General features: G+C 37.1%; 5 protein-coding genes and 1 long non-coding RNA gene across 16 annotated transcripts in view; 4 read left to right on the forward strand and 2 right to left on the reverse strand.

The window, feature by feature from the left end:
* Window positions 1–396: 396 nt before the first annotated feature.
* LRPPRC (leucine rich pentatricopeptide repeat containing) lies at window positions 397–88,624 on the reverse strand. The gene is made up of 38 exons (XM_085219350.1): window positions 88,464–88,624; window positions 78,694–78,890; window positions 75,258–75,380; window positions 74,501–74,622; window positions 74,350–74,408; window positions 73,556–73,642; window positions 72,966–73,092; window positions 71,864–72,008; window positions 70,941–71,083; window positions 70,563–70,668; window positions 70,355–70,462; window positions 64,352–64,470; window positions 63,646–63,739; window positions 60,500–60,569; window positions 57,549–57,576; window positions 55,266–55,323; window positions 54,060–54,166; window positions 53,770–53,847; window positions 53,357–53,410; window positions 52,514–52,627; window positions 51,199–51,329; window positions 49,711–49,796; window positions 47,882–48,086; window positions 40,418–40,542; window positions 39,475–39,581; window positions 27,925–27,993; window positions 27,578–27,668; window positions 25,267–25,409; window positions 25,067–25,154; window positions 20,065–20,188; window positions 16,229–16,317; window positions 12,213–12,417; window positions 9,984–10,123; window positions 9,685–9,800; window positions 6,976–7,050; window positions 5,499–5,583; window positions 2,193–2,335; window positions 397–904 (listed from the first exon to the last, which is right to left on the reverse strand). Exons 1-38 carry the CDS (start codon window positions 88,553–88,555, stop codon window positions 848–850), a joined length of 4,110 nt encoding a protein of 1,369 aa, XP_085075476.1. The 5' UTR covers window positions 88,556–88,624; the 3' UTR covers window positions 397–847.
* A 146-nt stretch (window positions 88,625–88,770) lies between these two features.
* On the forward strand, window positions 88,771–154,613 carry LOC104909592 (uncharacterized). The gene is made up of 4 exons (XR_014881998.1): window positions 88,771–90,045; window positions 117,313–117,437; window positions 122,930–123,019; window positions 154,324–154,613. It is a non-coding gene; the product is annotated as an uncharacterized LOC104909592 (long non-coding RNA).
* A 2,943-nt stretch (window positions 154,614–157,556) lies between these two features.
* On the forward strand, window positions 157,557–214,367 carry PPM1B (protein phosphatase, Mg2+/Mn2+ dependent 1B). Of its 5 annotated transcripts, XM_085219358.1 has the most exons (9): window positions 157,557–157,809; window positions 172,076–172,192; window positions 174,418–174,515; window positions 181,466–181,608; window positions 190,147–191,010; window positions 193,076–193,193; window positions 202,023–202,134; window positions 205,204–205,261; window positions 210,678–211,720. In XM_085219358.1, the coding sequence occupies exons 5-9, from the start codon at window positions 190,165–190,167 to the stop codon at window positions 210,981–210,983; spliced, it is 1,440 nt and encodes a 479-aa protein (XP_085075484.1). In that variant the 5' UTR covers window positions 157,557–157,809; window positions 172,076–172,192; window positions 174,418–174,515; window positions 181,466–181,608; window positions 190,147–190,164; the 3' UTR covers window positions 210,984–211,720. The 5 variants fall into 5 exon arrangements, with proteins under 5 accessions (XP_085075484.1, XP_085075485.1, XP_085075483.1 ...); XM_085219359.1 differs by lacking the exon at window positions 174,418–174,515; XM_085219357.1 differs by lacking the exons at window positions 172,076–172,192; window positions 174,418–174,515.
* A 3,355-nt stretch (window positions 214,368–217,722) lies between these two features.
* PREPL (prolyl endopeptidase like) lies at window positions 217,723–251,592 on the reverse strand. 6 transcript variants are annotated; one of them, XM_085219355.1, is made up of 15 exons: window positions 251,456–251,592; window positions 250,315–250,544; window positions 249,312–249,509; window positions 248,735–248,801; window positions 247,982–248,185; window positions 246,712–246,835; window positions 244,328–244,544; window positions 243,177–243,362; window positions 241,519–241,722; window positions 240,613–240,788; window positions 239,038–239,254; window positions 238,758–238,907; window positions 237,851–237,977; window positions 237,387–237,469; window positions 217,723–218,927 (listed from the first exon to the last, which is right to left on the reverse strand). In XM_085219355.1, exons 2-15 carry the CDS (start codon window positions 250,513–250,515, stop codon window positions 218,844–218,846), a joined length of 2,238 nt encoding a protein of 745 aa, XP_085075481.1. In that variant the 5' UTR covers window positions 250,516–250,544; window positions 251,456–251,592; the 3' UTR covers window positions 217,723–218,843. The 6 variants fall into 6 exon arrangements, 5 of the variants coding, with proteins under 5 accessions (XP_085075481.1, XP_085075480.1, XP_085075477.1 ...); XM_085219354.1 differs by having other exon boundaries at window positions 217,723–223,486; XM_085219351.1 differs by having other exon boundaries at window positions 217,723–223,486; window positions 237,387–237,493.
* SLC3A1 (solute carrier family 3 member 1) lies at window positions 221,804–235,894 on the forward strand. Its single transcript, XM_085219356.1, has 10 exons — window positions 221,804–222,230; window positions 223,236–223,415; window positions 223,738–223,892; window positions 224,552–224,677; window positions 226,860–226,979; window positions 227,684–227,808; window positions 228,566–228,764; window positions 229,843–229,989; window positions 234,387–234,503; window positions 235,319–235,894. The coding sequence occupies exons 1-10, from the start codon at window positions 221,804–221,806 to the stop codon at window positions 235,757–235,759; spliced, it is 2,037 nt and encodes a 678-aa protein (XP_085075482.1). The 3' UTR covers window positions 235,760–235,894.
* A 257-nt stretch (window positions 251,593–251,849) lies between the features above and the next one.
* Window positions 251,850–288,358, forward strand: part of CAMKMT (calmodulin-lysine N-methyltransferase) — a 194,692-nt gene continuing 158,183 nt past the window's right edge. For both annotated transcript variants that reach the window (XM_010706776.4, XM_031552384.2), the window contains exons 1-3: window positions 251,850–251,978; window positions 255,942–256,108; window positions 264,655–264,719. In XM_010706776.4, the coding sequence (XP_010705078.2) occupies window positions 251,880–251,978; window positions 255,942–256,108; window positions 264,655–264,719 (331 nt within the window). In that variant the 5' untranslated portion in view covers window positions 251,850–251,879. The remainder of the gene's footprint in view (window positions 251,979–255,941; window positions 256,109–264,654; window positions 264,720–288,358) is intronic.

Consider the following 288,358-nt stretch of genomic DNA (forward strand, 5'->3'; position numbering starts at 1 on the left):
GGCTTTTCATAATTATTCACAGAGATACAGCATGTATTTTCTATGCACCTTTTATCTTTGTGATTTGTAACAGTGTCATCACTTCACACATTGCCACAACTCTGGACTGTAAAAGTTTTCATAGGTCAGGTTTACTCCCACATTTACACAAATAAACTGTGCCTATCAGTCTCCCAGCAAGAAACCGCATACCCAACAAATAATGGACACTCCTTTGTCTAAAATATATGTTTTCATACACATGCAGACCATATATCCTTAAAATTAACCTAGCACTTATGAGAATGAATTAAAGATGACATAAAGCTTTGACACACAAGCTAGCACAGAACGTGAAAGTATTTTGTCTTTGTGATATCAAACCCTACAAGATAATAACAGGAGGTACATTGAGGAGAAATCTAAAAAAAAAGTGTTTATTCTCTGTACAGATACAGATGAATCCAGATGATGACATTATTTACCCTCCCACTTTCACTCCCTACTACATTGACCAGGCAAACAACAACATAGGATAACACAGTTCACTGACGTTACAGTTGCACACCCCTGTGGCAACTTTCTTGATATACATATATTTGGTGAGTCAACAGTAGTCAAAATACAGTTCAAGTTATAGTAGGTCACACATCAAATTAGAAGTAGCCCAGAAAGCAGCATAATGATATTTCATTACAACTTTAACATGAAAAAGCAACTATTAACGACTTTCCATTGGTTACAGCTATAGAAAGTGCTGTTTTAACACAGTATTTATATTAAAAATTACACAGAACAGCATGCTTTTTTTTTCTTGAGTTTTTATTGAATACTTAATTTCATAAACAACTAAAGCATAAAAGACCGTTTATGATGCTTCCAATCTTCTTTTCCTCCATTCTTCCACATAGAATTTGAATGACTCCTATAAATAGAGTGGAATAAACAAGTTCAACGTTATTTCAACTGAAAAGTTACTAATTCCGAACAAAGTCATGTATCTTGACAAAAGCAAAATCCATTACTCTCTGTCACGAAAAACTAGATCTGTATTGAAGTCTGTATAATTAAGAGAAATATCAGGGAGAGAGAATAAAAGGAAAAGGAAAACCTTGCCAAAAATGCACAATGAAGCTTCTATTACAAAATGCAATAATATAATCAATTTCATTTAAAAAATGAAAATACTTTTTAACTGCAATCTGCAGTTGTGCCAAAAAAAAATTCCAAGCTGCTTTTAAGCATAAAGTTGTATTTGAGAAAAAAATGCACGGGGAAATCAGAAGATGAATCATTGCAGTGACTTTGAAAAATGTTATTTTCATTAACTACATGTAAGAAATAGAGACTCTAGCTTTTAAATAAAAATTCATATTTCAAATTATGTCAAAGCTGCTGAAAAAAGGCAGCTGTTAACAGGCTAAAACATTTCGAGTCAATTTCCTGATTCTTTGTAAAAAAGAAAAAAAAATCACATTTCTCATGAAGCAGTATGGACAAACTAGATATAATCAGTTCTTCAGAGAACTACACAAAACCACTAATCTTAAAGTATAAAAATCAGCTAGCAGATGGCAATAAGAAGTTTGAAAAGAGAGAGAAAATAAAATAAGTCATTATTTAAGACTTTCCTTGAGATGATACTAGCAGACTACTAGTGAAAGGAATGATGTGAGAAGTATTTGCAGTCTTGACAGATTTAGTGTCATGCCATTTGTCACCCTCAAACAAGACGTATTTGCACAGTTGCATGCATCTTGGCAAGGCAACCAGAAGTAAAGCTGCCATACAAAAATAATTCTTCCAGTTCTAAAATCCCATCATACCAAGACAGCAACTTGTATTAGATATAAAGCTAGCAATTAATGAAAACTAAAACCCATTAATTGTTTATGAAATACACATTCTGTAAGCCTTTAAAGTTCACGCACTTAAATGCCCAAGGGACATTTGATAAACATACACCTGTAGATGAATGCCTGATAAGGATCAGGCAGTTTAAACATAATAAGCCCCAAGAGTTTTATTTCCCCAAGTCAAATCCAACTCAAGATTACTACAACTCCTACAGCACTCAGTACTTCATACATTATTACCTCCTTTGAGGAATCTCTGCAGAGATTTAATCCCTATGTAATTATTCATGCAATTTGCTTTATTGACATTGAAATACACAGTTCTGTAGATCTATTTCTTAATTAGGAAATACTCACAGGGGGCTCAGTGAAAGGGACAGGCTCTCCTGCTTTCTTCAGAAAAGCTGCTAGAGATTTCAGAGATAGCTCAGGCAGCTGTATATTCTTTTCTTTCGTTTTCTCATACACAGCCTTCACAGAAGCAACGTCTCCATCTAATTCTGAAGGGAAAAAGAAATAAATCAAAACCAACCTTCCCCAATGGTGAAAAGCTCCTCTTTTCACTTCTTTCCATGAAGTCACTCATTCCTATTACTTCCCAAGACATATTCTAAGTATTTTAATATACAATATTATTAACATTCTGTTTTTTTCATATTTCACTGCAGTTCTCATATGAAGAGAATACAACAGAAGGCCGTTCCTGCCTTCCCTTTTATCTGAGGCTGGATGAGCTTCAAATTCCTTCAAGAATATGCTGAAACCACGGGGGATAGGAGCTGCCTGCAGTGACACCACTCTAAGACGTGAGACACAAAGTCATATGCCTCTTTTGGAGGCAAATGACACAAAATAAAACAAGAGCTAAAATAAAAACCACTAATGTTCAGCTTCTAAGAACTCTAAAACATAACTGTTCTCTTAAGTACAGGCAGAATATTGTTACAGCTACACGCACTGGCTATGTAAAAACTGTAACCAGAAGGAACAAATAGAAGGGCAAGCATTCATTCTACAAAAAAAAAAAAAAAAAAAAAAAAATCCATTTCATAAGCGGAAGAAAATTTTTGCTGATCTACTAACATTATTATAAATGTTAAGTGCTTAGATAACCAGTAAGATTTTTCTGCATATGACATAAATGGCATCAACTGCAACAGGCACTAATTAATCCATTCTTGATTTATCTAAAGTTCTTACTGCTAGCAGCTGTAGAACAGTGAAGTGTATTTTCCTTATTCTGGAGTGAGAGAAGGGAGAAACATGGCAGTCCATTTCCATTGACACACACTTTAATGTAGACTTTCCTGTTGCTCAAATCTTTGCTTAAGCAGCATAAGGATAAAATTAAAGAAATTAAAGCAGTCCCCAAGAGTTTAATTGTTCTCTGCAGTGTCCTAGTAGCCATACAACAACTCCTAGCAACTTGTGAAGAAGAAAACCACTGCATCCAATAATATATTTTTTTTTCTGCTTAGAAAACTCAAGTATCTGCAGTATTGGATGCTGCCTCAGCTCTTGTTAACATTTGGAGTGACATCCTCACAAACATAAGGGCTACAACAGTAGTTCTTAGAGCTTCAAATATAAGGTTAAAACTATGCAGAAATTGACAGCCTGAGTCTCTTTCTTATGAGAAAAGCTTCCCACGGGCCAATGGCTGATCTATTTTTTTAACGTGGGAGGCTAGTGCAGAAACTGCAAGAAGCAGTGCTTTAATAAAAGTCTAACAGAAATTGTTAACTTCCTATCTCCTGAAAATAGAAATATTTATTGTACGGGAAACAAAAAAGATAATACTTACACTGTGTTTAATGGACCACTCAAATTAGAATGGAATTTTGAATATTTCCTTATTCTAGAAAGAATCTAGTGGTTGATCACATTTCAAGGCAACGAAATGCCTCTTTATTTGTTTGATGGTAGATCTGTGCTACATAACCAATCTTCTCTCAGCTGTTCTATCATATCTTTGATAAACTCACAAATATTTCATTTGTCCACTTATTTTCATTCTTTTCTTTCCAATTAATTTGAAATAACAAGGATATGGCTAGAGAATTATCTGTTTTCTAGAAAAAAGGTGGTACTGCACAGCTAGACTCAGTCCCAAATGAGGAATAATGTTTTGAATCTCAGTAACCGTTATTTAAATAAAGATGATTTTTTTTAAAGATATTATTTCTAGCCTTCTGGGCTAGAATACAAGTTAAGTGCAGCCTTCTAAATTTTTGTGCTAAAGGTTTCACTGCTGATCATTTAAACTGACAAATGAAACTAACATAACCCACCACTGTAGAAAATATCAAAGACAAAAGAGAAAGAGTTAAGGGTAAGAGATAGCTAATTAATGTGAAACATGTACAAGTCTTTACATACGTGGTGGGGAAAGAATACAGTAAATACTTCACTCTCTATTTCTTTCCCAAGTATCCAAAGATAACACCTTCCGTAGTTAAACAGAAAAATGGAATAGATAATGGAATAGTATCCTAAAATGACTCATCCAGCCCAGCAGTGCAACAGTAACTGATGTGCATGGTTTCAAATGATATGAGACTGGAATCAGTGTCTTATACAAATGAGACAACTGTATAGAATAATCTGGGAACAGCTTTTAATTGTGCAGGAATCGAATGCCTCCTCTACAACTGGTTATGAATCAGCTATGTCTCACCTAAAGAAATGACAGCAACCATCTTTTCATTTACGTGTAGCTTTGCATGTTAGATACACCCTAACCACTGTTTTAGGTGTTTAGAGCAAGTCTTAGCTCAATTGCTTTACAAAATGAGAACTCCACAAAGTGATTAAAATACAGTGAATCTTGTATGCCTTTAACACTATACTTTGGATTTGTTTTTGAAGTGTTTTGCTTAAATATTGCTATTTAATTCCTGTGTGATAGACTGGAATGAGAGGGCTTCTGTCATTATACCATCTTGCTTGCAACACAAGTGAAGTGTTTCCGCCTTGTAATAAAACTGGAGGACCATACTGGAGTCCACAAAGCAAAGAACATGCAAGCAAGCTTCCAACTGAGTTTTGCCAGAGAGGCGATCTGTGCTGATTTCTCACGAGCATTGCAAAAAACTGTATTTAAGCAACTTGATTCTTAAGGCTGTTTCCCTCTGATTTCAACAATAAAGAGATTAGCATTTGAAATCAACTATTTACCTAAATCCAAATGAATTCATCTACAATATTAATTTTGGCTAAATTAAAGCACTAGCATCAGCAAAGTCATGGCATTGCACACTACTGATAGATCTAATCACTTACGATTTTGAAACATACATAAAAGGAATGAAGAGATATGTTTCATGAAAAAAATTGGATTCGTTTTAAGAATCATTCATTTTTTACAGCATTTCTCTTATTCATTCAACAAAGCCCTTACGTAGCCTCTTTTTAACAGTTTCCTTTAACCAGTTCCCCATGTAAAGGAGCCAAGGCTTCGGTCTGCTAGCTGTTTTCCCAGTCTAATAGCTAGGTCCATACCATAGACACAACAAACTTACAGTCCCCCTTCCTCCACCCTCAGAACCAAATAAATGTTACAACTTGAACAATGCAGATCCCATTCCTCTTCTGAACATTTCCAAGATATTTCTGAATACCTCGTGATTTGTTTTTCACTATAAACCAACTCCATTAAATTACCGTAACATCTTAAGAGGTGACGGTATGCAGTTTCCAAATCTACGTTGTCAGGAATCAGTTCTAGAAGCGTCTCGATCTTCCTTGCCTATGAGATTTGAAGCACAGACAAAAGTAGCATTAAATGCAAATAAAATTGCCAAAACTAAAATAATTATTTGAGAACTTTTCAGTGAAAAATAACTATAATGATTACAAAGAATTGATTGCTCAATTGAATGTAGACATAATATTTATTTTGCAAATTTCTGCATATGGTTATGAAATGGATAAGGAAATCTGGTAAGCAAAATGATCAAACTATGGGATCAAAACTCAGATTTTCAAGACGACTTGTTTTTGTTTTTATTTTTTATTTTTTGAAGGAAGCAATTCATGTACTAATGAGAATATGTCAGGATTTCAACCAAACTAAAAAAAGAATTCAAACCACTCAGCAGCCTTCACTGACCTACAGGTCAATGGTAGCTATGATCAGTGCTTAAAAGTACTCAGATCGCTGACTAATGTGCTTAAAATTGGAGCCTCCCTCCCTCAACCTCTGACTCCAATTTCAAACACTCAGATCTTTAAAAAAAAAAAAGTATACAGAAGAGACCTCTTTATCACATAACTTCTCTTTGTTATACAAATTGCAGGCCAAAAGTTAGAAAATTTCAAAACTTCTGATTTCTTTCATGGACACCAAAAGATTGTATTAACTGCCATCATTTTTACAATAGAATTTTTAATCTGTAACTGAATCTTTAATAGCAACTTCCACAAAATAGAAATACGCATTTTCCCTTGCCTGAGAATTATTCTTGTTTTTGTACTGTTAACTGTTTCCTGATACTACTCTCCTATGGAAGAAATTAAGGTGTGGCTGGTCTATTGTTTTCTGGTTTCCTTTTTTCATATTACTTGGAAGGAGAACATACATGGAGAGGAGGGACAGAAGTAGGGAAGGCACATAGCATATGTGAAATTACAAGGAATGAGCACAAAGCCAGGAATCCAAACAGATGCTCAGACTAGATACATGTACAAACCACTAAAACAAGTAATGTGAAATGAGTCTTTTAGTGCAAATACAGAAGCATTTAATCATTAGAGAGGGGCTGAGCCTAACTTGCATTTGTATTCTATAACGCAGTCAACAAAATAAGTACGTTCAGGTTGCAATACAGAACTGAGTAGCACAATAAGAAAAGCATGAAATTCGTAGTATATAAAGTACGACATCAAAAACGCACAAAATTTCTGAAACAACAGAAAAATATTAATTATATTCTCCTTTTCATTATGCTTCATAAAATAAACCATTCTTTCAAATGTGCCTGGCTCTGCAAATTAACATTTTTTCCCCAATCTTGAGAAACCTCATAAAGCAGTTAATTCTGAAGTTCAAGATCCAAAATATTTCCACAAAAGTTGATTAAGAAGTATGTACTACATATGTGTACACTACCTATACAATGATAAACATGAAAAAATATACCTGTCCAGGCTTAGTTGCTGATTTAATCATATAATTCACAAAAGTTCTCTTCTCCTCAACTAATCCACCACACCTCTAAAAAAAAAAAAAAGAAAGAAATAGTTAATGTAGCTGCCATGAGTAGGTTAGCGATTAAAATAAATGACAAAACTTGAGCATTTCCAAATGCAAATGTTTAAAATTATATTTTAATACATATTACCTACTTACAAAGTAAATAAATGACAAATAAAGAAAAACCACTGCATAGAGGAAACAAGTTCATTTCATCCACAGTTTTGGTAAACATTTCTTTTAAAATCGTAGGTATAAAGTTTGTTTAAAACAAAAGGGGAAAGAATTAAACTAATACTTCAACGTACCACAAAAACGAGGTTTAGGACTGCAAAAGAATGAAAAAGAGAAACACTATTCCTCTCCAATTATACTGCCAAGCATTCACAAGTGAGCTAGGGATCATAAGGTTAATTATACATTTAATAAGGTGTCAGGGAGATAACTGCTCGTTTCTTTATAAAAATTAAAATGTACAAAGCAAGTTCTCTTTAAAGTATAATTACCTACACTTAAGCATACAAAGGACTGATTTCAATCTCTCTATTTTATAAAAGGCTTTCACTGCAATAGACAGTGTTTGAGGGAGAGAGAGAGAAGCTGAACTTAAAAAAAAGTTGAGACAAAAAATCAAAAATCTATTTTACTTGAGAAAGGAGGGCAAAACAACGTATACAAGACAATACTTTAGCTTATGCTCCTCAGAGGTGCCAGTCTTAAAATTCCTACAGTGCACAGCACTACTTATAGTAGTATAGCTGTAAGGTATAAGTATTCAAATGCCCAGGAAGAGAGGTATTGTGCATGTGAAAATACACGTTAAAAGAATTTCTACACTCAGTAGGTTAGACATCTTCAAACGAGAAATTTTGCTTTATTCCATAATGAATGTACTACATATGCAGTGCTGTTTAACAAGCTATTTAAAGTGCAGGTGAAAAGTTGAAGCTTTATTCCATCAGAGAATCTAAAACAAAAACGTTGGCATCCATGTACTGCTCTGACAAAAATTTGCTTCGTAGTCATAAGGAGGCAAAGCATTTATGGAAAAGCTTGCAACACTCTACTGAATAAGAGCTCTGACAGGAAAGAAACAGTCTACTCCCAGAAAGGTGTGGGTTTTTGTGTTTTTTGTGTTTTTTTTTTTTTTGTTTTTGTTGTTTTTTTTTTTTTAAGATTGTGGTCTACTTTCCATTTTCCAAAAGGACAGCAAACAGTGGTCAGTGATTATTACTATCTTCTGGTTTCCTATTAGTCAGCACTTGATCCAGAATAACAGTCAAGGATTTTTAACACAACTTGAGTTATCTCCATAGCATATGTAAAATTACGTCATACATGAAGTTTTCAAAACAAAATTATCCATGAACGCTCGTGTAATATGAAGAATTTCTAAAACTCTTGTCTGAGATATGGCAAACAGAATGTTATTTTCTAGCACATTGCAGGGCTCTGAACCTAATTCCAACAGTTGGATACTGCTGTACTAAAAACTTTTAGGAAACTTAAAGAAATCATTAAAAATAATTGTTTGCCTTTATTTTTGAAGATGAGTAGCTTTTACTTAAAAACGCGAAAACCTATCTTCAGAAATGCAGGAATAAATTTTCTCCTTTTAAATTACTACTCAGACAGCCAATTGGGCAAAACAATAACAATAATGAAATACTAATATTCCAGACAGGACAATTTTCAAATAATACATCTCATTCTGTAGCAGAAATCACACTGAACACACTTGTCAGCATGTTCTTCCTCTGAAAAAAAAAAAAAAAAAGTCCTGGAAAATCATAAAGCATTCGCTGCAAGAAGCAAAACAGAAACACAGCTTAAAACACTCCTCAGTTGGTGAGCAAATAGTATTCACCACCAAGAGCTGGTAGCAGGCCCCCATTTGAGGTACCCCAAGTAGACAACAGCACCATGTGGCTGTTGGACTGCTGGGAAGAAGCTGGCTGACTGAAGTCACCGTTCAGTCAGCGCTCAGCAACTAATGCTCATTTTGCCTCCATCTTGGCTCTGTCCAGCTCTGCCAAAACAACATGAACACTGTTGTCGCTCCCTGACAGCTACTAACCGGAGCTGAGATTGTCTCCCAGAAATAAGCATTTTTTTTTCAGTGCATGTGCGACACTCAAGTGAACAGAAAGTCATTGAGCTCTTAATAAATCTTGAATACAGCCTGTATATAAATGTTATGAAAACAAAATTATCAAGGTGACAAAAAGCAAACACTGCCCACTTCTACTTTGTGAACTGTATAGCTACAAGAGATGTATCGGGTTTACAGTACTTAAGAAATTATGTGATGAATAGTAAGGAAACGGTTAGCAAGAAGCAGCGCTATTTAACAAAAAACTTAAGAAAAAAATATTTGTTTTGGGTGGAATTTCATGCAATATACCCGCCTTCATTTCCTTCAAGTTGTTAGAAGACAAAAAGCTTTCTGACTTTCAGCACCTCCTGCTTCTACTAGTACTAGACTGTCTCACGGTTCAGAATCATTTAACTGTGTTATTCATGCTGTAATTCAAAAGCATACTATACATATACTGTACACATAGTATTTGCCTATGCTACACATCTCTTTTTCCTAATTCTTCTGTTTATCCTTGAAGAGCGCTATGCATTCTGTACCTCTTGTTATGTCATTACCTGTAGTAGAGATCTGGCATCATCCACTCTGTCTGCACTGACATATTGAAGGAAAAGATCTGTGACAGGTCTGTAAATTCCAAACTGATTGGCTAGTCGTTCTGCCATCACGCCAACTACAAAATGATAGAAAATATGCGGAAAACAGAAAGGAAATAAGGAAATTCTTTGATTGAAAAGACACTTTTGTAAACTTTAGTGGCGTGATTTATGCTGACGGAGCAGATTTTACATGTAATAGCTCTTCTGTAGCATCTCTGGCTAGTCAGAATATTTAAATACAACTGCAATTAACTTACATTTTTCCAAAGCTGGCTCTAATCCTTTCTCAGACACCTTTCGTAACAAAAAGGAAATATTTTTGACAGGTTGATCAGGATCCTGTGCACCAGAGATAAGCAGAGGCTCAAGGTATTCCACTGCAGCATCAAGGTCATTGCTAGGAAAAAAAATATTAAACTGGCTTGATTTCGGAAATCAAGATTTCTAAACCTACAGAAGCAATTATATTTAATTTTTTTTATTTTTTCCATTAATGCTATACTTCCCAGGAATGGCTGATTACCTACAACTTCATTCAGATATTGTGAAAGTGAAGCCATTTATGACTGAATAGATAAATTATCCTGTAAGTCAAATTTTTGAATTACCTTTGACCTTTAAGAACACCTAAGTAATTTTCTTCCCTAACTTAACAAAGAAGAGTTCTAGTTAGCTGCTTTATGGAAGTGTTCCGTAAAACCAGAAGATAAAAATCGAAACATTAACAGCATCTGAATAATTAATAAAGACAACGTACGTATTTCTTTATGCTATTCAATTAATTATTTAGGCAACTCTTCCCATTTATGCTTTTTTGGATGCAAAAACTGATACTAAATGCCATCTGGCCATTACCTTTGCCTAAACGCTTTCATCTTTAAGCACAGTATAGAGAATGCTAATTAAATAATGTAGGAAGTATTCATTTAAGTGAAAGCTGTACTTCTAGCATTTTTAGAAGTTCATATGACATTTCTATCAGTCCACTCTAAAAACAAATTTATTTTAGAAAAGAAATCAGAGCACGATAAATGCTTTTAGATGAAATAGAAATGTACCACATTTGAAATCTATGAAAAATGCTTTGAAAATGACATCAGATATAATAAAAGTACTTGTAAGAACTTTGCAGTTTTTCATAGTTCGCAAGGTGCAGCTGGCAAGATACATAACAATATATAAGGCACTTGTTATTTATGCCTCTGCTAAATGTTTTCATTCAGCTAAGCTAGATTTGGTATGGGAGAAGAAAAGTTGATGCTGCTTAAACTGTATCTGCATATAGTGATTTACTTACTGCTTCTGTAGCCAATCTGATGGAGTTTATGAACAAGTAATGACTTTGCAAACCTTAAAAAAAAACACACAGCTTTGGAGACCAGTCCTGAACTACCTCTCCTCTCTGGATTGTTTTAATTTTGGAAAAAAAACAGTTCACTCCTATTGTGTGCTAATGACCACTTGGATCTAAGTATTTACAGAATTCAAGTTCCTTATGATTTTTCAGTGGCTGAAAACAGTGAGCTTACTACTGGAACCAGCTTGCAGAGTTCTCCTTCAATTTAAATCATCTTGCTTTTCCAGACACTACAGTAAATATACTGTCTAGTCTGGCATGCCCAAGGCAATGAGGTATCTCTTACACACTACACAGTTATTTAGCTATTAGTCAGAGGAGCTTTATCCAATGAAAGCGGTTTGAAATAAAAACAGAGGATACGTAGGCTTTCTTATCTGAAAGTTCATAGTACTCACTTCCCATAAAAGTGCTTCTCTCATACTGTTTTAGGAGAAGGATAAATTCAGTAGAGTATCATTGTATCCACTAAAATAAAAATGCTACACAGAATAATACTGAATTAAACATTTAAATGAAAGAATAATCCAAGTCTGGGGATAATTGACTTAATGGAAAGTAGAGCCTAGAATAGCATAAGAGATAATTTTTCCTCAATTTTTCAATATTGAAAAAAGTGTAGAACTACCCCACAGAAACAGAACTGGGCTTTATGAACCCATTTTAAGGGCCAAATTTCCCATTTTAAGGGCCAACACAATCATATTTTATAATTTCAATTACTGGAACAGGTTACAGTTTTTGTTTCTGGTCTGATATAATGTGCATAATCTGCATATGCAAAGTTCCAGTGTTTTTGTACATACTGATGAAGTAACTCTATTTGACATGCAGATTTTATAGAGATCGTGAGCAAACACCAAGTAGAACACCTCGTGTGAAGTGCTAAGTATCAAAGCTAATTACACCGAAGACGACCTTATGATTTCCCAAACATCTCACAGCCATCCCTGTACTACATTAAATGATTTCCAAATCCCAAACGTATCTGTAAAATAAGATCAGAACAAAACTGAACAAACACAGTACTCAGCCTGGGTTTTTAACATCTAGGATAGTAAGAATGGAGAAAAAAAATGAAATTGAATATAAGTGATTTTTTTCCAGGGGAAGTCCTAGAAACACTTACTTCTGTGTGTGAGCCAGTGCAATAGCATTAGAAATTAGGGAGGAAGATAAACCAATCGATTTTGTGATGCTTTCCACCATGTTTTCAAGTGCTTTTAAGTTCCTCAGATCTCCTTTCATTGCTAAAGCCTGAGTAAGTGCAATAACTGCTGGTCTAGAAGGCAACAAGCCACTGTCAAGCATTCCTTGGAAAGCAGCAACGGCATCTAATGAATGTGAAGACATATGAGAGATTAAATTCAGATCCTAGTTCAGAAGATAATTATGCTACTGGTATCATTAATCTTACCTTTTTAGAAACTTGTACAGGAAACAATTCTTGTGCTGATGCAATGCCCCCAAAACTATGATATAAAATTATAACATCTACACAAAAAACTTTCAACAGCACTGTAAGATACAATACTTAAATATTTGCTCAATAAAAAAAAAACATTAAAGTAAGATTGACATTTAATTATTTTATTTTACTGCAGTGATGTCACGCATCTTCTCTTATGACCCTGAAGTCAGAATGTTTGTGGTTTGCTTTTCTCCAAACAAGCTATAATGAATTTTCTTTAATGGAAATAAAAAATATTGCATACTTAAGAACTAAAATTTTATTTGAAAAATTACTTCACTATTGAAATGGCTTACATCTAGTATTTTAAATGTACACCAAAACTTTAAGTGTTTATCAGCAATTGTAAATAAAAGCATGTGATATGCTTCCATACAAGAACAAAAAACAAACTAAAAACTGGACTGTTACCTCAAGAATTGATAAAATGATAGCAATCACCTATGTTAAAAACACCCCCAAATCAGACTTCTGTGTGTCTGTCACAAATTCCCACAGCCCAACACAGATGCAGTCACCCTCATTTGTTCAACAAAAATTCACGTCAATTTACATTATAGATGAGCAAAGACACAGAATGACATGCCCCTCTGGTAAAAATCTCTTACTCCTTACCAGCAGAGGCAGGATTAATCACAGATAATAATTATCATACCAAGGGATAACACTTCTAACATAACATACACCCACTTGAACTTCACAGCATTAACATTCCAATTCAATATGCAGGTACTGCAGAAACCAAATATTACCTTTTACAAGAGAGGAAGAAAAAACATCCTGTATGCCTAACCTTCCCTCCCATCACATTTCCCTTCTGACCCTTTTTTTTTTCCCCCCCCCCTTTCTCTTTCTCTTGTATGGGGAAAATCAGAGGCAAGACTACCGAAATCTAAAAGCAAACAACACACCACACATGTAAAGTTCATGTTGTCTTCTGCCTCTAAGCGTGGACCTCCCTTAAGCTTGTAGCATGATCAGCCTTCTTGGTAACAAGGACAGAGAAAGACTTGGAAGGTGCATGTATGCAACACTACTTTTCCTCCTTAAGCAAAAGCACTCACTACTAATCTGAATTCATAATGTAATCCCTTTACTTTTCAGTACTTAAAAGCAGCTAACCCTGCTTCTGAAAGTCTACCATTTACCTTTTAAAAACCTTTCCTCTATGTTCCACAAATTCCATACCACATTACTTAAATTTTGACTCTTAAAATAACCTGAGTTCTTGCTGGAAGATATTAAAGCTATTTTGAGGATACTCAGGGAGCTATGTAATTTATGTAATTTATATTATTATTAAACTGTACCACATTATATAGTAAAGAAAGATGGTGAACTCTCTGAGGAAGTGATAAAGCATGCAAGTTTCACAGAAGTGAAAGCTCAAGAGGTATGTCTGCCATCACAAGATACAGGTTAAATTGAACTCGCTATATTAGATTTCAAAAAGACTTTGCTCTGAAATTGTTGAGCCTTAGAAAGTGATCAACATGGTCCAAACATTTAGTAGCTTGCATATTCAAGGTTTCACTTAAAGAGAAGTAATTATCTTTAAAATAGAAACAAAGATAAATTCTAAACATTCTAATACACTACAAAAAAAAAAAAAAGCTCATTCAGTGCACAAAGGAAAGGAAGATAAAATAGTGCATGCTCATGCAATTCAAGAGACTTCTTGAAAAACTTTCTATTGTGTAAAGGGTAACACTTCCGGAGTATAAGTAGTGAGAGGTTTGAGGTGGAAAAAATCTAGGATTCTAGCTGAAAAGAAAGGAAGATGACCTCAAAACAGACATATCAGTGATATCTGAAGAAGAGTAGATTTGGAGGTGTAGTATTTAGGATTTGGGCTGGCAAAACTTAGCGTTATACCAGAGAGAGACAAAAGATGAGAAGTATAAAAGGACTGCTTCTAAAGTAATGCCTCACATCTTATTACATTGGCCCTAAAACTCAGAGTCAGATGTTGGTGTTACATTAGAGGTAGAACCTTCCCACCAATATTCCACTACATTTTGTTGCCACGCTACAAATGGCAGCAGAGAGACAGTATGACAAAATGATATCTGCAATACAAATGCACATGAAAAAAGCACGTGTCATTGAAAGCAGCACTCACTGACATTCTTCAACACTTGCTGAAAATTTATGGAGACCAAACAGTGGATGTGAACACAGAGGGGCAGTGGCTGGTATGTTTCACAAGTGGCAACAGTGACAGTGAGTCACCTCCACTGGTGGAGGGTTTTTTTTTTTTTTTTTTTTTTTTTTTTTTTTTTTACAAGTATGGCATGCAGGCTCTTGTTCATCATTGGTAGTCACCTCCATGAGAAGTGCTTTTTCAAACAGAGAGCTCTGTAGCTGAGAATTTGCTTCATCAAATAGTGTTATTGTGCCCTTTGTATCTGTTTGTTGGTTCTATGGAAATAAATAGGAGACACTACTTTCAGATGACCGACGTAACAAAATCAGGCATAGGATTTAGGTGAAGGATTTGAACGCTGCAAAAATAAGACTTGCCAACGCAGCAAGTAAGCAATAGTGTTCGCCATATATACTTCAGTTGATGACACCAGGCAGTGACATCAGACTGAAACAGGAAAGAATCTGAAATAAGAGAAGTTAATCAGCTGCAGGAAAGAGTGAAAAAAGTATCTAAATGCTTATCCTGAAGTATTTTAATATGTCCAACATTACATGTATATGGACTACATAGGCATGCAAAGAAAATAAAATTTACTGATGGCACAATCAAAAACGCACCTTCTGTTATGCCTTGTGGTATGAAAAACATCAGTGTAGTATAAATTTTTGTACGTAACTGCCCTAATGCTTCAAGAAATTGTTGAAAACATGCATTTTACTTGCAAAGGTGTAAAAAAACAGCACACTAAAACTGCACAGTTGCACAGTTCTCTCTCACAAGAGTCCTGCTAAACAACTGAGCATGTGAAATATATTGCTGCAGAGCGGAACACTCTAGGCTGCAAAACTACCAATGCTGAGAAGTAAAATAACACAACTTTGAACTTGACCCACCATCTTGCTGTATACCCTCACACGCTCTTCAGCCACCATTTCCTTTTCTATCACAATTGTTACTTTCTTTTTAAAGTCAGCCTTAATATTTGTTACTGTTGGTACTGAGAACTATTAAAAAGTATTTGATTAAGTTTTTAAATCAATATTATAATCATTTAGTGCACAATCATGCACATTTAACAGTCAATTTAACTCATCCGGTATCTCACACAAGCACCACAATATGCAAGAAACAACTGCTGGGAATTGTTTCAGATGCTCTAAAGTATGTTAATTTCCAAAGCAAAATGACTTGTGCTGTGAATTTTAACGCACTTGAAAGCCTGTACTTTCTCTCGTTCTGGAGCACAAATTTTGCATGTCTGAAGAGCTGTGATTCATCTTAAGAAAACCCATCTTGTGTTAAATGGAATGGAAACTGGACTAAGTGGTCAAATGACAAGTACATTCATATTCAAGCTGTATTATAAATGCATGTACAGTAATTTACGTCTCTCAGCTACCACAAAAGGCTCTTGATAAGCAGGTAATTTGCTAAATGGACTCCTTTATCCAAGTATTCGAAGGGCGTTACAAGAAAAATCTGCAGAGGCATTAATGTGACGTAAAGGTCAAGCATTGTGACATACCTTTCAAATAATCCCGCCTAACTTGCGATATGATGAGGAGGCTGCTGGCAGCACTGTTCAGTGTGAAGCCCTTGATGTGGGTCTCAGCACTAAAAGAAGCAGACATTTAGAAAGGAATTACTGACATGCTTCTGATACGATAATAAATGGTTGAGCACCAAGGTGAAATTATAAAAACTACTGTTCGTATGTTAAAAATATTGCTGCAAAATATCGACCTGGAGACAGCTTTTGTGTTATCCTGTCAATGGTTATAGAAGGATAATTTTTTTTTGCATTCTGACAGATGACAAAGTTGGAAGTGAGCAACAAAAGAAACAAAGTACAAGATTTTTTTTAAACAATCGGTTCAGATTCTTGAATGCTGACATATTAGATGACTAAAATAACTGCATGCCCTGCATTGTTCTGTTGTATCCTAAGCTGGATACTTTTTCTTCTTTTTTCAATAGTCACCATAATTATAAAATGTAAAACTATTCTTTCAGCAATAAAAATGAAACATTTATTTTCAGCACTGTATATTTTAAACATAAACTAAAGCATATTATGAACTAACACCATATCATTTGGTTGATTAATTTTCAAATTTCTGTCATCTAGATGTATACGGTTTTTTAAAGTGAACATACTACATTGCTACCTTAGCTGTGTTAAAATTGCATTTGGCTTATCAATTCTTTATCTCTGATAATACTGCAGTTCATATACCTGCAGTAAAGAGAATCTTTAATAATAATGCTAAAGCTTTTCTATCACTCTGGAAATTAGTCAAGAGAGGCTAACCAGTCTTCACATTCATCTTACATTATAAAATTCCCTCCCTGTTCCTCAGTGACGTATAGCCACATTTTTAATCTATGAGGATAACTTTACAAATGTTCATTTCTAGATTACAAAATCTCTACACAGAAAAGGGGGGCATTGCCATTTACCATATCAGCAATCAAGATAAACCTCACTGATCATCTTGTGGCAAACAACTGAGCAGCCTACCTACTTGAACTTATAGGCTGAGCGGATTCGGAGGTAAGCAGGGTCATTGCTAAATTATTCTCCTCAATCCCAAGAAAATCCTTCGCATAGTACACAATATGACTATCCTCTCAGTCACTTTCAGCCTCCCAGGCTCACAAATGCAGTCACTGGACTCAGGATTTTCTTACTCTCCCAACCAATCCTCTTAATCCCTGCCTAAGCACCCACAGCTCAGTTCCGCCTTTTTTTTTTTCTGCCTTTGTCCCATCTGTCAAAGCCCTTAAGTCAACAATTCATGCATGAGACTGTAAATTACACATAACAAAGGATTTACTTTCTCCAATCTTCCAATCTTTAGTGTGATTAAATAGATGTTAGCTACTATTACAGAAGTAATCCATCATTCCCATACTCCTAAATTTCTATTTAAAACTTTAAATAAATGCAGTAAATATTCCTGAAAACTGCCAGATTGGCAAAGCAACCAGGCTTGGACTGACCAACAGATCAGTAACCTCCTGGGTTGATTTCTGTGTACAAGCGTGCGTTTTATTTATTTCCAAACGCAGAGCAAGAGTGCAATTTCCTTCTACCACATCACCACCATCTCATTAAAGTTTCTCAGCGCTGTTAACAGCAAGGAAGTTTTAAAATAATCTAACCTTTTAAAATGCATGAATTACTTATTTTGTTGTCTATGCTAATACTCATTTAAACTTCTCTACACATTATTTAAATTTAAAGTTTGGCTACGAGCAGAGTAAAAAGAAAAATACGTTCGCTTATACAAATGATGATGGCTTTTGTGTATCTTATGAAAATATTGGGAGTTGCACAAGTTTCAGGCCACTGCACACGTTTAGGCTTTGTTGGAATAATCTCTTTGTAATATAAGGTTGGTAAAATTGCCAAGCATGCAGAAATGTGTGCGAAACATACACATCTGCTATTTCAAGCCATGTGCACACAAAATCACTTCCTCTATTTCAGTGAATAATTTAAAAACCAACAGACATTTCAAAATGCTTGATAAAAGCATGACTTAATTATTACAAAAAGAGATACACAAATAAACACTGTAAACACTGCTAATAGTAAGCATTTTCTGTCTTGATGTAACAGTGAGCTGTTACAGGCTTTTTAGAATGTCATTATTTGGCATTTCTATGCTACGAGATTGAAAATGAGAGCTCTGAAAAGCACAGTGATTATTACTGTGGTTGGCTTTGACCAACATCTCTTAGTAAATCACGTTTTCCTTTTTCCTAGGCATCTTGAGATTCAGAAGCTTCATTCCTAAAAACACACTTCAAACTTCTTCAGTCTTTAACATTTTTATTTTCTGCATTTTGCATCCTTTTAAGGATTACCTAAATATCTTATTATCTGAAGCAAGAACTCAGAATCGTCAATATCAGGAACAAAACACTACATCCTCTCTGCTCCTCCAATCTTCAAATTAATGCTTACAATACACAGTATTTTGTGCATCATCCTTACAAACACGTTTGAGCCATGGAGCAGAGAAGCAGTGCATGCACACATCTTCAATAAAAAGTTCAAACTTCTTTCCTGAAGAGTCATTCACGGTATCTTTTAAAAGTTTTTCAAAATGTTTAACAGACTACCCCAACTTTTTCAACATTCTTTGTACTTCCAAACATGTCCTTTTCTATCTTCTTTTTTTTTTTTTTTTCTTTTTTTAAACAACTTACCAGTTATTCTCCTAATAGGGAACACTACTTAATAAACAGCTTGAGTTCTTCCTTTATATAAGCCATATATTCAAAAAGCACAAACATTCCTTAATATAAAGCTCTGTTACAAATACTGAGTTGGGGAATTGTTGCTTGTGCTTCTGAATGCATTATTTTCAATGATAATTCATTGGTCTAGACAATTTTAAAGAAAACATGAAAATAATGAACAGCTTTTTACACTATATTGTTCCTGGAAATCATAAACTAAGTTGACTCTAGAAACTGTTAAGATTTTTATAGCGTCCCATGCATCATGTAAATTATTCCTACAGGCACATCCTAATTCACTGTATTCAGTCAGAGAAAATGCTAGATGAGAAACACTGTTCTTGTTTTAGCTGAAGAAACCAAAAGGAACTTAAATTGCTATATTTTTATTCTTCTTAAATACACTATAATGACGATTAGTACTTATTTTGAATTCTATAATCTGAACTGAAGACACATTACAAGCTACAATGAAAGCAAGTGGTGTGCCTTGCAACTCACTAAAGGTTAATTTGATTCTGATGAATCTAATAATGCATGACAGCAGGTTGGATTTATTTCAGAAGTGTAAGAGTTGGATCTAAGGTTTATGGTCATCTCCTAGCCACTGGCAAAACAGTCAAATGTACCACTTTGCATTTGGCAGGCAGCCAGCTGCCACAGAGTTTGGATAGGGAAGGGCACCAGCAGGGATGGGGATTGAGGAGAAGGCTCAGGGGCAGTTCAGTGAAGGAATCTTGTCTGTCTGAATCTTGCTATAAAGGGGAAAAGGCAGACTGCCAGAAGGGGAGACTTTCACTTCTGATGCCAAGTGCATTTGTTGATACTGTTAGCTAAAACGTGTTATCAGCAAAACATGCTGTCTCTCTAGTATGTTTAATACATAGCACCCTAGTGCCTCATAAGGTAACGTATTTCATAACATAACTCCTAGCTATCAGTCACGACCTGTTTTCCCACTGAAAAATACAGACTTTGCTGAAAACAATCCAGAAATGATTTAAAGACTAAAGAAAAAAAAATAATAATAAAAAAATCAAACAAAACCTCCAGAAACCCAAATCAGCAAAAACTAACAAATTAAATCCCCTAAACATAGAAGTGTCTTACATGTGCTTCACTCTCTTGGCTTCTTCAATACAATCCAGAGATAACAATGCTTTTATGAGGATGTCATAAGTACGATACTGATAGTCGCTCTTCCCTTGGCTTTTCAGAAAAACATTGTAGGCCTCTAAAAAAGAAAAAAAGCCCAAATGAAGTATCATATTACTGTGATACTGCTCGTAGGAAAAAAAAAAAAAAAAGAAATCACTGAAAAAGTCCCTCAGAAATCCATTCCTCTTACATCTTTGAAAGCAAAGCTGCTGGTAACAGTTTGTTCAAAAGTGCTTGAGTATATCAATCAACTAACACAACTCCACTAAGCAGAAAGTTTGCTACTGCTCGTTTATTATATATGACTGTCGCTTATATACCAACACAGTCAGCTAGAAGGGGGAAACTCAGGATTTTTAAAGCAACACCTAATTCTGGGGTATACAGTTACAGTATCTGGTGCATGATCACAACAGCATTTAACAAATAATATAGGAGGTGATTCCAATATGGGGAGATCAAATTATTTGGCTACGACAAGATTTATACAAAACATACAATTTACAAATATACAGATGTTTAACAAGTAAACTACGCTGCGTTTGTTTGACTGATTAACAGTTTTATTTCATGCATTCACAATAACTGTCAGTGTATGAAAAGATGTTACCAAAAAGGGGGAAAAAAATGATAAGCACATTTTCAGTCATTTATTTTTCTGAAACAAGATTATGCAGCTATAAACATGCAGCTAAGACTGCTATCTAGGCTATAACATACACTAGAAAGCAGCGCAAGGAATAAGTGAGCTTTTACATCTAAAACCGACTGCATTTTTCCTACAGTAAAACTTAAAAATATAAATCTCTTTGCTAATTCAAATCTAATCCACAATTACCTTTAAGCAACTTTGTAGAAACACTTAGACTATCACTACGAATTTCACAGCTATGTAGTAAATTATATTTTTTTAAACTTTGAAAGGAAAAATTGCTCATTTGAGTCTTATCGTCACAAGAAACATCACACTAATGGCACTTAGTACATTGTGCTGTGGAATTTTAAACCGACATTCCCAAAGCCTAAGTGCTTGATGCTAAACTGTTCTACTCAAACTTTTTCAACCAATAAGCATACATAAAAACTTCCTGAAATGCAGGCACAGAAGAAACCATGTATAAAATTAATTATTAATAACAACACACAATCTCTTACAGAGTTTTATAATAGAGCTAATATTGTCATCCCAAATCTACTTTGGACACTTTAAGCTATATTAAATATAGATGAGCAGATAATGGATAAGAACGACACAGTAAAAATTAAGTCCACTTCCAGGTACGTGAGTCCCATGTATATGAAAGATATGGAGAGAGACACAAGAGAGATGGAGAGATAATATGATTGATGTCTGACATTACAAAAGCGACTGCATTGTCAACCAAAAGACCAATAAAACAACAACAAGATGACATAGAAAAGGCCTGGGAATCCGCCCCCATGCTCACTTATCAGTCTGAGGTTAATGCTTAGCCTATTGCAACATGCTGAAGTCTCTTGCCTGCTCAGATGCTCAATATCAGCATTTGTAAAGGAGTGTTCATACCGAAATCCGGTGGTTTTCTGTTATTTGAGATAACTGCAGACTAGCTGCTTTTGTTAAGAAAAAATGTAGGTGAATGGTAATGTTTCTTCTTTCCACTTGTAAAAGTCTACTTAAATTTTTTTTTATTATAAAAAAAACCTCTTTATGCTTGGAGACTCCTAATGCCTTTAAACAGAACAAGGATTTCATTCCATGTTTGAATATTCTTTTCTACTATTTAGATGGAGTTCATCAACCACCAGTGGACATGATATCAAACATATCAATGACCACAGTCTACAAAGTATAATATCTGTTTCATGAAAATATCTGTAAATATTTTTCTAATTATTAGTTTAATGAAGAACTGAGGAAACCTTGGTATCGAGGAAATCTTGGTATCAGTTCTGTTTTCCTTTTTCCAGTATGTTTTGTTTTATATGTAAATTCCAACCTATTCATATTAGATTTTCTCAACTCTATATTGCAACCTTGCAAGTAGCATGATTCAACTACACCTCGGTGTACTGAGACTTATGTCCAATCACATATTATGAGCTTATTACTTTTTCAGGTGTCATCTAAAATTACTGAAGTATATTAGCAATCAAGACAAAAATTTATTGGTTTCAGAGCCATATTATGTTATACTACCTATTTTAAGTAAAAAAGTTTGTCTAAAAAGTGACAAATTTTGAAGAAAATTTCTGCTTTCAAGACAAGCAAATTTGTTTCAGCAGCTGTAACTGTCTGGGATATTACAGAGTAATGCGATTCCCTAGACTCAAGTTCTCATACTGCAGAAACAGGATAAGAACAAAATCTGATTTTGAAAAAATAAAGTGTTTCAGAGAACAGACTTTCAAAACACCCTATGACAGAGCTGTTAAGTTTGTTAATTATATAACTAGATAGAAGTTAAATATTTTTCCTATTCAAAAGGTTCTAATAAAAATTATATTCTGTCCTATTACGTTCATATCAGAACTGTATCATACTAATATATAGTAGTGACAATTTAGTTTAAGACACAAAGAATACTTTTTCTCTGAATTATCTGCTTCCCCTGTTTTCAATACTCCATACCAGCTCCTCCCTAGCTCTGCTGTTTCGAGCAAAAGAACAAGCAGAAGTAATTTATTGGTAGATTCTGCATCAAATGTCATCAACAACAATTAGCAGTTACAGTTTATATTTTTGTTTCTAACTGGTTTCCCTTCCTCCCAAGTCAAAGCTATATTATCTTTGCTTCTGTTCTCCACTTGGTTATTTCTGGTATTCCCCACATACAGAATACGCAGAATCCACACTTCTAATCAGCATGCCTGGGATTCAATATAGGAGGATCACTTTACTGACAATTGAAGGTAGCTGCATGAATGATTGATAAATTCTTCTTTAAAACTCACAGCTTAAAAATCAGTGGGTCCAACTTGTAAAATACACTGATAACACCCAGAGAAGAAGAAAACTAGACATCCTGTATTTATAAGTATTTATAATTAAGCAAAATAAATTATTTTAGCCTATTTCATTCTATTCCCTGATCTCTTTTCAAGACGAAGTTTTTTATCATAGTATGCAAAGAAAATAAAGACTTCAAGAATATTAAGATGCAGAGCATCTTGGCAATGGTAGAAATGGATTCCCCCTTCAAAGGCCCAGTTATGCTAATTCTCACTCTGTGACAGGGTTTTTGAGATGAGATAAAAACACACTTCCCATTACTTCAGTAAGCACAGACTGATCTGGAGGAACTTAAGTAGACTCTTCCTTTTCTATATACAAAGGCAAACAAATAAATACCTGAGCATGTTAAATCTGCTTTATCAAGCCAGGGAAGTTTCTGTAGAAAAGCTATTTTTTTCTTGTAGTAAAAGATCTGAAACAATCTCTTAATAAGGCCGTTTTATTTGTTGAATGGCACCCAGATGCCCAGAGGTTTGGGAACAGTAAGCTGCGGGGGTGCCGATTCTGATCTTTTCTTTATAGTTTTTGTATTACAGATCAAAAGAACACAAACTTTTCGGCACTCCCTTTCTTTGTAGGAGGAAAAGTTTCCCAATTCTACGGAAGAATGTGGACAAGTAATTGTAAAAAAGCTAAAGATGCCAAGTGGCGTATTAAATTGCTCCTTCAAACAAAAATAGTTATGCAACATCAACAGAAATAAAATAGACTAACACATAAAAGGCCCAGAGGAAGACAGCTATAGAATAGTTCAGTTGGAAGGAACTTACAAAGATCACCAAGTCCTACTGTCTGACTAAATCAGGACTAACCTGAAGTTAAAGTATATTCCCAAGGGCATTATCCAAATGCCTCTTGAATACTGATAGACAGCCCTATGCCTGTTCCAGAGTATCATCGTGCCCACAAAAAAGAGATTGTCACTCACGTCCAGCCTGAACATTCCCTAGTGAAGCTTGGTGTCACTCCCTCACATCCTGCCATTGGTTCTCAGGAGCAGAGCCCAGAACCTCCCCCTGGCCTCCCCTCCTCAGGGAGCTGCAGGGAGCAGTGAAGCCAACTTTTAGCTTCCTTTCCTCCGTCTAGAAAACCCAAGCGTTGTCCTCTCCTCAGAGGACATGCTTTCCAGCCCTTCTTCCAGCTTTGTTGCCCTCTGGATGCTTTCAAGGGCCTTAACATCTTTTGCATATTGTAGATCTTTGAACAGCATGCAGTATTCAGAGTGAGGCTGCACAAATGCTCAATACAGTGGGAGAATCACCTCTTTGGAGCAATGATAATCCCCATAGCGTAGATGAGATTAAATTAGATGAAACTAATTCTTTTCATTATCAAATCTATGTCTTAAATGATTGGGTATGGTTCCAAAATCTATTTTAGATATCTGGTCTTCTTTCAAGACTTCAGCAGCAGCAACAAATCCAAAATCTTTGAACAACTTCTTCTATTGGTTAATTGCCTTCACATGAACTATAACCCTGCTATTTTACTACAGATCTGTAGAGAGAATTACTATCATGTCTCACAACATAAAACTTGCATCCAAGCAGTAGACCACAGAAACACCTAAAATAGCAAAACAGTATTTATCATTGACCCTATGTATAAATTTAGTTTCCTATGTTTAACAGCTACAATCAGAAGTCTAGAAAATGTGTTTAGCCAAATATTACAAATGACAGGCTAGCAATACTTAAATGCTTTTGAAATTCAAAACTTCAGCATGGACTGACTTTCAAGCATGCATATAGAGTCAATAATTCAAACGACACTTTAAATATTTTTGCATATGCTTCTCCTTTCAACTTTTGAAGCAGAACATTACCAAATAACACTGTTAGGTAACTTTTCTAACATATTAGCAAAAGTAAGCAAACATTTATTGCTCAATATTTAATCAAAGTCTAAATCTTAGAGCTAAGAAACAGTGATTAGGCAGAAACAGTGGATTCATCTTACCTCTTGCATTATTTTTCTTGCAAAGCATCCTTATCTTTCTTTCTTCAAAATTAGAAGATCCTAGACTTCTTGTTTCTTCTTGTGTAGTCTTTAAAACAAAAAACTTACTTAAATTACTGTAATCCTATTTGTTAACATTTATCAACTGAAAGATATATATTTAGCAGTATTGTGAGCTAGCAAAGTTACACTCAGATTACCTTAGGTACCTCAAATGGGACAACTTGACCATTTTTCTCTAATATATCAGCCAGTAATCTCAGTGTTTTCTCACGAGGAACAACATTTTCCTCTTGAATTTTAGTCCAAACAGCTTCAGCTCTTCTCCAGTCAGAGTTGTTATCTGAAACAAGATTCAGGTTTTCAGATAAAAGCAAATTTAAAGTATACATACATATCTGAAGTCGCATTTATGGAAAATACTTCATTGTTTACATATGTCTGCTTCATATAACCAACCTGAAAAATTCCAAACTACTATTATTCCACAGGAAACACTAGACGATGGAAACAAACAAAAAATCATAAATAAACCAAAAGACTGACTTTAAGAACTAAATTATTTCAATAATATTTTTAAGTTCAGGGTATTATGGCAGTAAACAGAGGAGAATGAAGAATCTTTGACACCTTTACATGTGTTTGCTTTGGACTTCACAACTATAAAATAGATGCTGCCAACTGCAGCAAATTCAGCCATCGATAGATAGACATGTTGCTTGAGGACATTAAGTAAAATAGGTAGTTGAAAAAGGTGGGTTTAGTATTTATCTGGAGAATAGTATGCTAATGGCATGGTGAGTCTAATTGCTACCTTCAGCTACCTAACTGACAGGCCTCAGAAGTGCTCAACATTGTATGAAAGGTGACCGTTAAAAGTTGCAGAACATCAAACCTTGGAACAGGTTATTCTTAAATTTCCAACTCTGGAGGAACAAAATACTTTACTTGACAAGGTTGTGATCTGATTTTAATTCAAACTTGTCCTAACTTTGGGAAAGGATGAGATCCAAACCTCTTTTTTACTCTTATTCTACAAGCTTGAACTAGATAGTAGGTGCAACTGACTTGTAGATCTTAAATGGTGGCTAAGGTGCACAGTGACAACTCTCTACTGTACTTGTGCGTAGGGCAGCTTTGATAAATAGTTTAAAATGGCTGAAAGCAGGAATGTGCATGGTTTTTGTCTTCCATGGTGACAGAAACCCACAAATGTTTTCCACTTCTTTGAGTAGATGGAATTGGTTTTGTCTTTTCAAAGAGGAGTGAAGATTTTGTGTGACAGACTTGGATAAATTCTATCTTCTTAGATTCTCTTCCTAGCAGGCACACTGTCACACTTAGTCACTGCCAGGGGTGAACAGGATGATGGTGGAGAAATAAGAAGACTCCCTCCTGTTGAGAATATATTGCTTTTCAGGCCAACTCGATTTTCAAGGGTGAACCAGTATGTGCAAAGCCAGAACTAGATAATGCTACAGTTTGGTTTTGAAGCTGAGGCTGTTGAGGAAACAAAAAGAAACAAAAATGACAAAAATTCTCTGGCCATTTTTGTGGGGAAATACTCATCTCCTCTGTGGTTAAACAAAATGAGGAAGCAGCTTCTCTTCTTGCTTTATGAAAATGGAGGTCTAATAGTGTTTTATTTAGCATGATAACATTGCTAGTTCTAGTCATCCAAAAAAATACGTGAAGAGCAGTCAAAAATTACATCAAGCTCAAATTCAAGTTTTCCCACTGCCCAAGATATCAAGTTGCTCAATATAAATACAAAATATAAGGTTAATTTTTCTGAGACACATAGAAATCCCTGTAATGCTATTTTAAAATGACCCAGCGATTTTGTGTTCAACATCCAATTGTAAGAACACAGAATGTTTTATCAGACTTAAACAGCTAGATATATAATTTCCAACATTTTTACTATGTATTATACAATATGATACACTGAGTAAGAAAACCAAAGCAAACAAATATAGAAAAGAAATGAAAAATCACTACAGATACATTCTATACCAAGTCTGTAGCATACAAACAAACTTCCAGTTAAAAAGAGTTTGGTACCCATAAGAATGCCCGAGTTTGGCTGTAGTTGGAGGAACTAGGAATTGTAGTTGGGAACAACCTACCAATTCTTCACACCTTTACTAAAGGCATCAGCAGCTTCAACTACAGTAGACTCCAGAACTTTAATGGTTATAAAGATACAGAAAATGAGCAATTTTTCTTCTAACAAGTATTTCATAAAGCAAAATGGAGAAGACTTTCAAATTAGGAAAGTAACAAAAAGTATACATCTTTCATTCTTTAAGTTCTAGAATACTGCTGTGCTGAGCTGTGCAGGTTAGAAAAAACAACCCTGATCTCTCCTCCTCAGCAAGATGCCTCCATAATTGTTTGCAAGCTACTTACTTATGAGGACAGATCACCTCTCCAATTCAAGGCTATCTCCCATCTCCAAACACAAAAGCAAACATACTGGAACATGAAAAAGGTTACATGATAACTTACCACAAAGCTGAAGCAGGTAGTAGTACATCTCATCTCTATCACATTCAAATACATTCTGAGTTAATTCTACCAAGTGCTCCAAAGTCTCCATCTTTAAAAAGAAAGGAGAACATCATTACACCTTAGCCAAACGTTTATTTTTCTGTGTATCTGTACTTACATGCTGTGTGCATTCATCTAAGATATTTCTGTGTAAGAACACAAAAGTGTTTACACAGAGCATTAAGTTCATCTCTTCAGCCTGTCATAAGTCCTTCCACCCCCCAAAAATCTAACAAAATACTTCAAAACAATTACTCATGAAATACAATGACAGTTCTAAAGACGACAAGAAACAAGCCACATACCTGATTACCTGTTATACACCTTTTTGCAAACCACTGCAATCTTCCAGAGTGGGCTCTCAAGCCAGGAGTCTGCAAAATCGTATTTCCACAAGAAAAAAAATGTTACTTCACACAGAACACTCTAAGCTAAAGAAACCATAATACATGCACTGATAATAAATAAATTTATATGTTTATATATATATATATTTTAAATCTGCAAGAGACAGGTTTAAGCTCACAAATAATCAAGTTAAGCTGTATTTATGACAGGTTTAAAAATTGTAGTCATTTTATTCAAGACATTTTTCCTTTTGGCTGAACAGTGCTGTGTCTGCACTAACAAAAAGAACTGCTCCTGAACATACTTCAGAAGAACTGAAGTATTAAGTAAACTATCACCACAGTAAGAGTATTATTGCTATTACCCATCATAATAATTTTCACTACTTATGGTAAAGAATAGCACCAAATGTTTCCAAACTGTCTTCACAATGAGAAGGTCATATACCAGATCATGGCAACATCAACATTTAGTGTCCTTTACTGGCTCACATTAGTTGCCTTCATGCAGATATTAACATCTAACATATAAACCAAGAGTGTTTTAGGCTGTGACTTCTTTTTCTATGCTCAGTAAGAAAAACATGAGGGTAAAGGGAACTAACCATGCAAAAGAAGACTGTAGGTAAACTAACTGTAACTGCTGCCCCAGAACTTTCATTATAGCCTCTTGTTTCAGCACAAGGATTGTTTACAGCAAGAGATGACTGCTCTCATTTCAGGTGTCCAGATTTGAATGAACACAACCCAAAGTAACTTCAGGGACATGTCTTTTCTATCTAGAAACATGTGTTTTGACTCTCAAAGGGTTATAACTGCTAATGTTATAAGAAGCCTCAGCTGCTGAAATGTGAAGCGCACTTTCCAAAATTCAAATGCAATTTTGCATAAAAAGAGGCAGCTTGAACAAAGAGCTGTGACAAATAGAGTCTTGGTTCCAAAACAGTGGAAACAATTACCTTTGAAGAAGTCAATTAACCTTCCTTCTTTTTTAACACAGACAAATAACTTCCTTTCCCTTGTCTTCTCCAACAGCACGATTATTACCACTACAACTTCCTGAAATAACTCAGCACCCACTGAAGAAGCAGCATATTGAACTTCACTTAAAGACCTTAAAATTTGCTGAAGAAATACGAAACAGAGTGCTCTGCAGAATATATGCTAGGGCATATAAATCTGACAACTATCCAAACCAGTTTATGCAATCATTTTAAGCACTGGGTTTTTTGTTTTTTTCTTGTGATTTAAAATAAGAAGCTAACTCCTAGCCCAGCTCCTCAAAACGGACTATCTTGTTTATGTATTTAACAGTGTTTGACCCAACAGGTTATAGAAAAACAATGGCTAATCAGATACTCAAAAGTGGTATAAGGTAAACTTTGTTTTATTTCTAAGTACTTGCTGATTTTTCAAATTAGATCTTACCACAGATATTTATGTTTACAGATCCCTAGTCATCAGTGACTTGTTTTTGTTGTTGTTTTTTAAAGATCCAGCAAGCAGTTTCACAAAAAAATATGCTGAAAATTAAGTCAAGAATTAACATCTTACACAACAGGCTCTTGAAAATGAACAAAAAGTATGTTGCTTGCATTTGTAGCTAATCCTCTTTAGAACATGGTAAAATTCAAATACTGAATTCACTTACAACTTTCAATATCATTGCTGATCTGAATGCCAATGAACTCAACAGCTCCAAAGCCACAAACTTTTTATAGTAAATCCTTTCCTGTTCAGAAATGATTGATGTGTCTGTCACTACAAGGACAGCTGAGTTATACAACAGATATCCTCGTTTTTCATTTTGAAATTGAGAAGTGTTTTCACATACTGCAGGTCTCAATCATCAAAAGAACATCTAGGTCAGATTAACTAAATCTCCAGGGCTTGCCTGATAGTCCATATTTGTAGCTTATCCCTTACCATCTTAGGGAATTTTAAGCGTTGCATTTAGCATGAAGCAGACTTTCTACAGTAGAGCAGACTAAGATGCAGAATAAAAATAAAGCAGGGAATAATAATTAAAAAAAAAAAAACAACAGTAAAAAAACAACATGGTACTTTAATTACTTCTTCTAGTTCCCCTTTAAAATTCTGATCTTGACTCTTTGGACAAAAAATATATTTCTGAATATTCGTTTTCTGATTATCTTTTGTCTTTTTATGGAAAAAAAAAAAAAAAAACCCGAAACAACTATTGAGGGTCTGAAGAAATTCATCCAGCATAAAAGCCAAAAAATCTCCAAATCTGCTTTATAAACTCTTGGAATATGAAACAGCAGTATTGCACCAGATAAAACGATCATCATGCTTTTCATCCTCTCTCAGTACATCTGGAAGACTATAAGGTAACAGAAAAACTAGCAATATTTTTGCCTCAGCATTCCTCCATTCTCCAGCTAATTCAAGCTGTTTACTACTTTCTAGTAAATGATCTCTCTTCCACAAACTTTTCTGTATGCCTCTAAAATATAAGATGAATCACTCATAAGATCTTTTGGCAAAGGACTGCTGGAACTTCTGTCTATAGAAAACGCACAAAATACTACTTACCTGTTTTCAGTTTAGATTCTATGAGCTTCATTTGAAACCCCTCATATTTTGTATTGTAAGACAATGTACAGTGGGATTATCCTTTATACTCTTTCATTTCACATATGATTGAGTGATATTTGTAATAATCCTCCGTTCTGCTGCTTCTTTTCCAGTTTAAGAATGTCATAGTCACATCTCCTATGGAAACCTTTCCGTATTTTTGATGACCTGTTTCTATCTTTTTAATACTCTACATACAATCCTACACTAATTTATTCACTGATTCTATGCCTTCACACACAGAAAGGCAAACTAACCAGAAGGATTAAAAAAAAAATAAAAATGTAGCATCTTCAGAACACTTGCCAAGAAGCATTCAAAAATCATGCAAATGCAATAATCCTAACCTGAGTTCTTCTCTAGAAGCAGTCACTTCAGACAGGGGCTTGAAGGGCTCCAATTATCAGAAATTATTTTGTGTTATCATTTTTATTTGATCTACCTTCTAGTTATTACAGCTGAAAGAAAACAGCTTCTCTGGAGAAATACTGACCCGCTAGCGAGGAATCTATTTAATGTTTATCTGGAATTTTAGATGATGACAGAATTCAAGGAATGTTTACATTGGCATTCTGTATTTATTACAGATAATAGTACAATATTGTTAACATTATTTTTTTAACCTTAAGAAAAAAAGAGCCAAGCAATCTGCAGTTGTAGGGAACATATTTGTTCCCTTTTCTTCACTTGCCCAAAACAACCTTTTTCTCTTTAATCATAAAACTTACGTAAGGAAAAAAAAGCAACAGAAAAATGCAAAGAAACTCTGTGGTGTTCTTCAGAAAAGGTAGTGTTGAGAGTGTCCCAGAATAGTACCACAGTTGTTACATTTGGCTTAGGATGCATAACTATTCGAAAGCCAAAAATAATATTTGGCATACATTTGACACTGAAGAGATAGATCTTTCACTTATTTTTAACCTTTCAATACTTCCCTTCCACAGACTACTACTGCGTGCTGATCAGCAAAATAAGCATCACATATCCTATAAATTCCCAGTAAACTTCATCTCACCTCCTTCAACTAGCCTTGTGCAATATAACTTCACTGTGAATTACTCTAATTTTAAAGATACGAGGTTCTCTCTTTTTCAGTGTTTTAGACTTTATTCTAAAATGCCTGAATTTTCTTCCTAAAGTTCAGCCTTTTCTTAGAGAAACAGTTCTACAGCAATCCCAATCTAACCCAACTATTGCCTTCTTGTATAAGCCCTATCTGTGCTGCACTCTTTGATGGTATTTTTTAGACAAGTAGATCTATACACCCTTCTCTTTACAGCTGAAAAAGCCAATAATATTAAGAGACAGCTAATGCTGCTAAGGAAGAAGAATATTTCATGGTGAGTTACATCAACAGCCCTAACAGACTTATGTTACCAGTACCAGAACCAGTTACTGAGATTTAGATGCCAAAGCAATGTCTCACACGAAAGCGTGTTACTTCTTTGAAAAGACAGCCTTGAACAGACAGCTATGAGAACTGATGTGTGTCACTTTTAACAGCCCTCTCCAATAAAAGCATTGGTGAAAACAGAACAGTTGATGAGAAATTCTTAATTTACGGCTAGATTTTTTCCCCAATTCCACAAAAATGTCTGCGAAACCTCACAAATGCCATGCAGCTTCAATGTAAACTAGGATATATAGCAGGGTACTTGAAGTTTTTTATACTGTAAACTGTAATTTCTCTCAGAATATAGTGTTTATAGTATAAAACGTAGTAAAATACTATTATAAAAATTCTTCAGATATTAAGACCTTCACATCAATAATCATGCTGAAAGACAAGATAACAATATGCAAAATCTATGCTAAAAAAAAAAAAACAAACACAAACAAACAACATCCTCTAGGCTGTTCTCCAAATAAAACAACAAAAATTTGCTTTCTTTGCACCACGATGTGGCTTTATGCTGTCCGATGAACCTGAAAAGCATTACAGACTCAGTAGTATTTTCTCTCTAACACAAAGTCCCTAAAGCTAAGAAAGGATTCACAGCTCTTGTCATGATCCTGCATTCTAAACACATTACCTTCTCCTTTTCTGGAAGGAATTAATTCATTAGGCATCTCCTTTGTTTTTCCACTGGGAGCAGTGAATTAAATTTACTTATTCAAAAAACATTCATTTACTTTCTTCAAAAAACAAACAGTATTTAAAGATCTTTTGAGTAACAGGCACTGAATTAGGAAGAACTTTTTATTTCATACACACATTCATGGGCACAAACAAAATCCAGCTTCAATAATAGCTGTATCAGAGTCCAGTTTCATAAGGAGAAGTAATGCATTTATTAAACTAATAAGACTCAATAATAAGAAAAAAATAATCTTTTCTTCTAATTATAGGGCTTGCATGCCTAAAAGCTCTTCATCCTTTCCCTTCCCTCCCAGCTGTATACAGTTACTCTAATAAAAGCTATTAGACCCCCTACAAACTACCTCAGACCACTGTATCTCTAACTACCATTCTAATACAATTTGCATTACACTTTCAGAAACGTTTAAATTTTGTTCTAACTACCTCTATTCTTTTCTGAAGCAGACCAAAAATATGTGTTTATGGGTAATTTCCGACACTGGATGTAACTGTCACTAAACTGCATATTAAAAAACCTAAATCCTGCTGTCACAAATGAAGGAAGCATCTTCTCCCAATAGTCTATTTCCAGAATAAAAATCAGCAAGGCTCCATTTTATGATGTAGATTCTTATTAAAAGCAATCTGGACGAAAGAAGGTTGTAATCTCTCAATATCAAGTAGAAATATTATCATTGTTTTTATGGTAGATTAAATCCAATGGCAACTGGTATCTCGAGGTCTGCTGACAGTGGATGTCACAATTCTTTACTTAAATCTATTTACTTCATGAATTAACTTGACATCTGTTGATAGATACATTCCTGTACGCTAAACTCACCTGAAATAGTTCTTTTGTCAGGTCTTGAATTCCAGCAACAAATGCTTTTTCTTGCATTTATTGACACTAGAAACACATTTCATTAAAAATATTTCACAGCTAGTTTGTCCTTCAGTTCTCCACAAAAACATCCTGAGATATTAGAGATGGTGTAACATGCCTATTAAATATGTGTGATACTTTTAATATAAGGGCAGAAAGTAAGGGAAAACTTTACACAAAATTTAATAAGAATTCTGAAGCCATGCATCATGCATTAACATTTTCAAAGGAGGTTCCTCTTGTGCTAGTGAACTGGTATAGGTTGGGTTTGTATTAAAAACTCTGCCATACGGTTCTGTGATTTTTCCCAATCCTAAATACAGTAATCCTCTCTTAGCTTTCATTTGCAGTAAAACTACAAACGGAGCAGAAACAAGAGCTTTTACTGTTTTATTAAAGGAACAACTTTAATTTACTAGCTCATGTGATTTAATCCAGGAAGACTTCAAATATCTGTCAGGAAAAAAGTCTCTATCAACTCCTAGTTCTTATGAGAAGAGTCCATAAGCACCTAGCTAAAAAACAGTAGTGATCCGACATCCTTTTTAAAATGCTTTTCTTTAAATACCACTACACTGCTGCCCGAAGATGTAATGACTATATCAGTACAGTGCAGTGGTAGTAGGAAACTACTATTAAGCAAAAGCTAACACACACATTCCCAGAAAAATCTAGAAAAGGAGAAATCAGGTTTACAGTTTCTTCCTCTCATGAAAACAGAATTTCTTAAGTATACTGCTAAAGTAGGACCCACCTGAAAAACAGCAGCCTTCTCAACAAACTTTTCCCATGGACTTGTATAAGCCCAAAAGAAAGAAAAGAAAAGATTTAAGATAGTCTAATTTTTTTCATTTCCTTTTTTTTTTTTAAAAATAGAAATATAGAAAATAGAATCAGACACAAGGGAAGAGAATTTCTGTAAAGAATACTGCCTGTCATGATAGCCTGAAGCTTCGAGTGCATTCTTTTACAATATTTTAGAATATTAACATACTTTACATAGACACTTAGCAATGCTGCATGTATCATTCTCAAGTAAAAGCTTACAGATGGTTCAGTTTATGTTTGCAACATACTGCCATTCAGAATCCTTTCTATTTATGGTTTTCTGAAGTGTGCAAGATCAGAGGAAACTGCTTTAAACGTTTCAATCATCACGACAGATTAAAAATTACTTGTAGACTAAGTAGGGATTGATCAACTTTTCCATTTCAAGCAATGCAAAGTCATTAACAACATATGATCAATACTCATTATATTTTCCATTTGCTTAATTATTTTGAGTTCCTACTCTGGGGTTCTGATAATAATTTGTGTTTGGTTGTTGCTGGTTTTTATTATTTCTGATTTTGTGTTTGTTTGCTTTAAATACAGACATGGTATATAAATCCATGAAGTTATTTCATTTTGTTTTGTTGCTTAACAGTTACAAAGTTAGCCTCAGTCAAAACTACAAGTTATCTAATTTCAACAATAAATGGTTCCATTACTTGTTTAAAGCCTTCCATGCTTCAGCAGTAAGCGTGAAGTGTTTGTTTTTACCTCATGAAAACATAGTTGAGACTTTCGCTAAGCAGATTAAAGAATCGCATCTTCGAAGTTCTGTGGCAGGGTTGAAATCTTGCAACTCTACCACAGAGTAAAGCATGTAGACCACCACGTGACTTAACCAGATTAAAAGAAAATTTTGATAATAGCATCCAGTGTGAATAATAAATGAAGGAAAAAGTACAAGTCTAGTAATATTCAACTGTCACACAGGTGAACACCTACAAATAGGGCAACTCCATGCAAACTTCCCAGATAACTGAACAATTAAAATTGAATCAAAGTGACACAAAACAGCTATATTGTAACTGTGAAGGTAATTAAATCTTAAAATCTCCATGTAGTATTCAAGGAAAGTTGCAGAACCAATAAAGAGGGGAAGGAAACAGATTCCTCAAAGGAGTTATAACACTCGTTTTCTCATTCTGTCCCTCTCCAAGATGACCTTCAGATCAGTCTAACCCTCAGTCACTGCCTAGATCAATTAAATAAAGCAGCAAGACTGACAGTTGACAACAAAGTACATGCAATGGAATTCAGAGTTTCCAGTTTTAGCAACAGGTAAGCAGATATGGACTGGTTCTGGTAACTGGAGGAGTCTCTGAAAAGAATACTAGGTCAAGTAATTCATCTAGACTCTTGGTTCTAGTACTTGAAGCGATGAAGGAACATACATAAAGAACTACACATAAACACTCTTCATGAAAAAATTTGATTAGATATTAGCAAAATAAGGCAACATTTTAGAAGACAGGCCTGAATCTCATTAAATGGGATTCCACTGTTTCTTTTAGCCTTCAATTTTAATGCATTTAGAGTAAAAAAAAAAAAAGTTAACAATTCTCTTGTTTTTAAATGTAATTGAGGGCAAAAAGGCAATTAAATTGCCTTTAGAAGCAAGGGAAAAAAGTTATGCATAACTAGACCTATCGCTGTTGACATAAAAGCCATATTATGCACTCCAAGTGAACGCAAGGTAGTAAGTGACTTCATGTCAAGGGGTGAAAAGAGAGGGGTACCTATGGCTGCTGTGGAATGATTACCTTTGAAGGACTCATAACAAAATCTGACTTATTAGAGATACAATTAAGAACTGAAGACTAAGTCATGTTTTGATGTACTTCAGCGCGCAATTGTAGAACTTATTCTTCTGCCTTAGACTCAGAACATCTACCAACACATACACCTACCAACACAGCTTCAAGGCCAATGGCATTCTGGGGTGCATTAAAAAGAGCGTGTCCAGCAGGTCGAGGGAGGTGATCCTCCCCCTCTACTCTGCCCTGCTAAGGCCTCATCTGGAGTACTGTGTCCAGTTCTGGGCTCCCCAGTACAAAAAAGATAGAGATCTCTTGGAAAGAGTCCAGCGGAGGGCCACAAAGATGGTGAAGGGCCTGGAGCATCTCCCCTGTGAAGAAAGGCTGAGTGAACTGGGTCTGTTTAGCCTTGAGAAAAGACGACTGAGAGGGGACCTGATCCAGGTTTATAAATATCTGAGGTGTGGCGGCCATAGCGGTGAGGCCAGTCTCTTTTCAGTGGTACGTGGAGACAGGACAAGGGGGAACGGACATAAGCTGCAGTATAGGAAGTTTCGCACAAATGTGCGTAAGAACTTCTTCACGGTGAGGGTGACGGAGCACTGGAACAGGCTGCCCAGGGAGGTTGTGGAGTCTCCTTCTCTGGAGATATTCAAGTCTCGCCTGGACGCCTACCTGTGCGACCTGGTGTAGGGAACCTGCTTTGGCAGGGGGGTTGGTCTCGATCTCTAGAGATCCCTTCCAACCCCTACAATTCTGTAATTCTGTGATTCAGTAATTGCCAGGCATAGCTAGAAAAGAAAAAAAAAAGTAGACCTTCCCCTTACAGAGAAGCTAACAGTACCTCATTTGGAGGTCCTGTCTGAGTCTTTCTAGTTACATGCCACAAAACATATGAGAACAGACTTCAAGATCTTAACAAGACAGCCTGGCAACATTTCAAACTGTTGGCTTATCAAACTATGAAGTCTTAGAAACTAGCTGTATCTCCCCCACAAGCCTTCTTTCACAGTTTCTCTTCTGCCTTGCATTGCTTCAAGAGAGACTTGCAAAATCAAGATGCCATGTATTTCAATTTACTTGTTCTAGTATTAGGCACATTTTTTTGCCTCATCTCTTTTCTATTAATCTATCACACTCTGCTTAAAGCAGTCTTCCAGCCCTTCCAACAAGCAGATGTACCCCCAGAGCTTTCTGGTTATGACAACATCTCACAATATGAGCTTATACATATGCACACACAACACATTCACCATGAGAGATTAAGTACATACACAACTTCATGACCCATTTATTTTATAATCTCACTCAAATCTTCTCTTTCCTTTCCCACTACTGTCATTCAGTTCTATTTTAATCAAAGATTTAGATTTAAGAGTTATTTTCTTATCCTGGGGGTTTGAGTTGCAAATTTTTCAAAGCAACAGGTGTCACTTTCACATGAGCATCCAGTAGACTTCTGATTTTTAGAAGAAGCAAAAGCAAGCAGGAGATACAACTTAAATGTGATCACCGATGAGTAAACACATCACTCAAAAGACCACATCCTCTCTGGTCTTTAATTCCTTAGCTCCCACTTTTTTTTTTTTCCTAGTTTCATTCCTATGCTCTTTTAGATACCCTCTAGATTAACTCTTCAGATACTTCTCTTAGAAACGTTACTACTAAAACTAACTGATCACCACAACAGTACATGATAGAAGTACTTCCTGACAGACAACCCATGTCCATTATACAACAAATTCTAAAAAGCAAAGTGGCCCCAAATTTGATCATCTTTACTGAATGTTGTGTGGCAACTAAATGGAACGGGATAGTGATGGGAAAGTTCGACCTCTACTGCCATCCCACCAACATCTCCCTCTGACATTACTGGCCAATATAATAAAATATAAGGCATTACTTTTGGAGCAGCCCTCATATGTGCATGCTATTCTTAGCTGAAGTTCTGTATTATAAAGATTCAGAAAACTAAAAAACAATTTTCCAATAGCATATACAAAGCTCAAATAAGAACAAAAAATCCTACTCTAACGAGGATAGAAAGACACGATAAATTTTATTTTCTCTCCAGATATCAGGTGTTGAAATGAATGTTCATGTCTGTCTGTGGTTACTAATACCAAACACCAAATACTAAATACTTCCAAAGATAAACTGACACAAATAGCAAAAAATTTTAATGTATAAACAATTTGATAATTTGCTTACTCTCCTATTCATTACATGCTCAATTGTAGCCACTAATAGAAGGTGTTAACAAATTAAATGCCAGGATCTAAGAAATTCTTACTTCCAGTTCTGAGATCACAAATTTGTACCTCCTTGTGTTTTAATCATTATCATAACAGCTGAACCGCTCAGTGTCACCTTCTGTTTGATACCTCTGTTCTTCTGTACTAACAGAATGAGCTCTAACAAACCATCTCTGAGCAGAAATACTCATGTTTCAACATTGTGCTCAGCACTACCACAGACAAGCACACAGATTTTGTAAATGCAAGATTTCTAACGGAAAATAATTCAAGTGGTATCTCAAATATTTTAAAAATTATTAAAAAAGCATACTGTGACTTAGGAAGAAAAAACTGAGGTTACAGAGTTTGCAACAAAAATGATAAGGACTAAAGTATATATTTTTTTTTCTCTAAGATCCCTTCTCTCACAAATTAACTTTAAAACTTATGCAGCATTTTAAAAACATATGACTGTTAGGAAGAAAAATAATCACAATCTGGGCAGATTCTGCAGCTGCCCCTTTGACTTATCAATTTCAGTAAGCACAATTTCAATCAAGTCTAGATAAAATATACTAATCCTAAATAGACCAAGTTTGTCACCTACCACTTCCTATAAGCTGCTTACTATCCTGAAAAAGAGAGAGAACGAGAAAGAAGAAATGCTAAATTAAATGCCAAACAGTAGCAGACAGCACTTGTTTGGCTGATTAACTTGTAGACAAGCATTACAAATAAATCTGAGCATGGTCTGCAGCAAATTAAATTCCAGTGCTTTTAAGAACAAAGAATTCCTTCGAAAAGAGGATTAGCAACTTTACACCCAGGAATGCCTGTTTAATTTAATTGTTTCGCAATCCGATATTTAATATGCAAATATCATTTTGATATATAGCAGCAAATTTGAAAAAGTGAGGAAACAATTTCGATATATAACAAGACTTTCTCTTCTGAACTGTAATTATACAAAATAAAGCTGGTCGAGGCTTTTTTTTTTTTCATTATTGGGATTGAATTCTATTAACATGAATCAGAACAAGTCTAATTAAAGGTTAAAAACTTTAAATGTTTCTAATTAAGAGTCTGGATGGCTGCACAAATAGAGTAACAGAGTTAAAATGCTACCTCAATAACCTTCCTGGCCTCTTTGTATTTTCCTGTTTGCAAGAAGGCAAAGAAGAGATCATAAAGAGCCATCATGTCACCATATTCGCTGCTTATAAAATCTGAAACTGAATGAAAAAAGATTAATTTAATTAAAAAATTGCAACTTTTTATATGCATGTCAAATATTCTTAAAACTAACATTTTCTAAGCACTACAAAACTCTATACATATATACACACACACACAAACAAAAATACATTTTGAAACATACGGAATGATCACAGCATACTACACAATTTGTTGCAGTTTTATGGTTGAGCATGGTTATACTGTTTTTCTGTTTATACTGTTTTTCTGTTTAGCCGTGTTACATTTCCAATTATACACAACAAAAAAGGCAGACACGATGTCTGCATCCTGCAAACTGACTATGAATTTGAGATTTTTCTAATACACAACTGTTTGAGAAACAAACATGGAAAAGTGTTTTATATACATTCATTTTTTTATATTAAAAAAAATCTGTTATACATAAATATGTATATTAACATGTGTAGCTGGAACAAGCATTAGCACTGATCTTTAAGAACTTGCTGCCACATTACCCAGACATTAGGTTTCTTCTGCACTTAAAATTAACAACAGTTTTTCAATCTGAATAATGTAGACATTATTTAAGTGCTTTAAAGTAACATAAGCACACATTATTTTGGTCTTTCTGTCTAAAGAAATGATATACAGATCATGGAAAAAAACATTCCAGAAAACTCCATATAACCAGATCACACAGCTGTAGCTGAAAGGGATCTCCAGGGAGCATTGAGACCAGCCTCCCTGCAAAGCAGGCCCCCTACAGCAGGCTGCACAGGTAGGCATCCAGGAGAATCCAGAACCTCCCTTGGCAGCCTGTTCCAGTGTTCTGCCACTCATACTAGATCATACTAGACAACATGCAACCAACCTTTTTGCAGGAGTTCAGTATCTCCTTTTTCTATCAGTCTACAGTAGATGTTATGAAGCTGAAGAATTTTACCATGCTTCTTATAACAGTCCATTAAAGCTTCCAGAGCAGCTGGCATGTCATCTCTTGTAAAAAGAAACAAAACAGGAATAAACAACTAGACATTTCAATAGCAAAACTTAGCAGTGCAGGCACTTCAGTCCTGGAAAATTTGAAGGAGAAATCACATGCAAGCTATAGTTATTTTAACGCCATAGTTATTAAGTAACTGGCAAAGTTTTACTACAAGCAAGTATAACATACACATGATAGCCAAATAAATGAGAACAGACTTACAGTTTTATATTCAAACCTCACAGCTATATAATTTTTGAATGCGTGATCACTGTTCATGATAAATTAACCAAAGGTTAATCTGCATCATTACTTGCATTTAGTTTTTGAAATACAATTCTCAAGTTCTGACACGTACTATTGTGACAAAATACCAATTCCACAGAAATTTCAGTTTCCACGAGGTCTGTTTTTCTTGTTAGCACGTAACATTGTGCATATCACATTACCTCCAAATGTCTTTGCTCAGACATGTTCAGATAATTTAGACTCCTTAAAATTTTTCCACAGAATTTTTATTTCAGTATAAAACTTTAGAGTCAGCCAATTTGAAAAAACTGCTTAGATTGCTTTACACTTGTTTTACACTTTTACAAACTAGTTATTAGTCACCAGACTGATTCCCATTCGTATTCTTTCAATACCATTTTTCCATTCCATGTAAAAGTCACAATCTAATGCATATTTTCTGTGATGAAAGTGTATTCTTCTTTTTGCACTGAATTTAACCATAAATTAACATATCAAAATGTATTTTATGCTGACCTATCCATAACAGACAAAGTCATGGTACTAGTAAATTAGTGCATAAGATACTGACTTCCTTAAATGCAGACTCATTCACAAGTCTTCATATTGTAAATACTCATAACAGGTACAGTATTTCCATTTTTGATACCTTAGTCCACAGTCATATTTTTCCCATTACAGAATTAAATACACATACAGTATTAAAGCCCTCATAATGTAAAACTGAAAAGCCATAAAACCAATCGGATCTGGAATTGAAGAATAACCAGCAAATGTGGCTTTTAACATGGTGCATTTAAACGAATGAAATCACTTTCTGCAGATCACTTTTGAAAAGGATTACAAACCAATCAAAGAAGAGGACAACCACTGAAAGAGTGACAAAACAATGTGTAGTTACTCTTTGAAACAAGAAGTTTAAACTGAAACAAATGAAATGAAGAAAACACACACAAAACATAGTAAGTAGACAAACAGTCAATAAAACTGAATTTTAGATTTCAAAAGGACTATCAAATTCAGGATGATTGACAGTAGGTGAGCTTAGAAAAAAATCACTCAATAGTAGCAGTCGAAGGCTATAAAAGTGATTTGAGATCAAGATTTTGAAGCAGCTTTATTATCAATTAATTCAACCTTAACAAATTAAGATATTCTTTAAAAAAAAAAAAGAAATTCAGATGTCTCCTAGTGCATTTCTTGTGTAGCACACATTTTGCTTTTTCAAAGAATGAACTTTCTAGACTACTACATGCTATTATCTTTGTCGAAGCTAGTATTTTAATATTTTCTTAAAGAGTAAAATACAGAAGAATTCATTTTGCTCAGCAATACTGGTGTTCTGAAAATGAACTCAAGATGACAGATTTCTACCTTATCCCCCTTACTGAGCCCTGTTTACAGTGCATCTTCTGGCACCCCATGAAGTCATTTGAATTTTTGTCATTTGGGGTGAAGACTAAATTACAGGTTAATTTCAAAACTGCAAGTAGCTGTTGCAGGCTAGATTACTGTCATAAAAGAGAAATACTATGGTAGTTACCACAGAGAGATATAAAGCTTTATATAATCAGTATTTTTCTCCTACTTTAGATGCAAGTTCAGTTAACATCTTAAAAAAAAAAAAAAAACACCAGTCTTGCAGAAAACCGCTCACTTTGTGAGGAGGCACAACAACATTCATACATTCAAATGAAAGTTTCCAGTGATAAATCTAGCTTTTCAGATTGATGCTCAAGCAGCCATACTATTGCCTCGGCTGCATTCCTAAAGGATTAAAGTGACTGTTTTTAGGTCAAAGCTATCAATAAATGAACAAATAATTGGAATGTCATTCAAACGGGAGCATTAAGAGTTTTCTAGTCTTTAAGTGTGTATTTCTGGAAGCATTAATACTGTATACGCAGAGAAAAAATGTCAGTAAAGAACTAAGATTACAAAAATGGAAATACTGTACTTGTTACTGGTACTTACTGCAAACAGGTTCTAGAATAAGTCCACACTAAAGGAGGTCAATATTTTATATACTCATATACTAGGCATTTGGTTCCAATCTATAAAAATCTGACATTTGTTCCATTGCATTCCAGCAGCAAATAAATAAAACAAATGAACAACAGAACAAGTATTAAACAAACGCACAAAAGTTCAGCCTCTAAAAAGAAATTATTAGTACTATTACTGCAAGGACAAAAAATGCCCATCATATGCTTGTACTTGAATTAATGTGATTTACTTAACAACCTGCAGTATCTCACAACTGTCACAAACTGCAATTAATCCTGAGTACATCCTAGCAATAACTTTTGTAAGACAGTCCTGTTAGAAAAACACAATGAAAATTAGGAACCTACTAGAGGTTTCAAATTTCAAGTGTAGGTAAGATTTTAGCATGTTTCTTGATATGAGTCACTAACTTAAAAAGAAAAAAAAAAGCTGCACAAAGAGAAGAATGTCTGCATTTCAAGAAAATGATGTTTAGGCATAAGCATTTAAAGGCAACAAATAGCTGTGCATTTGAAAATACTTGGCAGTCGTTTTGTAGAAACTTATACGTGCCAAAAATCCTTTTATCTTGCCAGAGACCTACTTACTACACAACTAAAATAAAAGCCCAGTCCAAAATTACGGTTTAATTTTTGTGGATCAAGTCACAGAAGAAATAATGCCTATGTACTCACTGCCACATTGAAAAATCTGACTTTCAGTGGCAGTCTGCACAAAACTATTGTTTAAAACATGAACACATAATCCATGCCTCATTTTCAGGTGGCCAAATTCTACAGGTTTTTTTCAGTTAATTACAAGTAGTGTTCTATTAAAGGCTAATATGTATTACACATCAGATTTTGTGTATTTTTCCCCCTCAACGAAGCACATTTAAAAACTGATCTATACTATTATTTCCAAGTGACAGGAGGAGCCACACTCATGATTGTACTATGCTTGCCTCTTCTATAACCCAGTTAAAGTTCCAATTTGGAATTATTTTTCAACTAAATAGGAGCTAGAGTTAGGATTACCCGAGTTTTTGGATTCATCTGTTTTCTGTTTAAAATGCATATCAAGTCCAAGGCAACATGAGCACAAACCTCCAAAATATCTGCATGGGCAGTTTTACTCACACGAACCTATCTAAGGAGACCAAGTGACTCAGATGTCTCCGCGTTTTCAGAACACATGCTAAAGCAAGACTGGCTGTAACATCACAAATGGATATAACAACCCCCTTCAATTTCAACACGCCACTCCCCTCCTGCTTCAAGAACGTAGCATTGAAGCTAACCCTTTTACTTGCAATAAACAACTTTCCCAACCAGAGAGTCTGCCTGATAAAAATAAGACTCCAAATATTGATTTTAATTGGAATGAAGTGCTGCAACATTATGCATAAAGCTTTAGTGAAGTGGCAATTTACCTAAGGGGTTTACTGATTGAAAAGCTCTCAAACCTGAAACCGCTAGAGAGGTAGAAAGAAAAAAGGGACTCTCTGGGGTGGGGGTGGAGGGTAGACTGGTAAAACAAATCCCTCTCTGCAAATCTGAAGCAGATGTTAGTGTAGAGAGAAGTCAATTCAGCAAGGTACAATCAGCTTTACAAAAATTATTCCGTTAAAAGAGAACGGGCTCTTGAAAGAGCTAAATGTTTTTCTGTTCATTTGCTATACTAAGGAATCTTCAAGGAGACTGGTGTTGCAATTACAACTAATCCTCCCCAAAAAATTAACTGTGTTGAAGGCTTTGTAATTTCCCTAGGTACAATTTAGCTGTCACTTACTTTAAAATTTACTCAAACATGCGTTCCGAACAGCACTAACTTCACATGTCAAGTGCTTTCCAGCCAATTGAGTCTAAACTGGAAGTCGGTGTTAAACAACTGAATGATTAGACAAGATAGCTCATTTCCCTGCTCTTTTGTTCAGAATAAAATGCCACATTTACATTATCAGACTCAACAGGATTTTCTGACAGAGGGAGAAAAAACCCTAGTGAACACTGTCCGCACCAAGCACATGAAGCCTGTCATTTACCAATCATCCTTCAAAAAGCAATAGCCATGAATGTAACTTAATTACGACCCAACGATCCTTGACGAAAAATCATCTTATCACTGCCCTGTCCCCATAGGGCAAATGAGACACTTTTGTCCTTTGGCACTGATGATGCTAAATTCCTAATTGCAATAATGGAGTAAGAGAGCCAAACATCCTTAATTTCATTGCAAGACATAAAGAGTTTTAATGCAAATATTTGAAATAAAGCTGCTGCAAATTAGAGAAACTGTCCCTACCAGAGATGGCTTTTCTCTAAAAATACCTCCTAATGCCTATTTTAAAAGTAAATCAACTTGTGTGCTACAGAATTTTCTCAAACTGAATCACAGGTGAATTTAACTCTGTGAAAACAAAAGAAAAATTGTTAAGGCACAGTATTCACACTAACTGCTACATAAGAAACCAAGTAATATGGCTTTATGTGAAACTAATCACAAACCAGCACATGATGCTTTAACGGATGGACAGTGCTGTATTACAAAACGTTGATCATAAAAATACAGCTATTAACCCACTTGTGTTCAGTGACTTAAAATCACAGAATATTCTGTTGGTCCAATCTAGAATATGCATAAATTTAATAGCTCAAGATGTTCTGCTTTGATTCTTTCCCCAGAGGTAATATTTTTACAAAAGGGAGCGCTAATAAAATTATGTTAAAATGGGAACCATATCAAGTTTCTCATGAGGTTAAATACTCCTATTTTTGGTAGCGTCAAGTTGGCTTGCACATCTTTCTTGGAAGAAAAAAATTACCAGTAATTACTGCATCTGTTTATTTCTTCTGTGGAAAATAGGTAGTAGCAAAGTACTGTACAGCACAGAAGCAGACAATAATCAGCAGTGATTGTTTTTTCCTTTTCCATGCTCGGCTGTAAATTCTCATTTTCAACATGCACTGCAATTTAACAAGAATTTTAGAAAAATTATGGCTATGTACAGAGAAGAGGGGCACATGTAAATATTTAATCCTACAATTGTCAAAATCTTCAAAAGGAAATCAGAGATTCCCTTACAAGCAATTAAAAAGTTTGAATTAAATTAAGAACACAAAACACCAGTGCAACCAATACTGTGCAACATGAAAAAACGCTCCACAGCTAATTTCAGAGGTATGCTGACAACCTGCAGCTAAATGACAACATTTCAGTATGATACTTGAGCTGTAGGATGGCAAATAGTAAGCACTACTGCTGAAAGAAATGACTAACGCTTACTTCAGTCAATCAGAACTTTGAAAAACTCTTCACACTTCCAACACAAAAATCAGTAAAATGCAATTATTCTTCCAAAGGTAAGTGTGTAGAGAAAAACTTTGCTGTTTTGTCTCTCTACTTCTAAGAAGGCAAAAAGAAAATGAGCTTTCTTTGTATATATCTGTATATCTCTGTGTATATATATATATGACATATATTAAGAGTTATACAGGTAAGTACCAATGACTCTGTAGTCCTACAGTTCTACAGTATGGAATTATTTTCTTCTTGAAAAGTCTAGTCTCAAAAATCTCTTCATTAAAAATAATAAAACAAAATACAAAAAAATCTTTTTTTTTTTTTTTTAGTTTTGCAAATAATTTATAATCCAAAAGAATGAGGAAGCAAGCTAAAACAACATTTTCACTGTCTCATCTACACACGATCACATCACATAACCATCCATACACTATCTCAAGTGAAGAGAACCCAGTACTACCATGTACAACTCTACACGTCAATGTACATAAAGCAATTATGTAAAAGCAACCACACTTACTGTGCACTATAAAGCATATCAGATATTTTTCCAACACATTAGTTACATATGACTGCAGTTAAATTACTTTCACAAACATCTGCCTCATCTTGTGATATAATCAAGGCAGTGTTGCTGACTGCACCCTGCATAATTCTGTTGACCAATCCACTAAAATGCTGTTTTCAGAAAAAAATATGTATGTACCAACGGGAATTACACCTTTTTGATGAGAATTTTGAATGCAGAAGATACATTTTTCCATGCCCAGAATATTTACAAGGTCTAAAACTATCTGCATATTAACGTTTCGTTAATATGCATCTTTGAGGCTGACATACATGCACAATACTATGAAATATTCACTTATTTCATAGGTATGTTATTATATTTAATATTAAATCAGTAACACTTGATATACATGAAACACACTGTAAGAAGCTTATCAGTCGCTGTTGTTGGAAGACATTAAAATTGCATGACAACATAAATGACATACTAAGGAAAAAAAGGATTGTGCATACAGTAGGGAAAGCTAAAAGTAATTCTTAGCTCAATTTCAATAAGCACTTGCTATATACTTCTTATATACGATAATTCAGATATCCTGCATCTCAGTGAAAAAGTTAAGCATAGGAACATGACATGAAATAACAGGTACTTCCTGCCAGAATGAGTGCATGAACCTCCACTTCCTACCAGAACAATTGCAGGAGCTTTCTTCGCTATATTAAATGGTATTAAAAGCATACAGAGAAAAAAAATCACAGGAGACAAACTAGACACTGATTTTCTTCAATTTTAAATTCATCACCCTACAGGCAACAAAGTAAAATTATCTGATATCCACAAAATTTAATTTAAAATATTTCCATGTCCAAAAAGTGCTCTTCAATTCAGCTGAGATCTACTGTATACTGCTGTAAAATAATGGCTTTGATGGGAAAATGCATACTACTTAACCTCAAGAGCTATGTATATCCATCATACTCTGTATAGCTATTTTGTCAAACAGACTTTAAAACCAACTTATTTGCAAGCGTATTTCAATAAGCAGCCATTTCATTTTTGATGTCCATAAAACAGCCGTTGTTCCCATATCAATATCACGTAATGTACAACTGGTGAAAACCAACTTACCTAACTTAGGAAACCATTCATTACTACTCTAAGATAACTTAAAGCATTATATGCATGTGAATGTTTGCAGACATCAGCACTTTCCAACATGAATGCTACTATTCATAGCGTACAAAGGTCACTTTAACCGAAGTATCATTACTTAATTCATCTACAGCCCAAACATAGCTTACTTTTCAAGGTGAACTGTAATCAGAGGGGAATAAAGGGCAGCAGTTTCTGCCAACCCGAGGTTCACAATGGTCTCATGCAACCGATTCACTGTTTCAACTTCACCTCGGATGGCAGCGGCATTAAGAAGGCGGAAAAAAGATGCAACCGCTCTATCCGAGATCGGAACGTCCTTCTCTTTCATCTCTGTTAGAATGCTAATAGCATCTACAATGAAACAACACAAAAGACCCTTAGGTAATTTCATGTAGGGAAAACAAACTGCTATTAAAACAGCATTTCAAACCCAGCAGGAATGTAAATTCTGGTGTATAATGCCGATTTCAAGTTAATTACTACTTGCATTTCTAAACGAGACTACAATTATAAATCCACAATAGCATGGTTTTATCATTTTCCTGCAACTTTGACTACAAATTATAGATAGGAACTGTGTGCCCACTCTGCACCACATAACCCTGTATAGTCTGCCCTATAGCTGCAAGATTCTACTAAATGGATGCTTTTATCGTTCAATGCTAACATCTGCTAAATCACTCCATTGTTTCTTCAGCAGATGGCTTGTCACGAGGCCAGATAATAAAGATATGTTTACACTGTATATACAGCCAGACTAATGGTCTGATACCGATAGGGCCTGTTTGCTGTGTCGATACTAATTAGCCAAGGAGAGCCAATGAAAGCTTTCTAACAGACTGCATGTTAAAACATTAGGTTCATTAAGCTTCATTAGTAAGGCAGAAACAAACATTTTGGTATATGGAATAAGTGCATTTTTATAATGTTCTTAATTATTGCATAGAGAGAATGTTTTGACCACTTTACATTTGGCTACATTTATGAATTGCTTTATTTTCTGAGGGACACTTATGCTCTTAAAAGCAAGCTAATCTTTTCAAGCTGCTTTAACGTAGAGGTAGCCATGATCTGATTCGTTATTATAGGGAAAACATCAGCTTTGTTTATTATTTTTCTAACATCAAGTTTAAGACAAATTTCAGAGAAGAATCTTACAAGAAAAAGCATTACATTAGATTTTTAATATTGTTGCATAGCATTTTGGATTCAAAATGTTATGGTTTTGTAAGTTTGAATTGTACTTTTGTTGTGCCAGGTCTTCTACAAAATCTCAGAACTCAATGTACAGAATCGCACTTTAAAGTTGATGATATTCTAGGGTTCTTTTAAAGATCAACCAAACCATGTAAATTGTAGAATGATATTAGACTAAATTACTGAAATTAAAGAGCTAACAGCTTAATGCAAACAACTACAAATCCAGAATTAGGCAGCTGGCAGAACACTCATTAAAAGCCAAAATTTCCAGGCCGTTTGACAGATTGACTCTAAAAAGTAATAACAAACACACATAAGAATAGTAACAGGAAAAAAATATATACTTTATAAAAATTTAAATGATTTTTTTTGCAGTACTTGGCTCTTATGAGAAGGTTATGTTTATAGGTTTTATGTTCAGCCTTCAGACCTTCTTAAGCAAAAACAAAGCCATTAGTCTAGGCACATACGCAATTTGTGCCATAAGTCATGATCTTCAAACTCAATCCAAACAGCAATGCTAATAAAAACTAGCTGCAGAAATGCAAAAAGCACTGAGCTGTGCAAATGTAAATGACAAGCTTGCCAATCCATTAAAACTAATGGCCTGCACTGTCCAAGCATCTCTGGTTGAATTCACATGCAAATTTGTATGCAAAATGTTCAAGCACTTTTCAGGACATGATATACCATTAATATCAACTCAGTTTTTATTCCTGAAGCAAGATACCTTTATTATATAGCAGAAATACAGAATAAAAGCAAAAAGGATTACCTTCTAGTCTACCATGCTTTGCTAAGACTTCTACCAGAGCTATGTATTTTCCAGAGTCAAGAGCAACAGGTGAGCTCTTAGGGAAGCTAGAAATTAAAATATTAAGAACTGTATCAGTAGAAGTTTAGATCTTACAAATAAAGCTTTAAGATTTATTTTTAAAAACTATGCAGTAAAAGAAAAGCACCGAGAGCTAAAAGTTTTAAGTGTTAAAGGAAAAATCTGATGTACCTCAAAAGATGAAAAAATATTTTCTACAGCTTTCCACCAACAAACCCCCCAGTTTTAAAGAAATTTAAAGAAATGTTTTAAAGAGACAAATGGTTTTATTATGTGATAGTTTTTGCAGAAAATAACAGTTTCCCAGAAGTCTGAAAAGAAAAATACAGTCCTCATATATTCTTTCCAATAAGGAAAAGAATACGAAGCTATTCAACCTTTGATCAACACATGAAAATCGACTACTTTTACGTTACTGCCATGTATTTATTTTCTCTTTCCTGGAACTTATTAAATGAATTCCTCTTCTGCTGCTTCTTTTCGTACCAATTCAAAAAGTTGCCCCTCAGCAGTTTTATGTGGCACTCAGGGCAGATGAGTAAAAACGTGCTACTGCACTGAAGCTTTAGTAGAAGAGTTGATTTTACTTCATACAAGATCACCATGGGAATTGTGTGCAAGTGCTAGTATGCCTGAAATCAATACAATAGCGTATGCTGAGTACTGAATTCCTTGATATTCACAGCTCCATTATTTCACATAGTTTCAAACCTAAGCAAGGTGTGTTGAGCACCTGCCTCTTAAAATACTGTAAAACAAAAACAAATACTTTGAGTATATATCAAAACATGAAAGTAACACAACTTGTTTTGCTCCCCAGCATCAGACTGAAGGGAAGCTTTGAAGGGCAAAAGGGAAAGGAGGCAAGTAAAAGGACTATCTGTTAGGCTCCTAGTTAAGTCAGTCACAGCATGTTTTAGCCAGGAACTAATTTTCATCAGAAATACATAAAGATGTGAAAGTAAAAATTAAACAGAATGTTTATTGTCAATCTTAAAACACAACACCACTCGGTAGCACTACTGTTCTAAAGATAATATGAGTACAGCATATTCTAAGAATGCATTCTAGATTCTATTCTAATACACAATACAGGTACTTCTTTTCTTCCTTCTTAATTTAAGCCAAACTTCAATTTAGATACTAGGTGTGTTTAAAATGAAAATAAAACAGATCCTATACAGCAATTTGCTTTTTTTGTTTTCATTAAAAAAATTATTGTCCATACAAAGTAGCTGTTTCTGATGTTCAATTACAGAAAACATTTTTTTTGTTAAAAAATCCACAGCCCTGTTTTAAATGTACATACATTCATGGGGAAAACTAATTAAAAATGGATGAGGGGGTTAATATTCAACCTACTTAATTCAACAAGGTCTGTGTATCAGCATAAATCTCTGTGACATGTTTCAGTGCCGGTGTACTTACACTTTTTCTTTCAGGTTCATTGCCTCTTCTAAATTATCATGTCGACAGCACAAATTTATTAAGGCTGCATAGCCACCGACAACCATGTCCGGTTCGTATTTGGCTTTCACTTCAAGGGCTTTTTGCATATTCTAAAAAAGGAACAAAGCAAAGATGTGAACTAGAGGAAAAGTCAATATGACATTATGAATCTTATATGTTCAGTGTGCAGTTATGCGACTGCTCCAGTACTTTTAATAGTAGAAGATCCACATTTTAAAGCACAGAACTGAAATGGTTTAGAAAATCTTAAAAGACAATTTCGCAGAAGTCGGCATCTACGACACCCTATAGGTTAACTTCAGAGGATATTTCAAATTAACTTTCTAGCTTCAAATTTATTTTTTCTTCAGACTTTTTTTTTTTTTTTTTACTCCATACAGACACTGTATATGTACCTAAGTTCTGAAACAGTTCTCATTTGGAATTCATAACAGATTTTCACCTGGTGTTCTGCCAAAATAAAATAAAGCCATTTCCTAAAGGATAAGATTCTACTTAACGATGTCATAGAATACCTTTTTCTATATACATTTCTATTCGTACGTTTGACCATTTTGAACTTACAATGGTATTTGCTTCTACTCTTATTTCATATGCAAAATTGTAGAGACAGACAACTGAGAATCATTCCTTCTGAACTACATTCTTAGAAGTGAATATTGTGTTATCATCTGCACAACTGTTACTGTTCCTACTTATACAGCCTTATAGGCAGGATCATACAGAACAAGAAACTAAATAAAAGTGTGGTGATACCTCACAAATTACAGACACACGCTAAATGAATGTAAACTACAGCTGGACGCCTGCCGAATGAAGGCAAGAGACCCTTTATCTCAGAAGAGCTTTCCTCCTGCAGGAAAATGGAATTTCAATCCCTGCATTAACAACCTAGTAGTATTTGAATTGCAAATGACTAGTGCATGTATCAGTTGCTTGACAATCTAGATATAAGAGACCGGAGCCATGGCTTGAAAGGACATTTGGCATGTATGATAAACCTATCACAGCTGTTACTATCATTCACTTTGCAGATTATTGTAAACAAACTTCAGCAACCCCAAAACATGCCATTCAAGGTGTTGCTGAAATTAGTTAACCTTTTGATTTAATTGCTTTTTACACTTATGTTTGATTTATAAGCATCAAACCATGAAACCTCAAGTACCGCACTTGTCTTTGCTTAACCACTGTCTTTCCATAATAGAGTCATTTATGTCCCTTTAAAAATATAGCTATGCGTTTCCAATTATCTCTGCATTGCTTAAGATACCTCTTCTTCACAAAGAGCATATATGAGTTGTTTCAAGACATCTGTAATAGGCTGGTTTTCAGCTTTTCGCTTTTCTAGTTTCTTCTCCAAAGCAGACACGTCAGATTTAGCACTCTAAATGAAGGTAACAGAAAAAAATGTCAATTTCAAAAACACCCTTCCCTGAACAACTTGTCGGATCACTTTAATGAAAGACAGACTAAATAATCCTCTTCTTCTATAGTATGTGAAAATTTCTAATCATTTAAGATGCTTTTATCTGTTTAAAGAGTACATACTAATTAAACATTTGAGTCAGAATATATTTCTTTTTTTAAAAGAACAGTAAGTAGCATATCTACAAAGGTCAACGCTACTACTTCTTTCATACTCTTATTTGTGCTCAGGGAAGTAGGGAACATAAGCCTGTTTCTTTTCCCATCTCTATTCTGTTCAGATCAGAGATGTAAAACTTGACATTGCACCATTACATGCAGTATGGATTTACATGGTTCCTGCCACTCAAGTGGATCACTGTAATTTACAAGCATGAATTAAGCTTCACAACATCTCTGTTAACTAACTAGAAATTCAAAAAAAAAAGAAAAAGTAATTAGTAGACAGGGAAACTGAGGCATGAAACTTCAGCCAACTCCAAGGTCAAGCACCAGGTCTACTTGAAAAATCTGGACAGCCTTTATTCCTACTCTGTAAAGTAACCTCTGAACTTCAAGTGGTATATTTCAGTAACATTATATACTTCCATGACCTGATAGCTAGCGATTACAGTTCATCCAAAACCCATATCAAAACATTATTACTATTCTTGTAAGAACAAACATAACCACTGATGAATTTACTTACGTCTGTAATGTCTTCTGAAGACATGGATTTTTTAGGAGATAGTAATCTCACATCCTAAAAAGTAGTAAGACAGTAAATAGATCGTTAATTCAGAACAAGAAGTTCTGAATTATTACAGTATTTATCACACTAAAAATGCTGTAGTTACATAATTACAAATTAAATCTGCATTATGCAGAATTATTACACTGACAAGAAAAACACTCAAATGTATCCCCCTAACATTTCATACATAAGAATGACAATAATTTAAACAGTTACTGAAAAATCATGGCAAGGCAAAAAGGCTTAAATATAAATCATTGCATAAGCACATTTATTTTGCAAAGGAAAATACATATGCACAGAGTACACATTTTTTATTTTTATTTTTATTTTTTTAGTTTTAAAGGGATTGCCACAGAAGCACAGACCTTAATTAATTCAGGAACTTGAGAGGAGTCCAGCAGTCTGCAAATGCCGCTGCAGTAAGTTGCAGGGATAACTATATTCTGTACCAAGAGGTGGAGAAAAAATTATATGAGTTTTGAAACACAACCAAAATGAAATTTGTCTAACAGAAATTATCTAAGACGTAATTCAAGTCTCCAGCTCTCACATGTCATTGAGAAGTGGTCTGGTTGTACTTAAAAGCAGCAATTTCAAATCTAATAGATACATGTCAGGCAGGACAGGCATTATGTAGCAAAAAATGAAATGGTACCATCTTCTTCAGCTGATGGAAGTATTGTCTCAAACGCTCCTCCTTGGCCTGTACCTCTGAGTCACTCATGCTGTCAATCAAGTGATAAAGAAAATAGCCAACAGCTTCTGTGGAAAAAAACAAGAGAAAGCATTCCACTAAAATTACCGAGACTGTCATGTTATCAAGATTAATTTATAAGAAATCATTTTGGTGTGAGATGTCACCCTGATGAGAGGCTCTGAAATGGCAACAATGATCACTGAGGCATAGAGATTATGTGGTTTGGGAGCACATATCTAACTGGTGAGTGAAAGGAATATTAATTATTTTCAGACCCAGTGACAGCTTTTCAGTACAGAATCTTACTTCAATCTATTTTTTCCACTACTGTGTGACAGAAGTGGTGCTGCCCAAGGCCTTCCCCCCCTTTCCTGCCCACTACCCCAAATAGTTGCCACAAATATTTTGTCACTGCTCAAAAGAAAAAACTGATTTCTACCACTTTGCATATTTAGTATGTACATTTTACCCATTATATTCTATTACCAAGCTACATTAAGTATTGTAATACTGATATGAAGGCATACGAGATATTTTAACCATTACATATCTAATATTGAAAGGGATGTCTATTAACCAATGAAAATTAAAAGTACTGCTGCTGATATTCTTATCTATACAAGTGAAAAATATACTGGGTCCTGTACTTGAGAATCAGAACAGTATTACTACTGTCTTCTCAAGAGGTCAGCTTTCGCTCCCTGTAAACCTCCCCTAACAGGAGAATTTTTGGTTTTTAAATTCAGATTATATGGAAAAAATACATATTTACTCCAAAGTATAAGACTTGGGATATTAAGTACCATTGTGCTTCATAAATTTGTAAAAGCCACTACAGGTAGAACTAGATGGAAAAACTGCTTGTACTGTCTTTTAAAGTATTTAAGCATTGCTACTGTGCTCATTCTGAATCTGTATTTTGGTAAAAATTTAGAAAAATAAAATAGTTATCGGCAAGTTTGTTCATAATTCTAAAAAGAAAAAGATTTAATGGATTTCAAAAACATGCTCTGATTATGAGAATCGGGATTTTACCCAACATGTTTTCAAATTTCACTTTCAAAAAGAAGCAATCAGTGTTTACTGTTGTAATCCCTCAAACCCATCATTACACAGAAGAACGGATTTGTGGATAAGTTACAATCATAGAAATTGAAACTCTACCAGTTGGTCCTGGAGGCGTCAGGCAATATCGTTCATCCTTGTACAACAGTTCTGTTATCTAGTAAGACAGAATAATCGTACATTGCAGCCAAAAGAAGCAAGCAAGGACAAATAGTACCTAAAATTCAATTCTCAAAATAATAAAACATCTCTCTGTTAAGTATTACTCTTTACCACATCACAGTAATTCTGTAAAAAAAAAAAAAAAATATATATGTATATACAAGGGATTTTTTTGTTTGTTTTGTGTTTAGTTTTTTTTTTTTTGAAATAGTAGGTTTTTCTTAAAAATATATACTGCAGAGTGAAACACGTTTGAAATGCAGCAGAAAGACAGATACTGTAGTATGCTTATGTATCATTCTACAGAAAGTTAACTATTACAAGACATGACTTAAAGCAAGTATTAACTGATGTCACTCAGGGAGACGTGAACAGTTATGCTCCAATTTACCGAAAGGCTGAAAGTGATCCATAAAGTTTTATTATTATTGTTATTTTAAAATCCTGAAAGAAGAAAATACAGGAACATGATTTAGCATGCTCTCTTAGATTTAAGATAACTAGTATAGTTATCCTGAATAAATGCAGTTTTGAATAACAAAACACGCATCCATAAAAATTAATTGCATTCTTTATACTTTGTCTAAATTTAGCACATGTTCCATTAGTCTTGTACAAATTGAAGAGATATGTAGATTTTACTTCAGAGGAAAAGAAGCACTTACTCTACACTCCCCTCACATCCTACTCATAAATGCTTTACTTCAACCTAAACATCTTTTTTTAAAAACCATTTGACTGTTCTTAAGTAAATTATATCAACTTTACTTAAAAATCCAAGTTTTTAACTACTTCCAAGAATTTAACTATATCTGTCACAACTGTAGGATGAAATGTGAAAGAATTAGGAGAGGGATGCATTCTCAGTGTCAGAGACCTGTGTTTAGACAATGACAAAACAAAAGGAACCTTCACTTTTAATTGTTAATGAAAATGAATAAAGTCAGAAAACACCAAGTGTAATGTATTCTATCACTTGTCATTCTTTCAACTACACAGATGGTTAAACTACCAAGTTCTTTTGCCCTTTTCCCTTTAAGGAACAGAACAACCTCCAAATATAATAAAAACTATGAAAGTCATAACACATTTCTCATCCTGAATCAAATTCCATATAATATAGAAAGGAACGGACTGCAGAGAAAAAACAAATGCATGGTATTATTTTTCATGCCAAGTAACTAATAATTCCCCAAGTTAGCATTTTTTATTTTAGAAAGATGGCAAAAATATACCTTTCCTCCATTGTGGAGAATGGCGTAACTAACAGTAGCCATGACAATGTGCAGACCTCCAACTGCACTCCAAGTTTAATTCTGTTACAGGAGCATTAAAACAGATCCCCTTTTTCCTCCCCCCACCTTCCATCTCCGCACACAAGAAGGAAGAATAAACAGACAAAAACGTTCTCTGGCCAGCCTCTGACAGAAAATGATAGGAAAATTAAAAATTCTGCACCTCACAGCTATAGCTGATTTATATAAATCTTTAAATAGCAACTTCCCAAATTTCTATTTCCATTTTATTGCATGACTTTTTCACAAAATCTGAAATACACTGCAAGCGAAGTACTGACTTATATTAGTCAGCAGGTACAGTAATAAGAAAAACACAGGAAGCAGTGCTTCTCCTCCTAAATTTGGTAATCATAAACTAGTTAGTATCTGCCAATACTTCCTTTCTTTTAAGTCCCAGCAAAACTTATTAACCAAATTATACTGATGAGCATCTTTCTAACATAGCCCATGCTAGGGAGGGCACGATCAGTCCATTTTCATTTGACTTTGAATGATGTCCTTTACCTCTGCTTGCTTTCAATACTTCAAGTAAAATGACAAAAACCATCAGAATTCTAATAATACCTTATTGTTTTATTAGCATTGGTGTGGGGAAGAAAGCAGAAGAAGGCAGAAAAAGGATTTTTTTTAAAATGTCAGATTAGTCAATGATGGCCAGTTTTTTTTCAGAAGCTATAACTATAAATGATCTTTAGTTGTAATAAAATCCATCTACAAATCAGAGTAAAGCTACAGATCTGATATTCCACAACTGCTCTTGGCACATATTGGAATCTCTATTTCATACAGCCGCACAATCTGCCACTGACAAGTGTCTTGCTCGCAATTGCCAATTACCAGGCTCAGAATTCAAATTTAAATTAGTTCATCATAGACGTGCGTAGAACTTGATTTTATTTACAACACTACCATCTCCACTTACCTTACTCCAAAGCTGTACATCATTTGAGCTGAAGAGGGCAGCAAAGGATAACAAATTAAAACCAACAAAATCATTTTATTCTTGTATCTTTTTTCTTAAATCTACAATCTGAATTAACACTAAGGATCTTAATTAAAGCAAAGTATAAAAATTATTGTCACATATTGTTTTAGTTTTGTACAGAAGGATTGTATTGTTTTTTACTGTACTGCAACTGAACTTGTCTTCTACTAAACAACACAAAATAATGCAGCAGTTCCAATAACTAAATGTATTCCAGTTTCATTTTCAATTAATCTTTTAACATGTGCTAACTGCACTTTTTAGTTTGTACTTTATTCTGTTTACATTTCAAGAAAACAAGCTTCAAGCACAAAAGCTTCACATAGCAAACATCCAGTATGTGGAATCTGCCAGAAGTCTGGAACTCCTGTGCTTAAAACTGGATTTTTATAAACACACATATGTTTAATGTATTAAATATATAAGCACAGGCATCTATAAATTCATTTGTAACATGCAAATAACAAAGTAATCAAATCTTGCACTTAAGCTACAACATTTGCTATAGCAGGATGAAATAGACAATAAACCCAAAACCAAAGATTTCTTATTTCTCCCTTTAAAGAACAGATAAGAACTCAGTGAAGAGCAGTCCTGGGCACATCATTAGTTCACAACCCAAGACCAAACGTTATCTGCTTCAGTGAAGAATAAAAAGCCCAACACATTCTGATTCTCTACAAATAATAGGAATTCTATCTAAATACTGTAACTTTTCAACAACTATAAAACAGCAGCATTAATCTAGACAAGGCTAAGAACAAAAATCAAAAGCTTAAGACCTTAATTTATTTTCCAATAAATCTCATAAGAGGAAAATGAGATGTCATTCATAACAGCTGCAAAAAACCTCAAGGCATTCATAGAAATTTACAATCTTATTTTATGTTAAGAAGTTCAAGTGTACAAATCATTTTTTTTTTACGTTACTGCTACTTGTAGTTGAAAGTGAGAAAAATGCAGGTCCACATATAGGAAAAAAAAAAATAGAAGCTATTTGTGAGGTTAGTTAAGCTTTCTTGGGTGAACTCATTCCACCACTGACAGCATGACAATGAACGGCAGATATCAAATGCATCAATTTCCCAAAGTACTTGACTCTGAAATAGTAATGGTACATCAGGTAGGTAGAATGGGAATACTTTGAAGCAATAACTAGAAAAGAGCAGCTTCAACAGAAATCCATGAACTAGTCTGCTACTAACAGTGTTCATGTATCCCTTATGTGTCTGTGTACTGGACTTTTGTACATCAGTTCGAAACTCTGCTCATTTCTACATTTTAGACCAGCATCTAGGCATGACATTTTGCTGTGTTCAGGTTTCTAAAAAAAGATATTGTGACAACCAATATTCTCTTCTTTTATCCTATCACACGCTCAAGCTTCATTTTTAGGCTGTTGAAGCCATTACGTTTAAAATGGAAAAGGAAAAATGAATCGGCATGCTTTCAGAAATATAAAGGTAAAATTCAGGCACAGCCAACCTCATAATACAGCTCTTGAAGACAGGTAACAATAAAAGTGAACAAGAGAAAAATATTACAGAAATGAAAACACTTAGGCCATACTTAAAAGTGGCAAGAAAGGACAACTGTCAGCTGAAGGAAGCAAAAATAACAAATTGGGCATCTGGGCTCACAACAGGACTGTTTTACCGCCTGGGAAAGCAACTATTTTGCTTAAGGGGGGGTATGATTCTTCAAAAGATTATTTTCCCAATATGTGCTGATATTGCTTTGAATTTGCTTTAAATCACATTCTGATTAGCTGCACAATTCTCCTGGAGTAGGGGAATTTCATGTTAGCATGGGTGAAGCACAACAAACACAATCTTCCTATTTAGGACAAATCCTACTTTAATTGATTATTTATCTGTAGTTGCATACAGAAAATATGTATTAATTAAAATAAGAATTTAGCCATCTGAAATGTATTATTCTGAGGCTGACAACTACAAAGAACAAGAAGTTCCCCAACTAGATCTAAAGCACTATTGTACTTATCTTTTTAAAGTCAAGATCATAAGTTATATTCAATTTTAACGATTTGTTTTTTTTCTTTTTCCCTTGGTAGAACATGGTCAGCTAGACAGACCTTGCTATTTAGTAGATAATTATTTTGGCCATATTCATCTACCATGCTTTGCTAATATACAACCTAAATACAGTCACATTTCATAGCCATTAAAAAAAAGTTCAGGAAATTTCTTATTCATTAAAACTAGCCTCCAGACACTTGCTGTAAGTTATATTAAAGTGATTTCTATGGTGTGGAACTGAAAAAAAAAAAATCCACCCTTATTTACGGTCTTTAATGTTTGACTGGAGCAAAAAGAATGACAGAAGTGCATGTTAGGTTTATGGAAGAAAGTATAAATTAAGAGAACCCTGCAAGTAGTATGAAATCTCCGTTGCAAACTGAGGCTAAATAGCTCTGAATACAAAATCATATCAATGTGGCTCAATAAAGCTATCAGATGTATATCTGGCTTCTATCAGTATTCAGTTCCCATTAAGCAGCTATTTAAGGGTTCATAGTGATAATCTTTAGGGGAGGCATGTGAGCACATCAATTTATCAACATAAAATTCACAAAGATAAAATCTCGAGCATTCATTACCTTTATAAGTTTGCATACTGTCAAATATTATAAAATAAGCAGGAGGATTGGTATGCTCAGGTATAGCAAAGGCAAGGAAGCCAGGAAGTGTAGAAAGAAAGAGAAATACTAAATAATAGATCTGCTACAGCTGAAATCCTACCTAAAAATTCTCAAATATGGAGCTGGAGGAAGGAAGGGGGCAAATACTGCACAGACTTATGTTCAACAAGACAAAAGAGAGGACACTTAGGTAGAGAGTATAAAAGGGGTATTCGTACAAGCTTACCTTCTAAATCCCAAAATAAGGCTGTTTCTAAACTGACGAAAATCAATAGAAGGTGTGCTTGCTGAAGACACTGTAAATGAAAGCAGTATTTCTGAATAGACATTCTGAAAAAGCCCTAAACTCCAACCTATCAGTTGGTCATGTAAATGACAGGTTAAAACCATTTTGTTAATTTAGTAAATGCTAGCAAATAAAATCAAAATTTCAAATGCTATGGTACTGGAAAAAGGTCCTGGCTTTTATCAGCTCTCAATCTGCTTCCTTTCTAAAGGGTTTAAATATTCCAAGAGAGAGAATTTTCGGCTCTTAATTGCCTTTCGTGTCAGTAGTTAACATACAAGTTTTTCATGCAAATTAGTAAGAGGAAAAAGCATTTTCACAGCAAAAAAGTAACAAGACAAATTAAAATCCCCTGTTCCAAAAAGCAAAATAAAAACCATATAACTCTAACCAGGAAAACTGGAGAAATTAGCACTGAAAAAAAAAAAAAAAAGATACACCACACGCAAATGGTTTACTGAGTTGTTTTAGACTGAATACCTGACTTAAAATAGGCTTTACAATTTTTTTTTTTTTAAAACCACAATACTTAATGTGTTTATGCCAGTGTAAATTGCTTGACAAAAAGAAAAAGTAGTTTTATCAATCTAGTGCATTATCCACTGAATTAAGTTAAACATAAGGGGACAAAAAAGAGGAAGAAACACCTTTGAATAACCCTGAGCTATTAATATTAACATTCAGAATTGTTACAGTATTGGATGTACACAAGGAAAACTGTAATTATTTTAAGAATAAATGACTTCTCAGGGTCTTTTAAGTCTATATCCTCAACTTCACACCTTTCCTTCCCTAGATATTCCAAATCATTCTATGTTCTTCTTCTACAAATGCTGTCTCTCATTCCAGCATTACAGTACAGAAGAGAAAAACAACAGCAGTATGCAGGCACTGTAAAAAGCCACCTTCACTTGCTTTCACTGCTATATCATCATTAAACCTTCTGAAAACCTAAACACACTGGGCCCCTTCTGCAAGGGCTGCAATAAAAAGACCAGGTCTTTGAGAACCTGAGAAATAAAATGCAGGAACAACATACAAAAATACTCCTTAGCTTAAGAGAGGGCATTCAGAAAATTACATTTTAAATGCTTAACTGTTTTAATTTTAAATTCTCAAGTGAAGTTGCTTTCAAGCAACCCTCCATACAAACCCTCATCTAGCGAAACTTTTTGCTCATAATAAGAGGAGCAGAAAAAGCATCTTGGTAAGCTCAGCTGCTGCTGACAATCGGCAACCTGGTTTCCTTAGCAACAAACAAGTCTGAGAAAATCAAGGGGCTGACAATGAAGTGGAATGGAACGGCATGATAGAGGGGAAAAGCAGCTCTCATGTACGCTGCCTTATGCACCCAGATTCTTCAGCTAATGCTTCATAGTTTTCATCTTGTCAGTAGGAGAAATCTATACATTATAAGGTAGAAGAAGCTGAATCAATACACCTAGATAGCAACCAGCACTGGTACACAGCCTCTGCCTCCCCTGACTACACTGATCAGACAATCTTCAACTATTTTCCATACTGCATCTATTTTTTCCCTCTTCCTAATACTGCAAAAGAAGCCAATTCAAAAAAATGTCAGTTGTTTATTAACTTTGCCTTATCGTTTTATAGGTGCTAATTAGTTTACTAGCATCATTTCAACTTGGTAAACTAATATAAGAGTACCTTCCTTTAAAGCTCAAGTTCAGAAGAAATTTTGCACAAGATTAACAGTAGTCTTTATAAAAAGAAATACTACTACAAAATTTAAATTCAACATCCAGACAACAGCTAAACAATACACTATGTGAGAGTAATGTCATGACAATAAAACAAAATGCAGCCCACTACGTATGTACCTGGATCATATACAGTATTATTATATGATCCTAATAAATAGCTACCTTTAAATAACTTAAATAAAATTCAAAGCTATTTCAATAACTACACTTTTCATAGTTAACATTTTTGTTGTACTAGTAACCAAAAAAAAGTAATAGCAAAATGTAAGGTGAACCTTAAAAGATTCACTAATTGATAATGTTCATTACAAGAACAAATCACTGACTCACAGCTACTTTTTTTTTTTTTCATTTTTACTCATTTAGATACTGACAAAAGAACTCATTTGAGTTTTCACATGGACACTCTTTTGAAGTTTTAATATTAAATTCAGCTTCTTACTGTGATTTTTTTCATCTTTAAATGAACACAGGACTACTCTGTTTTACTACAGGTTTATGGTTAATGCTATTTTTCAAGCCTCAACACAGCATACAGTTCTTTATTAAGACTAAAGGGAAAGTCTTGAACAAAAATATCCGTTGTTTGAGGGATTTTTTTCCATCAGATTTAGTCCAAGATGAGAAGTTTTATTATGAACTCCGTATAACAGGCAAATAAAAAATGTATATGTTTTTAATTCTGAAGAGAAACATACATTACTATTTAACCAAGCATATCATCCCATTGCATACTTTTAATCAATGAAATATATTAACCTTTGCAACCAGTGACAGTCAGAACAGTCTTTGGAGAGAACTCTTAAGTGATTAAGTCATGCTGTTACAACTCCATGACCTAATTACCCTGTCAAATTCATACACAACTTCCACTGGCAAACAAACCAGCAGAGCACCCTCAGGTTAACATCAATGCCATTCAGCTCTTTAAAGCTGGTTTGTTCATAAATTATTCTGCAGTACTTCAAACATGGTTAGACTACCATCCCATAGTAATTTTTGCCACAAACAGGAAACAAGACCAATTCCTGTGCCAAGACTTAAGCAGTTTTTGTGTAAGGCAAATTGCTTTCTTAAGTGCTCTGTATCCTATCACAATCACAGCTTTGCTAAATATGATATATTTATATTAATAATAATTATATGTAATGTTATGGCCAATATTAAAAGACAATTTAATCATCGTACACTGTCCAGAATTAGAAGTTCCAAGTTTGACATCTTGTCACAGAGAACCTCATGTAATGAAAGCTTTGCTCAGACATCCCTCATATTTTTATATCCATTAATCTCTTAGCCTACACACAATCTATCAGCACTACCATTGAGTATGTAGTAACATGTGACATGAAATATACTTACATAGAGAAACAACATTTTTCAGTCTTCCATGTCCCGCTTCGTGTCTAATTTTTGCTACAAGGAATCCAACAGTTTCGAAGAGGCAGTTATTTTCCTGGAGGAAAAAAAAAAAAACAAAACCAGCACTAAGTATATACAGAGAAGACTTTCTGATACTCCGTATTTTTAAATGCTTCCTTCCCAAAAAATTCTGGCATTCTACATAATATAGTGGTATCTGTTGATAACCTACTAGGTGCCCTACAGATGTCTACATGGCTAGCTAGACAAGTTGCTACTCAGAATTTACAGTTTTTATATCAAAATCGATTGCAAAAGAGAGTCAGCAACTGCAAAAAGAGTGGGAGAAGAATTCTTACATCCATAATTTGAATCAAATAAGAAAAACTTGCATCAGAAATAATTATCACTGACATAATCATAGTTCTAATCCCCAGAAGAAAAGTAATTCATATATTTAGTCTCTGACTTCTAGAAACAGAAAGCTACCAAAACCCAAGGATGATATTTAGGTTAGCTCTTAAAGAAGAAAAAAAAGCAGGGCAAACAGACCAATGACCACTTCAAAAGTAAACTCAATACACCAAACAGGCTTGATCACACAAGTTCACATTTAGAGCAGTACAGGTACCTAAACCTTTCACAGAAGACAAAGAGAAACACATCATGCAATAATCATCTTTATGTATTCCAAATGCAAACTCACCTTCATCTGGGCACAGGCAGTTTCGATATCAGCAAAATTTTTAAAAACATAGTCTGTGTATGTTTCTGCATTGAGTTCCACCCCCAACTCATGCATCACTTTGAGGACCTCAAAGACACCTATCGAAACAGAATGGGTAAAGCTAAACACTGCAGAAAAATGAGTACCTGGAGAAACATTTAAAAATAAATGTTGCGTTTCAAAAACCAGACTTGTCTCCTCAATTTCTCTTCTTGAAACTGTCAGGGAAAATACTGCATTTTTATTTGAAGCGTTAATGAAGTTCCTAATTGTGAAACTTGAAATAAATTTTACTAGACTTCCTGTTGCATGCTGCACAATCAAAACCAAGAAACTCTTTGGTAGCTACCACACTGCTAGTATAGGAAGTTATTTTCTAACATAGCCAAAATGACTATCATTTATATTGCAAAACAGCTTTTAAAGATATATGTGCCTATATTATTAGGCATAAAAACCAATCTGAAATTCAGTGCAAAGAATCAAATGAATTTCAAGAGAGAAGTACATTTATCAGCATGTAATACATTCTTAGCTTTGTTCCCAGAACCCAATCCCACTTAGTAAGGGATTTTTGTTTAAAGCTTTTTAAGTTCTGTTTAACACAAGCAGCATTTTCATCAGCAAATGGGTTAACTACTGCCTGTATCAATGCATCAGCTTCAAACTGTAAATTCAGAAAAAGACTGAAGTCTACAAAGCCCCAGTGAAGCTATGTTACAACTTCTACATGATTCAGATCAATTCACACATTACTAATGTAGATGTGCTTTTGAAGACTGTGGAAACCAAACCTTAATAGAGCTTAACAATTAGAGCACAGAGTTTTAGAGTATATTTCATGCTTTTTAATTGTTCACACTCTTCTGATGTGCAGAAACTTCTTGCAGTAACCCTAGCAAGCAAACTCCAAACCTCTGTCAAAACCAATACAGGTATTATCATTTTTGCTGGTCTAAAAATGATTTGTCAGTTGCTGCAGGACACCAGTTCCAAACAGCATATGTTTTTTTCAACTTGCATTTCATACTTATTACTTTAAAAATGTAAAGTTTCCCAAAGTCCCTGTCTTTGCCCTGGAGTGCCACCTATGGAAAAGTGACACTTCCATGAATATTTTATGCAGTGCACTATGGTGCAAATAATCAAATGTGAATTCCCTTTGAGCACTTGCAAATACATGCAGGCAAGTCACACTAGATTAAAGTCGCATCATCTGTTCGAGTTTGCCTTAAACAAAACTCTGATTTTGGCCCAGAATATGTGAAAATATGAATAAAGAATTAATTACAGCAAGTCTTTCCTGATACCTTTCAAATCTTGACAGCTACTTTCTACTTAATGTTTTCACCTTCTCAGCAAACGTATTAAACCCTCTTCTGTTGAAACCATTTCAAAAAATAATTGAGTTCCAATATGTATCATTAAGGCACTACTTGAAGTGTGAGAAGTAGCTACCACAGTGAATAAAGTATGGCAAAATTCAGGAGATTCAAGTTCAAATTTTGTACCTTGATCAAAGTACTAAATAAAGGGACTCGTTAAGCATAATCATACCTGAGTAGCCATTTCTCACAAAAACATTGCATGACCTGGCACAACTCCTGAGCAGGTAACAGCACACACAAAGATAAGGACATGAGCAGAAGACTGGGATGAAAATTAAGGAGGTACATCAGCAAAAATATTGAAGTATTGCACATAGCCAAGTTAAGGCCAAACTTCAAAAAAAAGACAGGAGTGCTGCCACTCACTTCCTCATTCCTACAATGCCTGATGTGGAGTGTTTTTGGAATAGAAAGTTAACAAAAATAAAGATCCTGCATTTTCATGTTTATGTTACCATCATACGGCAACAGAAAGCAATGAAACATTCCCACTTTTATCAAAATAGTGCATGAATACACTTGATTTTTTAGAAATTGCTTATACATCATCGCAGTATTAGAAAGCACACTTAGGACTTCTTTTTCCTCAGGTAGCAAAGAAGAGACTAAAATAAAGAATGAAATGCAATTACATGCACTTAGAACACCAGTCTCTGATTTGAGAACGAAGCCCCAGAGTAGTTGTTTGTTTAGTTAGGAATTACATACATGTATGACTATGTCAATGTATTCTGTACATTACAGAACATACAAAAAAAATGAAATACTATTATTTTTTTTTCCCCCCAATCAATGGTGCCCCCACACCGTAACAGACACCAGAGTCCTTTTTTCCTAGATGCACAACAGTTCCTTGGACCAGTAAGACCTCTCAGTAAAATTTCTCCAGCCACTACCCTGCTTGATCAAGAAGAGGTTTTTGAGACATCATACTGCAAAAGCTGAACACCAAAAAGTCAAATACCTAAGTTGTAAGAGGCAGGGAATGAAACTTCTGTTCTCCTTTTTATCAATACTGGAAGTGGCACTGGAACACCCCAGTAGAGGTAAGAAAGCATCTTTCCAGGTTCAAATAACTATATTCAAACACAAACAAATGCAATCATGAGATGGCCATAATATCTCTGTGATAGAGCACAGCAACTTGCTGCTTCTCAAAGACTGAAATGTGAGCCCCTCACTTTTCTGTTCATCTTTCATTTCTCAAGTTTAGGATGAGAAGTGTTCCCCCTTCCTAACATGGTTCCAGCAGAACAGGGGAATTTGTAAGGGACATAAGTACAGTTCCACATGGGAAAAGGCAGCAAAATTGGGCTTACAGTAATTCTCCAAACAAATAAACTTGAAGAGTGAAGAGTTCAGGAAAAAGTCATAAAATTCAGCATACTTCTGCCACACTATTAATCTGAGATGCAGCCAGAATTTTGAGGCTGTCTACAAAACACTGCCTCAAGAATTACTTGGGGAAACCACTACCCATTCCTCTGTGTGGACTCACACTTATTCACCTTTTCATCAACTTTTTATCCTAGAGGTAGAGTATAAATTGAATTATCATTCACAAGCCATGCTTCGTGTATAACCAGAACAGTTTAATAGAAAACTAATGTTTTTTTTCTTTTAAATCAGTTACTATCTTTAAAAATAACTAATGTGATTCCATAAAAATGAAGGAGTGAAATAACATGTTCAATTATTAGCCAAGACAAACATTTCTGCTTGACTTAAATAAGCTTTTCTGCTTATATACAAGATGAATCTCAACACCAATAACCTTTTCGATCTACTGACATAGCTCTTTTAAACCCTTTCAAATACTTTCATTCCTAAGCCTAACAGTATTTATTTAGATAAACACTACAGAAGTTAGCAATTATCCACTTACATAAAAGATGCACCTTAAAGCAAGCATATCCCATCTGAAACTACCGCCTGTGTAAAATGACTCAAAAGTGCTGGCTGCTAGTTCAGACTGGCTAAGTTCTCTAAGGTACATTTAAACAATTGCCCTATTTAGCTTTATCCCTCTTAGCCACCATTTCACTCTCATTTCTTTCAGCTTCAATTCCGTAACACAGAAGTTAGGGAATCTTCTTTGATATCCCATGTCAGTTTTTGTTATAATAAACATTAGATAAATGTGCAGTTAAATGTTGCTACTAGTTATATAATTGGTCACACTACATATACAGATTCAGGCATTTGTACCCTGAAGTTCTAGACAAGTTGTTGCTTACATTGTGTGTTCTTTAAAGATTTAGTCCACTGTCTGCTTCCTATCAGATTTCTAGGAGGTTTTTTCCTCTAGAAGTCATTTTCCATTTTCCAAAACTTACCCACACTGTAATGCAAAATTATACACATTAGGCCAGGCGTTACTACTTTGTAGAATTATTAGTTCCTTTTTAGTATGAGATGTGATGAGATGTGTAGAATTATTAGTTCCTTTTTAGTATGAGATGTGATGAGATGTGTAGAATTATTAGTTCCTTTTTAGTATGAGATGTGATACTATGTCTATATCTTTGTTTGGACTGTCCTGTTTTTGTTCGCTTTTTTTTGTTTTGGTTTGGTTTGGTTTTTTTGCTTCTACTGCTCATTTGTCTTTTGTCACCTTCAGGTTTCACTGAAGCATTACTGTTTTCTCTGTTATTTCTATGAAAATTTCTGGCTGTTCCCAACCTCCCCTCCCGTTCCCTTCTCCTTATTTACTTTCCCTTAACTGTACCAATTATATTTTGAGATACAGGTTCTCAAATATTCTTTTTTCTTTTTAATTACTATTAAAATTCAAAAATCAATGTGAGCTTGCACACAGGAAGACAAATTATTTCACTGTAGCAAGTACAATTCCACTTATTCTTCACTGCAGAAAAAAATGCTTAGATACCTTCTCACATATTTTAAGAACTGCCACATCACTATAGGTATGCATGCACATGTAGTAACTTTCATGCCTGACAATTCAAGCTCAGATGCTAAGTATGAGTTTGCAAAAACATGTCTGCACATCCATGATATGATTATGAAGTCACACAGAAATATATACATCCAAATTCTTTGCAGATAGAAAAAGAATGGCATTCTAGAATATGTTAAAGAAAGTGACAGTTAGGGTATAGTATCTGTTCTCCAACCATTCTCTTCTTAATTTGCTTACGTGACTACCAGTAGGAACTCCTAGCCAAAGCACAATTGACTTCTACAGTAGCAGTCAAAAATAAAGGAAATCTCTGAACTTGCAGAAACCAAAAGCAATCTGAAACTGGAGCTCCTCTGAACACACTGGTACAGCTTGCCAGTTTCGGGAGCCATGTCTGAATCTAGCACTTCCAGCACCTCTTGTATCTTCCTAAGCGAAGTGAAATCTTTTTTGTACTAACAGCCAGCCTTCTACATTCAGGCATCACCTATATATACAGAACTATGACACAATTTCATCTTACTTATCTTTGGCAACTCTGTACTCCCAATTATCACAAAGGACCAAACTAAGCCACTGACAGACATAAAATGTTATTGAACTTCCAAGCACTTGAAACCAGGAATAAGCTAAACTTGGGAAGTTGTCTAGCACACCAGAACCCAAAGAGTTAATAAAAACCTGAATATTGTTTTCACAAAGGCTTTTTGAAAGAGACTTGAGACATTTTTATAGCCAGAAACAATTAGGGAATACTTGTTTCAGCATTTCTTCCAAACTGGAATGTGACTGTATATTTAAGATAAAATTGCGATATGAAGAGTCTGCTAAAAGCACTTTTTTTTTGTTTGTGCATTTTGTTTGTCACCCAGTGTCACACTAACAACTCTGCATCTCATTCTAAAGCACATTATACTGTGAGATAAGATGAAAAAGACAGTTTTTTGTTTCCCCTTGGGGGAAGTACTTCTGTTAAAAGCATCTTTTTACAATACCATTCTTTCTGAATTACCAATAACGCAAACCAAAGAATTAGATACTGTACTCTAAAATTTAATATTTGTTCAATTCTTATTCATATCCTGTAGACATCCCCATGTGTAACAGGGGAAAGTATGCTAAATGCTTAAATCTACTTAAGAATCCTGAAGATTGAGCATTTCTGTCCTTCAATCAGCATGCTGTCAGGTCAGGCTCACACATTCAGCGATATAAGTTCTCCTGCAGTTTTCATTATTATAACTAAACTCACATGTGGCTTATCAAGTAGATAATAAGTCATTTTTAAAAAAAAAAATTGGATTTGAAGTCCAAGCGAGCTATTATAACTTAACCTTACTTGTAAATGCTCTCTCAGATTTCAGTTTCACCAAGAGTAATGAGGAGCAAGAAGAATCGCTGGAAGGTAGAAAGAATGTAAAGAGTTAAAAAGAAACTCTTCCACACATCTTCCTGTGTAAAGCAAAGGTAAGCTACACAAATTTGTAGTTATATATGATTAACAAAGAAAGGTGAGTTTTAAAAAGCCTTTCCGAAGGAAAAACATTTGCCACAAACTAAGAGATGCAGCAAGATCTTCACTCACTTTTGAAACCTGGTAAAACTTCAGGTGGTGCTTTAGCAAAGATTTGTGCCCTAGGTATACAATAAAGTAAGAGCACAGATACAAACCTTTAAGATTCTTCTCTTTCTGGAACCCAACTAGCAGTGGCCAGCAATAATGAGGTCTGATTGGCAAGCCTTCTTCCTTCATGGCCTTCATCACATCAATAGCCAGGTCTAAAAATATTAACAGGATAATTAAGCAGTGACAAAGTACTTTAAAAAAAAAAAAAAATCACATGCACACACACACACACAAAATAAATAAGGAGAATACCTGACTTGTTGGTCTCCAAAGCACAACGCAAAATAAATATCAGTGGTGACGAGTGCATTTTTGCTTCTTTTAACTCATAACAAAACTGCTTCAGCTTGCTTATAGGCTGTAAAGAATTTCAAGAATATATTTTTCAATGTTTCTAAATTTTTAAGAACATCAAAGTCTTCTAATGTTAAGGCAGTAGATATTACACGTGCCAAGCATGCTCCTTTTGTGAATTTCAACTTCCAGTTTAAATGGGCACAATGCACTACAACCTGTCATTCTTTAAGAACGTAAAAAAAATCTACTCTTTTCCATCTCTACAGTTACATTAAGCTAAATAAATATGCTGTTTTAAGTGCACTATGAAAAAAGTATTATTATTCTGCATACCATATTTCTATTTACACAATGCTGCAAGAAGAAGCTACCCTGGTCCACATTTTCACGTGATAAATGATTGTAAGACTTCAAAATATGGAAACTTATGTCTTCGAAGCCATGAGTTATCAGAGTCAAACACAGGTTCATCATATCTAGCAATTGAAAAAGAGAAAACAATAAAAAATTAAAATAATGAATGCACTTATTTTCTCACTAAAAATACTGAAAGTAGTGAAAACTAGGGAAGAAAACATCTTGCATGTATTATTGCCATACTTTTTAATATGATTAACCAAATTACTCATTACAGAATTAATAAAGACTACTCTTTACAGAAATATTTGTACAATCATGAAATTCACTTTTCCCTCTAAACAGATCATACCAAAAATTAGCAAAGCATTACCACTGTAGCACAATAGGATACTAGCTACAACTACAATTCTAAACTTGTCAAAAATAAAATTAAAAGTGTATTATGAAGTGTAATTAAGAGTTATCAGTCAGATTACACAGACTGGGATCCCAAACGATTTCAACTGTAGATAAACAAAACTGAAGTCAGTTCCTTTTTAAGATATTCACAAAGAGCTGCCACAACATGAGTTACAGTAGTATTGTTTGCAAAAAGGGCTCCACCACTTACTGCTTTCCTACAAAGTCTTAATGAATTTTACAAGTTAAAAAGGAAATATATTTTTGTATGTGAAACACTAAAATTGGTTTACATTACATGCTCAAAAAAAATGTAACTAAAAGTAGCATAATGAATCCACAAACTAATGGCAAGTACCCTATTTTCTGTATATGTTCAGAACCACAAAAAAAAAACTATTTTTCATGATACTACTACATCATTGCTGCAAAAAAATAAAAATGCTTTCTTTCTCCATCCTCAGTAGCTAAATACCATGGAGTAACTAAGGACATACCTGGAATTAACTCCTTTTCAAACCTTATGCGTTCTTTAATGTCTTCTATGTACTGAGGATATCCAGCTTTGGCAAGGCTAAAAATCACCTGCATCAAAACTCTATCCATAAGGTACCCTCCAGTTTTCTCAACCTCTTCTAGAGTCTGGAAAAAAGAAAAAAATTAACAGCGTCCACACTGAATTAAAAAAAGAATATATTAAAAGATCAATATTTACAAGAATCTGTTGGTGTTTTTTTTTTTTAATTTATTTTGTTTGTTTTTAAATAAACAGGTATTTTAAATACACAAAAGACAGAAAATACTGAAGTTCTCAAAAGTCAAATACATTTAGAAAGTAGAAAAGGACAGGTAAAAGGGATATAACATTTTTTCTCCAGTATCTAATAAAACATTAAAATACCAGATGTATTCCCACCATGAGATGGCTTTCTAAAGCAATCACTATGAAAAGGAGAGAATAATTAATCAAAGTTTTGTTACTGTGTGGCTGATTAATATTTGTTTAAGTTGGAAGCAACGTTTCCTATTTCTCCCCTGATTTGGTCCTTTCCTTCCAGTACTAATTATTAAAATTAAATCAATTTTCTTGTCTCCTACCTTTCCAAACATTTCCTTGACTTGAAAATTAAAAAAAGTGAGAGAATACTTCAAACAATCAACTACACAAAGAGCTGCCAAAAATATTATCTTAATCAGACTTCACAAATGCTTAAGATACAGATATGAACTCTTCTAAAAAAGAAAACTAGTTTTACTGGAAGGATTCTATGCCTTGAATGGGAACAGGATCATTAAGGTTTACTTTTACATATATCACATTCAAGAGACACATTTTTATTAAATCACTCACTGGCAAGCATTATTCATCACATCTTCTCACAGTGTGAAAAGCAACTATCAATAAACAAATATTTTTCATGAAGTAGGAAACTGCTTTCAGTGAACCAGCTATTCAGATGCAAAAAAAAAAAATCATTTCTGCTGTGAGGAAATTAGTTATAAAATTCAGTATTATTCCTCCTGTATAGATAGAAAGCATTGCAAAGTTACATAGAACAAAAGATCAAACAAATTTCTTTAAATTCAAACTTGCAATACCTTCTTGATGCTATCAGCATCACCCTTTTCAGCATACACATTCAGTAGTGATAAATAGGTGTCTGGACCTGGCTCAACACCGGCCACCCTCATCACGGAAAGGATATTTTCTGCACTCTTGATATCTCTAGAAGAATTGAAAAGAAAGATCCTCAATGGCTTTAATCATGATGCTACTTACTGTCACTTCCCCATTCCCTCTTTAGATTATTAATTATTGGAAACAAAGGCTGCAACAAGCACAAAGAAACCTGTTTTAACTAACACTCTAAAAGGTCCAACTGCAAATCTTTTTATTTTTGTATTACTTCAAATTTTTTTTTTTAAACTTGAACAATTAAGAGTTCAAAAGTTTAAATGCAATCAATTTTCAAACAGTACACAAGAACAGTAACTTGTTTAAAAATGCAACATTTTCAGACAAGAAAGATTGCTACCTTGCAAAATAAGCCCTGTTTGCTTCAAAAATGCATCATAAGATATTTTACATTATGCAAAATCATTATGCTATGCTGTAGCATGTATGTTTTCTGAGCTATGTCGCTTTATGTAAAAGCAAAAAATAAGGAGTATTAACATATTAACATTACCCTGATCTCGCATGACCTTTCACAAGACTACTGAACACCGCTTCAGTGATTGGCAGATCTTTGCTCTTCATAAATCCAAGAATCTTACTGCAAAAGACAAGACAGCAAATAGTTGGCTTTTTTTTTTTTTCTTTGAAAAGAAGCTACTGAGCTATTATTGTGCTGCTGGATAAGCACTGTATCATCAGAAAAGAACAAATATGGAGCAATTATATCTTAGCTTGCTACATAATATGAACGTAATTTAGTTATTTTCCTTTTTTCACATGAAACGTACTTGCCACTTTGAAACATGCATAGGCAAAAAGGTGGGGCTGGGTTTGTTACTATCTTCCTTTTTCTTTTGCATGCCTAGCAATCATACTGCTGCAACTTAAAAATTAATGCAAAAAGAGTTAGACAGACATGAAGTAAGCCCTGTGTAACAAAAGAAGAATTACTATTATTCCCTACTTTTCCCATTTCGTTCTCAAATGCAGCTATTTTTTCTTACACAGGCAGTAAGCATTCATGCCTCATACTTTTTCATACCTGCTATAGAAACGACAAAACAAGTTATTTTGTGAACAACGTAAATAGAATTTGATTCGAACACAGGTGTATCACACATTTATTTTGTTTGTGTAGGCTCCAGCTGTCTCTAAAAAATTGCTTTTCAGTGCCTGAATAAATTATGCTTAATACTTTTTGCTTTGCTCAATTTATAAGAATTACACTGAAATGAGTTTTAACGGTAGAAAATACGATAAACAGATTTCTTAGAAACTCTTTTCAACATAAATGCTAAAGAATACCTCGCTCCTTCAATGTCACCCTCATTGCAATAAGCAGCAATCAACCTTTGGTATGTGACCTACAAAAAACAAGAAGGGGAAGTTAACAATTTCTATCCAACAGATGAATACCATTATTGAGGGAAAAAAAATACTATAGGAGAATACCTACTCGATTGGGCTGCACATTAGCTTCCTCCATTCTGGCTAAGAACTCAGTTGGAGAAAATTTATGCTCATTTTGAAGGTAGACTTTAAGTAAAGCATTATAGTGGCTCGTGTCATAGACAGCACCTAAGGAAATATTTCAACCACAGTGTTAATGTACGCTCCCTAAATGTCAATGTGATTTTACAGTTTTCTTGGGTAATTTCTCCTCGACTTTATTCTGTATAAACTTTATAATCAGACTACTTCCCATTATCCACCTTTGCAGTAACACGTATTTAACAGCATATATTTGTTTAGAAAAACCCAAAATGTAACAACAGCACAAGTACGTTGCTGCTAATGTGCAAGCTATTCCACAGCCAGTCGATCTATGCAATGTACAGAGATAAATGTATAACTTTAAAAATTATCTCATAAAGTAGCTGGCAGCACTAGGAATACTTACTCCAGCAGATAATTCATGGTAATATCTAAAAGAGAATACAATACATTCTTACAATAATAAAAAAAAATCAGGTTTAAACACCAGAAAAAGAAATCTTAGATACTTTTAACACCCCTAGATGTCACTATAACTCCCAGAATAGAGAATAAGACTCTCACCTGAATACTAAAACCTACTGCTTATTTGCTAATGAATTTTAGCCATTATAACCTAACATTTAAACACTATTAAAAAGCAACCACTTTTTTATTACAGAAAAAGCAACAGAAGTGTACAGCTATTCCAGAAGGAGGGTTTAACAAAATCTACCTACCCAGTTCTTTCATCTTGTCCCATATCATATGAACTAGCTCTGTTCTTTCAGATGACAACACTTCTGGTAACAGAGCACCACAGCTTCGCAACAAAAGCAAGGTCTGGTTACTCCCTGGACAGCCTACAAAAAAAAAAACAACAACAACCATTAGTAAGTCTAATTCAAGTAAACCAGAAACAGTCAGTCAAATAACACAGAAGCAGTCATGCTACAACTCAGTCAGATGTAAAAGCTGCTGGGAATTATAACTTTTGTTATAATTGAGTATTTTTCACTGGTGTCAATGTAGACCCGTAAATAAACTTTCATCTCACTCAAAAAAACAAAGCAACAAACCTATAATTCAACATAGCTTGCCTTCTCTTTTATTCAAACTCTTCTTTTGTTGCTATGCTGTTGCTGAAACTACTCTTAACCCTCCAGATTTTATTGTGACTGCGATGACTGAAGTTTAAAGCCAAAAGGAGAAGTTTTTGGCAAGCAGCAACAGCTGTATACTGCAATGCTTTTTTCAGCACTAATATTAGACCATCATTAGGAATGCCAGTGGAAAATGGAGACGGAAAAAAAATCTTTGTGTTTAAGTGGTACACAGCCACATATTCTGTCATAAATAATTTAAAAAAAAAAAAAACCTTATTTAAAAGAAGATATTGATCCACTGAAATATTAAAGCATTTTCTATATAATAAAATAAAATACAACTGAATCTTCAAAATGTAACGCTTACTGACCAGGGTACCAAAATGATTAAGAATGACACTATTATGCACTGGAGAAGATTAATGACAAAACATGCCACTTTTTACAGTGAGGAGATCTAACAAACAGAAAATAAAAAAAAAAAAGAGCTCAGCACAAAATACTAAACTCAAGTGGTATAATACTTCACTCTCCAAGATCCATGGATTATTTGATCCTAATGAGGACATAACTTCCTGGCAAATGTCTAAAATAGCAAAATAGTTCATAATAATTCCTTACTATTTTAAAACTGGTATTCAGAAGCAAAAATCTAATTTTCAATTTCCATTAGCATCTATTTTCACTTCTGTCCATGCTCAACAAATGTGATCACTTACATCTGCACAACAATGAAGGAAAGCATGAAAATGCTCACATGCTCCAACTTCTGCATTCAACCCCACAGATGCCAAAAATCTAACCATAAATACAGCTATTTCTAGGACTCTACTTCTACTCCTGAGGTAAAGAACGATCCTTTGCAGGTTATCCAGTAAACTGCAGATAAATTCTTTTATGAATCCAGCAAGTTCTAATAAAAATGAGAGTTCTTTTATAAGGCAGCATATTGTAAAAGTAAACAAATAAAATTTAACAAAAATCAGAGCAAAAAAAAAAAAAAGTTATTCAACCCTTCCCAACCACAAAGAAAGGTGAGATGTGCTTTATCAGGGGTATTTCCATCTAACAAGGAAACTGTTCACATAGGTGTATATTTGCAAAAAAAAAAACAACAACAACAAACTTACTATTAATTTAAAACATAAAATATATTTAAATAACTGAAACACTGTGAACAATTGATCTCTCTGCTAACATGTCTTCCTAAGAACTCTAAGTTTAAAAAAAAGTTCATTGAAATTTTCTATCCCAATCAGAAACAAACTTCAGTGGTGTTAACTTCCAAAATGACTTAAGATGTTTCATTCCATACTGCTTCGTTAAAGATTTCCATATCTTCATGCCAAAACTCCCAACTTGTGTACAGGCCAGTAAAAAGGCAGGAATGCTGCCAGTATTTCCAACTGCTGCTTATCACTGTAAGTGCAGTTTTCAGTGGTACAGAACTACTATAGCTTCTCTGTTTCTACAGAGTAGACACAGCTTAGAGCTACAAAACAATGGTAAAAAAAAAACCCTCAAGAGCAGAAAGCTACAGGCAGTCTAGAATTATATCTTCTGATATAGAAAACAACTGTAGTGCCACATCACTAGTGTAAACTAGGTTTCAAGAGAGCAATCTAGAACAAAAACATTATACAGAGTAAGCTTACTCTGTATAATGTTTTTGTTCTCTGGGAAGAAACACAGAAGTGATGGGAAAAAAAATGTCACAAGAAAAAAAAAATACTGAGAGAGGAGTAAATGGCAAATAGGGATTTGAACTTTTGGAGATATCACCAATTCATGAGAAATAAATTATACTTGATTAACTTTTATATCAGTGCCTAACAATCTGTTAGTGCAATTAAAATGTCAAGGTGGTCCTTTTCCATGATCCTGGTGTTTTATATATACACCTTACGCTAGTGACTAAGTACTTGAAAATCAAAAGAAACAGGAAAAAAATCAGCACTGTGAGTGCAGAAAGATGAAGAACAAGATACCCACATCAAACAACTTGCCTGGATATTTTTTTTTACATTGTAATATTCTTCCTTTCCTAATTACAAACAACTCCCTTCGAGAAATAAAAAGAAATTTTTCTATTTGCTACACTTGTTTTCAATGTTGTTCTTTAAAAAAAACTGACTAAATTTTTCAAAAAGACATTCATTATTTCTTTTAGCAACAACCTAATTCAACCTTCATAAATTTTTTTTTAAGCCTGTTGTTTTTCTGATTCCCAAAACTCACCATTAATTTAAAATATATTTAAATAACTGAAACACTGCGAGCAATTGATCTCTTTGCTAACATGACTCCCTAAAAACAATCTAAACATTCAATGACCATTAAGAATTGTGATCCACATACAAGGTGAGAGGCATAAAACCCTTTTCAACCCACAGAGATTTATATTAAAAAAAAAAAAAAAAGCAGTCAGCATCAGAAAGGGTATCAAAAGCAGAAAGACAAAACTGACAAAGTTCAACAGAAAGAGGGAATGAGTTGAAGACTCAGCATTTGAACAGCAAGCCACAAAACTTTTGAGATCACCATCCAAGATACATGAGCCAGTAACTGTTCAGCAAAGTTTAAAATGAGACCAAGACAATGCATGTTGTCTCCACATCTTCCTGTACCACTCCATTTTAAAATAAAAGACCTCTCAAGGATAGCATAGTTTATTGTAGATGTTTTAAAAATACACTGTATATAAAACACAGATATGATCTCTATTCCTATCTCTGTGTTCCCAAGATAGTTACATTAGTAAAATGTAACATCACCAGATAAAAATTTGTAACAAGGAGAGTAATATGTTAACATTGCTTAGAAGTACAATGAAATTTTATAAGTAGTATAAATTGCCAAAGACAGAAAACACTTGAAAAGTTGATGTGTGATTTCAAAGCAGGGTAACACCTGTAAAACATTCCAAGTCCATTCATCAACACATGCAGTAGGTTAAACGGTATTCAGAAGAAAAAACATAAATCAGAACTCTTCAAGTAATTTCCTTGGTTTGATGAATTATTATGTTGCAGCATTAGCTTTAGTTTTGTTTTAATGGGAAGCAGCTTACCCTCTCTGCATGTTTCCTGGAAGACTTTTAGGAGAAGGGTTTTAGGGATACGGCCAGTTTTTCTGACAGAGTTATCCAGTTTATTTAATGCCCAGTCAAACGCCCGTCTGCTTTGGATTTCTGAGACTGCTTCTTCTTTAAAACTTCCTTCATGTTGAGGTACAACTGTAAGGAACCTTGCTTGGTGAAAGACACTTCTGCTTAAATAAAGGGGAATAAAAAGAAAACAGAAATTACACTTCTGAGAGTGAATTTGCAAATGCAGTAGTTACTGAATGTCAAGAAGATAACACTCTTCTTGCTGATGAACTGTTTCTCAAAAACATTCCATATTAAGGTAAACAAAAAATGCAGGTGACTGACTTCAATACATACTGTAAGCCTTTCTACTTAAAACAATACAGAGACGTGTATTTCCTTAAGGTGTCAATTATAAATCTGAGATCTTCAGCTGGATCCAACTCGTGTTAAGTGGTTCAAGTACTATTTCTATACAAAAACAAAATTTTTAAAATCTCTTAAGTGCTACAAAAATCTCCTGTCCCATTACGGGATCTCCCCAATGCTTTCACATGCTTTTGAAAAACTACTTCAGGAACAGCCACAAGCACCTCTCCCAAAACAGAGCAAATCAAGGTAACAAATCATGTATTTCTTTTCAAATAAAATACAAGAGAACTAATGCAGACACCAATGTTTTAGACAACAGTAAACCAAACAATAGCATAATTCCCCATCCTTCAGAACTCGCAGTAACAAACGTGAAGCAGTCATCCTGGAACACAAACCAAACAAATACTGGATTTGTTTCACCACCTGTTTTCTCAAAATGAAGTATGACAACTGTAAGAAATATAACCAAGAAGCACTTCTAGCAAAACAATAACAGCTCACCATTTATTTATTTTTTTAGAAGAACAAGTTCATGTACATGATAACAAGAAAATGGCATCTGTGTTGTGCTAGAACTATGACTAGCCTATAGAGGGCAAACTGTTGTTACACCTGAGTACTTTTGGAAATTTTCTATAAACCTATCTTTCTCCAGAATCAATGCAAAGCAAGTGACGCTTTCTGGATGTCAAAAAGAAGATTCATCAGCTTCTGAAATTGTCCTCCTTCATCTGTGTCTCTTGAGCTCAGAACTCTTCACTACATTTCTGTAAGTGTTCTTCTAGACTACTTTGTTTTTGTTTGTTTAATCAAAGAAATAGAAAGAAAGAAAGAAAAAAAGAAAGAAAGAAAATAGAGCCAAATTGCAAACTGCTAAATGGAAGGAAAAAAAAAAACCATTAATGGGGGCAAGCTGGAAAACATGTCTGGTGTGTTGTCAACTGCTCAGACCTGGTAAGCAGCCCACCACTCATCCTTTCCCTGGCCGTGTGAAACACTGACATTAACTGAGCAGGGCCTAAGTTCAGGAAGTATAATCTTTTAAATTAAACCAGCTCATAATGAAGATCATCACTGCTCTTCAGATTTATCTTTTTCAAGCAGGCAAATTTTACATGGCCAAACTTGTGACCTTCCTCCTGAAAAATCCCAGAGGTCAGCAAATTATATGGGAAAGATCAAGCAAGAAAGAAGTGGAGAAGAAAAACAAGTCTGCCAAAAAGAAGAACCCTCCTTCACTGTGAATTCTACCTCCCCTGGGTGCAAATCCACACTACTTCCCTGTGAGCCAATTGGGCTCACTAAGCTGGCACAACGCACCATCAAATTGTGGAAACTGCTCATGATGTCCAAAACCTACCAGAAAGAAGAAAAAAAAAATAAAAAAAAAAATGGATTAGGAGTATGTGGCTAAAATCAGAGCAATTTTGAAGAAGAAGGAAGCGAAACACGATTTGTGGTAAGTGATCATCTCATTTAAAGAAAAAATTAAAAAAAAAAATCAGGATTTCCCAGGGCATAATTTTCTATTTTCTTCCTCTTTTTTGACTGTATCACATATCCACAGTGTACTTGCCCTTAACGAGAAATAATCAACTAATTAGCTTGAAATTCAGTAATACAAGGTAAGAATAACAGAAAGACAAAATCTTCAGTCCTTTCAGGTGTAATAACCAAATGAGATGGTTCTAACACATACTCTTTAATAACAAAAATAACAACACAGAATTACAAGCTATCCACTTGATAAGAATGAAACTAATGATTGAAAGTTCTTGATCTATTTTTTCATAAGATAAATATTACATTCCACCATCACATACCTACTAAAAGACCAACCTGAAAACTTTTCAGAATACTTTCAATTCAGGTTAGAAAAAATTATTTGGAAGCAACACGGGGCTCAGCTTAACACAGACATTTGCACTTTGATTTCCATTTGCAATTGAAGCACAACCAGCAAAACCCCTATTTTATCCACTTAAAACTGAAGTGTCTTTTTCTATAAAAATCTACTTCGTATATCATTATATGCTACACTAAATTGTCAAATGAAATATTTTGCCACATAGAACACTTGTAACCATAACCTGATGTCTACATCTCTGAGTTTCTGCCTATACACTGTATTTTGAAATGGGCATTTTATTTAGCTCTGCCCCACTCATTGCTTTTGAATTTGGGTCTTTCCAATACAAACTGCTTACGAACAGAAAACTTAGGAGAAAATTACAAAAACTAAAATGCCAAGAGTTCCCTATTCTAAAGATGAAGGATTGAAAGAAGCAGAAAAGGCACCTTCCAAAAATGTAAAAACTTCAGAAAACTTTGGGAACCAATTTTGGTCAGGTTTGATTTGAGGTAATTAAGTGAATACAATATAGGAAAATTGAGACTAATGGCACAAAGTACAATAAAGCACTTATCGACATATCAAGAATATTTAACAACCTTGTGCTATTATTCTTTTAACATATATGGTTGAGAAGGAAAAAAAAAAAACACATATACCAAAAAAGCAAGGATAAAAATAATAAAAAGGTCAGGTTAAACGTTTTGAGTTACAGAGTCACACAATAATGCAGGAATTTAGCTTTCAAAATATGTTAAATATGATCATACAATGTCAGTTTTAACTATCTTACCACGACTAAGGAAGCAAATTTTAATAAGACAAGCAAGGAGCGCAGGAAGAATTGTCCAAGCAGTTATAGAAGCTTTAACTATAGTGAAGATATTTTAATGGTCCTTACTGAGCATCTCCCCAGTCCTTCAGAATTACCTTTAAGAATTCACAGAAGAGGAGGTATGACAAAAAGCAAAGCACAACTGATAACTATGAAAGAAACTGACATACAGGCTTCTGATACCAAGTCACTCGACTTTCACATAACCAAAATAAGGAGATATCATGTAGTTTTCATCAGAAAAAATAAGGGTGCCGTTGCTGTTTCTAAATTGCGTTGACATCTTTTTTAACGTAGTGATCAAAGTTTGTTGCAATATTGAGAATATATTTTATGAATTCTAAAATACAGTATACTCTTAACCCACCTGGAAATGGACTACTACAACCCACGTCCATTAAAAAGTTTCATTAACAATCTGAATGACAGAAGAGAGCAAACATATTAAACTTGTAGATGACAGCACACCAATAATGGTGCCCAATGCTTACAAGAGAACAGCAGACTTCTAAGTCATCTTGATTACTTGATTAAATGGTCTTAAATCAGGGGAAAAAAAAAAAAAGAAAAAAAAAAAGAGTAGACCAAAGAAAGTTTGTTTCTACATTTCAGAATTCCAGGGGAAAATAAAGGCACAGAACTGGCCAAAAAATAGCCAACGGAACTAAAAAATATACATGCACAGAAAAAAAGGTCTAATTCTTCAGCTCCTAAAAGAAGCAACACAGGTAAGATAGAGAATTGTTCTGCTTGTCATGGTATGTTTACTCACACAGAAAGATTTGGACCAGTGTTTTAAAGTAGTTGAAGCTAAACTGGTAAATAGCTTGCACAGTGATGAAATGGGAAATTCATATTAAACTAACTAGTAATTTTTCCTATGTTCGCTAGGGTTTAGTGAGAATTACAGTACTGTCCTGATGTATGGACCTGTTTTTCACATTTCTTGAGCAGACCTGAGGCAGTGTACTTGATTTTCTAAAAATCAGACATCTTAGTCACCAAACTGAATAAAGAGGCAGATTCAATGATCCACCTGGCAGCAGCAGAAAGATTACTTTCTGTAGAACTTGACAAAGTCCAAAAATTCAATAAAACATAAATTTGTCTCCCTTTATTAGAGCCACAACAGAGTAGTTGCTATAGTTTTTCCATGCCACATAAAAGTATTGGATATTTTTATAGTATATTATTTTTTCTAAATTAAACAGGCTAAAAGTGGAGGAAACAGTTTTCAAAATACAAGCCATACTCAAAGTAAAATACTGGTAAACTGAGAAGGTTAATATTCTTCACTACCTAAAAACATTACAGATGTTAGTTAAAATGTAATAAATACAAGACAAATGTAACAATTGAGACACTAGTATGATTCCTCCAGTGCTGATCAGTACTTCCCTGACTTAGCTGTGGTCGCACACAGCACCAGAGCACCCTTGTTTCAATGCCATACAGTAGGCATTCCTTCCTGCGGGAAGAAAGAACATTCTGTTTTTTCCATTGTAGATGCAGAAGTTACAGATTCCTTGGAAGAACACCTAAAAGTTCCACATAATTCATAACAAGCAAAGCAGAAAAGTCTTGCTTTGTGCTATTTCTTAGGAAAAAAAGTCTCAGAACTTTGTTACCTCAACAAGTAACATGCACAGAACTGCAGTGAGAGTGCAGCTTGTGAAACTTTACTATGGCAGTGCATTGCCTAAGCATTAGCAAAGCAGGTTCTACTGAACACTTCCTCTACATTTATCTGTTAGTTCTATTGTTCTACCAAGGAAATCGGGCACTGAATTCTAGATTTTTGTCTGCCACTGACAGAGTGTTTTAAGTGACTCATCAGTGTTTCTAGCTAATTTAAAAACATTTGTAGCATGTAATAAACCGCAAATCATTTGGTTTTTCAACCTGTGGCTTAACCAAGGTCCCCTGGATCTAAACTAGAATTCTTTAAAAAGGTGTTTGCTCTCCCATCTCACCTACATGATCCAATCCTATACAAACTCACTACAGCACATCAACTCAGCAACCCTTGTTGTATAGTATGTATAGTATTCTTATTAACTCCTCTGAATTGGACAAAAAGGGAGAACAGAGATCTTGCAAAAAGCACAGAGATTTTCACTACATAACAGTTAGCTTTTTAGGGAGATTAGCAAACAGTTAACTCTGTTCTCCACAGTCATGAAAACTGACATCTAGCCTCACAGATTAGAATCCTAAACTGAAGTGACATCAAGGCCAAAGATCCTTTGAGACACTTGCACATAAAGATTTTGTTCTACTATGCTATGATCCTAATTGTTTTCATTTTCTTTGTGGAGAAATAGGGCATCCACTTCAGGACAAATACTCTAGAGCTTTACATCTCAAAATGCAGTTCAGAAAGACAGCTGCACTGACCCAACATCATATAGTCACCATCAACAGCAGTAGTTCCCTCTTTTCCTTTGCCCACGTTACCATTCTTTCTCAGTTCTTCAGATCCTTAACTGATCCAATTAAGCCTGTTAATATGCCAGAAAACTCTTTTCCTTGCAGTCTAGCAAATGAAATCAGCCCGGCAACAGAACTAAGGAGCACTCACACTCAGAATGGTACAAGCCACCCAGGAGTGGGAAAGCCAAATTCCCCCGATACTAACCTTGCAGCTGCAAGCTGTAACATCTAGTCTTACCATCTCATAGAGAATATGTAGAATAAAGTCCCCCAGAAGATATTTTTAACTCAAAACCCATTCTGAACAGGTTTTTTTTTAAGAGCATTCTCTACTGCCAGCTCTGCTTTTAATATCTCTTCCCTTAGCAGAACCTCTATGAACTAAGTTCTAGAAACTAATTTTACAGGAAATAACTTGAGTAAAAGTTAAGAACGCAGACCTGAAGTACGCTGTACTGGTTTGTCACTGCTCATTTATCTTGCTATAATCAAGTGGCATGAGAGTGATGTCACATAGCTCAGTAAATCTTGTGTTTAATATTAGAGCGAGACACTAAGTTTGTCTCAGATTTGATCTGCAGCTTTTGCTAGGAAAAGCTCTTCAACCACTCAATGCAACTGGATATCTACCTATTGTCAGAACTTCATGTTAAATCAACATGAAGTTAAAGAGGCAGCAGTCCTGGAATCTATTCCATGGATTCAGCCATGGTGTGGCAGTATGCAGCTGAGCAACAGGAGCCCTCAGTCACTGCATGAAGACTACCTGACAGTAGTACACCATTCTGTCCAAATGTGTGATCTGTCTGCTTCAGCAGAGAAGCAAAATGAACAAATGACCAACAATTGCAGGAAAAAAACACATTTAGGGAAGGCATTTAGTACCGCATCCTCTGCACATCCAGTATCACTTGCATCCCCATAACCTGTCCCTTAATTCAAATTCTCATTCAGAAGACCAAAGTGCAATCTTATAGTCTGGGTGTTTCATCTACGGATTTTCACAGCCAATATAAAACAGTACAGAAAGGGTGACAGATGGATACAGCCAGATATATACTGGACCTTAAGCAGAGAATAAGAATTGAACTTTCAGCAGAAAGTCAACTGCTAACAACTCCATTATCAACACCAGCAATCTGACCACAGGCTATGAAGTTTCACTAGCACACATAAACACAGCAGAAGGTATCTTTGCAATGCTTTTATGAAATTTCAATTGATGATCACTCTTGTTAGGCCTGTGTTCCTGGTTAACAGACTCAAATATATATATTTTTCTCACTTGAGCTATACAGCGCAGTGTACCTACTGCTTATCCAGCAAACAGGACAAAAGTTATTTTGCAATTATGGAGTGTCTAAGCAATTTGACATTATGGAAGGATTAGCTGACAGCATTTCATTTTATAGAGTATGATACAGATGAGAATCTGTCTGCCTCTCTGCTACGACTCAGATCTCACAACAGGCATTTCAGTGAGATCTGCATGGATACAATCTTGCATGCTAACTAGCAAGCAAGGGTAAGGTCTGTACTTCTGCTACCCTGTACATAATTTTCTTTGTCACTAAAGGCTGCAGAGCAGCAGTCGAGTTTGTTCTCTGGCTACCATATTCTCAGGACAATATGTTTAGGGCATTCCCAATGGTCACAGAATGTCATACTTCAGTTTACTTTCACTATTCCCAGAACAGAAGGTATCTGAAAAGAATCTAAAATCTTAAGACTATCTTCTGCACCCTCCTATAGATGAAGATGCACTTTTAAGTACTGACACAGAATCTGAAGCCTTATTTGCATTACCAGTATCACTGTGCCACTATCTAGCTCATCTTGTACTGATTCTAAGCAGGTAAATAATAACACAGCCTAGAAGTCTTAAAGAAGTACAAGGGCATAGCAAGTAGTCCAACCACTACTTGCATACTGTACACTGGAGATGGTAGTTAGCACATCCTGGAAAATTCAGAGTAGAATGATTAAAAACTGCTGGAATGTGACTAGCTACTGTTTCAGTTTGCTAAAGAAACAAACAGATCTGCAACTCTCCTATAGTCATTACTGCAATAGGAGCCTCAAACCTGCATCTGAACTAACTTAAAATTATGTTCAGTGATAAAGCAAACATAGTTTGCCATTTACTCAGTTCCCTTGGTAAATACTGGATTACTCCTTGCTATTTATTCACTCTTATAACAGTTATCCTATGCCTCAAAACCAGAGTTTCATCAGTACTTCATGAAATTTACTGTAGAGGGCTGCATTTCACTTCTAAGGTAACATCCTGAGACCTAAACAACAAGTAGAGAAGTCTAAATGATGTCCATGTATCCAAATCATTCTAGTTCTTCAAAGGAAGTCAATTTCCAGATGTTAGGGCTTAGATAGAAAAAAAAAACAACGAGGAGTTACTTGAGGAATAAACATAGTAAGATTATACACTTGTTCATGCAATCTCAGCTAGTAAATGCTACTTCTACTTTAAAATTTGGTCCTAGAGCAACACTTGTGCACTAGAATGCCTAAATCCATACATTAAAGTGATAGCAAGACAAAGAATATATGTGAAGGATCACCTGAGGAAAGGATTTACTGGACAAAAAGAATGCAAAAAATTTACACATACTTCTCAGTTTTGCTACAATATAAGTCACAGGTTAGACTGAAACCTTAGAAGGAGGAAATAAACACTGTTGCTGCTTTCCCTGAATTTGTTATTGCCCAAGCACGTTTCTCACATTATTTAATAATCCAGCATGAAAACTAAAGCGTTTTCAACAATTTCACCAAACCATCCTGCAAGTGACTCCATACATTACTGAAGGTATACAGGAGTATAACTTGTGAAAAAGTAGTACCTGAACATCCATGAACATTACTTCTTGCAACAAGTTATCTAGGAAATTAGCTCCCAGATGAGAAAAACAAATTGAGCTAAATCAGCACAAGTAGAGACTGGAAAAGTTTATGTATGATTTGCCACTCAGTAACTCAGGGTACTGCTGCCAGTCTCAGCATATGCCTGCCCTGTTCCCTAGCACTTCCTCTACATCTCTATTCCCTTCTTCACAGCTGTGAAGCTTACCAGTCCTATGCTGAACGTTATCCATTCTAGAGCAGTAAAAATTTCCAGCTGGTACTAAGTAGAATCCACTAAGAGGGATCAGCAGAGCAGTAGGAAGACACTAACAAGGCAGGAAGACCTCCTTGTACAGTCGCTATGTCTACTCAAAAAACTCACTGTGCACATTTGTTTGAAGCCTTTCCACTCTCAGACTTTATGCCAAAACAATTTGTCTGCTGCATGGTTTGCACATTTAGTGAAAAGCTAGTACTGAGCTCAGTCACTAACTAGATCTACACGCTGATGTTTTTTTTAAAACACTAATGCTACACTCTCATTCACATTTCTACTGCACAGTGAGCTGCTGAAGACATCTCCAGTGACAACAAGCAAATCTCACTGTTCCAAGCTGCCTGCACCTCTTCACTCCACAAGTCACATGGACACTAACTGACCTCTGAATGGTCTGCAAAACGGATGACTCTGGATCTGCTCTGGATCTTTACCAGCTTTTCTAAGCACCAGGAGAAATACGGGAAGCATTCACATCCACAGAGAAGATTAGTTTAAACTTCTAATTCATTACAAATTTACTTTTAAAAATGACTTATGATAGGTACAGTTATAACGAGTCATTGGGCATCTCCAACCACTCCCTGCTATTTTACAGACTGGAACCCAAGAATACAACCCCACAGAGCTCAGAGCCACAAACAGAGCTCACTCTCACTGACACACTCTGAGAACCAACCTACTGACATTGAAATAACCTCTAACTTGAGAAAAGCCTGCAGATGTACTCACAGTAACAGTACACTTGTGCTGTGAAGTATGAAAAACAACGCTAAGCCTGTGAATCTGAAAGCTGCAGAAAGTGCTTCCTTCTGATCCTAAGCAGTTAAGGATGGTTACAACAGCCACTACTGTGCCCAAAAACCACAACGCCAAACGCTCTTCTCGTCAACATCACGGAACCACCTAACGGTTTAGGTTAGAAGGGACCTAGAGGCGCATCCAGTCCCGTTCCGCAGTCAGGGCACCGAAGAGCAGAAAAGAACCGCAATGCCGTACCCCTCCCGCTCCCTCTCCCCCAAGCCGCAGGCCCGCACCACAGCATCTCCGCACGCCCTTTGCCCCCAGCCTGCCGCCCAGCAGGCCTCAGCGTGCGCAGCGTCGGGGCGGGCGCTCACCTAGCAGCGGCGGGTGCGGGCGGGCGCAGCAGGGGACGGAGACGCACGCAAAGGGCCCGCAGGCGCCCAGCAGAACTCAGCAGGGCCGCCATCCCCACAGCGCGCGCCGCTAGCAAAGGAGCACGTGAGGCGTGCGCCACCGCGCATGCGCAACGAGGGCGAACAGAATCCGGCGCTCCGCTACCGACGGGAAGCGGAAGAAACCATTTCTCACGGGGAGGGGAGAGTCGGCCCCGCTCTTGGAATGGGCCCGCTGAGGCATGAGCGGGCTTTCCGCTTTACCCCCCCTCTCAGTTTGTCACGGATGGAACATTCCTCCGACCCTGCACTGGGTTGGGCCGAGCGGCAGCGAACCCGAAGTCGCTTTTGCCGCAGATAGTTGGAGGGAGAAAAAGAGCCGCCTCGGGGACGACACCTCGTTACGTTTCGGGATACGGGGGAGGTGCAAAAGGGAGAACGGGCTCCTGCTGGCCATGCGTGCAACTCCGCCACAGGCAACAGTCGGTCCTCAGAGGGCCCGGCTGTGGGGAGAGCACCCGCCCCCTCCGGCTGGAGGAAGTCACATGGGCAGAGTGGTGGAGGCGGTGCGAGTAGCCATGTTCCCTGCAGGGGTCACCCCTGTGGCGGCACCTGGGAGTCGGCGGTGGGGGGGCTGTCAATGTGCGCATGCGTCCGGGGCGGCCCTGCTGCTGTGGGGCGGGGCTCGGCAGCATTCACCTGCTGGGGCTCAGGTGTGGCGCAGCGGGGGAGTGCAAAAAAGATCCCTCAGCCTCAGCGCTTGTTGATCGTAAGCTTCCTTTAAATCCTGCTACCGTGAGAGGCAGGCGTAGTCTGTGTTTTAACCAAAAAGCAAAATAAAAGCCTTTGAGATGTTGTCTCCCTTCTTTTCTCCATTTGGGAAAAATAGAAAGAAGTAGGCACGAGGGGCAGAGAGGGCACAAAATTCCCTGCCTGAGCTTGTTTGCACTGCTAAGGTGTCGTCAGCATCGATGCCTCTTAACACACATTACAGCTACTTTGTGAAAGTTAATTATAAAACACTGAATTGGAGGAGTTCTTAGAAGTGTTTGCTTTCACGCAAAAAAAAAGAAAAAGAAAAAAGAAAACAAAGTGTGCAATTATTTTTGCTATGGATTGCAAATAGTTACTCCAGGCAGCAGATTATTCATCGAAACAGATTGATTTTATCAAGTCAATTACAATCAGCTGTTTTCTACCAGGCTTTGCATGGTAGGACTTGCCTCCTCACCCAGGTGCAGAGGGGCTGGTTTCACTGCGTTGTAAAAGCACATTGTGCTGTTTGTAGGAAGGTCCTGGATGCTCAGTGTTTCTCACAGTTATCTTTGAGGTACAAATTGTGTATGGGAACTGCTGAATCACGGCCTGAACCTCTGATTGATCACCTGAAGCGAGCAGTGAGTCAGCCATGGGAGCACAGATGAAGGCAATTCACCTGTGCTGCAGGAAAGGGGTGGAGCCTGGCTGCACCTCTGCTAGGCCCATTTAAGAGCTGACTGCCAGTGGGGAAGGGCCTCTTCTGGAAATTCCTTCTGTGGAGTTTTGCAGTGAGCCCAGGACATGGGTAAGCATTCTGTCTTTTCTCTTTTTGTTATTATGATCTGCTTTGCTGAACTCTCTGGTTTATTTCATAACTATAATATCTTTATATGCATTGGTTATACAGATTGGAACTGGTAAGGCAGTGTTTGTAATGTTGGTAATTACAATAGACTTTGCTTTAATGCAATATTAATTATATTTTGTAGAATGTAGTTAAGCTTACTAATGCTTACTTACTTACTGGCATTCTGGGGTGCGTTAAGAAGAGCGTGTCCAGCAGGTCGAGGGAGGTGATCCTCCCCCTCTACTCTGCCCTGCTAAGGCCTCATCTGGAGTACTGTGTCCAGTTCTGGGCTCCCCAGTACAAAAAAGATAGGGATCTCTTGGAAAGAGTCCAGCGGAGGGCCACAAAGATGGTGAAGGGCCTGGAGCATCTGCCCTATGAAGAAAGGCTGAGTGAACTGGGTCTGTTTAGCCTTGAGAAAAGATGACTGAGAGGGGACCTGATCCAGGTTTATAAATACTTGAGGTGTGGTGGCCATAGCGGTGAGGCCAGTCTCTTTTCAGTGGTACGTGGAGACAGGATGAGGGGAAACAGACATAAGCTGCAGCATAGGAAGTTTCAAGTCTCGCCTGAACGCCTGCCTACCTGTGCAACCTGGTGTAGGGAACCTGCTTTGGCAGAAGGATTGGTCTCGATGATCTCTAGAGGTCCCTTCCAACCCCTACAGTTCTGTAATTCTGTGGTTACTAACAGACTGAGAGATGAATTTTTGAATCAAAACTCAAACCTAGCATACTGTCTCTTAGTTTGACTTAGGGGCCTGCTCACGAGGTTTGATTAGAGCCCCAAATCTTTGGAATCTTTTTCTAGAGGCAGTACAGTGATGTCTATAATACTTACAGTAAGAGCTGGAAGAGATGAAACAACTAAATAGCAGAGAAAGAGAAATACTGAGTGGATGCTGGTGTATTAATAATTGGTAAGTTGTTGCAGAGACTTCTCTGCTACTGAATCGGTAAAGAACAGTGTTAAGTTGTGTTTTGAAAGAGAATATCCAGGCAGATTCTGACTAGGAATTTCTCCAAGGACAAAATGCAAAAGCGACTATTGGAGAATCTAGGAAGTGCACAACAGCGTCTGCAATGGCAGGCTGCTTAGACTAGAGTTGGCTTGCCTCTAATGAGTGATATTCTGCTGCAGGTGGGAAGAATACCTAGATGTGAAAAGGACAGAAGGTCCCAAGGAATTGATTTTAAAACATGGAGTATCAGACTTAAGAGTTCATATTAGCTGAAGTTCACTTACTGGGTGTGAGGGTCTGCATCGCATCAATGGAGATTTGAAAAAGTAAAAGTAAATCCAATCATAACTTTTAGAGCATGGGTGAGTCCTTTACTGCTGTCCTTCCCCCTCAACAGCTAACACCTTCCCAGGCTTTTGTCCTGGTTCATTCTTCCCAGGGAATTTATTCTCATTACTGATAATGCAAGAATGTTCTCCCCAGGAATAGTAATCAAGCATGCCAGAGTACATTCAAGGACTTTGGAGCTATATATGCTATTGAATTCCTGTATCTAACAAAGTTTCAGGAGATGGCCACACTGAGCTGAGAGAGTAGGAGGATTTTTGGGGTTTTGGCCAAGCCCTACCAAAGGCTGTAAAATGGTTACTATTGCTGAAAATAGTGGATGAAAATAGCGTGCTTGCAGGAGATGGTGAGAAGGCTTCTCCTCGTTCCTTAGGTGGTTTAATCATAAAGGCTTATTTGAAGCACATTGTGGAATTTCCAAAGCAAGAGTTACAGTATCATGCAGTAATTAGAGCTCCTCTCACTCACTCTTCCTTCTTTCAAATAGAAGACCATATTTAAAAAGTAGTTTTTAAAAAGAAAGCTTATTCCACAGGTGACTTTTCAATATCTAAAAGGAGAAATGTGCACTATAAATGCATCTCCAGAACCTGACCTCTAAAGCTGTTTGGAGTGAATGAATTCAAGTTCTGTCAAATGACTTTGAGATGTCAGAAGAAACATAAAAGGACACGCAGCAGCTCTAATGCGTTGTTTGTATAACTGCAATGTGAAGTGAGGAGAAGCAATGCTGGTCTAGGACTGTTGCCTTTAGGCAGTTTGGATGAGGCTACTGTATGTCAGAGGGTAAAAAGATAACAAGGATCACAGCTGATTGCCTTTATCATTTTGAGAGAATTTTATCATATTAAAAGAAGCTAACCTCTGGGGGGAAAAAAAAAGGACCAATCTCTGCGGGCTTTGCTATAGGGCTGTTCCTATGTTTCCCTCGAGAGTCTCAGAGGTGCCCTCTCCTGGTCTAAGCTGTCTCACGGAGCAGATAAATCTGCCATGATGGTGATGGTAGATGTGAGGCTCCTGCTGCTAGCCTTCTGATGCTTTTATCTGTCCAGTTACATCCTAGATTAACATGACCTGCATTGAAGTCAGCTCTGCTCACCCAAAACCAGTGTGATAGGACCTGCTAAGGTCATAATTCAATGTGGCCTGTTTTGCTCAACGGAGAGAGGCCACGTGATTTCCAATGTTTGTGTGATGGTTGCATGTGTTTTGGGAGATAGGCCATCAGTACGGTTTGCCATACTGATAATAATTTGGAAGATTTGTTGGAAAGGTAGGCCACTGAACTGAATAGATGGTGAGTCATATATCTGCGCTGCTGATATCAATATTAGGAATATCTAAGTCTAAATTCATGATTGGTGTTTTGCACACTTTCAATGCCTCATTTCAGCTTCAGTCTAAGAAGAGAAATTGAGATCAGCTCACTTGTGAGATGAAGTTTTATTGCTGGAATGCTGTTGCTGTTGGTCTCTCAAGTGTTAACTGTTTCCTCTCTCTTCCTCAACAAAAAAGCTTACTTCATCCATGCTGTACATTTTCTTACATTTAAGCCAGTTTCATGATTTATGGAAGCCTGAATGCATAATACTGACAATACAGCAATATGGCATGATGTTCTGCTTTGTTCTGAGTCTGGTGTAATGATGAAATCAAGATGAGGTATTCAAACTAGGTAGTAAGGAAAAAATCAAAGAGCCAAGTGTTGGGGAATGTAGGCTAATGTCTTAGTTTCCTGTTAAAATGACAAATAAGAAGACAAACCCATGATATGGAGAAGAATGCTATGTAAACTAATTCCATTTCAGAGGCCTATGGTGACTTAATCTCTAACAAAGAAGCAAAACTCACTGCTTATTCAAGGTACTTGTTAAAATGTTTCTGCAGGCAAAAATGGTTTGTTTTGATTTCTTTTTCCGTTTTGCTTTTATTTGATCACACCCAATGTCTCCAATGATGTTCTCAGGACTGCTGGAGTTGTACTGTGCTGTAAAATAATTATTTCCTCTGAAGATGCAAAAGAATTTAGCTCACTCATCTTCTCAGCTGTGTTAGTTTTGCAAGGTTAGTAGAAAATTTAATAAGTAGTAGAGCCTTTATCTTTGTAACCAAGTCAGCAGATCTTATTCTAGCTATCTACAGGGAGTAGATCTGATGAGTAAGAGGGTACTTTTTTTTTATATACAGTTTTCAAGGATCACAACTTGAAAACGGTTGTGACATAACTGGGTCACATCTGAAATTTTTCTATAAGCTGCATAAAAAGAGAAGTTGAGGTAGCTGGTTTTGTCAGAAGGTATATTTAGAGCTGTAGTGAATCATAGCTGAGGGATTTGCATATTGTAATATTACTGAAAAATGCAATTAGTCATATTTTTAATTATAGTCCTTCAGCATTTATCTTTTGCTTTTAAATAAGAAAACAAAGTGAGAATTAACATGATGCAAGTGTATCTGTATCTTATGTTTCTTCTATTGTTGCCTTTGTTTTGCGTGTTGAACTGTGGGCATGGCATACTGCAGTGAATATCACGTCCCAGAATTTGGCTATTTTGGGTGATCAAGCGGTAAGTGGTAAGATGTTTTAGAAATGGTACAACTATTTCAGCTGCTTTTGAATCAGTAAAGGATAAATCACCTTCAGATTTTAATGCATGCTTTATGTTTTGGTTAGAAACAGGTATGGAGTGATTGAGAGATCATGTAGATTGCTAGCTGAACTAGGAAATATAATAAAATATGATTCATACGCTAAGAGCGCTTGCTTTAGGTAAGAATCTTGATGTGTTTGAATATCAGTGGGCATGCTGGCAGATACTTTCTGCCAAATGTCCTCCTGTCTCAAACAATGAAAAAAAGTTAGGATTCTGGATGTAACACTGATTTAGTGCAAGCATCTGAAGTCTAGGTTCCTGCTTTGATTTGAAATATTTGAGGTTTTCTTACAGATGTTTGGATTTGTCTTTAATGGCAACTCAGTTATTGTATTTTAGAAGTTGGACAATTAGTCATATATCACCTAAAAAGGCCACTTATAGCCTGAAAAACCTAATCCACAAATATTCAAAAATGAGTGCTAAATCCCTTGGCATAAGCATACTGTACATGTTTGTGCACTGCTGTACTTATACTTCTCATTTGTCTTAAAAAAGGTCTTTTTTTTCCTTCACATCGTTCTAGTGTTACATGGGCAACTAAAATAGCAGCTGCAATGTTACCTTTATGAGTAATAACCAAAGTAGCTTCCATTGTGTTAAAAGCTTCCATCTTTTGGTTTGTTTCTCTTCTCTCAGACTAAGGCCACAAAATCAAGTTGTTGAGAAGACAGAATTATTGTGAGAGATGTAAACAAGCATTTGGAAAGGTAGAGCACTTAAGAATCTCTTAAAACAGATCAGCCACTAATGGAAAAAATTCTTAATTCTCTTGGCAGTTGATATGCTTTGAGATAATTTTATTTCCTTGCTAATTTTTCCGTCATCCCCACTGAACATCTCTGCCCCAATGGTGAACTCAAATGACAAATCATGTGTTGATACTGCTGTGCTCTAGCTGAAGGATTGTTTCCAATTTTGAAGGCAGAGTAGAAGCTATCTTTTTTTAAATAAAAAAAAAACAACACTTTTTAAAGTATAAGTAGTGGTTGTGCTACAAAACAAAATTTAGAACTCAAGTGCCAGTTATGCAGAAAAATTTTACATGTTGGACAACTTGCTCTCTTAAAAGAGGAGGATTTTTTGGTAGACTATATTAGTGGATTTTTTTCTTCTTCTGACTTTGTTTTCAAAACTTTTTCTCCTGAAGTACTCAGCAGCTGAGTTAAAAAAAAAAAAAAAAAAAAAAAAAAAAAAAGCAGGTGCCTTTACCTCAAGAGTAAGTGGCCTTTTCCATGTTTGTTGCTTAATGTTGCAGGATGTATCAAACAGATTTTTTTCTTTTCTTTTTTTTTTTTTTTTAAAGCTTCCATTAGTTTGACTGGAGTGGGTATCATTTAACTGGGGAAAATAACCTGTTTCAGCAACAGAAGTTGTTGCTGATATCTTCCCATTGCCGAAATATGTGAAGGCTGGACAAGTATTTCCCATGGGGTAGATATGTCTGGATAAATCAAGATAAAATATCATTCAAATATACTGGGGCATCTGATGTGCATCACAAATGATCCCTGCAAAGAAAAAAAGGAATGCAAAAAAAAATCCCTGTTTTCTGTATTTTGTCTAATAAATCATTTCTTGCATTGTGAAAGTATTTCTGGATTTCTTTAAACTTCTGCGGCTAACCAAAAACATGCAAAAAGAGGTGGTATTTTTAGCTGTGTGGAAATAATTACTAGAAATATGTTCATTTAGCAAAATCCTCTGCTTACTGTTGGCAAATATATGTTCCATTGAAGACATGAAAACTCCTTGATTATTTTATTATATCAATGACAAGAATTTTATGCTTCACTGAATCTAATTTTAAATAAAATTGAGAGAAGAACTTTTTTCTAATCTGTTTTGTTTCTTGATTGTTGCTCTACTTCAGAATACTGATAGAAGTTGCTTATGTTCAGAGGGAAGAGCACACTGTATCTTTTGCAGTATGAATTTCTTCCCACATATTTATAATATTTGAACTAAATAAATGTTAGCAAGGAGAAAAAAAAAAAAAAAAAAAAACAACCAGTTCTTAAATGGTTCCAGGTCTCTGGAAAATTTCTCTTCAATCCAGGAGACCAGATGTATCTCTGGATATCCAGTGGGCTAGGTTTGTGGCTTTGGAAAAAAAAATATAAATATGTTGCCTTGAGTCCTGTGTGAGGGTTAGGCACTGTATAATCTTCAGTTGTTTGGGGCTTCCTAGTAGTCAATGCCTGATGCTGTGCCTTACTCTTAAGCAGGTACTCTGTAGTCACCATTTGCAAAAGAAACAAACAATCAAAAAAAAAACACCTTAAATCCACACCCAAGACAAGTGTATTCACTACTGCTTTTTTAGCAACATTACTCTTAGATTTAAATGCAGATTTAAAAAAGTATTTAACTGTACATCAGAATAAAGGCACTTCTTGCTTTCCATCCAAAATGCTTTCAGGTTGTTTCTACAACCTAATGGCTGTGCTGCTTACTTAATTAGCCTTCAGTTTTACTGTGTAGTCTCAGTAAATAATAGAGGAAAGCCAAAGGCAGTGCTTCAGCCAGAGTAGTATGTGAAAGGTTAGAAGAATTTTGATAAATAAGCTTAGCATGATCTTTGTACAGTGAAAAGTTGCTGATCTATTTAGGATGAGGGGCTCTGTAGCAAATTGTGAGGCTACTGTGTGAACTTCCTGAAGTAATAAGAAGGATGTATTGAAAATATTTTCCTCTACCTGCATGTTGCCTCTGAGCCCTCATTCATGCCATCCTTTTGTGCTAGCATGCATGTTTACATAGTTGCTTAGGGAACCAGATGGGTTATCAATTTGCATTAGTTTTGAGCCAGCTCATCCCTCAGTCGTGTACACTGCACAGCTACGCGTGTGTTTGTGCCAGCACAAGGTGATGAAAGGGAGTGAGCCTATGCAGAAATGAGAAACTAAGAGACTAATGATGGCTAATACCTTGTTTTAGCAATGATGCTATTTTGTCCCATGTAAAGTGCTCGTGATACTACAGTTATGTATAAAAATCAGTATTTAAAATGTGATCTAGTGAGATATTAGTCCTTATTTAAGAGTGAATTCTAGTAGAACAGCACTAAAATTATTGCTAATCCTGCTGATAGGTTCCACTGGTTTATGGTTCTCTAACCAAAGTCAGGCCAAGTAGAACTTTCTCCCATCTCTTAGCAGGGGAGCAGGAAGCAAAGTGGGAAGGAAAAGTTGACTGTTGGCCAGTAGTGCCCTGGTTGTCTGTAATATCACAATAAGAATTTCTCTAAATGTACTTAGCTTAAACTGAGAGCAAAAACATACTTCCTATGAGGTAGAACTTCACATATATTTAGTCTGTCATACGTATGGTGCTTCTGTTTCACACTCTGTTCTGAAGACATGTTAAACCCGCAAACAAATCCACACAGTTGTTGGCCAGAGTTGTTTCTGTTCATTGTAGAACTTCATCAGTACCATTTCAAGGTGTACAAAGACTATATGAGTCAGCCCAGTACGATTCGTATTTGCTTGTATTGCATATCTTGGTCCCATTCAGTACTATTGTAAATTTTTCTGCCAGGTTGTGTTTGAGACTTGAATAACTTTTTTCACCCCTACTTTAATACCAACTGGAATTACAGCCATATTAAGAGTGAGTGCTTTCATTCAGATTCACTGAAAGGCAGCACTCATTTGATTAAGACTATCCATCTTCTCAGTTGGTTTGGTTTTTTTTGTTTGCTTTTTTTTTTTTACTGAAGAGATCTATGTGTGACAAAACTCAAGCTCAAGTATATAGAAAATAATTTTGAAGGAACAAAGGGTATGTCGATTCTTTACTTAGAAGATAATTTCCAACTCTTTCAAATCTGAATTTAGAATATACACAGAATTATTTTGAATGCATTAGAGCTTCAATAGGAAATTCTTACCCCTATTGCAAGACAGGTCAAAAAAACAAAAATGCAGGTTGCCTCCTGTGTCAAGGATCTTGCAAGTCAGTCTGTTACTTTTTCCACCCCAGTATTAGTCATCAGAATTATTTCCTTTTGTCTGTTTCCAATCTTGTGCATCTATTACTTTTTTTTATTCCTGAAATGCACTCAATATTCTCACTTTGTTGGAAGTTATTTTTTTGCTGCTGTTTTAACTTCTGCTTAGAAACTTCAAAATTTCATTTTTTTCTTTCATCTTCAGTTGACAGGTCCAGCCACAAGTTTAACTGTGCGTAAGGCTTACTTTTACTGAGATGTAAGTGAGGAGAGAGACGTGTTTGTGAGGCGCACACCCAACAGTTTATTGAGTCGTTTTCGCTCAGACATTTTACAGATGTTATGAATGTTTGAGTAAGGGAAAACTATATGAAATTTTTCTTTTTCTTTTTTTTTGCCTCTCCTATAGAACACCCTTATTTGATTTTGTCAATGCTTTCTTTTTTTCAAATTCACTCTTTTATGAGAATTATTACTTTACATGTAATTTAGAGCTTAAAAGCCTTTTTATATCTTAGTCTTTTTGTTTTATCATAAAATTTATAGATGGTATTGTTTAATATTTTGAGGTGGGATTAGGTCCCTAAGAAAACTCTTAAAACATGAGTTAGCGTAAGACTAAAATGTATTTTCAGTTAGGCAAGGTATAAATTACTTTCTCAGTTACTCAGGTTTAATGCAATCCATATAGCACACAAATCTTGCTCTGCCAGTTGTTTAGCCATCCATGGAATCTATGAAGATAAGTACACATGGCTTGCATTTTTAATGAAAACAAAATGTAGAACTTTTTTCTTTTGCATATTAAAAAGAGTCAAAAAAAGAAGGAAATACAGGTTTTGCCCAGTTCTCTTGAAGTTTCATGGACTTGATTTGTCATTTGATTTACACTGAGGGTTAATTTTCCCTCTGTATTTTTTCTATTCTGCACTTTTTTCCACTAGAACTTTATATATACTTTATATATGTAAGTTCCAGTGATATGCTAGATATATATATCATCTATATACACCAAATATTTTCTTTCAAGTCTTTTCCTAGCCTTTTTCATCCTCAGCATCTATTTTTCTTCTTTCCTGTTACCTTTCTTCTTCTTTCAAGAGAGCTCTTTAAACATTTACAGTTTCAGAAAGTTTCCAATCTGCCCTTTCTGCTAAGCTCTTAAAAGAATTTACCATCTGGAAATGTCTGTGTAGGACACTGTTACTTCATCAAAATATTAAAATATTTTTCTAATTACGTGTCAATTTAAATTGTAAAGTTCTTGCAGAAATCCTTTTGTTCAGTGGTTTTCTTCCTCAAATACATTTCAATGAGAAAGACAAGGATTGTGAGCGTCAGTAAGATATGCCTTCAAACTGTTTAGGTTTGATTGCATTGCATTATAGAATGCTTCATTACTGGTTTAACCTCTCAAAGGCTTTCAGCTGCTGTTTTATTTAGCTATACCGACTACACTGCCTACAGCAACTCCAGGCAATGATTCCCCCAGTGGCATGCATGAGCTGCCCTGCTCTACTGCAAAAATACATTATGGCTGAATTTGCCCTCAGAGTTTGGAAAGATCTAAAGTCTTTGGAGACTAAAAATGTGTTTTTTCTTTGTTTTAGCTGGCAGTATGAGCCTCTGGCATTTTAAAGTGCAAGTCATTAGCGTTCACAAGGGTGATGTTAATATGTCTGTGTTTCAATCTCAGGACATTTTCCAGTTGCTTCTGCCACAACAATCTCTGCCAACTCAGTGCTTCTTAAGCCCCTTGTGAATTAAAGTAAGCTTCTCGGTGCCAGTAAGAATGTAGACTTTGGCTGAAACCAGTTGCTACCTGACTTATTCTTCTTGTGATATTTGGTGTCAAGGTCGAAAGTCATTTGGAGCAATTGGGTAGGGGTGAAAATTGGGAAGAGTGTGATATAATGTAGATATGTTAAATGTGATCAAAAGTAAAGCTGGAGGATTTTGGATGGTTTCATTTTGTTAAAACTGTCTAGTTCTTTGTATTTATTTTCTTGAAATGAGGTGCTATGACTTAAATTTATAGAAAGACTCAATTACATGTACAAAAAGCCTGGCCACAGTGATAATGTGGCATTCAGAAATAAAAATAAAACAAAGACTTGATTGAAGTAGTCCAGAGAGTAGCCTGAGGGATGAGATGACTGTCCTAGCTGATGTGAATGATGGAATCTGTCAACAAAGTTAATGCATGTGGGAAATGCAGAAAGGCAGCACAGAGAGATCAAGGGCCAACCCTTTCACCCAGTGTGTTATAGCTGACTGTAGATGTACAGCATGTTTTGTCAATTGCCACTTGCTTTCACTGGTGGAAATGTCATAAATACTCCCCATCCCCTTTCAGAGTTCTCTGCTGTATTCTCTCCAGCTCCTACAACAAGGAGGAAAGTTATCTAGTCATAGGAAGAGGAAGAAAAGAGAGACAAATGTTAAGATGGCTGAGCAAAGCTAAAAACACAAATGTTCCGGCAAGTGTTGCTATTTTTAAGCCTGTCATTCAGTCTTAGAGAAAACTAAGCAATAGGGTGCCAAGTCAATAGCACCTGAGGTTAGTTCATAAGGTTTCACAAATGTCAATGCCTGTCTGCACTGAAAAAATATGTAGGACTAGGGAATAAGAAATCTGTTATTTCTTCTTAGTTTTCTTCTGATTCCCTATCGGTTTCTCCTTCTCAAATAAGATAAGTGCAGAAGATTGCTTTCCAGGTCCAAGTAGAGCTGGCTACTTTTCCTGCCAGTGTCAGAAACCAGTCTTCAGGAAAGAAGGGGCTGTACATGTATTTACATGGTCTTTTTTGTTATTGTTTTTGTTAAATGTAAGTGTGCAGGGGCTCAGAACTGTGACCAGAATGTAGAATTGACTTTAGGTAGATACTCATTACTACTGGACTTGCTTTGGGTAACTTCACAGCATCAACACAGAGAGTAAGATGTCATCAACTTTCTTTGTGGAAGACTATTGTCGTTTCTGAATTAAAAATAGTTGTTGACCAGCACAAGGAGTATGGCCTCCTGGCAAGGGAAAGTAGCGGCAGGAAGAGTTCAGTGTGGGCTTAGGAGTAAGGACTTTGCCTTGGGACAGCTGGCTCTGCTGCTGTGCCTGGAGGAGTCTACAAATGATGGGTAGTAGATGGCTAGTGCAAGTGCTCGTAAAAAGCAGAACCTAGGTGCCAATTAACAATACTTTAAATGTCAAAATCTGAAGAAAGAGGTTGAATGCAAACAAACATTTTGAGAGTATTTGGCGGATAGGAAGAGGCAATGATAACAGTGGGCCTGTGCTTGTGTTATAGGTGCATGATGTACAGTGCATGTACATCATAACAGAGACTGAATGTATCTGATACATTCTCAACTTAGTATTATTTGGAAGAAAAGAGAAACCTGAGGACATGATATAAATTTAATAACAAATAGTCAAAGCATTTCCATATTTGATTTTTTTTTAATTTATTTTATGTATAGTCAACATAACTATTCTTAAAAAACTTATCTTAGAAAAATCAGTATTCTTAAATAAATTAAACAAAAATTGCCCAAGAAAAATAGCTACAAGATGTTCAATTTTTTTGCGTATCTATCATTTGTTTGGTTGAATGCTCTAAAAGCATTTACAAAGAGTAATAAATCTAGCTTATAACAGCTGGCTGGTGTGAATATTATCAACATTTTTAAAAATAGGAAGGCTGAGATGTAGAGTTATTAAATCAAAATGCTTCAAGGATAGCTGCTGGCACTGATTTGGGATGCTTCTTTTTTCTCATGGTGTTCAGCTACTCTATGCTATCACATTGATGGAAGTGTGAGGAAGAAGCTTTATGATACTGTTGTCACTTTCCTACTCAGTTCTACCCTGGAAGGTGAGTGACAATATCTACAAGTATGTTTAGGATATCAAGCAAAATCACTTCAGGTTGGCTGGGAAGGGCTGCTGTGGACAATATCAGAATTTGTGTATAATGTTTGCACATATTAATTAATCATTGTGACACTTAGAGTTTGCAGTGATGTGCAATCATATGTGAACATAACTTTAGGATGACTTTCTGAAGCAACTGATGACATCTCATGGTTCAATGACATGTTCAATCCAAGTTTTCCAGATATGATTTTAGAAAATCCTTTCTCTTAACTGAAATGGACAAAAAAAACTTAAGGATGAAAACGACACACTATCTTTGTTAATAAAAGCACTGTGCTGCAACTTACCATTGATGACCATCAGTCCTATAGGTACTCTGAGTTAGATCTTTAATAATTAGACTCAGCTAATAGATCATCCTTCCCTCACTCTCACCTTCTCTCAGTGTATCTGTATTCACATGAAATACGGTAATATGTTCTGTAAATAGAAAGGCTGGGTTTAGTGTAGATCTGTCCTGTTTATAACAGGTTGTATGGTTTCCTGACTTCTCCAGGATGGTGAAAAGCAAACACTTTTGCACAGTAAAAATTTGTAATTCCAGGAATTAAAACATGAGGATGCGTTTGCTATGAAACTTCTTAGTGTCACCTGTAATGGAAGTGCTTGCATCTTTACTCCACCTGCACTGCATAAGGTGGCTGAGGATCCCTCTTTGAAACTACTTATTTAATGCCATTGATATCACTGATTGTGAAGTTCTACTGATGCTGAATGCCTTGGAAATTTTGCCCAGTGGTTCCTGAATACCAGATCACTAATACATTTACATGCATATTACCAGTACTTTGGGTTGAGGGCACTTTGTGTAAATTTGTGTAAATTTACCTCAGAGCATACTAATCATAAAAGTAGTATTGTGAAGTTTATATTGCTTTGTAGGAGAAGTAAAATTAATCTCATTAATAGTATTTCCATTTCTGAAGCAATCATATTTTGCCCTGATATGATACTTTTCTCAATGCTATTTATGACACCAGTCCAGTTAAAGGAAAACACATTTTAAAAGACTGATCCTGTAGTATTTTTTGAACTCCTTCAATGGAAAGTATCACTTTTAATTCCCAGTGACACCTATAAGCAGTTGATAACTTTGCAAAACAGGCATGAAAAGCTGTTTTTTAATTAGATGTAGCTAAAAATATTAGAATGGGGAGTTTGGAATATGAGACTGAATCTCATGTAAGGTCTCACAAGCTGCATTGAGCAATCATATCAAAAACTCTTTGATAGAAAAACCTCATTTGATATCAACTTGGTAACATTTGCCTCTCTCCTGCTGGCATCAGATTGACATTGCCACTTCTCCCTCTGTTCATCTATTATACCAGAATTTTACTCTTTACCCATTTGATGAATTTCTACCTTGAAACTTGTTAGTTCCTATACACGTAATCTTGCGTTTGGAGTTCTAGACAATTTCTTCCCAATTTATTCCAGTCATCATGTCTTTCTCCAAGATGCACTGATTCTTTCTCTATTGCTATATTTTTCATCTGAGCATTATCTACCATTGTTACCAGCACAATGACCCCTCTCTGTTGAAGTCACATAACTTTTTCAAAGTTTGCCTGGAAGAAACCCGCTTGTAAACTCCCTGCAACTAGAAATGCTGATTTTCAACATGGCTTGCTATTATATCTTCTTTCATCTTTTCTTATCAAACATGCTTTTCTTTACTGATTTCATCTTCAATTTTCTCAGATAGCAATTTGCCAAATTTTCACTGGAAGTCAGGCAGATATTTTTCTCCATTTTGGAGAATCAGAAACAAATTATTTGCCTGAAGAAAAACAGAAGGTCAGACAAGCATGATTGACCAGTGATAAATCTGTTTTCTCTCTTTTCATTCTATTTATTCAGGTATTTCTATTATTTTCCAGTCTCTTTTTTTTTTTTTTTTTTTTTTTGTAGTTTTGTTGAAAGTTAGCTCATGCCCGATTCTCTGCCTGTATGATTTTCTTCCTAGCTTTAAAGAATTTTATTCTTCAGTCCTCATTTAGACAAGATGGTCAAAGACTTCAGCTGTCTACTGGAATATTCATAGTTCAGGAAAAGCAAAAGTCTAAGTCACTGATAGCAACTAATAAAAATGTTGTGTTTATTACATTTCTCTATTTTTATGCCTTTTACAAGAGTTCTAATAAAGGATTAAAGGAAACCCAACAGACAGTCACTTCCCTATACATTTTATCACATATCCCAATAGAGTGACATTTTTAGCATGCTTTTCCAAGTTGTTACATTAACAAATTTGCACTGATTTCTTTATCCTGTCATCTAAAGACCACCTTGTAGTAAGACAGTGAACTTTTACAGCATTCCATAGTTGATGCACTGTCTAATGTCACAAATGTCTGCTCAAATTACTTCACTGAGACTTGAGAAGAGTCTACATTGTGCCTTCCATTTGAGCTTGATTTGACAGAATCAGTCCCTGCGCTAGCTCATGGCACTTATCAGTTAGTCAGCCTTCCTCAGGGAAGAGAATTTAGAGTGCACCATATTCAGTTTTCAAATCAAGCCCTGTCCCCTTAGGAAGCGATGTACTGCATTATTAAACAAGGTGCCATCAGCCGTAGCACCATGCTTAAACATTCAGTCAAATAAAGGACGACATCATTATGTTAACTCTTTTTTCACCAGGTTCATTTATCTTTTAACATGAAATAAGATGTGAAGACAGAAAATTTTGCTATACCCGCCTTTTAATTTCGCTTGAAAATAGATGAAAAAGGGGAGAAAAAATTGTTTGAGATTATAGCCATTAAACTTAATGCTATGTGAGGATGTAGGGTTTTTTTCTGAAGTAGAAATTCTGAAGTGGAAACTGTTGTTTTGTTTATTTTGTTGGTTTATTTGTAGTTCTTATGTAGACTACCCGTTTCGTATGTTTTGATTTAACTGTCACAGCTTAACACAACAAAGTTCTACTGATTGCTTTAACTTCAGATGTATCAAAGACAGAAGAGTTAGTTCTAACAGGTCTAAATGAGAGTGGAAATCTGTCAAACGTTTAAGTTCCTTACAAAATCTATTCACCTGTTATGATATACCAATACTGCACTTTGCAATTAAAGTATATTGTGAACAAATTGCATGAGCAGAATCAAAAATTGTGGATCCTTTGAAGTATTTTGTATCACTTCAATCAAACTGAAGTGAATGGATTCAAGATACATACCTCAAGGTTTGTATTTTAAATCTCCGTGGGTCTTCTTATATTCAAAGTGAGTTTTTTACATCTTTATGTATCTTGTCAGACCAGAAATTGTCAGGATTCTCAGAGAAAAGGAAAGATATCCTTTTTAAAGCTTCATGTTGATATAAATATGAAAATGGATTAAACTCTGCTTCCAATTTTCAAACATATGTACTTCAATGAATATTAAATGGTAGACCCATATCATCATCATGACTTATTTACTTTGTAGAGTTTTTATCAAAAAAGGACTGGAGTTTGCTGTGGAGCGTGAAACTCCACTGTAATTGAGTTTAGAGTGGTAAAACCACTAAAGAGGCCATGGCCCCAGAGAGTTCCCTGAAACCCACCTGTCAGCTGCTGTTACATCAGCAGTCCAACAAGCCATGCCTTCCTTTTCCCGCTAAAGACTTCTGTGGCAAAAAAATAAGATGGAAAAAAAAATCTCTGCAACAGCTGCACGGTGTCAGCAGAAATAATGATCTGAAACTCAGCCTCCGAGGGATGCTAGTCTGGGTCCTAATTCTGTAAGGTGTCATTTCTTTCATCGCGATGCCATTAAGCATGAAAGTAATGGAGAGGACATGAAGTATTTTATCATTGAAGTATAATGAGGGAGATGTAGGGTGCTTCAGGATGTTGGTGGGGAGAGGTGTCCTGTGTTTCTATAAGGATAGTCTTAAAAGATGCCTGAAGAAATATGGCAATTCAATTCTCAATATATTACAATCAAAATGACACATTTTAACATTTAGATTTTGAACGTGTATTTTAAAATGAAGATTGAAATGTTAAGTGAGTTCTCTAAGTCTCTTCAGGGTAAGAGCATTTTTTTTTTCAGGTGGATTGAATGTCTCAGCAGGCTGATCTGGACTACTCCAGAATCATCGATTAAATCAGTCCTCAGATCAAATGTTCTGCTTGCAGAACTCCATTTATTTCAATAGAGCTACACCTGAGCAGGATCTGGTTATAAGTTGGTAGTGACTGTTAGTATTTAGAGAACTGTTCTCTAGTCTCTTTTCTGTCCAACAGACACCATAACGAATGTCCTCTGATATAATTTAAGCACATGTACTAGCCCTTTTAGTGGAGGTGAAGAGCCAAATTGCATGGGAAGTAGCATCATTATAAAACCCAAGATGATTCCTGCAACAGAACATTAAGGCAAGAAGGCAGAGTAGTTAAAAAAAAAAAAAAAGTTCATTTGTTCTATTTTTTACTTGAAAGCAGGCTTATAGTCTTCAGACTGTCAAGTAAGTTCTTTGACAAAAGCTAACATCTATCTTCAAAAGCAGTTAAATGCCTTACTCTTATTTAAGAACTTACCTCCACTGAAATCACTACCATTGTGATGTTGGATCAAAGTCTATAAAAACATGAGTCCAAATGTTTTCTTCTGAAAAGAGATTGCTAATTGAGCCCCTTTTTGCAAGAAAGGGGAAGAAGCTGCTCACTTAGGCCTGGATTTGTTTCAAAGATTTTTGCTGGCAGATGCATTGTTTTGTAAACTACTCCAACCGATTTTTAGCTATTACACCTGTATTAGTATTCAGAGCAAATAAGTTCTCAATATGATCTTAGAGTTATGACTGTGATCATTGGTGATGGACTTGAGTAAGGATATAATATTCCTCCTATACCTTTACCAAACATCAGAGTCTGAAATAGTGCTTCCTACGGAGATGAGCTGCTCTCAGAGCTGTCCTGCTGTAACAAGCTTCAGAAGTATTTGCTGTGAGGAACACTGCAAATTGTTGTGCCTTGCCTACTTGTCCTTGGCATCCAAGCTTACTGAAAGTGGTAACTTTGAACTACATCACTGCTGTGGAAAGGGCACACAGAAACATCCAGCCAAACTGGGGACTGATTTTGGCCCTCTGCCTTCTCCTGAAGGATGGCTGGGCTGAGTATTGCTATTACTGTGCGTGCTCTTTTAGCTGCAAAGAGGTGTCTCTTCTTGAAATCCAGAGAAGTTCACTGCAAATTCAGTGTCTCTTAATGTTTCCAATTGCTTTCAGATTCAGAGATTTCTATGGTTAATGCTGACCTGAAGACAACAGAACTGACTTTCTTCAGTGAAGAAATGAGGCTATTTATCATCTTAATATTCTGTGTCAGGTATATCTAGCCCATAGGCCTCGTGTGGCCTGGGCCAGTTTGTAATGCCTGCTGCTGCCTTGCTATCGTGGTGGTGGCTCTTCTCCACCAAGTGGCCTGGCCCAACCTTGGGCATGCACCCATTACTCAGCAACAACCAAAACCTCTGTGTGCTATTAACACTGTCTCAGCTAAAACTAGGGCATGTGAAGGGCACAGTGCAATGCTAATTCCACCTCTCATGCCTGCCACACACACACAGTTGAAGTGAAACCTGTGTATATTACATGCTCTGTGCACTTCTGCTGTTTGGTGAGAAAAACAGTGTTTGCCAGTACTAATATTTCAATCCACCTATTGTCATCTCAAGAAAACAGAACATGAAAAAGGAGAAATTGTGGATGAAGGAAGAATGTTGAACAAAAGATAGATGAATATTTTTTTGTTAGGACAAATAATATAGCGTTATGCTTTAATTTGTAAGGAAATTGTGTTAGTTTTCAAAGATTGCAGCTTGAAAAGTCATTATACACAAAAACATTCTGCCAAACTCAATACATATCAAGAAATGCTTTGTAAGGACAACATAGTATAACTGGAAAAAAGGTCTGTCATCTCAACCAATTTTTTTTTTTTTTAAAGTTACCACTCAGACTATTATAAAACCTAGTTGTGTGGTAGCACATCTGTTTGCAGAAAAATCAAAAGCATTTTCCAATTGTGAGATTATTAATCCATGTATGGAAAGCATGGCAAGTATAATTTGTCCTGATTTTAAAAAACAGTGGATTTTTCTAAAATTAGTTAGTCTCACCAGACTATCACCAGATGATTTGAAGATGTGGGAAAATCTGTCAAAAGAAATTTAGAGAGTAAAGATGCTAACTTCACATTTTATGTTTTGGCAATATATGAAAATAGTTATGCTACAGATAAGGCTCGACTTGCCATTTTTGTTAAAGGTTTTGATAACTAATACAGTGTCACTGAAGAAATTGCTTCTTTGGTGCTGTTAAAAGAAGCAACTAAATCTCTTAATTTTCTTTGAAGCAGTAGAAATTACGTTAAAGTTTTTTTTTTTTTTTTTTAATTGTTGTCAACTTATGCAGTATAGCTACCTATGGCTCCCTGGTAATGGTTGGTAAAAAAAAAAAAAAAGGAACTGATAAGATTAACTGAAAATGATGCAATTGCTGCCAGCAATTCATGTTTGATTAAGCATCGCTGTGTTGTACAGCAGAAAATGTATGCACGAAAGCTTTATAAATGGATCATGTCATGCAAATCATTATCGGTGCTGTGAATTTCATAAAGTCCAAGGGACTGAATTATCACCAATTCCAGGAATTCCTTAGAAGCATGGATGCTGATTATGAGGATGCCATACACTTTTCTGAAGTAAGATGGCTTAATTGGAGAAAAATGCTAAATGATTTTATGTTTTGCAAAATGAAATCAAGTCATTTACAGAATCAAAAGGAAAATTTGTACCAAAACATGAAGATTAAAAATGTCTTGTAGGAATTTGTGGATCTGACCACTCATTTAAATGAGTTAAATATGGATCTTCAATGTGAAAATCAACCTACCTGTGCTGTTTCAATCCATAAAATCATCAAAGTGAAACTTAAATTATAGCAAGATCAAGTTGTGGTAAATAGTTTTATGCATTTTTATACACTGGCTAAACACAGTCCCGTGAACACTGAGAAATATGCAGCCATGCTTTCTATTCTATTGAAGGAATTTGAGAATAAGTTTCAAGATTGCAAAAAGAAATCAATTTTAAAGGATGAAGTACAAAAATCTCTGATGAGCACCAGGAGAACTCACTAAGATTTGCTAACCCTTCCATTGAACCAAACATTAGCTTCACAGAACCAAGGTCAAATATCCTACTAGTTTTATGCTTGTATTGCCCTTTTTTAATGTTTTAATAAGAAAATCTAAAACATTTTTCTTACTTTTATACATTAACAGCGTTATATATTTTATATGTGGCCCAGGACAATTCCTCTTCACTTAGCGTGGCCCAGACAAGCTGAAAGGTTGCACAGCCATGTTCAGTGCATTTTTAGGGCCGAGAAATACTTAATTGAAAAAAATCTATTGAGAAGAAATACATTTTATCTTTTAATTTGATATTTGTGTGTCAAAATTAGATTTGACTCCTTTTCTCACATGAATTCTGCATCTTGAAGAGAAGTCTCTCACACCAATTTGTGAATACTTTGTTCTGTAATACTACGTTCTTCAGTGCGGTTTTGTTTTTACATCAGTTGAACTGTGGGCTGCTGCTAAAAGGTGTGATTTTCCTTGGATTGTGTGCTGCTCTTCCTGCCCCAGCCTCTGAGACAGTGATACAGCAGGGCTGCAGGGTGTCCTTTTTGGTGGCAATCTTGATAGGAACTTTTTTTTTTTCCCCAGTTAGTTTTCAATTGGATCAACTCACTGACCCGGCAACATCTGATGCTGTGGGATCACTAGGTCTGACATGAGGAAAGTGGTGGGTATACAGCACCACAGGATAGCAATCTAAACGACATCTTTGGGCAGAAGTCCGTTACAGAGGATAATGTAACATGAAATCACTTTGAAGTTAATAGCAGGGTTGTTTTTTTTTTTTTTTTTTTACTACACTAAACAAATGTCTGAATTACCTTCTTTTTTCTCTCCATACTCTGCTTTCCAGTATGCGGCCTGCATACACATCAGCCTTCATTTTAATAACATCTTGAGAAGATGAAAGATGATTTCCTAAAATAAGGGATCAAAGTCCACAGTATATTCAAGTTCCTGTAATGCCAAATTGGGTAACTGTATTGATTGAAATACAGTTCAGTATTAAAAATTTACTATGAAGTCTCATTATTCCTTGTGTGTGCATCTTACTGGATGTTGATTAGCAGCTTCCATACACAAATTGTTCACAAGCTGTTCACACATACTGCCTAAACACGATGGAGGTGTAAAATTATTACCAGTGGTTATCCTTGCATTTAATATATGTGTGGGATCGCTATGTGATGAAGGGTATATTATGAATATTATAAACGTTGTTGAGATTTAATTAATCCATCCCTTTTGACAAAAAAATGTCCAACACTAGATGGCATACTTAGCCTCAGGATCACAGCCAGTTCTTCACGACTGGGTTGCATAAGCGCCTGCAGGTTTTGATCTTTTTTTCCTTCTGTTTTAAAATAAGAAAGGAGGTGATATTACAGACTACAGCCAGGCCGAGCTAGCAGAGTAATTTTGTAAGTTTTACCCTATGATCCTTCCAAAGCCTGCTGCTTTCTACAGAACTTGAAAATTTTCCAAAAATTCCTTCAGCATAGAAAGAAAATATCACTGAAATAATAGTATAATTAGGGCAGAGATAGAATTGAAAATAGAGTATTAAGAAGAGTAACATTTGGAGTAAATTGGTGTAAATTCATCGATAAAAGGAGACAGAGGATACAGAACTCTTTTCAGCATACATTTTTGTTCTCTATTCCATCTCTATAATCTATTATTTTCATAGTGGGTGATTAAGTCATTTCATGTCATTTTGATTAAAACAAGAATTTTACTTATAGGCATTTCTTGATTTGACGACTGAATGAAAAATCTGTAATTTTAGTACCCCCAAGGCAAAGTGGAACACTTAGCTTGTGTGCATGTCAGGATCTAGCTTGGCACATTACTGAGTTTAAAGGCCACAATGAATTGAGCTAAGGATGCAATGCCCACATGAGATGAGTTTCAGGCAGGTTACTTCAACTAGCTCTAACTTGGTCCCAAAGGCTGAATGTCCATTTACGAGGTGAGGTCTTGGAGCTCAGGCTCTGGTCTCTTTATATGGCCATTGATGATTTCTTGCAATACATTCTGTGTAATGGTATTATGAAATCTTATTCAAAATCTGGTTTGTTTATGCCTGAAAAACACATAGCATCTTTTGTAGGTATAGTCCTTCGATGTTCTTGGAAATGTTGTATTTGATACCATCAACACAGTGCACAAATAGCTGGCTTTCTCTGTACTTCACTTTGTCACTCAGCTGAAAAATGCATCTTACTTAGCTACTGGGAATAGAAGTTTTCATGGAATACTTGTCTCACCAAGGTATTTTTAACTGTTCTTTGCCTCACTTTTATGCGAAAATACGGGTGTCTCTGTGGTATTAGTGCTTTACCCATTTCTATGCAGTACTCATGCTGCATCGTTGCTGTCTGAGTCCTGGCCTCTTCTCTGCTTTCATAAGCCTTCTCAACTCAGCTGAGGTTATCAGGATATGAGTTCCTGAGTGTGAGAGTATTGGCTTGGGTATCCCTTCTTTAGTAGAATCAGGATATAGAGCACAGCTTTTTGTACAAGGCTGAGATTCCAGTGCTGACAAATGCAGGCTTTGAAAAGAGAGCAAAGCTATTTTTTGTACTCTAGTAGGGCTCAATGCCAATGCTCACTCTAATATTTTAAAGTAATTAGTCATCAGTTCTTTCTAAATTTCTATCTTTCTGTCACTGGAATAGAAATAATTTTAGTGGCAATATTGATGATTTATGTCAACCAGAGTGAAAACGAAATCAAATCAGTCAAATCTTAGGAAGTGAAAAAGAACTTTGTTGTAGCATCCATGTTAATAACAAATCTATTGATTGTAGTAGTTCAGTGTTCTAATTTTTAAAAGCACTGAAATGTTTCCGATGGTTAGAAACTCGGGATTGGTAGCCTGGTGCAGCTGACACAAAGTCAGAAACCTACTAAACGGAATGCAGCATTGGAAAGTACAAAAGTCAACATGTCAACTTAAATCAGCTTTGTCAGAATGAAACAGATGAGTCCATTTGTTGGTAGATCAGACTAACATAAGTCAAGGCAGTATAGAGATTACACATTATAGGAATTTGTGACTGGTAAAATTCCATAGTGTGATCAGAGATAGTAATCATCTGGCCGTGGGAATAAAAAGTCAAAGTGAAGCTTAAATGCTGAATTCAAAAATCAGTCCTGTTAATGTCTAACACACTGGGGTCAAAAATTTGTAAGAGTCCAGCTGTGAAAATAAGATGGGAGCTGTATTAGTTTTCTCCATTCTGTTTCTCACATTTAAGTGTTGTCAGTTGATGAGAGTTTGTCCCTTGAGAATTGTCACGGGGCAGTTTAGTCCATGTAAAGTGAAAATTTTGCATCACGTAGAGGATCTTGTGAAATCCTGTAAGGCAGGAGGACTACATGCTGGGATTCATAATGGCAAGGAAGGAACAGTAGAAACAGTAATCTGCCACATGCCCTTATCTAAAAGTGCTTCTTGAAAAAAGAAGGCAGCGTGTTTGCACTGTGGAAGCTATCAGAATCTGTCACATATTTTAACAGTGTTTAGCAACGGATAAAAACTGGTAACTTTAGACTAATGTTGAATGAACATAAATCCCAATGGGCCAATTTTTTTCTTGCGTTTCACTTCTATTTCTGTTTCTAGTATTGTATAAAGTTCCATTCTTGGGTCAAAAGCATTGTGAACAGGCAATAAACTCCCTAGCAGAATTTATGTACTGAGAAATATTGAATTAAGAAAACGTATCACATGCAATTTCTTTAAGACATTTGCTGCATAATGTCTATGCAAACTTTTTACAAGGCTTTTTGTAATCTGTCAGTTATTTGCCCTTTGTTTGCAAATTATAGACTCACATTCATAACTCCAAAGAATTCTAAATTAATGTCAGTTTTTAGTAGTTAGTTTTTACTGTAAACACAAGATAAAGAATCTAAGTTAAGCAAAGAGCAAACTTTTAAAGAAATCAATGCACTTCTGCTTCTTTTTAATGATTATTTACAGTCCTTGGCAAATCTTTTAGCTTCTGTTATCCAAATTCAGACCAATCTAAAAAGATGTTTACTCTGTTTTACCTCCACTCTCCCAGCTTTCTAAAGAGTAGGATGCTAATGAATCAACCACATCTGTCTATAAGGGATCTATTATGCTCTCGCAGACTACATTACACAAAATTATTGATTTAAATTATACAAAGGATGTATTTGATAGGTACGATTAGCCTCATCTCATAGTTTGGGTACAGAGTGATGTAAAAAGTGAGGGCAAATGATGGCACCCTTTTGTTGCGATGTCCTAAATGTAATCAAATGAAGTTATGAGAATGTTGCCTCAGGCTGTTGTGCCTAAGAGCATAACCTATAACCTACGAGCCCACTTGTTTCCACAGCTCTGTGACTAGCAACTTGTGAGTAAGCAAAGCTAAGGAAGTTGGATGTCACGATCTGAAACAGTAATTTGTTCAAGATAACAATGAAAGCTGAAGCAAAGTCAATATAAAAATATTCGGGTATTCCAATTCTCAGTTTCCAGCGCTGGTTAGAAGATCACGTTGTCTGCTGCCTAATAATTGTAATCAAAACAACATTTCAGCAACAAAAATAAAGTTCTAATATCTATTCATCCTTTGAAAATATATAATGAGAGTCGTATTTATTACTAGCATCAGGTCACGGCATCAGAAACACAGGTTCTATTATTCTTATTTTGTTAGGTGTATTTTACTGAATACTCCTGTTACTCCTGTGTAGAAAACAGTACTAGACCACGTGCATAAAGGTGGTATATGCTTTCTGAATTGTTGACAGCGGTTTTAACTTTTAAATAAATGACTAGTGGGCCAACTGACTTATCTACTATATTAATGGAAGCAGTGAGCTGCGCAGGTTTCCTCAGCAAGATATGAGGTGCTTGACTTACAGTACCTACTTGAAAAAAAAAAAAAAAATCTTGCATGACAGTGAGTAAAGCATTAGTGTTGATGAAGGGGAGAAGTCACAGCCGAGATCAGGGAAAGTAGAACTTAATATTCAGGATGGCATTAAAGAGAATGAGTAGCATAGAAACTGAGGGCACATTATGCCACTCATTCCTTAATTTCTTCTCTTGTGATGGTTTTACTGACTATGCATTGTCATGGGATAGTGCCGTAACCTAATAAAACGTGCAGCTGATTAAAAAGCTGCTAATAATAAAAAGATCTACAATTAAACTAATAACTAAAGTAATTTACTTCCACTAAGAAGAGTCTCGATGTAGTTTAAAAATCAGTTCTGTGGAAATTTTTTTTGTGTGTGAAATAAATTTAGCCCACTCAGAAATGGAACAGAAAGCTTTTAGTAATTCAGAGTAACAGAATGCCAGTTAATGACATAAAATGAAAACCAAACTATACTACTGCAATAAGAGAATGTGCAGTAAATGCAATGGAATACCAGTGTCTTAAGATGCAGGCATTCATTGCTAGGGAAACTGGAAGATGAATCTGAAGAGTGTGTGGCATTAAAATATACAGAGGATCTAGAACAGAAGGAGGGGTGGTACTGGGTCACAGCCAGGAGCTCTCGGTGAGAATTATCAATGTATCTGCAGGAAGATCTGTGAAGAAGTAATGAAAGCAATCACAGAATTGAAGGGTCATTAAAAAATGAAACAGTAATAGTTGCTGTTTTAGACTGAGTGTACTCAAGCCAGATACCGCACAAGAAGTCTACCAACTCTGAAATTATCTTGAAACTTTTTATTGTAACTTGCTAACTTCAGCTACTGATTAAGTCCTGCTGGATACTAATGAAACTGAAAAATATGGCATGGGGAGAAAAGTACTCTTTCTTTCCTGCAATCATCTGAGTTTTCTTGGAAATTTCCCAAGTAAAAACTGACCTGATCTGACCCTATTCAGTTTGTGAGATCTGATGAGATCACAGCCTGAGGTTGTGGCACTGAACTAAGAAAAGTGATAACAAAACAAGAATGGCATGATTGACAGGGTAGTAGGCTGAATACAATAAACCTATGGAGAACTGTGTGTCTGTATTCCACTCCTTAATATCCTCTTCGTAGATAAGAAAAATAAGCCTTACCTTGGAGCTAAAATAGTAATGGGATGAGGGCTGCCTGCATTGCTTGATGACCATAAACAATACAAATATACAAAGATGGATTACTGGAATGGAAAGTGGGTACTCATGAGAGGTTACCTTGAGGCAGGACTGCAGCAAGAGCCATCCTGTGCCCTTGTGCTGTCTCCAGTTATCTCTTTTTGGTGGCCCTGTGTTTCTCAGTAAGCTGCAATATGACCCTGTGTAGTCTGGCTTTAGTGCTTTTCACTATTGGGTTCACTGGGGCTATATAAGATTATTTTGTTTTCAGAAAAACTAAAAAGATATGTGAACAAGTCACTGAAAGCCTTTACAGATAAAAGAAGTAGTCTGCAGAAAGCTGTCTAAAGAGGTTTCTTTTGTAGAGAACCAAAAGCAAGCAGCTAGATATGATAATAGAAAAAATGGCAATACAAGACTTATGTAAGGAAGCTTAGTTTTCTTTTTTGTCCATGTTTTTCACTAATCTTGACAGTTACTGAGACACATTCCATTAAGGTTGTGATGTAATTATATGGAACTCATTTGAGAGAGCTGTAATTACAGATTTTTCTCTTTGCATTGAGTTCAGTAAAATTTGAAAGTAACTTCAGAAATTAGGCATAGTTTTGATATTATTTTGTAGTGTGATGAATAGGGAGAAATTCCATTAATGTTAATGGAACTGCTCTAAATTGTTAGCAAATACTTGTAAGTTTCCAGTGCTAAGAGCCTCTATAAGTTAGCTCTTTGGAAAACTAGCTATTTTGTAAACAACTCTCACTTCTATAGGTTATTTTATAAGTTATATAAGTTTCTCTGAAAGTAATGTCTCCTATTTATTTCCATGGAAACTGCAACAGATACAAAGAACACTATAACACTATTTGATAGAGCAAATTCCCAGTAACTAAACTGTATTTCTCAACACACTCACCACTGTTAGCGATGCATTTTCACAAGGGATGAACGAGAGCCCGCATTACATGCTTGTAAAAAGTACCCAGTTGTTTTTGTAACCACTGCTGAAACACATCACTCACTGCCTCACTGCACTCACATCCACTTTTTGGTCTCCTTAAGTGTTCTGCATGCATCAGTGATGTCAGTGGGTGCCATTTTTTTCCACCTAGAGGAATTCAGTGATGCACCTTTGCTCCATGCACACTTCCATATCAGACACCATTGTGTCATGCTGCCCTTCTGCTGGAATCTGTCACAGGGCAACAATATGGAATGGGATGTTGGTGGGAAGGTTCAACCTCTACTGTACCACCAACATCCACCTCTGACCTCAGACGTCTGGCGAAATACTTTTAGATGGTGTTACTTTCAGAGCAGCCCATGTATATGAAAGTTGAAGATCCATATAGGTGACATCCTTGCTTGGAACAAGTTTGTAGCAGAGCTGGGACAGATCAGAAGCCTCTGAAGATTTTTTTCTCCTGTACTTCAGTTGAAGATGGGAATTCAAATACACTTCCTAAGAATTTACATTAGAATCTTCCTATTTTAGAGAGTTAGAGCAGTTTTTGATTTTTGGATGTGAAGTCCATTCTCTGTTGAAACAGAAAAGGGTATTTCTGAGGGAGCACAAAGTTCCATACAGGGGAGAATAATTGTAATAAAATTTTAAATTAAATGAAGTTGCTGATTAAATAGGTTTTAGACTAGTTCTAGTGAGGATATCCCTGTTATTCTGTCTCCACTAAATTTGATATAAAGGCCACAAATGTTTGGTTTATTATTTTTGGTGCAACCCTGAATAAGGGGTTTTTCTTTCTTATTAAAAATATGAAATGATTGTCTTCTGTGCTTTCAGAGAACATGAATTAATTTGGAAAGCAAAAGACCGGTTTTCTGGTGACTCCAAATTAGTTTTATTTTCTTGTGAGGAGTACTGTGAATGTTAGGTGATACATTCTACATGAAACTGAGATGGAATAAGACTAAAATTATTTTAGTACAGTTACCTCAATTGTTGCAAAATACTATCTGCAGTCAAATTTGTAGGCATAGTTTTGCAAGTACTGAGAAGTCACTTGCTCCCTGGGAATAAAATCACTACTGCAGGGACATCTAAAATCTGGAATACAAATCATTTTATAAAGGGAAAGTGGTCCAATCTCAAGTCTTTGTTACTAAATTCATGACTACACTTTTCAGGCATCTGATGCTACTTCTTGGGAAAGATGATATTGGACAAATCCATGATTAGAGCCTTTGTAATGTAAACCATCCCTACTGCGTTGGAATTGATTACACACATTTGGTGAAAGATGATTTGAATGGTAAGTCACTTAGTCATATTCTCGTTTTCACACATCATTCAGCTTCCTACTGGCCTTCTGCTCATTCTTTTCTCTGTTTTCGCAGCAGTATGCACAGCATGTTCCCACCATTGTTCAGCATATAGTTTAAGATGATATTAAGATAGAAAGATCAGTGTAAATGTGCAGAAAATGTTCCCACTGAAATGTCTAGGCTTCTCAAACGCACAAATGGCTAAAACAGCATTTAAACAACCCCAAGGAAAACAGGGAAATCTACAGAATTTAATGGAGAGATGAACTAATTGCTGCAAATAATTATGAAATCCAGTCCTACAAGTCACTGGGCGTGCTTAGTTTGCCAGAGTAGTTTGAGGGAACTGAGAATACTCAGCAGCTGCATCTCTTGTATTTAACCATATGGACAAATAAACTCTGCTTTCTACTACGTAAATGCCTGAAGCTGAAAATAAGAGTATTGAGCCAAAATTGAGCCTGGGCCTCAATTCTAAATCTGTGTCAAATTTATCTTTTTATAATCACCAGTCTAAGTTTCCTCATATGAACATGGTGAACTATGAGATTCTAAATTCCTCAGATTCTAAAATTTTTTGATTGTCCTTCTGCAAAGAGCAGTATTGTAGGAAGACTCAAATCCAGTTATTACAAGCTCCACAGTTTTCTTTTTCTTTCTAAACTCTTGCATAGAATTACAACCAGCCTCTCATCCTGACATTTAAGTCACTTAGACGTCAAAAATTAAGATTGCTTGTTTTCATCAAAATAATATTGACTGAGCTGCATGACAATATTTCCTTACCCTATAGTTACCCAGAGACATGATTTTAGCAGCACTGAGGCTTTTTCGTTACAACAGGCCTGTGTGCTGACAGCTGAGAAAAACGTCTCTAACTACATCAAAATCTTGATTAGAAATATTTATCCAGAGGCTGAAAGTGCAGAGTGGTGCTCCAGAAGCCTTCTCAGCTGTTCCTCAATACATATGAGTTATATCAGCATAGCATGATGCAGTTCTGAGTCAAGAAATGTGGGCTGCTGAAATGACTGAAGAACTGGCAGTACAGCTACACTAGCATTGTGCTCTTCTCAGACTTATAAAGCCTTTGGTTCTTGTAGAATACGTTTGGCCAGTTGAGCTCCCTGTCCAAGCTTAAAATGCGGGTACAAAATTACAAGGTGGGAGGATGCAGCAAGACAGCGTGGAAGGTACACAGAAGTACTGTCTGAGAACACACTGGGATAATTGATATGAAACTATACTCTCAGCCTGTTCCTTGTAGCTGAAAACCTCCTTTCCAAAAACTTTATATAGAGCTGACAGGCCCTTACTTCTATTCATGCTCTCACTGCATCTCTGCTTAGATTTCTGTTGAATTAAGAGTATGAGTAGTACGGCCCCAACAGGTGGGAGCATTGCAAGAATCTCCAAAACTTGTCAGAGAAGTGGTATCTTTAGAAACCTGGACAGTTGGACTGGAAGATCTTAGAGGTCTTTGCCAACCCGATTCTATGATTCTATGAAATTGTATTTCAGTAGGAGCAAAAAGTGCTAAGGTCTCCCAGGCTGGGTATCAGAGCTCTGTGGACCTAAGTAAGAGAGATATCTGGTTTCTCTTCTCTTACAACACAGGGCAGAATCTATCCAGTTATCCCAATTTTGTTCTGTATATCAAGTGATAATCACATAAGAGGAGAGGGAGAATTGTAAATGCTGTGCTTTGTATGTGATGCCCATCAAAGCCGTGATATTCACAGTAAGTGGGGCTCTATAGTTACTGTCTCTCATGGGCATATTAAAAAAGATCTGAACAATCACTCTGCATCCAGTGAAGCCACCTTTTAGTAATGTATTCCAGTCTTGGAAAGATTTAATGCGCTTGCTGTGTGGACTGGAGGGGGCACAACAGAATTTCTTCCCTGCCTCTGCTTCAGGCAGTGTTCCCTAGCATTCCTTCTTTCTGGTAAATAAATCTATGCATAAATAAGACACTAAAAATCTTCACTTTTTGATAAATTTTTTAGTGAATATTCCTGTTTGTGCAGGGCTCTCTTTGGTTTCCCTGAAGCCAGATCTGGCCCATATACAGTGAAAATGAGGCAGTCTGCTCAACATGCAAGACTCTTTATGTTCTAGCAGTAAGAATCAAGCAAAAAGAAAAGGACTTTTTCTTCCTTTGTCTTCTAGCAATGTTAGCTTAGACAGCCACCAGCACATGAACATTTACATAAGGAGGGAACTGCAAAGCTGCTGCCAACTGCCCATAGTGCCTGCCAAAAACAGATGTTAGATGTTACTGCTAGAGTAATGTCTTCTTCAGCCTGACATGTGAATGCTGCAATTTTTATTTGAAAGGAAGAAGAAAAATATGGCTGAATTAATGAAATGAAGCACACAACATATGGTCTGAAAAAATTAGAATGAAAGGGAAAGTGCTGGTTGTCCAATTGCCTAAGACTGCTAAAACTTAGCTGGGTGAATTTCTAGCAGAGAGCAGCCCTGGACTGTTGAGTAGCTGAATCTCATCACTTAGTAGGTCTGCTTAACTTTTACAATTTTGCTCCCATACCTTCAAAGTAATTTTTAAATAGTTTCCTAAAGGCAATGATTAAAACTGCAAAACTCTGTATTGGCCAAGAGGATGATAAAACCAGCATTCTCTGTTAGCAAAAATCTACACGTGCTAAGCACCAGACAATATTATCACAAGAACTGTGAATTGTGCTTGGATTTTTCTGTCATTTTGGATGAATTCTACAGAGTATAGAAACACAACTGAGGTAAATCTTTTGTGTTTTATTCATCAAGCATTTCATTCATATATTTTATGGAAAAAGAAGGAACATATCTGCAAAGGTGAACTATAGTACAACTTCTTACTTTGTTTACCTGTCTTTCTTTGAGCAGAAAACAGCCTCTATAGAACTCAAAGACTGACTTACATTGAAGTCAGCATTTTATAGTCAGCCAATATGAAATTGTGTATGGATATTTGTTCTGTGGGGTCAGCAGAAACAATGAATCTTCCTTTCTTGCATTTGTGTTTTGAGGCTGAGCATTTACAGGGACTCAGTGATACCTAGAAATAGCTAGTTCATTCTTCAGCTCTTTTGATTACACTGTTTTGCTTGCTAGCCATGAGTTTCTTGAGTTTAACATTTCCGAATCCTCTCTTCCTTGCCTAAATGCTGTCAGAAGTATTTAAAAATACAAGGGGAAATACAGATAACCATACAGGCACAAATACTTCATAATTGCATCAGCATTGTTTCTTCACAAATCGTGGCTAAAGTGGGGTCAAATCCTCAGCTTTCATAAGCTGTGATTTCATCGCAGGCTCTGCAGTGAAAGCAATTTGCACCTACTAGGTATCCATCCCAGATGACTACAATACCAGGCAGAGCCTATCCCTCTCCCACTGCAGGAGCAGCTTACACAAACCACCTTGCAGTTTTTAGAATTTTGACTTGAAGCTGTTGTGGGAAAAAGGCAGCTGCGTAATTGCACAGCTGCCTGCCTTGCATGGGCTCATGAACAAAGTGTCACCTTCTGCTTTTGAAGATGAGATGGGACAAGAAAGTGAGTGCCTTGTATCCTTTCTACCCTCTTTTCTTCTCCTTGGCTAGGAAAGAGGGTTGTCAGGCTCTTCCCAGGCAGATTTGAATAAGATAGTTTCTGCAGACAGGTCACTGCTGACAGGAGGAGAAGCCCTAGTCCCTTTCTTATCACATCTACTATGCCTGTGGCAAGGTCTGGTGCTCCTTTGCTCCTATAGGGAACTAATTTACTTGATTGACATGGCATTCATGTATGTGCATTGTTACTTTCTGTGAATTTGATGAACTAATTCAGCCTAGAGGGGAGTCAACACATAGCAGGACTTCCTTCAGAGAAGAGGAAGAGGGGATAGGCTCATACAAATGCTGGTGTATTGGGTTGGCTTAGCCACCTTACTTAAATATACTAGTTGTAGGGGAATTATTAGGGGTCTGAACTGGTGATTGAGCTCCTGGTGAAGGGGGTGGCTTGCCCAGGGAGCACAGGTGCAAGCAATTCACCTGTGCTTCCCATGTGACCAGAAGTTACAGGGACTACCCCTCCCTGGGCTCATTTAAGGGCTAGCTTCCAAAGGGAGATTGTTTCCTGGTTGATGACTGTTTTTTGACAAGGAGTGATCTAGAGCCATGGGCTTTCTTAGTCAGAAAGGTAAGATAAATTTTTCCTATGTCTATGATTGTTTTTTTTTCTAATGATGCTTTGCTTGGTATTGCGTAGAACTTATCAGAAGCAGTTTTTTTCTGTTTCCAAGGATGAATGCTAACAGATTGTGTTGAGATGTTATCACTGCAGGAGAGTGGCACAGTAGCTGCACTTTGCAATATGCTTTCAAGAACTCTTCAATAATCTTGGCTTTTGCTCATCCTGATTCTTTAAGGATTTTTCATCTCTTCCTTCTTTCAAGCTACTATCACTTTCTCCTATGACTTGCAGCGGACCTGGAGAAAGAAACAAGAAGTAAATGTATACTAATGTAATTATAGAAGTTCAGCAGCAACAGAGCAGTGATGCAGAACTTTTGTTTTGTTTAAACATAGTGTGTTTAGCTGTTAGTCTTTTTCCTCTGCATCTTCCTATTTAAAGAAGTAATTACTGTTGAATTATATGAGAATTAAATATCTGTAGAGAATGACTTGGCCTCATTAATTATGGGTCTCACATAAGAAAAAGAATAGGCCTAATGCGTCGTCAGACCATTTTAGCTAGTAAATCTGGGACTCATTGGTATCAAATATCAATAATAGCTTTTGTTAAATTCAGATTGGTGATCTCTGACCAGCAAAATTATAGGAGAAATTTGTGTCTATGTCATATATATATATATATATATATTAAAAAAATATTTCTATAGACTACTAAGATGTTAGGCAAGGTCAGCCTTATTTTCTTAGGCTGTCATGCAAAGGGTTAAAGCTGATACTTATTGAATTATTGTTTGCAACCAGTCAAGAATGAGTAAGGCTTTAATATATGTGGAGTCAGAAATAGCCAATGTTAAAAAGCAATCACTAAACAAATACAATATTTCAAGGAGACAGTTACAACATCATATCTAATTAAGTCTTCACTTAAATGTATGTAATTTTGTTGTTCAGGTTCATGTATTGCCTTGTAAAACCTTTCTTGCAGTGGATTATGGTACACAGCTTTATGTTGCCATTTGGTAAAGTATGTTGTGGAACTTTTGTGGATTAAGTCAGATGTAAATGAAGTCCTAAGAAGTTTTCTGGGTTATTCAAGAGCCATGTACAGCACTGAGAAAAATTAGGTACTTATCACATTGGACAGATATTTGAAGTACAAAGTATTTTCTCATTACTGTGCTTTCTCTCTTTATTGTTGCACTATTCAGCACCTTCCCTGAATGACTGCAAAATAGATTGATGTAGTGAGTTTGCTGGAAGTTTTCTAAGGGAAGTTTTCTTCTTGGCTGCAGGGGGACTTTATCCTGATATACTAACAAAATACAGAAAACCACCACATATGGATTTCCTGGACACTAGACAGGAATGACTGACTGTAGCATGTGAGTACAATGAATGGACAACCTGAATTTTGTTTATTTCTGTGAGGAAGTACATCCTAGGAGTTAAAGTAGAAGCTGAAGAAAGACTTTTTTTTTTAAGTTTAAAAATTATGAATTATTAATTAGCATTTAGCCATTACGTTTCTTTGTTATCAAAAGACTTTAGAGTTAGTAAAAGAAAACATGAAGATACCTCATGGTACCTAACTATAGTAACTAACCATGCATGCGCTGAATGTATAATGCAAGAACATCATGTCAACAATATGAAAAAGCAGTATGTACATACTACCAAGTTCAACAGATGTTGGTAATACATTGGCATATTCATCCAGTTAAAATCAAAAACAAATAGCAAGAGAAGCAAAAAAAAAGAGAGCTCCTTATAACCAGGAAGGCTTTGTGTTTTATGATTTAAAAAAAAAAAAATGATTTCACTTACTAACTTGGCTGGAGATGTTAAGAGCTGAAGTTAAATTAAACTACCAAATCACAAACCAGTGATCTGGAAACAGAATAGAAAGGAAATTAAGACCAAAGAAGTAGTTCTTCATTATCAACTTATTATGGGTCTCATGGGATAACATAATGGGAAAAGCTGTGAAGGATATAAGTGAAGACTCTTCTTCACATATATTTCCTCCTTTCACATTTCATAGCAGGATGAACTAGAGTTTTTCTTTACAGGAAGGCCCATATGAAAGAGCAATGCTACACTCTAATGTTAATTGTTTGTCTGCATGCTGCGTTGATGGTGAAATAAATGAAGGTATATGATGAAAATAATTTTAGTTCTGTAGAAGAACAAGTATAATTTCATTTCCAGTGAGAACTTTATTACCTCTGTAGTTCATAATAATTTAAAACATATGTACCAAACATCACATCCTTAAGGAGTTATTAATATATAATGAATATTTTTCACTGAAGCAGTCCCTTCATCTTTCCCACCAGTTTCCTAGAGAAGAAATTCTTAAGAGAGTAAGATTTATTAGTATACTCAGAAAAATGGGGAAAATGTCTGTCAATGGAAAAAGTATGCTTTTCTAATAAGCAGTATCACATCTATTTATTTCACTTAAGTTTCAGTTTCACCCTGTTACCGTATTATCAATTTGAAAATTTAATTTCAAATACTGGAATGATTAACAATAAGACATGAAAGACTGATGACAGAGGGCAGGCCTTCACCTTCATTAGTGGCTACCAGTGATGTTTTATTTCCAAGAATCCAGCTCAGGGTGAAGAGTAGAAAGGATGTAAGACAGGAAAAGTTTTCCAAATAAAGGAAGGTACATAGTAATCCCTGGGTATAGTTAGTATACAATTTCAATTTAGTCAAAAACATTTTATACATATCCATCAAACAAATTATATTTCAGATGGATATATGCAGAAGTACTCTTCAGAACCTATTCAGGGATTGATTCAAGAAAGTTTGTAAATCACTGCTTTCTATTTTTTTTTCATAAATATTCATCATTAATATCAGACTGGATAGAACATAACTGTCATATTTGGACCGACATCTCTGTAAACTATGAGAAATGTCATAGTAAAAGCAAGACTGAGCAAAGTATCTTACTACTACAGTAAGATGCTATTTACCTTATTCAGTGACCCATTTTTTGTGAAATAACTATCACACTAGTGTATCAGGATCTCAGTCTGCAATTGCTCTAAGGCTATCTGCAATTAAATCCAAGATAATGTTTCTTCCCTTCTCTTTATTTCTTCCTTGAAAGGGAAGATGTCTTCCTTAAATTTCTGTTTCTCCTTGCTTCCGAAGACAGTTGCATGGCTTGATGGAGCTTCCTATAAAAGCAAAATGCACTTGATCCTATTAAATTCAGCAAGGAATGGCTGTGTTTGGATCCTGTAAATAGGTGACATGAGTTCATATGTTTAGTTGCAGCTACAGGGCCCAGAGGAATTGTACATGACTGTAGGATCACACAATGTGTGCATTTTCACTACTGTGACGTTGATATTTACAGAAGCATTGAAGTTCACAGCTCTCTATCCTTTCATAGATAATCAATACATCATGCATCAGCACTGGTGGTTATGCATGTCAAGCAACCAGTCATCAACATCCAAGCTATTAAAGATTGTGGGTTTTTGTTTTTGTTTTTTTTTTTTTGTTGTTGGTTGAAGAACTGTAAATCTATTCTCTCTAAAAAAAGAAAACAGTAGAAACCAAGAAACTCAATGTAGAAACCATCACTTGTTGTCATTTCTGCCTCTGGTCTGGAAATTTTTATGGAGCAAAGAGAGAGCCTTCCCCAGTATGAAAGTGAAAATAAAAAAGAAATCTGCATGGTCTCTAAACCACCCAAGCTGTCACCAGCCAACAGATCTGAAATATGAAAACCAATTTTGACTTATACTGATCGTAGTCTACCAGATGGGGCTTGACACTTCCAGACCAAGTGATAGGGAAGATAGAAATGGATAGAAAGCATAGCAGAACGGAACTGTAAGCATCCTTTTATGTGATTCTGACCATTTGCCACTTCATAAATTAATCAATCTGATTTCTGATGTGTGGTTACTATTCTGCTGGAAATTGAACTAGCACAAATGGGTCCCATTCTGCATCCCAGATGAAGATAAAGATTACAGGAGATAAACAGAATTAGGTGAGACTCTGGAATCATCTCTTTATCTTTGCTGGTTCCCTTGTGACACAGATATTTATGGTCTAAATTAGTGTTAATGTTTTGCAAGGCTTAATCCATACTGCTAAATGATTTTGTAATAAACAGCCATAAGTGCAAAATATTACAATTCTATTTCCCAGACTGTAATTTTCTGTAGCAGTAGAAAGGCATTAGAGCTTTCTTTGACTTCTGTTTTGCTAAATAAGGGCATGTTTTAATGTGTTTCTGAATCTACCGAACTGTTCTTCTGGGGTGGTTCACTGACTTATTTCCAGCTAACAAAGCATGGGTGAAAGCTCATGATCTGAAATCTGGAATTGAATGTAATGTACAGGAGCTTCCCTCAAGATGGCACTACTGAACTGCTTCACATACTTCTGAACCCTTATGTAATCTTGTTTATACAGCATCAGGGTCATTTTAAAGCTAAGATCACACGATGCAAATTTGACCAATGATTTTCACTTTCATTTTGGCAAAATGCCTTCTTTATGTCTAGGCACAGACATTTAAAGGCAATATTTTTTGTGCGGGCTCTGCCAATAGAGTCTTGTAGTCAAAGAATACTTGTTAAAAAAATAGCCAGGATTATACCTTGCAGTTTGTCTTAGTAACTATGAATCCCTCTAAAATCTGCTATGCAGATTTATGGGTGTCTGATTTACAGGCCTCTTTTCACGTTGCCTGAAACTCCAGATCTGTGCTGAATTGAACGTGCAACATATGAATTTGAAAGGATTATACAAATCACGGTCAGAACTGACAGAATTTTCCAATATCTGTGGATAGAGGGAGAGCCCCTGAATGCAGCAAGAGGCTGCAGTAGGAGGCTCTTGCTTTTGCACCATCCTACTAAAGCTACGTGAAACACTGAGTAGAAATCAGGGGTCATGTGGTATCTAGAGGTGAAAGTTTGGGAGCAATGTTCATTGTATCTCCTCTCATTTCAAGCTTTGCAAGAAATGCACCCTGAACTTCTCACGTGCTTTCTTGACCTTTGTACAAACATGCAGCTTTCTATACTGTGAGTTATTCACGAAGAAAATCTGAACTGTGATCAGTAGAGGCAGTCCTTGGAAAGCAAATGCCTTTTTCATTTTTCTTTTTATCATTTTCTGCAGTTGTCCTCCAAATAGTGCTCTCTGAGAGTGCTTGAATAATGCTGTTAAAAAAAAAATCCATTTTTTTCTATAGGTAATTCCATGTTGAATTTCTACATAATTTGGGATAATGCACTGAGGAAAACAGAAGAAACTGAGATAATCTCTTGTAATAGCAATCACCTTGTAGTCACAGAATTGTAAGAATTGCTGGAAATAATCTGGCTATTCTTTGACTGTTTTGAGAGATGTAATAAGTTATCCTCATTACAAGACTAAAGAACCTTGCTATGCAAGACTATACTACGCCTTGAGTAAGTGATTAATCATAGCAAAACCTCATCTGTGTACCCACGAAATGACTTGAACAGCATGCAGCTGTTTATCACTGTGAAAGATGGGTAGCGTTATAAAAACAGCTTCCACTTGAAATGCATTTCATAACTTTTAAGTATTTCCTCAGTGATTTAAGGGTTGTTGGATTCTACACCTATGTGTTTTTAAAGGTGATTAGGCTTTTTTCTCAAGCTGCAGCAATCTCAAGAAACGAATAGACTTGAGTGAAGCCTTCCTGCTATGTGACAACAATGCAGCTCAGTCAATGCTTAGAACAAAATATTTTCAGGCCATGTTGGACCAAAAAGTACTCCACATTTTTCTTTCATGTTTGTCAGCTGTTTTGACAAGATGTATCACCTCTCCCACAAAGCTGTTGCTTTCCTACAGCAGTGCTGCCTTTCCATGGGTCCTGAATTACTGTGAAAGGAGCTTTGTGACCATGCATGATGTTATAGCAAAAAGTAACTATGACTGTTTACTGCAGATAAAGAAGGGCTAGTTTGCCTAAGCATACTCTGAGATGAAATGGCTGAATTTAGTAAAGATCCATTGGACAATCCTGGATAAATTTTCAAATGGCATCATGTTGAAAAAAGATTATTTAGCAAAAACTCCAAAATAACAGTTGAAGGAGGTAATATGAAGAAGGCATGTGCAACTAGTACTAGATCTGGAAGTTGGTGGCCCTGCATGTGGCAGGGCAGTTGGAGCTTGATGATCCTTGCGCTCCCTTCCAACCCAAAACATTCTATGATTTTTAGGACCTCTGCCTTTAACAGTAATACCTGAGGGAATCCATGGCAAAGGAATGCCATGCAGGGTGCTGGTCATTTAGCTTCTGTAGCCACAGAGAATGTCTATTACTTAAGTTTTTTAACTTGATATTTTTTCTTCCTCCATGTAATACAAAGTTGTGTTTTCAGAATCCAAATATAGGTGAAGATGTGGACGTTGTCCACTATATGTTCAGCAGAAAGATTTGTTAATTTAACTAGCTTTTGTAGGACCAGGAAAGAAGTGCAAATCAGGCTGTATTTGTTTTATAACAAAACCCCAAACCTCAATTACTATGTTGAAAATACACATTCTAATTCCTGTGGGTTTTTTTTTTTCAGTAGAGAAAGTTACCTGAAGAAACCCTTTGTCGTCTTCCTTGTATGGAAAGATTCAATATTTCTGTGTGATAGTGGTAAGAATCACTGTGATTAAAAGGTCTAGCTGAAGTCAGTATCAGCTTGCAGTTTATTCAACAGAGCCAGTGGTTGAATCCTGAACTCTCGAAAGCTTCTGGGATGACAAGAACAAAGCAAAGAAAAACTCTACAGTCGTGCTGTTCTGTGAATGTAATGAGCAGAACTAAAATAAACAGTACCCTACTGCTTACTGGATCTCAATCCTGAAAGCACATATGCATACACTGAGATTCACAATCATGACTTTCTGACTAATGTGTGCAACACAACTTTGTGGGAGTGTTTTTCAGATTGAGATCCTAAGCTGACTATTGCAAGAAGGGTAGATGCCTGCCTTAAAAGGCACTAGCCCTCCTGCAATGTCTAATGACCTGAAAAGGTACGAAACAAGCTATAGATGGTAAGGGAGTGAGTTTGATGAAATGTGAAAAGAAAGTTAGATCTGTTTCCAGTCTTAAAATGCGTGCGTTTTGCTCTGGCAGGCGAGGGGAATTATTACAGAATGTTTCTGACTCTGTGAATGAGTAGTAATTTCATGGGATGCAAAAAGAGACTCAACCTCAGCTAAAAAAAAAATGACTTTTTGAGGGTATTAGTATCTAAAATGAATAACAAGTTTCACTCCTGCTGATCTCTTTTATCCCTGCCTACTTTTCATAAGTCTTCTACCTTCCCATTCCTTAACATTCATAGCGTAGTTATGATTTAATAGCTTAGTGAATGGTTCCTCAAAATTGTATCTGTGCTTTTAGAAATATTATGAAAAATTATTCCCAGATTTAATGAGAACATGAAGCAGCCAGGCAGAGAAAATAATGGTCTAATTAAATCTTTATCTCAGTCAACTTTAGTTTTGTCCACTGGTATAACTTATAAAAATGACCTGCTTTTAATATATTGAACAGTTTCTTTTGCTTAGAGTATATTAGATGCCAGTGAAAGATGTAAGAAAGTGAAATTCTGATTGCAAGTCTGTCATATCTATACGTGCATGAAGTAATACGGTGAGAACTTCCAGTGAGTAAGTGGAGATGGAAGAATTGATATGGACAACTATTAAATGAATGATATGACACTTTGATTGCAATAAGAAAGCAATATTCATATGTACAAGCAGAGGGAAGAGAAGGACTGCTAAGCTAGGCTTTCGTAGAGAAGCAGCTATGCTGCTAGATGGAATCTAATCAATGCAAGCCTGCTTACAGGAAGGTTGGCATCAAAACACAACAGCTGAAGTGTAGCAGATGGCTAGATCTGAAGGAGATGTAAACAGAGGCCGAATAACTAAGCATTACATTCTGCAGATGTCAAAGTTTCCAGGCTGTAAAAAGTTTAGTCTAAGCGCTCTCCTGAAAGCTCTTCTTGTTTTTTGGTTACTCAAGCCCTTAGCTCTACCCCTATTCTTTGAGTTATTGTGTGATATCTTAAAGGCATCTGAGTTGTCTGTTTTCCCAGACTGTGGTGACCACTGAACGGCCATAAAATGCAATTATCATTTTCCTGCTTCTTGGATCCTGCCAGTACTGTGTCCTTTCAGAATGTCTTACTCAGTAGCAACAAGATATTGCAAAAGCAAGAACATTGGCATCAATATAGTTGGAGGACAAAGGAGCACAAGGACATTGTGGTTAATCCATCAGATCAGGAAACTAACAAAAATTTTAATTCTGTTCTTTTCTCTCTTTCTTGCATATTCCCAGCTAGCTCATTGTGCCTGTGTATAAAGAAGGAATTCTATACCTTAGAGAATGGCAGAAAATCAGCATGGCTACATGAAAGAGTCTATTGTCCACAGAGCAAAGAGATTTTGCTGTAGCCCTATAGAGAAATAAGCAGACTGAAAAGTCATATGAGTTGACCATGATTTGTTCCATGCATTTTGTGCTGCCTACCTCTTTTGTCACCTTCTCCCACTTGTGACTTGAACTTCTTTTCATATCACACCTCTACTTAGAACAGGCCATTACTTTGCAGATCATAAGTATCATTCATCCTCTTCAATCTTCCCTTAAAACACTCTGCCATTCAAAAGAAAAATTGTGAGATCTCTCACCAACAATAACTGGCCTGTGCAACACATTTTTTGCAAGAGAGATAGTTGTTTATTCTCAGTGTGCTCTGTAAAGGGTATGCATGTACTTGATGCTGTAAACACAGCAATATCTTCCAAAGTTGGGTAATTCAGACTCATAGGGCAGATGTAGCTAGTTTTCAAAGAAAGGACAGCAAATGGCAGTGTAGAGGGGAATAATAGCCACTACCTGGAAACTGATATTGAGAAAATCGTACAGGGAATATGTTACTTTCCAGCTTAAGAGTAATGAAGAATGAAGTTCAGTGGAAAAATATTTTTTAAGACTTTATTCATATTTAAATTACTGTTTTTAATCTCTTGCTCTTATCTATAGTGATTGTAACTGTTTTTGATGGGTTGAAGTATTATAGAGGATTTTTTTTTTTTGCCTGATTTCCACCTTACTGCAGGAATTCCAGCTTTATGCCCTCACAAGATTGGGCTTCCACCAGCAATGCAATTTAGTTAGTCCAACAGGCCTGTGTCCAATCACATCAATACTATGTTATGACTTCTACTGTTCATGTGGTTAAAGGTCATCAAACAACATTTCCAGTTTATACTCAACAGGAATCTTTCCCAAATCTGGAAGAAAGACTTCAAGGTCTTCATTTGGACTCTTTTATCCCTTTCCACGTCATAAAGATGAAGTTATTGCCCAATATTTTGTAGTATGTTGGAATTACAATTAGGATACCTCCCTAAACTGATTAAATAAAGGATATTTCAATAGGGATTTCTGCTGGTGCAGATGATTTCAAACTCTGCTATAAGGATATTTATGGTAGTGAGACAGGCCTTAGAGAAAGGAAAAAATAAAAACCGTGCTTCAGCTAGCATTCAGCTTGCAGTATTAATTAGAGTGATTTGTTTTATTTTGGCAATACATTTTATCTAATCTAGTTCAATCAGAGTCCAAATGTCATGGTGGAATATAACCATTTGTGACATTGGCCAGTTCAATGACTTGGCTGGTGAAGGCTGACAATTCAGTTCCGGCATGTGGAAAACTCTATGTTGCAGTCAGGGCCGCACGTAACACAATGATTTGAAAGACTTCATTTTTGAAAGTGTAATAGTGTGATAAAACTGTGCTAGAGTATGTGAAGACTATAGCTATGGCTTTAAGTTCAGATCCACATGTAGACACTCTAAGAATTAAAAGTCTTCCTTCCAAATATCTGAGGATATTTAAATGCTGAAGGAGATGAGAAGTAAAAATTCAGATCCAAATTCAAATAGTTCCTTTTAGTGAAGTATGAATGTTCAAGTTGAAGTTGAGATTCATATTCAACTTTAGCTGAGCATGCCATCTTCTCTCCTTGAAAGGAAGAAGACTTATGAATCATATAGTTAAAGAATTAATTAAAGAGTTAAACAGAGCAAGCCAATGACTGTGATTGTTTTAGAAGTGTAGGTTATTTTCAGGCAAAATGCTTGAAGCTTCTGGTTGCTGGTAAATTCAGTGCTTCATCCTGAGTAATCCATTTCATATCTCTTTCCACAAATGTAAAACTTCCCGAGACTTTCTTATTAGCCAAAAAGCTCAGATGCTACACCAATGGACATGAATTTGAGCTTCTCAGACATCTCTATAGCCCTCATTTAGGAGTTCTGCTCTATGGAGTGCCTCATGCTCTCAGCTCAGGCATGAAGCATGGGAACTGCTGTTCACAAGCACTGAAAATCTTAACTTGGTTTTTGCAAGATTTTTGGGATCTGACCCAATGGCCAATATCAGATGCTTCACAGAAAAATTTAAAGAATGCCTCAGTATGTATTTCTGGAATAAACTGTGCTATTATGTAGAACAAAGCAAATGTAGCTGACGTAGTTACTGAGTGAATATTAACCATGTGTTGTAAGAACAAAAACACCTGAATTGAACCAGCTATTAGCATCCTAAGAGATGTATGGAGGTTTAGGAATTAACCGTAGATCATTCCAAACTTTTTGCTCATCCTACAGAACTATTGTTTGCTTCAGTACAGAAGGAGGAACTTCACATACCTGCCTCTAAGAGAACTGCAGGGTTGTTTGTTTCTATGTGCAGCTGTTTACAACTGAAGCTTTCATATATATTCTCATAAATCTTGTTCAGTTATTCATTTATCCAATTCTGCATGGTGTTTTTCTTTTCAACTCCTGGAAATCTATAGCAGAGAAGTTTCTATAAACGAGCAATCAGATACCTGTATGTGTAATGTATAATGAACAAAAGGCATGAACTTATCCTCTGCTAAGCGTCTTCATTTTAGTACCCCTCCAAGGAAAAGTGATGGCAGGTGGCTTAGCTCAGAAAATGGGGACTTCTGTGAGAAATGTCCTAAAATTATGTACTTTTCTTAGTGCTTGTGTGACTTTCTGTGAGCTTAAGTTTTCTTATCAGAAAGTATGTAATGCCTTCTGAGCTTCTAGCTCTCCTACTGCTGGTTAGACACTGTGCCATCCTCAGTCAGACACTGGTTTATTCTCACCCCCAAATGAATCGGTGTGTAATTGCCAGATATTAGCTCACAATGACTAGCTTGATAGATTTCACACTGCCCACAGAGTTCATCATAAAACAATCATAGCACCAACTAGTCAGAAAGTCAGTTCAAAGGCAAAGTGTGAAATCAGCCAAAGAGGACCATGAGAATCTGCCCTTGGTGAAGCTGTGCTGTCTCACATTGCCTCCTCATCTTGAATGTGCCTTAATGCCTATTCCAGAAGGATCTGCTCCATGTTCTTCCCAGGCACAGATGTGAGGCTCACTGGCCTGTAGGTCTTCCTTTCTCCTTTTCTTGAAAATGGAAGTGGTGTTTCCCTTTTTCCAGTCACCAGAGACTTTGCCTAACAGCTGCACATTTTCAAACGTGACGAAAAGTGGCTCAGTAACACATCAGCCAGTTTCTCCAGGACCACGGGATGTGTGTCATCCAGCCCCATCAACTTGTACACATTCAGCCTCGTGTCGTGGAGTGAGACTTGCTCAGCTCTTACTGCGGGTGGAATTTTGCTCTCCCAAACTCCACCTCATGGTTCAGGGATAGGAGAGACACAAGAAGCCGACCAGTGAAAACAGGCAAAGGACTCGCTGAGTACCTCAGCTTTCTCCATCTCTGTTGAAGCCAGTTCTCCCTTCTCATTTAACAGAGAGAGGACATTCTGGCCTGTCTCTTCTGATCAGAGTACCTATAGAACCCCTTCTTGTTTTTAACATCCCTTGCCGCTTTTAGTTCTGCACCTTGTCTTTCCTGATCTCATCTCTGCGTGTCTGGACGGCATTCCTGTATTTTTTTCAGGCTTCCCATCTGCCTGTATTTTCCTTCTTTCCCCCATTTTGACCAGCAGGTCTTTGTTCAGCCATGCTGGTTTCCTGCATCCTCTTCACAACAAGGCAAGACACTAAAGCTGGTTTGCTGGACTCTTCCACTCTCCCAAATCTTCAGCACTTCTAGTGAGAGAAGAACAACTCAGAGAAATAAGCCAAACAGGTCTTTGATATCTGTTAGGTCTAATGTCATTCTGCTAAATGAGCATATCAGCCTTCTCCATGAAAAAGCAATACTGCCACAACTATTGTGTTTTGGGTTTTACAATGCTGAGCTGCACAGTCATGGAGCGCATTTCTCTTTTTTGCTAGCAAAGGAGTTAAAACAAATATTCTGCAAGCTTCTCTTGTACCCAGGCCCTCAGACATCCTGTTGAACGTACATAACATTTGAAAGCTCCTCATAACTAGGTAGAATTAATGTTGTTGAGTGAGTGACTGTGAATTATAACTCCTTTTTACTGAAGAAAGAAGAAAAACAAATTAAAAACTTGAATCTGTTTTTAAGAAGAAAACAACAGCAAACCCAAAGTCATCTTTGTATTTTCCATTTAAATGTTCGGAGGCAATTCGCAGTCGAGGATCTAAATTTAGTGAAATGATTCAAGAGATACAGTAGCCTACACGATAGCAGTACGAACTTGCTTGGCAGACAGCCAAAGTCACAGGGCCAGACTGAGAGGTGCAAGAAAGAAGACTCGTTTGTCTTAAGGGAAGTAATGCTAGCTACTTTTGCTCTTCTACGGGAGCATTACTTGGCTAAAATATGTGGGGAAAGAACATAGCAAAAAACTAATAGCAAACACTATCTGTTTCTCACTCAGTGACATTCAAGTATTTTAAATACTTTACAAACACCAGTTTGTAGTTGCAAACGTCGTGTAAGATAGGACAGATTTTTGTATAAATAAGTAACCTGTAGTACAGTAAAGTTAGAAGATTTGTCCAATATTTCTATGTAAGAAAATAGGTTCTTTGAAAGAATGAAAGGTTACGGCAAGAAATTAAGTTTATTAGAAGTTAAAGATAACTCGAAATCTGTAGTCATAGCAGAAATTTCCTATGTGACAATTCATTTATTTCTTCCTCTTATCTATTCTTTTTTCTTTATAAATTGTGGCCTTCTGCACATCTTTTTGATCAACAGAGTATTCCTGAAATTTGCAAGGCTTTTTGAAATCTTCTCTGTTTCACCACAGCTATAATCAAAATGTTCAGATTTTTTGAGACACTGAGAGTCTCAGTTCAAATGCTCATCCTGAGTCAATGAACTCTTTCAAAAGCAGGAATAAGAGATTTCCATCATCATAACCATAACATCATAGTACTTTTTGGCGAGATATCAGTACTGTTAAATGACTGCAGCAGTCCTACTTCCCACATTTAGTAAAAAGGTGCGTGGTGCTGGGAAGACCTGGACATGCAGCAGGGCTGGCTTTTTGGTTCAATATCTTTATTGATTCAATATCTTCATTGATGACTTGGATGAGGACACTGAGTGCACCCTCAGTAAGTTTGCAGATGACACCCAGTTGGCTGGAAGGGTTCGAGGAATGTTTAGATGTTGTGTTAAGGGACATGGTTTAGTAAGAACTATTGGTGATAGATGGATGGTTGGATTGGATGATCTTGTAGGTCTTTTCCAACCTTGGTGTTTCTATGTTTCTGTGATTCCATGATTCTGGTTCTGGAGGGACTTTAACTGTTGTATGGGCTTTGTGGCACACAACTGTGCCCATGGTTGTACCAGTCCAGTAATCAGCAAAACAAGCTATTAGCATTTCTAATTCCAAGGCACTTTATCTGGACCCTAGGTACCTCACTCTATTACATTATTAATTTCAGTCCCAGCTTTGGACACTGTCACCTATTGGAGACTACGTGATTTTATAATTGCTTTGTTAAAAGTGCAGATGAAAATCAGTTAGAACTGTACTACTGGCTGCAAATGATTTTCACTTAGAAGCTATTACAGCTGCCAATCCCAAATTATCCTCATCCCAGCTGGAGTGGTGCCTCAATCAGCAATTCACCTTTTAAAATGTTCATTGTGTGAATAAATCAGAGGAATAATAACCTAATTGGCCTTTGTTGTAATTTTTATTGGTGTATTTCCAGTGGATCTTTGTGCTTAACATTATGACAGAGTAAATCAGAAGTTCTGTGTAATTCCAAGTAACCACTTGGATTAACTTTACTGCTATAGAAAATCAAGATAAACCCTTGAGGTGTATATTCAGCCCTTGGTTCTTGCAGAACCAAGCATGTAGTTCTACATGGCTCTGGCAAGAGATGGTGTCTTTCCTAAATTTCTGACACAGCTTTTTTCACATCTCTGGTCTGGGATTCTGGATGCCTCAATCCAGATGTACTGCTGTGAAGTAGCCTAAGTGTGCCAACAGCTGTCCAAAAATACCTCGTTCTGATTCTGCCAGCATGTTATCCCCATTTCTCCAGGGCTACCTCTTCTTGCTGTTTTTTGCATGCAAGTAACTTTTCTCAGGCCACAAAAGCCCTAATAGAGACTAATCCTGGAGGTCCTTTGCCTGTGATAGGCCATTCAAATCTGAGTGAGCTAAGGAATGCTGTCCTGAGTCATCACAATGCAGAAAGCAGTTCCATTCCTCACTGTTCTGTATATGTACCTGAGGTGCAGATATCAGTTACCTGTGATTCCTGTGATTCTCACTAGTGTTAGCTGCAGTAGATGCAGAGGAGCTTAAATTTCCAGTTGTCTAGTGAGTGCTCAAGATACTCAACACTTAAGGAGTGGTTAAAAACTAGAAAGTCCTATTGCTGCTATCAGACTTCCAGGCATGTGCTCTATATTGCTTACAGAGTTGAGAATAACTTGAAGAGCAAGAAGTGCAAAGAGAGAAGGTTGAGATTTAGAGACATTTTATACCACAGCCTGTTGGAAGCCATTCTCTATCAACATCAGTCTGAAGGGTTTCAGAGGGGATTGGAGTTTGCAGTGTCTCTGTCACCTCAAAATAGGGAATAAGTGTGGGAAACAGTACAGCACTCTTAGAACCACACAATAGCAGAATATCCCAAGCTGGAAGGCATACAGAAGGATCATCGTGTCCAACCCCTGGCTCCACACAGAACTGCCCAAAATTCAAAGCCTGTGTCTGAGAGTGTTGTCCATAGGCTCCCTGAACTCTGGCAGCTGTGTCCACTGCCCTGGTGCAGCTCACTGCCTTCTGGTGCAGAACCTTTCCCCAGCCCCCACCTGACCCTCCCCTGACACAGCTCCATTCCCTTCATTCAGGTTCTGTCGCTGTCACCAGAGAGTGGAGCTCAGCTCTGCTCTTCCACTCCCTGCGAGGAGCTCCAGGATGCCATGAAGCCTCTCCTTATTTTATCTATATGAAATATATGTATATCCTTTTATACTGAGGTGTCCAAACCTGCACACAGTGCTCGACATGAGACCGTGGTGACACAGAGCAGGACCCTTTTTATTATTAGCATGTCTTTAGTAGCAAAACATCTAATTCACAAAATAGGACAGTTGTAGGAAAAAGAAAGGGGCAAAAAGGTCTGTTAGCTTGCATTTAACTAAACCGCTGACTAATAAGTTTGATGCCTTTTGAAGGAATCATATATTCCTGACAAGTTTGTCCATACTTTGAGTGAAGCAGACCATCAGCAGTTCTCTTCTACACAACAGTGGAAGGAAAGTGGGAAAATGGCTTGCTACATGGAATTGGATCTGAGCTGTCCAGGAAAAATCACTCTTTTTGGAGACTTAACATATCAGAGTGTGCATAAATACGTAGTTAGTGTGTGGGAGCAGATTATCATTTCACTGTAATTCAGTCATTTCAGTATCATTTTACTGCTTTGTTAAATCTTCACTTGTTCCTTGATTTTTGTCTGTTTAGATCAGCTCTTACTATAAGGTTATTCTCAAAATGATAGCTTTATGTGACACATGACTACTAATATCCATATCTAATTATTCAGTTTACAACTAAATAAATGGACTTTTTGTGTAATCTTGTCATGTAAATTTCATACTAATCATCAATAGTGGCCTTCATGGTCTTCAGAGCCCTCTGAGCTAAGACAGTTAAGATACACTCGCTTCTGGCACACCCAGAGAGCAGTGTCACTAAAATCTATTTGTCTATTTTTTACTCCTCAGCCCAACTGTGTGTTTACAGTTTTGAGAGGAGACATTCTTTGGAACAATCTCAAATTCATCCTCGTAACACCCTGGCAACCCACTTTAACCACTCTTCCACTGTCCTTCCATGTTTTCCGGTTACTACTTTGTTTAAAGTGAGGCATTTTACAATCATATGCTTATACATTAAGACATTTTTCTGAAATACTGTTTGGCAAAAGGCCAAGACCACGTGGCTAACAAGAACCTGAAACGGGGATGCTCACAGAGCTGCTTGGCTTTAGGTATTGGCATTTGTCTGAACGTATAAAGCTTCTCTGAATATTTTGATGCCTTGACAGAAGCTCTTCTCTTCGTACAACGAAGCCCAGCAGAGAGGGCAGCTCCTTACCTTACTGTTATTAAAGCCTTGTTTTAAAGGCACAAGCTGAATCTTTATGTCACCTGTGATATAATTGCACAGTGTCATGTCTAAATACAGTTATCAAGAAGGCAGAGCAGGAGATGCTGGGTACTGTCAGTTCATCTTTCATCTTTTTACCTGTCCCCAAACAACTCTGACTTCGAGGAAGGAGTAGCAAATGTCTGTCTTCTGTAGCACTTTTGGATGGCTGCTTTACTTCAAGCTGCAGAACAGCAGGTCAGGTAGACAACATAAGGAGGTTTTGCTTTGCGGGGTATCAATTGCAAGTGCTGAAATTACTCCCTTTAGGAGTTCCTTCAGGCGGGAACCAAAATCCTGAAAGCAACGTGGGTTTCACCCCAGTTTCATTAACATGTACTACTTCTGGCTCTGCAAGATTCCATTCCCCAGAACAGTGCTTACTATCATTAGAAAGCTGGTTCCAGCGGTAAACACTTTCTCCGTTGGAAAACGCACACGTTTCAAGCGCAATAGTTTGTATTTCAGAAGTGCTGGGGAAGTTATCAGTGGCATAAGTTTAGAGGGAATTTCTCTTTTTTTTTTTTTTTCCAACAGACTGAGAGTCTATCATTCTTCTCTCTATCTCTGTGTCAGGACCACTCCTTGACTGCCTGAAAGCTTTGGCAGAAAAGAGCTAATGCTAAGGCTTCCAGAGGTGTCTGTTTAGGAACAGGGTCTCACTAGGCTTCCTGTGTTGACTCAAGGAGAAAGATAGACACCTTTAGAAAATGCATTAGATCTGAGGTGAACGGACTCAGTCTGCCACTCACAATAGACTCTATGCAGACATGAAGGTAACTGCTTACTCTTCTGACCCAGTCAAATATTTGCCTACAGCTCCATGAGACAAGCCCGTACTGAAGACATCACTCAGTTAACAACTGTCTAAACTCAGCCTGGATTTCAAAGTCAAACTGCAATCTTTCCAACTCTTGTGCCATTAGTGACAACAGAAGTTCTGTTGAATTAATCTTCTGCTACACCTGTGCATGGATAGTTTCTGTTTCTGATTAGGCTAATATGAAGCCACTGAAGCTACTGGCTAAATGAAGTTACAAAAGCATAATTGTGTGTATACATATATATATATATATATATGTGTGTGTGTTATGTGTAGCGCAAATAATAAAAACAGTAGTAATTCTCTTAGTGATGCATGAAACAGAGGAGAATCCAATTCATTTTTCTTTTCATTGCAGTTTTGCAGAGCTGTGTAGAAGTAATAAATGATTAATTTTGTAATGAACCAAAGTGTTGATGATGCATCGTACTTGAAGGAACAGGCCTGCTAAAAAATGGTAGCAGTCCTATTAAGTTATTTTCATAGCAGAGTTATGTGAGTCTGTTAGTCCAGAAGAGAGTGTTTTTCAGGACACTTCCATTTAACTTCTTAAGACTGACTGAGTTGTACCATACTTGCAATTATACCCAAGAAGATGCATAAAATTAATTGAAGGTGAATAAAAGTTTCCTTTTTTTTCCAGCAACGGACTAATGTTTATATGAACAGCTCAATACTCAGTATATTTCCACCATCTGTGCGTGTGTATTTGAAGAAGTAACTGGAATTATGACATCCTATTGTACCTAAAATAGACTGAACTACCAAGGGAAGGTGTCATGAAATAATATTTAGTAAAAACTGTTCTCTGTTCCACAGCACTGTTCCCTGCAGTGTCCTTCATGCCAGTTATTGATTGGATCTTCACTCAATGCAGAAAGCCTCTCCGTGAGCCCATGCTTTAAATGTAATAATAAAGTAGGTCATTGATTAACTGGAAGTATGACAGACAACTCCTCCGGTCAGGTCCTGATGTACTGTAAATCTTGGGGGAGGAGAGCAAGCTATGAATCAGTGATGTGAGAAATAAAGCTCACAGGTTTTAGTCTTTTGGGAGGACTTCTTTCAGCAAAATAGACTCAGCAAATCAACAGCTATGTGAATTTGCAAAAAAATCATTTCGGATTTCCAAAAAAAGGAAGACAAAAAACAAATGTACAAGATAAAATTTACTTACCAAGGAATTTTTTTTTAGTTTGCAGACAACTTATACAGGCTACTCCTACTCATTGCTCTGTACATTAAGATGTAAAGTATATAATTAAGCACTGTATATAATTAAGCATTTTTACATGCATCAGTTTCCACTGCACTGTCTTCTGGCTAAGCGTCCCTGTCCCCAGGTCCTTTCAATGGCTGCCCACTCTCTCCTGGCCTCAAAGCAAAGCAGCTATCAGCAGGAAAGCATGTGCATCAGCATACCTCAAGGAAGCCTGCCAGTTGCTCAGTTCCCACAGTGCTGTACAGGGCAGTCCCACAGACAGTTCTACCATCCCATTGTCTCAGCCTGCAAGCAGCATAGACCTCCTCTTATCCAGGAGGAGGATAAGTGTATATTCCAGTGCCCTCGCACTTTCTGTACAAAAATTGCTGCACAAACAAGTCTTTCATTAAATGGGTTTGAACCATCAGTAACATCTAGGGAAGAATGGTGCTTATACCACAGAGCAATTCTGTGCCAGACTGACTGGGAAAAGACTTGAGATGTGGCTTTGAGCCACAGCTAGCCTTACCCTAACCATACTGAGTACCCAGTATCTCTTCCCCAATGTATTTTTTTCCCTCCATAATTGTCCACTGCTGTGGCTGGAGTTGCTGGGTGTCAAGTCTGCTCATCAATCAGATCAGAGAACAGAACAATGTTGGCTCAGCACAATGCACTGGGACACCCAGTAACTCTTACGTGCTCATGTTTGATGCAGATTTTTTCCCTTGGCATATACAATCTGCAAATTCTACTGCTACCTCCTCATTGCCTCCTACTTTCCCACTCAGCTGCCTACGTCCTTTTTTTTTTTCAAGACAATAAACTGCCCACAGTCAGTCTATGTGAACATATTGGTGTGAAAAAAGAAAACAAAGCAACTGGTGTGTATTTAATGTCTTTCAGATACACCTGTGCTCTAGGGACTTCATCATCACCCCTGCACCTCTTGGCTTTCACTCTCATGTCCATGCCTCCAGTGACTGGCCCGCTCTGCCCCCACTGCACACTCTCTGACTGTAGCTGCAGCAGCCTGAGCTAAGACATGGCTAATGTCACAGGTGGAAATCATCCGTGTGAACTAACTCAGATAGCATCAGGTATTTTCTGTCAAACCTATGTTTATTTTTTACATCGGAATTACACACATACATATATGCATACAATCAAATAAGTTACATATGCATATAGACCTGTGAAATAGCCAGATCTGCCCTACGTTTGTATTTGTACAGTCATTGTATTTGTGCAAGAATGCTCAAATAATATTAAATATTGTCAAAGTAAAGGGTCTCTGTCAGTGAACAAAGTTAGTTTGATTCTGTCATTGCTCATTTTTGCTTTTATATTTTTTTTAAACAAAATAAATTAAAAAAATGAAGGGATGTTAAAAGATAATTTAACACTGTATGCTAAAACAGATGGTTTGCATAGCTTTAATTAATGAAAAACTTTAGTCCAATCTCTTGCTTTGGGGCTTGCTTCCATCCTTCCTTTCATTCTCTTTCTTTTTTTTTTTTTTTTTATTAGAAACAAACGCTTGTATCTGATTTTGACATATAATTTATCAAAGCTAAAAAATGCAGCAGTAGGTCTGTATGGCAGAGCCAAATGTTTGATACAATCAGCAACTCTTAGACAGTGATTACCTAACTGCTGCAGGCATGAAAATGATGCTCTAAATTACATTAAATGAAGCAACATACTGAAAAATGACCAAGATTACTCAGCATTTTCATCTTAGGAAATCCTCCTGGTGCCAGAATAGGAAAAGCCTTTACTAGTCCCTTTCTAACAGTGACACAGAATACAAAAATACAAGCTAAATTCATCCACAGTTATTTAGACAGAATGACAAGTAATCATTCTGAACAAGCAAATTAAGGAATGACTTCAACGAGAAAAATCAGTGCTACGTGCTGTAGTGCAGGGACTACACGCAGTTTTAAGATTAATGCCCTAAGTCCTTGGAGTAAGCCTTCCTGAAATCTTGTAATGCCATCCTATCACCCAGTCACAAAAACTAGAGTTGCCTCACTCCGAGTCAAGCCAGAATTCTCATGAGACTGACAGACTTAAATGTTTTTCTGGACACACATTCAATATCTATGTAGCTCTACCTAGTTGCAAGTTCAGGAGATCCCAAAAACCTGGAAACAATTCTATCTCATCCATTCAGACAGCTTGAATGAGAGTGAGTGGAGGCCTGGCTGCAGCTCTTGTTCATGACACCACCAGAGCACATAGGGAAATTAGAACTTTCATTTCCAGAGCAAATGAGATAATGAGCAAGAACTATGCCTCTTTCATGTGGAGAGAAATTCACTCTTAAGTGCACCTGAAAGCATTTAAGTGAGAGAAGGAAAACATCTGTGTTTTTTCCATTCGTAAACTCACTCGCTGAATTATTCAGATTGTCTCCAGCTCCACAGGTCTGACTTGAAGTTTTCAGGAGTGAGTCTGTGCACATCAATTTTGAGGTTTCTTCTGGGATAATTTGTGGTGAAAGAAAAGCAACAAAAGGAAATTCCATGTTCCTCCTTCAGGCTCTGATGGAAGAGGAATCCTCCCGCAAAGGTATCTCGAGAATTAGTGTTTATTTTGTCATCTACTTCAGCCAGATATTACATCATCTTTGTCAAATTCTCTGTTCTGTGTCTGTTGTCAGAGTGAATTTCCCCTACTTTTAGCAAATTTGGACATAAAATCCTCAAAAATCACGTAAATGTGAGATTCAGTAGCTGATAGAAAGTATAAGGAGATCAGGATTTTGCCTCAGTTTTTATAGCTTAAATTATTGCTCATCCACCCAGCTTAGTTGTGGGGAATGCTGAAGAAAGAATAATGCTGAGAATTGCTTCCAGTAACATTTGAAAATGACTTTACAAAAATAGGCACTGCTTTACATTTTTGTTGAAAGTATTTAAATAGGAAAAATACATTGAATATTGACCTACCGTGAAAAGACTATCTACTGAGAATATGTTCTAAAGAGGTACTTATGTGTATGTAAGTGTATACTCTGTACGAACATATCTACAATAATCAGTTTGTCTACAGAAAACATTTTCTGGTCTCCGCTGTTTATAGCAGCAAATGTCCAAAACACAGCAATGTCCTACAAGAGCAACAGTTGGAGTAAAAAAATAATTTGACAACAACTTGGGTTAAATGCTGACATATTTAGTCTGTACGTGCAAAATTGGTACTTCTGATTGCCCAGTGAATAAACAGTGTAGATAACTAGCTAAATGCATCTTTGACTTTGTCTTTGTGGTCACACTTAGAGACAGGAAGCTCAAACCCAACACAAAAGTACCTCTGACACAAATTCCTTTGCCTCAGAGCTTCTTGCAAAGTCCAGAGATCCTCTGCCCTTTTTCAACGTGTGCTTACAGCTGCTTCTCCTATGGACAATAATTCACTCATGAATTCAAACGGATTCACGAAATTGGCATTCCTTCATCTTGCATCTGAAAGGCCATGATTTGGTAGACAAGTTCCAAATACAATGAATGCTTTAAAAAAAAAAAAACAAGCAGTGGCAGCAGCACGAGCAATAGTACCCTCTTTTAGTTAGTGTGTGAGTTAACATAATATGTAATTCAAGAATAATAAACCCACAAGATTTTGCTAAGACTACTACACAAAGCAACAATGAATGAATCACAATATTAGTTGCCTGCAATGTTAAGTAGATGATGCACAGACAACTTAGCTAGGAAAAGAATTGATTAGTGAACCAAAATACAATGGTTAGGAGTAAATCCAGGAAACATCCTCCCTTTGAGATAATGAGAGGACAGATTCAGAATGCATTTGCTAAGCTATTGGAAGAGCAGCAAAAAAAGTTTGCAGTTTAAAATAAGAGGTTAAGCCATTTCTGTTTACATGGATTTTAATATATCTGATAGGACCAGGGCCTCCGTTTTGTAACTAGATTAGCTGATGTGAATCTGGCTGCATCTGTGTGGCATCACTGGGATGAGTGGGATCCAGAGGGATGACTAACTGCAGCAGTGGATTTTATTTCCAGACTGGAGTGCGAGTTGTCCAGCTGGCCAAATAGCTCTCTGTGTGAATGCCCTGCTATTCTGTACACTAGACTTCTAGTACAGCCATATTACGTGCAAAATTTTCTTCATCTTGAGCAGAGCTAGAGAAAATATTAGAGCTCCTACTGTTAGTACAAGAAGTAGTGAAAAAACATGTTTCTTATGTAGCTGTACACATGTTGGGAAATTATATACAGAAAGACACGCTGGAACAGAATAAAATTTGTTTTGGATGAAAATGAAATATAAAGTGTAGAAAAACAAACCTTTTCCACGGAAATTAAGAAGAGTGGAAGAGGAGAAAACAGGAATAGTTTCAACCTTACAAATGTTCACCTGCACTGCATGCAGAAGTCTTTCAACAGGATGCCACAATTTAAAAAAGAAAAATTTTTCAAGAACAAAATAGGAACTGTTTTGCTTATTACACAGTTGGTGATGCTAGCTAACTACCTTTATTTGTCATAGTGTCTTATTACCTGCTTGAAATTTTGAGTGATGGAAACAATTAAAATTGGAATGGAGAAAAATAAACTCTGCATGTTTCAGTCAAGCAATCAGAAATCCACCTGAAAAGCAAGTGTTGCTCAGCTGTCAGTCAGTGTAACTATGTAAATGACTTTATTTGCAACCTGAGGCTTTCCCAAAGGCTTTTCGTATATGTGTTGGCTTTGCTTAATAAAAACAAAAATAAAGAGGGATTTTTATTTTTTTTTTTTTTAACCTCACATGTTGAGGTAAGGATGCTTACAGTATTTTAGGAAAGTTGGGACTGTCATTAATGTCATCTAGACAAAAAGCAGGAGGACAGCTTTATTTTGTTACTGTGAAACGTTTCTAAATGTACCTTGCAGCTCCGTATAACGTAGGATGGTATTTCTGTTGATGACTCATGCTGACTCACCCACCAAACCAGAATTTACTGAGCTTTCTTCTGTGACCACACACAGTGATATGATTTCCAGTCTGAGAGAAATTTTTCACATTTAATTTAGTAGGCTTTAACTACAGAGACAGATATACTTCTTCAATGGTTGCCTTAATCTGTATTTATGTCTTTTTAAATATGTGCTCAGATTATGTTTTGCAGAATCCTTTGAAATCAATTTTAAAATAATGTGGGTAAGTGCAACTGTACTTTCCAAACACAGAGGTCTGTTTTATGGTGCTGCAGGTATATAGAAATAGTGATGATTGGCTGATGCTATGGACCTGATGACTTACATACTTAACCACTGCCTTTTTGCTATGGCGTTAGCAGCAGTGCATGTTGGCCTCAACTGTGACAAGCCTCTAGGCCTTTGGGCAATTAATAATTAATAAGAAGATACTGACCTGATTGCTTAAATCCTTAAGACTGAGAAATCACATGACCCTACCAAAGTCAACATAATTAAATGGTATTAAAACTAGACAGAAAAGCAATTCTTTAAATGCTGCTACAAATATCTTCAGACTGAATATGCTTTTTCTGAAATAAATAGAAATAATCTGGCAGACTTTATTGGAAACATGATAGGTCCAATTGTTTGTCTCGCTCTGGTTAAAATCTGATGGCATGTGGCAGCCTGAAAAATAATTATTGTTGTTACAGTACGAGCTGCAAGGACTGCAAAGACAAATGCCAGTGGGATTCTCTCTTGTAGCCACATAAACACATCTCTACTTTCTTGAACTTTTTCATACAGGCTCACATACTTGTTAAACCAGGATTTATGATAGTCTCATCCTCACCCTGGGATTCTTTCCTCTCCACCCAAAGACTAAAAAAATATATATATATTTTACTTGGACTACTGTTTGCATTGCTTTTTAAACTCTTTTGGCAAATGACTAATGAATATTTGAGCAACAGAAAATGAGATGAGTGAATCTTCCTCTAAAAGAAAAACAGTCAGATGCTTCAGGTAAACTGATCAAGGTCTCTGGACTTCACTCCACCTTTGCAATGTTCTGAAAGAACAGTTCATACTCCCAAGTCTCGTGTCCTTCCCCCTTTCTCTGGGAATTTGTCACTTCTCAAAATCTAGCTTTGACAGTGTTTCAGGGCTGTGTGTTTTGTTTTTCTTGCTCCTGCAGTCACTCAGGCGTGATTCTTAATCTGCATGAGTCTGTCTATGATTCTGTCTTCTGATCTCTGGGATTTGCTAAATTGCTCTGTCCTCTGAATCTGAGAGTGCTGGATGAGTGGACACTTTGTCCCTCGTGGTTTCTGCTCCACTGACTTTCTTCTGCTTTGGGTATAGAGTCCTTTGTTTTTCTTTTGGAAAACAAAAATCCCAGACTTTATGTATTTAGTCACACCTTCCTGCCTCCATCACTTTTCACACGGGACTTTCTTGTAATTGTCGCTAGAATTCAGATGTTAGTTTTGTGATTTGAGTTAAATGTGCTTGAAAATGGGTGTAACCTTTTCTTTTCATTACTTCAACCCCAAGCAGCCACTAAGACTGTACAGTAGGGCACGATACAAGAACTACACAATCGTATGACAAGGTCTGAATAGAAATTGCAATAAGTGGCTCCTCATCAATTCCAAATGTACTGCCTCTTAATGTTCCTTCTCTTGCTATTGCACTGCCAGTCACAGCCTATGCTTTATCTGAGACCATGATTTCTATCAGATAGGCAGTCACACAGGCCTCCACCCTGCTGAACTTCTGTCAGAAACTCTGTAGTAGGCATGCCGACTTCTGAAACTACACACCTATCTTAGGGGCAGGAACCTCTGCATATGATGTAGTCCATCCTTTGCTGCAGGACACAACAACTTTCTAAAAGTGTCACAATTACTGACTAATCACAAGCTTTCGCTGGCAGAAGAGGTGAGTGCTGTTGAAATGTAGGAACTGAGAATGGGTTACTATTGCCACTTAGTTCAAACGCTATTCATCTCCTTTTTGTCCAAGTGTTGAGAAGAGAGTGATTACTGGATTAATTGTTGTGACAGTAGCTCATTTCTAAAAGCCCTCCTTCTCCAGGGGCCCTCGTCTTCCCCTTGTTACGTTTCTGGATTGGGAAGGGCCTCTGGAACAAACAGTGGTAAGAACTAGGACACCGCCACTACCAAAGTCAGCTGTTTTGACTAAAGCCTATTCTAGTGTACCACAGAGAGCGTAAATGAACCTGGAAGTCATAGCTGATGCAGACTGAATATCCCTACTCTTCTTGATGTCACTGAAAATACCCTTTCTTTCTTTCACTTGTGATTTGCAAAAAACATTGATAGTACAATAGTGATGTGGTAATAATTGGAAAAAAAGTGTGTTTTTTCAAGGAAAGAAAATTCCCAAGCCCCTCCTAACACTGCAATTAAGTGGTTTACAGTGTTTCAGACAACATCAGCCTATCTTAGATAAACATATACCACTGCAAAGCCTGTATCCAAAGGTCCCTCTCTATCTGAATATACTGACATTGAGTTTTTCTGTATCTATAGCAGGCATCCTACTAGTATCCAATTTTAAGAATCCTATTGTGATATGATGGTGCCAGCAGTGTGTTTGGAAGTGTTTGCTGAGTACTCACCTTTGCATTTGCCAGACTTCAGTTGTAAAGCCTCTCTTAGAGTTTTCAAAAACTTTATTAGAAAGTTGAGCCTGTGGTCATTGAAGAGCTTTGCACAGTAATGCTCTTAGGTGTCTGTTGTCATTATTTCTTTTCCAGCTCTCACAATTTTGCTGCTCTTACAACTTTTTGCAGTGGAAGGTGGAAGGTAATATTTACATGCCTTGAATCTCATCTTGACAGGCAGTCAAATGTTATGGTTTACCTGGAGTATTCTTGCTTGACTGTCTGAGAGTTCGATACATTCAACCTTACACCTTTCTCACTGAAGTATGTTGCATCCTTGGGTGTGCCAGAGCACAGTGTAACCTCCAAAAGATTTAACCCGAGTTGGGTACTTGCAATTATACAATCTCACATGTTTAACAAACACCCTCTTGGACAGACTTCTCCCCATAGGATAATACTGACTCTCATTATTTGCTAAGAAGAAATGTCTCAGTTTCTCAAATTTCTCTCAGGTTGTGGGTAATCTAAAAGCATGTGTGATAACTCATTTATTTAGATTTGATGCTTCCTTAGAAGTTGTGTCTTGTGTTTGCCACTGTTACTTGTAATCATTACTACCAAGCAAGTTTAAAGAAAGAAAGGATTGTACTAGCAAAACAAGGGTTACATTTCTGACTACAAAATGGAAATAAAATTAACAAATGAACAAACAAAAAGCATAGAAGCAAGAAAATCCAATTTCAACATGTTCCTTGTTCTGGCAGTCACTTAGGATTTCTCTGAGGAGCCAAGGAGACAGTGCCGCTGCACTTCAGAGCATACTTCTCTTTTGGGTTTTTGCCTGCCTCCACCCAAAGACTTGTCTCGTTGCAAGAGAGGATAAACTTCAGAACATTTCATTGAACCTTTACTCTTCCTTCCTTCGATTTAGAGAGAATTCTAATGGATCGTATGGTAGTTTTGATCAACCCAAACTATTTTTATGAATGCAAATGAAATCCATTTAAGTTTGTCCATAAATGAATCATCTCTGATATGCAATGATCCTTTGACACACTGATTTCCACACTTAGATTTACCCTCCTGCTTCTGTTGAATTATAATTTGATTTGGGTCTCCATTTCCCAGTCAGCATAAATTCTTTTATAAAACTTTTTAAGACCTTGTACGTTTCATATAACAAAAATATCAACTGCACATCAGATCCTAACTTTACCGCTTGTGAAAAAGGAACGAATTCATAGAGTTCACACCTAAGATGTCACTAATGTTGATGATCTGTTCAGGGTTTGGAGCATTTTTGCAAATAATTTTCATTTCTCTTGTTTTCCCACTTTATCATTGCAGAGGCTTTATGCTATCATAGCAACTTCCAACTCTAATTCCCTTAGCTGTGTTTAATTATAGATATTCTGTGTTATTTATTCCAGAGCTTCTTGGTACTGACTAGGCCAACCAGAGATCTTTTGGGGGCCCTTTCATTTCCAGAAATACTGCTTTTAATGTGTCAAGTCCTATCATCAGTAAAATGGCTTTTTTCCATATCTGTACAGAAGAGTGTAAAATTCATGAAACTGTGCTCCATTTCTCTGAAGTTGAATGTACACATTTTAAATCCCATTTCCTTTTGTAACTAGCTTAAATTATCTTCAGAATTAGGCATTTAAAATAAACTTACTTGGTTGGGTAATAAGTAGACAGTTTTAAAAGGTATTCTTTATGCTTTTCACTGATTTGCTTATTCTACTGCAAGTAAGACACCTTTGCAACATGCTTGCTTTAATTGGCAGTCCTTTGGTAGAATGTGGGAACAGAGTTCAGAACATTAATTGTGCAGAGACATGCCTATTCTTATTTTGCATTTTCTCTTCGATAACTGGAAACACTAACTTATTTCTATGTTCCAAAAACACTGCTAGATTTTCTTTTTGCCTTTGAGGGGAGTCAATCCTCTACTTCTTGTAGGGAGTTTATTTTTACTGTCATTAGTGGTGGCACTCTGGTTTGAACAGAGCTGAACCTAAAGGCTCTCATCACAACTCTAATTTCCCTTTGCTGAAACAGGAGGGAGTCAGAGCACTCGCTACCTCAAAGGAAGTGTGCAGCATACTTAACGTTGATGCTATTATTATGATTGGCATATTTTGATCATCTTATTTTTCTCTTTGATACTGATGTACAGTGAAGAGTGAACATTATCTTTAAGCTGCAATCTGATCTTACTGAGCTTTAAGTGCAGCAAAGGGCAGTGGATTTTCTCTTCAGCAACAACACAAACAGCAGGAGTTCTGGAAATTGTAGTGGCAACAGCAGCTTCTGTTGTGACAGTTCTCTTGTAGGTCACCATGGTGAGAATGTATCCGAGTGTTAATTTTTTTTTTTTCCTAGTCCAGACACTAGCATTATTTCTAAAAGCCAGAAGGATACCTTATACAAATTAATATTCTTAACATGAATAAGCTTAATGTATATTTGCTAATAGAAAAATACACACATCTCCTTTTTAGGACAAATTTAATGCCTAGACAAAGAAACAGTTAACAATAGTTTCAAAACTAAATACAGCATATTTGCCTTTACTGAATAAATAACAACATGGAGCCTGGCTTACATTCCGCTTTGCTTTTCTCTGTGAAGAATCATTATAGATATCTTAATATTAAAAATCTTCATTTTTGACCTGTAGGTACTGCAAGATAATGCTGAGGGCTTACTTGTACTTATCACAGAGAAGGCTAAGCTCTCTTGTCTGAGCTCAGTTGAAGTGGCCGTGTTGAAACAAAGCATCTAACGAGTCACTCCGATGGTCAGGAATATCATCCATCAAACCATCTTATGAAAATCCAGAAGAGGAAGAATTAACTCTTTTTGGGGGGGAGCTCCATTAAGAGTCAGCATGATTCTTCTTCCCAGTCCTGCTTCTTAGATTTGCCCATCAGCGATGCGGCGAGCAGCCTGTTGATGGGTCTGCTGCTGGCGACTGAGTCACAACGGGTGCTGCCATTAGTGAGCCCACAGCCAGTCACGCCTGCAGCCCTGGTCTACTGGGCCACTTTTGGGATTGTGCAGCACAAGAGCTGGATACCAGGGACCATTACTCAGATGAGAGAAGATATGAGAAAAACAGAGGTTTTTTCTCTTTCTGTTTTTCAGGGTTTACTTTTCTTGGTTTGTTTCAATTCTTGACTTTCTTTCCTACTTAGGGAATTAGTTAAAACCTGGATTCCATATAAATGAGGAAAAGATCACAAAGATTAAACAGGAAGTAGTTAACACATTATTATTTAGTTTCTTTAGGAGATGCTTTTATGACAGAAATGTTACTGGGTAGGAAAAGTTAGCAATGGGATTGCATAGACAGTAGTATATATAAGTTAAAAGCTGCACATTGTGATTATAATGTCTTTAAATTTTGAACTTTCTTTTTGAAAATCACATTCAGGCTTTGAATTTTCATGAGAATGTTCTCTACTGTAAAAGATGGCATCCATTCAGCATTTGAAAACTGAGAAGCGGTGTATTTCGTGGAGCTAAAAACAAGCTTTTTTGCCCAACTTGATTAAGTTATTCTTCAATAACTTTAGCTTAAAAGATAAGAACAGAAGTACTTTACAGTTGATTATGCTTAAACTTTTAAACTCTCTAAGTTCTCTTAAAGCTCTCTTAAAATGCTTCATTCAAAGGTAAAAAAAATAATCAAAAGTTCAGATATTCAGTGAAGAACAAAACAGAGCAGTAATAATGATCAAGGCACATTAAGGATGACAGGTGAGAATAGGCTAAGCAAAAACTGATATTCTAATGTTGTGTTAAAAAATTTGGCAAGATTTTAGATGGCAAAAGGACACATCTCAGAGCAAAAAGTTAATAACACTTCCAATGTACTTTCTGTGTTACCTGCAGTTCTGCACTGAGCTGTGAGGTCCCTGTGGTGCAGAGGGAACACACAAACATACACTCACAAGTGACTGAGTTACCAACACAAATTACTGCTTTTCAGGTAGGATACTCCAGAAGAATATAGTAACTTAAACTAACACGTTACTTCAGCTGCTGGACAAGCTGAGAGCATGTACACAGGCAATTATTACATCTTGTCTGTGGAGCAGTAACTTATTAAGCCATGCTAAGCCATGGCTTAATTATAAACTGGCTTGACAGCTTGTGGCTGTCTGTCCCTACCCAATTCAAGAATGTGAACAAAGCTCAAATGAAGGCAACAAAAATAATCAAGGCACATCAACCATTTCAGTTTGTTGCATCTCAGAGCCAGCTCATGACTGCCTGCATGAAGCTCCAAATAAGCACTTGCACACTGCTAATTAAGTGCCTGTGTGAAGGTACCTAACCTGTCACCAGCCATGTTTAAGATCGCATTTGTCATTCTAATGCTGAAATTGAATAGCATTTCATATTATGCTCTAATAAACAACAATATTCTGTCCTTCTTCATGATCTCCTTGAAGCGTTAAGCTTCTAATTGCTAGAGGAAATGTCTGATATTAGCCCCAACCATCTTGCTTTTAAACTCCCCAGTTTATCTGTATTTAATTTCTCCGTCAATTCAACTGTGTCTGGTTTCCTAGCTCTCTTTACTGTTTGTGCCTCCTAGCACTGGGCTGTTTACAGTTCTATTTCCCACCACCTTCTTCTGCTGGTGTCATTAATGAAAATATCTAGGTTTCACTTCCAATGGATCTTTTGTAAAACAAAGACCTTCTTTACTCAGATAGTTTACCTCTGATCATTTATGGATAGTCCATCACCTACATTACTCTGCTAATTTCCATTATCTCCTTCTTTACCTAGATGGTGAATGATATTATAAGAAAGATATTAGGTTAATCTGTTAATGTCCACCTTTGTAAACCAACATTACTCTATCGTTTCCTGCTACATTCAAAAAGCTTACTGTGAGACAAATAATTTCCTTTGACGTTATTTTTTGATGTCTGGAATGGACATTATCTAACGTTTTTCTGCCTAAAGGCTGTAGTCTGTGCTTTACTTTCCTTTTATATGTGATACTAGCAATTTCCTTTCCCTCATAACTATTAGCCACCCTGCCATCTAACCCCATGTTCAACATCATCGTCTTTACTGAAAATTGAGACAAAATATGTGTTTAGTTTTAGAATTAGACTACCTCTAATCCCCACTTTTGACTCATTGAAGAGCAGCATCACTTCTTTCTTACGATACTATGTTACAGCTGGATAACATCTTGCTGATTTTCTAGGTATCATGTGGAAACTCTAAATTCATTTAATTTCTCAGATAAATTCTCCCATTGACTCTCACAGCTACTGACACTGAATATCTTTCCTGATCCAGACTTTTCTGTTTTGTTTTACGCTTTCTTCTTATAACCTGGACCTCTCTTGCAGCCATTTCTCTTCCAGTTTTGCCTTGTAGTCTCTTCCTGTAACCCCTTTGCCTTGTGTATGATCAGAATCACAATGGATTTAAAATGTTAGAGATACTTAAGGTTTCTTTCAGATTGTTGATTTCATTGTCCACGCTGACTTTATTGCCAGGTTCCTTCATTTATCCAGCCAGTCTTTCTGAAATTGACAGTGTTCTACTTTTTCACCTTTACCTTCCTTGAGACAACTTACCATTACCTACTCCAGGGCTGTTACTCACAGCCCGACCTCTGATGATTTTTGAATCATCAAAAAAAGCTTTGCTTCTTAAAGGCTTGGTGACAGTTGGGAAGAGGAATTCATTGACTACCAGAAACAAAAATGTCTGAACCTAGCTATGAGTAGCATACATTCCCCAAACTAATAGGTAATAATACTATTACTGAGTTTTGTCAGTATCTGTGCCTTTTTCTTTTCTACCCATTTTTCTCCTGATGAGCAAAACCCAGGCAAAACATTACATGAACCTTTCCAAACTTTTTTACTCATTTCTTAACATAAAGTCAACCTTATTATCTGTGGTTAACAGATAAAAAATGTCTTGTGAAAGAGTTGCTCCACTGTGAAGGCCTGTTACTGCACTGGACGAAAGTTTTAAAGCTCAAAAAGAGAAGTGAAATTGAGATAATGTAAAAATGGTGTCAGCTCAAGTTACAGTTGTTTTTATCATTCATTTAACTGTGAAACAAATTTAATTCTTGAGATTCATCAACAGCTACTCCTAAAAGGACAAATCTGTTTGCAAAGAAAAGTAAAATACAAAGAATTGGGAATCTTAAAAATTCTACCTGGTAAGAACTAACTTTCATTCCTCTTAAGTGCAATATCAAATGGAAGTTGTTAGCAGGTTACCTTTATCCAGTACAAACTATACATATATCTACGTATGTACTATGAGGGCTGCTCTGAAAGTAATGCTTCCTATTTTTATTATGTTGGCCCATGATGTCAGAGGCAGATGGTGATACGGCAGTAAAGATTGAACTTCCCCTCACAATTCTGTTACATTTTGTTGCAGCGTGACATGATGTCTGACATGGAAGTGTGTATGAAGCGAAGGTGTGTCAACGAATTTCTCCACATGGAAAAAATGGCACCATTCAGTGAAGCAGTGGGTGGTGTATTTCAGCAGTGGTGACAGAGACAGTGGATCACCTCCACTGGTGCAGATTTTTACAAGCATGTCATACAGGCTCTTGTTCATTGCTGGTGAAAAAGCATAGCTCATAGTGGTGACTGTGCTGAAAAAAAAGTGTTTTGTAGCTGAGAATCAAATAGTGTTATTGTGCTCTTTGTATCAATTGTAGTTTCGATGGAAATAAATAAAAGGCATTACTTTAAGAGTGATCTATGTACTTTCCATGTATAAGTTATCATTTCTGAAGTTCAGTTACTTTATCAGTGCTCAGAATCAGATAAACAGTACATATATATGAAAGCACTCAAATTTTGGACACACATGCTCTACTGTTGATCCAATACACATACATCCTCACAAAGAAATACTGTGCTTTAGTAGTCTTCCACGAAGATTAACTGAGGCCAGCCACAAAATCCCTAGATTAGCCATTAACTCTGCATTGCCATGTACAGCCATTATTTCACCTACTTATTACTTCACTCCACCGCCCTTGCTGCCTGCTGCTGTGATCCTTGCCTCTTGCTACACACACCTCTTGAGCAATGACAGTGCTTTGTTTTAGCTCACACGATCCAGCCTGATACGCACTTTTTTTCTAGTGATTAGGAATGTGCTGTTTATACTGGGTTAAGGACTCGTGTGTGCATGGTGTAGATTTTTAGTTAATCTCTAACAGATAAGCAGGTCATGCTTGAGAAACAGCAGGGGATATGATTTGTTACATTAAAAACAACATAAGGCAGTATTTTTTATTTTGGGTAGTGAACTCTGTCAAGGTTGAAGTGGTATTGAGATGATATACTAAGGAAGCATTTTATATTTTTCTAAATGTACAATAAAATAATATATGCAGTTGGAATTGAAGGTGAAATGAGAACAAAAGTGTTGAATCTAGAAGCAAGGAAAAAGGCAGGGTCAGGTGCTCTGAATGACAACTGAAAGACTTTTCTCCAATATTTGTGCACATTTTGGTTTCAGCAGCCACTGTGTGAAGAATGGCTGCTACAGTAAATTAGATGGAAGAGTCAGTATCAGTGGGGTATATTTTGGTCACACTGGGCAGGATTATCTAATGCTGCCTACAGTATCTCTCTGGCAGGTAGCCAAGAAGCAAAGTGGAGACTGTAAACAGAAACATGATAAAATTACAGCCCAGATCTGTACCTGCTGAAATCTATGCTAGATTTACCAGCAGCTTCAAGAGTGATGGGCTCTCTGAAACTTTCCAGTAAACCACTTGGAATAAAACCTACTTCAAGAAGCATTATCAATTATCTCCTTCAAGAAGAATTATCTAGGCTGAGTGAATTTTGCATTCACCAACCAAAACATACAGCAGTTTTTAGCCAGATGTGGCACGCGTCTAATAATACATAAGTTGTATTTAAAGAAAACTAGAACTAAGCGTGAGGAATGGCAAAAAAAACCCTCCAAGCTGGATGTGCGAAACTATCTTGAGTCCCAGATCTTGCGGATGCTGCAAAGCTAACTAGCTTGATTGGCAGCCATGTCTGGGCACTCAAATTAGCTTGTCTATGAACATGTCTTCTGTGGCAGAGGGCAAACCACGGCCTCAGTGTTCTGGCTGTTTCCAAACTTGCTCGTATCTGTGCTGGGATGTCGGAGGTTTCACTCGGCCACCTCTGTGGCCGGCAGAGCTGTAGGAAGCAGCACTGGGAGCCTTTCCTCACCTTTCTCCTGGCAGAACAGGTGCACTGGGAGCTGCAGAAAGGGGAGCTTCAGCTCCAGCTCTGAACGGCTGTTGCAGCCATTACCTTGGCTCAAACCGCCTCCAGTGCTCCAGGCAAGATTTTCTAATGCAAGTGGTGGAGTCCACGACCTTAAAAGCTGAAAGCTGCACAATATTTCCTGTCCTGTGAACATAACTCTGGAAGAATAATCCCATTGTGTGCTCAGATGGAAGACTAAGCGCGTCCAAATGGAAACTTCCAGGCTTTTCAGGGCTAGCTGCCTTACAAAGGCTGTGAAGAGATTGACTGATAACTAAAAATGCTATGTAAGCTGTGTTTCGACCTCTGATCCCAAGGCCCACGTACAACAGAAGTGTCTGTTCACAGCAGTGGGCAGAAAGCACCTCGACGTGTGGGGACGGTGCTCCCTATTGCTGCCGTTTGCACTGACGGCACTCAGCGCTCAGGTGCCGAGGTGCGCGGCGGACATCACTTCTCTGACATCTGGCTTACGAGGACTACCCTGTGTCTCACTGCAGCCAGCAGCACCACCACACAGGGCTACAGCCCAGCCCGGGAGCCGGTTCTCCTTCCAAGGGTGACCCCCAAGGCTGCGGTGACAAACGTGACAACAGCCCAGCACCCCCCCCCATCCCCCCGCGCCGACAGCCTCGCGCGGCACAACGGCCCCAACGAGCGAGCGCGAGCCGCCGCCCCGCTGCAGCCGGCAGGCCGGCCTCGCGCCTCCTGATTGGCTATCGGTGATGTCATCGCGCGCACATACGGGCACTGCCCGCCGCCCCCCGGGGGGCCGCGCACCTTTCCCCTCCCCGCCCGCGATGCGGCCAATCGCCGCGCGGAGCGGCGCCCGCGCGCTGAAGCTCCGCGGGAGCCCACCGCCCCCGCGGGATTGGCAGGAGAAGGGCCAATCGGTAGGAGGCATCCGCCGCCCGGGTCACGCCCATTTCGAGCGGCAGCGGCCGGGGCAGGAGAGGCCGCGCGACTGGCGGCGCTGGGAGCCAATGGCCTGCAGGCAAAACGCGCCGGGAGGGAGAGGCGGCGGCGGCGGGGGGAGGGCGGTGGGGAGGGGCGAGGCGCTCACTGACAGCCGCTTCCGTCAGCCCTACCCAGGCTGCGAGGCCGGGGGAAAAAGAGCGGAGAAGGACAGGCTCGGTGCGCGGCGCCTTGATTGACAAGAGGGGCAGCCAGTCGTTAACGAAACAGGGGCGCGGTACCCAATCAGGGAAAGCTCCTCGCCGGGGGCTGGCGGGTGAGCGGCGAACGGATCGGCCAATAGCAGAGCGGCAGGGTAGCGCGAGCGGGGCGGGAGGCCAATGGCCGCCCGGGGAGGGCGGGCCGGGCCGAGCGACGGCCTCATCAGCCAATAGGCAGGGCCGGAGGCGGGGCGGGTGCCGGGCCCCTCCCGCGGCTCCGTGACGTGGGCGGAGGGGAGGGCGGGCCCGGCGGCGGCCTTCGGGACGGGGGCTCCCAACATGTCGGCGCTGCTGGCGGCGCTCGGAGTGCGCGAGCGGGCGGCGACGGCGGCCAGCGCAGGGCGGCCCAGGCCTGAAGCCTAGCCGGGCTCCCCCGAGCCGACCTAAGGCGGGTCGGGCCCTAGCCGGGCCGCCCGGCGCCCGAACGCCGGGGGACGCCGGCGCTCCTTCGCCGACAGGTAGCGGGGTCGGGGCCCGCCGCGGGGTCGTGGCTTCGCCGGGCCGGCGAAGGGGGTGGGCGGAGGGGCTCAGGAACGGGCGTTGCGGAACGGGAGGGCCCTGCGCGCGGCGGGGGGGGGGCGGCCTGCTCGCGTGGGGCTGGCGGGCGGGCAGGGCCTGCTGCGCGCCTGCCTCGGGCAGCGGGGAGGTACCGCGCAGGCCCGGCCTCCGCCTCGCCGTGCCGAGCTCGGGGCTGCGCCGCTGCCGGCCTCCCGGGGCAGGCGAACCCTGAGCAGGGGCCCGCGGGCGGGGTGCTGCTCTTAAGCCCGGTCCCGCGAAGGTAACGCGGGGAGCGGAGCGGAGCGAGGAAAGGGCGGGAGGGACGGGCGAGCCGGACCCGCGCACGTGCATTGGCTGCGCCCGGGGGAGTGGCGGGGCCGCCGCCGGTGTCTGCCCGGGGGCGGTAGTGCAGGCCTCGGGTCGGAGCGGGCAGCTGGCTTTAGACTCGGGAGCCGCGGGGAGCGGGACTGCGTGGAGGAGCTGCCGGCACGCCTCCGGAGGCAGCGCTGCTGCGAGGGTCGTGGGGAAGGGGAAGAAGTTGGAGATCCTCCTGTTGTGGCTGGGAGATCGAGCGGTTTGGGGCCGCCGTGTATGGATGTGGGTATGGCTTAGCTGCATGTTATGGCTAGGCGGAGAGTGGGAGTCATTCTGATGGACTGGAGGCAGCTGTGTGTGGGGTAGGCTGAGGGGCATGTTTATAGCTGTGTTTATACTTGGGAGATGCAGATGGTGGGTGAAACCACACGTGTTTAGGAACAGTGGTATGTGAAGGCTTATAAATCTAGCGGCGATAGGTGGACGGTCCTGTGTAGGGTGTGAGAGGTAAAGGGATAAGTTGCGTGTCCTCTGAACACTGTGGGGGAGGGCAACTTCGGGTGGTAAGCTGATGCACAGATACAACAGGTTCCTACAGGGTTCTGAACTTGTTTCCTTTGGTGGCTGGCGTGGTAAGCCACAGTGTGTCAGACCTTCATGTGTATTACAAGCTGGTATGTGGACAGGTAGACACGCATGGTCTTAACTGCATGCAAGTTGGTTTGCCTGGTGCATGAAGTGACGGCTCTGGGATGTCTGGCTGTCAGCAGCTGGGAAAGCCTTGCTGCTAGTGTGGTGAGGCAGGCTGGAATGGCGGGCAGCATGGTCTTTGTCCTGGGAACATGTCAGGAGCTGTGAGTTGCTGTCATACCTGCAGTGACATGGAAGGCCTGGATACTGCGTGTTAAAGTTCTGGAATTCAAAGTGGAAATCCTGTGGCAGTTGCTACGTGTTGAGGACACTGTGGTGTTGTTTGGAGAAGAGCCTACGCGTGTGCTACTAGAGACTATGGAAACATAGGGACCTGTATTTGTGACAGGAGTCAGGCAGTATGTGTTTCTGTCTGTAAGGGCATCAGTGCACTCTTCTTGTGGGTAAATTATTTGGGATTACTGTAGATTATGAAGACTTGAGGGGATTTGGCCATATACTTAAAAGTAGAAATGAACATCAGAGTCTTTGCAAGGTTTTGTTGAGGAAAGAGGGGATTGGATGAGTTGGTGGGGATTGTGCATCTACAGAGTGAAGGTTATGTTAGGTATTGTGCACATATCGGGGGAATGCTATTGGTACAAAAGGGAAACTGGAATTTTCCTGTTGCTGAGTTAGTTGGAACTATAGTCTGTGTGGAGAGAGAGGCAGGCTTTTATTACTGTGAATGTGAAAAGCTAAAATGGCGGGGGACATTGATTGGAGTTCTGGCTGTGTCCTGGGCAGGTAGCAGGTGGTGGGTGGTCCTGCCTCCCCTCTGTGCAGAGGATTGCAATATAGTTGTGACAGCCAGAGGAAACTAAAAGAAATGAAGATGAGTTGGTATTGCAGGGTTAAGGGAGTCTACCAAATGGTCACAAGGTTTCTCTTCAAGAAACCTTTTTTTTTTTTTTTTTTCCACTGCTTTATTTTGTTCTGTTTGTCTCAGTAGGTAAATTGTCCATTAGCTTAGTGTAAACTTTTGCTGAACAAATGCTTGTAACAGTCTTGGCCGATGAGCTGCTAACTAAAAGCACTGTAGTACAGACAAGTTCCATGCATGTGGACTAAGGCTAGGCTGTCTGTGCTTGTGCGTTACATAAACCTTTATACTTACGTTGACTTTGTGTCAAAAGTACTGGCTGTAAGGTTTGGAGAAGGCTTAGTGCCTAAACATTTGAGGGCCTGAGATCTGTGGAATGATGATTTACAGTGGGAAGTTGTTTGGCTCGGGTGGAAATAGAGAAGAATTGCATTTGTGTATCCCATGTTCTGTAGGTTTGTGGTAGTATGAATTATTTGTTTACATGGCACCTCATCTCATGTTCTGTATAGATGCTTGGAGGAAGTTGTGTTATGGGATATGTGGTTTAATTATGGTGCATAGCATCAATAAATGGGGATTCTGAATTAACATAGTATGGAAAGGGCTGTATGTAGTGTGAGGCTGACAACTGGATGCCTTACATGTTTAAAGGGTGCAGTTGGAAGTCTTGGAGGAATTTTGGGTGTTAAGAAGTCGGGGACACTTGTATTGGCTGCAAAGGGCAAAAGAGAAAGGAAAGAGGTCGGTGTCTGACTTTTTTTTGAAGGGCAAAATGATTGAAAGCCATGTGTAGAATCTAATTTATTTTTATTGCAATAGCTGTGAGGTGGTCAAGTAAAAAGGCAGAAGGTGGAGAAAAAGAAGTCTCACTTCTAGTTACCATGGGTTATCTAGGGTGTTTTCTCATTGCTGGTGTGGAATTACCACTGGATGCTGGTTCACGTAGATGTTTCAAAGGTGATTGCTTGTATGTGCTTCTGACTTGTTCTATTAAGCTTGAGACTGCACCTTACATAAATATAAACCTATCACGATTTAAGTTAAAGCTTGTGGAATCAGTGGAATAAGCTGCTGGATGTAAAGGACTGCCATTCTCAGGGCGGGTGATTGAGTGTAGTTAATATTTCTTAAATATTAACTCGCTGCTTTTTTCTTTTAGTCTGTCCCCTGTTGTACTAATTCACTTCTAATATTGGATTTAAAAATAAAAAATGCAACAGTATTTGAAATATTTGTATTATAATCATGAATATCATTTTTTGGATCAGTTTTCATCCTCTTTCAATCTGAAAATTCAGGTTTACTGTTTGGTAGCATTGTGGATCATCGTTATATTAGGAATGCATAGAAATGTCACATAGGCCTGTTCCTGGCTTAGCACAGTGTAAATAGCTGCTCTTTTCCAATCGGCACTGGGAGACAACTAGCTGCTGGTTTTTGTGAGCACAGTGTTCCCCATGTCAATGGGGAGGCTTTGGTAAAACAATTCAAGTTCTAGACTCAGAGTGTGAATTGTGAAGAGTTATTAATAGGTCATGCGTATCTCTGTGTCCATTTTTTTCCTCTAATATTGACCACCTCTATCACCTTGTATGCTCTAATTTTTATCTATACTTCTTTCATTTTCTACCACCTCGTTGAACAATCTCTGAATTCACTGCTGCATTCCAGTTTCTCTTTGCCTCTCTGAGGATAAAGATGCATCCATCAGATCTGGGACATTTGGGCACCCCAACTGCTTTGATCTGAGTATTGATTTTTCTCAGCAAATTGGAGAAAAGCAATGCTGATTTCTTGAAAAACTGTTGAAGTTCTTGCAACCTATGCTATTTCCATGTTTTTCACCTTCATTCTGTGCTTCAGTTATTTATGCTTGATTATCTGCAAGATTTGGCTTATGTATGTACAGGGTGTGAACTGTCACATTTTTGTCCTGTTTTAATTGCTTGTGGTATGATGTGAGAGATGTTTTATGAAATTTCAGGAGTGGTTTAGCACTGGCTTTCAGTCTATCTAGTATGCACGTAGTCTTCAGGGAGTTTAACTGCAGTATGTGAACAAGGTATTACAGGTTCTTAATTCAAAAAAAGAGAGTATCAACTAACATCAGGCTATAATAGTGTGGAGAAAAGGCATTGTTTGTATGGACAGTGAAAAACAGATGCTTGATGCAAAAGTAAGGATGCTGTGCTTCCAAAACCAACGCAAACTGTTTTTCTATGATAGCTAGCCTTGCTATCTATCCTTAGCCATTTGCCTAATATCTTTCAGGCTCAGGCAGATATCTAGCATGGGAGTCAAACTAGCATTGAGTCAAACAAGCTAAAATTTGGTGAATCTGTCTAAGATTGATTGCTTCTAGTGTGGGAGTTTCAACCATGCATGTAAGTGTTGTGAGTTGAAGAGTGTATGGGACCTACAGCGTTTGTGGAATGTACCCAAGTAGCACCATGTGCTAATGCCAAACATAAATTCTTAAGAATTAATTATTGCTGCCAAGAAGACTAGTCTGAGAAGTTTTGCGTGAGCTGGAAATTACCTTTCGCAGTTCAGTATTAATCTTCATTTCTTGAACTGTTATTGGTATGGTGAAACAGAAGAGTTGCTAATGGGTATAGTTTAAGTTAGTCTTCTGGCTTTTGGGAGAATTTACACTGGGAGACAAGGCAGAAAGATGTTTTTAGTGTAGATATTGAAAAGGTCCCCCTCCTTATCTCAGCTACTGCAGCCATTTCAACAAATTGAGGGAGGTTTTCAGGCCCAGGTGTTGTTCTGCTATGAAAAATAAATTGCCCCCTACTGCTCCCCTATGCACCATTACTTTCTCAGTAATATTCATTCAGCTCATGGTTTTATGATGTTACTACATCACTGTCTGGTGTACGTTCTCAGCTTTTTTGATGGAAAATAATCTTTTCACTGAGCTTTCTTTCATGTGAACGATGTACCCAGGTGCTGAAATCTATTCCTGGGAGGCTTAACCAGAATTCAGCTCGGGAAAATAGCCTATTCACTTAAGGATGTTTCAGACCAGGCTATTGGAGAGCTTGAGATGGCTCTTTGGTGTGTTTGGTAATGACAAGTTAATGACCACAAACTTCCTATTAGGTAACAGAGGAAAGTAGCAGTCCGTCTTGGTGGTTTCCAGGGGATTAGTGTATGTTAAGACAAAATATCACCTTCAGTATTTCAGTAACCCCAGTGCAGGAAGTTGACATTTACTGAATGTAGGGCAAACGTGGTTCTGCGTTGTTAGAATGTGACACTTCATCAAGGAGGTAAAGAAATAAGACGATGATTTACTTAGTAGAAGAGGTAATGTTTTATTGTTATTTCTATAATCGTCGTGTGTGGTTCATACAATATTGCTTTGGCCTGTTCTCACCAGTTCTCCTGTCTTATCAAAGCCAAGTATTGCTTAAAACTCACGACCTTGTATATAAAATCTTGTGTGGCAAAAGAAAAGTTGGTGACTAGAGAGAAACATCTTAAATGACAGAACCTACCTGTAAAGAATTGATAATGGATCCAAGTGGAAAACTGAAATAAATAGCAATTATGATAATCCTTTAATATACACAGTACTATTAATATACACTCTCAGCTTATTCTGAAACCAGGGCAACTTTTTTTTCTGGGCAAGTGTGTTGTTTAAAATGATGCACAAGTAATGTAAAGCATTCTGGAGCATGTGCTTTGTTCTCTACCCTGAGCTCGAGTAGAGCCACTGATGTGGGTTATTGAATTGTGTTTTCAGTGTTTCTTAAAAGGTTGTATGTTACAGTAGATGTAGGTGATGCATGGAATGTGTAGATTTTGAGGTTTTTAGGTTTAATGGGAAAATTTTCCTAGGTGTATCCCATCAGATTTTGATGATTGTAACTGCAAGGGAGTGGAAGCAAGAGTGGATGAATGCTGAAACACCTGTGCTCTGGTCACTGCAGAAGAAAGGCTCAAATCCTCAGTGCAGCTACCTTAGGCCTAACGAGGTGATGCGTTGGTGGCTCAGGACAAGTTACTGCTGCTTGAAGGTCTCTTGGATGAATGGGCAATATCTGCCATATTGCTTGTATTTGTATCATCAAGGAATATGCTGTAATTGAAGGTGATCTGTAGAGTGGAACGGTAAGTTACATGGACCTGGTATATGTAATATACCATATATGTAATTTGTGTGGCTGTATTTTAGACCAGTTGTAGTCTGGTTTTGAGTCCACCCCAAATACTGCTGAGTATTAGGTGTTCTCCAGGAGTTTTAGTCGAGGTAAATGTCAGAGATGTCCAGATCACATGCTTGGAAACTACTCAGAGGGCACGAACTAAAGCACAGCTAATGGGATGACTCAGATTTCCTTGAAAGTGCACTACTGGTCCAAATGAAAATGCTAATGCAGATGTTCTGATTGAGTCTTGAAGCATCGTAGAGCACTGCAGAGGGTGTTGTGCAGTGCGTAGGTCTACATCCTACATTCTTGTGCCTCTTGAGTGCTGTTGTCAGGCCTGGATGCTCTCTAAGTAAGGCATTTTATCTATCTTAAAAGGTATCTGAATCTTTGTTCCCAAATTATTGTCCCTAGAGCTGAGATTTAGTGTTAAAATTACTAGTATTAAAACAGCTATACTGGAAAGCAGTTCTTTCATGGCTTTACTTGAGTTAATCAAGAATGAAATGAGTGTCTGTGAAGATTGGCTTCCTGTGGCTTGGTGTCTTGTGGTCGGATTTTTTTCTGAGTGTAAAATTGCAAGTCAGCTCTGAAAGTATTTTTGTGTGTTTGGGGCACGTGTAATATATGTGTCGTGCACGGCAAGGTGCTACCGGTAACAAAGCTGAGCTCCTGTAATACTTGTTCTCAAGAGGCGCTAGTTTGGATGGAATGTCTCTACTTGATCCAGCTATTTATTACCACAAAACTCACAGAACATGATTATTTGTTGAAGTATTTACACTTGTGTTAACTTATGAATTGTGGTGAGTTTGTGCAAACTGCTGAGGGAGGGGAACTGGAGTTCGGTTTTCTGTGGTCGTATTTGATCTTTTCATGGTAACTCTTGCTTTATCTAAAGCCTTTTTATATTTAGCAATGATTTGTATTTCTTCCATAAGAGTTAAAAATTACTTTATTCTCTCCCTCCAATGTTTCAGGTTACCTATGTAGAGGTAGGAAGTGGAACTCCTAACAGTGGCAACTTTTCTAAAATCTCTTCTCTACAGGACAGATACAGTTACTGAGGGCTCTCAACATACATATTAAACGGGCCCCAAATGGATAGATATAAATTTTCCCAGATGTATATTGTGGTCGTTTGTAGTGATTTCTATGAAACTGGAGACTGGTAATATCCCCTGGTAAGTAAAGTAGTTTTGGGCTGTGAATGAGGTTTTTTAAAATGAGCAGAGTATTGATGCTTGGAGTACTGCTAGTTTTGATTTTGAGAGTGGTAGATGAGTATTTAGAAGGGACTTTGATTTGTGATCGCTCTTGTGGCCTTGAAAAGCTGCTGAAACTCTAACGTGCTTTGAAACTTGTCAGATGAGTACTATTGTACTTGGGTGATGTTATGTTTCTTTGTCTTTACATTTTTTCCTGGAGACACATCATAGGAATGAACTTTGTTTCAGTTTTTTCTTTTCTCTGAAAATTTTTTTGATGCATTTTTTAGTGTTTTTTTGTTTTGTTTTTTTTTGAAGAAACAAAATCATCTTTGTTTTAAATCATGAAAAATATCCCATATTTGGTGTGGGTTTGTTACCATCTTCTGGTTCCCTTACTGATGGCTTGGAGTGGTGGAAACACTTGAGGTCTGAGTTAGGTCTAATTATGTTACTCAGAGGGATACAACATAGCACTTGATTGTGGGTATAACATGACAAGTAGTATTCCTGTATGTAACCAAAACGCACATGATCTTGTGAAAGCAATAGCTAGAACTAATATTGTTTTTTGGTGAAGTTTATTTCAGAAATCTTCTACAAGCACACCGTAATTGAATTGTTGTTAAAGAGGGCATAAAGATTCAATGGCATTGTCATGAGGGTGCTTTAATAGGAGCAATAGCTTGCTTTGTGAGACATTTTCCAACCAACCCTTCTTTTGGATGTCTCTTACAATGTAAAGAAACTGAAAGCAATTTAAGTGGTACAGAAATGAGAATGTTTCACAGTATTTGATAGAGTCAAATAGCTGTGCAGTCTCCTCTGCAGGCAAATCTGAGAGCTTGTCAGTTTTTGAGGAATGGTAAAAGCTATAGTGTAATGTTTTTTCTGAAGTAATAATTTAACTTGTGTGTTAGGCAGGAAAAAAAAAAAGCGTTGTTAGAACTTTGCCATAGTAATGACTTTCTTTTCCTACTTTTATATCATAGTGAAACGATACAGTTTATTTGACTTCTGCTTTCTGTTTGGTATGCCTCATGCTGAGCCATATCTATGCTTTGATATGTGGGGTCTTGTTTTCATTTGGCTTTAGATTTTTAGTTTTGTTTTTCACTACGTAAGAGTAAAATGTGATGCAGGCAACTCCTGTGTTGAATGCCAATATCTAGTTTGTAACTGAATCCAATAGGATGGCTTGTAAGTTAAACAAACCTCACCATCTGTAGGCCAGAGAAGAACAGCTCTGAAATACTTAATGATCTCAAAATAGTAGTTGTTGTTAACCATAACCATTTACTATGTGTTTTTAACCACTCTTTCAGTGTGTGTGTGTGTGTATGTGTGTATGTATATACATAATTTTATTATTATTATTATTTTTAAGAATGAAGAAATGGTGTTAACTTAGAATATCTTGAGTTTTGCAGGAGAAGGGATGAGATTAGAGATTGTCAAAACATCTTCTGATGACTTTTTTCTGATGGTCAATGAAGTGAGGCTTACTTAAGGAGCCAGAGGGGAAGAAATGAAATTGCAGTGTTGTTTAGGATTCCTGAACTAAAATTGTGCTATTGTTGTCCATGACAGGGAAAATTTACCATGCTTAGAAAAATGTAATCGGAGAAGTGTTCTGAAACTGTATTTTTGAAACCCTGTATTAATTTATTCCTGGAAAATACTGTCCTTCAAAAATACTTTATATTCACAGCTGTTTTTGACTCTAATTTTTTTCCATATTTCTGTATATGTGCAGGAGAAAGTAGGGCTCCATCTAGAAAGAGCACTGATCAGTTACTGCTTGACTTTTTTCTTCCCCCACCAATGTTAATTGTTCTGTTCAGGGTTAACAGGCAAATGTTTTGTTTAAGCAGTGGCATGGGATAGTAGTTCCAGAACTGAAATAATTTGAGAGAGAGAGATTTGTTCAGATATGAAGCCTGGTTATGTTGTCAGTTCTACAGAGAAGATGGAACTAATGTGGAAGATGTCTTAATGTGTCTTAACATATTGTCCCTTTTCCATAAGTCTTGTCAGTTTATCAGGAGTCTGGTTAAAGCAGAAGACTTGCATAGGAAGCAGGTGTGACAGCTCAGGTCTGTCATGGGTTGTCTTATTTCTTGAAGTAATGGTCCTAGTATGCTCTATTGGAATCTATTGTTCTTCTCTGCTACTTTCCTTTTTAATGATCACCCTAAGCTGTTACTAGTACATAAGGAGTCAGTGAACTTGAGCCACCTATGAGCAAGCTTTCTTCTGCCCTGTAGTTTCTGCTCCAACCTTAGAACTGTCAATTGATTCCACTTGTTTATCCTTTCCTTTCCTAGGGTCAAAGCATGATGCTGTTGCCAAATGAGAGAAACTAACACCAAGCAGGAGAAGAATTGAAAAGCAATAAGTGCTTTTAGTGCAGAAGTAAATGAAACTGCTTTCCAAAGAAACATAAGTCTACTGAAAACGTAGAGAACGCTTGGATAGGCAGAGCACTATCCATTGAGAAGTGTTCTTCATTAACACCTTAACCCTGGGCTGTGTTGTATGCCTGTCTTTTCATCGTGTGAAGAATTTTTACTGTCAGATAGGCAAGATTTTATTACCAAGTTTTAGTGCTTACTGGAGTTATTTGCTTTGTGGCGGTGCTATGAGTCTTTAATACCAGCGTGGGTAAAAACTAGCAAGTGGAAATTGACTGCTGATTTGTGCACTGCTGCTTTGAGGAGCTGCTTTGTATTTAGTTTTCAGTCTCTCTCCTTATCATTGTCAGCATGGTTTCTTTGAGCTCCTTTTTTTTTTCTCCCCCATTGTATTCCTTATTGAAAAGGGACTGGGAGCAGGGCTGGAAGCTTCAATCTGTGCTGCTTTTTTCCAAAGTTTTTTCACCTTGAATAGTGTTTAAAAACAAACATAAACCCAAGTCCTGCAGGTGGAGAAAAACTTAATACAGGATGAAATCTTTTCTTATTTTGTATGTGAGGTGTTGTGGAACTGATGGACTTAAATCTCCTTTTGAGGAAGCAAAAGTTCTTAGAAGGTGTTTCAGAGACTGAAGGAATGTACTTGGATTGAACTGTGGTGTTCAGAGGGAAAAAAAAAAGCTGAAATTATTTCTTGCCTCTTTTTCATTAAATGGGAAAAAGCAATCAAGCTTGTTTGCACTAGACAAGTATAGTGCTTTTGTAATGCTATGGACGGGACAAAAGTAAACCCAGTGCAATTAGAGAAATAGCTTGTATGTAATTCAATCAAATCTGTCTTGTTTATTACGAGTTTCTTGTTTTGTTACCTCAGTGGCAGTGCGGGGCATTAGATACATCTGCTCTCTTGTCAGCCAGGCAGTTATTACTACTTTGCAGCCGTTCAAAACAGTGGTTGTAAAATTTTGGAAGCTTATCTCTTACTTGGCGTAATTTTCTTTCAGTTGAGCTTCTTGAAGCTGCTTGCTACATGAGGATACAGTTGCTACAGCAAAGGTTGGAGTAGAAGAGTACAGGTAGCAGGAGCACTATCAATTTAACTTAGCCAGCTTGTTGCGAGCCTGCACCCTGAGATATTTCAGAGGAGTTTCTCTTAAGGTATGCTTAGAACACTGCCTAAGTACAGTGGTTTGGGTACTGTTCAATACCTGATAACCTGTTTTAACGGTGAAAGTTGTAAATCTGATTGAAATGTTACTGCTGATGCATTCTTGACAGTTCAAAGTAGTATTTGCTGTCCCGTGGCTATTACTCTGATCTGCTGAATAAGTCCAGATAGAAAATAGTGTAGGGTTATATCATCCTTTTCAAAGATTAGTTTAAATTTAGTTTAAACTAAGAATGTGAAGAAAAGGCAGTACTGGAAATCATGTCAACTGTGACAGTGTTAGCAGCATCACCAGCTGTATTGTAATCCTAAAGTAAAAGAAAAGTAAAAGAACTTGCCATCAATATTTAATGTTAAAACATCTATTATAACTAAATTATGAATGCTTTTCTGGATTTTCCCCAAATGCATAGTGTGCTGCAGCTGATGACATGACTCTTTTGTGGTGGTCATTCCTGTTTAATTAAATATCAGCGCTTGCTGATGAGAATATCTTTATTCCGTAGGCGCGTGAGAACACAGCAGGAACCAAAACTTTACATAGCAGAGACCGTGGTGAGGGGTTCCACAAAAAAGTTCCCGAGGGAGTTGAGCTGTTTTTCTTTGTCTTCTGTCATGTTTGCAAATTTCCCTGGGGGATAAGAGAATTGCTTCTGCTCATCCACTATGGTAGTGGTATTGTACACTGCTTAATGTGGAGCTGGAGCTTATTATCTGCTCCATGCTTTCAGTGAAAGGTTTGGGAAACTGCAGAGGAGCTGAAGTATTTTGGGTGAAACTTGGGTACTGTCAGACCTGGTATTGATTGCAGTGTGTGGTTACTTGTCAGGCACTGACTGCTTGTTTCCAGAAGTTCCTGAGTTTGTTCAAGTTCAGAGGTCACAGTGAAATGAATTTGCTTTCAATGTGTTATGGAAGAAATCCAAATAATCTGAAAGGATGTAAGCAATCTGAATTTCAGATATTCTTCCTAATATTTGTAATAAACCATACTTAAGTTTTCTTGACCACTTACTGTTCTTTGCAGCTCCTCTTGTTCTTCCTTCTTCTGTCATCGATTTCTGTTATGAATTTTCAGTGGAGTTACAAATACCAACTTTTTCCTCTTATAACCTCTGCTGTTATTGTCTTGTTGCCAGATACCTTGAGAAGTGGCCGGAAACTTCATTGCTTGGTGACTGTGTTCAGTTTGTTGAAATGTGCCTATCTCTTTGCACTGAGCTCTTACATTTAGACTGTGGAACATTTGAATTGTGCTAATTGTTTAAGCTTAGAGATTAATTTCTTCAAACATCATTTCTGTGTTATGTAAAAAAGCTTTCCCTTCCATATGCTAAAAATGTTAAATACTCCTTTATTTTGATAACATTATAAATTAGTAGTTTGTCAAGCTATAGTAAACCACTTCTATGCCCTTGAAAGTAGTAACTGGAGTTGCTGGTGTGGATTTATCATGGAAAAATCATTACCTGACCAGTTTGGCTGCCTTCTGTGATGAAATGACTAGATCTTCGAAAAAGGGGACAGCAATGGACGTCTTACTTTGGTGTAGCAAGACTTTACACCATATCCTACAGCATAAAACTCCTATTTGTAGTCTGAATGGAGGGATGACTGGACAAATTCATGTTCAAAGGGTATCAGTTAATCATTCATGCTCTGCCTGGATGCCAGGTATGAGTGGAGTTTGTCAGTGACGTGTGGTGACTTGCACTTCTTGATGTTGTTATCAATGAGGAAGTGGGATGGACCTTCAACAGGTTTGTGGTGGACATGCAGCAAGGCAGCTCAAAGGCTGAGTGCCCATCTAGAGATATGCAGCCTGGAAGAGTGGGTCTCTAAGAGCCTAAGACATGTGCCAAGTCCTGGTTCTAGAATGTGAAGCAGGCTGAAGGCTGGCTGGGTTCTACCTCTGTTAAGAACGAGCTGCATGTGCTGAACATTAGGCTAAATGCAGGTCAGACAGGGATGAAAACTGGCAGCTTTGTTCCTCTTTACCTGGTGTTTTTTCCATATGTTCCTAAGCTGCGTTTGTAACCTTGGAACAGTGGCAACCTTTTGGGATTTCCAAAGCTTGATACCAAGAAAACGGAGCTGATCTCTTTACTGAGAAGCACAATGGGAAAATGAGACAGGGTCATAAACTGAGAATGACGTTGCCCTTGTGGAGATTTTCAAGACCTGAGTAGATAAAGCCTTAAGCAACTAGGATGGAACTCAGCTTTAACTGCACTTTGAGAAGGTGATTTACCTGGAAGACTTCCTAGGTCCCTTCCTACTCAAATTTCTGTGAAGTACCACTTCTAGCTGAGACTTCAGTTTCATTTGGAAGCATATATTTCTAGTGCTGCTAAATAAAATAGTTTGAGTATGATCAATTACTCGTGTTCACTCTTTCTGAAATTAATCAGTGGTTACTTGTTATCTCTAACTGTTCGGTATGCATTGAGTAGACAAAGTGCATTCTTTAAGTAATGTCATTTCACCTAAGAAAGAAACAAAAAATACTCTTGTTCAAGTTGTTCTAGAACTTTATAGTGGCTGATACATTTTCTCTCTCACTTGCCTTTGTCCATTTTTCTGAGCCTTGAAGTAAAGCTAAGCAATATGTGGAACGTTTGCTGCTTGAAGTTTCTTGTGGAAGAAAGAAACAACAATTTTGCTAATATTGATTCAGTTCCCTCTTTGCCCAGGCTTATAGAAAGAAACTGTCAACTAAATGCTGTATGTGGATAATTTGAAAATGGAAGGCTTCAGCTGGACCCAAGCTACTGAAGTTATATACTAGTATACCTAGGCATGGTCGGTTTAACTTTGAATAGCCTGGCTCTTGAGTTTGTGAGAAAAGCAACTCTGCTTCTTTCTTAATAGCATTTTGCTTTTATAAAAAACTAGTAGCCAGCGACAGGCTTCTTCGATATGTTTTCTATATGTGAAATTAAGTTTGAACCCCAACGGTAGTCCTTCTTTTCTTTTGACTTCAGTATCTATGTGTACTCTTGGAAATGGTTGCATTAATATGCCAGGCTTTTATATCTTCTTCCCCTTAAACATGCATGAATGCACATAACCCTGTGCAGGCTTTCTCTATTACGTGGTTGTTTGTATTCCTGATTTATAAATAGACTTGCGTGCACCTATTTTTGATGGTGGTTCAAATGATAGTGGATTTTTTGGCAGGTAGTGTCCGTTGACTGGTTTAGCTTATATCACCTTATGCCTTTTGTCTCGAAGAAATGAAAGGCGCTCCTGTAATCTCTTGCTGCATTATCCCAAACAAGTACGATCTTCTTGACTAACTTGACCACTTGCAGCTGTTCATGTGTTCTCTTGATTCCAGTCAAAAACTTGTTATAAAGCAGCTCTTGAGCTATGGATTTTTTTGAATAATGTGTTGAACTAGGAAAGAAATTGGTCAATTATTCCATCTTCCTACTTTCAGACTTACAGGCTCTTCTGCTTTATTCACCCTCTAACATACAAGGAAGAGTCTCTAAACTGAATCTTTATCAGAAGCACAAAGATCTGGAAGAAATTTGATTTTTGCACTGCGTTCAAGGTAAGATTTTCAAAATTGCCCATGACCAGACGGCAAAAAGCATGAATATCAAAGCTTGTGAAATGGAACTACTTCTCATTTGTCAGCTTTCTTGTGCATTGTACTTAGCCTGAAGCATATTATGAATATTTACTAAGTATTAAATGCTGCATAATTCTTTGGATGTGTGCTACGATCAGGTGCATATAATCTAGCTGTGTCTGCATTCTTTCACTAAAACAGTTAACCAAGTTGGTACTTGTAACTAATGTTTACTGTATCTTTTGAGTAGCATAGATGTTCATACTTGTAAAACTGATACACTAATTTGCATGATACAAGATGAAATGTCTTAATAAATGACATCAGAAACTGTACTTGGTTTACTTTATAGTCCCATGCTCATCTAGTTGGAATTTCTCTTGAATGTAGTTACAGCTGGAGTACCGTGCCCAGTCTATTTCAAAGTATCAGGGAATAGTTGGGGAATCAGAGGATAGGATTGTTTCATTTTGAAAGGAGTGGTAGATGTGTTTCTTTCAGTAAAGCCATTGCTTCAAGCACCTGTGCAGTTGTCATCTCTCTGCAAATTTGAGCACTAATCAAGTGGTAGGAGTCATTAGAATTAAGTAGCAGTGATGCTGTTGCCTTCAGCTATCATTTGCAGATTAACAAAATATTGAATAAAATGATTCTATCGTTCCCAGCCTCCAAGGGAAGTGTGAAGAGTCTCACTTGGTTTTGAGTGATGAAATCCATAGCACAGCTTACAGTTCCCCTTGATTCCCCAGACTCAGGGAATATATACACTATTAACCAGATCATATACACTGTTTTCCAAAGGAGAAGCTGAATAAATGCTTCAGAAAAATGGAAACACATTAATATCCCTTGCAGACAGCAGGTTGTGTGAGCAGGGGAATACAAGGGCACGGTATCCAGCCATAAAACAGATGGTGGAGAATTTCATGTGGAGTCAAAAGGACATAGGAGGTGTTTCGGGGACCATAAAGTGGAAGTTGCAGTGCAAATGCAATGTAGGCAGCTGGTTGCCTGGTGCTAGCCCTTGTGGGGTTGTGGGGGTCTACTGACACTGGCACCTAATGTGCTGACTTCAGCACTTACTAGAAGGCTCAGATCACAAAAATACACAACCATAAAGACACAACAAATTAAAAACAGTAGACTTCTATTCATGTTACTGTTTTTAATTTGTTGTGTCTTTATGGTTGTGTATTTTTTTCTAAAAATTTTTACTGAAGTACCTGCGTAATCCCCAAGCTTGTTTGCTTAGCTTTTAAACTGCGAAATTCATCAAATTCTTTGTCATCATTCTGCAAAGGCTTGAATACTTAAGAGTATCCCTTTGTGAACTCTGCTTATTTTTTTAATATACTTGTATAGATATTAGGTATAATTGTCTGGACTAAACCAAGTAGAGCATACATATAGTTTAAGCTTAACATATTTTAAAGTAATAAGACTGAGATGTGAGCTTTGAAAGTTTCAAGTTATATCGCTCTAAAACATCTTGACATGTTGCATGTATATGCAGAATGACAACGTAGGGTGTCTTCACCCTCTCTGCAGTTAATGTGTTCTTAGATGTGTTCTTCACATCTGTGGTGTGAAGATGATGTACCCATTGCCATTCACATTCTGCAGGGAAGTGTCTTGCAGCCAGCAGTGTGTAGGAGCAGTAACCTTCTGTGGCACTGGAGATGGTGTCTTAATCTGTTATCCAGAACTGACTGCAACTGATGTCTGACCTGATGAATAGCATAAAATAAGCATTGAATTATTAACATGCTTGCTTCTCAGAATCTTTTTTCCTGTCGTGTCTATGTAGACCTATCATAACTGCATTGACTGCTTGTAAGCCCTTGAGCACCATCTCTAGTGCTGATTTTTTTTTTTTTAAACTGGCATGGTCTTTTTGCATGGTAGGCTTAACATTGTTATTGCTAAAATTGCCCTTTGAATTTTTGCAGGTATATTTCAACATGTCTTGTAGTACTTAAATAGTGGCGAAATTAAAACAGTTGTTGTCTCAATAGTTATATCTGAAACTTCAGCATTTAAATATTTTGTAAATTGGAAGTATTTAAGCTGTATTGATTAAAAGCCAGTCAAACTGATTTTTATTGTCAAACTGAAGTTGCAGTAGTAATTGGACAAAACAATTTGAGTATTTAAACTTGTGAGTTGCCAAATGGCTGCTTCTTGCCAAGTACTCCTCTGTTTAGATGACAAGTCAAGCAGTTCAGATAGCCTCAGTGCAGACACCTGAAAAAGATTCCATGTGTCCAGGCAACGATATTGGAGACTGCTGCCAGAAAAAAAGGTAATGGAAATTTGCTTCACTCTGCAGATCCTAGAGATAGTAATTTTTTAGTCTTCAATTTTTTTCTTAGTAAGCTCCTTTAATGTTAAAAAAAGAAAAAAAAGAAAAAAAAAAAAAGTAGAGCATGATATAGAAGTGCAGGGAGCAGTACTGTGTTTCTGTCACAGACAAGCCATCTGTGATCTAAAACCTAACACGTGGTGTGGATCGAGTAGGATATAGGCTGTGATTACAAGTGTAATGATCATGCTGCAGTATAGGAATATATCATTATATATTTTGTAGAATCAGCTGCTTCTCTTAAGTATTTGGTTATAACTGACTTAAAAATGCTTTGATATGTTCCTCATTTGAAATGATCCATTTAAATGGGTTAAATTAGCAAAGTGCTTAATCTGTTTTAGTGAAGAGAGAGCGTAGCATCTTTCTAGGCAGAAAAACCAATCTGAAATGTTTAAGTAGACTTTACATTTCTAAGTGCTTTGTTGCTTACGCTAATGCAGTAGTGTTAAGGAAGTAGTTTTGCTAATAGGTATTAAAAATTCCTTGGTGTGGAAGAGTCTGGGGAAAAAAGCATGAGGCTTTAAAACTGATTGAGGTGCAAAAATAATATATTTTTTTATTCCTACTTGAGGGCTTCGGTTTCTATATTAAAGTATTGAATTTGATTGTACTACTTTTGCAAGATTAATGTGTGTGGGTGGGCTTTTAGTTGATGGAACAGGTATTTGAATGTTCTTTCCAAGTTTTCTGCTTTGCAGTAACTACTGAAGTGTGTATTGCATAGTAAGTGTTAATATAATGTTGTATGCTACTGATTTGAATGTTTTGGTGGTTTTATTATGGTGTTGGGTGACCTTTGCGTTTAAATCCTTTTTTACATAAACCTAGATGCGGTAATGGGATGAAGGAAGCCACAAATAGATTCAAATGGTTAAGTACTGTGGCAGAGAATGTGTTCTGCTGATGTTCCTGTTACAGGAAGCACTCAGGCTATTTCTTAGCTGCTCTGATGGCTCAGCTCTAGTTTGCTTGTACGTGAAGATGAGGGTAGAGTAAGGACGTCATTTGCACTCTTGTAGAGAGGGGAGTCCTCCCTCTAACCAACAGTATTGTTTGTGTTAAAGAAAAAAGCCACTCAAGGTCCCTTATGAATCCGATACATTTATTTCTCTTATTGTCAATCACATCAACACAAGTGAATTTTTGCTGTATTTTCTTTATGTGATGCTAACTGAAGGATTGTTATATTCCAATCTTCTTGTTCGTTTCTTACTCTACTTGTGAATTTTGAAGTCCTCCTAAGTACAGGTGTACTCATAGAGCCAGTTAAGGCTGTGCGTATTATATGTATAAGGTGGGGGAAAACAGGGTTTGCTGGCAAGATTATAATTGTGATGGCTTAATTCCCCAGCAACCAAATGGGATGCTGTTGTGCCACTGAGAATCCTTTGTGGGATATTTGTGCAAAATACAGGATCTGCACAGAAAGATGTGCTGTAAAAGCAGAGTTTTAACTTTTGCTGTGAGGTGCAGCAGGAATATAAGCTGTGGTGTTGAAGATAACTAACTCACTATTACTGTGATGGCTATAGTAGCCAGTTTTCACTCCAGATCTTTCTCACTCTAGCTGTTTTCTGGCTTAAAAATAGCTGAAGACTGTTCATTGATGAATTAATCACTACAGTCGTCTGCAGAGAATCTGTTCTTCCACTTTGTGAGCATTTCCTGTGAAATGTTATTAATCCTTTGAAAACTGTCAGGCTTGCTGACTATATCTTACAGCTAGAGCGCCTAAATGCTTTGCAGCTCAAGTCACCCTTTGAATCCTAGCAATAAGACAAGAACAGTTATGTCAGGTTTCTATACTCTCGATCCTACCATATTTTGAAGCCTCTAACAGTGGGATTTCTTTATTATCCAAATGCATGTATTTGATACAGAATCAACTGAGCTGAAAATTGTTGCCTTCTCTGATTATTTTTTTTCTGAAAATTGCTTCCGTAAGGATTCTTTATGGCCTTAAGATATTTTCTTGAATGGCTTAGCAAGAAAGGGCCAAGCTGTTTCTGTTTCATAATCAACAGTTTTTACTCCCAAGTTTACTTCAGAATTTGAATAATGCTGTAGTTTACTTACAGCTCGCTTTTCTGCTGGGGGAAGGTATGACAAACTCTGAGTGTTCTTGTTATATTGCTGTAGTAGCTAGAATGGGTGTGACATTCCATTTTTGCACAAAGTGATGAGTGATTTAGGGCCCTGAGGACTTTTAAATGGATAGATGTACTTAGTAATGCTCTCAGATGACATGTGTGGCGCCTGTTCTCTGAATGTTTGACCAGTGCTCAGGCTGTGATTCCTACTTATTTGAAGCAGATGGATGTTTACAAACTTGCAGTGATCCACCTGCAGTGACTGCATTTTTTAAACATTGATCTGAGGGCCAGATGCTTGCGGAAGCAACAAATAGATGGATAGCTTCAGACTGACTCATTACTGCCTATCAACCTAACTAGCAAGATGGTAATAAATTTGCCTCGTGGGGATACACTGCAGCAATGTGTTCAAAAGACTGACGCTTTGCTAAGGGTAAACATGATTCTTAACTCTGCCTGGGCAAATTGCTGTGCCTGAGCCAGAGTTTGGAATCCCCATCAGGAAGACGGATGTTTGCAGACGTTTTTGCAATTGCCTTTGCAATTATAAGTAAATAGATTCAACTTCACATTGAGACAGTACGAACATGTTTTCTGTCTGTTACTCCTGAATTGCAATGGGTGACATAGTGCGTATCTAGAACTTACACTATATCTGTAATACAGGATACAATAACACCTACAAAGACTTCTGTAAACTCTTCTCTTGAATGTCCTAGAAACTCCAATAAATGTGTTGACTCAAACAAGTCTGCTACTTCTGGTTATTTTTTGTAGATTAAAGCTTTTTAATGAAAGCTTACTAGCATATAAATGCGATACATCTTTTAACTCTGGAAGATCATCTGTTTTCTTTAATCTGATAAATATAAAATACTTGACAATGAAGGCTTTTTATATTCCAGTACTTTTACTGAAGTGTGTTAGATGGTCTTATTCCTGAGTGTTTCCAAAACTGGGTGTTTGAAAAGCTGTTCCAGCAAAGGTGTAAGTGTAGGTTATGTACTCAAGTTCCCAGTTTTAGCAGGGATGGCTTTCAGTGTTTGTTCTTCTGCTTGTATCATTCAGCAGTCTGAGTTACACATTGACTAGATGAACAATCTGCTTCAGGCATTCCCTTATAGAAGCATAACCAACTATGTGGCTGAGCAACAGGGATTAACATGGAAACAGAGATGAGCTGCTGAGAGCAAATATTTCTTGGCAACAGTGGCAGCTTAAGTAATCTTTGTAGCCATAATGTGAATTTAGTGATGTAAAACTTTCCCAGAAGATAATTAGAGAATTGAGGAATGAAAGACTTGGCATATGAATATGTATCAGAAATTTGCAGAAAAACGTGCAGGATAGCTTTTGTAACTATCTTGTGTGTGTATCAAAAGCAATGTAGGTTTCTGATGCTGTAAATGAGCCCACTGAAGTAAAACTTAAGTGTGGGCCTAGCTAGAACACTGAGCAGTACTGAGTCTTGCTGAGCTTTTGACCAGTGTAATATATTGTGCTAATTGTGTGTGAATTCAGACCAGAGTGGTTCAAATGATTAACTTGCAATTAAAATTTTGAACAGCCAACTTCAAACTGCTGACCTAAATATTCACCAGAACCTCGAGTAAATTTATTTCAAGACTTCTGCATTGTGAAAAACAAACAAAAAAAAACCAAACCAATAAAAAAAAACCCAACAACCCTGGAACTTGACTTCTAAAATGCATTGAAAAGATAATGCTGTACTTTTTTGCAAAACCCAGATATTAGTTTTAATTGCATAAAGCACTTAAGTTGCTTAATGCATTAATAAAACAGTTCAAGTTTTTACTCAGCTTTGATCCACAATGTTGTTGTGTAGAACCAGGAATCATTCAGCAAATGCAGAGAAAATTCATCATTCTCTTATTATCGAGTATGAGCAGTTTCCTCTGTAGATTGAAAGTTGTACCTTGCCTCAAGTGATTATGCAGACGTTAACTCCTGCTCCTGGCTTTTGTTTGTAGATTGACAAGGAAATACTGTGTGAACTTGCACTACTAGTTCCCTCCCTTGGCATATGTTCTTATTTTACTGTAAAATCAGGCAGCCTAATACCTATATGAAAAGGGGGATGGAGTATTTTGTTTACTGTATGTTTTCAACGTGCTGTTAAGAAGTTGCAGTATACTGGCAAATCTGCACTGAGCTTTCAGTACTGCTCTTTTCCTTCTCCCCCTAGCATCTTGAACTTCTGTAATACCTTTTACTAACTTCATGAGCCACAGCTGGGAGGGTTGATATCAGCAGTGGTAGTATTTGATACCATAAGGTCAGATATGACACGTGAGATTTCACTTTGTTTTTGTTGGTGGTGAGAGAGTAGATTGGCTGGTATATTTTCAAGCAGCAGTAATGTGATTGTCATTAGAGAGTCAGAGTTGTTGCTGGTTGTTAAACAGAATAAAAAATGTATTTCTGGTGGTTCTTTGAGCAGAGTCTTGAAATTTGCAAAGGACCTAAATGATGTAGTGATTTTGCTTCTTGTAGTGCTAGGATTCAGCTTGAGGTTCATCAGTGCATTGCTACCAAGTTTAGTTAATATGTAGTTATCAGAAAAACTAATGTGATGCCTATTCTTCTGTATAATGGCAGGAATCTTTGTATTTGTCAGGGTTCTTGCCTACAGAATTTTTTTTAACATGATTGTTGTTGAATGTTGGTTTTAATTTTTTAGCAGTGACAGGAGTTGGACTTGATCATCCTCGTGGTCCCTTCCAACTTGGGATATTCTATGATTCTGTGATTTACTTGCGATGCATTTGGCTGTTGCTTTCATCTGGAGAAAACACTTTTAACGTGGTGAAATGAAGCATATTCAGGGGTAAGACACTCTTAGCTCAAAATGGTTCTCTTGGAATCCGTCATAATGTAAGCAGTCTGTCTCCAGGCTAGACGTCACCCTTGTCTAATGAATGTTCTCGCATGCTCTTAAAGTAGTACTGGGAGGAGTGAAGCCTTTTGCTTCTGGGAAGCAAAGAGCTTGTATTTCCATCTGCTTCTGTGAGTCAGCCCATTCCAGAGGCGACTGGAGCAGCGTTAGAAGGACTGAGATTGCCACGCACCTCATCGTGGAAGCGTCCTGTAGCATCCTGGTTAAGGAGATCTTCTGGAGATGGGACTCCGTATGAGGGGAGCTGCCTTGTGGCTGTGTGTTTGATGATGATGCCCCAGTGGCTGGTGTACTTAAGGAGAGAGAGTTACGCTGTTTCCCGCAACTTTGTGAATCTGTGCCTTTTGAGGTTTTGTCCTGCTGCTGGTGGTGGTGTTTGTATTTTATTCTGAAGTCGTCAGGTACGATAACAACTTTTCTTTGCTGGTGGATTTTGTAACTTCTGAGGGGAAGACCTTTGCAGCATGATCCAGTGCAGCAATTTAGAATATTTGCTCTTTAGTTCTTTCAAAACACTTCTTCAGAGTTCGTTAACGATTTAGTGGATGCCGTTTAAGTCATAGTTTCACAGTACTCAGAACAAATCTGCATAGACAGCAGCTGCTAGTTCTGCATTTCTGGCACTGGCACTTGCCTGAAACGCATGTTCTAAGATGGTTTAGAGAACTAAACTGGCAGAAAATAATTGACTTTTTCTGGCTTAGTTTGATTCATTGAATCAGCCACCCTGTTGTGGTGCCTAGAGAAAAAATGCTGGGGAAAATAGGGCTTGCAGCAGTGTGACATTACGTGCATTGAACTAGCCGAAACCTTACGGTTCTTCCAACACTAGCAAAGTATTCCTTCTTTTGTGCATCTTCTTTCTTTTGAGTATCAAGAAAACAAGCACTTTGGATGGCTGAAAAACACTAGTTGCTGTTTCGAAGAAGCATACCATAATGAAATGTTGTAATAGCTCCATTCTTCAGTCAGTGTCCTTAAAGTCAAAGCCTGCAGTGTGTCTCTTTTATGCCTCATTCAGCTCAGCAGAGCTGTAATCAGTTTATAATCGTCAGTGTTACCATAAGGCTTACCTTTCCCTCATTCCCCAGACAAAACTGGCTGTTAGCCAGATTTCTTCCTGCAGTAGTTCTTTCTACCAATGTACTGTCACAGTAACTTCTGCAAGATGGGTGGTTTGTGAGATTAAATATGTAGTCTCTGATCCTTAAAGGAACTCAGGCATTTGCATCCTATTGAAAATGATGGATTAGATGCTCAGGTGCGTGTACATCTGAACTGTTGGTTACCTGTTAGTTTTGTGTTTTAAGTTTAATTTATGAACAGTTTTATTGAAACTACTTTTAAAGATGTATCATTATTATTTCTTTAGAGGAGCTGTAATATTTTGAAAGAAAAGCAGTAAGCTTCAGCTGTGAAACTACTGTGCATTTTTACATCTAAGCAATCATAGTAAAGAGTTGGCAAATAAGACGTGCTATACTTGATGGATTTCACTTTTGTCAAACTGTCTACTCGGCCATTTAAGCAGGTGAATAAAATCAAGTAAATAACAGTTGTGTTAGCAGATATTCAAAAGCTGTTCCTTCAGTAACTGAATTTAGGGACTTAAATGTCAGGTAGTAGGCTAGATGACTTTTAAAGTGCTAGCTTTTGCTGGTGAAGGAAAATGGAGAGAAAAATCTGATTTTATTTTTTGTTGTTGATATGAGTCCTTAATATGCTGTTTAGAGTGCACTGGAAGATCTTATGACAGCCAGACATAGCTTTAGTTCAAGCTCTTCTGTTTTTCAGGAATACTGCTTTTTCCTAAATTCATGTACAAGTCTGTTGTGTACCATCTGGAGTGGCTAACTACTTCCTTTGTTTCTTTCTAGGAAATACCAAAATAAAGCAGATGTTGTGTCCCATACTGTTATCTCAAGGTTCTGCAAGTCATTCTGTTATGTGCTCCTTGGCAGCAGGAATGTAAACTAATTCTTTCAACTGAACTAGAACCTTGACAAGGTTGTGATTACAGGTAAGAACAAATTCTGCCCCTTAGAAATTTATGGAACGGTATAATCACTTGGACTGTATTTTAATTTGCAACTTTTAATTGACTTAGACTTTCTCATAAATTTGGGAACAGATTGGATAAAAGAATGTGTTTTTTCATCTTTAATTGCATTTGAGACTTGCTTAATCTTATTTTAAATAGGAAGAAAATGTCCTCTCTCTAGTGCTGTACAATTATACAGTTGATAAATGAAAATAGAAAAAAATGTAATTTATCAGCACCCAAATGTATGCCGTCCCAGAATTTGAGGGAGGTGTTTTCTCACACAAAAGATTGTCTAGTGGAAGTCAAAGTCATAAAGTGTTTCACCACAATGAGCTTAAATCAGCTTACTGCCTGTGTGGCTTTTCTTCCCCTCAAGGTTCATATTTCCCTAAATCAGCCAGTAGAAGCACTACTGCTTCAGTTACCCTTTTTAATCAGTTATAGAAAATTTCTAAATTGTTGTTACAAGTCCACTATAGCTTCTATTTCTGAATGACTTGTTTCAAGGGGAAAGGTTGTTGTCATCTTCCAGCTCAGTGAAAATGCTTTGGTTTCTGGTTTCCTATCCTGACTTTATCTGACAGACTGAAAAGTGGTGGCAATAACTCTTGTCCCACTATTAAGTTACTATCTTCTCAACCTGTAGGTGGGGAACTAAAAATCTGTGTTATTTTGTTTTGATTTCTTTTTAGAAATGGTAAATTAAATGCTACAGAACTGTGTTAATTGAATATTAAAAAAAAAAAACAAAAAAACTCGACACAAAAAATTTCAAACTTCACACTTTGTTTTTTTCTGAATAATTTAATTCCATGTTTAAACAAGGAGTACCTGTTTTCAAGACTGTCCATTAAATTGCTTTATTACATATGCTGAATCTGCAGAATTATGATGAAATTAAAACCTTTTGGTCTTGATTTCACATTTTAGTGTCTCTGACAGGATTAGTCATTTGCCTTAAAGTTGTTTGCCTTAGGCTGTAGTGGCAGGACCACTGCAGTGGTGGAATGTTGATTTCAGGCAGTCTCAGAAGTTGTGTGATGCAGATATCAGTGACGGGTTTGTGTTAGGGAGGTGGTGCTAATTGTTTTGCTTCTCTAATGAAAGAAAGGTTCAACTGTTTTTTCTTTTGGATATGCTTTGATTTTTGCTTGTTTTTGTTATGTTTCTATTCAGTGTTTGTATTTAATTCACAGTGATGTAACAGATTTAGAAAAGGCACAACTCTTCTTGTGTCATAGACTATATTTTTGTTGGACTGAATGTGTATTCCTGAGATCTTTGAGTGTGAATCAACAAGTCATCCCTCAACTAAATTTAATAATATATATATAACTTTTTTTTTTTTTTACTGTGGTTCTGTGTACATGCTACAAAACAATCACCCTGGTCTTTCAGACCTGGTTAGGAACAATTATTTGATTATGAGTTAGGTATTCATTTCTACCTTATTCTCATATAAATGCATCTGAAGCTCTTCTTCTCTCATCTCTTTGTGTTTGTTCAGTAAGTTATACTGAGAGTATTAACTTGAGATAAGGGAGAACTCATTTTTAGTGACATATTCCTTTGTGCTAACGAGTAAAATGATTTCTTCTATTTTGATACCCATTGTATATTAGCTGTATGGTAGCTCTCTTTCTTTGAAATTTTACATGCTATTTCTTTAATAAAAGCCTGTCTGGTGGTATTTTGAGAAGATGCAAAGTTTAATTAAACTCATAAAACAGTTGGTCCTCTGTTGAACTTAGAGAAGCAACAACATAGAGACTGTGTAGAAGTACCTAAGCTTTCTTTAGAGGAAGGATCACTTCTATACTAGGTCAGTGCCTTCTAGTATCCAAAAGCTATGCATCTACCTTTGCTTTGAATCATCTACAGGAAGTGTGACCCAGTGTAGGCAAACGAGAGCAATTTCAGTAAATGTGGGATATAAGTCTTATTAACAAACCTACTATAGTATGATCTGAAAGAAGAAAGTAAAGAGCAGTCTACTGAGTAGTATGATAATACCACAGCTTGTTGCAGTTCCTATCAAGGGCAAGAAGTGACTCAAAGGTTGAAAAACTTAAATTGGTCCTATCTGATTTAACCATTTCATTCAGGTGTCCATGCACTAAACTTGTACTTCAAGATGGCACAAGGACATGGGTACTGGTTTGCACGAGGGCTATCATGACTTTCAGACTTGTGCCTCTGATGTTCCCATGGAGCGGTAGAAGCAATAGTGAGTTTATTTTACCCTTGCCTGGGCCTAATATTGCAATACCTGGTGAACCAGCCTGGGTATCTGCATATTACATACTACTTCTCATGTAGTTAATATGTAACTGATATAAAGCTGGAGTTTTCCAGATGGCAATTGAGTTTCCCAGCCTTCATAATACTTAGATGGCAACTTGATAACATCTGAAATTGTTACCTGGGAAACTAAGATCAATGACATGGAATGAAAGAAGTTTCTACTCCAGAGCATTTCTTACTGAGAAAGATATCTGCATTCCTCTTCAGTAATTTCCTAGCTGAAGTGCTAATGTGAACAGACTAGCAATCACAGAATTGTGTGTGGTTAGCTAGGAAGAACTCTATATGTTTTAAGTTGATACCTGGTCACAGAAGTTCATGGGTGTGACCTCTGCAGTTTATCTAATTGTGATGCTGCACATACTGACAAAGGCTTGGTAACTCTAAAATGTATCGGCCTGTGCACCAATGGTGACTTTGTACTATTTGCAGTGATTGCAGAGGTATGTTCCTGTGAAGCTCATCTTGGGTATCTGAGATGTGGTATCTCAACTTTGTACATACCAAACTGCATTCCAGATAAATAAGAGGCTACAGCATGAAAACATGCAACTTACCCATGAGAGACGCAGTTGTTTCACTTCAGCTGAATTTGCTGCAGTTATGTGACTTTGTCCATGTTTTTAAAAGGTACAAAAGAACAAAATAGGAACTTCAGGAGAATTCTACATGTAGAAGCCACTGTATGTGGTGTTTTCACATGTTATGCTGTGCTTAGCCTGCAGGGTTGTTTTTTTGTGTGTGTGTGTGTGTGTGTGTAATTTTACTTCACACCAGTTTTTAAGCTTAGGTTCTCAAGAGTTACAAAATTATGCAAGAGTAAGCATAATTTAAATAGGTTTGAGCTGCAAATGCTGTGAAGCTGGCTTCTAGAGGTGCTCATCTTTCCTTACCCTGTGCCTTGATGACTGGTTCCGTCAAGGGGCAAATTAAGGCTTTTCTAGCTTCTTATTTCAAGATGTTTTGTGGTTTATTGGTTTTTGTTGTTGTTGTTGTTCCCAAATCTCAGAACACAGTTCTTGGCTTCCTAGTGCTTCTCTGCTTAGCTCTACTGTATTTTGTCAGTAACTTAGTTATACCTACCCTGCACCTAATTCTGAATGTACTCCAGAGATTAAACTCCAGTGTTTCAATATAATAATCTGATTATTTACATGCATTACGTGCCTGATGGCAACCTTAGAACCCCACTTTTTTGGTATATCAAGTCATCTAAAATTCATCTGCCAGGTGGAACACAAGCATATGTGTGTGCCTGAAGTTACAATCTTGCTAAAAAGGTGATAGGTCCTAACCTAAGTCCTGGTGTGCCTTTTTACACAATCCCACAGTCTTTCCTACTGGAGTTTATTCCTGTATTGGATCTGCTGTCTGAGCTGCTGGCTTCTAAATTCACTGCAGTCAAAGTCACAGGGTTCTAAAATTAAATTAAAGCTAATTTTGCACCTCTTTAGTGAAACAGTTTAAATAGCAACAGCAGAAACATCTCAGCCAGCAGTTCTGAAAGAAAGGAAATTGCTGGCACAAAGTAGTGGGGAATAGCTGAAGCATAGCAAATTATGTTTTCAGGTATTTCTATGGACATTGGAAACAGATGTAAATCTACAACATTAAATACTACCTGTGATTGTTTCATTCCTTCAGACTACCTTCAAGTAGCTAAAGCATATTTTGCAATCTTACCTCTTTGTTTTAAATGGCTGATTCAAAAACAGTTTGCTTCCTTTGTGGATTTCTTTGGTTCGCTCCCTTCGCCCCCTCATCCCAACCCCTCCTCCTCCAACCAATAAAGTTACATAAATTCATTTCAGAGTTACAGCTGCAGATTCTAGGCATATATCCTATTTGCTCAGGGACGTGATTTAGTGGAGGGTTTTTAGAGTTAAGGTAGCATGGTTAGGTTGCCGTTGGACTTGATGATCTTTAAGGTCTTTTCCAACCTGAGCAGTTCTATGATTCGATGATCCTGACTGATGATTGAACTAACTAGGCAAATTATGAGTATCCTGATTTAAAAGCCTATTGGAGTTGTTTCATACAACCTTGGCGGGAGAAGTTTTTGATGGTAAATTTTGTATAAGTGTTACATTAAAGGTTTATCTTGATATTCCATTTCTTTATATCAGTACAAAATGAATCTTTGGTCAGCTATGCTGCCAGGATCCTTCCTCACTTGACCCCCCAGCTTCTTCTGGCTACAGTTGATTTAAAACAAACAAAAACTCAAACTTCGTAGTGATTGATCATATTACAGTCAATCACTGTTTTTCCTTGTAAAATATTCAGATCTCATTCTTAACAGGTCAACTCTGCCAGAACTTCGAAACTGTGTTGCACTAACTTAAGTTACAGTAGCTGCTACTGCCAGACTTCAAGTAGAGCTACTGCTCAAAATTTCAGTAGCTCTTTGCCTAACTTTGCCTAATATAAATTTATGCAGTGCCAGTGTTTTTTGAGTAAAAAAGTGATCCCAAGCTTTCTGTCATTGAAAATAGAGACTCATTGCTTGCATTCCCTGTAAGATTTGGATCAAGTAGAAAACATGAGAGACAGGTACATGTTTGGACTTAAGATAAATAAGTCTTGGATTAGGTTTTCACCCCAGGAAAGGTGTGTCAGCTTCTACTGACAGCGCTGGACTCTCTTGGAAATGTCTTAGCTATTGATTTAAAACTAGAGATTGAAGATCGTAAGAGAGCTGGAGTTACTGCCACAGCAGCATATTGCTGAGCTTCTGTTGAAGGCCTTCCAAAGACTATTGTTAGTGATTAATTGGCACTTATCAGGTGGTGGTGTGGTTTTTTTCCTTCCCAGAAGTGAGAGAATTACTGCAAAAAAGGGAATCCTAGGGTTTCCATTCTTGGTCTGAAGAATGCATACTGTTCTTAAAAAGTTAGTCACCATCTCTTTGCTCACTAAAACAGTTTATTTCTTCAGCTGATCGTCAAAGCAACTTCTGCTTCATATAGCCTGCCTAATAGAAACAGTGATAGAAAGAGGTCTTCTGTGTGTGCTTGGTGTCTTCTTTATGACCAGCCATAAGCTGGATACCTAGCCTTAATGTTGTCTTACTGATTATAAGTCAATCTCAACATCCTTTATTATTTGTATTTTTAAAAAGTATTTGTAACATTAAAAAGTATGTTTAGAATATTTAAAAATATAATAAGTTCTTTTTTATTATTATTTTTATTCCTTCTGACCTGTAAGAAATGAAGCTACTTAAAAAATAGGTAAAGTTAGGATGTGGAACACGTGCTTTGATTCTTTTTTTACATTGTGTATCTGTGTGTGTGTATCTGTGTGTGTGTATCTGTGTGTGTGTATCTGTGTGTGTGTATCTGTGTGTGTGTGTGTATATACATGGTTAATGCTGTGGTCACTGGCTTTTGGAATTAGATGAGTTTTGATATTTACACAGCTGTGAGTAGGTGTCTCCAAAAGTAATGCCTCCTATTTATTTCTGTCGAAACTACAACAGATACAAAGAGAACAATAATACCATTTGGTATTGTACATTAACAGCTACAAAGTGCTATTTTTCAACATGGCCACCATCATTAGCTATGCATTTTCACCAGAAATGAACAGGAGCCTACATGCTGTGCTCATGGGAAATGCACCAATGAAGGTGACCTACTGTTGCCATTGCTGAAACACTGTTCACATGTCTCCATCTATGTTCTGCAAGCATCCGTGAATGTCAGTTGTGCAATTTTTTCCACACAGAGGAATTCAATGTCAAACCTTTGCTTCTTACACACTTCCATGTCAGACACCAATTTGTCAGCCTGCTGCGGTCTGTCACATAGCAACAACATGCAATGGAATATTGTTGGGAAGGTTCACCTCTACTGCTGTACCACCAGCATCTACCTCTGACATTGTTGGCTGACATAATCAAATAGGAAGCATTACTTTCAAAGCATATCTCAAATGGTTTGAGAACATTATCTGCTGATTTGAAGTCAGTCTTGTTTTTTGTATTAGATGTCCCAGTTAATTGTCACTTGAAGTGAATTTTCAAGTCTGAGACCTGTTTTCCTGTTTATTTGGAGTAAAAACAAATTGACATTAACTTTTGAGTGTGTTTTCATGATAACTTGGTTTTACTGTAGATTCTGCAGCTAGAGAAATGTGCCTTGTTTGAATGGAATGCTCGTATTGAAGCATTTGCAGAGCTTAGGATATCATCTTTAGTGTCACGATTTATTTATTTTTTAATAGCTCCTTCAGACAATTTACTGAGTACAAGACTTCTGTTATAACATCGGACTTCCTGATAGCAGAATATTGGTACTTAGAGATAATCAGCTATTATACATTTGTAGAGCTTGCTAATAGGTGTGAATGATTTACAGTCGTGATAGTATTTCAGAACCAAGCTAGAGGGGAATGTATGCAAAACCTTAATTTCCAGCTGATTGTTGAAGAAAAGTTTCCATAGAAAATCTGTCTAAACTTGGAATCTGATTGTTGTTTTGTTCCATGTCTCTGAGAGACTCTTCGGAACAGATAATTTCAAGACTTGAACTTAGAATATAACGTGGTACTTGAACATAAGAGCTATATGAATTCTGGTATTTCTCAGTTGATTTGACTTTCTTTACCTTTTTCTTTATGATGTTCATAGCTTGTTAGAAAACCACAATAATTCTTCTGCATAATATTAATAGCATTTGAATCAGAGAACATTAAACATGAATTAAGATAGACAGTAAAATTACACTTAGTTTTTAAGGCAGATGAAGAGTTGCTTCAGTATTTGGAGAAATTTGCCTAAGTCTTTTTTGAAAGAGAGTTCAAAAGATTTATAGCTGGTGAGCAAAGTCTTAGTCTGTGCAGTAAGTCCTCAGCCCTTTTCGTGGAGGCCACTGGAGCAGAGAGATGGCATGAAGTTTGGATTGACTGCATAGCAGTTCTAAGGCTACCCTGGCGGGATGGAGTGAGGAATCCAACTGTAAGCTTTTCCTGCTGTCAGAGTAAGCTGAAAATGTCTTTAATGGAGGGGAATGAAAGAGCTAAAGAATTCTTAACCTTTCTTTCTGACCTAGTAACAAATTCTGAAACCAGATCATGACAACTGCAGGCTTGGCATGTGCTAGTGTATGAAACACCTTGTGACTGAATAGCTCAGGATCAGTTGTGGCAGAATTATCTCAGACTTTTGATGGGTGGCTACAGCCAGTCACTAAGAGTTTCATGGGGCAGACATCATTGTTAGTGGGATTGGAAGCTGTCTCAGTTTCTGAAGTTCTCAGAAAGGTAGTATGGAACTTGTGGATTAAAGAGCATGTTCCTGCTGACTTTGTAAAGTAGAAGTTGGTTTGTCAGGCCTACGTAGAAAGGCCTGGTCTTGTATAGGTGAGGAAATCAGAAGTCTTCAAAAACTCGCTTATAGATACTTATATTTTACCTGCAAGCTTACTCTTTCAGGATGCTTCTTACGTATTTTGAAGCAGATCTTTTCCAAATGTTGATGAACTAACTTTCTGTGGAAAGCTTTTTTTTTCTTGTAGATAGCATATCTATTTTAATTGAATGTGTTTTAAAATCAAGATCAATGCATTTATTAACTTAAAAATTCATAATTTAAGACAATATTGTGAAAACTTTTCTTGGATCAAAGTGCAAGTGGCTTCTTGCTTCTTTGGAAGCATTGTAATCATACTTTTCTTTGGTATAGATGTTCTATGTTCTTCTGCTGTCAACTTTGCCATGCTTTTTGAGATTACGGAAGTGGCACAGTACATGCATAGCTAATGAGAGCAGTTGTTACTTAAAGATATTAGCTTTTCTTCATGCCTGAAACTAGAAAGGGAATAGGAGTAATATGGGTTGTTTTTTTTTCCCAGTATGAGTAGATTTTGACGGAGAATGGCAAAACTGGCAGGGCTTTAAAAGTATGTGAACTATGCCATCACTGTGTGTTCATATGGAGAGCTTTTTGCACATTTTAATTCTGATGAATAGGTCTTAAAAACAAAATGAAACAAAACACATCCACACAAAAAAAGCAAACAAGTCTGTAAGTTGTCACTGCATCAATGTAATCTGTTAATTACTCTTCCCTTTATAGCTGTTGATTTTTACACGTGCATGTTTTATAACTACTTCTTTAATGAAGAAAGCAGAGGGAGAAGAAAACTGACACTGAACTTATATAGAATGGTGGCTTTGTAAATAAGATTTTTCTTCTCTGTTTTCCAGATTCAATATTGCATAAACATGGGTGCATTTTTGGATAAGCCAAAAACTGAAAAACATAATGCTCATGGTGCAGGGAATGGCTTGCGTTACGGCCTCAGCAGTATGCAGGGATGGAGAGTGGAAATGGAAGATGCTCACACAGCTGTTGTAGGTATTCCCCATGGCTTAGAGGACTGGTCCTTTTTTGCTGTCTATGATGGTCATGCAGGATCTCGTGTTGCAAATTATTGCTCCACACACTTACTAGAACACATCACTAACAATGAAGACTTTAGGGCAGCAGAAAAACCTGGATCTGCTCTTGAACCTTCAGTGGAAAATGTCAAGAGTGGAATCAGAACTGGCTTTTTGAAAATTGATGAGTATATGCGCAATTTCTCAGACCTCAGAAATGGGATGGACAGAAGTGGCTCAACAGCAGTGGGAGTTATGATATCACCTGAGCATGTGTACTTTATCAATTGCGGTGATTCACGTGCTGTTCTCTATAGGAATGGACAAGTCTGTTTTTCAACACAGGATCACAAACCTTGCAACCCGAGGGAGAAAGAGCGAATCCAGAATGCAGGAGGCAGTGTAATGATTCAGCGTGTCAATGGTTCATTGGCAGTTTCTCGAGCTCTGGGGGACTATGACTACAAATGTGTTGATGGTAAAGGCCCTACAGAACAACTTGTTTCTCCAGAGCCTGAGGTTTGTGAAATTTTAAGGGCAGAAGAAGATGAGTTTATCATCTTGGCTTGTGATGGAATCTGGGATGTAATGAGCAACGAAGAGCTCTGTGAATTTGTTAAGTCTAGACTTGAAGTATCAGATGACCTGGAAAAAGTGTGCAATTGGGTAGTGGACACTTGTTTACATAAGGTATGTAACTGTTTTCTCCAAGCAGATGTTCTAATTCTGTCTTCTATTCAGACAGGTGTAATGTTAACAGCCTAATCTTCCCCTTTTCCTTTTTCTTTCCCTCAAACTTCAGTACCAGTTTGACTGTGTGTCTTTGAAGAATATACAACCTCATCCTCTGATTGCAATTGCAAAAATACAGCGTTAGTATAATTTTTGCATATAGTTCCAGCTCTAAATTTTGTTTCAGTTTTTAAAATGATTTTTTCAAAAGGTCTTTAAGAAGGGATCGATTCTGTGACAGGTCTCTGGTTTTCATTGCTTTTCTCAGTTGAGCAGTTGCTCTTGTTTGCATAGAGTGTGTGTTTTACTATCTTTTCTGTACTCAGCTAATTGTGAAAGCTCATATGAAGAAAAACTACTCAGATACAAGAGTTTGCTTGCACTCTTTGAGTTCGTTAGGAGCTATTGGTCTGCATATCTTCCTTAGATTCATCATTTCCAAGCATTCCTTGAGAAGTGCAGCTTTTATTATTGCATATAAAGGCAATAGACCAAACAGGCAGTTCTGAGAAATTTTAACAATGAAGGGTAAGTAGTTTCTTTCAGTAATGCCATATGTTGTATAATTGGATTAAATACCCTGGCTTTTCTGATCCAGCGCTTGTCTAGTCTTGTTAATGGCTTGTCCTTTTAGTACACTTTCAGTAAACTGAGCTCTGACCTTTTGCTTATTTTTTGAAGTTTGAATCTGTGCAAGGCGTGATGAGATTAGAATACAGTCTTGTCTTCAGAATGTGAAGTATTATCTGCTGTTTAAAAAAAAAATAATATATATATATATATATATTATCTGCTGGAACAGGCTGCCCAGAAAGGTTGTGGGTGCTTTGTTCCTAGAGGTATTCAAGGCCAGATTGGATGGGGCCCTGGGCAGCCTTATCTAGTATTAAATGGGGAGGTTGGTGGCCCTCCGTGTGGCACGGGGGTTGGAGGTTCGTGATCCTTGAGGTCCCTTCCAAGCCTGGCCATTCTGTGATGTGTGTATATATACATATACATGCGTAATACAGGAAGGGAATGTGGGCATGTGTACTTTTGAAGGAGTTTATTATCATATCAGATTCTTACTTAATTTCTTCAGGATTTATCTTAAATGATAGGAACTACTCAGTAGGTTGGTGTTGCAGCGACTAAATGACACTGGAATTCCTGGTTGAGTTTGGATGAGGAGGAGCTATTTAGATCATGATTTCATATTTAATACAAGAGTAGAAAGCCATACAGGAAAAAAAGACAGCTTAGATTTCAAACTAGGAGTTTAGATTAGTTTTATTCAGTCTCCTTGTAGGATAATTGGATGCAGATGTATTTTTATAGTTAGCAATGGATTGTAATTTTGAAAAAAGACCAGGAAAGAAGTATTGAAGCTTACAAGTGAAGAATTGGCATTCAAATTGGTACCTGAAAAAGCTTTTGGCTAATACTGCTGACTACAAGATAGTCTGTGAGATCAGATTGGCCATACTAAGTGAATTCTTATTTTGTAATTTATATCTTTCCCTTAAGTTGCAGTGTATGTGACACAGATGTTTTCTGATGAGCATGCTTTTATGAATGTTCTCAGACTAATGTAAATTACTAGCTGGAGCTAACTATTCTAGTAGTTCAAAATAAATATTCTGCATTTCATTTTCCAACATGTTTTTGTTAATTTGGGTTAAGGCTAACGTTAAATGACTGTATAAATATCTTACCAGTTGTCTTAAATCTTTTTCTACAGTTCTTATTTTGTTCAAAAAGTTGTATTTTTTAACAACTGACATAAATAAGTGCCTGAAGTGTTTTCAACTTAAACAGTAAATGGAAAGTAGGATGATTAAAATTCAATTTCAGCGAATAGTTTAGTTGAGAGAAAGATTCTTATTAATCAAAGTTCTGTCGTATTGCAAGGCTTCCTTTTCCCAGTTAGATCTAGAATACCATAGTTGAAACAAGTGAAAATATGATTGGTGACAAGAACAGGAAAATGAAAGACAAATCTAAAAAGCTTAACTGTTTGTTTGTTTTTTTCTTTGTCACGTAGGGGAGTCGTGATAACATGAGTATTGTACTAGTTTGTCTTTCAAATGCTCCTAAGGTCTCAGATGAGGCAGTGAAAAAAGATGCAGAGCTGGATAAGCACTTGGAATCACGGGTTGAAGGTAAGAAATCCATTTCGTTCATTAGAAATACTTTCATAGCCTTCTTGAGCGTGAAAACAAAAACAAACAAAAGCCCTGAAAGCTGCCATGGTGCTATGACCAGGAAAAACATTGTCAGGAAAGAAGTTGTAAGCTGCATACTTACATGTGTTTTCTTAATGTAAACTTGAGGCTTTTACCTCTGTTATTACAAGACAATATGCAACCACTGACCTTTTAGAGGCTTGTGTCATCTAATAAAATAATGGTATTGTTAATGTTTTGCGTATAAAGTATCATTAACAGGATATTTGTGGTATTTGCATCTTTTTTTTTTTTTTTGAGAAAGCTTGACAGAAAGAAAAACGTTCAGTTCTTCATTAAAGGATTCACAGCTGGCAAGTTGTTTAACCACTTCTGTTAAACACAGTTGTGAGTTTATTTAAAATACCAGCTTGAAAGATAACTTGTGTAAACTTTTACAGATAACTGATCAAAATTCCTTTGAATGCAAGACCTTCATATCATTCTATATCACCCTTTTGGATTCTGAATGCTTGAAATATAAGTCTATGTGTTTGTGAATAAAAGTTGTATAATCCTGTAGAATTTTCATGGAGGAGTAAACTTGATCACTAACCTGTTCAGTTATTAATTTCACCCATTTACTGGTTTTACTTATCCCAAGCGTTGAATGCAGCATCTTCCCTTTAGCAGAAACACTTAAAGGAAAGGTAGCTTAATTGGGAATGAAAGACTAGCACTTGTATATTTTTTTTCCTTTTCTACCATGTTCTTTGTGTTGGAAGAACTGACATTTGAAGCAGACTTTCAGACTGCTGTTTCTAATTAAAAATCTTTTTTTATCAACAGTTAAGGCTGTTCTGAGGTCTGACATGCTGGTTGTGTGTAGCAGCTTCTAGGTCTAGGTTTCACTGTTGGTTAATGTAGTGACCCAGATATAGCTCTGTTTGGTAGAACTGACTGGAGTTCATTGTCAATGCTTAACGTTTGTGTTTTTATAATACTGATTGCATATTGGGGCAGGCTTTTGTGGAGGCAACTCAGGCATGGGAAGAACTGTTTCTGGAACAGTTTTGTCTTGATGTTACAAATGTGACTGGGCTAATACTGTGAAATAGTATCATTAGAGAGAAATAGTCTTAAGAGGTTTTAAAAACCTTGTTGCTATGAATTTTTCAACTTCTGTAATCTCATCAGAAGAGCACTGAGGAACTGTCATGTGTTTATGTATAATATAGCTTATTAACTCAGCTGCTGGGTCTGTCACGACAGCACTTTTTCTGAAGAACGTGCTGGCCGAGGAAGGAAGTCGAGAGGATTTGAACCCTTTGACTTCTTTAAAGATGGGATTAGAGTGTTTTTGATTACTACTCTATTCAGGTTTAACTATATTTTATAGAGGTGGTCCCTCTGTATTTGGACAATGAGTTATGCAGCTGCCTTAGATGTGTTTGCGCTAGATGTGTAGGTGTTGAGTGACTGCTGTATTGCAGTATTGCTGTCTTGTTGGTGCTTTTGTTCACAATGAGATGTGCAATTTCAGCAGATACTGCACAACTGTTCAGCAGAGGTCCATGAGATTTCAAACTTAGGACTCGAGATGTTTGAGACTTTGGTGCCTTCCTACTGGTTCTGATGTGCAATCTTGGGACTGTAATGAGGTCTCTGTGACATAGATCAGGTCTCTGGAGGGTGTCTGCCTGAGCTTGAGCATTTATTTATTTATTTATTTATTTATTTTAAAAAAGAAAGCATGCCTAACAAAAATTTTTTCAACATGGCTCCTGAATCATTATAGGCAGCCAGGCATGGAGTCTATAATCTGTAGAGGTAAAATACTAATTTCCTTTTACTAAAAATCGAAAGCATTTGATTGGGATTACTAATACAGGACTTCAGAGCTATCACATGGGTAATGGATTCCACCTGTTTTTCATGTTGGTTTTGTTAAAATCTGAGACCCGCTGGCTTTTCAATACTCTTTAATGGATAGATATGTAAAGGACTGAGTGGACCTACTTATTAGAAAATAGTTCACATTCAAATAAGTAGGACTAAGTATGAATGAGAAGTAATCCTGCACTGTAAATCAGAGGAGTACAGGAAAATTCTGTGTGTGTACGTATTAGAGCAAACAGTGAAACAAGTAGAACAAAAACAAATGAAGAACACTACAGCTCACTCATAACTTTTCATAACTAATTCAGTGTAGAATGCAGCAGTTAGCATAAAAATGTTAGTGCTGTCATTGTAACCTGATGGCCGTGGATGTCTGTCAATTTTGCCACTTAGGTACAAGGATTTTTTGATACTAACTTGAATGCTATAAATGACACTTACTGTAGAGATTGCATTTAATTTTTCATCTCAGAGAGACAACTGTACTTGTGTTCTTTGTCTAGGTGAGATTTTATTAGTCATATGTAACCAAACGAGGTACACTTAGAATTACTTTTTTTCTTGTTTATGTCCCAGGAATGTAGACGGTTGATGTAAGAAACCTTAATCTTTGAAAATCTATGTGAAGACCTTCAGACCATAACACAGTTACCTTTGAATGTGCTGGTGTTGTGTATGGGCTGATTTTTCTCCCCATTCCACATGTGGTTTAGATGGGATGTAAATTGAAATGGTTTATCTATTTCTTTTTTCTTTTGAGATCATTGAGATCTAATGGTCACTTCAAATGTGAACTTTAGACACATTTCTCAGAAGTTGGCTTACGTCCCAGACTTTCTCGATGATTCTAGTTAAGATAAATAACTATTATCTTCCTGTGTCTGAACAAGAGTACACGAGCTGTTAATAGGCTCTGGGCGAGAGCCAGGAACAGTTACCTTCGCTGTCAGCAGTTAGGTGTACACGTGGTGCTTATGGAGTTAGCACTCCTGACTTCTTGGTGGCTCCTCTCTCAATTTGCAGATGGTTGAAAAATACATAGGATTACAGTGTATTTTGTTGCTTTTGTAAGTGAATGATAAGATTAATAGTAAAGCTATTAAGTAACTTCAGGTTAGATCATCTGAATGTGGAAATGATGTAGGAAGCACTGTTTACTGATAATTAGGCATTATTGTTGCATGGTAGAGTTACTGCTCTGATGATCAAAAAAATGTCTTAGCAGAGATGTATTTTAACCACGTTGTCACTTTTAACTAATATTATACACACCAAACATAAGATGGAGACTTTGGAATCTGAATTTGTGCAGAGCCATTCTGAATGTAGTTTGAAACGATAGCTCAGCATAAGTAGTCAATAGAAACCAGTTGCTTTGAAGACTGAATTTCTGTTGCTTCAGCTATTCTTGATTGTTTTTCTTACTTGAGTTCCTTGTGTCATTCTGTGTTCAGCTAATTGGACAGAATGCAAGACCTTCAAACATTAAGATTTAGCAAGGAAGAGTGCTAGTATATTTGAGAGAGTTCTATCAAGAATCACAGAAAAAAAAGGGAACAGCTTGGAAAAATTTGAAATTGTTACCTCTATCTTTTCTCAGATAATTATTTTCATTCTTAAATTCTACAAAATTGTCATTTTGATGTAGTCTCCTTAATAGAAAAAAAGCTATTAAACTACATTTGTGCCTTGAGTATTATTAGTCCAGAAAAGTTGTAGAGAAGCTTGAATGAAACACTTCAAACAACCAAATTGCATAGTGGAGAATCATTTAGAATGAAGTTGGATTCCTAAAAATAAATAAAACACCAGTCCTCTTTACAGGTTCACATAGTGAACAGAAGTGTTTTTCACTGAAAGAAAAAAGGACTAAAGCATTAGAATAGTTAGGAAAAATATGTAAGGTATGAACATCTTATCAGTGGGTGGGTATTCTTCATGAATGTACACAGTTCAACACAGTATTTTTTTTGTTCCCTTTTGATTCTTAGATTTCAAGCTGATGGATCTATCCCATCAAAGCCTTTAAAGAGCAGGTTTTTCTCTGCTCTGATACAGGCATTTTCAGATTTGGCTTAGAGTAAAAGACATTGTTTGAGGATTGCTTTCCTTGGTTTTGTTTGATGGCTTTCATATACATTTCTGTCTGTGCTCAAAAGCAGTTAAATACTTGCATATATATAATTTTTGTAGTCTGTTTTTACACATGTAGGATGCTGGGATCATGTGCATTGGTAAAATGTTAGTAGTTCTGTCCAGTCTTTGCAGAGTTATCAAAACAAACAAAAAATCCTTTAAAATAAGACCAGATCTTTTTGAGACTTACAATGAAAGAACTATGTGCTGAAGCTGTTCTACTAACTTGGTTCTTTATGTCAGTGGTGTGTATGTAATTGCATTCGTAAATTGCAAGTTCCAAAGGGTGTTTTGAAGTACATGATAACTTGTTATCAAGTACCTTATGACAATGGCTTGTTCTGAGTTGCTTACTTGGTTAATTTCCAAAGTGATGCAAGTGTGTTGGATGGTAAAGTTGTGCTAGGTCAACCTTTTCTCACTGTCTTACTGTCACTTTCAAGTGCTACTTTCTGTTTTGTTTTCATCTGTTTTTTAGAGATCCACAGATGGCTCACAGTAAGAGAATGCTAGGCACAGAAGTTGATACTCTGATATGTTTTGATTTATTTTAGAGGATGTATCAGACATGGAGATTTAAAAGCAAAACAAAGGGAAAAAACAACCAACCCTTCAAATCATAAATAGGGGCACTTGTTCAATATAAACTTATAGCTTTAATAGTTGACTACTCAGTTAATTCAGTTAGTTGGTTAGTGCATTTTATGTCTGTGGAGTATACACTATATGTAACTGTTCTGCAGCACTGGAGCTGGACCCAGTGGAGAAAAGTGAATTCCTTCCTATGTCATTATCTTGGATCAAGAAATAGATGAAATGGTGAGATGTAAAAGGCAGTTGTAGTTCTGTCTGGTTGGGGATGTAATCTTTGGGGAAAAATACACGCTTTTTATAAAACTCCCTTAAGGACAGAGAGACCTTACAGAAAGATCTTGACAAATTGGACTGCTGGGCAGTCGTGAATCGAGTTTAACTTGAGCAAGTGCCAGATAGGGCACCTGAGATGGGGCAACCATGGATATTTGTATAGAATGGTGTATGAGAGGCTAGAGAACATCCTAGAGAAAAGAGATCTGGGAGTTCTGACTAGCAGCAAGTGTGTCCTGGCCATGCAAAGGGCCAACTGTGCCCTTAGGTGCCCCAGGCCCAGTACTGCCACTGGCCAAGGGGAGGGGTTGTCCAGTTATGCTCTGTGCTGTGTGGCCTCACCTCCAGCAATGGCTGCAGCTTTGTTGGTACAGCGTAAGGGCATAAAGCTATTAGAAAGTGTCCAAAAGAGGGCTACAGAGATGGTGAAGTGTCTTGGAGGGCAAGGTATGTGAGGAGCAGCTGAGCTTGCTGGGTTTGCTGAGGAGCTGAGGGGAGGCCTCATGGCAGCTGCAGCTCCTCACAGGGAGCGGAGGGCAGCGCTGAGCTCTGCTCTGTGTGACAGTGACAGGGCCCGAGGGAACGGCATGGAGCTATGTCAGGGGAGGGCAGCTGGGGGTTAGGGACAGGGTCTGCGCCAGAGGGCAGTGGGATGAAACAGGCTACCCAGGGCTGTGGGCACGGCCCCGAGCGTAAGGAGCATCTGAACAGTACTATCAGACATAGTGTTTGAATTTTGGGATTGGACTCAGTGATACTTGTACGTCTATTCCAACTTAAGATATTCTGTGAATCTGAAAACTAGAATGAGTTTTGGTTGAAACTTTCTATGGGCTTATAACTGTGCTAAGTGAGCTTTGCCAAAAGTATTTTAGAAGTAAAGTAGTAGATTTGCTTTGTAGTGAACTCCAATGGATTTCAGTATATGATAGTATCAGGAAATAATTCTTCAGGTGTCTAATTCATGTTAGCAATAGAATCAAAACATGTCTGCAGGACCTTTTTTATATATTCAGGGTAAAAAAAACCAACAAATTGCAGTGTTACTTTCAACATCGTTGAAAAGGTGAAAACCTTGTAAATGCATGTAAACTTGTTTTCTTTCTCTTGCAATCTTTGTCAAACAAATGAGTGCTGCTCCAGAAGTAATGCCTCCTATTTTGCACTGTTGGTGGTACAGCAGTAGAGATTGAACCTTCCCACCAATATCGCCTTATATTTTGTTGCTGTGTGAACACATGTCAGCAGAGGGGCAGTCTGACGAGATAGCATCTGACATGGAAGTGCATATGGAAACAAGGGTGTCTCACTGAATTTCTCCATGCGGAAAAAAAATTGCGCCCATTGACGTTCATTGATGCTTGCTGATCATTTATGGAAGCCAAACAGAGGATGTGAGCACAGCAAGGCAGTGGGTGGTGCATTTCAGCAGTAGCAACACTGAATGTTGGTCACCTTTGCTGGTGCAGCTTTTTGCAAGCACGGCATGCAGGCTCTTATTTATCACTGGTGAAAGTGCACAGCTGATGGTGGTGACTATCCATGAAAATGTTGTTTTGTCTCTGAGAATCTGCTCTATCAAATAATACTATTGTGCTCTTTGTATCAGCTGTAGTTTCCGTGGAAATAAATAGAAGGCATTACTTACGAAGTGACCTACATATGCATTAGTTAAGGTGTAGTGCAAATAGGTCATTCTTAGTCATTTGCTTGATTCTTGGAATTTTTCTGTTAAGGCAGGAAGAAAAGGGGGCAAATGTTTTGGTGAAATTACTTACCGTTGTATTAGAAAAAGAAAAAGGAATCTGTCACTTCACCATAATTCCTAATTGGGCAGCCTCTGAAAATGGAAAGAAGGTGCTTTTAGTTAGTAAAGAGCTTCCTAAGAAGTGGTTTCATAGCATTAAGTAGAAGATTTTAATGCTAAGAAATCATGATAATCCTGAGTTGTGGCTGCTTTAATTGCCTTTTAAAAGCTTCAAAAATCTTGAGCTTCCATTAATATTTGGAAATTGCTTGCTTCATTATTCTTGTGTCTACTTTAGTATGTATGGAACCAGACATGGTCTTTGTTTATATAAGTAAGACATTTCCTATCAGATGTGACTCAGAAGCATTTACATTATACTGATACCATCTACTTCTCACTAGGTAGTGCTGCACAAAGGGACAGAATCTTTGAGGGGTCTTGTGGCTGATTTCTGTGGATATATTTGGATGAAATGATCCAAGTCTAAGATTTTTTTTAGTCAAGTGCACATACTTAGCTGTCTTTTTGTTTGTTAGCTGTGCTTCATTCTTAATGAGCGTATGAATCTTAATATACATGAGGTTTTGTGGAAGGATGTTGAATCCCTTTTAATAGTATATCCAGCTCATTCATTGCAAAGATTTTGTGAATTTGCAGCTTAAAAGCATAGTTGCCTTATTTCTTATCAATAGTGAAGCTGTTCTAAAAGTAGGGTTAACTTTGGTGGACTTTGCCACAGATTTCCTTGATGCAGAATGAGCAAGTGTGTTGCAAGCTGGCATATCACTTATTTTGTAGATACATAGTAGTCATCAAGAGATATTTAAATATCAAGAAACTGAGTCAGTATTTAAAGTAGGTCATGTGCTTCACTAATTTCAGAAATTGAAGTTGTTGCTTCTGCTGACTTGAGCAAATTGGGCATCTGTAAGTGGAGAATAATCGATTGTAAGAAGCATAAGTGGTTTGTTTAGCTTTGGATAGTAGCCAAGATACAGACTGTTCTAGGTAAGAGTTCTATGTTTAGACATGAAACTTAAGAAGAAAAAAAAATCTACTTGAATATTATGCTAAAAAACTCAAGTGCATGTCTGCAGAAAATAGCAATTCATTCCTTAATCTGGATAATTTTCAGGATAAAAATGTCACCCATTGACGTTCACTGATATTTGCTGAATGTTTATGGAGACCAAACAGTGATGTGAGCACAGTGAGGGGGTGGGTGGTGCATTTCAGCAGTGCTGACAGCAGCATGAAAGACAACCCGCATTCCAGACAGCCATGCAGATGTTTATGAGTGCAGCATGCAGGCTCCTTCTTGTTTGTCACTGGTGAAAATGCATAGCTAATGGTGTTCACTATGTAGAGGAAGGGTGTTTTGTAGCTGAGAATTTGCTCAGCTCAAATAGTATTTTTGTCCTCTTTGTGGTTGTTTTATTTCCATGGAAACTACACAGGAGGCATTACTTCTGGAGTGACCTGTGTACTTCTGCTTGGAAAATGGAATACCATACTATCAGTTATTTGTTGTGTCAGTGCTATATTCTCTTTTGGCCACTGGAGCAATGATGATCCATTATACTTGTCTGGCTTAATTGCTTGATGGTCCTAGTTTATCCAGGAGAGTCAGAACTTTGACAGTACATAGTGCTATACCATGCAGGTTGACAGTGAATTCCATGGAAGTGTTGGCTTTTTGGCATTCAACTTCTGAGTATGTGTTGCAGTGCAATAGGAAGGTAATTGGAACTGGCTTCTTAGCTGTCACTTCCTACTGTGAAACTAGCTTCCTAGCTGCTGTCCACAGGATATTTTTTGCAGTTCATAGTCTGCTTCAGAGTCTGACAGAGATTTGCAAGAAGCATGAGTGGAAATACAGGCTATAGGTTTGAATACCTCTATTCAATCATACAAATATAGCTTACTTTAAAAGTTTAAAAACAAACAAACACAAACCAACAAACAACACACACACACACACACACACACACACACACACACACACAACACACACACACACACACACAAACAAAACATAACAAAACACGTTGCTTACATGCAATATTTCATGCTGGTAAAGGTCTGGTAAAGTAGTACTGTCTTGTACTTTAGTGTCTTAAGGAATGGTTGGTGTTAATTCAGTAACTTAAGGACTTCTTCTGTTTTTAAAATAGAAATTATGGAGAAATCAGGTGAAGAAGGAATGCCTGATCTTGCTCATGTTATTCGTATTTTATCTGCGGAGAATATTCCTAATTTACCACCAGGAGGTGGTTTAGCTGGCAAGTAAGTACAGTACTGGAATTTCTTGAACTATTATTTCACTGCAACAGATAATTTCTATATTCTGAAGTTTTTTCAGTGTAATTGACTCAATTCAGTAAAGGTTGTTTTCTATATTTGAGGCTAGTTCAACTTTTGCACTATGTAAACGTTTGTATCACTACTAATCCCATTCCTTACAGGTAAGTGGGGAGATTGATCATATAGTAGAACATACTGTGTTAGTTTACTGTTATCACAGATGCATTTAAAAATCTATCTATATATGTGTGTATATTATTATTCTTAGCTCTCTACCACTTCATTGTGTTAAGAACTATCAGTAATGGAACTGGTCAATTGGCGTATCAGATTTTTCTTAATATCATGCTCTCTCCAATGTGCAGTGTCCATTATAAATTTGGGTCAGTGTTTGATTTTATTTTTCAATATATGAAGTCCTGTTCTATGTGTATTTGTGGATAACTATATTTTCACTGGTCGCACTTGTTGATGAGCACCATTTGCTAAAAATTTTTCTAACCTTAAAAGTGCCTGTAGATTCTGGACTTTTTTTCTCCACTTGTATACATTCCAGAAATTCAGGGGTACTGCTCAGTGACTTGATGCATGTTGTCATCTTGCTCATTAACAACTGCACGGTGTACTGCTTGGGTATTGTTGAATCCTCACTTATAAATGCTGTTCAAATTCATATGTTCTTGCTCAGGCTACTTTTTTTTTTTTAAATGGACTAAGGTTAAGAATTTGGCTTTTGATGACTTTCTGCCCATCTTGGCTCTAAAGTCCGGTGTTGCAGAAGACTGATTTCAGGAGATATACCTACAACTTCTTAAAAGAGAATTAGTGATTTTTTTGTGACCTTCAAATCTGTGAAAAAGACAAATAGTGATATATTTAGTTGACTTTACTTGTAGGATTGAGTTTGTAAAAATAGAAGTCTTGAAGTATGATTACACAACTCCAAATTATCTATTCAAAACTTGAAACTTCTGTCCTAATGTGAGAATATTCTTAATTGTGAGATCTTTATGCATTTATTAAGATGGAAGGATTTCACACTTAGTTCTTCAGTTTAAACTCCTAGACTTAGCTGAAAGTAGTTGTCGAAGGAGCTTGTCTGGCTGACTCCCTTTTCTTTTCTAACAACAGTAATAGGTTAATAGTTGATCCTAGCTCGTAGTATGAGGGAACTTTTTCTAGCTGTAGAAATGCGGTGCAATATCTCTTGAGTAAGCTTGCAAACCTCAGGACCCAGCTTCCTTTGAAATAGCTCTGCTTTTCCAGGCACTGTGTGCTTTCCTCAAGCATCTCACTTATGTGGAAGTCAGAAATGTTTCATTCTTTGAGAGCAGAGATCTAAATGTATTAACTCTGCTCACCTGATTGTGGTATGTTGTACTTTAGGCTTACTCTTCCATGACTGTCTTCTGGGCTGTCTCATATCTTCCCTGTAACTTCAAGTGCTGCAAAAAAAAAAAAAACATTTGTTGCTGAGGAAAACAAGAATCCAGTGTGACAGTTACTTGGTCATTAGTATTTCCATGCAATGCCTTGCTGCTGAATTTTCCCATTGTGGGAAAGTATAAAGAAATGAAGAAAGAATGAAAGTGGACTGTGAAAATTAGAATATTTCCAGTAACCTGACTTTAAACCTTTGCAATGACTGTCTGCTACTTCTGTGGCAGCCTTACTTGGACAGTCCAGGTGTTTTCTATTAGATTAGTATGATGTACTGTTGCTCCCCACAGTGCACACAACTGATCAGACTTCTGCTGTTCCACCAGTATTAATTACCCTTCCTGGTATCATTTGCGTAGACTGAGTTTCATTTGTCTATAAATGTGTTCTGTCAGTGCTCACAGTTAGCCACACAATCTTTCTAGATTTATATCTTCTTAAGGTATTGACTATTATTGAGTGTGTGTGAGGAAGTTGTGTTCTTTCTTATCTTTTTTTACATTAATTTTTGAAAGTGTTGCTATAAAGTTAGTTTTGAACCGATGCGTGTTTCATCCATCTTATGAAGAGTGTCTTATTTGTGACACTTTCTTCTACTGTTTAGAAGAATCTTATTTTGAAATTGGTGTTAGATTTTCTTCAGATCAGCTCTTTCCTCATCAGTGAGACTTGCTGTTACAAGGGAAGTCACTACTGTTTCAGTATCATGGAAGGACCACAGATAGATGGATCTGTTTAGCGGATCTGGAGGCTGTAGTAGAGTGTTTCAGAATAGTTGGTCACAGTGGTAATGGAATTGACCACGCTGCTAGAAGTATCTGAAGTTCTCAAGAAACCATGAAATGAAGCCCTTTTAGTGCAGATAACTTTGTACTTCATTCCACTGACCCCAGGAAAAAAGCAATTTCATATATATTCCGTATAACATGCAAGAAGAAAATAAGGTATTTTGCAGTAACTCATAGTTCAGAATAGTAATTCTGTGAGTAACTTCTTTAGGAATAATGGATGTGGCGTGCTAAAGCGGATAGCACTGTTGGTCAACAGTCAAAAACTGCATTGATCTTTTTTTATCTTAGTGCTCACAGGAGTTAAACTAGATTCTTCAGCAGTCAGGATTTTGCTTCAAGTCAGTTCTTTGCTAGTGAAGTACTCTAACCAATACTTAATTTACTGTGGGTTAAGATATCTTTGAGGGCTTGTCAAATCCTTGCATTTGTGGGATCTGATTGACTTTGCTTACCTAATACATCTTCCAGGGCATGTTGGTGGTTATGCTGAATTAAACATGGAGTTTCCTTCTTGACAAACTGACTATGCAGTTCTAACTTCTGAAGGTGTAAAGTGATAAACCATGGGGAGGAGAAGATGAGAACGTTCTGCCTTGCCCGGTCTTTACAAATTATGAGTTAGTGTTAATCTTCTACATTATGTAGAAAATATGCAAAGACACCGAGAATAGGCTTCATCTTAAGAGACAGGTTAAAGGTAGAACATGTAAATGTTCTGAAATAGTTAATTGTTATACTCAAACTTCTGAGTTCTCTTTTGAAACACTTGTGAACTCTCTTATTATCATGCTCACACTTTTAAAAACTTCTCTTTTTTTAGGCGTAATATTATTGAAGCTGTGTACAGTAGACTGAATCCACACAGAGAGACTGAGGGGGTAAGTTTCTCTTTTGATTGCTCGTTTGTTAATGGGAACATCAAGCTGGTGTCATACACTAAGCAAAATCGTACATCACTGCTAATAAGATATCATACAAAATGTGTATTGGAACACAGAGTTTAATTTTGAGCTTGTTTTGAATGGACCTGATAGAAAAGAATTTTGACCTTGCTGACTAGCTGACTAATACTTTTTTAGTCAAACCTGTGAGGCAACAGTGGAGGATTGTTGTTTTTTTTTTTTTCAAAGATAATTCAACAGTAGTAAACTATCATTAGCATATTCATTTTTCATGAAGTGTAGAAAACTTTGGAATACTGATAACAAGACTAATACTGCTTTTGGGATAGCTAAGGAAAATATATACTCAGTGTGCAGTGGCCTAAGAACAGTTTAAATTGCTTTCTGTTTTCAGTTCTAATTTCTGAAAAGATTTGTATTCATCTTCCTTGTTCCTAGTAGGTTGTTTTGAATGTTTATGTGGCAATATGGTTTGTGGTAACTTCAAACCTGTTTTTTGGGTTCTTCATAATGTAGCATAAAAAGTAATTCATAACAGTTGTCGTTAAACTTATTGAAAAAACATTTGGGGGATTGCTTGAAGAACTACAGTGGTACATTGTAAAGGATCTGAAAAGGTCACTGTTACACCTGCTGTATTCTGTATAGTTTCTGTGAACCAATCTGTGAAGATAGAATTCGTTTTCTGGTAAATTCTTCACCAGATTTTTTTTCTTCCTCTTTTCTCTGGAGGTGGCCACAAGATCCTCAGTCATGTGGTCGTTACAGTCAGTGGTGTTGGAGAGGAGTCATCTTTATAATAAAATACTTTGAAATGGGTTGTTGCATATTCACAGTCTCAAGGTGCACAACATTACCAGTTATCTTTGAGTATTTTCTAGCATTTTATTCTTTGACTACGGATTTTTGGTTTATTTATTCTCTAAGTTACAAAGTTTTTTGTAGTGTCTCTGTTTTCTTAAAGAACAAATACAGAAGAAATCTCCTTTTTTTTTTTTCATTAGGATTCACTTTTTTGTTGTTACTGTTCAAAAATGGATGAAAAGTATAGGTTTCTCATTTAACTTGTATCAAACTGTGTAACACTACCCCCAGAACAAACTAAGTAGTGGTTGTACTGTTTGGCTGGCTGTCTTAGGATAATTGCAAAATGTTCTTTTTTTCAGCTTCTTTAGTTCTGCAGGAAGCTGTGTGCTACTGCTGTGCATATTTAGCCTTAATATTATAATGTTGTTCCTGCTTGGGAGGGAAAGTTACTTGCCAAAGTTCTTAACAAAATCAGATGAAACAAAAAAGTTTATATAATGATGACTTTGTGGAAATGTTAGTTCCCATAGGTGATTTTTGTCATGCATGTTTTCAAAGTTCAAATTTAGTCCTTAATAGACATGTATGTTTTCTGAGAGCCCTGCTACGGAGGACAGCGTCTTTTTTGTATATTGACTCCCCCCAGGAAAGTTTTTCACATCTGTTACAATTTAATAAAATGAGGTAACTGAAGTAAATATGAAAGTTACGTCCTCAGAATGGAATATAGCTTTGGCACTGATTACCTTTAAAAATCACTGCGTATTTGTCTGGAGTCTTTTTAATTTGGTTTCTTAAATGTGAAATGTGAGCATGCTCCAGTTTACATTGCAAACTTCATCTTCTGTTGCTGCTGAGTGAAAGTGTCAGCAACGGTATGAATGATGTACTTTAGAAACACTACACTGGATGAAATTACAGATACCATTTTTCAGTCAGTACATTTTTATTTTGGTCATAAGTGATTCTGGTCCAGAGAATTTTGGGAGGAGGATGCTGCCACTTGGTGAAGGCTACAATTCCTGTTTGTACTTTCCAAGCAAGTAGGAATCGTTTATTTTGCTGTCCTTGAGAGTGAGACCAACCCATCTCCAAGGTGACAGAAACACGACTGCTATGATTGTCTTATTCAGTCCTTGGTTCTAGGTATCAGGTAGAGATCCCTTAGTATTTTAAACTGGCTCTTTAAGGAGGGAGCAAAAAAGGGAAGGAAGCTGTAGAGTTATGCAATGTCTATGTGTTGTGATAATGTTGCTACACATCTCATTTAAACAGGAAGTGAAGGTAGGAAGGAAACATACAGCACCATACCAATGATGAAAGACTGGAATCTAAGTAATGCTTCTGTTCTAACATAGTATGAAGCAAGAGTAGTTCTTAATGCTAAAAATTACAAGCTGGACATAAAAGCTTTGAATCTGCAGAGCATGAAGGTGCACTGACTTAAGCTTGAGAACCTTACCTTGTGTGTATTTAATAGCATACTTATCTGTTAGAGTGCGGGTGTAATGCTTAAGTCTGCTGGAACTAACAACCGTCTTAATCTGGTGACTTTTATATTAGGGCAGAGACTTTTTTCTTACCTTTACAAGAAATTAAGCAATTGTTAAAATACTAGTGCATTCATGTAAACATTAGAAAAGGAAAAAACTCATCTGGATGTTTAAGAATATGGCTTCCTTGTGAAGCATTTACTTTTCAGTGTTGAACAATTTCAGCTAATATCCCTGTTTATAATAGCTTGACAAATAAGTTATTAGAAAGTATATAAATCAAAACTGAGATAATATCTTTTTCTAGATCAGGTTTCTTTTAAGTTTGCACTGCACATATACCCATTGATATTGTGCTTGGCTTAGACTTGTTTCTGCCACAGGAGCTTGTGATTCATGGAGTAGCTTCTTTCAGTTCTTTGTGTGTATGTTCTGTTCTGTTTATCTTGTAACAATCTTTAACATAAGTAGGTATTGTGTAGAGTGAGTGACTAAAAAGAATCATTACTATGGCAGCATTCAGAGATTGCAGCTTGACTTCAGGGTATAGCAGTCATTAGAAGTTTTACCCATCTCACCACTGTGCAAGTATTGGAAAGATTTGGGGGCTGAAGAGAGCCTTGCATTGGGCTAGCAACCAGCAACTCTGGTTTTTCGGCAGGGAGGCTTCTGATATAGCTGTAGTGCGTGACTTGTACTCTTGTGTTTATATGAAATCATAGAAATTTCTTACATATTTTATGCTCCTACTGCCTGGTGCAGTTAGGCTGCTTGGAGGTATGTGTAATTTAGAAATGAGAAACAAAGTTACTGACTGTGCCAGGAGTTTCAGTGACTTTTTTTGAAGCCAGCTTTGTGTTTGAGTATCTTGCCTGACATAAGTTGTTTCTTTCCTGCTTTTACTTTACTTTCTGGCACTTTGCTGAAGCAAATGATGTCATTAAGGGCTGTGATAGATTGCTTTTAAAAATGCCAAAATGCCCCAAATTTACATGCTTAAAACTGTAAATTTAGTGTTACTAATATATAGTAGGCTTTTATATACAAGTAATCTAAATGCGCATAACTTGTGTAAGAATTTAATGCTTGTGTTAAATACAGCTGCACTGATGCATTAAGTTCAGTTAGAACATGAAGGAAGACAAGTTCTAACTTGCACAGTTATCTTAGCTTTCAGAGAATGTGGGGGACCTGTTCTAGCCAGGCATCGTTAGCAAGAAATCTACGTAGTAATAGATATTGCAAGATACTTAAGAGATGGTTTCTATTCTACTGTTATATGTGGAAGTTTTTGTCCTCAGATGCTGAGGGAGATGTGGTAAGTACAAAGCAGACCAACATCAGGCACATTACACAGGAGTGAAAATATTAAGCTCAGTCTCCCAAAAGAACTATGAAAGATCTGAGTATTGTGAAATTAGTGTTTGTTTGCTAATGTCAACCTTGGAGCAGAACTGAGGAATTACACAATTTAGATGTTCTCCAAACATTTAAAGGAAATAATTCCTCATCTATAAAGCCTTATTTAATAATAGCTAGATAAATATATGTAAGTTTTTTTTCTGTGAAAATCTAAGAAATTGAATATATCTGTAGTCTCATCTTGATACTGATTTTTCACCAACTTGGTAAGTCTCAGTTAATGCATTAGAAATATCTTCTTTAATTTGCTTCTCAATGGGCTCTTGAAGATCTCTCTGACTGTGAAAACAGTAGTACATGAGAGTTGCAACATGTGAAACTGAGACCAGGAAACCACAGTGGAAGTACATCTCTACTTAGGCAACAAATTAGGCTTAGAGGGATGGCATTATATGCAGTAACGCCCATTTTTTGCTAAAATTGTCCCTTTTTAACTTAAACGTTGCTAATCGTTCTTAGTGCTTCTATTCCAGTAACAGTACAGAATCAAAAACTCTTCTTGAACCCAAGATACTGTCTTAGCACTGTTGTTAAGTTGTAAATGAGTGATTGCAATACTTTGTTTAGTTTATGAAGCTTTTGGACTAGATAACAATAAAATGAGGTCAGCATTAAAAGAGAGCAGTCTGGATTTTGCCTCTGTTGCAAAATCTGCCGGCTTTGAGTGATCTAGTTCCATTTGTCTAGTTTGATAACTTGCTAGATATTAATAATTCAAAATGTGCTATTCCCTTAAAGTGACAGTGCTGCTTTTAGCACTTGAAAGTTTAAATATGTGGCAGATGTACAAGTCCATTGCAGAAAGCAAAGATGCACAGCAGTGACAGACTTTTCATTGAAGGCCTGTAGCCAAATAGGTGCTTTGCAGAAAAGACCTACAATCTTTAATCAGTGCTTGTTATTTAGATGTTTTTTTTGTTGTTGTTGTTGTTTTGCTGTAGGTTGCTTAATTTGACTTTAAATGGCTGTTCCACTGGTTAACTTTTCTGTGTAGTACACACATCACACATCTGCCTAAATCACTATCTTGCATTCTTCAAACACCCCCATTCCTGGTGCTATAAGTAGCTGATTGTTTTTGTTTTTTTTTCTCTTGGCACCATCAGGCATGCAAAAACCAGTCTTTAACATAGGATTGTTTTCAAGTACACTTTGGAGCATTTATTTTGATGTGATGCTTCAGTTAAACTGTTTGCAGTAAGGAGGAGTTGCCTTCTTTTTAGTATGTTTTTCACAGAACTGCCTTGCCATTGGCTGTGAGAAATACACAATTAAAGATATTCACCTGTTGGCTAAAGAAGCTTAAGTATTCACGTTTTGTACTGTCTGACAGCTGATGACAGTTGTGGAGAACATTAACTGTGTCCACTGGGAGACAGTCTGAATAAAGTTTATTGGGAGGAGGTAGCATTTGACACTGTCCAGCTGAAAGCAAATTGAAATGATTGACAATGCTGTTCTAAAAGGTATCATTTTTTAATTGTTGTATAAAATGAACATGTTCTGAGATGTTGCTTATAAGGTGTTTTTTTTTGTACTTGCGTTAGAATGAACCTAATGTTTTTTTTCAGTCAGAAAAAGTTGTTGTGTTTTTTTTTTTTTTTAATGTGTTTCTAAAATATCCTAGTTTAACTACTGGTTTTTTTGGGGTCTTGAATCTTAAAAAAAAGGACCCTGCCGAAGCGGAGGAAAGTGGAACGCAGGGAAAATTTGTGGAAGCGCTCAGGCAAATCAGAATAAATCATAGGGGGAACTACCGCCACCTTCTGGAAGAGATGCTGACTAGTTACAGGCTAGCTAAGATGCAGGGAGAAGAGTGCACTGCTGAATCAGCTGCAGCTTCTGCTTCAGATAATCATGCTGGACCCAGTGACCCTGTACCACACAGCCCCACAGAATCTGGGAATCGCCTTGCTGAAATGCAGAGCTCAAGTGAAGATTCAGGGATGAATGAGATGAGCGATAAACAGACATGATGTCTTTGTTTTTCGTAGCAAATTCGATGCTTCTCTTCACTTGGCATATTTGCTTTTGTTTATATCTCACCATTTGTCACATCTATCGTAGAAGTCTGTTTGTTTTCAGTTTCAGTTATTTGTACAGATTGTTGACATAAATATATTTTTTCCTTAAAAGTTGGAAGACTATTGTATATTACAGTAGTTGCATTTTATGTTCTTTAGCAGCCAGTTAAGTTCCACGTGAGACTTTGCTTTTAAATCCTGTGACCCCCAACAATAGGAACCTAATATGCTAATGCAAAAATAAATTTAAAAAAAAAAAAATCAAAAAGCATTTAAGTATGCTCTCAGAGAACATTTTGATGGTATGCTTGCTGATTGTAAAATAATTCCCATCTGAATGGTATCTTTTGTGCACACGGTTTGAATTTTATGAATACTTCCATCCTTTTCCCCAGCATCATAACTGCATGTTTGTATTTGAATTGTGTATAGTTTATATTACAACTAAATTACAAAACCTACGATGTCTTAGTTTGTCACTTTTTCTTCCTGAATTGTGTATGTTTTTTTTCATTTTAGATTGTATCCACTGTTCGTAAATACTTATTTTTTAGATGACTGTATTCTTATTTTCCAGGTTGTAGTATAACGTATAACCAGAAATGAAAATGTACTTACAAGTAGTTCGTAGTTTCAAGTTCTAAGAGTTTGTGTTGAAGTGAAAATAAAGAATATGCTGTGGAATAATACCTGTATGCATATTGACTCTTTATGCAAGTAATAAACTTACTTTGACATGCTGTCTTTCTGCCATTGAAACTTTTCATAGCTTCTCATTTTAACTCACCATGATATTCATTAGTTTCTACAAATATTTCAGTAATTTTGAGTTTGACACACTCATCCTTAATCCTCAGTTTGTGCAACATTTCTCAATTGCAAGTTAAGCAGCAGCAACATAAATGAATAAACAAGTAGTTCTACTTAGGTTTACCTTCTACCAAATCTTTTACTTGTCTTTTGGTGTATGACACATGCATTTGGGTAGGTCATGGTTGATAGTGGGAATTTACAGTGGTGATAACTAATGTGCTAACAAGTTAAATCTGGAATTGCTGTGTGAGTAGTCAGTCTGTAACATGACAATTGCATAAGAACATCATTGTTCAGCATAGGTACAAATTTCACTGCCTTAATGAAACAGAGCCTGAGGGAAATCTTTTAAGTTTTAGTACTCTGTAGACTTTTTTTTTTAACTCTGTGGATGCAGTGCTATTGATAGCTGTGATGTAGTATGGTTTTAGGTAATGTTTAAGTCTTTATATTATAGTAGTTTTACTGGGTTTATGTCTCATAAAAGTGAATTTTTCTCGTGTAGTTGAAGAGCAGAGCATGTCTGTGTGTGGAATTTGGCAGGTATGAAAAAAGGGAAATGTCTTTTGATGCTTGTGTTCTAATTAATTGTGCCACTTAAATCCAAAGTGCAACAAAATGTTTTCCTTTATTTTGGTAAGAAGTAATATTTCTCCTCTTCTCTTCCTGTAGGGTGCTGGAGATCTAGAAGATCCGTGGTAGCCTTACAAATCTACTAAAATGCTTTTGATTCTGAAAGGGGGAAAAAACTTTTAAATCTGTTTTCTTCAATACAAGGGAAAATTTCTGGTGGATTTCCAACATTTTGTGAAATGGGCAGAAAGATATTAGAATTTTCCATCATTCGTTCATGTTTGTGTTTTCTGATATTGCCACTCTTAGCATTGCCTGTACTACAGTATTTTTACCAGCCTCAGGCATACTGATTACATCTGTAATGAACTTTGGCCCTAAAAAGGAAGGAAGGAGTGATGCTCTCAGCAGATCAGTGTATGTACCTGAGTTGCATGGGATTGTAGTTGTACTCTGAAGATACACTGTGGTTAAATGAAATTACAGCATACAAGCATGAGAGAGTACGAGTAATTCTGTGAGACGTTCCTTATTTCACTTTACCGAGTTGGAAGGCTTTGCAGCTCTGTGGCTTGGAAGTAATTTCAATTGGGCAATATGCTATCAGATGTGTATTATTATTATTATTATTATTTTTAATTTTCCAGTTTTACCTGTATTACCAGACCGTTAGGTTTCCCTGCGGTGTCCAAATTGTGATATGTTGCCTACTGCTTGCTTGGAGATAAGTGTATTTGGCAATAATATATGAAGATTCTAGGCATCTAAAAACAGTAAGAATTTTACGCATGTGTACAACACACCCTTACACTCTTGCTAGAGAAAATCTTTTAAAACCAAACTGATGAGTTTCTAGTTACTAGTGATTTGTTTTGACATCTCTCACAGCTGCAGGTTTTTAAAAAAAAAAATGCTGAAAATTTGCCTTTATTATAATGTAAATTGTGATTATTTTTTTGTTCTATATGTGGTTTTCTATAGTTTTTTGATTTTTTTTTTCAGCTTAAGATACAGACAAAAGTCTTGTGTAATATGGGTATAATTTTTAATTGTTTGCATTATTTTCAAAGTTCAAATTATCACTTTGAGATTACTATAAATACACTTAAAATTATCTATTTTAAATTAAGAAAATATTAGAGATATTTTCATGGGTTCAATGACCTTTCATTTTATAAGCAATGGGCATGGTACAGAGTGGCTGTCATGTAAGGTACTTGAAGATTCTTAGTTTAATTCTATTTTTGCAATAACCTTGACTTTTTCTTCTGACTTCTTTGAGTTGTGCATGTAATGAGTCCAGTAAATGCTGAAAATGGGGAAGAGTAAAGTATTTATCTAAAGTAAAAGCTATTGGGGAGGGGAAACAATGAATGTATCCATCTGTACATGATTTACATGCTGTGGATGCCTTGTAAACATTTTCCTATTTGTTTAAACTGTGTTTCAGCGAGGATGTAATTGCCCTTGTGTGTAGTTTTAAGCTAATGACAGTCATCAACTGGTTTTGTGTGAAATGGAATTCATGGTATTTTTCTGTAACTTTATCCCCATGGTGAGTCTGTATAAACCACATGCTCTTTCATAGCAGTGGCGAAGGCCAGCTTTCCCCATCATTTTGATTCACTGTGTAACTAATTTTTAAATTTTTTTGGGGGGGGTCTAGAGAAGATTATTGCCACAATATATTTTATTTATTCATTAGATTTTAGCTTTGTAAGTTAAAGTGTTCTAAATGACGATGTTAACAGGTATTTGTCCCTTTACTGTTTTTTTGGGGGTTGTTAAAAGATAGGGAATGAAGAATGCAAAATGGTTTATTGTTCAGACTATCCGCTCTGGTCCAACCCTGTACTGATAGTACTTTCCCAGTATGATATTGTGATGTTTCATACAATACAGTGAACATAACCAACTTGTTATCTTCAATAAAGGATTGCTAAAACAGTGTGATATGCTTTATATTTTCTTGAGAAGGATTTGTCAAGAAAGTGCAAGTGTTCTTTATAAAAACGATAGGGTTTACAAGGTTTCGGTGATGGTACGGCCTGGTGATGGATGTGTTATACAGGGAGTGTGGTTCTTTGCCACGGGAAGCCAAGAGTCTCTAAGTAGGCTTCTTTGTGGGTGACAGAACACTACGATCAGTATTTAAAGTTGCTCTAGTAAATTCATCCCAAGTTCAGATGAAATGAGTCTTATTCTGCCTACTGGAGACCATTTGTTTAGAGTCTAAAAATTCAGCTTCAAATTGACCGTTCAGTCGGTTCTCTTACTTACAGTGGAGTTGTTTAGCCGGAGGAAAAAAAGTGCCAACGGAATCCTCCATTGGTGACATTGCAGAAATAACGTGTGAGCACTCGCTGTTGCTGTGCAGTGGGCACGTGCAGGAACAAGCCATAGGTTTTTGAGTCTGCAGAGCGGTTCTTGGGATGCGTTTGTTGGATCTGCTTTTACAGCATAAACATCGCACGATGTCCTGCTGAACTGCAATCTAAACCTTGTTCTGATGTTGGATGAGTTCTTGGACTCCATAGGCTCCAGTTCTGGGAATGCTTATACGTGTGATATTTTTACCTTGATATGTATTACCTCCCATAAATGAAAGGGTTTGTATTTTCTGTAAGTATTTATTGTATAGAAGTGAAGCATGCACATAAGTGTTTTTTTTTTTTTTTTCCAAAGAGCAGGGCCACGGCTCATGCAGCTCAGTGAAATGTAAATCAAGACTTCTGTTTGTTCTTTGAAGAAGTGCTGCCTTTAATTGGCGCGTACACCAAGTTTCTAATTCTAATCATGATTCCACTGTTTAGATTTCAGCAGCCTGGGGGGGAGAAAAAACAGCAGCGTTCTTTTAGACTGTGTGTTCTTAGCATGAGAAATCCAAGATGTTTGATCAGATTTGTTCATGGATTTTACTATATGCCATAACTTGTCAATTTTAACATTTGGTTTAAAAATATGTTTTCCTAATTATATTGCCATCTGGTAACTAACGTTCTTTAGTGTAATGCTGAGAGTAGGAAGTGTCACTTCCACCTCAGGTCATTTTGACGTGTCAAATTCATCTTGGATCACCATTTCTGTGAATACTCCTGTACTGCAGACAAAATAGTCTGTGTCACTTCTGAAATCTGCTGTCTGATCATCTTGAGCAAAATAAAGATTTAACTGATTATCATTAACATGTTAAATGGAATAGGGAATAAAGAAGTAAATGCAAATGCAAGTGTTGTAATCTTGACCTCAGCAGGTTTTTACAGGAGAGTAAGTACAAACTCGAATGAATCTTCATATGTTTTTTCTAAGCCTGTGTGCAAACTGTTGTGGGACTCAACCAAAATATCTGTGCTTTTTATGCTGCCTATATGAATTATGCTGTTATTTAGATGGAGTAAAAAAGAAACGAAGTACATTTGAAATAGATGTCAATTTTTGAGCACATCACAGTCCAAGAACCTAGCTTTACAAGGCTTCTTTCTTCTGTAAGGATTTGTAATGCTGCTGAATGTTAATAGATATTTTCTATCCAAACACATAGAAATCTGTGTGTGTGTATGTATATTTAATTTGTTCCATGGCAAATGTAACCATAAGCCATGAAACTGGTCAGATGCTGTGTGGTTCTGCACGAAGTTGGTGTAAAGGATGACAAAATTTCAAGGAACTGAGTGAAGATATTCCCAGTTTTCACTTTGGTTCTAGAAAATTGTGCTTTGAGTAAATGTATCAGTATGCTACTTGAGTATTGCAAACAAAAGCTGAAGCAAAAGTAACCCAAGTTATTGCTGAGGTTCATGCAAAACAAAACAAGACAAACAAACAAAAAACCTGCTAAGCAACTTTCTGATCTTCCAACAAATCCAAGTTTTGTTGATGTAAACAGCAACATTTTAGATTTAAGGATTGTCTACTGCAAACATGTTGCTTTTTGGCTCTAAATTGAAACTTCAAGTTGGAGAGAGAGAATGCAATTGGTGCAAGTGAACAATTGCACGGGGTGCTCCCAGAGATGAATGCACTTTGGCAAGATCGCACCCAAGTAAGCAGGTCACTGAACGGTTGCGGTACGTGCACGTAAGTATGGAGCTAGCTCATGCAGTTGAAACTGTGCATGGCATCTTAAGCATCTTTTATAACACTTCTGTCCATTTGACAGTTTAATCTTGTCATGCTTTTATGTTGGTTGTTGATGTACAGGTCTGATTTAGCTTTGCTTTGCTTATACTGACTTAGATTCCCCTACCCTGTGGCTGCTTTGCTGTCAACCAAAAGACAAGTAACTTCCACATTGTAGCGTGACCAAGTCCCTTTTGTGTTCAGTTGTTTGCATGTGGTCATCTCTCACATCCCTCATGGACTTCGTTTACATTTGTAATCTGTGCTGCTGAGCTTCTTTCTTCACATCTGAAAGGTGATGTTCTCTTAGATACTTTATTTTTCTGTAAAGTTCTTCTCTGCGGGGATGCCTGGATTTAAAGACTAGTTGGTATTACTGAGAACTTTGTTTGGCACTGTTGAATACTTGCTTTTTCCTTATCCTAAAGTCACAAGGATAGTTTTCTGGAGGAAGAGCCCTTCTCCGTCAATTTGATAACCTTTCTGTGAAAGTAACTTACTGATTAAGGAAAGAGAATGCAGTCTGAATGCTTTCTGTGTCTAATTGAAATGTGGTGGTGTTTTCTCACCTATTGTGCCAAGTCCCGATAGCCTGGTTTTCTGTTCTCTCAGGCTTCTGAAGTTTAAGGTGAGTTATAGAGAAGTCGAGGCTACATTGTAGCCTCGTAGTAACTTTTGGGATTGCAAGGATCCTGCTTTTGACCTTAACAAAACTGGAAACAATCACGTTTGTAAGTGCCCTCCTCAAGTTCTCGGAAGTCCGTCTTGTCTGTAAACATAAATACTGACTTCTGTGGCATTTTCAGGCAATGTTGGGATTCTGTTGGATAGTTAAGAGAGACTTTCAAAAATAAGTATTGTTTATAAAAATTGCTATGCCAAATTATGTAAGAAAAGGACCAAATGGGGCTTACTTTTATTAGTTCTGTGAACAATCATTTTGTTATGGGCAAACGTACAAGATTTGTTCTTGTTAGGAAAACTGGAGAACGCTCTCTGAGATTTTATTTTTTTTGTCCCTTATCCAGTGATAATCTTCAGTTTGTGAGCACATCTAAACTTAATGGTGCAGTAAAGATTTTGGCCTGGGCATGTAAAGCAAATAAATTTTTTCCGGTGCATTTGAGGCTATATTGCTTCAGCTCTGGGAGCAGGGAATGTGAACACAGTAATAAAAACAAAATACTTTTTCTAGTGCTCCTAAATCTGTTTTTATTCTGGCAAGAGGCAGTTGTAGGAAATACTCTGATAGAGCAAACAATGTGCGAGCTGGGTGAGAAGTGTGGTGTTTTACCACGGCTTTTCAGTCTCCTGGTCATGAACACCTTTTTCATAGTGCTGTGTAACAAATTTTAGGTTGAGTACATACTACTCATTGCCACTCATCCTTATCTTAGAAACATTCAGCACATATCATACTGTTGCTGAAGAGATGACACTTATTTAACTTCCTGCTCAACTTTTTGTGGGGAAAAAAAATATGTATCCAGCTGTGTGAGTAATTGCAGCAGTTCTTCTTAGGGGTAGATACCATATTTCAAGTGCTGCTCTGTGAACTGGACAGAAAGACAACATTGTACATTAACAACAGAAAGGGCTCTGCTGGGTGATTGCTCTTCTGACAACTGAGAAAGAAGGGAAGGACTTGAACAGCTCCTACCTTTTCCTGCTTATTTTTTCATAATATATATGTATTTTTTAGATTCTTTCTTGTGTTGCTTACTTAATGAAGCGTACATCAGCTAGCTGATGAGACATTGACCAAAGGGACAGAAGGAAGAGTTTGTGGAAATTCAGCATCTCTAGTATGTAAAACTTCTAAGGTGGAAGGGACCTTTAAAAGCCATCTAGTCCAAGTCCCCTGCAATGAACAGGGACACCACAGCTGGATCAAGTTGCCCAGGACTGGATCCAACCTTGCCTTGAAGTCTCCAGGCTGGGGGCGTCAAACACATCTCTGAGCAGCCTGTTCCAGTGCCTCACCACCCTCACTGTAAAAGACTTTTTCCTTATATCCAACCTAAATCTACCCTCTTAGAATTGAAGCCGTTTCCCCTTGTTCTATCACCACATCACCATGTGGGGAAATGGCAGCACTGTGAGAAGCAGCAGAGCCCATGCTGTGTGAGGATAGCTGAGGTCGCTCAGGGCCAGCACTCTGGGGTCAGCAGGAACTTCTGAAACTCCTTGAAAGTTGGTATCCCCTGAAACTCCCTGAAAGTTGCTATCTCTCCTGATGTGTGCTCTCTTTGTCAAGGGAAGATTTTCTTAATGCCGGGTGAGAGGCAGCTGTAAAGGTCAGATGATTCATTGGTCTTGTGAGAGCCGCTGAGGAAATGTTGTCGGCTGTAGTGTTTGCCTTTTTGCATGGGTGTGAGGTTGGCCTGCGTTCTGTAAATAATAAGGCTATATTTAGAAGCAAAGTGCATTATGTCAGACCAGTTTTAGAGGTGACAAAACGTTTAATGAAAAAGCATTAAGCAGGAGAACTCTTTAGAAATAAATATCTTCCTACACTTAGCACATTAGGGTGCTTAATCACCTCTTTGTACGATCAATATGTGTGGTATTGGGTAACCAGCAAGCTATTTGGCATTTGTACAGCATCAAACTGCAGACTCCTTAGTCAGCCCATGCATCAAAATAATTACATATAAGGAATACTTGGGAAATTAACCCCTCCATCTTATAGAAATAACCATGGCAATCTGTGTGGAGATAGCAGCTATTACTGCCTACATGCGGGTTGGTTTTGTTTCCCTATCTAACGCTGAGGTAAACAGAGTATGAAGTGTTTTCTGTACTCTTTAATGCTTTTCAATGGGTTTTGTGAGCATGGTTGCATTGGCTGCTTGCTGCTGCTCAACTCTGAAATCTCTCAGGGAGAAACCGCTTTCAGAACCACTTGAGAGCAAACCAGAAGTATAATGCTGTGTACATAAAGTACATCTTAAAAAGTTAAACCTCAGTGGAAATGGCAGGTGATCTCTCTGTCAAGATGAAGTTTATGCTTTCCCTTTATCAAATAGTTTTACGATGAGCAACTCATCAAGGTGAAGAGGGGGAAAAAAATAGGCATATAAACACCTGTGTCGTTTTATACGTGGTTAGTATATAGCATTTGTTGTGCTACAAAGCAGTACCAGCTGCCTATGCCAACTATTTGCTTGCAAGAACAAAGATGTGGAGAGAGCTGAGATGTTCACCAAGACAGCTGCTTGTTCCCAGCATGGTTTATCTTCTACATTAATCTTAAAATACTCCCCTCCCCTGTTTGTTTTTTTTTATGTGCCCGGCAACCATGGGGAGGTTGAAGTAGTCCACACAGGTTCCATCTGTAGACAGCCCAGAGTTTGTGCATGGTTTCATCTGCTCCAGCAGAATAATCCTCCTGTTTTCAGGGCACACTTGGCACTTAAGGCACAATCTGTCCTACTTAAGGTAGTAGGAAACATTTAGTATGATTTAGGAATTGCATTAGGACAACAGATGCTATTTTGAAGAAAGAGTTCACAAGAGGCAGGGTTTATGGAGTGAACACTTGCAGTTGTGCACCTGAAAAATGTTTGAATTAAGGGAAGAAAACTGCAAGTCAGAATGCAGTGATATGACTTCCAGTTTCTTCTGACTTACTGAGTTGGCCTTTATCAGCTGCAAGAAGTACGCATGCTGAAGGTAACACCCTGTATCTTTAGATCAGACACGCATCTGTGCAGGCAATTATCAACATTATATTTTTTACTGGCTTTGAGAGAGATGGCTGAGAAACTTCAAAACTGAATTTCAACTGCGCTTCGGGTGGCAGCGCACCACTTGGGTGAACTGAGGATATCTGATCTTTGACCTCAGGTAAGCCATTAAGAGAACTTGAATTCTCTTCCTGTGTTTGATTGTTGGAGCACGCACACAGATCTGTGATTTGAGACCTAACTGCCACGTGCCTTGCTTTTTCTACTCCACAAAATGGAAATAAGAGGATTTGCTATACAGGGGTGGACAGAAACATGCTGAAATGAATGTGAGACATCACACGTGTGAGTTGACTGAGAAGCTGCTTGGCCAAATGCTGTGCCATGTACACTGCCCACAGCCTGTCCCTGTCCCACTGCGCTGAGCTGGGAGGAGCACCCATGCGATCCTGTGGTGAGTGAGCAGCTTAGGAATGGAGATCTTTAATGAGGAAAACGGTTTTTGCATTGTGCTAAATCCATTCCCCAGTGTGGTTTGCTCCTCAGCCACCTGATAGCTTACCTGCCATAGGGCAGGGGCAAAGCAAGGCGGGAACAAGCAGCAGGGGGTGAGTTCCTTTAATTAGCGTTAGATGCTGGTAAGCTGAAAAGGAATCTGCATCCTAGGCAACGGTAAGTGACCACAACTTACCCCAGCAGCTCCTTAGGTGGTAAGGCAATAGGATGAGAGGGAGTGTCCTCAGGTTGCTCCAAGGGAGGTTTGGATTGGATATTAGGAGAAACTTCTCAGAGTGGTCAGGACTGGCACAGGATGCCCAAGGAAGGTGATAGAGTCACCATCCCTGGAGGCGTTCAAGAAACATGTAGGTGTGATAGTAGGGGATGTGATTTAGTGGGGAAATACTGATGATAGGAGATCTTAGATATCTTTTCCAACCTTAATGACTCACTGATTCTAAGTTTTGTGGCTATGTTGTACTGTACAGAGGTGCCACTTGTGCCTGTGCAGAGCTGGATTGTGCCTGGACTGGGAGAGCTCTGGGTGCAGCAAACCTGTAAGGTGCTGCTCATTGAAGTGTGTGTCTTATCAACGCTGTTGCTGCTGAGGTGCTTACCATGGGCAGTGAGAAACCAAGCACAGCAGGCGTTGGATCTCTTTTTCCTATTGAATTTGTGCTGTTGAAGCTGCCAACACCTTGTTCTCAGTCAGTCTTTGCATTATTCATTAGTGCTGAGATTGCATGAGGGGAGAAAGACCAGGATCAGTTTGCGAAGTTGCACATTACGGAAGAGAAATTTATGATGTTGAAGAGAGCAGCAGTAAACGTTACTTAGCAGTTAACCCCAGAAACAGGCCTGCCACTGTGGGAAACTGCTTTCTTGCAGTGTTATCTCGCTGAAGATACCTGTTATGCAGAAGAGCGGGAGCACTTTGCCCTTTCTGTCTCTTGTGAACTTTGACCAGTTGGTCAGGGTTGTTTATAAAGCCAGATGCTAATTGTGCTGCTTCTCATTCCACGGAACAAAGGTATGCTGGCTCGCTGTTGAGTGTCCCTAGGAGGAGAGGCACGAAGTGAAATGGTTGACGAGGAGGCGAAGAGCTTACCGATGGAGCTGAGTGAGAAAGGAGGTGTGGAGAACAATGGGTTTGTTCAAAATGAGGCTTTTGATGACAGGGAGACCGACACCAGCAGCCAAGATGAAATACCAAAAACGTGTGCTGTTGACATGAGCCCAGTAGCTGTAGCAGAGCCAGCTCTGCAGCCCTATGCAGGAATGCCGAAGGAGGTCCTGCTGAAGTTCTCCAGCCAAGCCCGGTACAGGGTCACCAGGGAGATTCTCTTCTGGCTCATCATCGCTGCTGCCGTCCTGCTTGTGTCTGCCACGATTGCCATCATTGCTCTGTCCCCAAAGTGCCTCCACTGGTGGCAAGATGGTCCTATCTACCAGGTCTACCCTCGTTCTTATAAGGACAGCAACATGGATGGGAATGGTGATCTGAAAGGTATGTAACTAAGCAGGGCAGCTGTTGTCTGTATGTTAGGTATGTGCATAAAAATAATTTTAAAAGTACCTTATAGTTGAGCAGAAAAAGATGCAGATTTGAGAGTGGGGCATGACAGCTGTCGTAATAACCACTGGCTGGTGAGCCACATTGCTGATTATTAGATATCATCAGAAGCTTCTTGCTCAAGTTATCCTATGCCTGGAGTTAGATCAAGCTCTTGGAGGTGGAGCTGAGAGCAAACAGGAACATAACTGCCATTATGGGAAAACATCTCTGCAAAACTATGGTCAGATGGGAGGATGGGTGCTGGACACTTTGTCACACTGGTTTGGCTGCATCCCCCTGAGAAGTCAGAAGAATCAAACTGACAAAGTGAGAGTGGAGCAAAGTGTTCCTTCTTGTTTTCTTTATGGTCTGGGTGTTTCTGAGATCTTATTAAGAAAGTGTACCTGCTCAGGTATTATTAGCTGTGTTTCTAAAATGAATGTCTTAGCCCCATAGCATCTGAAAAATTTCTAGACAAAAAGCACTAGCTGTAGCAAATTGTGGGAGACTTCCCAACAGAAGGAAAAACTGAGATGCATTAAAACTGTACTTCCCTTTGGGTGGTCAAAGGATTGATTGACTTTGAAACCAGAAAGTAATGATGTGGCTATATTTCAATAAAACACAAGTGTTTGTTTTCAGAAGTGAATGTTAAATACATTGCATGAAATTGTGAGTATTTTAATACTGCGGAATAGTGGTCTTCAGTCTGTTTTTTAAATGATTATTATTTTCCTTTTTCCCTAAAGAAGTGGCTTTGAATGGTTTCCATTCTGTGGTCTCCTGCTGTTCCTGAAGAAATTGCAAGGTTGCTATGCTATCTGAGATTGGTGAAAACTGGGAGTGGTTATATAGCAAGGAGATCTTTGTTCCATCTTTGAGATCCTGCAGTAAACTTAATTTAACAAAACCTTTTTTGTCTTTTGTAATCACATGATGCCCTTTTCCTTTTAATAGGTATCCAAGAAAAGCTGGACCATATCACGCATTTAAATATAAAAACCATCTGGATCACATCTTTCTACAAGTCCCCCTTAAAAGACTCTGGCTATGGAGCCGAAGACTTCTACGATATTGATCCCATGTTTGGATCAATGCGTGATTTTGAGGATCTTCTTGCATCCATACACGATCGAGGTAAGCTCTGATCAAAGTAGCTCTGTTAAAAGGATGTTTGCTGTTATGATACAGGTGTGCCTTGTCATTTTCTGGAGAAAGCAGAAAAACAATTACAAGATTGAGAGGGAGCATACATTTCCTTCCTGCAGTTGTGTCTTTGGTTGGTGGCGTGCGTGCCTTAAACCAAATCCTTGCCCACATGGTTCCCCTTGTGGCTGTTGGGCTGAATGGAAGATAGCTTTGCCAGTCCCAAAACGTTCAGGATTTCATTTTAAAAATAAATAAATAAAAATGTGATCCTTACCATAAAAGACTTGATTAACAAACGTGTGTGTTTTAGGATTAAAGGTAATAATGGATTTGATACCAAACCACACCAGTGACAAGCACCATTGGTTTCAGCTCAGTCGCAATCGCACTGGGAAGTACACAGATTACTACATCTGGCAGGACTGCGCGCAGGCAGGGGCGGCCATCACTGCTCCCAACAACTGGGTGAGTGTGGGCAGGGACGCTCGTAAATCACCCGCTGGATTGCAGGTTGCCAGGTAAGCACCTGGAACACAATTGTCCTGTGGACACGGGGCCATGGCCTCCAGCACTGGGAGCAGGGGTTGGGTGCCACTACGTAAGGAGGATGTAAAGCTATTAGACAGCATCCAAGGGAGGGCTGTGAGGATGATCAAGATCTGCAGGGTAAGGTGTGTGAGGAGCAGCTGAGGTCCTAATTCTAAAAAAAATAAAAAATAAAAAATGGTCCTACCTATGTTTCCCTCTCTATTTATAGTAATTCCCAGCAAAAGTCTACTTAGAAGAATGAAACAGTATTGAACATGAGAAATACATGTGGCAAAAGTGTGACCGAAAGAAGGAACAGCTAACAGGAGAAGGAAATGAGAAACAAAACATTAAAATCAACTCTATTTATTGCATCGATGAGGCATTTTGTACCTTGTTGTATGCTTGTAATGCATCACGTTTTGTGTTATACGTGTGGCTACTACCTGTGCGACCTGGTGTAGGGAACCTGCTTTGGCAGGGGGGTTGGTCTCGATGATCTCTAGAGGTCCCTTCCAACCCCTACCATTCTGTGATTCAGTGACTAAATGTTCATTTGAGAGTTCTGATGATTTTTCTTATCCTTATTTGAACAGGTGAGTGTCTATGGGAATTCCAGCTGGCAGTACGATGATGTGAGGAAGCAGTGTTATTTTCATCAGTTTGGGAAAGAACAGCCGGACTTAAATTTCCGCAACCTTGCCGTTCAACAAGAAATCCATGTAAGTGTATGATTTGCTGCTGCACCAATAGCACAAATTTACAGTTTAATTGAAAGTAATTTGAAGATTAGAGTACATTAAAATGATTGAAACAGAAAAGTGTGTAGACAAACATTAAGTTTGTAAGCAATATTCAAGTTTCATCTTCTGATGCTTCCAATATGGAGGACAAGATCTGATGAAAGGATTGACATGGACAGCCAAGTGTCACTGGTGCTGGAGTACAGCTGAATCACCCAAGCTGAGAGAAGCTTTAATCTCTGTTGATACAAGGAGCTGTTTATTAGCCAGCCCTAAGGGGGTAACACCTTGTTTTAGCAGAGGTATTTGCATTTTCATGGCGATGAGGCAATGCTGATCTGAAATGCGAGGAATGCTGGGGCTTGTGGATAAGGAGGAATTTGTGAGTTTCAGTCTGTCTGCACCTCTGGTGGCTTTATGTGTGGGTAGAGAGACAGATGTACAACCAAGAATGTTTCACCATGGAAGAGCTGTGTCATGCTTGTCTGCAGTATGTCTCCCAGTAGATGAGGCTGAATTTGCTAAAATATTGGAAGCAGGCCTGAACCTGAGGAGTATGACAACTGTGTTTTTCCTTTTTTTTCCCTTATCTTTGCTATACCCTGCCAGGTGGTAGTACAGCTACCTCAGTTGTTTTGATGTAACCCTTGTTTGTTTTTTTTTTCTGCTGTGATACTGAATTTTGGTGTCTTTCTGTGGTAGTTTTCCTGCCTGCCCAATTCTGGTGCAATCGTCTCCCAGGCTGTCTTTGTTTCTCCTCACTGTGGGTGTTGCAAGCATGTGAAGGAACAAAACACAACTTACTTGTGTTTGTTAATCGAAGCATGAAATGAGACTGCTCTCAAGACTGATCCTTGACCAACTCCACCAGTAACTTTTCTTGATGCTCCCCTTAGCACCACATCTTCACACTCTTCGCTCTTCCTGCTACTGCCTGTGCTTTTCAATGGCCATGGCAATTTTTCTTTTTTTTTTAATTGATATGCTACTGAAGCTAAAGTAGCAAATAGATGCTGCATTTCTTTGAGAAGAAATTAAGTGAAGACTAGTAAGTTTAGTCTGATAATACTCACTTTAGATAAATGCTTAATGAATACAATTAATTGCTTTGGCATGTTATGAAGTAATACTTTAGTAATTGAATTCAGAATCCTGTTTCATGTTAGGACTGTGTGAGTGAGGAGGAAGCTTCAGCTCCTCTGCAGAACACTATTGCTTTTGGTTTAGTTCCTGGACATGGGGGAGCAGTAAACCTTTTAGCAACCAGGGGCTGGTGTGGCTTTCTGTCTTAAGTAGAAGTAATCATTCTCAGTACAAAGTCAGTACCTGGTATTTGCCAAACAAAAATCTGTAAGCTTGAATGAGAAGTAGTTCTATTCTGGCAAGTGTATTTCATACATTTTTAAACAACAAAGTTTTTTTGTATTGAGGTGAGAAAACAGTTTCTGTACTAAAGGAGTAGTTTGTGTAAGCATTCAAGAGAGATTGAACTTCAGAGCTGTTTGTGAAAAATAGAGTAATTAGAACTGTGATAATATAATAACTACTGAAGTAGAAATAGTTTAGCTAATAGTGACTAACCTCTACGTTTGGTAGTGAAATTGTAAATCTATAGCAGTTAACTTGGATAATAATTTTGGTGTTCCTGCAAATCAACAAATAAGCCTGAAAATAAAATAGAAAAATTCCCATCTGTCAAGTAAAAGAGAACAAATATTCTAAGAGCTCTATTGTATGAAATGAAAATCGGTGGTATGAGGTCTGTGCAGAATAACACTCACGTTTGAATCAATATGCTCTATCTGTGTGCAGCAAGATGGTGTTCTCCAGCAATAGTGCTTAACCTGATCCGAGCTCTTCTGATAGAAGTGATGAGAAGGCCCTTAGGCACGTTCTGGCCCTGGACTTGTGAATTATGAGAGAAGTTGCAGACCAGTACTTTTTTTTTTTTTTTTTAATACCAGAAGAAATAATGGAACATCACCTATTTAGATAACAGTTCTAACTCGACAGGATTCACTTTCACTTCAAGTAAAATTAGAAGTACAAATTCAAAAATAAATCATATGTTAATGTCTACTAATGGGTTTTCTCTTTAAGTATGTATCATTTTGAATGAGATGGGCTCGCTTGGAATTCTCAACTCTTCTCTTTGTCCTAGGATGTTATCAAATTTTGGCTTGGCAAAGGAGTCGATGGATTTAGTTTTGTTGCTGTTAAATTTCTTCTAGAAGCCACACATCTACGAGATGAGCCACAAGTGAACAAGTCTCAGAATCCTGTAATGTATATTTTGGCTTTTTCTCCTGTATTTTCCATGGGTGCAAGAGACTGTTTTTATGCTTTGGGGTTTTAATTATGGCTTTAGAAGTGCTGAATCAGTTGCGTTCCTTGGAAGGTGGTTCCTGGACTTGTTGCTTAAGCAGTGCATACAAGGAAGGGTTGAGCAGGAGTGCTGTGGGTGAGAATTGTCCATACACCCACTGTATTTCTGTGCAGACAGTTGCTTCTAGTTTTGTTTAAACTGTTTTGACTTTGCAATTTTTTTTCCTAAAAAGACCAGGCTTGTGAATTCTGATATTTCATTGGTTGTCTTGGAGGAGCCCATTACAAGAGGTGAGCTGAGCACTCTGGCTCACTTGGGATTCTATTGCAGACTCTTAACACATACTACTTTGCACTAAAACAAACAATTGTTGGCAATATACTAGAGTGAGGCGTATTCAGAGGCATATATGCATCCTGTTACTTGGACTACTGGCTTTTGTTGAAGTAGTGAGCCTGGTGATGATAGCTGATCTGCTGTGTTGATGATTTCAGAACTTATCAGTTCTACAAATACAATGTTGTTACCACAGCAATGCACTGGTATGCTAAACTTATTTCAGTTTAAAACTTTGCTTGGGTTGGTGGATTGTCTCAGGAAGAATTTGGAGAGTTTTGAATTCTAAAATATTGGACTAATAACACTGCTTTGTCTTTAAGGAGAGCATCACAGCCTATTCCGAGCTCTACCACGACTACACAACCACGCAAGTTGGTATGCATGATATCATCCGTAGCTTCCGCCAAACCATGGATCAATACAGCAGTGAGCCTGGCCGATACAGGTAGTCATTGTCATGGCTAGGGAATTTCTTTCTCTCTTTTCGTCTCCATCTTCATAGCAATCAAATGTTTTTTGTCTTTTTTAAATTTATAACACGATATGCCATGTAAGGTTTTTGTCCTCAAGTGCTACAGTAGGCTATACTCTTTCCCAAAGTGCACAGGAAAAAAAATGTGCAGTAAGTTGGCTCTGGTAGCTGTATTGTATCTGTGGACTGTATCTGTAACAAGTAGGCAGACTGTGTAATCACTCATTGTGGCACAACTGTAATCAAAGCCCATGAGCCCGATCCCTTGTATGGTATTAACAATATGGTTCAGATTGGATACGTGATCAGAGATTGTCAGAATCGCAGCATAGCTGAGGCTGTCAAGTACCTCTGGAGGCCACCTGCTCCAACCCCTGCTCAAGCAGGGAGGACATCCAGAGCCGACTGCTCAGGATCATTCCCAGATGGCTTTTGAGGATGGAAACTACAAGCCCATCTGGGCAGCCTGTGCCAATACTCAATTACTCCTGCAGTTTAAAAATTATGCAAAGAAACAGCTTTCCAGCTATCTGGTTATCTGCTTTACAAACTACAGATATCTCCGTATGTTTGTTGTTGGTTGTTTTTTTTTTATGAGGAGGAGGGAGGCAGATGTAATTCTTAATCCTGTATTATTTTCTAAGTATGTTGAATACTGTTCCTAGCTTTCTTCAGCTCTGTATAAATCAGCGATGAGACAAAAAAAATCTCCTTGTTTACTTCTTTGTAGATTTATGGGTTCTGACAGTGATGAAAATGAAGACATAGAGGGAACAATGATGTATTATGGAACAACTTTTGTCCAAGAAGCAGACTTCCCATTCAATTTCCACCTAATTAACATGAAAAATCTATCTGGCACCAGTGTTTCTGAAGCTGTCAACGTGTGGATGAAAAACATGCCTGAAGGAAAATGGGCAAACTGGATGGTAAGAGTTCTGGACTTGCTGTTATGGGAAAGGCTTTTTCCTGTAGTTGATAAGGTGATGGAACCTCCGCACACATGGATTTCAGTGGGACTAGCTGTGCAGGTTTTTGCTGTGAACTATGTTTGGGATATGAAAGAGATGAGCCATAGGCAAAGCACTGAAACTACGGCCTCTGATCATTTCTACAATCGCAGTGTGGGAGCAGTTCTGTTTGGGTATCAAATGTGGTCCTCAGGAATGCAGTTTTGTACCTTCGAGGCATCCTCTCTGTGAGAGGAGGCAAAATGTCCAAGTTAATATTTAGAAAAAGCTTTCAGCTGTTGTGCTTTCAGAAAGAAAACAAGCTCATATACAGACCAAATGGAGTTGCAGCCACTTGTTTCACATCCCTTCCTACATACAGATCTCTTTGGTTTCAGTCCCATGCTTCAGCATGCTCACCTTTGGGAATTTCTCTTGCGGGGCTGCCAGCTTCTCACAACCCCATATAAAAGTCGCCACAAAACAAACACCATCTTTGTATGGCAGTGAGAAAGGAGCCGTAACTGGGGGAATTAACGAAGTCTTGGGCTGATTTGTCATCTCCCCTTACTTCTACCACCTACGTTCTAAAATATTTTGGGCAAAAATGTGCACTGGCATTTAAAAAAAAAAAAGAAGAAAGAAAAAAGATCCTCCTTGTAGATCTGGAAATGGGAGAAAGTAACCTACTGCAGCTGTCAATGCTGGGGGCCACTGTAAGGCCCTTTTCTTGGTATGAGATGGTCTCCTGTCATTTACCTCTTTTGAGATAATTACTAATGTAATTGTGCAATTGGGATGTGCATGTGTTTGGCCAGTACACTTGAAACATACTGAGCTGCTCAACTGGACAGTGATTTTTGGTGTGTGTCACCTGACAAAGGAACAACAGGCTGGGATCCTCTCTTAGCCTGGTGGAGATAATGTGAATTTAAATAATTTTTTCCTTTATTTTGGTGCCTTGAACGGAACTTCACTCCAGATGGTTTTTGTCTTAGACCAGTTTCACATATGCATAGAATTTTATGTCTTTTTAATGGAATGATGTTTTCTTGAGGTCGGAAGCCCGAACACTGCTCGGATTTCATCTCGGTTTGGGAATGAGTATGTCAAAGTTATAAACATGCTGCTGCTAACCCTCCCTGGTACTCCTATAACTTACTATGGTGAAGAAATAGGCATGGAGAACGCTGTATCAGCAAATGTAAGTGAGAAGTATATAAATTCTGATCCTGTTGTTATTTAGTTCTGATTAATGGAATATTTGAAAATACAAGATCAACCAAATCCAGTCTTTCTCAATGTTTAGGTATGGTACTATGTTCTTCATTGCAAAGCTGTTATACAGGATGCAGAAATGGCCAGGCTTGAAACCAGAACCAAGGCTCTGGCACCTTCCAGAGCTGCTAGGTTACCGTCCTGGTCCGTTTTCTGCCCTCAGCTGGATGAGACTAGCCTGTTCTGTGGTGGCCTTGCTTTGCTTCAGCAGAAGGCATAGCAGTTGCCAGTGTCAGGCCTAGGCCAGTGGCTCTGATAGGTGTGCAGTTGCCTAAGGCAGGAAGAACAGGGTCCATGTCTCCTTCCTCCCACAGTACTTTATTCAAAGTCCATTATTTCCTGGCTGATTTTTAAAGGAATTCAGAGTTCATGGAAGCATAGCTAAAGCCTTTGTCTCCTGGAAACTGCTTTTTCTTGCTATAAAAAGGCACCTGTCAAAGCCATAGCCCTCTCTGAAGTGCACAAACTCAGAAGAAGGAGTCTCCAAAAAGAGGCGTGTGAGCACACCAGGCACTGCTTAGCACTTACTGGTAGAAGTGGTTTTTCCTTGTCATGCAGGGTCTCTATTTTTGTTTTTGGATTTCAGATCCAAAGCTAGGTAGCCGAGCCTGCAGACCACGCATGTAACTTATTTGTTCATAGTTACAAGTAATAGTTTCAAGGATGTTTGTTTCCTTATAGTTTGTTCAGAACTTAATCAAAGTCAAGGGATTAAAACAAAGTGCTGTGTCTTTCACACTGTGCTGACTTGCTTGACTTTCAGTTGTGCATGTGATTTCTTGTTTCTTCTATGATTGCACCTGACTACTGTTGTCTCTTTGCTGGAGATACGCCTGCATGATTGGAAAAGATCATGCCCAAAAGGGAATAGCCCAGATCTGCATCTTCTGGCTATATTTGAGCACCTTGAGAATATGGTCCTAAGGCAGATGCAGTTCTCAGTGTGGAAAGCCTCTGTTACAACATGATGAACTGTAAGTGATCCAGGAGACTCCTGGTGTGCATTGACAATAAAACTTTCTGGTTCAAGTACTGGACAGACCAACCAGAGGCACAGACAGGACTGAACTTGGCAAGGGATGTTAGAAACAACAAGAAGGGATTCTGCATAGGTCAGAAGAGACAGGCCAAAGAGAGCATAACTCCTTTACTAAATGATAACGGAGAATGGGCTACAACAGATATGGAGAAGACTGAGATACTCTGAGTTCTTTGCCTCAGTCTTCACTAGCAGCCAGGATTCTCACATAGAGCTGGGAACTGGGGGAGCAAAATCTCTCCCACTGTAAGGACTGAGCAAATCTGAGACCAACTCAGATGGGACTGAATGTGTACAAATCCATGAGGCCAGAAGGCATGCATCCCAGGGTCTTAAGGGAGCTGGCTGATATGGTTGTTGAGCCACTCTATATAGTATCTGAAAAGTTGTGGCTGTCATGCAAAGTTCACAGGGACTGGAAAAAGGGAAACATCATTCCCATTTACAGGAAAGGGAGGAAGGAAGACTCAGGGAACTACAGGTTGGTAAGCCTCACCTCTGTGCTTGGGAAAATCATGGAACAGATCCTTCTGGAAGACACATTAAGGAACACAAGAGGAACGAGTGGGTGTTCTGAGACAGCCAGCATGGCTTCCCCAAGGGAAGATCGTGCCTAACCAATCTGGTAGCCTTCTATGATGGAGTGATGGCAGTGGTGGATCAAACTGAAGATAACTGATGTCATCTACCTGGACTTCTGTAAGGCCTTTGACATGGTCCCCCACCACATCCTTATCTCTAAATTGGAGAGAGATAGTGTTGAATGCCGGACTATTCAGTGGATAAGGTTGGAAGGTTGCAGCCAGAAGGTTGTGGTCAACAACTCAATGTCCAGGCGGAGACTGGTAATGAGTGGTGACCCACCCATGGGTTCCTCTTGGGACCAGTACTTATTAACATCTTTATCAGTGACATAGATGATGGGATTGAGTGCACCCTCAGCAAGTTTGCTGATGACACCAAACTGAGCGATGCAGTTGATACAGCAGAAGAAAGGGATGCCATCCGAGGAACCTGATAAACTCAAGAGGTGGGCCCTTGTGAACTTAAAGAGGTTCAACAAAGCAAAATTCAAGGTTTTGCACTTGGGTAGAGGTAACCTCAAATATGTATACAAGCTGGGAGAATTCCTTGAGAGTAGCCCCGCTGAGAAGGACTTACAGTCCTGGTTGATGAAAAACTTAACATGAGCCAGCAGTGTGCGCTTGTAGCAAAGAAGGCCAATAGTATCCTGGACTTCATCAAAAGGGGTGGCCAGCAGGGTGAGGGAGGTGACTCCCCCCTTTACTCTGCCCTCATGAGGCCCCAGCTGGAGTACTGCATCCAAGTCTGGGGCCCCAAATACAGGAAAGAGCTTTTGGAGAAGAGGGTGATGAGGATGATCCAAGGGCTGGAACACCTCTCCTATAAAGATAGGCTGATGGGCAACCTGGTCAACCTGGTCTGGTTGGCGACCCTGCACAAAGCAGGGGGGTTGAAACTAGATGATCATTATGGTCCTTTTCAACCCAGGAAATTCTGTGATTCTATATGATTCTATGATTGTTTAGCCTAACAAAGAGAAGGCTGCTGGGAGACCTCATTGTGGCCTTCCAGTATTTGAAGGGAGTTAACAACCATGAAGGAAATCAACTTTTTACATGGGCAGGTAGCGACAGGGCAAGGGGGAATGGTTTAAAACTAAAGGAACGAGTTTTAGATTAGATGTCAGAGGGAAGTTTTGTACTGAAAGAGTGGTGAGGTGCTGGAACAGATTGGCCAGAGTTTGTGGATGCCCCATCCCTGGAGGTGTTTAAGGCCAGGTTGGATGGGGCCCTGGGCAATCTGATCTAGTACTTGATCTCACAGTTTGAAACCCTGCCTGTCACAGAGGGGCTGGAACTTGATGATCCTTGAGATCCCTTCCAACCCAAGCCATTCTGTCATTCTGTTACAGAATGAGGCAGCTTCTGGTGATGTTACTGAGAGTATTATTGTCCAGATTTGTACCAAAGGGAAAGATGCACTCGAGAAGCACAGAGACATCCGTAGGTTTGTCTGATTCAGCTGTGAAGAAATGTCTCTGACAGGAAATCACTTTGTCTCTGAGAAACCAAAAAATGTGTCCTGCATTATCTTACTGTCATTGATTACTGCTGACAGAAAGATGCTCTTCAGCAAAGTGGCTTGCCCTTGGCTCCTCAGGCTATTCTCTCATTTAGTTGCCACTCTGTGGCTCATGGGTTTCGTAACAATGCAAACCCACTCTTCGTTCAATCCGGAGAGGAAGAATCCCTGATTAATGAGGTAGAGAGGATTTGCTCAAGAAATAGTTTTCAATCCCAGCATTTGAAAGTCTTTAAGAATCATGAAAAGGTAAAGATAAAAGGGAGTGTTACAAGTGTTAAAAACTTAGGATTCTTTTTTTTCCCTGCTTTTCAGAACATGCTAAAAGGAGAAACCCGTTATTTATAATGTCATGAGGCAAAGTGACAATTTCTTTTGTCAAGCTGCTATTCTGACAGATTGTAGTGAAAAGTGTCCTTTATATGAAAAAACAATTTTCATAGGAAACAAACACCCAAAGTATGTGCAAAATATTTTATGCCCTCTTATGTCATTAAATTTAAGTGTCAGATCTTTTGGCAAGCTCTTAAATAACATTGAGGAAGCTCTGTCATAATTTTTCTGAATCTCTCAAAATCAGAACTTCAGTCTTCTTACATAACACCTTTCAATAAGCTAAAAGTTGCTATTCATACAGTTGTTGAACTTGAGAAATTTCTTTCTCGCACAAGTAATCCTCCCCAAGCTATACTCCTTGCAAACACAAGCTTGAAGAGATCTATGGTGAAAAGTTCGGTAACTAGAGAAGAACAGATGCTCAATAGCATTTACTCACTTGCTGTTATTTCTTCTTGGGACTCATTTTCTCATACTTTCTCTAAGTGCATGTCTAGTTATTTATGAGAATATTCTAGCTGCTTTCAGTCAACTTTTATCCAACCATCTGTTGCAAGGAGAGACTACTGCTTAGTTGGAACTCCACATTTCGCCAGTAGTGCTGTATCTGTTAGACTGTCTGTTCTCTTCCATTACCACAGAGCTACTCTTTTCTTCTGTTTCTCTTGAGATTTGCATCAGGATTACATCCTCCTTGCTGACTCTTAACATCAACCAGAGAAAATAATGCTGAAATGGTGATTGTGTGGAAGCTGAGAATGGGTTATTTAAGAGCCAACTTTTTAACAGGCTAATCAAAATACACAGCTTGGTAATGGCTCTAACACCACTTTATTTTCTAGGTGACCTTCCCAGCGAAATCCCCTATGCAGTGGAATGGCAACGATAATGCTGGTTTTACTGAAGGCAACAGTAGCTGGGTACCTGTCAACTCTGACTACCAAAGTGTCAATGCTGAAGTAGGTATTTGCATGTGACAAAACAATGGTTTAAAAGTATCCTGATCTATTTATTTTTCTCTGACTTGGCAGTGTAACTAATCAAAATGGACTCCAGGGGGGAAAACAGAAAAGCATTGAATCTTAATTGATTAGGAAAAGAAATCCTTGCATCAGCAAAGAGTCTGCTTCAGCTGTAGTCATTTAAACAGAGCAACTGCAGTGATAATGTCGATGCGGCAATTTGACTTAACATCCCTTTAATCATTTTAACATTAAATTGAAATCCAGTACTTTTTCATTTATATCAGTGTATGTAAAGCACCCTCCTTGTAATAACTTTACATAGACTATTTGTAATGTATATAAATACAATTTTTAAGGTAGTTGAGCAGTGGCTTAAGCAGATTTTGCTGATCTACACTGCTGACCAATACTGAAGACAAAAATATAATGCAAAGACTGGGGGGGGGGGGGGAGGGGAATAAGAAACCCCAACAAACATGAAATAAATTCTATGACTTCAGTAGATCAGACTCAATGAAAAAGGTTCACTGTCAAGCTTTAAATGGCTGTGGTTCTCTGTAGAACAAATGCTAAAAACTCTAAGGGACAGCTGGAAGGTAGTATCTGTGCCAAGGAAATTCTGTCCTACTGGATAATCTCTGCCACTGTACAAATCTCAAGGAAGTGCAGGAGAAAAAGCACTTTTGATATGGAATTGGCAGACAAATTTGAAGAGAATTAATTGTTAGAACAGAATTCTAAGAGATGTGTTCTTGATAGATGGCACGGGTGTGAGAGGTCCATCTCCTACAATGCTGATTCTGTTGCAGGTTCAGATGATCCAGTCCAACTCAACCCTGAATTTGTACAGAGAACTAACTCTACTTCGCAACAGTGAGCTACCCATACATCGGGGGTGGATGTGCTCCATCTGGAATGACAGTGATGTTTTTGTGTACGTGAGGGAATTGGATGGGTTAGACAGTGTCTTTATGATGGTTCTCAATTTTGGACAAGAATCGACAATAGATCTGAAAACTATAGTTCCAAGCCTCCCATCTCAAGCTGTGATAAGACTAAGTACTAATTTTAGCAATACTGGTAAAGCTGTTGATACCAAAATAATTAAAACTGAAGCAGGAGAAGGTCTGGTCCTTGAATATAAAACAGAAAAGCCTGTTCATAATATGGCAGCTTTTCGAGAAAACTGTTTTGTGTCTGAAAAAGCTTGTTATTCCAGTGCCTTCAATTTACTCTACATGAACTGCTAAATGCAAGAGTAACTTTCATGTTAACTTAGAAAATGCTTGGTTTAGAGAAATGCTAATTCTTTTTGGCTTTTCAGGCTTGCTTTCTGTACACAACAAACAGCTTGAAAAATAAAATTAATACCAAATTGTCTTGTATCTGTACTGGGTAATATACAATTTTTGTCATTTAAATAGTGATTACAATTTAGGCATTCATTTTGTATTTTCTTCTGGAGGCACCTAATTTTTAAGATTCCCGTGCTTATCAGATAAAAGAGTTCTACAACTTCTGAATTCCTATTCTTGAGTCTTTTTTTTTTGTTGTTGTTGTCTGTTTGGCCCCACCATATGAGTAGTACAGCGTAATGTACTGAATAGTTAGGAAGAGCAACAGTATTTTCCTACAAATGGAAATTAGTTTTCGAATAATTTAGTGAGATTTTTTAATTAAATACAACTTTGAGGGGGAGATTTACTGCCTCATGTAGAATTTACTCTTGGATGAGAGGTCTTAAGATGGGGAAGGCTGCTCATAAAACATTCATGTCTTCATACATTAGGTATACGTTAGACTTTCAGCACAAGCTGTCTTGCACTACAGCTCCACTTGTACAGTGCTGTACTGCTTGCTTATGAACAGAACTGCATAAGAAAGCGGCTCCTTCTATACCATTTGGTAGGGAAGGTATTTAGTTTAGTTGAGTTCTTTATAAACTGATGCCAAACCCAATTTTGTCCCTGTGTATCTGGTCTGATTGTGCCCATAATGCAGCGATACATCTGGAGAAGACGCTTTTTCATATAAATGAAAATCTGACTTGAACTTCTTCAGGTGGTTGATGTGTTTATCAGCTATTTACAGGGCTTGATTTAATGCTGGGGAGGTCACACTTGAAGTTCTTTTTTCAGAAAAGCAAGGTGTTTTGCAACCTAAAGCAAATAATTACAAAATAATGAAACTCTTTGCACTATAAACTGTCAAGGTTATTGTACAGCTATTACAATCTTTTATATACTGATACTAAGCAATACCTTGCCCTAAAACAACATAAGCCTTTTCCTGGCAAACTTCATTTTGGGAATAAGTGCCACAATAACTAACATTTGCTAGCATTTGTAAAATAAATAACAGGAATAAAATCTGTGCAAGTCTGAGACATGAGTAGCAATATGACAGGTCTTGGCAGCCTGTTGCTTTCAGCACACCCTCTGGTATCAAGTGTAAAACATTGAAACTTAATTGTAACTCATGTTCCATGTAACGCTCAAGCCCACCGTATATACTTTATGAGGAAGATGAAAATAAATAAGGTCTTAATTCTCTACAGTGCAAGACTTTTTGTGCTGGAACAATATTTTACACAACTTAGAGCCTTTCATTCAAAGCTCCTGGCACGTCACGGTGGGAGTTTAATACTGCCTTGAGGTTTAAAGCACGATCAGGTTCAATAATGTAGCTGTCAATGTCTCCTTTGCATATATAAATGCAAGAACAACCTTAATTTCAGCAGTTTTTTTTGTTTGTTTCTATTTTGTTTTTAATGTTTAAAACATGCCTTCAGTGACTGCATCAGTTGCTAAGGTTTAAATATCAGTTGAGGGATACCTCCCCACAGTGTTGTGCAAGTGTACAATGAAGGGAACATACCTCCTTCAGTGAATCTTCCCAGGATGAGTCACAATGACTGCCACTTGCCTGGATGTCTAAGACGATATTAGGGATCCAGTTTCCTGGAACAGTGAAGCTACTGATCACTTGACATTGAATGAACAAAGAAAGGTAAGTGGGCGATGCAAGTTGTTTAGGGGTAGATAATTATTCTACCTTCTAAGAAAAATTCTGATGTTTCTTAAAAATAAATAAATAAATCATGGAGGGTTTTGCTGGATGAACTATTTGTATTTCTATTAACTGACTATTTGAAAAACGTTCATGCATCCAAAGTCTATGTTCTTTCTTTGGAAAGGTGTGCTTTCTCATTCTGAGCAAAAGAGAGCTACTGGATTGTATTGAACAAATGAAGCATTTAAGAAAGAGTCAATGTCTAGTATTTAATTACATGACTAGTCTGCTTCAGTCAAGTCCATATAGCTGTGTTATTCTTATTTTACCTTTCTTTCCTGTTCTGCTGGCGTGATCTAGTGTAGCTTTCCTAAGTTTCTGAACATACCGTAGAATTCCTGGTAGTGGTACTCGTTGATCATTTTCATATGCTGTGATAAAAACTGAAGGATAGCACTGAAATTAAAAACCAAAACCAGTTAGATACTTGACAGCTGATGATCTATTGAAATGAGTAAGTACATTTTTCTCTCTATATCCAGGAGTTCTACTTTTTATGGTTTATCTAAAATGTGTCTATTACATAATTACTCTTCTTGAAAAAGCATCTTGTATCACTAGCTGAAAAAAAGCATTTTGATCTTAAAAATGACAAATCAATATTAGAGGATGCAAAAGGTAATCAAAAACCATCCTCTCCCTACTGCTAAAGGTGTGAAACGTCTGCGTGCTGATGATTACACAAAAAAGGAATAATAATCATGGAATGGTACATCTTTAACAGAGCAGTACTTGAGATTTACTTTTGTAATTTTTATATGCAAGAGTATTTTTAATATGGTAAGATCTATTAGCTATGAAACACAGCTAACATTATTCAAACTAAAGCTTTCATCTGAGATAGCAGTATCAAAGCCATAAAGCTTCTTTTCCATTTCAGTGTTTGCCTCGGATGGTATTTAATCAGTGGAAAGTACCATCTTCATACTGCAGTGAAGTCTGGATAACCCAGTAAAACAAAGGAAATACTGAAATAGTTACTGATTGTGTTAATGATTCATTTTAACATGAAGTTAACACAAAGTAGCAGCAAAGTTTTAAAATGTTGGGTTATAAAGCAATGAAAGAGTAAAACAGATTTATATTTTTATAAAGTTATCTTTTTCTTTACAGTTATTTTCCTATGAAGTCTACATTTTACTACCCCTCCTGTGTGGAATACTACAGTAGTTTTACCTGTGGCTTAATATTGTGATAAGGACAGTAGTTTTTGATGTACTTCATACATTTTTCATCTGCTAACGGATTTCCCCATTCTTCTTGTTCTTCAATTGACAGTGGGAGATGAGTTTTCATCATTGTATTTAGAACATCTACAAAAGGTGCCTTAAAATTATTAAAAAGAAAAAAAAGAAGGTCAATTTTGAATTGGAATTTTCAATTTCTGAAACTGGTAAAAACAAAAGCAAAACAGAATACAGCTAAATGCTATGATGAAGGATCTGCAGCAGCTCACCTGTAAAACCATGGCTCTGATAAGTTCTGGATCGCTGTTGCAAATGGCTCCCGCAAGAACTCCTCCAGCACTGGCAGCTGTTAGTGCTGTATATTTTGGCTGAGAAAATCCTAGTTCATGCAGCAGCATGATGCAAGCCTTAAGGTCATGGAGACCTTTGAGTTTGTTATGCTGACATCCATCTTTGTGCCACCTGAGGCCTAGCTCTCCTCCACCCCTGGAATTTAAAACAATTCAAGTTGGAGTCTGTTTGAAAAATGTTGCAAGTAAATCTTCAGATAATAAAAGACAGCAGCAGCCACAGAATTGCTAAATCATACTTTCTTCCCAATTAACTTCCCTTTCTTCCTGCCTTTACCCACTCCCCACTCCTCCCCTTGCAGCTAAAACACACTATGTACAAGCAAAAAAAAAAATCCTCATACGATGACTGGTGAAAATGCTATCAGCAATGTCAGAGTAGTCAATACAAAATCAAACACTGATATAATCTTTTTATAGGAAACTATTAAAATGGTAATGGTAACTGAAACATTTTCCATTTTTATATCACTATCACCTGATTTATTATTAACATTAAAAGGCTATTTCTCAGCTCTGCCAAGATGCTCAAATTCTTTTGTGCAGCATAAGATTTGAGACTGTCAGTAAGGTTCATTTTTTTTCTAGTTTGAGTTCAAAGATGAGAGGAAATGTAGTATTTTTTACTGTTTATAAAATTTTAAGACTAAATTTACTTGTCTCCTTTTCCATACAACCACAATTCTGGTTCTAATCCACCTAAAATGTCTTTATTCCAGGTTTAAGTTTAAAATCAATCAAAAGATTAGTCTGCCAAAATTTTTCATTGATACTGTTTAGGATTGATTTGCATCATAAGACATTTGCAAGGATGGGAGGAAGAACTGCACAATGCTTGCCATTTTATTAGTAGACTGTATATATTTGTATGTTGAATTTGTTTTGGAACTGGTATTTCAAACAATGCTCCTCTATTCCTGAAGTGACAGTCTTCCCTCACCCACTGAATTGTGCCTCCAATGTAGTCTGTTGTATGACCAGTTTTTATGAAACTAATAGGTTTGTAGCTAAACTGGGGACAGGATTTAGTAAGTAGAAAAACACAGAGGCAGGTTAAATGTTTAGTTGTAGAAAGGCAAATGATTTTCAGAAGGCATAGACTTAGCATTAGTACACAGTGCCCTCAGGAAAGCAGGTGGCTTATCACTGCCATTTGAACATGTCAACAGGTTTTGGGTTTTTTGGGCAAAGAAGAGGTGAAAAATAATGTGACTTCAAAATATTAAAATGTAATACATAATCAAATCTTGACTTACGAACATGAACACAGTATATGGTCTTGAAAGTAGATTTTTTTTTTTTTCCCCAGAGGAAAATTTATTTTTTGTTTTAAAAGGGACTTTTGTGAATTCTAAAAAGAGGTGGAAGTGAAAACCATGAATTAGAACTAAACGGGGGGGAAGGAACATTTCTGTACCTCTTCAGCTGTAGATCAACAAATATCAGAATATCCCACAAAATGAAAATATTAATTCCATTTTATATTTGACTTACCTAACGTGGCAATATGCTAATATCCAGCCCTCTTCAATTAACATCAGCTTCTCTTCTCTAAAGCTCATGTTCAAATCTATGCCATAAGCTCCATATACATGAACCAGAAGTGGTTTCCTGTGTAGCTCTTTAGAATTCATATTATGAAAAACTGTAATTGGCACCAAAGTTTCATCCTGGAAATGAAGGAGTATTTCAGACATTTCAGAAATCTCAATGACACATGGCAATGAAAACTTCAATTATTTATTTTAAAATGTGTTTTTTGATTACAGTAATTTTTTTTCACTTAGATTGTACAAAGCACTCTTGAAAAATAAAGCAAGAGACTGAACCTCTGCTGTGTAGGCTTATAGATGCAGAGTATAAAATTCATTTAAGTGCAACACCTGAGGAGTTTTTAAACTACCAAAGCACCCAAGTCTTCCTTCTCCCTTTAACACTGAGAATATCTATTATTAACAAAATAGTTTACCACTTACTGCAGCACAAACTCTTTATTAACATCACCATTTTTTTTTAAACTCAGGCTGTTAAAACTTTCTTTTCTTGATCTGTGCTGTGTAGATGGTTGTGGGGTGTCCTTTTCAGCAGCTGACATTTTTCTCATCTATCATAGCTAACACGATACCATACATCCATTAGTGAGTCTGAGTTATGCTGTGCTGAGCTTCTTGACTGATCACGTACTGTTATCTCCTCTAGCATACCCAGATCAATGAAAAAAACCTCATCACGACTTTCTTTTTCTTCTCTATAGCACTGGAGAAAACGCCCACTGGTAAGTGCAGCACCAACTGCTCTTTTACATTTTTAATCTCTATTCCCTGCCAAATGCATTTTCTACAAATGGGTGGGGAGGAAGGGAAGAATAAAGGGAATGGGAAAAGGACTGAAAAGTCTTACCTTGCTTTTAGCTAGTAAACGTGTAGCGTGACAATTCATAATAATTGGTACCTCTTCTGCAGCTTGTTCAATGAGATTATTTTCTTTAAATGAATATGCAAAACGCCTAGGGGGGTGTACTGGGGAGGTGAGCTGAAAATAACAAGTGCTGCTGGCGTGTTCAGGATGAGGTTCCAATTCAAAGGCACAGGCCCATGTAGGTAGCTGAGAAAACAGAGCATTTCAAGAGAGACCCTTACTCTGCTTCTTTAAGTTCTGCCTAGTGTGTCCTTCAGAGGAAAAGATTTTGAATAGCAAGCTAATTATCTGCAGCTTGAATGTAGCACAAGCTGTATTTCTTTTCCATTCAATAATAGAACGGTCAGAAAGTGAAAGACTTTGGTAAACTTTTCACTTGAGGCTACTGGATAAAATCCAATAACGAGATAAAACAGAAAAATAAATCTAAATTAAAATCCAGTTTAAAATGGGTATTTGTACAGATTTTTTTTTTGAATAAAACATTTGAAATGATTCTGCACTGTTTTTAATTTTTAGATCCCATTTCCTCTCTGATTTCCACTCCTGCTTGAACATATTGCACAGCCAAGTCCATGTCAGTTGTTATGCTTTTGCTGTGAGTTAGCTCAGTAATGCTAAGCCACCAAAAACCCCTGCCTCTTAACTTTGTTCTTAGTGCCAGCCATTGTGAAGAACAAAACCTTTTCCTGGCACATTTACCCTCAGACACTTACTGCTATTATATTTGAGATTTTTAACTCCACTAAGAATAAAAGAAATCAAGATTCATTCTTTGTGAGCAGCAGGAACATAGTCAAACCCTCTGCCAGGCCATTGCTTGCTCGAGTTAGTTTGTGAGAGATTTCTGAAATGGCACTAAAGTCAAAGTTCTCCAGAATAACTGCAGACCCTCTCTGAATAAATAAACTAAAACTATTTTCAAAAATGAAAGGTTTCAGAGACCATACAATGTACTTTGCTGAAAACCTTTTCTCTGTAGCAGTTTTATAGAATGCAGCCTTGGAAGCTTGTTGGAATAAACTTGTAAGTTCTTCAGATAATACTTCTCAGGCAAACAAATCAATTAAATATTTCAGCTAAATGGTCTCTAGAAGCTGTGGTTTTGAATGGAGACACTTTATTTGTATTCCACCAGTATTTTGCAACATCTAGAGAAATGAAGAAATACTTGACACAAATTGCACAGCAATGCTAAATTTTCCCATTTATTTAGGGTCAGTGACCATATTTGTCTTTTGCATGTTCTAGCCTTTAATCAGGGAGGGCTATGCTTAGCTCCTTACATTGGCTGGTGAATGTAGCCACAAAATCAGCCTGGTAAAAATACAGTGTTTAGGGAATCAAGGCTTATTTTACATTAGAAATCAACTGTATTGTAAAGAGTTTGATGGTAGCAAGTCGAGGAAAGAACTGACTTGTACTATAGCTGCTCTTTAACTTCATAACTGCTACAGTAAGCCAGCAAATGAAATAATGAAGAACATCCACAGGTAATATAATTAATCATAATGATGTATTTGTCACTATTAGTTTCCAAACCACTTCTACTTTTGGAATTTATCTTTTGTTTTGTAATGCTATATTAAAAAGAAATAGTGCTAGAAAAAGTACGTTGCTTGAGCCAAGCTAAAACATACCTGTATTGATTGAACTGAATGTGAAACAAAAGCAATCACATTTAAGTACAGACAACCAGCTTTCTGCAGGAACATAACACAGTGATCACGGAACATCTCCAAGTCTATTAGCTTGGTTTTCTCTTCCAGTGCATAAACTAACTGCCAGCTCTCCATGCCAGTGGAAGCTACTGAAGCCTTCATCAACTATAAGAACAAAATACAAGATAAAATAAGAGTTATAAGTTAGAGGTACAGACATACAGGTGATGTCACTCAACATTTTAATTACAAAAGATTGTTGATGACTGAAACTGGAAGGTTTTAAATTCCCTTTACCTGGGCAAAATGGAGAACAATTCAGTAACTGCCTACATATTGATAGCAAGAGAGATCTGTGTGACAGATGGCAATTAGATTTTACAACTCTATTTGCAATTGTATTGTGTTCCTTTAAGACAACTAGGTTGGGTTTTAGAAGCAGTGTAACTGTTCAAAGCAAGCTGAGCGTACTTTATTCTTTTTTCCTTAGTTAGGGGTAGGGAAATGTTTAAAAAATAAAAGATTGTGACATTTGAATGACTACAATGTACATTCTTGATTTGGCACAAGAGCAATTCAGATGTATACTGTGTTGACAGTAGGTCGTCTTTCTATGTTTGAGGCTCAGCACTACATCAGGACAAGATGCTCTCTCCCAATAAGTGCTGTACTTTTAGCTATCAAAGTAAGGCTGCCTCTGAAGATATCTGGATGTGATTAGAAAAACTGATACTGAGAGAAACAAATTTATGGAAAAATTTGTATCTAAAGTGATTTGCAAAAGTCACGTCAAATATCAAATGCCTTCACTGTGCCCAGTAGAACTGCAAGCTGTTTGGTTATATAGACTGAAATCAAATTATAATAAAGGGGAAATGGGGCCGTTTATGCCAAGAAATGAGTGTGCTTTTCCAAAGAAGCTGAGTCAAATCAGCATGCTATAGGCAAGATTCCACATACTACTGTCAGTCTTTAAATCCATGCAACTCTGTGTAATTCTCTTAATTATTTTAGTAAGCTGTGAAGCACAGAATTAAAATCTAGCTTTACTATTTCTGTGGTCTGCAACAAGCATCTGAATGACAAGCATCGGAATGAATCCTATGACTCTAATTATTGCTTAAGACTACCTTATATTCTGCAGGTTCTCCATATGAAGTAAGAATATATAAGTCATTGTTTCTGTGCTCAACATGATAAATGACCCCTTTTGTTCGGGCTTGTACAAGAACAGGTAACTTAAAAGGATGTCTGCAGTCAATCAGCCAAACTTCTGAGGTTGTCTTGCTGTTGCTATTGATAGTGAGGAAACGTCTGTCTTTTGTGCAGTATATGTCCACAAAAAATCTGTAAGAAATAATTTTAGCAAAGCTTAAACCTGACTAATATTCAGAAAATACAATTAATTCAGAATAATGGGCTTCCAATTACAATGTAAGAAACAGCGAGCCTGTAAGTAGGCTGGAGAGGTTTCAGACTACTTGATTCCCAAACCCACTTTTGCTACATTTATCCCAGCATTCAAAACCCACAGTTTGGTATATGGAACCTGAACTCTTCAAGGAAAGCAGTTCAGTTGTTGTCCAAATGTATCCAAATTTTTGAATCATTCAGATTGGAAGGTCTTACATGGGCTTTAAAATTCATGCAAAACAGATTTTTTTAAATATAGTAGCCCTATTTTAAAAAAATCTGAAGAATAGTTGAAGTTAATAAAATTAATGAGTAACATGTGGAAATTGCAATAAAAAAGTAGGAACTATCATACTATAAGGGTAAATAATTAAAAAGTCCAAGTGCTACTGATGTAAGAAAATTAAAAAAGCTTAAAGGAAAAAAAAAAAAAAACACAGGCCTTTATAAGACAGGATGGACAGTGTTGAAGTGACACAGCTGGAAAATGGGAAAATGTTTCTGGAACTCCATTGATTTTAAATGCTTGTAAAATCTAGGAACAGAAAATATTCAGCAGTGTTTGGATGCTAATATTGGACAGGTTCAGGCTGTGAGTCAGTTTCAAGTTTCTAAATGAGTCATGGTAATTAATTGATAAGTCAAATCTTGGGGCATAGGAGTTTCTTTGCCATTTTGAATCTCTAAAACTAGTTGTCTTTAAAAGAAATTGCAGGGTTGAGTAATGTATTCTGCACTGACAGCAATAATGAACCTTCTAGACTTGAAAATATTTGACTGGTGAAATAAAGGAAGCCTTGGATAGCATTTTTCACTGCCTTTAATTATTTGCAGGTGTAGGAATTCCAATTTTTTTTTTGGTACAGTTGTTTTGTCTAATTGCACCATCTTGACATTTTTAGAACTCCCACTGTCTGTATCCTCCTAAAGTCCACAAGTAATCAGTTTTCTGCCTCTAATCCACTGAAATTCAGCAAGAGTGTGCCACTGCATTCAGTATAGATTCTAACAGTTTGGCTCTGTTGACCTTAACTCTAAGAGAGTTAAGCTGAAATGCAGGTTACACTTCTCCCCAAGGACTCTGACCTTCATATCACTTTTTTTTCCTTGTAGCTTTTTTTTTTTTTAATAAGGAAGTCAAGATACCTTCAGTTTCTAAAAAAATATTTGACTGCAAGTAAAAGAGTTGGCGGTATGTAGAACAACTTCTCTATGGCAATGAAAAAGAATGCCGTGCCATCTCCTATGAACAACTGTGTTCAGTCATGAGCTGCACTAGCACATGAACCTTTAGAGTAAGTTTCTAGTAGATTAACTGTAATGACTGTGACCTTCAGAATTATGCCAACAGTTTCCCTGTGGGGACACGTCAGGTCAGTGCAGTTTGATTTTACAAAAGTATGTATCAGCTACAGATAGAACATACAGATCTTATCTGCTCCATCTCATCTGCAGACTTTTTTTTCCATTTATTAGTATAAAGGGTATTTCCTTACTGAGTATGTAACTTGAAGTAAGAATAATCACAAATATTTATGGCATGCTGTACAAATCTATCATTTTAGTGCTACATGGTTTAAAAAGCAGTTCTGCTCTCAATTCAGCAAGAGCCTTCTTGTCTCCCTAAACCACTGCTTAAAGAAAGGTTATTGAGAGGGTATTCAGTCAACAATAGTTCTCTCTCTGTGAATGCTGTAATGATTTTGCTCATCCATTACCCAGAGCAAGGATTAGCCTGAACTTCAATGTTTTTTAAAAAGTTGTATCAGACATCAATAGCAGAGAAAACAAAATGAAACCCACAGTCTGGTTTACTCTGTATGAAACTGTCACGCGTTCATTAAAGGACACCCTGACCTGAGACTGACCTTGACATTTATAAACTCAGCTGAACTCGTGAGGTAACAGAAAAGTTAAATCGCTGCTGATCACATATCAAGAGGAGAGGAAAATACATTCCCAGACAGCAAAATAGAACTTAAAAATGCCTTCTACCGTTTGAAATGTGATATGGAAGAATTTGTTTCAAAACCAGTTAGAGTCTACATATTGAATACTAGAGAATATGTTAAAGACTTACTGTATTTTAGGTGATTATTACCTTGCATCTTGTTCTGTATAAACTAACTTGGTATATTTCTGATTAGTGAAAGTGGTCAAGAACACATTCTGACATTTAAGGTTCTTCTGACTCGTGTAATACAGAACATCATTTGTAGCCCATTCTAGAAAGAAAAGAAATGCATATAAAACTTGGAACAGTGTATATACTATTACTGAGAGAAAATGGAGCTCCATGAACATTGGACAAAGTGTTGAAATCACAAGTGACTGTATAACCTAATTCTCTTTCCTGTGCTTAGAGACCACTAGGTACAGCAATTACATCTGGATAAATTTATGAAATGGGTAATAGCCATTTTTTGTACTCTGTCTGCCATAATCTGACACACCTACACAGGCAACAGTGAGATGACTTCTGAAATGTATGGAAGTTTGATTAAGGTAAATTGAAAAAAATGAGCAAGTTTCTAGCAGGCCTACTGTGTGGCAGACATTACAAGCTTCTACTATGCAAACATGGCATTAAGTTCTGACTTTCCTTAATGTTTTTAAATAGGCATTTTTTCCCAGTGTTTTAAATTCTTGTCCTGCTGAGGCAAACTGCTTACTAAACTATGTATCCTCGATGACATCTAGCAATATAGTATGAAATACAAGATGTGGAACATTGTATGCGCTCTACTGAGCTATTTTTGCTCTCTTCTTTAATATGCTATTAAAAAGAATCCCATTCGTTTAGGTTTAATTCTATGTATTTGTAACAGCAATGTAAAACTCCATTATCTGTGCTGAAAGAATTGACTGAAGTCATGATTGTTTTCATTAAGTTCTGAATTATGATCACATCCTGTACACTTAGCTGTACTGAGCACTTATATGCTTCTCAGAAGAGTGCTTACAGCTATCAGTGACTTCAGTTGAAGCTGCAGAGGTATAATACCTACAACTTCCCATTAAAAAGATCCTTATATTGCAAATAGTTATGTCAGTAAATTTTTAAAGAAGCATGTTGAATTCAATAAGAAGAATGATGTGCAAAAGTGTTCAAACATACAAATGCTTGCTTTTATAATAAAGGAAAACTTGTATCATGAAAGGAGTCACTCATTCGTATCAAATAACTTGTAATTTTACAGTGTAGGAGAATACATCTCTCAAATAAGAAACTGTTCAACAGCTATGAGGATTTAAACTAAAAAAACTTGCTTTTTTTTTTTTTTTTAAGTACTATCACCATTATTTGTAGACTAAAAGCAATGTTGTACTGGAAGTTGATGTGAATCATAGGATATTTATAAACAACTTACCAAAACTAAACACATTTGGAATTACTTCTTCCACAATGGGAACATCACCAAGTTTCATAATAACACAGGTTGCCTCTTCAGAATTTTCACTTTTTAAGCTGGTAGCCAGGTACCTCTCATCTGGTGAAATCCTGATCCGTTGAATAAAGGCACCAGAAAAGCCCATATCTTCAGTGCTGAATAAAATGCGAACATTTCCTTTATCTGTTGCATTTTAACAAGTGTAAAAAAAAATGAAAAAAAAAAAATCCTGTAGTTGAGGTGTGTCAAAATGAACAGGTTTTTTTATACTAGTATTTAATAAGTACACTTACAATACTGCTGAAACCAAGGATTTCTTTCATGAGATATCTGCAAATGCACTGTGTAAAAATAAAATTACACATGCAATAGCATCTGGTCTGCTTTAAATTTTGAAGTGTAGCTTTTGGGTATTTTTTGTTTATTTTATGTTTTCTTTATAATCTCTCGAGGTACTTGACCTTTTTTAGCATTTTAAGTTGGGGCTCTGAGAGGTTGATTCTCAGTTCCTTTCCAGAAACTTGCCCCAGCTTCAGAATTCACCATTCCTTTACTCTTTTTACCCCATGTTTTCAGATTCGGGATTCTAGAATTACTCATCTATTGTTAAATAACATTATAAAAAACTTAAAATATTTTAATAAACAGCAAATATGCTTTAATATTAAAAAGTGTATTAATTATGTATGCACAACATTTTAAACGACTGTAACAAGAAGAGAAATCCCTTACCATCATCTGCTTTTGAACAAAATATGTAACCATTCTCCTCAAAGTAAACGTTTCCTCCAAATCTTATCTGTTCAATGCAAAACAAACATTTTTCCATTTAACCTATAGATTATCTCCTTAGAATCCTGATATTCAGTGTTCTGTCCAGCAGAACAGTATGTAAATGATAGAATACAGCACATATTTAATATTGAATAGGCGGAAGAAGGAATTACATGCATCAGAAAGGTTATTTTAAAGTTAGGGTACTTAAGCTACCTGTACCTGCTCTAAACTTAGTGAATGGTTCAGATCACCTGCACTTGCTCCTTGTAGTCTTATTTTTCATTAGTTAGCAGAGGATTGTGTGATCTTCATTTGTGTCTGACTATGGTGAAATTAAAGTCAAATATACTATTATACTAGGTATGAGCTATTCTTAATTTGTGTTGTTGCTATCCACAATTATTAAAAACTTCAACACTTGAAATTACCACAGCAAAATAACTAGTGAAACAGCATTTTATAACAGGAATGGCTTTGCTGCTTGTTCTTCGTATTCGGTGACAAAAAAAAGTTTGTATTTTTTGTCACTCACCCTTGGGCTTTCCAAATGGAGTGTATACTTGTTGTACAGTTCTTCTATTTTTTCCTTTATTCTTTTTGTCATAGCTTTATAACTTCTTGAAATTTTATTCCAGTTTTCTTGCTCTGATTTCAGAAGATCTTTGTACAAAAGCTCTGATGCTGTTATGGACGTGATTTTTCCCCTTTTACAATGGATTTTTGTCCCCTCCTGTTGAATAAGGAAAAAAAAACAATGGCTACAAACCAGCATTCTATACTTCAGTGTGAATGTACTGAGACAATAATGACATTTCCTGAGCTACAAGCTGACAAATCAATTTGCATTACTACAAGAGTATGAATATGACTTTAAAAGTCTCTTTCCAGTACATGTATAATCCCTCTCTGCACCTATGTAAATTTTTAGCATCCACAACTCTTTGGGAGGTTTCACAGGACACTTATGAAGCTCATGATGATTCCCTTTCATTTGGAGAAATTACAGTACACCTGTACACTAGAAAGACTTGGGAGGTTAGTAGAGAATCTCAGTGACAATGTGAACATTTGCTCCAAACCAAACAGGCAAAGACCACATGATTGACTCCTGAAACCAGTGCTGTAGCCCAGCGTTTGTAATCCTGGTACAGAATGGCCAGTGCATACACGTAGCCACAGTTTCTCATACATCAAGAGGTTCAACTACTTTCCTTGAAACATTTATCCACATAATCCTATGTTTTCTCCTGACACTCTGAATCTTTCCAGAAAATACTTGTTTCCCCCCCTTTATTGTTATTGTTTACAAATTGTTACAGCAGAAAAAGCAACGCAAATGCGGATTGACATCAACACAGTATAGGAATTTGAAGAAAAATATGCATCTTTGAACATAACAGAAGCCCTAGCCTATATTCTCCTTCTTTAAGCCCTTTAGGAAGAACATATTTCTTCTACTTCTGAAAAACACAGTTGGCTTCCTTAACAGATGCATCAAGACAGTTGTTGACATTGCCTTTACATAAACTGCATACCTTGCAGGAAAATAACCTCCATGACAGGATTCTTCCAGGTGGCACAGTGCTGTTGCATGGACTTCTTGGCCAGTCCAGGATGTGGCATTTGTTCGGTTTTATTGTAGTACAAAGACATAGTGCTCGAAGATGATTACCCTTAGGACAGTATTTAACACTGAAGCTCAGCCCCCGGACAAAAGATTTTGCAGTCCAACACATGATATTCAAATCCCGTCTTGACAGTCAACCTGAAATTTATGAAAATCCCAAGCTCCTTGATCACTTGCACTGTGTGAAATATGCATGACATAACCTGAAGATACAGCTTCATCTTTCAAAGATCATTAGGTAAATAAGATGAGAGCAGTAAAACTGAAGGTGCTTAATACCAAGTGATACATGCAACTGAGCTTGCATATTAACCTGCCTCTAAGAGAGTGTCCAGAGAAGGACCACAAAAATGATCCAAAGGATGGGACACGTTCCTACAAGGACAGGCTGAGAAAGCTGGGGCTGCTCAACTTTAGAAAGAGAAGGCACCAAGGAGACACAACAGCAGTCTTTCAGTATTTAAAGGAGGGCTATAAGAAAGAAGGGGACAGACTCCTTGGCAGAGCCTGTTGTGACAGGACACAGGGAAACAGTTTCAAACTAAAAGAGGACATAAGGAAGAAGTTTTTTTTTACAGCGAGGGCAGTGAGGCACTGGAACAGGCTGTGCAGAGAGGTGATGGATGCCCCATCCCTGGAGACATTCAAGACTGGGGGGCTCTTAGCAACCTGATCCAGCTGTTTGTGCTCCTGTTCAGTGCAGGACAGTTGGACTAAGTAGTCTTTAAGAGTTCCTTCCAACACTTGGGTCCCAGCAGCTGGGAGTTTAGCTCTGCTGAAATTATCAGCAAAGAGCAAAGAAGATGTAACTATGCATGCGACTAAATGCTGCTTTCGGGAAGTTGGTTCTTTTCTGCTTTAAAAGTTTGTTATAACAACAGAATCACTTTCAGGAGGGCCTCTTATCGGCAAGGAGACAAACACCACTGCGCCTGTAACCCTGGAACGGAGGATACCCCACGTGTTCCACAGTTCTCAGCCCCGTTCCCTCTCACCCCCCCGCCGAAGGCCAGAAAAGCCGGCCCCACCCCGCCAGCTCCATCCCTCACCGCGGCAGCACAGCCGTGCCCAGCCCGGGCAGCTCTCCCTCCGGCCGGGCTAAGATGGCAGCGGGCTCGAGCCGCTCCGGTTTCCCCACAGCACTGCCCGTAGCAAAGATGGCGGCGGAGCGCTTCAGCCAGTCGCTGCTGTCGAGCACGGCCGTCGTCAGTCTCTGCGTGCCGCTTGTTTTAGTCATCCGCGTTTCACACTGCGGGGTTCTGAACCCACGGAAGCCCCGCTTTGAGGCGCACCCTCACCCCTACAGAACCGCGCGCAGTACAGTAGACGCGCCGCGCCCTCAGGCAACGTGCTGCTGCCATTAACAAAGATGGCGTCCTGCTTCCTCTCTCCCAAGCTCTAGCCCGGCTGGTCCCAGCACTGCAGGGCCGCCGCTCCGCGCTCCCTCATTGCCTCAACCCCAGGCACTCCAGCATGGCAGAGGCTGCCGGCTCCCCGCGCTGCCCCGCTGCAGATAGGTGCGGAGGGAGCGGTGCGGGAGCGGCGAGAGCCCGCTGGCGGCTGCTCGGACAGGTAGGGGGAGCCCGCGGGCGGGTTAGGGGTCGTGGCGGGGCGGCGGGCGGAGCGGGGCTCGGAGGGAACGGCTTCCATTCTCAAGGGAGGGGTGTGGGTGTTTTCTGCGCTCAGCTCCGTGTAATGCCTGTGGTCCTGGGTTTTTTCCATGTTTTTGTTAGTCTCGAGTTTGTAGATTGTTTGCGGCAGGATGGAGCTGTTGGGTAAAGAAACAATTTGTAAGAAGGAGGAGCGTATAATCCTACTGCTAATATTTAGGGATGGAATGGTTCCAGCTTATGCTGTAGCTTATTAGGATGAAACTTTTGTGTGCATACGAAAGATCAAATCAGTGCCATACATCTGAGTGGAGTTTGCACTGCACCAGCTCTGAATTTGGCTTTTGGTGCAGCCAGGCTATAAACAATCAGGTGCAAGAAATCTAGTGAACTTCAAGTAATTGTCTCTATAGGGAGTCCTAATGTGTTCTTAACATTGTGATAAAGTACCAAGGGACATTAATTGAGATCTGTGGAAATCCAGAATCTGGAACAGAAGGCAGACTGGTGATTCTGTCTGGCTTTTTTTCTTTTTTAATGTCTTGTCTTTTGATTAAGAATGATGGATGGTGTTTTTTTGTTTTGTTTTGTTTTTTCATGTTTTGATTATGATACAGAATCGTTGAATCGTTTGTGTTGGAAGGGACCCTTAAAGGCTACCTAGTTCAACTCCCCTGCAATAAGCAGGGACACCTATAGCTACGTCACATTGCTCAGAGCTTCCCCTAGCCTGACCCTGAGTGTCTCCAGGGATGGAACATCTACCACTCTCAGGTCAACGTGTTCCTGTGCCTCATTGCCTTACTTCTGCCTAAGGAAGAAGTAAATAACTTCTTCCTTATAACCTTATACTCTAAATCCCTCCTCTTAGTTTTAAACTTTTCCTGTGTCTTAATGCAACAGACCCTGCTAGAAAGTCCGTCCCATTCTTTCTTATAGCCCCCCTTTAGATACTGAAATGCCACTCATGAATCTCCCCAGAGCCTTCTCTTCTCCAGGCTGATCAGCCCCAGTTCTCTCAGCCTGACCTTGTAGGGAGGTGTTCCATTCCTTGGATCATTTTTGAGGCCCTCCTCTGGATGCCATGTAAGATCATAGAATACTCCCAGTTGGAATGGACTGATAAGGATCAAGTCTATCTCCTGTCTCCACACAGGACCACCCAAAAATCAGAGCATATGTCTGAGAGAGTTGTCCAGGAGCCTGTTAGCAGGTAGTTCTTGCTTTTATTTATTTATTTATTGCCTTTTGGAAGTACTGTATGTCCATTGGACTACATAGGTTTACAACAAGCAAGTTGACCAGAGCTCTTACAATGAAATAAGCAGCAGTGGACTACTTGAACAAATCTGCAGGGTTATTGGGTTTGATTTCTTTTGAGTCTGAAGCTTGCAGGTGATAATTGAGCTCATTCCTGCCTCTGAGTTAAGTTTCATTGCAGTCACTGAGTTGTCCTGCAGCAGTGGAGATGTTGGTACAGATGCAGTCAGCATCCTCAGCACTAGTGCTGAGCTGAAGCCCACATACATTGCAAAAACCTGGAGATGTGTCCAGGCTGCTGGTTTTGTAGGTCTCTGGGAGATGTCCATTTAGAATGACAGCATGCAGGAAATTTGGAAGATTCAAGTTCACTGAAAGGGCACCATGAAATTAGAGAGGACCATTTTTCAAAGTTTTTGAAATAGTATTAGAAGTTTAAGTAGGTTTGTTACATTCTGTTGTTTGGGTTTTTTGTTTTGTTTTTTTTTTTTGTGGTGGTGGTGGATTATGCAGAACAGCAGGCTATTTTTGTAGACTGTAACAAAAATTGTGATGCTTTTAAGAGCTGACTAAGAAAAAAATACTTTGATCCTAATGTGAAAATGCAGAGTTAAATATAAATAATGCAACATATTCTTCCCTTGTGCACTGCTTTCTCAGTTATATTTAGATTTTTAAAAGATTTGACCTGCTGTTATAATTTTCTAATCTTGGACTACATAATTCTAGTTTGAGGCTGAGGGAAAAATGTTCTTTTGAGTGCTCAAATACTCATCAGATTTTCTACTAATCAAGAGAATGTATTTTACAGAGTAGGTAGAAGATATCTCTCTAGAACAACGGCAAAAACAACAACAACAACAAAAACCAGAAAAATGTCACTGCTGGATTTTTTTTTTCCTGTTAGTAATGTCTTGCTTTTGCTTTAAGAAAGCCTCCAATCAACATTTTTTCTAAAAATCAGGTCTTGGTGGATTTCTTTAGTTGTCAAGGTGTTTCATTTCAAGACATACTGCTATTATATTATATTCTGGTTGTCTTTTAATTCAGTTCTCCCTTTTTGATAGTTTCGTGATTTTCTTTGTGTTTGTATTTTTCTCATGTATAACATGAGCAGAAGAAATGGCATGGACAACACACAGACATTTTTAATATTTTGATAAGAATGCCTGTGTCTTTCATATGCTGAGCCCTGCTGATGAAAAAAAGATCCAAAAGCAATAAGCCTGATGCATCAGACCTGCTATTAGAAACTAACAGCATAGCAAATACAATTGTTCTGCTCCTGTATGTAGTACTTCCAAGTATTCTGCAAAATAATAGGTCATGGCACCAAATTGTAAGGCTGCTAGATCTGAGTGCATTTCCAGTTAAAGCACGGTCGACAAAGGTTGGGTGCAGCAAAAATCACTGACCCGTTATTTTCTTGTACGCATTCAGTATGCAAAGCTTCCATTTCTGGAGAGCTGCTTCTTGTTTGACTTCAGATTTAGCTCTAGTTGGCAAAAACATGAAAATTGCAGTGTGCTCCTACTCAATAGAGCTATCTCATGCAGCTCTATTCATCTCTAGTGATGAGTTTATTTTCTGCTCCATTTTTTTCATCATTGTGGAGTGCTTACGCACCTTGATTTTAAAACTGTTGTGGTGATTATTTACATTTTTTTGTCCATTGTTAAGAGAAAGAACTTACATCCAGGACTTCTCTCTTCTCCTTCCACATTGCTGACCTGAAGAATTACCCTTTATGTGTGGCATGAAAATGCTAGAGTTGTCTTTGTCATGGTGATACAGCTTGAGCAAGCTGGGCACAGGCATTCCCATATGGAGGAGTTGGTAACACACTCCTGGAAAACAGAGTTGAGTGCAGCACACTATGCAGGACAGTGGGCTCGCGTTGTCCCTTTCCTGAGCAAATATTTCAATTCTTGTAGCTATTACAAAAAATTTAAGTGGCCACATTCTCTGCCTATGCTATTGCTTTGAATTCTTTGGCTTCTTAGTGCTGGACTTGGTGCTGTCAGTGTATTTGAGGCTTATGCAAAGGTTGGCCAATGATATGGAATATGTAGTTGTAGTATCTCAAAGTCTGGAGACTGTTACAGGCAGCAAATTGCTCAACTGGGGCAAATTTGTCAGCAGCTGTGCAAAAGTGTCACAGCAGACTTCTGAGCTAGTAAGTTTACCTGGCAAAAACACAGCATAGGGCACCTGAGGATCATGTTTTGGGGCTGTCATTTAAATTCCATGGAAGATGTCTATGCTTTCTCATTTCATTCACGGGACAGAGATTGGGACTGAAATTGCATGGTGAGAGCCCTGGTTGGTCTGTCAGACTTCTGTTGTGGTGATTCAAGAGCAGGAGAGAACTCAATCTGCCTCTCTAATTCTGGCATAGGTTTGCTGGAGGCAGAGCTTAAAAAGCAACTTTATTTGAGAACACAATACATTTGCTTTAGAGTTCTTGAGGCATAATACATTCATAATCCATTCTCTTGACTTCTATAGTGAATATTTTTCACAGGCTTGATATGCTTGGACTAGTTATTCATAGCTATTAGCTAGCAACATAGCTGTTGTGGTTGATTCCATTCTTGCCTTATAGTATTTGTTCTTTTCTTGAAAAGTTTTTTTCTTAATATTTAATTTGTTCTTCATTTCAAAGGTTCTGAAGAAAAAGCACTTGAAAAATGTGCATCTCCAACAAGTGTCTGTGAGAAGATTCACGTCGTTCAATCTCTTTTCAGTAGATGGCCAGAATACTGAAGAGGAAACTGGAATCTGGGTTCAGTATAAAAGCATCTTTTATCCTGAGTATAGTGTGTCCGTAAGGTAATCATCATTTAAGTACTTCCTAAGATATTGCACAGAGCATAAAACTTATTCTCATTCTTGCAGTGTTCTGTATAAATAGGACGTAGTTTACAAATAAATTGTTAGATGCTATCTGTAGTTGTTCATTACTGTAAACAGGTTGTCTGTGGTGGTGGTTGTTTTGATTTTCTTTTCAGTACCTCTCAGTTAAGTGCCTGAGTTTGAAATATATACTGATGATTGTACTTATGACAGAATGCAAAGACAAGCATTTGTTTAGTACTTCTAGTGGCTTTCTGTTTTGACTTTCTCATTATGTAAAAAGAAGGTAAAAACTGAACAAATTTACTTGTAATTTTAATCAAAATTTTGGGGATGTGATGTTATTCATCAAGTTCTGAAGGCTTTTTGTTAGTGATCTGTACTTTATTGAATTTTCTTGATTCCTGTGAAACTCAGTGATAATTTGGAAACCAACTGGTAAAACAAGAGAATATAAGAATTCCTCTTCCTACAGAAAGGGTTAATTTCTAATGGAAGAACAGGTTTTATATCAGAGTAGATAAAACAAAAGATAAACAACACAATCTGAAAGAATTGTTAGTAAGTTCTCAGTAGCAAAACAGAAAAGTTTATAGCTCTGTCCATTCATTACTGTGTTTTTTCTTTCTTGTTTTTCCACGATTTTATGCATACCTATAACTTGGTTTTGCCTCAACAGCTATCACTGCAACATTAACTTAAGCATCCCTGAATCAAAACTTGTTCTGCAGCCTCTAATTAAGCCTGCTGAGTGTGTCAGACTTTGTGTTCTGCGCAAAATGTAACATCTGGAGAATCTGATTCACAGAAATTCTGTAATACACTTTTTGTTTAACTAGGACCATCAGTAAGAGTCAGTCTTAGAAACTAAGATCTAACAAAAACAAATGACCACTCTTAACTCTGACATTTTTGCAAAGTTATGAACAAAAACATTCAAAACAAACAAAGCAACTCCAAGCAGATTGTCTTAAATCTGCAGCAAAGTGTGAAGTCATGTATGAAATTATTTAAGACTTTACAAAGCTTTAACACTGCTTTTTTTCCCATACTTAAGCTTACAGAAAGTAGAAGTTTTCAGAAGATAACCTTTCAATTTGAAAGACTATGATAGAAGCATGGATGGTTCTGCATATGGACTTTTCCAGTGAGCTGTTGAGTAATGCGAGGGATTCTGCCAGGTGCTTACGATCTACCTAACCTCTTTATGCAGTGTCTCTGCTCCCTGGTTGTATGTCTTCAGAAACACACTGACAATAGGAAATGTTAGATAGAATTTGTCTGAGCAAGTCCTTTAGACTGCTGTCTTTTACTTTTTCATTCAGCCTCCTTAGTTGACTACTGTGATTTGCAGCACTTGGTGTCACTTGATTGACTATTTAGAAGAATTTTAAGGTATGGCACAAGTTAAAGTTCAGCTGTGCTGGTACTGCAAAAGCAAAGCGGATGTCAGGCTGATCTTGCTGTCGCATGGTGTTTGAGTTCTTATGTTTCCATCATTTCCCATGCGTAGTGGAGATGCTAAGTCACAGCTTGAAGCAATGATTGAACACCTGTTGGGAAGGCAGGGCCAACCCAGAGGAGCTCAGGTGCATGTAATGCACCAGTGTGCTGGAAGGAGTGGAGGCAGGATCCACCACCATCTCAGACCTCATTTTAAGGGTTGGCAATGGAGGTAGAGGTATCTCAGTGGAGATTCCTGTGTGCCCGAGGCCTTCCAAAGGTAAGCGGATTCTTTTGTTTGTGTGCTCATAGCTGTTGCATTTGAACGGGTTCTGCCTTGTTGAAGCTTAGGACTTTGCTATTCTGCTGTTGTTGCTGTACTTTCCATCGTGTTACACCATGTCATCTTTGTATTTTTTATTTGGCTAAGGGTAGCTTTGTTGATAGTGGGACACAGCTCAAATTATTGGATTACGGTCATATTTGTTAATGCGTGGCTTAATTATTGACAATCACTGTATACTACATTACTGAGCATAGGGATTTTATTTTTATCTTTTATGTTTGTCTGAGCTTTGCTAATAGAAACATACAGTTTCTGTGCTGAAGCAAGCTCCCATTTGAATTCGAAAAACATGTATTGAAAGTGATAGGAAAACTGTCTCCTGGTGAGGATTTCTTTTTTCCCCTCATATTGTTTTTTTTTTTTTTTTTTTTTCCCCTAGAGAACGCTTGATGATTGCTGTAAATAGTAATCAGGGTGATCACTTAAGAACAATGATCAGGAATTATGTACTTTTGCATTTCTTTGTTGAACCAGTAACAACGGACAGCATATATTTACTATTTTAAAATATCGAAGGTCGGTGAAGAATTTCTCCTTTTTTTCCTTTGCTGTGTGCTTTGTCAAAGTATAAATAGCTGCACTGAAATCCAGTTAATTGTGTCTGTGTCAAATTTTCTTTCCTACATTTGCAGAAGCAGTATTTTAAGGTGGTAAGCTTTAACAATTCAGCATACACAGCACGTTAACAGTTCTCCTAGCTGAAACTTGGGTGTCTAGAAGATAAGTCTTGGAGTTAGTTTTCTTGAATTTTTGAGAACTGAGCATGTCTTTAGAAACTTGAGACTTAAGTCTTTCATTTTTCTCCTCCTGTTGGCAAAATGTTATTTATCATTTTCATTAATAGAAACGGTTTGAACTAGATACAGAAACACGTTATTAACATATTATTAACAATAAGAACATCTTCCAGGAAAATTAGAACTGTGTGCTCTAGTAGGAGGGACTTTTCGTAGCAACATCTTTCTCTGACAAAAAAGTGCCTTTGAATTTTCATCTATATGTTTTCCTTATGTATTAACATCTTTTCGGGATAGCTCATTGCTTATGTTGTATGTTGGAACTGTTGTCAACTAATATCTTGACAAGGCTAGATACTTTAGAAAGTTCATAAGGTTGATAGTGGCTTTTGGCAAAAAGTCTAAAGGTCAACCTATATCAGTTCAAGGGCTATCAAAACAGATCAAATTGTGTATTCAGATATGCTATGACCTAGCTGGAATTACTGTTCTACAGGGACCAGGGGACAAGTTTGTTAGGCAAATAAAAGCTTCAGTAGGAGCTCCAGTTGTGTACATGATTTTCTGATTTTCTCAAAGCGGCTTGTTTTTATTAACTGCCATTTTTCTAGCCAAATTCAGGCTGGGTTTGCATTTGGAGGGGAAGAACCTATGCAAATGCTTTTCTGTCAGTCATTCATTTTTTAGAATCATTTTTTCATAAGAAATCTTTCAAAATAGGATGCCAGAATAACCTCATTTAAGGCAAATTGCACTTTCAAAAAATAATTAAAAAAAAAAATCCAAATGACCTGTCTAGTTTAGCATACTAGAGATTGTTTAATGAAATGTGGATTTATGGCATCTGATGGAAGGTGGTTTTTTAGGGTTTAGGTGTTCTTAGTACTAAAATGCTTCATGATAGTTTTGGGGTATGAAAGGAGTATCTGATGAGTACTTTTCATTTTGACACTATTTTTCACTACTAAAAAAAATGTCCTGTGATTCAGAACCTCTGCTGATTAGGTGAGACTTGTTTGGTAATGTCTTAGTTGCATCTACACGCTACATCCTTGTCTTAATGATGTATCCACATACATGGAATTACACAGAATCACAGAGCTGTAGAGGCCTCTGGAAGTCGTTATGGATCATAATGATGTAGTATCTCCCTGTGGCAATGCTGTCTGTCTTTTAGATATGAAAATTATTTTGTTTCTTCTTTTAATTGAAGCTAAAAAGTGAGTCATCAATGTCATTACATTTTCAGGATATAGATTTAGTTTAAAATTGTAGGCTCATCTTAAGCAGTTAAAGGGAAAAGCAAGTTATTTTTGTGGTAAAGTATCTTCCATCTATCAGTAGTTTGGTGTTTCAAATACAGAAATGCTGAACTGAAAGGAAGAATGCCAGCAGCTTACAGGTAGGTTTAAATCTTTGTAGAGAGTATAAAGTGTTCTTTGCCAAGTGTTGTACCTTTATTCTGAATATGGCAAAAATATGGAAGAAATTATGAGATTATTCTAGATCTTTGGTTTAGAAATGAGAGACTTGCTATTTGTTCATGGCAGGTGAAATGTTAGAAGATGGTTTAGGATTGAATTCCATTGGATATTCCTGTAGGGTATTTCTGCTAATAACATTTTGAAATTCTAATGCTTAGGGGATTTTTTATTTTTTTTATTTTTTTATTTTTTTAGGTCTAGACATGAGTTGAAAGAAAGCAGATGTGAAGGAATATTGCCTACGTATTGTGGCTAGTTTGTGAGGATATAACAATCTTGCTTATTCAAATTATTGCATGCTAAGAGACAACATATGAATTTGGAAGCATAAATACTTAGGCTCAGGAGGAGGGAATTGAGGAAAAAAGCTAAGAAGTGATTTGGCAGCACTGAACTAAAATGGTATCATATTGTCCAAGAGTTGTATGTCTGTAAAAAGAATTTGTAGCTAAAAAAGCTGTTGTTCTGATTTCTTACTGTATTAAGCTGAGATCTTAAACTGAAGTGAAAGAGAAGTTTGTGGTGTTTTTCTATATTCTGTCCCAGAAAAAGCATCTAATCTATCTGGATGAGGAGCTACGAGATATGGTTCTCTAGCTGTGGTAGTGATGGTGATGGGAGACGGTTGGACTAGATGATCTTGTAGGTCCTTTCCAACCTTGTGATTTTGTGATCAGATAACAGAGTTTATAGGTAACTCTGAGGTTCTCACTGGAGTGATGTGACAACTGATGGTGACACTGTGGTCTTTGTTTTAAAGTCCCCTTAGCAGCAGCTGTCTTGCTCTTATTCTATCTTGCATTTTCCTCAAATACTGTAGCTTTATTTTGTATCTAGGTTAACAACACATGGTGATGTGTCGTTTCTCCTACATACTCCCAAGCATTATATGTATATATAGCTTAACTTAATTTTTGTCATTTTGTTTAAGTATGGTATTGCTTTCCTCATTCTCTTGAAGGGTAATATAAAGCAAGAAATGGAACTTAGTTTAGTTTCATAATGATTGATGGAAAGTATGCCTTAATAGTGGAAGCTACTGAATTATCATCTTCAGTTTACTGCCTACAACTCTTCCTGAACTGAAGAGGAAGAAATATTAATATATATTAATACTTATGTCTCTTTCCCTGTATGACTTTATACATTCAAAGTTGATTGTTCATAGTTGAAAGTAAGTTTTTTTTCTTTGTAATAGGAGAAACATTAATTAAATTGATCTATTGTTCTTCATTTTGCCTCCTGTAACTTACTGTCTCAGCCATAGAAATTTTTGCATGCTGTACCTTGAAGACTTGTAATAAGAATGCCATAGATCAGGTTAACCATGCTAAGCTGAAATCCTTTGTCCATGTTGCTTACAAATGCTCATATGAAGTGATTTCTATGTTGATCTCAGCAATCATAGCTTTGACTATTTTTGCTTGCACTGGGCAACATCTGTAGCGTATTCCAGTACTCATATACTCAATACTTATGTCTTTCTATATTTGGGATGCCTGTGGGAATTCATGGGAGTTTTGGGATTGAGATTTAACTACCAACTCCTGTGATTTCTTTTCTTGACTTCCATAATATTGCATCACATTTTTATTTATTTATTTTCTTGAGCTAGGTAATGGAAGATCAGCTGATGGATTGGGGCCGAGAAGGGGCAACACTTACAGAACTGCTGGGGTAGAGCAGTGTAGAGCTGTGGATCTCAAGTTAGAAACGGTGTTTTTTTAAGAATGGCACTGAGTAGTGTGATATTGATGGCAGGCTTCAGGTTTATGGAATATCTGTGTTTACAGATAAATAGGACTTTTAGGCTACAAGTTCCATGTGTGATAGTCTTGTTACTGACTTGGAGTAGTCTTACATTTGTCCATAATGGCAATATGTGTAAAACCTGAGATGTCATTTCCAGAATAAGTGAGAGTGGCTTTGTTATCCGGGTGACTCTTGAGATAATGGCTACTCCTCTCATTTTAGGTGGTTGAGCTTGCTCTTTGCTTTTGTTCAGTGAAGGTTTCATGAGCTGATCAGACTAAAGGAAGCAGATGTTAAACCCTGACCAGTTTCAGGATGAGTGTGAACTGGAACAGAGAAGGAAGAGGATGTCCTTTATTGCAAAACTGTATATTTCTCATCATTTAATTATGGGTCACATATGTGCTTGTCATGAATGGTATTTGTAAAAGCAAAAAAAAGGTACCCAGACAGCAAATGAGAGAAAGAGACTCAGTGTTCAATGTAAAATGCCACCACTGGCTAAGACAGCAAAATTTAGGGTGTGTTGTGTTTGTACTTTGATGTTATAACCTTTTGGCTATTGAGTATGAAATGCTAGAATATGTTTGAAATTCGGGTGTATATCGATTTTAATCATGGAAAACTGTCATCAGAGGAAGAGCTGATCCTTAACAGAAGCTGAACATATAAAAAAAGTAACTGTGGATGAAACTCATTTCTTGATTTAAAAAAAAAATAAATAAATAAAATAAAATTAAAAATTAATAGAATATTTTCAAAAATTCAGGATAAACTTGGAAACAGTAGAAGTGGGCAGACATCCATCATGGAATTTTACCTTACTTGTAAAGCAGATGTAATCTCAGTTTAAAATCACTATTTTGGAAACAGCCTGAAATTTGGTTTGGTGGTAACTTAAGGACAGTGCTATTATTGTATCAGTTTTCCATTTTGCTTTTTGTCTCCCTTTTGACCCTGGAGATACAAATTATGTTGTTTTCTAGTCCAGGACATTCCACTTCCATTTTTCTCTCTTCATAGTGTTCTGTTAAAATACTGGTACTAGAGTGCTAAATTGTTCATCCTTTCCTCTGCTTGCTGAACTTGGAGATTTTTTTATGATAAATCTCCTTGATTTTTTTGATACCTATGCATTCATAGTCCATAAATAAATTTCTTGTTTGAGGATTAAATCAAACAAAGATTAGTTATTTTGTTTTGTTTTTGTTATCTCTGCATCTTCTTTTCCCTGTAGTCTTATAGGTGTTCAGAGAAAAGACATTCACAACTATCTGGGAGACCCTGAGTTTGTCACGAATACACATGGTTATACAGTTAGGATGCTAGGAGTCAGCAGAACTACCAATCCTGGTCATTTTTCTATGACTTCATTTGGATTAACTGTTGGATCAGTTGCCCAATCTGACTGAAACCAAACTTGTCAAAGAACAAAAGAAGAGAAAGTAAATTTTTAGTGTAGGAGATCCATCAAAATACTTGTAGGCTTCCACCCTCTAATGCAACCAATATATATATATTTTTTTAATGTAGCTAGAAGGAAAGCTTTGATGTTCAGTTGAAGGATGCTTTTAATGTCTTTCAGACATTTTCTTGTCCCTATTTGTGACCTTATTTCAGTTTCTCTTATCCCTTTTTCTTTTTTCTTTTTTTAAGAATTAGTCCAGTTGGTGTTTGGTACTTCTCAGAAATTAATGTTTAACTACAAATATTACGCTACAAATATCTTTTGAAACTAAAAATACAGTTTCATATCTTTGAAAAGATTTTTCTTCTATCTTTACAGTAGTGTTCTGTCAAGAAAAAAAAAGCTGAGAGAATGAACACTAATTTTGTAAATGCTGAAGCTTTTTTATTCTGTTAATTGTTCAAAATTAGTACGATCACAAACACCCCTGGAAATTGTATTAGAAACTTTAAAAGACTGCATTTTTGCATTTTGCTACCTTGCGAATTATTTTTAGAATTTTTTATGCATTTGTGGAGGAACTGTGTGATCTAATTATTTTAGAGTGAAAGGTTTCCTTTTTTTTTTTTCTTTTGAGCCTAAATTAGCTCAAAGTAGTTAACAAATATATATACACACACAGTTCATGTTTTGTGAGTCTAGTTAGCTTGACATTTAACACAGGAAGATTCTTAAAGAAATTCATGTTCAAATTTGATGTGGTTTCCTTCTGCAGATTGTCACTGATTTCTTCACTGTGCTCTAAAATTTGAAGCTTATGTGAAATCTAGTTAATTATCCCCAGTTTTGAATGTTCATTTCACTTGAATTATACAAATATAAAACCAAAGAGAATGCAGTTCACTGAACAGAATCAGTTTAATTGTTGATGTTATTTAAATGTTTTTGTGTTGGTGTTTTTTTGTTTGTTTTGTGGAGAAAATAGGAGTTTGTTTGCTGCTGTTGTTTAAAAATACTTTTTTTTTTTTTTCTCTTCAAAGAAATTGCTCTATTAAAATTCTTCCTTTCCTATATGTAGTTTCCACTAGACTGAAACTTATTTGTTTTGGAAAGGAAAAAAAAAAAGATAAACTATTAGTTCTTGAGGAACGGTTTCCTGATTCATGAATTTCAGTGGTAGATCTTTGAAGACCACGGATTGTCTCCCAGTTTTGCCTCCAGTTGGTAGAGTAGTATCTGTGAAAAGAAGTGGGTGAGAAATGGACACCATGTGCAGTGAACCTCTTTTTTGAAGAGGGTTTTTTGTTGTTGTTGTTTGTATGTTGGTGAATTTGCTATTTGTTTTCTTCTAGATTGCACAACGGACTCCTAAATATTAAAGATGTTCTTACGAGCTTTGACAACACAGGAAATGTCTGTAAGTCCATTGTTTATTTAGATACAGTACTATGTCGATAGAACTGAAACTGCATTTCTTTTATCTGAGAAACACCATTACTGTGATCAGATATGCTGATCTAACTACCTAGCACTTCATGTTGCAGTGGTTTATGTAGCACAGTTGTTTGTGTGTACATCCTTGAATTGTCCCAATGCAAGTTCATCTTTGTGTTCTGTGTCAGAGAAACTGAACTGGGTTGGACAAAAAATAAGTTTAGTCCATTGATTTGTCTTGGCTGGTGGCCATCCCTTGATATCTGAACAACAGTGTAAAAACAGGGGAAACATAATGATACCTCTGTCCTGTAGAAGGCAAGCTTATACCAGAGAAAAACAAAAGAAAGCACTCAGTCGAGTTGTGAAATTCCTCTCCACAGGATGTTTTGGCTTGTAGAACATCTGGTGGGCTCTAAAGACAGAGGAGAAAAATTATGGAAGAAAAATTCACTGTAGCTATTAAATATGAAAGTATCAGTCAAGATTCAGGAATTGCTAGATGGTAGAACAATTAATGGGGCAGTAGGATGATATCTTTGTCCTGGTCTTGAACTCTTGTCTAAGTATGAGTTGCTGGCTGCATTAATCTTAAACAAGATGAGCATTAAGTGGACCTTCAGTATCTGACCCAGTCTGTCTCTGCTTCTCTATACTTATTAATAAAATGTTACATGCTGTTAATGGACTTCAATTATAAAATTTTAGCAGACTCCAAGAAGCCAAATAAAAATAATTATACATGTTTTTAATGTAATAATTACCATTATTTAATTTACATTTACCGATTATATATATATTTCTTTTTTGATAAGGCTTTTTGCCTAATTTCTCAGGAGGGGTTGGTTGCCTTCAAAGAAGGAAACTTAAAGAACAGAGCTAGGGAGCTTCCGTAAGTCTGTGAAATATTCAGCCAATATACATGTACCTTTTCTTCATTGTCAAAACTAAAAAATAATCATATATCAGAGAGGTTTTATTTCATCTCAAAACTCCCATCTTTGTATTCCAGAGCTGTTTCAACGAACAGGCTTTTCATTAGCCAAAAAAAAAAAAAAAGTAAACTTTTGTTTTCAAGTGGAAAAAATGGAAAAAAAAAAAAAAAACCATAAACCCTCTGCTCTCCTTTTTAAACTTGCTACTTTTCATTTGGTTATTAATATTGAGAATACTGGTGCGGTCCTGCCACAAAATACATTAGGATTTCAGTGTGTCAAGGAGGGAAATTTTTTATGATTTCAGAATGAAAATTATATCTAAAGACTATATAAATATCCAAATGAGTAAGTCTGAGGGAGGGGGGGGAAAAATCACATTTGTAATTATTGCTGATGTCAGGTAGAGATATAGGCATCATGAACTAGATAATGAAAATATTTAGATATAAGATATTTAGGATCTGGCAGAAAATGCTTTGGTTACCTAACAGGAGGCATTTAAAAGGATTTGATGCTGTAGATTCTTCAAATAAGAAGTTAAGGGAACTTTTATAACCATTTACTTTTTTTTATCCATAAAATTTAGTCAATAAAGAGAAAGAGAGGAACGAGACACTGTACCTTACTTTAAGTATTGTTACGTGCTTTATCTTTGTTCTTTGTGTAAGCACTTAGATTGTGATTGATCTATACAAATTTCCTTTCTAACACAAATAAATTCCTCTTCTAAAGTTTTATATGTTTTTCTATTGTTAAATGTGCTGTTGACTCTTCTATTAACCTTTTCAGTATTTCAGCCACTTTCTTATTGATTACAGGTAGCAGAACAAGACTTACTACTCTAATAGGCGCAACGCCAGTGCTAACTTAGAAGTAATATGGCTTTTGTAGTTCTTACAGAGAAACAGTATGTACGAAGATTCACATGCCTTGAAGGTTCATGCTGTGCCATTACACAGTGTTTGCTAAGTAATTTTCAGATTCACTTCTTCCTTGTTTTTAAATGTCTATTTCTCTTCCTATTGATGTGCATGTTTATGTCCATTTTACTAAACACTCTAGATTACGCTGTATCAAGGTAACTGTAAATTAGTTATTTTTCTGACAGCATTATAGTAATGGCTTGAAGTGTAATCACAGAATGGCTTGGGTTGGAAGGGTCCTTTAAAGCTTGTCTGATTTCAACCCCCTGCTGTGGTCAGAGTTGCTGCCCACTAAATCAGGCTGCCCAGGGTCCCATCTGACCTGGCCTGAAATGCCTTCAGGTATGGGGCATCCACACCTTCTCCAGGCAACCTCAGAGCCTCATCACACTCTGAATAAATAATTTCTGCTTAATATCTAACCTGAGTCTCTGCTCTTTTAGATTAAAGCCATTTTCTCTTCTTCTATCACTGTAAGACCATGTAAGAAGTTGGTCTCCCTCTTCTGTTTATAAGCTCTCCTCAGGTAATGGAAGGCTGCAATAAAGTATAGTAGTAATAATCGTATTTCCTTGCTACTGTCGTTATGGAATAAAGGTGCCTACTATTCAAGACAGAACTGCTATGTATTGCATCACTGTAGTAAAGTTTCCCCAACCATGTGCTACTGAGCTGCTCTATTTAGATCATTGCTGATTGAATATGTGCACTCACATCATCCTTTGATCTGAAATGGCTTTTTCTTTGGCCTCTGTATTTCTTGGCTCTTTTAGTGATAACCCACTGTGGAAATGGAAGATGATAATCCTGCCTCCTTTAACTTTTTTTTTTTTTTTTTTTTTTTTTTTTTTTTTGGAGAGTAACTACAGTTATTGTATTTTGAAAGCTAGGACTTCATTTTTTTTTTTTTTTAACAAGTGATATGATGTTATTTACAACAATAACAATGTTATCAGGTGATAGTCTGCCCTAAGGAAGATTTCACAAGTATTTTTTTAGCGTTTAACAGTATTAGATTATTTCTTCTAATATTCAATATTAGTGGAGCTATCCATTACTGAACAGTCCCATCAACAGCATTGTGCTCCATAAGGATAGAAATAATAAATCTGTAAATGATTATAGACTTTAATGTTCTTTTTAGGACGCACTGCATAGTCATAACTTATTTACAGGGCTTAAATGATTTGGGCTGAAATAGTAAGAAAATATTTAATTATTTTAGTGTTCTGCATGTTTTGACTACCGTGCTGAATCAGGAAGGTTAATATTTTGCTATGGACTACTAGAACATGAAATAATTGTTAAACAGATAAGGTATTGTAAAAATTGAAATATTTTGCATATTATATCATTTGAATCCTTTTGAATAACACTTGTTTTCTTTGACTGGTGTTTCTAATAATATTTTGAAGTATTTTGCATTTAAAAAAAAAAAAAAAAAAACTTGGGGGGGGGAACATTTCTGTGGTCTTTTTGTTTCACTTTGATCTTTCTGCTCATGGCCACATCACCATACACTGCCAAGAGAAGAATGGTAGAGCAGATTCCAGTTAACACCACTTTCTCCACACTCCCAGTACACACAGACTCAGTATAAGATGTGCCACTAGCTGGCAGCATTATATAAAATTTCAAAGAGCAGCTTTTGAGGAATACTTGTGACTGCTTCCAAAAGTGCTTCCCTACACCAGTAAGACTTCAGGGAAAAGATGGAGCCAAGTGCAGTAGATGTAAATGGCATGTTGCTGGTCTCCCAAGTGTTAACGCCACAAATTGCCTCTGCACAAAGTCTTGTTTGGATTTTTTTTTTTTTTTAAGAAGCATTACTAATGATGCGTTTTCATTTTGGATCGTTGTCATGAGTGAAAATCGACACTGCAATTCTACTTTTCCAGAAAAAAAATGTAATTTTTTTTTTTTGTATCTGTTGCGTCCATCTGCTGTGAGAGAGCAGTTTGCATGTGAAAACTCTAAACAGCTTCTCCACACAGATAGGATGCAATGCTAAATGCACTCCATTCAGCTTTAATCCTGTGCATAAACAGGAAGCAGGGGAAAAAAAAGGCTGAGATAGAGGAAAGGATTGGTGTATTCCTTTTAGACAACAGCATGCCATCTGTTGAAAGATGGTACATCCTGTGACCATCTCTAGTCATAAGACAATCCTTTTAAAAGAACTGATGGATCCCAGGCAGAAAGCTGAGTGGTGGCACTGTGGGGTAGCATCAGCTGGCTCTGGGAGCTGCATTCATCCTTTCAGGGGAAAATCTCTTCTGCAAAAGGCTTCCCAAAAACCAGGGGAAATTCAGCAAGAATGATCTTACAAAAATGATCTCCTTCTACTGACTATTTTACTAACAGGAGAAAGCTGTTGTGACTGAAGAGTTTGTATAATCATTTCCCTTCAAATTATGTATATTGTTTAATCCTATCCCTTCAAATTACACATTAATTTCAGTTAAATGATCAAGGGCCAAAATATTATATATATATATATATATATATATATTTTTATTTTTTTTTTACTAATTGCCACAAGTCTAAGCAAGATGAAATGTCTGTAAGGCAGAATTTTAAGCAGTGACATAAAATGTGCTTTGGGATTTTCATCTGGTAGTATTCCCAAAACACATTTTATTTTACTGCTTTCTTAAAATTCTGCTTTACAGAATGTTAACACAGAAATTGGAACAAGGTATTCTAGTGTTCGTGTAGTATAAATTGCAAATATGCTATATGTAATAATAAAACATTACCTTGTAAACTACATAATGTTGGTTGACAGTATAGCCATTTGCAAGAAACATGTTCAATACATACTCATTTTATTTTTTACTTAGTAGTGTACAATTACACGTTTTGGAACTGAAAAAGCAGCAGAGGGTGCTACAGTTACAGAGCTTTCCAGACGCTTATTGCAAAGTTGCTGTTTCTGTGGTCGACTAGATCCTGTGGACTTGAGCTTTCAATATTGGATGGATGGAAGCTTAACGGTTTTGAGTTCTGTTGCTTCTGTTCATGTAGGAAAAACAGGTAGACAATTTGAAATCCAGAAAAATATATATATTGTATAATCTTTTTTTTCTAATTTTGTGGTTAATTCTTTTTTTCTGGAAGACATTACAGCTTGGAGTAAAATATGTCTGGATACAGCTTTTATTTCAAAACACCTACTTGCCATCTTCTGAACTGTTTTTGTTTGCACTAGTACTACTTTTAGAAATTTGTTTCAAAAAATATGTTTTATGTTGAAAGAATTTGGCTTTTTAAATTTGAGTTTCTTCCCATAAGTGAGCTAGCTAAATTGAAGAATACTTTTGTCCCTTCGTATTGTATTTTTCAAGAAAATAATTAGGAAGTGAGCAAATGACAAGAAAAAGGCTTTTTCTTAAATTTTCAGTCCACTCTTTTTGGAAAAAGTCTTGAGGAAAGATGTTGAAGAAAATGAATTTTGTGGTCCACTTTTTTTTATTGCATTAATTTTAAAACTGCTAATTTAAAAATGCTAAATGCGTAACTTGGATTCAACTTTAAAAAAAAAAAAAAATCAGCTTTTAAATAGTAATCTTTTCCTTCTGTGTTCCTTCCTCACAAATAACTATATAAGTAGAAGCTATGTTATCTTCCCAGTTGTAGTATATGAGAATGTTTTTGGAGACCTGTGTCTTTTTGGTTCTTACAGAGTGACTCAAAGTTACCTGTACTCCTCCATGGAGAAGTTGTCAGCTACTGAGTTACCATGCTTGGAGAGGGATAGATGCCATGGGGAACAGCATAGGATGGCATCCTTTATCATAGAGCTTCTCCTGTATTTCATGTAGCATTTCTTAGGCTCAACAAGAAAAGAGAGTACATTTTTTTCAGATGTTGCTGTGTAAATTTCCATTCTTTGTTAAGAGGAGACTTCTTGCTTTCTGTCATGAAGAACATACTGACTTAGACTTCCTACCTCACTCACCATGAACCTGCTACTCTTCGTCTTCTGAGTATTTTCTCAGTCTGTCTGTGTAGCAGTTTTATATTGTTTACCATGTCAGAATCTTACACCCTCTTGAAAAAATTTTCAACTAAAAATAAATTGAGTGGAAAAAGGTTTGGTTAGCAACGATATGCATCATTTTGAATGAACTATCGTATTTATGATACCTGCAATTTGCTATTCACTATGCAGCTTCACTTTAAATAAAACATATCATGATCAAGGTTAAGAAAAAATGGCTGTTTCCTCCCCCATTCCCTATTCCATTCACTTCACTGGTTCAAGTTACAGCATCATCCCAAGCAGCCACATTGATATAACTGGCATAACGCTTATGGAATGCTGCCGAAAATAAGTGTATGGGGAGAAGCAGGTACCTTTTAAATTACTCTTGGTACTAGAATTATTTTTGCCTAACTGTTCTCTTTTGGAATGTCAGTGGTTTGTGTGTTTTAAGTATAGTCCTGTAATTCTTTTCCCAGCTCATTAAAATCTGATTACTCTTCTCACAAACTTGAAGAACTGCCATTGGGGATCTATTTTCTTTGAAATATTTTCTTCTATTGCATATTCCAAAATCATCTCGCACTACCTGTGCTTATAAAGATGGCATCAGCTTAGTGAAGCAGGAAGAGAAGTCCTGCTGAGCTCTTCTCAGTACCCTGTTTCTTCCTTGGTCACTTTCAAGCTGTCATAGTAACTCATTCACCTGTTCAGGCTATTCCAATGATAGCCTTTCGATAAAAAATATGGATGTGTTAGGGTAACTTCAGTTGCTTTTTTGTATTGTGAAGCAGTGTTTTCTGCCGTGGTGCCCTGCTTTTGAGCTAGGTAGGATTCTGCATCAGATCTGTTGTCTTAGTCTTTTTATGAACTGTTGGCATACTCTGCCTTCACTCACTAATGTTAACCTTCTGAATCTAAAGCATTTTGAAAGTATTCTATGTATGCTAAATGACAAGTTGGATCTTTCAGTTTAAATGAATTAAAAGAATTTGGAGGTAGGTTGTAACGTCTTTAATTAGATTAGTAAAGGGAGAAATGTATGAACTGTTTTAATTAATTTCATATTTTTGCTTTTGTTAATGACACCTTAATCACATCTTTAATTGAAATAAGTTAGGATAACAACTGTAAGCATCTTTTTAGATATACAGTGTTGTTAATTAACAAAGCTTTTAATGTACTGTACTCTTTTAATGTATTGTAGAGTTTGCTCTTAAAAATATTTCACATTTTAACATTAAAATAGTTGCAAATTAGTTTCATGTGGCTTGATCTGCAGTAGGATGTTGCAGTCTGGGTGGAACTTAAGTATTTCTCGCAATATTCTGTTTGTCTAGTATTCCTTTTACTTGTCATGTTCCGGGCATGCTTTTAGCGTAGCCGTTCAGAAATGCTCTGCTTGGAGTACCTACTTGGCTAGATAAATTCTGTTTATTACCACACAAAGTTACTGACATATCTTCCTTACATATCTGATTGGATATTTTTCTGTATTTTGATGTAAGCTTATCTGTGGCTATGGAGTAGAAGTAGCAAGGACAGTCCATATTCTTCGTGCTCTCCATACAAATATAGCTGAGGGGATATAAAGACCTTGCACCTTATTTTGGTTTGGTTTCAAGTACTTTTAAAAGAACACTTTAAAAGTTGCACTGCTCTTCACTTAAAAAAATCATATTCAAATGCATGAAATAAGTATCTTATTTCACTGCAAAATTTTCAAAACCTTTCAACTTAATGCAGCATGAGTTCACAGGATTACGTTCAAACAAAACTATTTTGAGTAAAAATCTTCTGAAAATCATAATTTGCGAACTGTGCTGAAAAACATTCATTTGAAACTGTATCTGATAACAGTTCTGACTAGAAAGTAGAGTGAAAATTAATCTATGTAGCAGTGGCCAGTTGAAGATCCGATGCGTAACTATTACTCACATACTTAACTTGATGGAGTAAATACTCTTACTTATCGTTAATTCAGTTGGATAGAATGCTATTAATTTTTTTTGTTTTTCCCCAAAGTATTTTCAGTAGTGTGGAAGACATGGACCAGACATTATCCTAGAAATCTGAATAATTAATTTTTGGTAAATTGTGTGGATTGAAAGAACCCCTTTGTGCATGTGGTTTGGTAAATGAAGAATTGTGTATTTATGCAGCTGATAGTTCTTACCCAAGCGCAATAACTTGTATTTGTTTCCTTGAACTTTTCCTCTGTTTCTAGACTTCCTCCGATTAATTATTGAATCTGCACTATTGAAATGAAATATGCAGATTCCTGGAAGTAATGAGCCCGTTTTATGAATCCAAACATTTACGTATAGAGATTTGATCTCTCATTGCAAAATATTTATTTCATAAACGAAAATGAGAAATATGCCTTGTACAATCATCAAATGTACAGTTGGGAGAGCAGGGTGGGTTAGGATGGTACCTCGTGTGTGTTATATGTGTTATAGTTGTAGAGATTATTGTGATGGAAAAGAGACGATCAAGGAAGAAAAGCTTATCCATATCTGCAGATCTGGGCTCACGGTACAAAACTCCAAAAAGGAGGGATCTCTAGGAAGAGATCCTTCCCTAGTGGTGGTCAGCCCTTAAATAGGGTCTAGGAGGGATGGTGCCTGGCTTCTGTTCACACAGCTGAATTACCTTCACCTGTACTCCCACAGCTTACCCAGTACTTGCCTTAGGTTCAGTGGTTCAGGCTGTGACTCAGCAGTTCCAATACAAGCCTATACTACTTAGAAGAGATTGTCTTGCAATTAATTAAATCAGTCTAATTGGCCTTATATGTGTGTGAAATTTTACATATTAATATGCATATAGTTATGTGTAATTCTATACGTAATGTACATGAAAGCAGAAAAACTAGATTTTAACTGTTTTTTTAAAAGTAAGATTTTGAACGTTTTACCTCACAGTTTACTTTGACCTTCCTGAAACAGCAGCTTACTGGTGACATAAATATTGTAAGAGGATGAAACTACAGCTGCAGCGTGCCATCTCTTCCCAAATGTTTGAAAGCATTGTCAGCTTTTGAATTACTGTCATATTTTTTCAGTTGTTTTTAGTACAAGTGAAATTTGACTTGCCTTGGTAACACAAAGAATATAATTGTCTTCAGCAGGGCTTGTCAAATGAATAAGAAACATTGTTTTCTCCTGAAAATTGGTTTAAAATAAAAGGGGGGTGGGGGGGGGAGGGCAATAGTTTAATCTGAATTAGATGAGAGTATTGTAACTATTAAATGTTTTCATTGTTGAATAATAAGCAGTATAGTAATTGAAACGATGTAGAAATGAGCAGGAAACTTTACTCTTCCTGTTTTTTAAATTGGGAATTAGAACATTAAATAGCACAGAACAAGTTAAGATCTTGATATTCCAAAAATTCTATTATCTAAGTAATGCAGTTAATGCTATATATGTATTACTTCTTCCATGTTGAATATTGAACAGTCTGAAACATGGTGGCAGATAGTGACTGGACGATCAGAGGGACGTATGGTAAGTGCAGTGAGAAAAGTGTTCTGAATTGTCCAGAAAATCCAGTTTCAAATACTTTGCCTGAAATAATTCAACTGATTTCAGCATTATTTGAAATTAATGTGCTACATGGACATCTCCACCCATGGCAGGGAAGTTGGAACAAGACTATCTTTAAGGTACCTTCCATCCCAAGCCATACTACGATAAAGCAAGGAGTGTGTTGGGGAGAAGAATTAAGAAAATATTAAGGGTTGTGCAAGGAAAGGAATTGGGAATGAAGATTTATTGGGTGAGTTTTTTTTTTTTTTCCCCAAGAGAGAACCAAATTGGCTTTTCCTTCATCTCAGGAGTCTGAGATGAATTCACAATGAATGCAGTCAGGTTTGTGTGATTAGAATCACCAAGACAAGAAATCAGAAGTGGAAAGGAGGCTACACTGGCTCAGGCTAAAGAGCATTAAGAAGCTTCCCACCCACCTCCCCCCCCCCCCTCAAAAAAAAAAGTGTTTCCCAGAGGTCCAGAAAGAGAACTACATTTCCAGGGATCTGTCCATGTTGTATTCCTGTGACTATGCAGGTAAAATACATCTTTTCTTCTTTATATCTACTGCTGTATTCAGACTGTATGTTTTGTGGTGATGGCTTAATATCTCACAGTTTTGTGAAAGCTCAGGTTCTGATCTGCAGAAGCTAGTTACATCTGAAATTATTTCAACAGCTAAAGCAAAACTTATATGTGTGTATATATATATATGTATAAATATATGTATATTAAAATACTCAAAAAATTGAGGTTCTAGATACTCTGGGTGCTCAGAATTGGTACATATCTTTCCACTTTCTGTACTTCAGGGCCTTGTGTAAAGAATTGTCTCTTTCTGAATTGTCTTCCCTTTGGGATAACACCATCAGGTTGTAAGACACAGTTAACAAGGGCTGTGACATGGAAGGAGTTGTTCTGTTAGAGGTAGCTGGCTGAATATCTTTCAAAGCATGTGAGGTGCTGAAAGCAAGCAGTGAATCTAGTCTTCATGCAGCTTGCAAGTTAAATTCTGGAGATATTTGACTCCAATAGATAATTCTGAAAAAATGTAACAGGGCTATGTTTAACTGAAGTGTGAATATTGATTGTTTTATTTTTACGTCACCACTGGCTTTTAGGTCTGCGAACCAAAGGGAGGCAGCAGCCCTGTGTGAAGTCTAGTATGGGAAGGTATTTAATTACTTACTGCTTCACAAGACTTACATGTACAAGAGCTTTGCTAAGATCATAGTGGCATTTCCTAACTAATTTTGGCATTTGCTCGGTCAAGTATTTTATTTGGCAACCTAGATATTACTTCAGTGGAAATGTATATTGCAATTCTGTTTATGAATTTGTAATGTTAGAATTGCATGCACGGGCCTCAGATCACAAAAGCAAGGATCCTTCTTGCCTTGAAGTAGCACTTGCGGAGACAGCATTGGAATGCCTTTTGCAGAAAATGTACTCAGAAAAAAATATACATACAAAATATATACATATATTTTGGTAGAAATTGCTAGTGCATGGTAGCCAAATTGCATATAGTAATGTAGCAGTTGTAGGTAGATCTGAATCTTCCCGCATCAGTTTAAAGAATACCTAAAATCAAGACTCTGTTTTAGGAAACATCTGTGTTTTTTTTTTACTCATTGGTGAAGAGTTACGAAAAGCTTATTGGCTTAAAAAAATAAATTTGTTACTCTTCTAAATTTTTATTTATTCTTATAAGAACTAAATTCTAAAGTGTTACGGTTTTCCTTGTAACATCCTTCCTGATGTAGCTAACTTCAAAGCTTGCAGAAGTTGTGTATTGTGCTTGAGAAAGCCAGTGTGTTTATGTAGCTAATGCCACTCCTCTGAGGCATGAATTACAAATATTAAAAAACAACTCGTTAGCACATTTTGTACGTGTTGCCAGCACTTCTCTGGTTTACTGTATCTAGCATAAGTATTATCAGTTTGTCTTTTTTGTTTGTTGTTGTGAGTAAAGACAAGTAAACACTGTTTCTCTCGTGATCAAACTGAGAATTGATTGTTGTACAGAGACGTACTTTTGATATGTACTAATCTTTTGATCAGTGAATGTCCTTAATTCAGAATGGGAATGCAGTGGATGCTAGGAACTGGTGAACAGTAGCAAAGAATTTTAAAGTCTTTGTTGAATGAGAAATTTAGAAATCCTTATTGTCTTTGTTACATCTTCTTTTAGGCATACTATTTTCAGTTTTCTGAGACAAAGACGTTGATCCCATTGTGAAACTGAAACTGAAAACTGAAGTATTGACTTTTTTTTCTCTTCATATTTTAATAACTTTGTATTGACATTGAATCCACCTGATTATTATATAAATGCATCCGTAGAAGATCACAAATCATAAACCTTTACCTCTGTGTGTCTAGATAGCGTAGACAAAATGCACACTGATGTGAAGTTTAGTAACTGCAGTTTGAGTGACTTTCTATAAAGTACCAATCTATTTTGCATTGTGTATGCAGGGGTCTTAAACTCTCTGCTGGGCCAAGCTAAAAAGGTAACATCTGATTGTGATATTACTACAAGACAAATGGTAGCGTGGTACTCTGCTTGAAAACATAATGGCTTTATACTATAACCTTTAACCTTGAAATGATGCTTGAGTGGACCTTAACTCGTAAGTGAGCATGCCTGAGTAAATAAAACTGTGGTTTCACATAACAGAGAGATACATTTTTTAGATCTTTTGCTGATTATATTGTGTGAAGGTCAATCTTCTGCCCCGTTTCTGAAAGTTGGGTCAGAATAGAGATTTTAAGGTCACTTCTTCAAGTATCTAAGCCATTACAATGCACTAATAGGCCCTGATAGCTCATCTTATAAGTTCTTAGCATTAAGCTGGACATTGTTTCGACTCGGTTCAAATCCTGCATGTACCCTGTAGGGTTAATTAACGTCTTTTTAAATGAGTGATTTTTAGTTATTTTTAATTCAGGAGCCTTGGTTTATTTTGTCATTTGCTATCATTTACTGCGTGTAAAGACATAAGCAACTTATGTGTTCTTCTTTCAAGATCTGTATGTAGTTTTGAAACTGAGCAGTTCAATTTATTTTTCTTTCTAATTTAAGCACATTAAGAGTGTAACATCAAACGTGCTGTGGGAGACACAGTTGAATACCACTACAAATTGGTGTGGTCAAAAAAATTTCAGTCATATATTCAAACTACACTTTGCATAGCGGAATATCAGATTATTGCCTCTTCTATAGAAAATGCATTTGTTACTTATGTCACTACTATGAATCTTGTTTAAAGGACACTGAAATCAATTAGTTCAATTAGAATGATGAGGCAAGCACATAATTAGGCAGCACATTTCAGTTTTCCACTGAGGTAACCAGGAGTGTATCAGAATGGACATAATTCAAGTTGAAATAATTGTTTTTTGAGAACTTTTGAGTGCAACAGATTTGAAAATAGTATTGAGTGAATAAAACTTGGACTGAAAAAGCTCAGAACTCTGTGTCAGTGCAAATGAGACTTGTATTGACCTCAAAAACTGAGTGAACCCTCCAAAAGTTCAGTAAAAAACAAACAAAAAAAACCTGTGTATTTGTGTGGTTTTTTTTTTTTTGTTTTTGTTTTTTAATAAATGGAGTAATACTAAAACAAGTGGCATGATTTCCAAGAATGTAAATGGGGATAATATTTGAAATTGCAGAAGTAATCTACATTTAAATGCTTCATTTTTTTCAGAAAATCTTCAAGTGTAGTTAGCAATCATTTGGAAACTGTCTTTACGTCACCTCTTCTTGCCTTGTGCTTAGACTAATGTAAAACATTAATTGTGCTGTTAGCAGTAGCTCTCTGATACGTAAGGTTCAGGATGCAGTTTGAATTTGTATTGCTCATCAGCAGGTAAATTCATCACACGTCCATTTGTCAGTGTGGTTTCTTTTAGATCTTGTGAGAAAGTAAGTAGTTAGATAGCTAATTGGTATTTATATTCTCTATGCTTTGAATTACTGGGGCCGTTGCATCGTGAGATTGACTGTTCTAAGGGCTACCTTTGCAGTACTTGATAGAGAAATTAATGAAAGTGAATTAAAACTGTCATATTTAAGGTTTGTTCTATTTTTTCAAGTAGACAACCTGTCCATTTCTTATTTTGTTCCAATATTTCCTCTGCCTGCAGTCACCTGTCACAGCTTTTTTACTGCACTTCTCTCTGCTTTGCTATTCTGCTTTCCTTGGTCTTGAGGGAATTTTGTCTTAATTCACATGTCAGAAAATAGCTTAGCAGAGCAAGACCCGTGTTCAGAGTCATCCGGAAAACTCACTGTTGTATGTATTTAAGGAGACTGCTCCAGAACAGTGTTTTCCCATGTGTAGATAAATCTGAAGATAAAACACTGACTGTTCTTCATTCTAGCAGTGGATAGCTGCAGCAGGCCCCATGTCAAACTTCTCAATGTTCAGAAGCAGTCGATAATTTAACAGGTTAGTACTACTGGCTGGTTTCATTTGGAAATGAAGTTGACATAAATTAGAAAATTTGCCAGTAAGTGATTTTTTCATTTTTTTTTTATTTACTAAATTTAACACCTCAAACCCAGATGAATTCATTCTGATTACCAAGCCATCCATAGGTTTAAAAATAATAATAATAACAAAACAAAAACCCAACTATTTTCATGAGAATACTGCATTGTTTGGCTTTTTTCTTCTAAACACACTGGCAGATATAATCTTAGAGCATTTTGTTCAGTAGCTCCCTCGCTCATTATCTATAGCCTCTGCTCTTCCATAATTTAGAGAATGTGCTTTGTCTTGATGTGGTTTTACAATTTGTTAGTTGAGCACGTTTGGAAACAAAATAGGGAAAAACTTAATAGTGCTTGTCTACTCAGTTAACTTCTGATTTGGAATAGTTGACTTCTCATCTGTTGGGAAAGTCCAGCCCACCCCAAAAAAGATTAAAAATAAATAGATCAACATACACATCTAACACTGCATTTATCCTTGTTGTCACAAGCTTTGACAAATGGAAGGTGGTAGGATGTGTCCACAGTAAAGTGAAGCCACTTATTTCAGTGGTTGAAGTGGTTGCAGTCTGAAAGCACATCTATGATAGGCGTTTGTTCTGGAGCGAAGGATTTTCTGATTTACTTGAAGCTGGATACTAGCTCAGCTAACACCATGAAAACTTTAGCTGACTTCTTGTGACCCTAAAAGCAAGCTGTTAGTTCTCTCAGCATTTTGGGTCAAACAGTATATAAAAGGGCAGCAATACCCTATTTTTATTTGTCATTATGAGAACCAAATGTAGCTATGAGTAAATAAATGCAGCAAGTTTATATAGTGAAAATAAAATTGTTTCTATATGATCACTCTGCAGAATAAGACTGCAAGAAAATTAATAGATCAAAAGGGAACTGCTAACTCCCTGAAAAGAACATAGACCTCCACAATTGTTGTTTATTATTCTCTGTACTCTCCATCTTAATATTTTAGGAACAAGAGCTAAGAAAATATTATATAAGCATGCTTAGTATTTTTCAAAATGAGAATCTTGGCTGTTGAAGTTTTAGGGCACAATGAACGCTGATTACCTAAAAGAAGTATTTTAGCATCTCGCCTTTTAGCTTGAGAATTAGAGCAAAGTGTTTTGAAACCAGTGAATTCCTTTTATTTGTTGTATAACCTAAAATGGATAAGCTAATTTATGCTTTTGGAGGATGTAGATTAAGGTATACTTTGTGTCTGGGATGAGGTATGGGATAATAAGTTTAAATCTCTAATTAAATTCAAAATGTTATATGTATAAACCCCTAAAAATGTCTGTTTTCTAGTAAAAGGAATTGCTGCTCTACCAGGTGCCACATAGACACCTTCAAAAATTGCCCTCTTTACATCTAAGCTTTTATTTCTTTTTTATTTTAGCTTGGCCATGCAATGAACAGTCAAGAAAAAGTAGTTTATACCTAATTAAACATATGTAGTCTTTTCCTCCTGCTTTCTCCTAAAATTCCTAGTTTGGAAGATTCAGAGATTACATTTTTGTGCCCCACTGCTCTTAATTTCTCTGTCATTTTTATACTCAGGTTATTTCATTTCAATTCCCTGCCCTTTTCAGTCTTCCATGTCTTTTTTTCACCTCTGAAAGGAAGGCTTGAGCTATGTTGCCATTGGTAATTGGTGTTAGGAGCTCTTCTCATTATGCTAAAGACTCAGTGTTTGCATCCATTCTGAAAGTGCTGTAGGTAATCGTTATCCTGTATGTTTTAGTTTCTAGAATTAATTGTGGTCAGATTAAGGTTAATTCTTCCCAGTTCTCCTCCAAATAGGGCTTGTAGGGTATCCGCTTCTCTCAGGTGTGTGAGCCCTGGCATTGTTCTCTTTGTTGACTCCGAACAAAGGTGTTACAGAATTGCAAACTTGTGAGTCATGTCCTAATGTTTATTTGTTAGGTTTCAGAAGAAGCTGTTTATTTTAGTAGGCAATTTTCATGTGAGATGAGGTGAAACATTGAGAAGGCAACCCCTCATCAGTGGACAAACAATTCCTAAGAATGTAGCTAATGGCCCCCCTTCAGTGCAAAGAATAGATGGCAACAATTGTACTTCCAGACTAAACCAAGAACTACTTGTTTGGCTGCTAGGTGTTAATGCAAATTTGTTCTTCAGCTCATTCAACCCTAGGGCTCCCATCCTTTGATTTAATTAAATGTAATTGGTTACATTGCTCCTCCCAGGCCCCTGAGGTGTTTTTGTTTATTGCTCACTCTTCGCAATAATGCTTCAATTCAGGACACAAAATGCTCGATAAATAAGAGCTCTTTATCCTGTGTTGGATTTGCGGGGAGATTATTCCCCTCAAATAGTTTGGTTTTACTGCTAAAAGTGAATGACTAGTGAAATAAACTCATTGGGTGGCAAAACTAGCATTTCCAGAAGGAAGGAAATAAGAAGGGTAAATTAGATGAGATTAGAACAAGAAATGAAGTCATAGTGTTAAATTAGTAAGGGATTGCAACTTGTGTTGTAAGAGCCATTGACACTTTTAAGTGATGCTTCAATTAATAGGATTGCTGTTGATGCACTAATATATCTTAAGAGTTACATTTTGAAGTTTATTATTAAATTGCTTATGTATTTTTTGTAATTTGAGGTAATGTTTTAAGTAACAAACACATCAGCTAGCAGAAATTGACCTTTTGAAAAAATATTTAATATGCTTCTTTATGATGTTATTATCGGCTATTTGGTGAGGATAATCATACTGTTTTGTTCTGGAATAAATATATATATTTAAATGCCTTCTTTAGAGGGAAGGTTTTAATTGGAATTCTGTTCACAAGTAACGTGTTATCTGTATGTAAGTGCAGATGCATTTTATTATGTTATTTAGAAATGGCAAATAGTCTTAACAGTTTGTATTGTGGGAGTCCTCAGCTGTTGGCCTAAAGATCATTCTGAACATTTTAAACTTATCAGTACCTTCACTTTCAACATTTAGGCACTTTTGCATTCAAGTGTTCTTTTTTCTTTCCTGCAGTGCTTGAAGAAAAAGCACCTTATCATACATAGTGTTTCTGTCTTTCCTTTCTGGTTTTCAAATTTTGTTTTCTGTCTTGAGACATAGGACATGGTTTATAGATATACCTAATTTTGTAGACCGTAGCATCTAGGATCTCTCAGAGCAGATGATGCAGAAGAATAAAACTGTCATAGTTTGATTTTGCAAACATTTTAAGCCTATCTCAAACGGCTCTGCTGCTGAAGATGAAGACTGCCTTTCTTATCCTTCTGCCCTCAACTCATTTCCATCCTGTTCTACTACAAGGTTCAGGGAGTAAGAGAATATGAACAGCAAGATGGAAAGACACAGCACTGAAAGGTTAGATTAAGGGGGCTGCAGAATACGTTGGGCAGTGTTGTAGGCTCTTGCCCTCTGGGTGAGGTGTTGTCACTCTTGTTAGATTCCAGTCTCTGTTTTTTCCCCCCCTCCCTCCCAGTAAAGGCCATTCAGGAAGCCCTTTTGGAGAGCCAGCACAGGCAGCAGGGTGGACCTGTCCCAGCAGTATTCGGAGTGGCACTGGGTGCTTCAGTGATATTCTTAAGGATTTTTTTCTTATTGATAATGTTCAATTAACCTATGTGTGAATTTATTTTGTCTTTGAGAATGGTAGGTGATTGATATAGCTAAACCATTAACCAGTGATTGGATAACCATGGAGACAAAATGGAGAACAGATTGTTAACAGTGTTTAAATCAAAAAAATTTCCCTCAGCATCCCATCATTAGCTGGGTTAAAATAGGTAAGAGTTCAGTCAATTCTTGGTGACTTCAGTGTGAAACAATGAATCCATGGGTGAGCCGATTTGAAGGACAGTTTGGCTGCTTAGGGATTGGGAAAATCAATGCTAAACCGTTTAGCAAACTAAAGAAGGACAAACGTAAAATGTGGCACTGCAATTATTCTTTTAATCAACTGGCTGATTGCAAAATATTTTGTTTTGAAAAAGTTGTCCCAAGTCACTGCAGACAGTGCTTTTGGAACTATTGTTAGGCTGACAGAGGTTTTGTGCTTTCCTGAAACAGCTTGAAGAAACAGAAGTGCTGAATTACAAATGTATTCTAGCCATAGCAAAATGATAGCTTCTGAGAGAGTATCAGCCAAGGATTTAACTCTAAATGGTCGTTCATTTAAAAAATAAAAAAATAAAAAAAAAATACAGCTATCAAACACTTAGAGTTCTGTGAAACAAGATAAGCTCTTCCATTGCTTTGGTACTCAAGTCTGTTTATTGTATTTTACTTCGATCTGAAAATATTTACATAATTTCTTTTTATTTGAATATCAGCAGAAGGTCATTTGGAAAGATGCTTTTTCTCATTGTCCATGTAGTTTATATCCACTTAGGTGGAAAAAATAAGTTTCATAGTCAAAAGGCTCTATTTAAAGTTATCACACTGTAATAAGATGCCTCTTGTATATTATGTAAGACCTGCTTTCACTAGGTGAAGTGTATTTATATTAATAAAATAATATAGAAAAACATCATTATGTGAATAGAAGGCCCTATTCAGAAAAGGTCTTCAAATTTCTATGTGGGGTCAAAACGCTTTCAGAACTATGAAATGGAACATAAGTAATATTCCTATTCTTGAGCTGTTACAGACAGGAATAAAAATCTTAGAAATATAACTGTATGTATAACCCACAGCCAAATAATGGCATTCATTCAGCAAAGAAAAAGAATGAATTTCTATTCAAGTCATTGCTAATCTGAACAGCACCCCAGGCCTGGTACTAGAGTGTTGTAAAATGGTAGGAGTCTACCAAAAAAAAAAAAGATAGTTTTTATTTTTCTCTTTAGAATTTCTATTAAGTATATCTTTGCTAAAAAGAAAATATTCTGTATTATACCAATGAAAACTATAGATAAAAATGTGTGCTATTTGTTGCTTTATTGTCAGTCCTGTGAAATGAATAGAACAAACGATGCCAAATATTCTGACTTCAGAATATCACTTTTTTTTTTTTTTTCCTGGAAATTCAAGTCAGAAACATGGATGGAAATCCTCATTGAATGCTTCATGTTGTTATCAAATTGAAGCAAGATACTTGCCTTTCATCGTGAGTTCAGTGCTTTGGGGTTTGAGTTTTGGCCTCAATGCATTTCACTGGAGTCCAGTTAGTACATGTAACTAGATGAACCATATAGAGACCATATCAACAAAAAGATAAGTCTGGGTACTGCTGCTCTTTGTCATGACACGTGTTCTTTTCGGTTTGCAATTAAAATTTTAATAGCTTTAAAGAGAATGTCCGCTGCTATTGGGTTGAAGTGTGACACTGTTGTCCTTTTGGGAGTGCATCTCCTCTGGCCTTCTTCCTAGCATGTGTCTCCATTATCTTCCACTTGTCTCCTTCATTTCTCCTTCTCCATTGACTGCCAGTCTTTCTTAAAAATGTGTAAGCAGAAATGCTGTGGGCTGCTTTGACTGAAGTTTTGGGGAGGAATGCTTTGCTCCCAGCAGTTTCAGAGGCAGACCTAACAGACTGTGCTTGTTACATAGCAATTAATGGCCTTGTGTCCCACATAAGTCTTTCTTCATACTGGACCTTGCCCTTCATTCCCAGTATATGGTACTATTCCAGTACAATAAGCCTGATGAGTTTTCCCAAGACTTACAGGGGATCTGGCTCTGGAGGATGTTTTCTAGCCATGGATGAGGTGAATGCAGAAGTTGTTTATGGTCTGCATCGCAGGGTCATGTTACAAAACTAATACACGGAAAATAGTTTGAAAAGCATCTGTTATTGGGACAAATGCCTATTTAATTACCATGTTTTTCTCCTTATGCATTTCACAGAACATGCACGTGCCCTCAGACTTCTTTTGAGCTGCTGATATAAATCATTGTGAGGTTGATGTTGAAGGTTACCCATAAAAAATTGGACTAATTTTTCATAGCTCTTAAAAAAGGAGTTAAAAAAATAGGTAAAGTAACACTGGTCTTGTCTCAGAGACAATATTGTAGATAGTGTTGACTTAGAAGATACCTGAAGTTTGTCTTATGTTCTTGTGGAAAAACTTTGCCTGGCAGACATGCTAGCCACCATTCATATAGAAATGTTCATCTAACATGTAGAAGCTATGGTGAAGTTTGTGTTCCATTTGTGTCAGGTGATTGATATATTGGTCAGAATGTATGGATCATGGCCTATATCAGAAATATAGCTAGCATGAACTTGCTTATAGATAACTGTGTACCAACATCCTCTGCTATTCTTTAAGTCTGTGCTGGAAAATTAATTGCAGATTTCCAAAGTTACAAGTATTTTGCTGTGGGCTTTGTCTTTTAGCTATAACATCGCATTAGTGGGAATTCACATACTGTGGTGATGAGCACTGTATAAAATAAGGATTAGATAGGAGCTGAAATAGAGCCAACTGCTGGGCTCTGTTGATACAAGTCTGCCAGCAATTGCTGTTCCTATACTACTCAGTTGTAGGCCTGAGTTTTCAATAGACATGCCAAGCAGTTTGAGTTTTGTACATCAGTGGGGAAGCAAGTTTGTTGAAATCTTCATATAAGTCACAGATTTTCCACCCACCTATCTTGTGGAGAAATTCAACTTTCATCCTCTTTTCTTCTTCAGAGTTTGAAGATAAGATTTGCCATTGGAAGTGCTATTTTATTTGCCTGATCTTTTGCCTGAATATCCCTCCCACCTCCATCCAATGTAGCAAGAAAATCTTGTTTTATTGTTTTTACTCTTTGAGGTCCTGCTTTTGGAGGTGATGGAAGCATTTTATTCTAATACATTTAATGAAGTGTTTTAAATCCTTATAGGGAAAGCTGTTGCCATCAGGGAAATAGAATTACTTGCTCTCCTAACAGTTTGCTAGAAACCACTGCCTGCTACTTTGGATTTGGTTGTAGTTGCATATCTAATGTATCTTTTGGTCTTCGGCTGTTTCCATAGGTGTTCTGACTTATATGTATGCTTATGGACCATCTTGCATCATCATAAGAACTCTATATGCCCAGGCAATAATGTCTTTTACCAAATAAAAGTATTTCGATGATAAGAGCAGAAGGAAATTATCTTAAATGATGTCTGTGGAATTGGGCATTGTTCGATTACTTTGACTGTTTATTGTGCCAGATGGCAAGTGCCAACCTGTGCTGTGTACTGCTTATCTTGTTGCTCAAATTGTTTTTTCGTATGCTGAGTTGAACCTACTGAGATTTGGAAATGGATGGACTCTACCAGTATATGTTGTGAAGTGATGCTTACTTTAATGTGACAATGAAAATGCTGTGTTTGGTGTAATAAATCATGTTTTCCAATAATATACTAAAGGAACTTACTTTGGAAATAATCCCTTTATAATGGAAACTATTTTTCTGGGAAATTTGATTAATGAATGTAATGGCTTTATGAAATAATGAAAATGATAAGGAAACATTGATTATTTGTAACATGTAAGAAATGTATAAAAATCTGAACTATTTTCTTTTTTTTTAACCCTATAAAATCTGTTAGTTTTGTATAATTTAATTCATTCAATTAGGCCAATCTGTTTATATTGTATGAAACTTAACCCAATGCAAATGATATCACTGCTGGTTTCACACCTCTTTCTCAGTTCTCCCTTCAGCATTCTTGAGTGTATGTTAAAATTTTTAAGTATTAATTAAATTCTTTGGGTCAAAAGAACTGGAAAGTTCTGGATTAAATATTGGTGTTACTGCCATTGCTATGTTGTGATATCAACATTGCTTTTAATAAATTCTTCGTAGATGTAAACATCATTAAGTCTTTTGAACAACATCAACTCATGAATTTACATAAACACTGCTAATGAACACTTATTTATTATTATGCATCTCTGCAATTTACTAGCAGATTTTCAAGACAATAGTCAATTTTGTAATCTTAATTTTATAAAACCACTATTTTTTTTGTCCCCTTCAATCATTTAAGATGTAAATTAGGCATTCTCAAGCTTAATGTCATTCCTTTTTTTTATAAAACAAATACATCATTAATCTGATTAAGTTCTTGGATGAGAGTGCTGTCCTCAGATCATTGAGGATCATTTATTGTTGGGCATACATCCAAAAAAATAGATTCAAGCGTGGCACTTACAATCTAGGTTTAGTAGAAATGTTGAAACCCTTAAATGACATTTTTAGGAGAAAGGAAAAGCAGTGCTTACTTGGAATGGCAAGCATTATGCAAAACTTAGCAGCACTTCTTATCCTTAACTGCAGCTTCCTGATAATCATTCAGAGCTTAGGAATGATGTTGTTCTTTGATGCATTTTATGAGTATAATATACTAAAGTCAGCATACCGTGTTCTAAATCCTGTCATTATTGAAGTGTGTTGGTCACCACAAGAGATATTCTGCTAGCCATGCTAACTACTGTAAGGCTGCGCGCTCCTTTCTGAAGTTGGCTGTGGCTTTCATATGATCAGATGTCTTCAGGTCATCATGTGTATAAACTTTGTAACATATGCAATTCTTTAAATGCGTTGAAAAAACCTGAAACTCTTCTAGGTCTACTACTTGGTTTTTTTTTTTTGTTTGTTTGTTTGTTTTCCAGTTACTGCCGTTAAAACTATATTGTTCTGTTGTTCAGCATCTGAATGGATATTAATGCTTTTCAGAACTGACTGTTACAAAGTTGTATTCTTCTGTCTTCCTAATGGGAAGCCTATTAAAAAAGGAGCCCCATTTATGTGTGCTTTAATACCTTGTGTTAGCTATGAAATCTTACTGCATTTAGAAGTAGCTGGGTAACTTCATGAGATTTTGGTGTCTGCAAGTTATAATTATCTTACAAAGCGCAGGGCTAAGAATCGGACACACTTGCTAAAATGTGACAGCTAAGATTTGTAAGTTTTCTGTCTGAGCAGATCATAAATGATTATTTAGAATCCCAGCTTACTGAACCTGGGTCTGGGGATAAATGCAGTTGGGAACAGTAGCTATATCATACGGTATCTGTCTCTTCTTAAAGAATGCAAGATCTGTTGCGGTTTAACCTGGAAGCAGCTGAGTACCACATAGCCATTTGCTCACTCCTTCCTCCATAGTGGGATGAGAGTGAGAATTGGAAACAAAATAGAACTTGTGCATTGAAAGAAAATGTACATTCGGTAATGCCTTTATATTGTCTCCTTTAAAATTGAATATGCTAAAATCTGTTTTTTGTTTTTTTTTTTAGTTCTTTGTGAGAGGTTTCACTAATGAAGCCACTTAGAAATTTTAAAGCTAAAAAATGTTTTCTGAAGCATTAATCTTTTAAGAGTGTATTCAGGGGACATTTAATATTTCAGTTTGCTGCATTTTGTCTTTTATACTATTTTAAAACTAGGACTAGAGCTTATAATATTTTAAGCACTATTATGATATTAAATATTTCTCACTGATGGAGGTGCAGTACTGTACATAATTCAATGTCACAGTGTCACTGTAGATTAAAAGGATGTTCTGGCTCAGGGTGAGGCCTTTATAAAATGTTATTGTTGGATTGGAATATTTATAAATTTAAATATCACATACTTTTTTTTGTCTTTGGAGGAAATGTCCATTCAGCATAGATAAATGTTGTTAGATTTTAAGATGTAAGTAGATGCCTTTGGGTAAACTGAAAGCATGTGAATAGAAAGAGTATGAAGTAATTAATGGGACAAATTGTACTTTCAGCATTTAAGTGAAAAGGAAAAGTTTTTAGACTCTGGGGTGTTCATGTC

The sequence above is a fragment of the Meleagris gallopavo genome, chromosome 2, assembly GCF_905368555.1.
Source record: "Meleagris gallopavo chromosome 2, MGAL_WU_HG_1.1, whole genome shotgun sequence".
NCBI classification, from domain to species: domain Eukaryota; kingdom Metazoa; phylum Chordata; class Aves; order Galliformes; family Phasianidae; genus Meleagris; species Meleagris gallopavo.

Bases quoted from the DNA above. Each gene is read 5' to 3' on its own strand.
- LRPPRC (XM_085219350.1), bottom strand. From the start codon at position 88,555: ATGGCGGCCCTGCTGAGTTCTGCTGGGCGCCTGCGGGCCCTTTGCGTG. The intron at 55,324-57,548 runs GTAAGTGGAGAT...CTGTCTTACTAG, and splicing joins ATGTACAGCTTTGGAGTAAG to ATAACAGAACTGTTGTACAA. The intron at 27,994-39,474 runs GTAGCATTTTAA...ACGATTTTGCAG, and splicing joins AGGCCAGGAAGGTTATTGAG to ACTCCTGGCTTGAGAGCCCA.
- PPM1B (XM_085219358.1), top strand. From the start codon at position 190,165: ATGGGTGCATTTTTGGATAAGCCAAAAACTGAAAAACATAATGCTCAT. The intron at 191,011-193,075 runs GTATGTAACTGT...TTTGTCACGTAG, and splicing joins TGGACACTTGTTTACATAAG to GGGAGTCGTGATAACATGAG. The intron at 202,135-205,203 runs GTAAGTACAGTA...CTCTTTTTTTAG, and splicing joins GGAGGTGGTTTAGCTGGCAA to GCGTAATATTATTGAAGCTG.
- SLC3A1 (XM_085219356.1), top strand. From the start codon at position 221,804: ATGGTTGACGAGGAGGCGAAGAGCTTACCGATGGAGCTGAGTGAGAAA. The intron at 223,893-224,551 runs GTGAGTGTGGGC...TTATTTGAACAG, and splicing joins TCACTGCTCCCAACAACTGG to GTGAGTGTCTATGGGAATTC. The intron at 228,765-229,842 runs GTAAGAGTTCTG...TGTTTTCTTGAG, and splicing joins GAAAATGGGCAAACTGGATG to GTCGGAAGCCCGAACACTGC.
- PREPL (XM_085219355.1), bottom strand. From the start codon at position 250,515: ATGTGTTGGACTGCAAAATCTTTTGTCCGGGGGCTGAGCTTCAGTGTT. The intron at 248,802-249,311 runs GTGAGTGACAAA...TGCATTGAACAG, and splicing joins TCCATTTGGAAAGCCCAAGG to ATAAGATTTGGAGGAAACGT. The intron at 246,836-247,981 runs GTAAGTTGTTTA...TTTTCTTTCTAG, and splicing joins TCCAAATGTGTTTAGTTTTG to AATGGGCTACAAATGATGTT.